The 288,358-nt window shown below is 37.3% G+C and overlaps 7 protein-coding genes and 1 pseudogene across 13 annotated transcripts; 5 read left to right on the forward strand and 3 right to left on the reverse strand.

Annotated features, from left to right (window-relative positions):
* The first annotated feature begins 380 nt into the window (after positions 1-380).
* Positions 381-27,323, forward strand: NMU (neuromedin U). Its single transcript, XM_079153789.1, has 10 exons — positions 381-715; positions 6,838-6,896; positions 13,554-13,601; positions 17,150-17,209; positions 18,685-18,714; positions 18,810-18,860; positions 20,598-20,672; positions 23,667-23,720; positions 25,389-25,428; positions 27,098-27,323. The coding sequence occupies exons 1-9, from the start codon at positions 604-606 to the stop codon at positions 25,422-25,424; spliced, it is 525 nt and encodes a 174-aa protein (XP_079009915.1). The 5' UTR covers positions 381-603; the 3' UTR covers positions 25,425-25,428; positions 27,098-27,323.
* An 8,048-nt stretch (positions 27,324-35,371) lies between these two features.
* PDCL2 (phosducin like 2) lies at positions 35,372-49,912 on the forward strand. The gene is made up of 4 exons (XM_079153792.1): positions 35,372-35,460; positions 41,771-41,914; positions 44,985-45,193; positions 49,339-49,912. The coding sequence occupies exons 1-4, from the start codon at positions 35,387-35,389 to the stop codon at positions 49,488-49,490; spliced, it is 579 nt and encodes a 192-aa protein (XP_079009918.1). The 5' UTR covers positions 35,372-35,386; the 3' UTR covers positions 49,491-49,912.
* Positions 49,913-55,332: 5,420 nt separating this feature from the next.
* LOC306669287 (uncharacterized protein) lies at positions 55,333-68,182 on the reverse strand (the record flags this gene model as incomplete). Its single annotated transcript, XM_079153127.1, has 3 exons — positions 55,333-55,457; positions 56,523-57,118; positions 68,163-68,182. The coding sequence occupies 2 exons, from the start codon at positions 68,180-68,182 to the stop codon at positions 56,620-56,622; spliced, it is 519 nt and encodes a 172-aa protein (XP_079009253.1). The 3' UTR covers positions 55,333-55,457; positions 56,523-56,619.
* CLOCK (clock circadian regulator) lies at positions 55,895-163,775 on the forward strand. Of its 6 annotated transcripts, none has more exons than XM_079153763.1 (24): positions 55,895-56,045; positions 57,273-57,351; positions 73,715-74,008; positions 91,705-91,796; positions 104,404-104,493; positions 107,111-107,170; positions 108,155-108,303; positions 111,131-111,222; positions 116,836-116,925; positions 122,600-122,720; positions 125,933-126,046; positions 126,185-126,303; positions 128,402-128,484; positions 131,621-131,727; positions 132,475-132,622; positions 133,209-133,284; positions 138,101-138,242; positions 139,320-139,420; positions 139,952-140,041; positions 148,837-148,989; positions 149,925-150,134; positions 150,853-151,058; positions 155,854-156,136; positions 158,706-163,775. In XM_079153763.1, exons 5-24 carry the CDS (start codon positions 104,447-104,449, stop codon positions 158,883-158,885), a joined length of 2,571 nt encoding a protein of 856 aa, XP_079009889.1. In that variant the 5' UTR covers positions 55,895-56,045; positions 57,273-57,351; positions 73,715-74,008; positions 91,705-91,796; positions 104,404-104,446; the 3' UTR covers positions 158,886-163,775. The 6 variants fall into 6 exon arrangements, with proteins under 6 accessions (XP_079009889.1, XP_079009894.1, XP_079009891.1 ...); XM_079153768.1 differs by having other exon boundaries at positions 150,856-151,058; XM_079153764.1 differs by lacking the exon at positions 55,895-56,045 and adding an exon at positions 56,276-56,342.
* LOC306669670 (chloride intracellular channel protein 4-like) lies at positions 143,037-145,249 on the forward strand. The gene has a single exon (XM_079153788.1). It carries the CDS (start codon positions 143,150-143,152, stop codon positions 143,909-143,911), a length of 762 nt encoding a protein of 253 aa, XP_079009914.1. The 5' UTR covers positions 143,037-143,149; the 3' UTR covers positions 143,912-145,249.
* A 3,582-nt stretch (positions 163,776-167,357) lies between the features above and the next one.
* TMEM165 (transmembrane protein 165) lies at positions 167,358-192,467 on the reverse strand. Its single transcript, XM_079153783.1, has 6 exons — positions 192,054-192,467; positions 178,910-179,135; positions 173,111-173,286; positions 172,408-172,590; positions 168,840-168,945; positions 167,358-168,145 (listed from the first exon to the last, which is right to left on the reverse strand). Exons 1-6 carry the CDS (start codon positions 192,252-192,254, stop codon positions 168,069-168,071), a joined length of 969 nt encoding a protein of 322 aa, XP_079009909.1. The 5' UTR covers positions 192,255-192,467; the 3' UTR covers positions 167,358-168,068.
* On the forward strand, positions 168,957-170,167 carry LOC306669672 (large ribosomal subunit protein eL21-like; annotated as a pseudogene). The gene has a single exon. The product of its transcript is annotated as a large ribosomal subunit protein eL21-like (transcript).
* Positions 192,468-207,955: 15,488 nt separating the features above from the next.
* SRD5A3 (steroid 5 alpha-reductase 3) lies at positions 207,956-225,605 on the reverse strand. Its single transcript, XM_079153786.1, has 5 exons — positions 225,298-225,605; positions 216,876-217,018; positions 214,538-214,735; positions 211,380-211,514; positions 207,956-210,604 (listed from the first exon to the last, which is right to left on the reverse strand). The coding sequence occupies exons 1-5, from the start codon at positions 225,516-225,518 to the stop codon at positions 210,345-210,347; spliced, it is 957 nt and encodes a 318-aa protein (XP_079009912.1). The 5' UTR covers positions 225,519-225,605; the 3' UTR covers positions 207,956-210,344.
* Positions 225,606-288,358: the final 62,753 nt, after the last annotated feature.

The following is a 288,358-nucleotide window of genomic DNA, read 5'->3' on the forward strand; positions in this document are numbered from 1 at the left end:
GAGCATCGTCCTAAAACGCATCAGGCTTTGTGCGAGAAGCTGGTGCTAAACCACGGAAGCAAATCAGGTGCTCCCACCCGTCGCTGGACTCCGAGAGACCAGTGAGGCAGAGAATGGCTTCCCCGGGAAGGTGAAGAAGGGGCGCCCCAGGCAGGCACAGGAGTCGCCACTGCCCATTTACACCCCGGGACTCTTCCGACGGCTCAGTCTGCCATCCAGCTCCTGCTCCCACACAAATCCTTCTAAAGGTGGGAGTGGACATGCATTATTTTAATTCCCTCATCCCAGAGTGAAATCGCGTGTTACCCTGAGTCAGATACTCAGGCCAAGCGCGCGTGGTCCGCGGCAGGGTACTAAGGGGACACTGTGCCGGTCCTGGTGACGTGAAGGAGGCCGGGGGCGGCGGGCTGCGAAGTGACACATGCTGGGACCACGCCACCCAAGCCCACGTGTGCACAAGATTTAAAAGTTGGTGGCGCGCTAGGCTCGTTCAGTGGTCGGCCCCACGAGCTGAGCTCCAGGGACGCGGAGGCATCGCCAGGGTACCGGGGCTGCACAGCTCAGTCCCAAGTCCAGAGCTCCGAGCTGCCCTGAAGCGCCAAGATGCCGCGATCAGCAAGCCGCCGCCCCGGGCCATCCCCGGGACAGGTGGTTGTGGTCTCCCCGCTCCTCCTCCGGCTGCTGCTGCTCGCCTGGTGCGCGGGCGCCTGCGGAGGTAAGACGGCCCCAAACCTCCCCGGCCCTCGCCGCCGTCCAGCCACGCGCTTCTTCGCGGCTCTCCATTACTGTCCCCGCCGCTCGCTCTGGGTTCCATGGCCCTCTTTTCCTTTTGGCTTCTAGGACCTACCCTTCCCTACTGTTGCGGACCTCACAGGTTCTCGCCCTTGACGACAGGCGCGAGTCGTGGCAGCGGGGCAGTGGGGTGGCTCCGCTCCAGAGTGTCCTGGCCCTGGCAAAGATCTCCAGACGCCGGGCAGGTCGCGGATGGTGCAGACTGGAAGGGCGCGACTTAGAGCCCGTGGCCCAAGGGTGACGGAAATTAAATTAGAGAGAATTCAAAGCTTTGTCTTTCATTGCAATTATCGGAGGCATCCATGGTTGAAGCAAAACAGGAGTTTGACACTTCACTTGCGGAGTCAGGGGTGCTTGTAGTGCCCCCAACCTCTGCGGTGAGTGAGCTCGCGTTCTGTTCGGGTAACCCTGAGAAGGTCCCATTCGGGACAGTTAGAGGGGAAAAGAGAGGATTCTGTGTTACAGATTTGCAGGCAGCAGATCAGGAAACTTTTTCATCACGCAAAGGTAGAGATGCAAGCGTGCAAAGGAGCTTTCAGGGCGGTGTGCAGCTAAAACCAGTGATGTGGCAGATGTGGTTTGATTATAATAGGGACTTCCCGAAGTTGGCCTAGAGGACTAGCAGATCAGGATGGAGCTTTGGAGACGTGTCAGGGTGCAAAGGTACCGGTGGAAAGAACATTTCTCGGATTCTCTTTTAAATAATAATAATAATTAATATTGTTATTAAATAATGATTGCTGTCGTTGTTATTATTATTATTATTATTATTATTATACTGAGGTTGAACTTAGGAGTGCTCTACCACTGAGCCACATCCCCAGTCCTTTTTATTTTTTATTTTGAGACAGACCGAGGCTAAGTGACCGAGGGTCTCACTAAATTGCTGAGGCTAGCTTTGAACTTGAGATCGTCCTGCTTCAGCCTCCTGAGCAGCTGGGATTACATGCATGCAGCAACTATGCCCAGCTACTTCCTTGGTTCTCTTAAGACTACCTTGCCTGGTACCTTAGGGGACTACTATTTATCCCTGAATTCTGGGGGCCCCTTCAGTGCCAGCCACTGTCCGGTTACAGCCATAAATTCTTTAGCCCCGGATTCTTTTAGCTTTCCTCTGTTCTCCTGCCAGTGGGGTAAAGGTGGTCGTTTTTCAAAACGTTGGGAACTTAAAATCACAACTACAGAGATCTTTCCAAGCTCAGCCCAGTCCTTAATTAGAGATGGGAAAACGAAGGCTATTATTATTTTCCTAATCTATTTATTTTTGTTCTCATTTTATCATTTTGATTTTCTCCTTTCCTGAGGCATTGGAGTGGGAGTGGGGTGGGGGGGGGGGGCTCCCTGACTTGAAAAGCAAGGGAGTTTAACTTTGAAATCTAAGCAATTAGATGTCAGCTAATTAGACCTAAATCTCCACATAAGCAGTAGTGATATGACATAATCTCCACAAGGTAAATATTCATCCTTTTCAATTTTAAATTTGTTTTTGGAAAAATTAAGATGATAACCACTGGCTTCTTAAAATAGCAGGTAGAGTTTTAAAAGTTATTTAAGCAAACTGTGCTTTCCATGCATGTTACATACTCTGTGCTAGCAGTGATTTTTTTGTCTCTGTGGGAGACAACTGCTGTGCAGAGGGGCCAGTTCAGGCTGCCAGTAATTGAGCAGTAACTAGGGAAGGAAGTAGCTGGTTCCTAAAAAGGATGAGTCAGGTTTTATTTCCAAAAGAGTATATCTGCAGGGTAACCAATTGTCTCATGAATATCCTCGATATTTTTCAAGCAAAAGGATGAGATGCCTCTTTTGCTACCTAGAGACCCTCTAGACTTCCCCTTTGTGTCTTCATTCTCCTTCAGACCTGACTTAATACTAAAAACCTAATTGTATGTCCCTAAAAATGTGCTGGGGTGGGCCTTGGGGAGAGGGCAGCGTGATCTGCCTTAGTCCTGAGTCCTAGGCGATGGTGGTGGGAGGGGTGACACATGACATACATAAGCAAAACCTGGAGACAGTTCCACCATGATCGATCATTATGCAAATGTAATCGGATATATCTAAAAACAACAGAACAAATGTCACAAAGCCAGGGGAAAATAAAAGTGTCAATAAATGCAGCATCCTCAGCACAAAATTAATTAGCAGAACATACAATAGCAATGTGAAGAGAATGGACCAGCCACAGATTTAGTGGATAGAAACAGTTCATTCATAGAACATTAGTAAGAGAAGGGAATTTCCTATTTAAAAACCACAATTTGGATATCTGCTGCAAACCATTACTTGCATATGCCTCTGACAATAAGTGATCAAATGTCAAGGTTAAATTCAGTCATGTCTTTTCCTATCTAGGTCCCTACTCACTGAATAATTCTTAACATTCAGTCAGCAGTAACAATTTCTCATTTTCCAACTCTGCACTAAAGGGCCAGTAATGAGAAAAGAAAGTTGGCACCATATTTTAAATAATCAGATCTGTTTTACTAGATATGACTGAAGTATAAATATGTCAATGAAACATAAAAAACAGTACAGTTTTTATGATATAGAAGATAGTGACATTGTGAAAATATGGTAAGTGACCTGAATTATTCTTTTTTAAAGTACTATATACAGCCCACATCCAAGGTGATATGGTTTGAGTATGTCCCTCAAATGTTCTTGGGTTGGAATCTTGGTCCCCCAGTGTGGCAGTACTGAGAGGTGTTGGGACTTTAAGAGGAGGGGTCTAGTGGGAGGTAGTTAGGTTATTGGGAACATTGCCCCTTGAAGAGATTAAGGTAGTTCTCATGGGACTCCCTTCAGTTACAGAGAGAGTGATTTAAAAAAAAAAAAAAAAAAAAAAAAAGCCAAGACTGACCATTGGCCTCTTTCTGCTCTCTTGGGCTTCCTCTCTTACCATGTGACACTCTTGCAGACTCTCCCATCTGCCAGGAGACCCTCGGAAGGGGCTGAATTGATAGAGCCATGTGATCTTGAACCTTTAGCTTCCAAAACTGTAAGCTGTGAGCTGAAAGAGCCTCTTTCCTTTAAAAATTACCCAGCCTCAAAGATTTTGTTATGGCAATGGAAAACAGACTAATACATAGACTAATATCTTGGGAGGGAAATCATATCAATTCTAGTTAACAAAAAGACAAAGGAAAAATAATTCTAAAAAAAAGAAAAAGGTAAAGAAAAATTTCTCTGTATGTTTGGGTTCGGCCATAGGAATACTAGTGCCTTAAAAAGATCAGAATATGATTCACCAGACAACTGTTACTTTGGATTTGTGGGAAATTTATTATTGAGAAATATGTAAGATTATTTACCTACTTTAAAGAGTTGTTCCATGAAAATGGATTCAGTCAGGTCCTGAAATAAATTAACTCTTTGCTATGGACTCCATGACCTCTGTAGGTTATTTCTAATACTCGGTACCATATAAAGTATAATTAGTCACTGTTATTAATATTATTAGAATGTAAATGAAATAGTAAAAACTTGTAAAAACTCAAGGTAAGATATGACTACAAAGTGGTAGAACTGGTGGGGGGAGATTGCTCTCAGGGTCTGTGGTTAGCCAGATTGTATTTGAAATCCGCCTCTGCTACGTGTCTATTTTAGGTGGCCGTAGGCAAATTATTTAACCTTTCTTTCATTTCCTCAACTTAAAATGGAAATAATAATATCATCTATCTTGAAAAGTTGATATGAAAATTAAAGGACATTTGAAATACTTAGTATAGCATCAGGCATCAAATAAATGATCAATGTTAATAGGTGTAATGTTAGTATTTGTGTTTTTAAAGTTCTTTTTTTAAGATTATTTTATAGTCAAACTATTTTATAGTTTACTTATAAACTACTATAAGCTGTAGTACAGTATATTTTCAAATATAGAAAAACCCTGTGAATACATAGGCCAGAAGACTGCTTTTTTATGTATTTAATCTTGCTACATTTTAAATCTCTGAAAAGAAATTTAGCTGGGTGTGGTGGCACAGGCCTGTAATTCCAGCTACTCAGGAGGCTGAGGCAGGAGGATCACAAGATCAAGGCCAGTCTGGGCTATTTAGTGAGACCCTGTCTCAAAGTAAAAAATGGAAAAAGAGCTGGGGATACAGCTCAGTGGTGAAGTGCCCTGGGTGTGGTACACAGTACTATTGAAGAAAAAAAAATTGTTTTATTTTACTACAGGATGTTTTCTTGTTTTAGGAAAGATAAATGTATACATATAAGACAATAAAAACTAATTATATTTAAATTAGTAAAAATTGAAACATTGAGATAGTATTTATAATTTGTATAGTATGAATTAGAAAATCAAACATATAGAGAAAATGTTATTTTAGAGGATGTAAGCTGGGTAATGTTTTGTTTCGATAATAATTAAGGATTTAACAAATAATGCTTTTTTATCTTACAAGTAATGCTTTTAAAAAAGACTTGTATTGTGATATAATTTATATACCATAAAATTCACCAGTTTTAAGTATATAATTGAGTGATGTTTTAATAGACTTAAAAAGTTGTACAGTTATCTTGGAAAAGCAATTTTAGAATGTTTCCATCACCCCTAAAGATTAGTTACATACATTTGCAGTTAATCCCCTCCCCACTCCTAGCACCAGGCAACCACCAGTCTTTGTCTGATTATAGATATAAACTTTTCTGGATATTTCATATAAATGAAATCATGTGCTATTTGATTTCTTTCAAAGAGCTTATTTGACAGCATAATGTTTCTGAGGTTCATTCATGCTGTATATATCATAGTTCGTTCCTTCTTATCGCCAAAGAGGATTGCATGGTATAGAAATACCATATTTTACAAGCAAAAATAGGTGTTGGCAAGGATGTGGGGGAAAAGGTACACTCATGCATTGCTGGAGGGGTTGCAAATTGATGCAGCGACTCTGGAAAGCAGTATGAAGATTCCTTAGAAAACTTGGAATGGAGCCACCATTTGACCCAGCTATCAAACTGCTTGGCCTATACCCAAAGGACTTGAAATCAGCAGACTAGTGATGCAGCTACATCAATGTTTATAGCAGCTCAATTCACAATAGCTAGATTGTGGAACCAACCTAGATGGTTGGTAGAACCAACCTTCAATAGATGAATGGCTAAAGAAACTGTGGTATATATCCACAATGGAATATTATTCAGCCATAAAGAAGAATAAAATTATACCATTTGCAGGCAAATGGATGGAGTTGGAGAATATCATGCTAAGTGAAATAAGCCAATCCCCCAAAACCAAAGGCTGAATGATTTCTCTGATATATAACGGGGCGGAGGGGTGGTGAAGGTAAGAGAAGAATGGAGGAAGGATGGATTGTGTGGAGGGAAATGAGGGGTGGGGAGGAGGCAGGGGGAAAGAAAGATAATAGAATGAGACAAACATCATTACTCTGTGTACATGTATGATTATGCAAGTGGTATGACTCTACTTCATGTACAACAGAGAAACAACAGTTGTACCCCATTTGTGTACCATGAATCAAAAAAACTTTTCTTTATGTTTTGCTGGATTCCTTTTTAAAAATTGAGTATATGTATATTTATAATACCATTTAAAATATCACTGGATATTTTAAATTTGGTAGATGCTGCATAATCAGAATTATGTTAAAAGCTTGATCATTTATCAAATCTAATAAAATATTAAAGCTAAAAAAGGAAATACCATATTTTGTTTATTTTTCTCCCTGTTGATGAACATTTAGACTGTTTCTACTTTTGGGGTAGTATGAATAATGCTGCTCTGAACATTCAAATACAAGTTTTATGTAGACATATAAGTAATTCATTCTTGAGAATAATATCTTTATAGTATTATTAAGGTTTATTTTATGTATTCTTATGTAAAGTTGAATGCTGAACTATCTAATTGAAGTAGTTGGTTAGTAATATACAGTAAAAATGAGAGCATCTGCCCTGGATTCGATCCCCAGCACCCCCCCAAAAAAAAAAATGAGAACATCTGAAAGGTAATTATATATGGATATTTAGTTTTAAAAGAAATACTTTAAAATTAACATGTGGATATAACTTGACTTTTAGGTTCTCCAATATTTCCTCAAGGATTACAGCCTGCAGAAGAACTACAACTGTGGAATGAGGTAAAGAATTATTCTTATGCAAATTACCCTTCGTAATATTTACGGTAAAATGAAAAAATGTAATTGAGTTTTGAGACAACTATGATTTTACCAACATTCCGATATAAGAAAAGTATTGCTTTAATTAAAGAAAAGATGGAAAGGAGCAATCACTATAGTAAATGGTAGAGTAATAAGAAACTAAGTCCTAAAATAAGGCAACTATAATAAATGTGAATGTGCTAAAATACATCACTTAAAAAAACAGAGATTTTCCATTTTGAATTTTTTTCAATATTGTTAAATAATTATCTATAAGAGTCACACTTAAAATAGGGAAACAACAACAACAAAAAAAACAGGCTAAGTATAAAATGGTGAAAAATTATGTACCAAGCAAATATGAACTGGAAGAAAATTGGAGTAGTAGCCTTAATATCTAACAAAATAGAATTCAAATGAAAAAACTATCATAACACACAACTAGAGATTTTATATGCTGATAAAAGAATAACAGACAAGAAGTTACAGCCATTATTAACATGTACTACAAATACCACCCCAATTTTTTTAAAAAGGTAAATCAACAATTGTTGGAAATTTTAACATATCCCTCTCAGTCACTGATAAGTAAAGTAGATAACAGGCAGTGTATGTATCAAAAACCTAATAAATAAATAAATAAATTTGAACTGTTAAAAACTTACACTGGATAGTGTGCACATTCCTATTGAAAATACTTGGAGCATTAAAAAAATAGAACGTATGTTAGAACAGAAAGGAAGATTTCATAAATAAGAAGGGATCTGTTTTAAATATTTTCTAACCATAATACCATAAAACAAAAAATTAATAATGAATGTATAACTGGAATATCCCATGTGTTTGGAAAATAAGTAGCACTTTGTTAAATAATCCTGGGGTAAAAATGAAATTACAAAATACTTAGAACTGAATGAAAAAAAATTCTAGATTTGTACACTAACACATGTTATTAGCACATGTGTTAAAATATACTATACATAATATCTACAATTTCTCTCCAACTACTGTTTTAGCTAGAGCCTAAGACGAAAAAAAAAAAAAAAATGGAGATAAACAAGTTATAGACTGAAAAGAGTAGACAATCAAGAACACTGGAGACTTTTAAAAAATTAAGTATTATGGACAATTGATTATGGTGATAGTTGGACATTTCAGTAATACACTAAAAGCTATTAATAGAACATTTAAAATGGGTAAATTGTATGGTATGTAGATTATATCTCAGTAAAACTATTACCAAGAATAAGTATTATAGATAGTTATATGGCAATAATTTTGAAAATTTAGAGGAAATGGATAAATTCTTAGAAAAATATCTGATGCCAAAAAAAGGTTCCGTAGTGTATGAAAAACTCTGAAGAAACACTTTCCTCACTTCATTGGCCATGCTCTGTGCACTGTCTTACACAGTCAATGTATCTAAATCTTCTCCATAAAGCAAAAAGTTTGCTCTAGAATCTGAACAGAGTTTTATTTAGTTAAGGAGTTCACTTCTTTTCCTATCTCACTAAGTTTTGAAAATTCCAAATGAAGTTTGAACTTAATCAGGTACCTTCTGTTAACTGAAGAGAAACAATATGCTTTTTTCTCCTTTAGTCTATAGTTGTGATGAATTAAATTACTAAATTACTTGCTCTCCGGCTATTACAACTAATCTAAGAGTGCAGAAGATTTGGGGATATGATACCAATATACAAGAATCAAGAGGCAGGCATGGTGGCACATGCTTATAATCCCAGATATTCAGGAAACTGACACAGGAGGATGACGAGTTCAAGGCTAGCCTTGGCAACTTGGTGAGACTGTCTCAACCCTGTCTCCAAATTTAATCTTAGAAAGAGCTGGGGGTATAGCTGAGTAGTAGAGTGTTTGGCTAGCATGCATAAGGTGCTGGGTTCAATCCCCATATCACAAAACAAAACAAAACAAAACAAAAAAAGACACGAAGAAGGAAAAAAAAAAAAAGAGCCAAGAATGTTTCTTTTCACTAGGAGAAGGTGACAATATCATTTAAAATATTATAGTTGGCTCTGCAAATCTGTGAGTTCTGCAGCTACAGATTCAATGAACCATCAATCAAAAATAATTGGAGAAAATATTGGATCTTCCTTTACCATATACAGACTTTTTTCTTGTCATGACTCCCTAAACAAGACAATGTAACAACTATTTACATAGCATTTACATTGTATTTGGTATTGTAATCTAGAGATGACTTAAATTATACAAGATGGTGTGTATAGATTATGTGCAAATATTTCACCATTTTATAAAAGGATTTGAACATTCACAGATTTTGGTGTCTTTGGAGGTTTCTAGAACCAATCCCCTAAAGATACTGAGAAACAACTGTGTATCATTCACAATGGCAACAAAACTGTAAGTATTTAGAAATTAACCTAACCAAATTATGCAGTAAATTTATGCAGAACAAAATCAATTCTAATAAAGGAAATAAATGATGATGTGCATATATGGGGTGGCATTGTTTCTAATTTAGTATAATAAAAATATCAAATCTCCCCAAATTAATCAGTGTAAATCCCATAAAGTCAACTCAATTCCAATCAGAATAATTCCATTTAGGTTTCTTAAGAAACTCATAAGGGGCTGGGAGTATAGCTCAGTGGTAAAGTGCTTGCCTAGCATGCAAGGCCCTGGGTTTGATCCCCAACACCACAAAATAAATATATAAATAAATAAACAAACAAACAAACAAACAAACAAATAAATAAATAAATAAAAAGCAACTCTAAATTTAAAGTTGATTTAAAAAAAATAAAGACGTACAAATAGCTAAGGGCATTTTAAATTCAAAGAGCTCAAAGTAGGAACTTTCCCTAACAGATTGTCAAGACATAATGTAAAGCTGCAGTAATAAGAAAGGTAAGGCAAGGTCACAAGAACAAAGAAGTGAACTAATGACATGGAGATGAGGCTTGGAGAACACAGCAGTCACCATCAGTACCCTGCCACATCCCGCTGGCATTCACCATCCCAGGGTTCGCCAAACTTAGTTTCTAATTACAGCCATCTGTGCGTCTGCCTGCCCTGCCTGTACTCAGGTGACCAGAAGTGCCCCCAGCCACTGAGAACAGCCCTCAATGGGTAGATAAATACCTTAGCTGTCTCACCCCCTCATTTGGACTTACTCTGAGGTGTTCTACACTGACTGTCAGAGTCCCCTGAACAGATTAGGCCCCAGTTACTGTGGAAACCTGCTCACTAACATGCCCTTTACTGGATTCCTCTTATTCCCTGTTTTGCTTCTCCACTCTTCTACCAGTGCTTCATGGATCACCTCCCAAATTATCTCCTTGCATGCACATCCTTATCTCAAGGACTGTTTCTGGGCAGAACCCAGGTTAAGTCAGAAAGTCACACACATGTAAACCTAACCTACAACAAAGTGACGCCAGAACTCAGTGGGAGAAAGAAAGGTTTGTTTCGATAATGAGGGTTGAAAAATTGGCTCACAGGTATGGAAACAAGTAAAATTAACACCCTGTACAAAGATGAGATTCATGTGGATAAAATACCTAAATATAGGCAAATTGTAGAGTTAATAAAAGATATTATAGGAAATATCTTTGTGAGCTAGATCAGGAAAGATTTCTTAAATAAAAATTTAAATATAGAGTATAAGGCCAAGAAGATAATAAATTTAATTACATTAAGAGGAAAGATTTCTTTCAATAAGGGACTCTGGAAAAAAGTAAGAGCTTTTGAAGGAAAATACAGACAATAAATACTCCAACTGATAAAGAATTGCTTCTCTAGACTACTCAAGAATCACCATCAAATCAACTGGATAAAGATGGGATCCAAAAGAAAAACAAAGGACAGAGAGTTTACAAACAAGGAAGCCCTAGAGCTCCATAGACATCTAGAGAGATGCTCAAACTCATTCATAACAAATAAATGAAAATTAGAACAACAGTGTTATTTTCTACTCATTAGACTAGCAAAAATTAGAAATCTTTAATGACACATGTACACAGGGATGTGACGTATACAAACCCGCAAGCATTGCTGGTCAGGAGGCTTGTTCACTGGTGGAACCATCTGAAAAGCAGTCTTAATACCCCCATGATCTAGCATTCTCTCTTCTGGATACAAAGGCTGAAGATATGCAGCAGACATACAATTCTACAAGGAGGTTGGTTGCAGCTTTGTTTGTAGTGGAAGGAATTAGAATCCAGCTATCCATCCCTGGGGAGTAGATAGGTAATGTATGATGGACACATGTTATAAAGTCCTGTACACCAGTTAAAAGCAACAGACTAGTTGTACACCCAGCACCATGGATAGATCCCGAAGTATAGTGTTAAGTGAAAATTGAAAGAAAGAAAATACCATACATTTAGAAGATACACATAAATAACTGAAGACCTGCCTATGGAAGGATGGGATGGGAGTAAATCAAAATACTGAAATAATAAATACTGAAACAAGGCTAATAATGATAATGAGCTATGAACTGGGGAGAACATCCTTTGTACTTAGGCCACGCCAAAATACATAAGGGAAAAAGCAAGATAGAGAATAAACTCCTAGTCCTAAACAGTCTTTAAGAATATGGAAATTCACCAAGCCTTTTATGATGGTCTCTGCCTTGGTAGAGAAATATAAAAAAAGATAAAGAATAATTGAGACCACAGATAATAATGTATAATACAGAAGAAACATTTGATTTTACTTGAAATCATCTGTTTTCATGGAAAATCATTGGAAAATATTTTAGACAATATTGCTGGAAGGACACTTTGTGTTTACAACACTATAAATTATTGTATAGAAAAAGATATTTAAAGAAGATGCTGAGAACATATGGTTAGTTTTTCTGCTGGAGGTTTTAAAAAGTATAGAGCTATAAAACATACTTTTCTGACCTTATACAGAGACTGAACCATTTTCAAATAGCTTCACCAATGATCTTTACAGTGTTCTCAAAAGCAGTTAGTGGCACTTGAAACCCTTAGAGTCATAAGCTAAGTGAAATGAAGAAATGCTTATCCAAATGGAAGGTGGGCAAGCAATATCGCTGTACCTTTCAAAGAAATAAGAACAAAGACTGGAAAGCTTTGCAATGACTTCCTAATTTGATTAATTAGGTTTTTAGGAATTCTGATGTTTTTACTCAAGCAACATCGATGCACTGATTCATTAGAACTGAGGTTCAAGGGTTCACTGTTCTTGGATACAGACTACCTCACAGAGATGGGGCAGCCTGGCTTTTGAATGGACAACATTCCCCTGAATTTCTAAGGTCTTCAGATACTCCTGCACCACGAACATTCCTGGAGGAACAACTTCCTCCTATCAAACTAAAGCAAAGACCATGTATCTGAAGGCAGTGTATTAAGGTTTAATTCCACGCTTAAAAGAATATCTTTTGGGTTTTCCTTCCCAATTGACTTCTTTTTATTTTTATTTTTGGAATATTCAACTTAATTGATGAATTTTTAGTGGACACTTATTCTGAGCAAGTCATTTTGACCTTGCCTCAAGAAGTTTATCTTGTGTGTGTGTCCCCTTGTATCCATGATTCTGGGTTTGTATGTCATGGAAGATGGACATCCAAACATTCCAAATATTCCCCAAATATCTTTGATATATAGAAAAGATGAGAAGTTCTATGAGGAAAGAAAGGAGGGGGACATACGCTTAAGTTTTTCTGTATGTCTTACACCTTGTTAGTCTCTGTATTAGAAAAACATATTTTGAGACATGGTCAAATTGGCAACAGTAAGGAGTTTGAGAAATTATGACTGAAAAGTGTAATAATCTGCCTCCTTTCAATTTGGTGTGAGAGTCCAAATTAAGTTAAACTGATCAACAAAGGACTCTGGGAAGGAAAGGGGCCTCTGGAATGTTGTGCCATACACTGGACTCAACCTGAATCATTTCAGACTCACAAGAATCCGTGCCATTTTTTCCAGTGCCATCTGAAAAGGTCACCCAAGACATAAGTACCATAAACAACTTCTGAAATCCAGCTTAGTGCTTAACTTCTCAGTATGTTTTTTTTTAATTACTATAAATCTCTTAAACTACAATTTAAAGTCTCACAAATTTCTCTTTATAATAAAAGCTGAGAACAGCTTGTTGTCAACCATAGTTCAATAAATATTTGTTATAAAATAGAACTCTTATCTAGGGCTGGTTTCATGGTACAGAATGGGTGAATTGTTTGTGTGGTCCTAAGAGTACGTCCCGCATGCCATGCAGCATGCAATTATCATGTTAAGTTTTAGGGGACATTGGATCCGTGTGTAATAAGGAACAGTAACAAAGGATGTTCAATTTTGAGGCCATTCTTCAGTTACTTCTTGCATTTTCCAGGCCGAACCAGAAGTTCTTGCCCTCAGTGTTTGAGGCATCTTTATACTTTCTGATGAGCCCTATCAACTACAGGGCTGTATACCCTGTGGCTGGGAGTGAAACTTGGGCAAATCCTAATTCCAGGACTTGCTGCATCAAGTTTTAGGGACTTCTGTTTTCCATATCCAGTATCCTAAGTTACCTTAGAACTTTGATTCCTGTCCTGTATGTAACTTGACTTTGTAAAGTCTGTTTTCTGCTCCTTTCTCTCTGTTTCCAGGATATAACTGACATTTTTGTTTTCTACAGATATACGATGCTTGTTCATCTTTTCTGTCTGTTGATTCCCAGACTCAGGTAATTTCAATTGCAGGTGTTTGGTAACAAGGTAGGCATTTATACAGTGTTGAAATTCTCTACTTCTGTCTTTGGGCTTTTATGGACTCATCAAAACATGTCAACATATTAGGTATTATTACATCATCTGCAGGTAATAATCAGTACTATGTGCTTTTATCTCTAAACTAGATGTATGGATAATGTACATTTGGGGAATTATTGAATGTCAAATGAGAATGCTAATGTCAGCATCAAAATCTGTGTTAAATTTAAAACACTGTCTTACTGTATTGGAGGGCTAAAATTCTATCCCCCAGTTGAGTTTGAAACCTATTGATAAACTTTTTATGAGTCAGACTTATGGAAATCAAAGTAAAATCATTCTAACTGAAAACTCAATTTGAATGTGGTTTTAGATGTAGTGCCAAGTGTGTTTGTCCCAAGATGTAAATTTGCCTGCAAGTCTCAGGCTGTGGTTCTCAGAGTCAGATTCTGAACCTCAGAGCTGACACCAGCCAAAGCTCTGGTTCCCCCAACATAAAGGCTGAACATGAATCCCCTTCCCAATTCACCCATCAGACAGCTTGCTCCTCTTCCCTGGGAGTTAAGCATGGGTTGCAGACAGAGGCCTAGAGGGATAGTCTAGCTTCTCTACATGGAAACAGGAGGGAAATAAGTGAATCCTTTTTACATGATCTGTGCTGGATGTGCTGTTCCTGCCTGAAGATTCATGTCTGAGTGCAGAGAGAGGAGAGTTCATCTAATTGTCTTGACTTTCTTAGTACCTCTCACTGCCCTCCTGGACAGAGTCTAGTATGTTTCTGGTACAAACTTCCTACATAGTCCTGCCAAGGGGCCCAGGCTGTCATTCATTCAGTCCCTGAAGATAGCTGTCCTGACTGGTGTAGAAAATAGCCTTATGAAGTGCTGTATTTTGCCTATTTCTACCCAGGCCCCAGGCTACGGAGGATCACCTGCAGGAAGTTAGAGGATTAGATGGTAAAGCAAGATTAGGATCACAGTAGATGACATTTTATTCTTTTTCTTTTTTTTTTTTTTCCTCTTTTTTTTTTTTTCTTTTTTTTTTTTTGGGAGGGGGTATGCATAATGGGGATTGAACCCAAGAGCGTTACCCAAAGAATGTAGACAGATGTATAACATGAGATGGATGTTAGCATATAGGCTTTCGTATTGTATGTAAAATTCAGAAACATCTTCAGAATCATTTTTATATTTGAAGTACCAGGAAGGTGAATTTCAAAGCACTCATTTTGGTCAAGACAAACCAACTTTTTATTGGTTTCAGTTCTGTGTAAGAAGAGCTTAGTAAATTAGCTACTCTAGTCTTACATTTATAGTGCAAATTGTAATGTACTTTGGTGTATTTTTAAAACATCATTAATTTTCACCTCATTTTATTACTTATTGATTATCTGAACAATGCTTTAAAGTGGTTTTGCCAAATAGAAAAACAAAAGATCTTTAAGGTCCATAAATTAAGATTAAAATAGTAAAAAAAAAAAAAAAAATTTTTTTTTTGAGTACCAGGAATTGAACTCAGGGGCACTCAACCTCTGAGCTACATCCCCAGTCCTATTTAGTATTTTATTTAAGAGACAAGGTCTCACTGAGATGCTTAGTGCCTTGCTTCTGTTGAGGCTGGCTTTGAACTCCTGCTCCTCCTGCCTCAGCCTCCCGAGCCACTGGGATTATAGGCATGTGTGTTCCACTGCTCATGAAGAATGTTTGAGAATAATGGTTCTTATAAAGGGGAACTAGAGCAAATGCATTTGTTTTTAAACCTTTCAGTCAAATTCAGTCTTATTGCCAAGCCTCATCTGACCTAGAAACCGTTTTCTAAGGAGAAACAGCTTACATATGTAAATTTACTTTTCATGTCCAAATATTTTCATTTTACTGTTTTTTATTTTGCATTATTTCCACACGGACCATAAAAGGTGCCTTAGGGATTTTATTTCCAGATTTCATGGGTAACCTGAAAGGGAACAAGTGAGAAAGGAAGTATCAGTGTTCACACTCCACATTTTCTCTTGTTTGGCTCCCAACTGCCCTGGCTGGGGCTGTAGCTCAGTGGTAGAGCACTTGCCTAGCTTGCCTGAGGCCCTGGATTCAATCCAGTACTTGGGGGTGGGGTGGTGTGGGGATGGGAAACATTAGCTCTGAACTACAGGTTTAATAGACAGTGCCAATACAGCACAGGAATACCCACTTCCTCTATCCATGAGAATAACCATTCCTGTCCAGTGTACCTCACTCTGGTGTTTTAAGGACAGGTGCAAACTATGTATATGAAAGTGTTTGTAATTTATTGAAACACTATATAAACATAAACCATTTTACATTATTAATAAATATCCTAACAACTTGAATGGCAGGCAAACAAATGAAGAGAAAAGCAGGCCTCTGATGCCAAGGACACACAGAGACACTGTGTCATGACTCTCACTGTGTCTGTAACCACAACCAGCCATGTTAGGCGTGTGCTGTTGTTCCGGGGGTGAGAATATTGGCGGCTGTTAACAACTTCTTACATATCTTCTAAATTGAGAATAACTGTAGCTGTAAATCAAACCTAAGAATTTTACTCACCTTTAATCCTTCCGGGAACTGTCTGCAGTGATGTCATCCCCGATTTCTGGCTGAAGAAACTGAAGTTTGGAGAGATTAGGTAACTGACCCACTGCAACACAGCTATTAAGAATAGAAATGGAATTTGCAGTGCTTTAGAGTTAGGGGCTGCCCACATCCGTAGCTCACACTTTTAACCACTAATTATATTGCCCCTGACTGTCCCAGCTCTTCATTACTTCCAAAATGCATTTATTAAGCAATCAATTGTTTCATGGCACTACTGTGCTAGATCCTGCGCAGTGCAGGTTTTGCCCCTGCTTGTCCATTTGAGCTGCTCCTTACCACACCCAGCTGGCTGCTAACCACAAAGAGCCCTGCCCTACTTCTGAACCCAAATGCTTTGACAAACCTGATCCTGGGGAGTGCACTCAGCAAGCTGGAAGGGTGGTACTCAGATTAAGGGCACCACACATGGCTGCTTCTCCTGCAGTTCCCATTGTTTGAGAGCAATTGCAGGATTTTCAAATTAGCCAATAATGAGTAATATTCAGCAAGGCTCATGACTTTGGCATGTAGATGCACTTTGCTACAAGCTGGGCAGACTAATCCCTATTTGGCACTGCCCTCCTTACTCTTAGTCATAGCGTTTCATGATAGGAAGTGCTGAGAACTATGTAACTGGACCACAGCGGAGGCCTTAATCAGTGTATGTTCTTTTTCTTTCTTTCTTCTTCTTCTTCTTCTTCTTTTATTTTATTTTTTTTTTTTTTTGTTTGGGTCTGGTTAGAAGGAAGGTTTTACTTTTAATACTGAAGTTTTTGTTATGAGACAAATCAAGGGATTCCAATAGAGTTTCAGTGGTCCACAGCAAGAATTCTTTACTGGGGAGTAGAATATTCTTGTACTCCTAACATTCTGAGTTACATCTTCTGTGCAAACCCTGTGCCAACAGATATATTTTCTCATTTCCTTAGGCATCCGCTGCATTGAAGGAGTTTTGCTTTATGCTGATGGGAATTCTACCAAAGCCTCGGGTAAGGTTGAAATAGTGTTTTGGTTTTTAGGCAAAAGAAACATTGCCTAAAATATTCTTGGAATTCCTCTAGAACAAAGTTTGCCCATTTTGGAAGTATGCCTAGAAGAACTAGAAGAGGAAACATTGATTTTTGGATAAGAAAAAAATACTTCAGTTTCTCTCATGTCTGATAATTTAGGGTCATGTTAATGGAGTTTAGAATCATCTAATTGAGAAATTATGTGCCTCCCTCAATTATAAAATGTATTCCAGTCTGATGGGAGAAATTTGTGGTCATATTGGCTGTATTTTTCTCCCTGACTCATACTATAATTGGAGACCAGATGCATCTTTCTAAGCTGCCAAAAATGTCTTATGGCTCAGAGGTTAGGAAATTGTACTTTGTAGAGAGTAGGATGCTAGGAATGCAAAAGCAGAGTTGGGGGTGTAGCTCAGCGGGTAGAACACTTGCCTACCATGCATGAAGTCTTGGGTTCATCCCCAGAACTATCAAAAAACAAGAGGAAAAAAGCAAAAATAGCAAAATGGCAAGTCACATTGTCAAAGTCAGTTTGAAAATCATAATCTTACTTTCATGTCCTACTTTCTTATATAAATGATTTAAATCAGTCTGGGAGAACTTTTTGTCCTAAGAGAAGATAGATAGGAACTTGAATAAGCATAAACACTATATCTCATTTTCTCTTCTACATCTTAGGAAAGGGATGAAATTATTTTAAAACTATTGTATTAAAGGTAAAAGTCTTGAGTTTAAAATTGTATTTTTCATGAGTAACTCTAACTTAACCTGTGAACATTGGTACACTCTAATCTCTATCCCTTCTGTATACAATAATTCAAAGAAGGAAACCTTGATGGTTTGAATGTTTTCTGAAACTTTAGACACAACTGTATATTATCTATTATTTTTAGTGGTGACATTTTCCCAAAAACTTAATTGACATTTTTTCTAATAAAGATAGATGAAATGACAAAGGTGTGTATCCAACCTCTTCCTCTGGTATTAAAAGAAAAAACAAGAAAAAACAACAACAAAGAAAAAGAAATTTTATGACTCTTAAAAACAGACTTTCAGAGGGGGAGAAGATTGTAGAAAAGCTTATAGAAGAAACTAAGATAACTCATCATCTTATTATTCAGTCATAACAATGACAAGTATTTTGATGTGATTTGCTTGGTCCTTTTCTCTGGATATTCCATCGGGTAATTATATCATAATTTCCCATTCTACCATGTTGAACATGTAGGATGTTTCCAGTTTTTCACTCCTGTGGATGATGTTGTAAGGATTGCTGTTCACATTTTTATTTATGAACAGTATTATTTTTATTTATTTTTAGAGTAACTAATACTTATTTCAGTCTCATATTTTATATGTAATGTACATCATGTTTTTTAAAAAGTATATGGTATAATTGAGTAGCATATTATAAATTTTAAAGTAAGATAATGATTATATTTTTTTTTCAATAGGAACAAGATGAAAAAGATAATGCTAAGCGGGTAAGGTGATTTTTATAAATATTTATAATTAGAAAACAATTTTAAAAAATCCACTGACCTTTTATGCATTACTTACTGTTTTTTTCTTTAAACAGTTCTTATTTCATTATTCGAAGACACAAAAGTTGGGCAATTCAAATGTTGTGGTAAGTTGGAGAACTACTTATTATTAGTCATTAGTATTAGTTAAAAGAAAGCATCTGCTTTTGCAGTTTATCTAATATAACTTGATCAAAATTCAGATTTTTTAAAAAATATTTTTAAATTGTAGATTGTCCTTTATTTTATTTATTTATTTTTATGTGGTGCTGAGGATGAAACCCAGTGCCTTAGCCCACGTTAGCAAGTGCTCTACCACTAAGCTACAGTCCCAACCCCCAATTTCAGATTTTTTACTTTAAAAGTTTATTCTGTTGGTGAGAATAGAAGTCAGAATTTATTATACATTTGATTTCTATGTCAACAACTACATGTACATTATATTCATTTGTTCATTCATTCATTCAATTATTTAGTGAGTAACAACTATGTGCTCAGCACAATTCTAAGTCTAGAAATATAGCAGTAAACAAAACAACATTTAAAAAGGAAATCCTTGCCTTCATGGAATTTACAGCATGGGGGGAAAAAAAAGCAAGAAAAGAAATAGATAAAACATTATTTTGAATGGCAATTAGTGCAAGGAAAAATAGTTTTATCCAAAGCTTTTTAAGAATTATTTTAAAAGAGGATCAAAAATCAAAATAATTAAATATAACTAGAAATAATCCTCTTCTATATCTATAATCCTTATTCCTTATCAATAATTAGGCATTTAATGGGAGAATTTACAAAGTTTTTCCAGAAACCAGTAGCATGAAATCAGTTCAATTCAAACTTGCGTGTTTTCCATGGTAGTTTTACTTTTTACATGCATGGATTTTTTAAAAAGCTGGATGGGGCTGGGGATAGCTCAGTGGCAGAGCCCTTGCATGAGTGAGACCCTGAGTTGGATCCCCAGCACCACACACACACGCAGTAGTAATCAGTTTATTTTGGCGTTTCAAAGGCTAACTATAAACTTAAGCTCAGTTTTAAGTGTTTATTGCATGGAATATTCTGATATATGAGCACTTGAAAGTTAGATTAGACTGGCTGTACACCTAATACAAGTTGATTGCATGAACAAATAGCCATATATAGGGCTTACGGTAATCCATTTCATAAATTTAATATTAGTCAGAAGGCTCAAATCAACCCATACCTTAGAAAAAATGCAACCATATCAGATAACTATGGCTCAGCTGTGTTTTCATTGTCTTCTGCTTGGCATCTTTACCTTTTAAGAAAATATATCTTAGCCCCATTTTTCACTATCAACAACACATTGTCATTTTCATGTCCCCAGTTGTCTTGCTCCATATGTTTCCATTTTAAATACGTAATTCATAAAAGGAGGTTACTAGATAAGTGTATAGTATAATCTTCCAAATAAACATGCTTATAATGGGAAACTGATATTCACAAGTTGATTTCATCTGGACCAAATTATTTTGAGTAAGTCTAGAAGCCAACAGATGGCTTTTCGCCTCCCAAAGATGCAGTGAGGGGTTTTACTTGGCAGCTGAGGACAGAACCGAGGCCCTCAGGAAACTGCTTCTTCAAATAATAATAAAAATCTTATTCCATCTCTTGGCTTTTTCACCCCAGTTCTTTGAAGTGCTTACAAAGAGCTGTCATAGATAACATCTTTAATATCCTTTTTTATTGGGGTGGGGGCAGTTCTGGGGCAAGTAGAGTCAGTAAAACAAAAACAAAAACAAAAACAAAGCAAAGCAGGAAACCTTCTGTATGCCCAATGCGGAGAAGCCCTGTGCTCATCGTGTGTGTTCATGTCCTCTCAGTCATCTGTCGTGCATCCGTTGCTGCAGCTCGTTCCTCAACTGCATGAGAGAAGAATGAAGAGATTCAAAGTGGACGTATGTAACACCCACTGCATGTTTGCTTTGCCACTCTGTGAATTCCCAGTGCAGTGGTTTATGAAATGCTTTTGTTCAGGATGAGCCGCACACTAACGCCGGGCTAGCCAGAGTCCCAGCACCTGTGTGCGGAGGCGCGTTCACGCTGGGGAAGGAGAGAATTCTTCAACCCCTGGCTCACCCGTGATCTGCTCCTTCTGACCCAAGCTCCCAACATCAGGAAATCTGGCTTTATGTTTCCTTCATGGCCCTCCAAGTGAGAAAAGCTGTTCTTGGCGTAGGAAAGGACACTGTGATGTCTAGTCTTTAGGAATAGAAGAAGAAACAGAAGAAAATTTGCTGTCCTTTGCATTTGTATTGGCAAATAGCTAGAACAGCACACTGTCCAAGTGTTAAATGTTGGTAGGAGTAGGAATTATGAAATAGGCAGATCACAAACTGAATGTACATTTTGGGTTTTTTTCCCACAGTTAACAAAAAGATGACCTAAATCCTATGTGTAAGATGACTATAACGGAGTTAACATATTCTTAACTAGAAACTGTGGAGTTTTTAATTATCATTTAAGAAGAATCTTAAAATTTTCAATGATATTCACAGTTGATTTCATCTGGAGCTGAAAGTTCATAGATAATATTTTTAAGTAATGGCTTATGTGTGGCAAAATATTATAATTTTCACTTTATATGATTTCACTTAGTCTTTTGGGGATTCTGTTAGTACTTACACAAGTACTGTTATTTTAGTTTATAGAAGGGAAACAACTTAGAATAAAGGAGTTCCCCCACATCAGACTAGAAAGACAGATGGCACTGCCCCTGAACTTTAATCTAGGCAAATATTTTTTTCATTATGATTTTCTGTTTATAATTTAACCTTGGATATTTTGGCTATTTTATTGTTAAACTATATACTTTATTTTTAAAAGTTGAATTTAGGTTGAATTTTCTCTAATTTCAATACCAAATTTACATTGATTCTTCTTAAAATGTTAACCAAAGTCTTCAAATACTTTAAAAATAATCAGTGTAGCAAGCTAAGATCTCAAAATTTATCCTTGTGATCACAATTTCCTCTCTAAATTCTTCACATTTTAGTCATAGGCTTCCATCAAGTGCAGCATCTGCTGCTAATTTGAAAGAGAAATGTAAGAGAGAATGTAGTAGCTCCTTCAAATTTTAGATTTTCCAGAATGAAAAAAAGACAGTTGTCATTAGACTTCCTCAAAAATAAAATATGCTTTTTAAATTAACTTTTCTTTCCCAAAATGTTTGCTTAACTTAGAAATAGTGTATAATTTCAATTTATAGATCCAGTTTCTTAATATAACCAACAATTATTAATTTAACAACTTTACCTCAGTGTTTTTATTTACACATCCAAAGATAAACATTTAGTGCTATGGCTGGTTCAGCCCATCTATACGTCCAGACAACAGGCTGAAGACGTGAACTCTGAATATTCTATACAGTCAGACAAATGATAAATCCTAAAAGTGTTTTGCAGCAAGTCAAGATTCCTGGAGACCTATAATAGTAAGGAATGTAAGTGATGAGTTAAAAACACAATTGCAATAGTGTTAACTATACTGCCTAAGTCACCTAATGTATAGGTTTTTGATAATGAAATAGTTTGAATTTTTGAAGAAAATGAATTTTCAGATTTTAATGCATTCAAACACTTTTCTTGAATTTTGGTTGCCATCCTCACTTCTTTATCCCTATCTCCCAAATTTTGCCCTATCTCCATGAAAAGACAAAAAAAACTGTATGATTTTTACATTCGAAAGTTTTAAATATTTGATGCATTTTAATTTGTTCTATCTTTTTTCTCTTTGTATTCACAAGAACTTTTCTCATGTAGGGAACTAAATAAATAGTTATGTATGTATTCTTAAATATTAATTTTTCAGTCTTGAGTAGTTTTGGGGGGTTACAGTAAAGATTGAGAATTGAATTCAAACATTGAGAATTTAAGATGCATTTATTATAAATCAGTGATTTCAGAATTTAAATACATATCAGAACCATTTATTATAATTTAAGAATATGATTTACTTATATTACAGAATATTTGAAAAAGGTCTTAATTGATAAATTTTATGATAATTGTCATTCTGATAATACTTTTATAGTAAATAATTGTTAATGCAAACAGGAAGCTACAAGCTTTTATGAAAACCACAAATTTAAAGTTTTTTCCATGAAGTTTAAAAGGACATGTTTAAGAAAAGAAACACTACAAAACATACTCTTTATGAATAATTCATTTGCTCCTATTTTTTTAACTACCATTCTGTACGAATAATTCAATTAGGAAAATCTCTTCTGAAATATCGTTGAATAAACATGGTTTACCAAAATTGTCCCTCAATTTCAATCTACATTCCTATAGAAATATTGTTTTAACATGATTCTGGCTTACATTTTTTGGTTTTGTCACAATTCTTGTTTATATTTTTCCTGGTACACATAAAATGCATACAATACATATTTTATTTTATATGTTTATTTCTTTATTTTTATTTTTTTGAGACAGGGTCTTGATATGTTGCCAGGCTGGCCTTGTGCTTGTGATTGTCCTGCCCTATCCTCCCAAGTAGCTGGGATTACAATAATATATATTTAAAAGAAATTATTTTATTCTAACAAAATGGTGAAAGGATATTTTAAATATAATTAATAATGATATGCCTGACAGTTATCTTTCCACCTACTGATAATACATGTATAAGTGACAAAATTCCTGAAAAAGGAATGTGTTATGTTGATATGAGAAATATTTTTTAAATATAGTATTTTGATGATACTGCTAGTTGTTGAACAATTTTGGGAATAAATATGATTCTCTACTGGTATTAATTATTTACTCAAGTCCTTAATGCTCTTTGTTTGTTTATAATAAAGTAACTTTGAGCTTTACTATACTCTTTAGAAGAGTTTTCACTTATTTTTAGTGTTATTTGATTTGTAATGTGCTCCTCTTCTCTTACAGGAAGAATTCCAAAGTCCTTTTGCAAGTCGAAGTAAAGGATACTTTTTATTTAGGGTATGCACATGCTGCACTTTTAAAAATCAACTAATATAAAAATTAAAAATACTTCTCATGCATTTAATTAACTTATAAGTTTAAAAGTGTGTCGGTATTTGACATTAGACGTTACAGTCTGACATTCAGTTCTGTCAGTCCTTATTGCTTCTCTACCACAACGCCTCTGATCTTTTCTCTGCTTTACTACTCATAGTTGTAAATACCTCAAGTGACATTCACCTACTTGATAATTTAATTCTATAATATTTCATTTATAGGATATGAATGTCTTAGAGACACATTATTCCTTAAGTTCCAAGGAATCATTTGCTAAACTTTTGATGCAGTAGATTGGAAGAGTTCTGACTACTTTCACAAATTTTTAAAATTCAAAGACTCAACTACAATAAAGACTTCATGTAGAAAAAAACTGTGATTGCATTTCTCATTTTGTATGTCCACATTTGTGTATGAAATGTGGGTTTCTTTCTAAGCAGCTACACTTTCTGAAATATTTGCTCCTTAATACATTACCAGAAAATTTTAATTAATTCATTCAACAAGTATTATTGTACTTCTACTGCAAATGAGCATTGTACCAATGCATGAGAATAAAAATAGGATTCAATTCCCACACCCTAAGAGTTTATAATCTACTAGAGGAAATAGATAAGTAAACAAATACAAAATAAAGTCATTCTTTAGTATCCAACCCTAGCACATCTTCTTATGTGTTATAAATCACCACTAGATAACTTATAGCACTTTGTAAATGCAAATGCAGTGGAAAATGTTGTTATATTGCTTAGGGAATAATGACAAGAAAACCAATTCAATATGTGTTTACTACAGATGCAGTTTTTGCAACAAATATTTTTGGATATGGTTCATATATGGAAAGCTGACTTCATTGTGTTAAATGCATCTTCAGTCTGGGAGATGTGGAGTAAAAAAACACTTAAGTTGGAAAGTGAGGAGATACAGAGACATCTTCATGAGCTGATTTCTGCAGAATCAACAGAAATTGCTTGATGAAATATTTAGTTGAAAAATTTCAATTTTACTTGAAAGCTAAGGGGAGGCCATAGGGTAAGATTTGTATTTTGGAAAATAATTCTAATAGCAAATTGGGAGAATGGATTAGATGAAGGAGATTGGCAGTAGGAAAACATAATACTAAATAACCGTGACTTCAGTAAGTTAATTTTGGTTCATATCAAATTAAATTTCAGAACATTTCTTCTAAAATTTTGGCACCATCAAGGAAATAAGCAAAATCAAAAAGCATGTAATTTATTGTAGTCCTCAGTAGCTTTAACAGCACCTTAGAATTTGTTGGAAATACAAATTTGGGACCCACCTCAGGCTTACTAAATCAGAAACTACAGTTATGGAATCCAGATGTCCCTTTTGTGTGTGTGTGTGTGTGTGTGTGTGTGTGTGTGTGTGTGTGTGTGGTGCTGGGGATTGAACCCAGGGCCTTGTACTTGTGAGGCAAGCACTCTACCAATTGAGCTATATCCCCAGCCACAGATGTCCCATTTTTGCATTGTCAAAAGCAGTCCAGATGATTCTGATGTACATTAAATAAACCTTCCTTTATTTCATTATGGTATATCAATATTCTATGAATATTAGCTTCCAGCTTTAGTTTCACTGATATATTTCTAATTTGCTATTTTTCAGCCACGCAATGGAAGAAGGTCAGCAGGTTTCATTTAAAATGGTATGTGTTTTTAAAAAAATAAATAAGTAAATAAATAAATAAAATGAAATGGCGGTGTTTCACGATTCTACCTAATTTGAAATTTTCTGTTGGTTTCAAATATTGACAAATTATGTTCAATATATTTCTATTATTTGATTGTATGTGTACACTAATATTCCATACAAATGCTACAATTATATGGGCAATGAGGGTTTTATGTGATGGAAAATACCAGTATTTAAGGTCCAGATTTGTTTTGTCCATAATATTCTTCAGATGGAACCACAATGGTAATCATCATCCTTGACTTTGGAGACATCAACCTTGTCATATGTTATTGTGAAAGTAGTATCACGCCAGGGATGGCCTTCTTACTGCGATAGTCAGTGTTCACCATGACGGCCCAGGATTTACAGACTGAATGTACTTCCATCGTCCAAATAACTTATATTCAAAGAATCTTTATAAAAGCTTGTGATATAATGGTTTCTAGGCAATTAAGAAAATATGGAAAGACATAAGAACATAACTTCTACTTTGGTACTTCCAGAGTTCCTACCTCAGTGCTAAGCACACAGTAGAAACTCAGTAGCCAGTAGCTGGTGGGATTAACCTATTCATTAAACATGCAGGGCCAGTGGCTGGTGACTGGCCTCATAAATTAACGAATATGCTAATCCCAATATCTATGAGGAGGACTTACTGGGGATTTTACTCAGGGCACTGAGCTACAGTCCCAGTCTTTTTTTGTTTATTTTAATTTTTTTTTCTTTTGTCTTAGCTTGTTATTTTGAGACAGGGTCTCACTAAGTTGTCCAGGTTGGCTTAGAACTTGCAATCCTCCTGCCTCAGCCTCCTATGTCCCTGGGATGATAGGCATGTGCCAGCATACCTGGTCATATACTTTATTATACTATAAATTTTGAAATCAAGCTAAAATGCAGATTGATAAATTTATAGCACAGAAATATAAGTATATCCTACTAAATTTATGCAATAGCAAATTCAGGTTCTTTCCTGAACATATTTTTGCTAATATTTCATTTATATCAGCCCTTAATATACTTAGCTTACGTATATTAAAGTTCTTAATATTTTTTCAAAAAAAAAAAAAACTAAAACACATAATTTCTACCTGAAGAACATACTGACACCCAAATCACACAATATCTAGGGGGAAAAGATAATGAAAATACTATATAGTAGATCTTAGGCTAAATAGGAAATTTCCCTGTTTAGTGGAAATTTCAAGGCCTAAGCAAGGAAGAATTAATAAATGAAGGATTTAACTCAATAAGTCAAGAAAGAATAGCAAGACGAATCTCAGAAAAACAAGAAATTAAAAGATGGCAAAGTAGAAAAATTGATAGGCACAGCAAAAATCTGATTCTTTAAAAAAAAAAAAAAAAAGGCTATTTAGCCTAATCTGATTCTTAAAAAAAAAAAAAAGGCTATTTAGCCTAACCTAATCTAGAAAGAGGGCAAAACAAATATCTCTCATCAGAGAAATATTAACTGATAACAGTAAAAAATATACAAACTGAAGAACAGCTGGAAAATATCTCAGACACCATGTTATTATACTCTGACAGTATAATTATAGAAATTCAAACAAACATCATATATATGGATTCACATGCTCATTTACACTTGAATCTAATTTATTTTTTCTTTTTCTTTTTTACAGATGCCCACTAATTTTTCACAGAAACAATGCTATGGAATAAAAAATGTAATGACATTTTGCTTTCTTCTCAAAAACAGTCCTTCCTAAGTTAACTCTGTTGAAAAGTCCTGTATTGTAAACATTCTCAGTAAAAGTTGAGGTTGTAAATGTTTGATTTGTTGAAAATAAAGCATATTAAAGTATTTTTTCTTAGTGTTAAAGTGATAAATAGTTATAATAAAGCTGTAAGTTGGTGTTGTTCCTTGGATGCTTGCAGTCTTTGACGTACTGGAGTTTTTTTTACATTTTATTAAAGTCACACAGAGAGTTGAATAAGCTATTTTTAACTTATCACATTTGGATTTTTTCAGTAACAAAAACACCAACTCTACCAGAATGCCCAATAGCTAACTATCTTAGAATGTGAATACCAACTGAAACTATGCTAGTTGAGGGCTTTGGCCATGACACACACAACGACCTAATAAGCAAGTTCTGATTTAAATAGTATAAAACAGATTTCTGATTGCTACAAATATATCAAGGGACTCTGTCTGCAAACTCATAATATTTAGTTTATCTTAAAATAAGTTTTTTTTTCATCCTGCAACATCTGAAATGCAACCAGTCTTGTCTGCTACCAGGAAAAAAATAATTGTACTAGTAGAGGATCTAAACATACATCAAATCAGTGTTTAGTGGACACAGAACCAATGCAGTTGGAAGCTTAGTTTACTGTCCCCTTCCATTCTGCTTCAGTTTTTTCCTTCTCATCCCCTCTTGGATTCCCACCTTCACCAAGGATGTTGTTGCTAATTAAAGAAGGGAGGCTATTTGGTTATTTGGTAGGACCAGGTCCATATATTCTTTAGAGCCAAGTATCTTACAAACCTTTGTCTGATGTTGACCAAGGATTATAACTTGAATCGTACCTTTCACTAAAAAGTTCCTGAATTTCACTTTTTGTCAATTTGAGTGAAGTTCATAAGAAAAGAAGGCAAAAATTGCATTCTTCTTTTAAAACAAACTGCCTGGACAGGATGGGGTCCTGGGAGCAGGGAGGGCCCCCGGCTTCAAAGCCACAAATACCTGGGGCAGCATGGCCTAACAAGTTCTGTGCACAGTGACTCACCTAGCCTAGATTTTTGATTGGTAAAATAAGGAAAGGTAGTTGAATATTAAGCAACAGTTTTCAGGGCCTCTCAAAACTCCAGAAACAAAGTTTGCTTATGTATTTAAGGTTCCTGAGATAAGGAAGGAAGAGGGGATAAGAGGAGAAATAACAAGACCTTGTTGCAAAAATTATGTTTTTAAGTATTTGCACTTAATAAATTAATGTCACACATAAACACAACAAAACATATGGTGTGTTGGTCAGCTTTTTGTCACTGCAATCAAAAATACCAGACAGCAACAACCTACAGGAGGAAAGATTTATTTTGGCTCACAGTGTCAGAGTATTCAGTCCATGGTCCACTGGTTCCATGGCAGAAGAACATGGCGGAGGGAAGTTGTTCAATTTATGGCAGCTAGGAAGAAGAATGGGCTGACAAGAAGAGACCAGGGACAGATATAGCCCCCAAGGCCATGTCCCCAGTGACTTATCCCTACCCCACGTACTCTTGCCACCCAGTAGTTCATTTCATGGATTAATAAGGTAACAGCCTGTATGATCAAATCTTTGTACCTCTGAACCATTCCTGACCCATGAACCTTTGCAGGGGTAGGGGTCTTTCCAGATCTAAACTGGAACATAACAGCTACTAGGAGTTCAGGATTTATATTAATTGGGTATTACAAATGAAGCAGTCCAGACACTGCAGATGAAGCACTCCAATGCTGAACCCAAGTTTAAATAATTAAAAACATTTTTGTCTAGTTCTCAAAATTATATTTCTGGGACCATGTGTATCAATGTGAATGACACCAAGGTTTACCCCAAGGTCCTAGTAGCTCCAGGTAAATGTAAACATCAAGGAATCCAACTATCTGGATTTCCTACCTAAAAGTGCCTGTCTCCTAAGCCAGTGGGGTTTTTGTTGTTGTTGTTGTTTGTTTGTTTTTAAGGCAGTGGGTTTTTAAGATGCAGCTCCATTTGGTAATTTGACGAAAGTTCTGTTTCTTAACTTCAGAGGGGAAAAAAAAATGTACATATAGAACAAAGTCATATGTACAAGTGGGGTCTAGGGGTTCGACATTCCCTAAAGTTCATCCAGATATAGGTTATAGTCTCCAGATTAAGAACCTCTGTGAAAGATTCTTCATCCCAGGAATTTATTGTTTCTCCCTGAAGAGAGGACTCAGGAGTTGAAGGGCACCAGAGAGACCGGAAAATGGTGGTGGTGGTGGGGATAAAGGGAAGGTGGGAGGAACAGCAGCATCCGCACCCTACAGCGAACAGGCACTGCTTGAGGTGGACTCTCCAAGACCTGGAACCTCAGTACCCCAAACCGTCAGCCTGACTGGGCTTCTGTGTTGCCTGGCAACGGAGTCACCTGCGCACAAGGGGAACAGGTCCTGTTCTCTGGCTCCTGGCCCGCGGGCGTTAGAAACCGCCAAGCCTGCAGTGGCGGTCCTTCCAGCCTGGAGGCGGCTTCATGTCTCCATCCTGAGTCCTCACCTGTGCCGGACGACGCGGGCACCTGACCAGCAGGGCAGAACACCATGCAGGTGAAGTCGCAGCCCCCTGCGCGGCACTGGAGCACCCTGCGGGGTCCCCAGTTGGGTCCCAGGCAGATGGGGAGGGAGGAACCTGGGGTTGGGTTTTAACCTCCTTCTTGTTCAGTGCTAAATTTTGCCTGTATCTCTGTCTAGTTTTGAGAGAAATCCAAACAAGCCTCAGGAGAAAACCATTTTTTCAACATTCAAGACTGATGCGGTTTAGAGTTGCTGAGTGTTGTCGTTTGCACTTGAGTCCTGGAAATCCTACAGTCACACACTGTAGAATAGCTCTGGGCCTGGTGGTTCATGCCAGTAATCCCAGCAACTTCGGAGGCTGAGGCAGGAGGATGGGAAGTTCGAGGCCAGTCTCAGCAATTTAGGGAGGTCCCGCCTCAAAATCAAAGGGCTGGGGATGTGGCCCAGTGGGTTCAATCCCCTGCACGGAAAAGAGGTCTGAGTAGAGACTCTAATAGTTGAACAGATCTTAAAGATTCGCTCTTCCTGGAGTTTCCCACCTACATGATCGCAAAAAAAAAATCGGTTAGATTTCCATTTATTCCTTAGAAGACTCCTCCTTTGTTAAACCTTTCTTATTAACCAGAAGTCTGTACTTTTTTTTTTCTTAGCAGAGTAAAATTCTCACTTTCCAATTTATAGAAACAGCTTTTCCCACCTGCTCCTCAAAATTAAAACCATCGGAATTTTGTTATTTGTATATATTGTACAAAATATTAGGACATTTTTAACATAAGTTACATAATTTTTTAAATGAATAGCCCTTTCTTGTTAGTCATAAATTCCTAGAAAGTACATTTTATACAGTGGGGGCGGGGCATCACATTGTAGATCTGTCCTGATTTATTTGCTTCGGCTTTTTAGAAATTTAGCTGAAATGTATTAGGAATGAAGTCGACAGCACACTAACTTTGCTTTATGTATTTATTTAATTCGCTGATTTATTCAACAGTCAGCGACACATCACTTATGTTTTTGATATGGACCTGTTATAAAAGAGCTTACTTACTATGAGGGAATAAAAAATATAACTGGCAAGATAAAATGCCCTTATAGCTTGAGGAAATAGATTGTGGTGGCTATTTCTGTTAGATTATTTTTCATCTACAGTATGTTAAAATACACTCTACTGACATATATATTTAAAAGGAACAAATGAAAATATTTCATTGACCGGGCCAGGTGGCGCACACCTGTAATCCCAGTGGCGTAGGAGGCTGAGGCAAGAGGATCCAGAGTTCAAGGCTAGCGTCTGCATGGGTGAGGCTCTAAGCAACTCAGTGAGACCCTGTCTCTAAATAAAATACAAAATAGGTCTGGGGATGTGGCTCAGTGGTTGAGTGCCCCTGAGTTCAATCCCCAGTACCCACCCCCCAAAAATTTCATTGATAATTTCTAAAAGTAAAGGGATCAACAGACTATATAGTGCATTGATTCTTACATTAAGTTCCACTGCAACTGATTCCATTAAAGGATCCTCTGTAAGCATCAAAGGCATCCCCTGAAAGCACCAAAGAGGTGACATGATAGTAAAAAATGATGACATAAAAAATCAAAGGGAAAGTGGAAACCAGTAGATTTTTAGTGTGTATAGGAGACCAGAATAAGCTACTCCAAAATGTGACTGTAGGAGACTAGACTATACCACCTCAAAACGTGCCTCTCTGGCTTAAAGATTTCTTTGAGCTGATTATTAGGAGAAACAGCAGACACAGGAAAAACAGAGAACTTATCCTTTTGTAAGGGAAGTTTACATTCACAAAGGAAGTCTCCATTCGGGGAGATGTCTACTTCTTTGTTCCAGGAAGAGGAGAAAGATCCTAGATCACCACAAGAGAATCTCCTCAGTGGAGAGGGTACCAACTTGGATCTGCATGGTAGACTCTACCTTTGTTTACCATGCTTTAGTGGTCACCTTCCCATAACTTACCTTCTTCCTTTGTTTCCACTGAAGAAGTTATATGCGCTACCTCATTTTCCCTTGTACGTCCCATGTATACGTAACATATACCTGTTAATTGACTTCTGCTTGCTTTTCTCTTGCTAATTTGTTTTTTATTACAGCAGTCTGTCCCATTTAAGATCTCTTAAGTATGGAGAGAATATTATTTTTTTCCTGCCCTACAAGCTCCAAAGTCACTTTTACTCTGAAGGCATTAACAGTTTGTATTGTGATCATGGGTATAATCACAGCGTGAGGGGGAGCCAAAGGATAGAACTAATAGCAGGGTAAACTAGGACTCTGCCTAGAGGAATTCAGGGAAGGTTGTCTTGTTGCTTAGTGGACAAGGATAGAACTTGACCCCAAGAAGTTTTGGTCCAAGACAGTTTTCACATGACTTTGCAATCTGAGGTACATTGTAGGGTGGTCCAGCAAATCTCAAACTGTGAATTTGATATTAATGACTTATATTCTATTGTGCTCCCAAATGTCTGGAAGAAATAAATATAAATCCCCCATGACAGAGGACATCTTTATCTGTGGTCTTAAGGAATTTCCATCAATAAATGTTTAAGGATAGCAAGCAGAAATCAGTAAAAAATAACCAAGCACACAAGGAAAAACAGAAACAACCATAAACCAACAAAAACAGATTTGCAGATACTCCAGGTATTAGAATGGTCAGAAACAGGTTAGAAAACAATGCTTATTCTTTTTAAAAATAAAGGCCTGTTTAAAAATATCTTCTGGAGCCAGGTGTGGTGGCTTACACCTGTAACTCAGGAGACTGAGGCAGGAGGATCATAAGTTCAAAGTCAACCTTAGCAACTTAGCAACTCAGTGAGACCTTGTCTCTAATAAAATATAAAAAAGGGCTGGGAATGTGGCTTGGAGTTTAAGTGCCTCTGGATCTACTGAGAATAGAAGACTATAAAATGTCACCTTGAGATTTCGATAAAGACATTTCTGTGTAGTAACAGTGAACACCCCGGAAGGAAATTCAGAAAATAATTCTATTTATAATAACATCAAAAAGAATAAAATACTTAGGAATAAACTTAACCAAGGAGGCCAGAGACTTCTACACAGAAAACTATAAGACATTGCTGAAAGAAATTAAAGAAAGCATAAATAAGTGAAAATATATCCCAAGTTTGTGAACTGGAAGACTTACTATTGTTTGAAAAGTCTATACCACCTGCAGCAATCCCTGTCAAATCTCACATTTTTTTTGCAATAATAGGAAAACCTGCCTTAAAATTTATATGATATCTCAAGAAACCCAATAGCCAAACAGTCTTGAAAAAGAAAAAGGTTGGAAGACCCTGAAATGAATAGTGGCAATGGTCGCACAACAGTGTGATCCCTGAACTTAATGCCACTGAACTATGCATTTAAAAATGGTTAAAATGGTAAACTTTATGTTATATACATTTTACCACAAAAATATTTGATAAAGAGCCTAGTATAAAGTTCCAAAATTTAAAAACTGCAACAAATGAAATAAAAAATGTAAGTGAATGGGTTTTTCAGATCAGAAAAATAGAATAAGAAGAATACTAGAAAGAGGTCAAGGGATATTTGAAGAAATAACTCCTGTGAATTTTCCTGAAGTGTTAAAAGATACTATTCTACAACTTTAAAAACCCAGTGAACCCATACAACCAAATGAAAAGAAATATACACCTTGATGCATCATGTCCAAACTGCAAAAAAAAAAAAAAAAAAAAAAAAAGCATCCAGACAATTAAAAGACTATCTTTAAAAATCTGATAGATTTGACAGTTGATTGTAACCAAGTTATCAGACTGAACCAGGGTCTCATTTGAAGGTACAACAGAGGTACAACAGTAGGTAGAATTTAGTTCTTTGAGGCTATTTTGCTGAAAACTTTACTTCCTAACTTATTCCTGGCCATGTTTTCTTGCTACATTATTCTCTGCATAGGACACCTCACAATATGGCAGCTTGCTTCACCCATTCCCACTACCAAGTCACCTTGAAGATGATAGATATCATCTTACAGAATGTAATCACAGGAATTACATTCCTTTACCTTTGCTATACTCATTTGTTAGAAGCAAGCCACAGTTCCCATCCATAATTAAAAGCCATCTTAGACTTTTGTCTGGCGTGGTCTTCACTCATGTATATGATTCTTTCCTGAAAATGTCAGAGGGTATGGATAGCAGGCTAGAGAGAAAATAGCTTACATATGGTAGATGACTTCTGGGAAAAAGTTGCAAATAAAAAATCAGTGACTGAGTAATGAGGAAAAAAGGCTAACTTTCATAGAAAAGAAATGAATGGTTAGATAGAAACTAAACTGTGGAAAGACCCCCCAACTTTTTAAAGATTTAATCCATGAGTGAGAGTCTCATAAAGCTATATAGCTGAAAATAGGAGTAAGTTCAACTGAAGATCTTAAATGCTTATGTAGAAAAGATAACCTAACTATATTTTTGCATGATGTGAATTGATTTTGCCCACTATAGTCATCAGTGAATTTTCTATGAGTTGTAAGTTTACTTCCTTAACTTTTGATGTGTCTTAAATTGATTTTTTTTTTTTTAAAGGACTAGGACTTATTCAAGTAAGAAAAAAGGAGACAACTCTCACAGGGTGAACGGGACCTCACAGCAGGTTGCCCCTAAATTGATATTTTTATTACAGTTTTCAGTGTAACATTGAGGGTAGAATATGTATCCTGTGTAGAAAAGTGTGTCATCTATTCATGCTGAGAAGTGGGAAGAAGTAGCCCACTTTGATATATTCTTCAAAACTCTCTGTAGAGTTCATGGATAATTGCATACTTGTATTAAAATGAATGATTTTGTTAATAGATTTTCTTTTCTCTTATGTAGGACCCAAATGAAGATACAGAATGGAATGAAATTTTAAGAGATTTTGGCATTCTTCCTCCAAAAGAAGAACCAAAAGATGAAATTGAAGAAATGGTTTTACGTTTACAGAAAGAAGCAATGGGTATGGATATAAAGGGAATAATACAGTTAAGGTGGTGATAATGTATTTCATGAACATAGAAGAGAAAAACTAGAAGTAATTTAACGTAAACCCCACCCATACATTCAAACTTAAGATACACCTAAAATGACTAATTTACATGTTGGAAATCATATGCTAGTTAATAACAGAGTTGAAATATGCTGTTATGTAGTCTAATGAGACTTTTTTCCCACCATATCTCTTTACCTGGTGATTACCTTCGATTCTGATAATTCCATATAGCATATATTAGTTGTTAAGAGTTTCAGGTACTTGGGGGAATCTAAATTTATGGGGTCTAGGGGCTGGGGAGATAGCTCAGTCGGTAGAGTGCTTGCTTTGCAAGCACAAGGCCCTGGGTTCGATCCCCAGCACCGCAAAAAAAAAAAAAAAAAAAAAAATAGTATTAAAAATAGTATTAAATTTATGGGGTCTAATTGATTTTTCACATCTACTTTTACATATAACCTATCAGTGCTGTGAACTTCGAGGGAGTGATAAAACTTTAATGCTATAATTTCTACAATGTGTACAATATTTTGTGGCTGTTTCAGGTTTACTTAAAGGTATTCTTGCTCTCCATTTATCTAAGATATTTTTTCTAGATATCGACTTAAAAATATAAATATTTTAAAACAACTTGATTATCTACAATTTATATTATTTTAGTTAAGCCATATGAAAAGATGACTCTTGCACAGTTGAAAGAAGCTGAAGATGAATTCGATGAAGAAGATATGAAAGCTATTGAAATATATAGGTACAATGATCCATTTTGGTTACTTAAGAATCTTTAAATGAAAAAGTATCGTAAGAGCAAAACTAAGAATTCGTGTCTTAATGTAATAAATTTTAAAAGGAAAAAAATTAATTTTTAATTAAAAATTTAAAACTCTCTTCATATGAGATGAAATTACATCATTTAAAATTATTTTCTTGCCTTTGCTTAAAATAATCCAGTAACATAAAGTGAAATTTTATCAAGTTATCTATGAATAAAGCAGAAAATAGCAATAAAAAGCCAATAAAAAGGGAGCCATGATTTGTGGTCCAGAGTGCCTTTGGTAGCTAATGAGAAGACAGTTGGTAGAGGGTCTCCACTGAGATAACTTTAGAATGGAGGCTAGTTTCCAGAGGGACCAACCACATTATTAGAGGATTAGAACTTCCAAGTTATTTTGCCTAGGGGTGCACACTCACAGTCTATCCCCAGAGAAGGGGGAGAGGGTAGACATTGCAAATTACCAATGGCTAATATTTAACAAATCATGTCTATGTAATGAAATCTCCATTAAAAACCTCTAAAGGACAGTGCTTTGGTTGAATGTTTGTTTCTCAAAATTCAAGTTGGCACCTATGCCCAAGGCCCGTGGTATTTAAAGGTAGAGCATTTGGAAGGTGATTAGATTATGAGGACTGCATCCTCATAATAAGACACCACTAGTGCCCTTACGAAAGGCCTGAGGAATCTAGAACTTTTTAAAACTTCATTTTACCAATCTTTGCCTTTAATTGGAGATTAATCAGATTAATATAAAATCCATTTACATTTAAAATAATATTGCTAAGGAAGGTCTTACTTCAGTCATTTAGCTACTGGTTTTCTACATTTCTTATATTTTTAAAATTTGTTTTGTTGGCTTTTTTTGTTGTGTTTTTGGTTTTTTGTCTTCCTGCTGTAGGGATCAAACCCAGGGCCTGTGCATGCTAGGCAAGTGCTCTACCACATAGCTATATCCCCAGTCCGTTTATGTGCTTTTGTTTATCAATTTTCCTTTTCTGCTTTATTTTTACCTTTAGCTGATTTTTATTACATACCATTTTAATCTCCTTTTTCCATTTTCTCCCTTTTTTTCTTCTTTTAATGGTTATCTTAAGATAAAAAATAGCATCCTATAATGACCTAATTTGAATAATAGCAATTTAAATTTAGCAGCCTGCAAATACTTAGCCCCTACACATCTCTATCCCTGTCCCTTTGTGTTGTTACTGTCACAGACTACCTTATTATATATTGTGTATTCATTAACATAGATTTGAAATTATTGCTTTATGCATTTGCCTTTTGTATCATATGGGGGAAAAGGAGTTAAAACTCCAAAGTACAGTAATACTTAGTCTTATATTTCTCTAGTTAATTAAATTTACCAATGTTCTTAATTTCTTCTTTGGCTTTGAATTGCTATCTAGTGCCCTTTTATTTCACTTGAAAGGATTCCTTTTGCATATTTCTTAGGGAAGGGCTATTAGTAACGAACTCCCTTGGCTCTTTTTATTTTAATCTAGGAATTTCTTAATTTCTCCTTTGTTTTCAAAGTATAGTTTTTTTCCAGACATAGAATTCATGGTTGACAGTTATTTTCTTTCAGCACTTTAGCCTCAAAACTTTCTAATGAGAAATTTGCTGATAGTCTTATTAAAGATCTCTTCTATGACTTACTTTTCTCTTGCTACTTGCAAGAATCTGTCTTTGCATTTTGACAGTTTGGTTATGATGTCATTATGTGTGCTCTTTGAGTTTGTCCTGCTTGGGGTTTATTGGACATCTTGGATTTCTAGCTCCTTGTCTTTACTCAAATTGGGGAAGTTTTCAGGTATTATTTCTTCAACTATTCATTATGCCCTTTTTTCTCTCTCTTCTCCTTTTGGGATTCCCACAGTGTGTGTGTGTGTTCGTCTGCTTGACAGTATCCCACAGGTGCTTTAGCCTTTGTTTACTTTTCTTCATTACTGTTCTTCAGACTTAATATTTGCCATTTTCTTCAAGTTTATCTTTCTTTGCTTGCTCAAATCTATGAAGCACTCCAGAATATTTTTTCATTTCAGTTTATTTTACTTTTTGTTCTTTGGTATGTTTTTACTCACACCACTTTTTCCTTTTTTTTTTTTTTTTCTTTTTTTGTACTGGGGTTTGAATCCAGGGGTGCTTTACCACTGAGTCACATCCCCCCCAGTCCTTTTTGTTTGTATTTTGAGATAGGATCTCACTAAGTTGATGAGGGTCTCTCTAAGTTGCTAAAGTTGGCCTTGAACTTGTGTTCCTTCTGTCTTGGCCTTCTGAATTGCTGGGGTTACAAATGTGCACCACCATGTCAGGCTATTCACTCTGCTTCTGACATGAAATGTGTAGGATTTGTTTTTCCCATACTAACCAGTTCCAGATATCAACTGGGTATCATGCAATTCAATTCAATTCTGACACTTAACAATCAGAGTGCAGATCCCAAGATGAGAGATACCTTCATATTCACTAAGGTGTTATAATACAAGAAGGTAGACAATAACAGAAGTGTGGGTGAGCAGATGGAGAAATTAGACACCTTGCCATTGCCAGTGAGAATGCAAAATTGTGCAGCCACTATGAAAAACAATCTGGAAAATCCTCAAAAGGTTAAACATAGAGCTATCATACAATCCAGCAATTCCACGCGTAGGTATATGTCCAAGAGGACTGAAAACACAAAACTTGTATAGAAATATTCATATCAATGTTATCCACCAGACTAAAAGTAGACACTACCTCAGTATTCAGGAACTGATGAGAAGATAACCAAAAGTGGTATATATGAACAAGGAATGTTTCTTGGCCATAAAACAAAATGGAATATCAGTGAGTTCTATAACATGGATGAACTTTGAAAACATCATGCCAAGGGAAAGAAACCAGTAACAAAAGGCCATACAAACAGAAAACAGCTTATTGGATGCCGAATCCTGGCAGGAGCAAATAGGGAATAACTGTAAATGGATACATAATTTTAGAATGATAAAAATGTTTTTGGATCACTATTTAGTGGTGATCATTCCTCAACTTTTTGATCCATGTCCTATAATTCTACTGAGCAGTTGTTTTCTGGGCAATAACTATGGCCTGGACCTTTTTTGTTAGGAGTAACATCGTCTTAGAATCCTTTATCTCCAACCACATGAATCAGAGATACAGTGTGAAAGATCACAAGGGATATTTTAGGAATGAGTTGGAGAAATAGATGTAGCACTTTCACTCATGTTCCATTGGGTGTAATCTAGTCTCATGACCCTAATCTATTTGCAAAGGAAGCCAGAAAGTGTGGTCTTCCTGTGAGCCCCATAATAGGAAGCTATAATGATATTGTAGATCCTAAAAGGTCTCAGGACAAGATAAAGAAATGTAAAATATAATATTCAAAAAAGAAGAGATAAGTGCTATTATATAGGGGATTAGTTATAAAATAATAAGTGGATAAATTTAGACATTCTTAAAGTTTACAGCATGAAGAAAGATCTACACATAGCCATGGACATATCTTTTTGCAGCAAATACATTAATTTGGCTGCCTTGACATATATTCCTCTTTCTCTTGGTGTTATGTTCCAGTACTGCAGAAGCTAAAAAAAATAACATAAAACTACATTTCTCAGACTTTGATGCAACAAGGATAATGAGTGTGATTTAGGTGCTGTTGTACACATTCACAGGGTGTTTGAACTAGGAGCTAAATTAAGTAGGGAAAGAAGTGGTAGCACACAAAGCTTTCATTTAGCTGGTACTAATCTAGAATTTGCATTGTTTTGGAGCTATTATTCTGGCAGCAGTGTCTCACCCTTGGATTGCTGCTGGAGAGATAGGTTTCTAGAGCCAACAGCTATTACTGTGACTTTCTGAGTCTGAGATTAATTTGATACTAGGGCCAATAACTGGAACAGCAGTTCCAGAATCCCCAGTTTCTGGATTGCAACAAAGAGCCTTGGCAGACTAGTTTTGCAATGTTTTGCGAGTCATTCCTGGTTGCCCAGCCTAGAGCCTACTCCTTCTATCTTTCCATTGGATTTGCAAAGCACTTAATACCCCAGATTAAGCTCCTCTCTGCTTAAAATAGCCAGAGGGATTCCTGTTTATGCAACTGATGAATCCCAACTGATATGATTGTTAGGTGAAAAATGCATGCCATTGAACACTAGGTGACTTCCTGATGACAAAACTAGCCCAGGTGTTTACCTTTCTCCCCTGCCCAATTCCAATGGAACAACAAAGAAAAGTGAGGAGGAGGTGGAGAAAAAGGTGGAACAGGGGAGGAGGAGCAGAAGTAGTTGTTAGTTGTACCACTGAGTAGAGCATGGTGCCATCCTTGGAACAAGAACATTTTGAAATTTCTGAATGATATTAAGCCAGTGAGATCAAATTGAGGCAAGTTAGTGAGAGTGATACTCAGTCTTCAGTCCAAAAATATGAGGGCTTTCAAAAGATTTTTGAAGTAAATCCAGGTTATATGTCAGCCAGTAGAAGGAAAATGGAAGGACTTCCATGTGCAAACTGTGGGCGGGCCCAGCTATTAGCCTCAGCACTCCCACTTAGCCTTCATTTTGTTTGGATCAGTTGTTACATAAAGTGAGAGGTTTCACCTGCCATGTTTCTAATGTGTGAAAGTCAGAGTGCTTTAAAACGTACCCAGGATGTTGTTTTTATTCAAGTATGGTCAGGAGACAGCTGCCATTGAAAGGATAGTTTGTCACTCATGGTTCCCATGAGGAAGGATCACACCATGCCACACAGGGCCACACAGGCAGGTACCTGAATTGGTCAGGAGTCAGAAGGAACTTTTGTTGTGGTTTCTGTGGGAAGGCTACACAACACAGCCCAAGCAAGTTAAGGACTGGCTAGTTTGAATGGTTTTGGTAGGCTCTGGGCTATAGGGTTATCTCTAGCTGTCTGGTACCAGAGCAGGGGCCATGGCTCAGCCTGATAAAGAACGTAATTGAGCTATGTACTCTGGACTGGCTGGTTTACATTTGAAGAACTATTCTCTGGCAGGTGTTTGCTCTTTCTTGGAGTTATCCAGACATTCTCTAGAAGATCAGCAAGACTCCAGATGCCAGCACATCAAGAACACAGAAAATGAGAAAATATAGTTAGCACATAGAGGAGGGGAACGAGAAGAAGTACCCGCTTCTAAGAAGTATAGAATCAGTAAATGTTAAGAAACTCGTCAGGTGAGGTGGCACCCATCTGAAGTTCCAACAACTAGGGAGGCTCAGGCAGGAGAATCATAAGTTCAAGGCCAGTCTTAGCAATTTAGCAAGTTCCTGTCTCAAAATAAAATAAAAAGGGCTGGAATGTAGCTCAGTGGCAGAGTGCCTCTCGGTATGAGCCCCAGTATCACCACCAAAGAAAAAAGAAATCTGGACAAGTCAGAAACCATTGAGTTTCTTTCACAAATTCCAAGCATTCACCAGCTTAATCATGAAAGTATGTAAAATTTGAGAGAATTGCTTAACAAAGTATTATAATGTTGTCTGTGGAAGAATAAACATATAAAATTTGTTGAATTCTCACTGGGTGCCAGATCCTATGCTAAGAAATGTGCATGTGTAATATCATTTAATTTCCAGCAATTCCATGAGAGTAGGTATTAGCATTATTCCCATGTACAGTAGGGGAAACTGAAGTTTTGACAGATTAAATAAATTGCCCAAGTTCATGCTACTATTTAAATGCTGAAACTGGCATTTAAACCCACTTTGGTATGATCTTTCGAGTCCAAGCTCTTAATCACTCTCCTCTACTACCTCTTTACCTGTAATAACTTTATGCTTAAAGCTAGTAATAAATAGTCACAAAGGCTTTGGACTGGAGGGCAGCTTGGCATGTTACTTAAATGGGATTAATAACAGTACTGACTACATAAAGTTTTTGCAAGTATTAAATTTGTTAATATGATGTACTTAAGATGGTGCCTGAAAACATAGTAAGTACTCAATGTCAGTTATTATCATTACTACAGATGTACTCCCTTTTGAATTATTCAACCTGTACATGAGAATTTGTTGGCCCAATGTCTGAATAACCTAGTTTTAAATATAACTAAATTTAAAAACCAATACCAAACTTCTTATACTTTGCAATACTTATGATGACACAAATTCCCATGTAAGAAGAGAGGTTGGTTTTACAAGATCATTAATGGTTATCCTATCATTTAAAGTATTTGCTATATATGGACATACATTGCCCTAAATTGTTACTGTGTATAAGAATGATCTTAAGAATATAACAATTTTCATATGTAACTTAATTTTATTTTTTTAATTAGAGAAAAGCGGTTACAGGAATGGAAAGCACTTAAGAAAAAACAAAAATTTGGTGAATTAAGAGAAATTTCTGGAAATCAATATGTGAATGAAGTCACAAATGCAGAAAAAGATGTGTGGGTTATAATTCATCTATACAGATCAAGGTAATTACTGTAGCATTTCAAAATGTGAATGGATTCATGATTTAATGTCTTTTAAAGACATTGCTAGTTTTAAGGTTTTATAATGAATATAATCAAGAGTACATAAGGAAAAGAAAAATGTGTATATATTACACATAATACATCTCTGGAGTCTTTATAATCATTGGCTTCAAAGATTAAGTTTAGGTATTTTAAAATATTTTCATTTCTAATTTAAACAACTTATAACAATTCTTCAGAGAAATGAATACTCTTTGGTAGTTAAAAATAACTTTTTATTATGAAAGTTTTAAAAATACAGAAACAATGTTAAAATGATGAGCACTTTAAATACCCATCACAAAGATTCAACAATGAATATTTTACCATTTTTATATCATTGCTTTTGTTGTGTATTGCTTATGCAGAACCAGTTCAAAGTAAATTGCACACAGTGTGGTGATTGTCCTAAATACTTCAGCATGTGTCTTCAAAACATAAGGGTGTCAGGTAGAAGAAAATTCCATTTTCCTCTATCTTAGATTTATTGGTAGGGGTCTGCACATTAAACTGATGAAGGACAGATTGACAGGAGAAAAACAAATCTATTAAGGCGAGAGATCTCAGTGAGGAGTTACTCAAAGGGATGGTGAGAACTGAAGTTTATATAGTATATTAACAACAACAACAACAACAAAAAACCAAATTTTAAAAAAGTGACAAGACAAAGGAAAGGGACTTTGAGCTTTAAGGGTTGGCATATATTGTGGGAGACAATTATATGGGGAAAACTAATGGGAAAGAAGGACTTATCATAGTAAGGTTTGCTGTACTGATGGCTCTGGTGCTACTCTGAGCTGATAAGAGCTAAGTTGTCGCCAATGATGAAGAGTCATCCTGCCCTGGACCAAGAGAGTTTTTCTTGTGTTTCTTCTCAGTTACTTTCAGATCAAGATAATCCTCATGCCAGGCGTATCTTGGGATGACATACTTTGTGTCCCTTCGAGAGCATTCTTCTAGATAACCACGATACCATTTTTCCGCCTAAGAAAATTAACAGTTCATCTAATACCTAATTCTTACTCATGTTTTTTTCCAACCAACTTCAAAATATCTTTAATAAACGCATACATCTTTGAACAAGGAGCCAATTAAAGGTCATGCAGACATATAGATATTTTGTGTCTATTCATGCCCTTTAAATAGAAAAATTCTATTGTACTTCCCCATTTCCCTAGTAAGTTAATTTTAAAATGCCTAGTTGTATCAATTTTACCTTAAATATCCCTAGGCCTCACCAACAGGGAGGGTGGACAGTTCCCTATTTCTCTCACTGAAACTATCTCAGAGACCATGACGAGCTGCCCTTACCGTCCTTATCCCAATATTTGATTAATTTATTCTTTCTTTGAGTTCTTAGAGAAATTCATAGATTTTTTTTTTTTTGCAAATTATAACACTGCAATTTACAAGCTCATCAGTTTCTCAATCAAATTTTGATAGGACACCATTCCCATGAAAGAGAACATTACTTTTGTGGGTGTGTGTTGCTGGGGTGGTACTGGAGATTGAACCCAGGGCCCCTTTCATGCTAGGCAGGCACTCTTGAAGGCCTCATGAAAGAGTCCAGAACTAATCCTGAAGGCAGTGAGGAACCATTGCCATATTTTACACTTGGGGTGGGGGAGGAATATCAGGTTTACACAGTAAGATTTGAGATTTAGGGTAATCTGATGTAGCTCAGATTTAAAAATGAGGGAGTAAAGCAAAGACCAAAGAAAGGAGAGGATCAACACAAAACAAGGAGGTAGAGTCAATATGACTGGATTACTGATTAGACCTTGTAGAAGAAAAGCAGGCTTGAGGGCCAACCTAATCAAATATTGGAGAAAGATCGGAGTTTTAAAAAATATTATTTATTTCTTTTTGGTGAGGGAGAAAGGGAGACAAAATTCATTGGCTGTTGATATCAAGATGGTTAGGAGGTTCAGTGAATGTATCTGGAATGAGATGAGAGCCCAGGATATAATCATAAAGAACATCTACATCTGAGGCAAAGACAGAAAAAGAAAGTCAGATATTAAAAGGAAACTAATAAAAGCATTACTATAGAAGTCAAAAGAAGAAAGTGTTTCAACAAGGGGGATGAGCAAAACATAGAGACTGGGTGGTTTTTTGTTTGTTTTGATCTGGATTGTGACTACAAGGAAAGAGTAGTTACTAGAAGGAAACAACGAGTAGAAAGGAATTTTTAAAATAAGATTTATGAACTTGAATATGTGTACATAAAATCAGAAAAGTATCTTTGAAGAAGGAAAGATGAGGAAACAGAAGAGGGAAGTAGAATAACCGACAAGGAGGAGTACCACAGGCAATGGAAGGGGCATGCACTCTAATGCAAAGGTGATGGAATCGGCCCAATACAATTTGGTAAAGCTGGAAGACAGGGGCCTAACTGAAGAATGGGTTTAACAGGAGTTAAGCGATTGGGCAGGAAGAATTGAAGGTTTGGGTCAGACTTTCAATCAGTCTTAAATTGCTAATGAGAAATAACTTTGGATAATGGGGACCAGGATGTGGTGTGGAGTGAGACTCCAGAAGACTAAGGGGGAAGTTTTGTTAAGGTCTTGAAAGTCTGAAACAAGGAAATTTGGACGTGATAATCTCATTACATGGAAATAAACTCATGATGGTGACAAAAGTTGGGATGTCTTTATTTCAACTCAGAACCGCCAAAGTATCCCTAGATGTGTCCTGTTTTTTATTTTGTTTTGTTTTTCCTATGTCCTACCAACTGGGAACTGGCTTGAACTAAATTGGCACTAGATTGAATGTAGTTTGTCCAAGTCAAGCATCAGACTCCTATGGTAGCTACTTCATTGCCAGGTATGGTGATGTTTCCAGTAAATACCAGAGGACTCTACATACCATTCGTCTATGCTAGGTCACAATAGAGGAAGATGACGATATGCTTTTATATTAAAAAAAAAAAAAAATAAGGAAACCTTTTTGTCCGGGAGATGTTCCACTTATTAGATCGAAGTGAGTAGAATGTTTTAAAATATATTGTGAGTGCTGTTTTTCTTTTCAGCATCCCAATGTGCTTATTGGTTAACCAGCATCTTAGTCTTCTAGCAAGAAAGTTTCCAGAAACCAAATTTGTTAAAGCCATTGTGAATAGCTGTATTCAACACTACCATGACAATTGCTTACCAACAATTTTTGTTTATAAAAGTGGTCAGATAGAAGGCAAATTCATTGGAATTATGGAATGTGGAGGAATAAATCTCAAACTAGAAGGTAATGATGTTATTCAAAATTTTGTTTGTAAAAATAGCAGGTGAAAACTTCCCTAGATGAACAAGTATCATGGAAGTGTATTTCCTTAAAACAAAGCTTTTTCCCCCTTGTTTCTAGTCCCTTCTTGAATGCCTCCAGATTAATTTTCCTACACTAATACTCTTATCATAATACTGTTTTGCTTAAAATCCTTAATGGTTTTCTGTCTAAAAAAACTTTAAAAATTTAGGATCTTCCCCCTTAGCACCTGAGCCTACCTCTCCAGCTATGTTCTCAATGCTTCCCAGCTGCAGCCTGGCTGGTCTTCAGCCACTACCCCAGACGGCATCTCACTCACTTAAGCCATCACACTGTGTTACACGTTCTTTTCTTACATCTAAAATTCCCCATCCTTCTTTATTCTCCCTGTTCAAACCCCATTCCTATGGATCACCTCATTTCCATACCCTTTTATGTAATCCTGGGCTAATAACTACTCTATCTTTCTCTTTATTTTCTGTAGTGTATATTCTCTATGCCATTTATTTTTTACTTATTCAAATGATATCCTGCTTTTGCTGTTTGATTTCAAGTCTGTGTCTGGTGAGGGCTGTTCTTCATGGATGATGACATTTTCGCTGTGTCCCAAGAAGTTCCCTTGGGTCTCTTTAAGGGCACTAAAACCATTTTTTTTTTTTTTTTTAAAACCCAGGGGCACTTAACCACTGAACCACATGTCACATTCCCAGCCCTTTTTAAAATATTTTATTTAGAAACAGGGTCATGCTAAGTTACTTAGGGCCTCGCTAAGTTGCTGAGGCTGGCTTTGAACTTGAGGTCGTCCTGTCTCAGCCTCCCAGTTGCTGGGCATGAACCACCCCATGAACAGGCATGAACCACCATGCCAGGCTACTAAAACCATTCCTAAGGGCTCTGTGTTTCATCATCTAATCACTTCCCAAAGTCCACTTCCTGATAACATCATCCTGGGGTTCTGATTTCAACATACGAATTTTCGGGGTATATCGACATGTAAAACCATAGCAATTATCAAAAATAACAAACATGGACATTTTTTATGTTTACTAATTTGTTTAATTTGAAAAACACGAATGTCCTCAAAGTTATCCACATCACATTTCCTTTCCTACCTCTGTTACCCTATCTGCTTCCTTATAGGCAAACACAATCATGAATTTTAGTATCTGTTCTTCTTTTTTGAGGAGACATCAAAATGAAACTTATTGTTATATTTTGAAAATTGTGGGAAGATACACAAATGTACAATTTGTCGTCTTGGCCATTTTTAAGGATACAATTCAGTGGCCTTAAGGACACATTGTTGTGTTGCCATCACTATCATTCATCTTCAGAATTCTTTTTATTTTGCATAACTGAAACCCTTGAGCCACTCAACAGTAACTCCTCTTTCTACCCTCTCTCCAGCCCCTGGCAACCACTGATTTACTTTCTCCATGAATTTGATTGTTCTAGATATCTCATATAAGTGGGATCATAGCATCCTTTTGTGACTAGCATCACTTAGCATAGTGTCCTTAAGGTTCATCCATGTTGTAGCAAATCAGAATTTCCTTCAAGAAGGAATAATGCTCCACTGTATGTATATATTACATTTTGGCTATCCCTTCATCTGTTGTGATTAATGCTCTTAACATGCTCTTGTGCTTAATGCTATTAACATGGGCATACAAGAAATCTGTTCAAGTCTATCTTTAATAATGTATGTAAAATTCTGGAAACTACTTTTATAGTATTGCCAATATATTCTCACTATCTATAGCTAACCATCTTTGTATTTGTTACTGGGGATTTAACCCAAGATTGCTCAAATGTTAGGCAAGTGCTTTATCACTGAGCTACATCCCCAGTCTGGGTATGAAAAATTCTTCCTTTTTTTTGAAAAAAGTTGGTTTCCAACTTGTAGGCTCAAGCAATCCTGCCTCAGCCTCCAGAGTAGTTGGGACTATAGGCATACACCACCATGACCAGTTTGATATTGATTGTTAGACAAAAGTTATAATATTGACATAATTGAAATTATGTAATTCTTTTTCTTGGTTTTAACTTTTTGTACTTTAAAAAAAATCTTCTATTTTTCCAACGTGAAAAGATATGCCCCTATATGTTCTTTCAATAGTTTTGAAATCTGTTTTTCAACTCAGGTCTTCAATAACATATGTATAATGTGATATAAAGAATAGTATCTAATTTAATTTTTTCCTGTAAGAAAACAGTTGTCCTTACCCCACTTATTAAATTTTGTTTCTCACTGCTGTTTCTGAAATTTATTCTTAAAGTTGTGGTAAAATACACATAAAATTTACCATCATAACCATTTTAAAGTATATAGTTCAGTAGGGCTAGATGCATTCATGTTCTTGTGCAACCAATCTCCAGAACTTTCTTCATCTGAACTGATAATCTATATCTTCTAAACATCTCCTCTTCCCTTCTTACCTTATCCCCTGGGAACACCTTTCTCTCTCTTTCTGAATCTGACTACTCTGGGTACCTTATGTAAGCAGAATTGTGTGATTGTCTTTTTGCGATTGTCCACACCTCACTTTGTATGATGTCCTCAAGGTTCCTCATGTTGTAGCATGTATTAAAATTTCCTCCCTTTTTAAGGTTAAATTATATCACATTTTGTTTACACATTCATCAGTAGATAGACATCTCTTCGTTATTGTAATGCTGTTCTGAACGGGAGTGTACAGATATTTGTTAGACTCCCTTTCTTCATTATTCTGGGAATATACTTGGAAGTTCCAGATCATATAGTAATTCTAATTTTTTTAGTAACTGCCACACTCTTTTCCATAGTGGCCGTACCATTTTATACTACTCAACAGTGCACAGGGATTCCAATTTCTCTACATCCTTGCCAACACTTTGTTATTGTTTTTTAATAATAGTCATCCGAATGGGTTTGAAGTGTTTTCTCCACTGGTTTTTAATGTTTCCTGTATTATTTTTAACAGCTTAAAAATGCTTGGATTAGTTTCTGAAGTCTCTTCTATGCTCTACTTCTCTTTTTGTCTATCCCTAGATTAATGCAGCACTGTGTAATTACTATAGCTTTATAATAATCTAATTATCTCTAGTAACAACTTTCAGAATTTCATATAATGTGGAATTAGTCAATTTCTGTAAAAATACTGTGGAATATTTATTAGAATCATATTTATAGATTGTTAGAGAACAGACATTATAACAACAGTGAATGTGGCCATTCACGAAGGAGATACAACTTGTCATTTATTTTGGTCTTCTTTTGGTTTTGGAAATACATTTTGCAAATTCCCTTCTGAATGTTCTGTTCATCTATACAGTACTTAGTAATAAATATAACACAATGATGAATTTTCATAGATGGGGGAATTTGGGGATGTCAGCTTAATTTTCTTTTAGTTATTGGTATATTCAGGCTTTATTTCTTGGTAATTCAGATTTTTCATGAAATTCTCCCATTAAAGTTTTCAAGTATATTGGTATGCTTTTTTCACAGCAGACCCATGGGTTTTAAAATCTTCAGAGAAGTTTAATCTTTATGGAGTTTTCATTTACTCATATTCTCATCAGATCTTGGTATTGTTTTGAGGTTTTTTTTTTTTTTGTGTGTGTGTGTGTGTCAATTTGATGGATAAGAAATGGTATCTTGTCATTATTTGGTTATGTCCCATGTGCATTATTTGCATTATTAGATTCCTTTTCTTGTGATCATTATTGCCTGAAGTAGGTCTACTAGTCTCTTTAAAAATTCAGATTTTGACTTTGCTGGTCATCCCTATCATTTTTGCCTTTCTATTTTTGCTAAGGTATTTTCTTCATCATGTTCCTCTTTCTTTCTTCGCCAGGTTTACTTCATTATTCTTCTCATCATAGCTTTTCAATTTGAACTTTTAAACTCACTTATTTCCAGTCATTTTAAAAGTACTACATTTTAACCACACTTTCCCTTTTAAGTATAACCTTGCTGTATTCAGTGTGTATTCTGATGTTGTAGCACTCTCACTGTAATAGTTTTAAATATATCCTCTTTGCACATTAATTTTATTAGTCAATCTTTGTTTTGTATAGATTAGAAATTCTTTTCATTTTTTCAAGATTTTTATCCAGTTTAATGATTTTTTTTTAAATTGTAGAACTTGAATGGAAGCTAGCAGAAGTTGGAGCAATACAGACTGATTTAGAAGAAAACCCCAAGAAAGCCATTGAAGATATGATGGTATCTTCAATTAGAAACACTTCTATTTATGACAGTGATAATTCCAACAGTGATAATGATACCAAATAGAAATATTTAATAAATTGCTTTAAAGTGTATGCATACTGAGTGCTTTATTTACAGATTTATTTTCATTTTTATGTTAGAACTATATATGTCATTTCAAAAATTTTCTGGTATTTCAGAATATTCATTACCTCTGACAAATAAGAATTTCTATTAACCCCTTTATATTTTTCTGTGGCTTTTTCTTTTTCTGAACCCTGTTGGACAAAACCACAAAGATCACAAGTTCTTTGTGTTGCCTATTCACTTCAGAAGAGACCCGTGACAGAAAATAATGAAAGAATTAATAAATTTCATTTAGGTCAACATGTCTTTATTATTTAGGGGCATTGGATAACAATTCTTAGATTTACAACCATATATTTTTCTATGAAATCTCTTACCTATTTTAAAAATAAACCACTTAATAGGATAATGCAACTTAAGTCTTCTGAAAAGTATGTAAAAAATATTATTGCTTTGAATAGTTCTGCTACTAAGTTAGAAAATTAGTAAGTGTTCTCACTAATAATTAAAATATATAATTTTTAGAACAGTATTATGACATGTAAGTTTCTAAATCCTGAGATGGGGAGGTAAAAATGTATTGTGGAACTAATCTGTGTTTTAATAGTAATCATGGAAGAAAACATCATGAGTAAAAAGTAGTAGGATACTGCAGAAGACCATTATTATATCTTATCTTGACATAAAAATGAGTATCACTTACAGAGGAGAAGCAGGCAAATCCAGCACATAACAGTTCAGTAACAGGTTTTATTCTTCTACTTGGTTTGTATTGTTGTCTCATAATTCTGATAGTTTGTGAAAGAATCTAGACCAACAGAACTTCTTAAAATTGATGGATAAATTCATATTCATGACAAAACAGTTGTGGAAATCAAAGGAAGAGGCATTTTACCATAGAGTTGTGCTGTAACTCTAGTGCCATCTGATACATATAAATATGGACATTATATTCTCTTTCAGTTGAAACAGTTACAAAATGTCTCCCTAAATGTAATCTTTCTTTTTTATTTTAAGTATATACATATTTATCCGTTTTCTTAAATTGAAATTAACAGGAAAGCTGAAATAGAAATTGCATATTTCCCTCTTAACTAAGATCTACCAAGCAGCAGTAAGTTTTCATCCACAAAGTTTTGAAGACCTTAACATTTGTAAAAAACTTAAAATTATAGCATGTTAGGAATGGTTGTGATTCTAGCCCTGCTCTTCTGCCATATGTACATTACATTTTTCTAGCAAGGACTCATGCCTACCAATATAGCTCACTACGACTTCCATACGCTTCTTCATTGACACATTCTCATTTAAGTAGGATACAAATATTTGTCAGAATATGGGAAATTATTTGGTATGTAATATAGCTCTCCATTTTATTGGATTTTTATTTGAATGGGTAGAGACTTAAAAAGTTTTAAATGGCCAATAATATTCAACCATTTTTGACCTACAAAAGCAGGTATTTCTTATTTTACAGTCTAATATTTTTATCTATTCTTGCCAACTGCTCTCCTGAAACACCCTTCCGTACTTTATAGTGCCTTGTTTGTCTAGTGTGGTCCTAGATAGAATCATCTGCATTCCCAGGGAACTTGTTAGAAATGCACAATCTCTGGTCCTATCCCAAACAACCTGAGTCAGAATTTTCATTTTAATGAGATCCCCAGGTGACTGGCATGTATGTTAAAATTTGAGAAGCACTAGGCAGAAAAATCCCTTAAATTCGGTTTGAACGTGTTCTTTAATTCTTCTTTCACACTTCAGATAATTAAATCTATTCAGTTTGAACTCCAATCTCAGTTCTAAGCTAAGGTTAGAACTGGCTGAATTTATGACTCAAGGAACTCTGAAGATGGAAAGAATTGGTTTTTTTTTTTTTTTTTTGTCTTTGTATGGAAACCCAGGTGCTTAACTACTGAGCCACATCCCCAGCTTTTTGTTATATTTTATGTAGAGACAAGATCTAAGTTGCTGAGGCTGGCTTTGAACTCACGATCCTTGTGCCTCAGCCTTCCCAGCAGCAGGGATCACAAGTGTGTGACACCACACCTGGCTGGAAAGAACTGTTTTTAACCAGTTCTTTCTCCCTGATGTTGGGAACTGGGAAGGAGAAAAGGGTTACATTTCTCATAACTGTACAACCCATATTGCAAATGCTCACTCTTCCATGAATTGTACATTTGAGTTCTCCTAGGAACTCTAAGGCAGCCTCCCACTGTAGTCCCTCACTCAACATGGGAGATGGATCAAACTTGGCCCTTTCTAATCCTTTAGTTTCCTCCCCCAGATGTATACACAGCTTCTTGTTTTGAGAATTTCCTTTCCCCATAAATGTCAAGATGGTTCAAACCTGTACAGCACTTACTGTACAGAATCAATCGAATCTCGAGAAATTTACACATCCTTCCCTTTCCAAATGGTGGAAGTGCAGATTGTTTTATGCCCACTCCCTGGTTAGCTATTTCTCTCCAAGTCTTACTCCTCCTGTTCAGGTAAATACAGGGCAATATTCACCAATCTGCTAGTGGATGAGATACGAGTTTTCTCCAGCTGATTCTTTTGGAACCTTATTCACTTAAGTTGGTGTGGGAAAGGGCATAAAAAGGAAAAGCCACAATACTTAAACCAGAAACCTAAGAAGACATAGTTTCAAGATTCAAGGTCTCTCCTCTTCCCAAGCATTGCGCTTATATGGTTGAGTCTGGAGTTGGAGGTTTTGGCTATGATAGGTCCAGTTTTACTTTGGACTTCACTCAGCATCCTATACAGGTGTCAATTATTTTACAGTATACACATTCTTGTGGGTCCTCAAATACTCAGTTGTTAGTGCAGTATTATTGTTACATCAAATTTTGCTGATTTCAATTTACCTCTCCTTTTTATTTAAAAAAATTTACTTCTTTCATATGCATTACTAAGGTTACCTTTTATTTTATAAAAAACAAAAAGATGGACAGTTTGACTTTGTTTATGTGGTGCTAAGTATCAAACACAGTGCCTCACACATGCTAGGCAAACGCTCTGCCAATGAGCTACTCGGCCCAAGGTTACCTCTTGACAACAGTCAACCCACAATAATAATTTGGGTTGGAAGATGATTCTAAAAAGCCTGTTTTACCTTTCATTTCATTCATTCAATTATTCATTACCCCAGGCATTGGAATGGATGTTGCATATACAGTAGTAAACAAATCAAATAGTTCTTTTCCTACTTTCATGTGGTAATAGGAATGAGAGTTAATAAATAAGAAAACAGGGCTGCGGTTGTGGCTCAGTGGTACAGCGCTTGCCTCACAAGCATGATGCACTGGGTTTGATTCTCAGCACCACATAAATAAATAAAAGTATTGTGTCTACAACTAAAAAAAATAAGAAAACACACCATATACATGTAATTTAAAAAAAAGTATTATGGGGTAAATAGTAGACACAATAAGAGATTATCTGTGGGTATTGAGTGGGTAGGTGGGAGATCTACTTAAACAGTATAGTTGTATCTTTGAGATATAAATGGTGAGGAGCCATGAGAAAAAGTATGGAGGGAGGTCCAGGCAACAGCATGAACTTTGCTAATGCCCAGGAGTAAAGAGATTAGTAATGAATTAAAAAAATAAGTTACTGGGTGGGTGTGTTAGGGAAAAGGGAGAAAGTTATAGGCTATAAGACTGGAGAACTAGGCAGGTGTCAGATCTAAATGGTACAGTGGCCATGATTAAGAGTCTGGATGATAAAGGGTATTCAGAAGGAACATGTCATTCCACTTATATATTCAAAGCAATATTCTTATTGCTCTGTGGAGAACAAATTGAAAGGGGTATCCATTATATCTGAGATGCCTAAGAAGAGAAATCAAGTAGGTCATTGGACATATGAGTATGGAACCCAAAGGAGTGGTATAGGATGGAGTTAAAAAGTTTTGAGTCATTTTAACCATTCCTAGGGTTCCAACAACAAATTGTAAAGATCTACAACCAACATCCTCAGCACCCAAGCTATAATTTTCTGAAATGCTTATTTTTCTAACTTAAAGAACCCTGATGCTCGGAGGAATTACTTGACTTGCTCAGTGTCTCTCAGATTAGGAAGTATTAGGAGCTAAGCCTAGACTTTTGACTAGCAAGTCCACAACATCATGTACTTCCCTATATTTTAAAGGGACTAGAAAGAATATGAGTAACTGAGCCACACAATAGAAACTTACTTTGTTCTCTATTATGCATATCTTAAACTTCCTATTTTCCAATTCACTCTAAATGGTGATGATAAAATTAGCAATATCAAAGACAGAATGGATGGGAGAGGTACTAAGAAAGAATAGACACAATTTGTGACTGATGGAACATAGGGAGCTACAGGAAGAATCTGAGCAAAGGCGATAAGGGAATTATAGGAAAAAAATGTCTGATAAAAAATGGTCAACACTTTAATGGATATGTTATGTACTAGGTACTATTACACACACACATACAATCTTCTCTCAATTACCTCATGAGATGGACTTATTATTCCCATTTTACAGATGAAGAAATTAAAGAATAATGGGGGAAATAAGTTGAAGAGTTGGAAATGTTTAGTTTAAATGATAGCTGAATTACACAAAAATTCTGTTTAAGAAGAGGATTTTGGTTGGCGGACATTAACTTAGGATCTATGAAACCAAGAGACAGTATTTTTGTTTAATGGAAACATGAGTGTGGAAGTTGGAAAAACTATTAGGAATAGTTTTTTTCTGGGAGAGAAAAGGGGGAGAAAAGTTTTGAACTGAACTATGGGAAATACTTAAGCAGCGGCAGAGGAATGAGCAGAAAAATGTAATTATCAACAGGTCTTGTAAATAATTAAACACAGAATGTGTAAGAGGGAGGAGTCAGATGAACATAGTTTGATTCTGGTGACTAAGAAGACAATGAAGCCATTCAAAAGGGCAAAGGTACTTTTGAAGATATGTGTAGGAGAGGATGTGAAATATGAAGAGTGATCACTATCTTCAGCATAAAATCCAAACATCAAACCCTAGAAACATTCAAACCCTCCTGTCTGGCTGCAACCTATTTCAGCATGTATTCACCTTGCCTCCTATCTTGCTACCTAACAATATTAGGACTCTTAATTGCAGGCTTCAGAACACTTCTCACTGGTTTAACCAATAAAACATATCCAATAATTTATTGATTATTTTAACTGATATTTCCAAAGGGAATGTAGTTCACATTGGTTTGGTGACATCAAACATGAATTTAGGCCAAATATCCATCTTTGAATCTGCACTCCCCTCTCCCCCGACCCCAGGGTACTTCATTATTCATGCAAGAAAACATGGCTCCAGTTCTCCATTCTTCCAGATTCAAATCCATTGGAAAAGAGGTAACATCCAAGATGAACTCAAATATAACCCCCAGTGTCCTTCCCAAACCATATGGACTGAGTAGAGGGAGGACAGTTCTCCAAATTATCAGAATGGGAGTGAATGCAGAACAAGCAGAAACGTCTAATAAAATTCCTTCTACTATATGGAGTAATTCATAAATCATGCTTTCCCACTTCCCAAAGAAAAACGCTCAGGAAGGATCAGGGATCTGAATTAAGTTCCTCAACTCCGATGTTCTTTCTTCACGTGGAACAAGTGCATTTTAAGCATCAGGGGAAGTAATTCCACCTCTCTCCCCAGGTAAACTGTAAATATTCACACGCTGTTCTAACCAAGAAACCAGAGTAAATTACGATCCTGGTTCATCCTCGTTTCGTGTCCACCTCCCCATCCCTGCGACCACATCTTCCATTACGCGGTCACTTGGTTTTCAGTAAAAGGCCAGGGGGAAAACTGCAACTGAGCAAATACATCCGGACCTTTTGCCTCACTCCTCCAGCCGAAGGAGCCCGTCAGGTCTCCAGGTCCACCCACCAGTAGGAAGCATTCCAGACGCGCTCCTCCAGGGTGACTGGTGGTCCAAGCACCTTCGCAACCTTCCAGGAGAGGAAATCAGAGTGTTGAGGGGTGTCCATCCAACACTCGAAAAGTCTAACCTGGCGTCAGCGAAGTGCTCTGCTTTTCGAGGAAGAGAGGTCCCCTCTCTGACCTCCGGATCTCTCACTCTTCAGGAAGCTCTTTCCTCACCTCCTCACGCCCGGCTTCTAGGGTGAAAGTCAAAGCTGCCCGGACCTACCGCTAAAGCTCCCCGGTCCCGCCTCCCGGGCTTTCCAGTAACCGGTGACCTCCTGGCCGTCTCGGGAAAGGAGGCCCCGGGAGATCCCGGTTTACTTCGGCGGCCGAAGAGCACGTACACGCGCGGCCCGAGGGAGCAGAAGTCTCAGGCGCCCGGGATTCCTAACGGAGCAAGTCGCATGCGCACCGAGACGCGCCGGGAAAGCGAGCGCGAGGGGTGGGGCGAACGCAGAGCCTCAGCCGACCGCGGAACCCGGGGGTCACTGAGAACGCATGCGCCGGAAGGGAGCGCAATCACGGACTCCTCTTGCGGCTCCCGCTTTGAAAAAGGAAACCCCGGCCTGCGAGAGCGCGAGGGAAATCTGGCCGCCGCCGCGTGCGCGCACCCGGTGAGTGGCGCCCCACCGGGTGGGCCCCGGCCTGACGTCCACCGGTTGGCTTGTCCCGGTGGCGCATGCGTGCTGCCGGTGCCGGTGGAGGAGGGGAAGGGAGGGAGGGGGAGGAGGAGCGGGCGGCAGTAGCGGTGAATTTTTGGGGGTGGGTGGGGGCGCCACTCGTAGCCCCAGGTGCTGCTGGCGCTGGGAGCCACGGTGTCTCCTGGACTCTGCCAGTTGGCGGTTCCGAGTAGCCGCAGCCTGAGTCTTGGGTGGGGGAGGGAAGCAGCCGGAGCCGCCGCAAGCCACACGGTGAGGGCGCGGGCAAGGGGAGGGAGCGGGGGGCGGCGTGTGGGGCCGGGGGGCGGCGGCCAAGGAGGGGAAGGCGGGAGCTGGAGCCCAAGTTTTGCGTCTTGCTTAGCGTGGCTCTTCCCGGGAGTTGGGGCGGAGGCCCTCGGGGGCTTAGGGGCCCTCGGGGGCAGCTGGGGTTACCTGCGGGGCAGGGGCGGGATTGGGGTGCGTGGCGGGGCCGGGTGGCCGGAGGGTGCCCGAGTTGCAGCAGATTTCAGCGGCTGAGCGATCGGGAAAGCTAGACTCGGTGCAGAGAGGGCTTTCGTCCGGGACCCGCTAGGCCTTGTGACCCACTTTTATTCCTGTCACCACTCGGGCACGTTTGGAGCGGCGCCCAATGGGGCGCTGGGGCGGCCAGCTCCTCCGGGGAACCCCCGCCCTCCCGGCACCCCGGCCGCGCGTCGCCGTCCGCAGTCCGAGCGACCGCCGCCGCTGCCAGTGGGCTGGTTCCGTTAGTGGTCGTGGTTCCGGGGCTCGGTCTCTGGGGAGCGCGCGGCTCGGGGCGTCGGACCTGAGCTGCGCGCGTTTGGAGGGCGCGGTGCCGGGCTTCCCTTCTCCCCTGACGGGCTCCTCGCGCTCCCATTCGCCGCGGCAGCTGGCGTTTCTGGATCCCTTTCCGCCCGCGAAGCTGTCTTCCCTGGAGATGGTCCTGGCTCTCCGGCCGCTGGTGTGTAATCTCTAACGTAGAGCCACAGTTTATTTTCTGAAGGATGTTTTTCTTTGGTGTAGACGAGGTTCTGTTGAGAATAGTCAGCAGAATCCTGGAAGATAAAAGCCTTGGCCTCTGACCTGGCAGATGACAGATCAAATCGGGCTGTGGTTTTTGCTGTTAGAATGTCATGCTATAAGGCTTTCTAGCCTTTTTAAAAAATGTTTTCTTTCTCTTTACAGTGAAAGAAAAGCACAAGAAGAAACTTTTACAGTCATTGTTGATTTGACTAGTACACTGAACCCCCAAATCAAAGTAAAGGTAATTTCATTTTAAGATTGCTTTAGGTGATTAGAGGAGAAACTTTTGGAATTATTTCTCCCCTACTACCTGTTTGGAAACTAACATTCTTAAAAAACGTGTAATTTATAGAGTGAGTTGCTTTTTCTAAAATGTATCACTTGGGACACCTCAATTCTGGTTTTAAAATCTCATTTGAGGAAGGAAACTAATTCCTGTGTTACGTAGTTGAACAGAATGTCATTAAAGGTTAGCCTGAAGAAGATAGACTGAAAATGTGGTAGAACTAGTCACAATCAACTATGAAAAAAGAATGAGGAAACTTTCTGTGTACTGACATGGAAAGATCTCAAAACTTTGTAATAAAGAAAAAAAAAAAAAAACACACACACACAACATGTAGAATAGTGTTAATAGTGTGCTATTTTATGTGTTGAGGGGAGTTGTAATAACTGCCTAAACTTGAGTTTGCTCTTCTATTAATAGGGTTACTAGGGGGATAACAGAAAATTAATAATGATGGGAAGGGTGGGATACAGATGTACCTCGTGTATGTCTATATTTTTAAAATTTCAGGACTATATTATGGATAAATAAACTAGGTTAAACCAAACTACACCTTGAAATAATTTATGTGGTTTTCATTGTCTATTTGATGGTGATTTGGGCCATTTTCCATATGGTTTCTCTTAATGATAAATAAACTGAGACAAAACAAGTTTTAAGGATGTTAGTTTGCCTTACTAACATAATAATGAAGTTTACCTTGGGCACAACATTTGGGTTATTCTGCTTTCAGGATATAGTTTGTGTTCCCCCTTTCATCAGGAGTTACAGTTGTATAAAGTTTTGCTTTTATTGATCTCAAAGTTTGAATACTCCATTGTAATGATAATAAACTAAATTGTCTAAGTTAGGGTGCTTTTCATGTTGGGAAACTTTACCTTAAGGAGATCAGTCATGAATTGCAGTAAAATATAAATTTATGTGTGAGAGCCTGTGTGTGCACAGACATATGCACGTGTATTTATTTCTTATGAAAAATAAAACAGATGCAGTGTCATGTTAGTGCAAGAACCTAATGTTTTTTATGGCTATGAATTATTCTAGGCATTGTATTAATGATTTTTTAGTTTTGCCAGTCTCACCTTTTTAATGAAGTTAAGACTGAAAAAAGGGGTTAATGTAACAATGGATATAATTTTAGGGAGGGCATAGCCAAACTCACTGTGGTGACGGATATTGTATAGTCAAAGTAGTTAATAGAAGTGGGTAATACTTGCTGTGCACATTTTTAGTAATAATTCTCTTTATTTTGTAGGCTAGGTTAGTACCAAACTAGTGCAAAATGACATTTATTTTTCATTTGAACTCCATGTATGTAGATCTTTTCAATCTTTTTAACAAATGGAATCACATTTTAAAATTGTATTTTTAAATTACATAAGTAACATTAATGAAAAGTTAAAACAATATAATGTTTATTCGTAATAAGGAAAAACCCTCCTTATATATTTCTACTTCTGTCTTACATCTCTCTTTGGAAACAACCACTGTTAATATTTTTGGTATATAGCGTTCTAGTTCTTTTTCTCTTTATTTACAAATATGTCCTATTTAGTTATAAAAATGGAATTGTGTTCTTTAATGATGGTCTGTTCTGCCAGTTTGTCTCTGTTCTGGATTTTTTTTTACTACCCACGGGACAAAGAAGTGACCTGGAGTATGTCAGAAAGTTTAGTATGTGATAAAGCCCTTACTGCATACTCAGCTTTTCACTTGTGAGGGGCCAGTTGGTTTGGAGGCAGTTGCAATTTGCAGGGAAATCAAACTGATGTGAGGTTTATCTTTTACAGATTGAACTCATATAAATTGAACTCAGCATTAGAACTTAGATTTCATGATTTTTTTTCTTTTTTAATATTCATAGGACTCTTTAGAGCTCAACTTTTAGGGAGTTCTTTAGTCCGGTTTATGCTTAACTGACAAGAGAAAATAGTACCCATCTTTCGACTCTCAGAGAACACTACTTTGTTGTTTGTTTGTTTTAAGCCAAGTTGCAAAGAAGATCCAAGTCATTTAAAACTTTTTAGGTGATAGAGATTGCAGAAAATTCAAAGTATTAAGACTATTATTTACCACTATGTAAGGTACATAGAAAAATGTAGTACAATCGACTCTTGTAGTTGAGTTCAGTGATTAATTCTAATAAAGTTAAAGAACATGCACATTCATAGTAAAACAAGATTTGAAGTAACATTTTAGAAGAAAAAATATAAAAATTTTAAGGCTGAGGTTATTGCCAACTTTTTGATTTGTGTTTAGTGAGTGTGGGTTTGAGGGAAAATATTCTATCTCAACTTTTCATATAGGTAAGAAAGGTTAGAACAAACTTAAAGGCTCAGATCTTAACTCTTAATGTTAAGGAGTTAAGTTGCAGTGTTATAGCAGGTGTCTGTGAGACTGGTGGCTATTTTAATAGTATTTTTTTTTTAAGCATTCCCACTGGAAAGAGACACTTGCTGTTTTATTTGGTAATTATATTACAATCTTTAGATTTCAGGATTGTTAGAATTATTAAATTGGGAAATCTAATGCTGTTAACTATTTGTCTTGTCATCAAATGTATCAGGCAAGGTTAGTATTAAAAGAAAGTTTTTTTGTTTTTTCCTGTCTCATTTTATCCTTAAACCACATATGTAAAGTAACCTCTCTTTCACATTTTTACTGCTGGTGCTGTGTCAAATGAGATGCTTATTTGCTGTCAGTATGTTAATAAAAACATCATTATGGGGAGAAAATCACTGTTCCACACTGTAGCAAAACCTTTTAGTGTGTGTGTGTCTGTTTCCTTCTAGTTCTTTGTGGACACATAAAGTGAAAATATTTTTTGAAGTGTTTCTTGTTGGCATTACTCCAGTGGACTTTATATTTTCTCCTCTTCTGAGTCTAAAATTCTGGATGGAGTTATATAAATTATTTGTAGAATGCTTTTAAGTGTCAGGGAAATTTATCCTTACTGATTGACTGTTTAATTATTACATTTATATTTAGAGGTTCTTTCACCACAGTTTCTTAATAACCCTTGTGTATTTTCCATTAATTAAGTGAAGAGATTCCTGTTTTTCTCCGTGTGTTTTATTATGCAAATGTTAAATTACCTAAATTCATTCTGATATAGTTTAACTGAATTATTAAGTTGTGTATTTCACAAAGAAGTAATTTTGCTTATTATTATTATTTTTGTGGTTCTAGGATTTGAATCCAGGACTTCTTGCATGTTAGGCAAGCACTCTACAAACTGAATTACATCACCAGTTCTGCTTATTATTTTAAAACTTAGAAGTTTCCAGAGAAAAATCACATATAAAAAGTGAATTTTTATGAATTGCCTTGATTTTTAAAGTATGCACTTTTGGATATGATTTGGATATGATTTACTTTTTGCTTTTCAACATTTTATTTTTATTTTTACATTAAGAAGGTCAAATATTAAGACAAAATGTCCCATATTGGGCTGTGGTTGTGGTGCAGTGGTAGAGCGCTTGCCTTGTATGTGTGAGACACTGGGTTTGATCCTCAACACCACATAAAAATAAAGAAATAAAGGTATTGGTCTATCTACAACTAAAATTTTTTTTTTTTTTAAATTTCAACTTTTTCAAAGAGTTTACACTTAATCAGGTAATTTATATTTTAGTTCTCACCACGGATAGTGGAAAATGAAAATGCAGGTTGATTCATGTTCAAAGGTTTTTGCATTAAAAAGAAAACACACACTTAAATGGCAATTGTACCAGTGAAGATTAAACTGTTTGCCATATGATTTTATGCAAATAGTTGACTTTCTTAATGTCCCCCATTAGTTATAAAAATAGCATATCCCAATAGAAAACTTGGGAAACACTAAGAAAGCAGAGATTACATTTTAAAAGTATTGTTGGAAATCTTATCATCAAGAAAAGCCATTGTTAGTCTTCTGGAGTATCTTCTTATTTCATTTTGTTGAGCCATTGTGTAAGTATATGTACAGTTACCGATGCAGGATGGTACAGGCCTACAGTGCATCCACTACAATGCAAATTGTTCTATCCACTTAACTGTGAATCAACATATTTTCATGTCACTATTTTTCTATATAGTTTTTAAATATTTTAATTCCTACCTTGTATTCTCACCTATGTTTTTGTAATAATTATCAATGCTTTGGTAACATTGAATCAGATAGAATTAATACTTGAAAAATTTCAGTGGGATAGTCTTCAGAAGAACTAGAAATCAAACAGATGATACAAAATTTGTATTGATAACCAGATTAAACAGAAATTTTGTTGATTTTTTTTTTTTTTTCTTTTTTCCTTTGTGGTACTAGGGATTGATTCCAGTGGTGCTCTGTCAATGAGCTACATCCCCAGCCCCTTTTTTTGTTTTTCGACATGATCTTCTTAAATTACCCAGGCTGTACTCTTATTCCTCAACCTCCTGAGTTGCTGGACAGGTTTGCCCAGCTGAAATTTTGTGTGTTGGTGGGGGGAAATGCCTTACATGTATAACAAATTATCTCCTAATGACCCACAAAAATGAAGTGATTGTGTGTGTGTGTGTGTGTGTGTGTGTGTGTGTTAGTTATAGGGAATTGAACCCAGAACCTGGAGCATGCTAGGCATGTACTTTACCATTGAGCCACATCTCCGTCCCTAATCCAGGATTTTTGTGATCTGTTTTCTAAAACAAGTTTTGCTTTGAATGCGTTAAACTAACTTACATCCATCAGCATAAATCATTTGGGTAGTAATGTTCTTATACAAGCCTTCTAAGTAGAATAGCAATCTGTGAAGCAGTCTGCCCAATTAAAATTTGAGCTGTAACATTTCTTACAGTAGTCTAAGTTCAATGAAGAATTTTATTGGTCCAAAAACACTTCCTTAAATGAAAAATCTAAATACCAATAGTTCTTTTTTGTCCACATAGATGACATTAGCTTTCCATAGGAGATCTGACATTTCATTCAACTCCAAGACTTAAAATATTAGTGTGTACTACATCTTACAGTTTAAATTAAGAAGATTGTTTTCTTAAACTGTTTTTCAAGAGACCATAGATATGTTCTTAAAGTTAAATACACTAGTTTTAATGGGTTGTCTAATTTTGGGAATTGTACATTTTCTCATGTTTTAATAAATATTATTTTTGATAGTCACTGATGTTTTTAAAGCTTTTATCAAGAAACTGGAAAAGTTTTTAGATGTTTACTGTTTTCTCTTTTTTTTCTAAGTGACATAACCAAATTGTTAAAATACTTGGGTTTTATTCTGAATAGAGCTGCTTCTTCTTTAGTACCTGAAACTTGATAGCAAAGACTGCAAACTACTTTAGCAAAGTGTTTCACTTATATTTACAGCATGGTGTAGTGGTTTAAGAGTGTGGGATTCTATAGCTAACCTGTTTGGCATTCAGATATTGTTTCTACCAATTATTGGCTGTATGACCATCCCCAAATTATGTCACCTGTTGAACCTCTGTTTCTCATCTGAAAGTAGAGTAGCTGATCACAGTAGTGAGCATCTGTAGTCCTAGCACTTAAGAATCTGAGGTGGGAAGATAACTTGAGTTCATGAGTTGAGACCAGCCCCAGCACATAATGAGACCCTGTCTCCAAAAAAAAAAAAAAAGGTGGAGGTAATACTAGTTCATGATATATTGTGAAGTTCATGGTGTTATTGGATTAAATAACACATGCAAAAAAACTTAAAAACCGAATATTTAAACATTATTTCTGTTATTTTCATAGTATGTACCAAACAGCTCTTTTCTTTTTCTCTCCAATAAGTTGTTTAGAGTTTTATTTTTTACATAGTGAGCTTGGGGGAACTTGATCTTTTTATGTAATTAAGAATAATAAAAAAAAGTCACTCAAATATGTTTCCAAGGTAAATAGTATTGTATATTTCTTTAAAAAAGCTTTGGCAAGTAAAGTTTCAATTCACAAAACTTATGACTGGTTTTCTTCTATGTCTAAAACTAAAATTTGTTGAAATAATATTAGAAGTTATTTAGGAAAAATATCCCTACAAATTAAAATGAAAAAAAAAACTATGACTTAAATTTTTTTTTTCAGTTTATCAGATAGTTTACTAGAAATGCATAGATTATATAAAGAAGAAAAGAAATGAAAGAACTATTAGTGTAATTGTTTGGCTTCTAAGTGTCCTAAAGGTCTGTGTGGTACACGTGTACTCCCCAGGGCAGTGGTCTTAGGAGTTGGTGGGACTTTAGTGGAAGGTCTTTAGGTTATTGTGGGTGTGCCTGTAAAGGATATTATGGGTCCTCAGTCTTCCTCCTCCTCACTTCCCTGGTCATGAAGAGCAATTTTGCTTAGCCATTCATTCCCTGTCAGTGCCATCTGACACCCCAATCTGTGGCCTAAAAAGCAGTGGATCTGCCTGATCATTAGCTAGCACCTCTAAAATTGTAAGCCAAAAAACCTTTTTTCGCTTTATAAGTTTTTTTTAATCTCAGATATTTGTTACAGTGACAGCTGTCTGACAAAATTGGAAAGTTATTACTAACTTATTGAAAATTTTTGTCTACGTTAGAAAAGATGATAATGAATTATGTTAGTAGAACTCTGGAGTTTCACTAATAGAGTTTATATTTAGCTTTTTAGGCTTGATCGCATTGTTTTTCTATCTTACTACTTTGTTGGAATTGATCATTTTAAAATTTATAATACAGTTTTGTGATTTTTATAAAAGCGAGTTATGCACATTGGAAAAAAATTAAAGTACTACTAAAAACTACAAAGAAAATCAATGATGGGGAAAAAAAATCACAAAATTCGAAGGATAAGTCCTGTTTATATTTTTCATTATTTCTATGGGGCATGTGTGTAAACTTTAGAATATAATAAGTAAGTGGAATTTGTGCAGATTTGTAAATTCTGTCAAATATTTTCTGAATGCCTGCTGGAAAATTCAGATTTTCATTATTTTAACTGAGCTTTAATCTTTGACTTTGAGATTTTGTTCACTTAAATTTTTGCTAGTAGTTGTAGATTTTGTACCTACCTACCATCAACTTTTTTTAAAATATTTTTTTTTTTAGTTGTCAGTGGATCTTTATTTTTTTTAAATTTATTCATATGTGGTGCTGAGAATCCAACCCAGTGCCTCACACAAGAGAGAGCTCTACCACTGTGCTGCAACCCCAGCACCTCTACTATCAACTTCAACATACCTATTTTCTCTTGAAAACAGCTTTTTCCTTTGAGTCATCTGTTTTGAATTTTTATCCCTCTTTTTTGTTTCCTTTTGTGTTAATCAGATTATTTTATTCAGTTTTTTTGTTTTATTAACTTGTTATATATTTTTAGTTATATTTAGTGATAATTTCAGAGATTAAAGTCAAGAATCCTTAATAATGTAATGCAAATTACTACCTTTACACTTCCCCAGTGATTCCAGTTCTTCTTTGATTCCTGTTCCAACTTTTTTGCATTATTATTTTTCTGCATTTTATTTATACATATATTAAACTCCCAGATATTTTTAGTGTGGATTTTGGACAGTTTTTACTCATACTTACCTTTTCCAGCGCTCCTTATTTGAAGGATATTTTCTCTAGGTATGAATTTCTAAACTGGTAATTAACTTTTAGCATTTTAAAAATATCTCATTGCTTTCTGGCTTCCTTATTTCCCTTGAAGTTACCTTCCTATCTTGTTGAGAGTAATGTGTCAGCAGTATTCCTGTGGAGAATAGTATGTCTGTTTTTCTTTGGCTACTTTTGAAAGTTTCTTAGTTTTATTGCACCTTGGCTATTATGTATTGAGGTGTGGTTTTCTTTATAAGTGTGTTGCAATATCTTAGTTTTAAAAATCTGTAGCTTAATGCCTTCTAGCTTTGGAAAGTTCTCTGTTATCTTTTTAAATGTTCCTCTCTTCTTTTTTTGATTTACTAATACATACATTTTATCTAGTGACCATATTCTACATGTCCCCAAACATTTTTTTTTAAATCTCTTTATTTCAGTTTGGATATCTTCTATTGGTCTATTTTCCAGTGTACCAAAACTGTCTTCTCTTGTTTAAACCAATATATTGTGCTCTTAATTTTACAATGTAATTTTGAGTTATGGAAAATTCACTTAATTATACTTTATAGATTTTTAAATTCCCTTGAACATATTAATTATCGTTATTTAAAAACTTGCCTATTAATTTTATTATCCATGTCATTCATTGGCCACTTCTATTGTCTGTCTACTTGTTATTGGTCATGTGGTGTATGCTTCCGTCTCACAAGCCTGCCAAGGTTTTTAAGGAACTTGTCCATTTCATTGAGGTCATTGAATTTACTTGCACAAAGTTGTTTTTAATATTGTTGTTTTTCTTTTAATATCTATAGGAAATAGTCTCATATCTGTATAACCTGTAGAGATTTAATATTACTCTTGTTACAGGTGATTTGGGTCTTCTGTCTTTATCAGTCTGGTTGGAGGTTTATTTCATTGAAATTCTCAGAGTAAGCTTTTAGTTTAACTGACTTCCTCTAGTTTTTAAATTTATTTATTTTAAAATTGTTATTATTTTTTGTGGTAATGGGGATTGAACCCAAGGATGCTCTACCACTGAGCTACATCCCCAGCACTTTTTATCTTTTATTTTGAGATAGGGTCATGCTGAGTGCCCAGGCTGCTCTCAAACTTGAGATCATCCTACCTCAACCTCATGAGTGGTTCGTATTACAGGAGTGCCTTACAATGCCTGGCTATTCTGATCTTTTATTATTTGCTTTCTTCAGCTTTTTTGGGGTTTAATTTGTCCCCTCCCCCACCCCAGTTTCTTAAGACAGAAGTTGAGTTCATTGTGACTACCTTTTCCTTCTTAATATAAACATGCTTTAATCCTCATTCCAACTGCTCACAAGTTTTGATATATTGTTTTCATTTTCATTCAGTTTAAGATATTTAGGAACTCCCCCTCCCCCTACTATTTTTTTGAGACGGGGTCTCTGTTTCCAAGGTTGGCCTCCAACCCCTGGACTCAGAGATCCTGCCCTTATCCCCCACTCACCTCCCCAATAGCTATGTCTACAGGTACACACCACTGTGCTACTGTGATGCTTCTGATTTCTTTTGATATTTTCTTAGATCTGTGGATTATTTATGTGTGTTATTTCATTTATGAATATTTGAGGACTTTCCAGAGATCTGCTACTTTAATTCCATTGCCTTAAGATCCTTTTAAATTTATTGACATTTATTTTATAGCCTAGAATATGTCCCATCTTGGTAAATATTTCGTACGCTGTTAGAAAGAACAGGTATCCTGTTCTTGTTGGGTGGAATGTTTTATAAAATGTCTGTTAGGCCAAGTTGGTTGGTTATTTTTGTTTATGCTTTATTCTTTTTGAGTGCATGCCAGACATGATATTTCTACCAGGGCATGTTTACCTTTTCTTTTAGGCACAGGGAATAGGGAAGCTGATCACCTTAAATTACAAGGAGGCTGTGTTACTACTTTAGTAGTTTAGTGTTACTTGGCCTTTTATTTGTGCTTGTTTAACATGTTACCTTCCAGAGCTTTCAATTTAAAACTTGATGGTCTTTATGCCTTTAACAATACAAAGTTGGTAAATTTCACTGTGCTTTTCAGAGTTTTTTTTTTTTTTTTTCCCTTCCCACTGCTGGGGATCAAACAAACAAGCTCTATAACTGAGCTGCACCCCCAGTCTCCCTTAGAGATAAGAGACAGGGTCTTACCAGGTTGCCCAGGCTGATCTTGAACTCATAATTCTCTTGCCTTAGCCTCCCAAGTAGCTGGGAATATAGGTGCTCATCACCATGCTAGCCCTTGTACAGTTTTAAAATAAAACAAATGTCCTGAGGAATACTGGCCAAGAACTTAAGATTCTTGCAGTCTCCCAATTGTAATACTCCAGCCCTGCATGAATACCAGAAGCTCTCCTAGCTTCTCTTTTCCTCAACAGAAATATTCTGCACAGGCTAAGACTAAACTATCAGCCTCTGACCTGAGTGCGTGTTTTAGTCACTTTTGTCTCACTGTGACCAAAACACCTGACAAGAATAACTTAAAGGAGGAAGGTTCAGTCTATGGTCAGTTGACTCCATAGCTCTGGGCCCGAAGGGGCAGAATATCATGGGAAAAGGGCATGGTGGAGGAAAGCAGTTCAGGACATGACAACCAGGAAGTAAAGAAGGAGCTTAACTCACCAGGGACAAAATATAAACCCCAAAGGCACACCCCCAGTGACCTATTTCCTCCAGTCACATCCTACCTAGTTACTGCCTAGTTAATCCATATTAATGGATTAATACACTGGTTGGTTATACCTCTCAGGGTCAAATCATTTTACCTCTGCAAATTCTTGCATTTTCTCACCATGAGCTTTTGGGGGACACCTCATATCTAAACTTAATATCCCACAATCAGAAAATACCCACCATTAAAAAAAGATAAGTACTGACTATCCAAACATTTTAAAGATACCCCCTTCTTGAGTTTTAAACTTTCCTATCCCCATGACTTCTGTAAGTATCTATCTTCAAAAGTGTGATTTTTAAAAAAAAAGAATAATTCATTTTGCTTTTCAAGTTGTTTCCAGAACGAATAGTCTGCTGCAAGCTATCCTTCTTACCTGAATATGAATAACTTCCTATTTTTAAAAAGTGCACAGAATATTCAGTTGTTATGAAGTGTTTTGTTTATGTAGTGTTACTTAGGTACTATATTGTTGGATTTTAGTTTTTTTTTTTTTAATCTTAAAATGTACCAAATTAAAGTGTATTGGTTGAGTTTGATAACTGCATACCTTCTTGTAACCACAGCCATGACCATGAAACAGAAAATTCTTATCTCCTGGAAAAGTTCTCTCTTCCCTATCAACCACTAACCTCTTTTCTATTAGTGTAGTTTTGACTTTTCTGCACTATAACATAAATGAAATGTGGTATATGGCCTTCTGGATCTGGCTTTCACTTAATGATCTTATGTTAATAGTTGTCTCTCTCTATTGCTGTACACCTTTCTATTATATGGAATGTGGCATAATTTATCTATCTATTATCAGTAGACATTTGGATTGCTTTCTAGTTTTTGACTATTATGAACAAAACTGCCAAACATTTGTAGACGGTATTTTCATTTCATTTGGGCAAATGGAATTACTGATTTGCTTAATAATTGTATGTCTAACTTTATAAAACACTGACACTGTTTTCTGAAGTGGCATACTACTTTACATTCCCTTCAGCAATGTATGAAAGTTTCATTTGCTCCATTCTTGATCCATGAATACAATATACTTCTCTATTCATTTAGCCCTTTATTTTCTCTCAACTGTGCTTTATGGTTTTTGAGTACACTTTGAATAGTGGAGTTTTATTATTTTCATTCGATAAGTACTTATTGAGCATCTGCTAAGTGCCAGGCACTGAGAAGCCAAGTTAAATATATGCTCCATGGGCATTAGTACTGAGGAGAAAATCAAATCAAGGTGTCTGGGATTGGAATATATTTATGAGTGTGTCGGAGAGAGGACTGGTATCTTAATCACTCTGAGTTGCTGTGACAAAAATACCAACAGACTACATGGCTTAAACAACAAACATTTCATACAGTTCTGGAGGCTGGAAATTGCAAGATAAGATGATAATGGAGTTGATGTTTGGTAAAAACCTGCTTTCTGATTCATAGATGGCCATCTTTGTGTTCACACATGACCAAAATGGGGCTAAAGAGCTCTCTGGGACCTCTTATATAAGGGCACAATCCCATTCACAAGGACCCCACCCTTATTTTAATTACCTCCCACCAGCCCATCTCCTAATACTATTGCTTTGGGGGGTTAAGATTTCACCATATGTACTTTGGGGTGACACAGGCATTCATTTCATTAGAGCAGGGTTACAATTTTAAATTAAGGTGACAGAAAAGTCTTCATTGATCATTAGAAACATCTAACAATTTCAGGAGAAAAAGGGGAAAGATGATAATTTGAATAAATGTGCTTAGTGTGCCAGTTACCTCTCTTTTTAGTGGGTGGACAGTGTTAGGGATCAAACCCAGGTCCTCATGCATTCTAGGCAAGCTTTGTACCCCTGAGCACAACCCCAACTCTTTTTATTTTCTTTTGAGAGAGTCTGGCTAAGTTGCTCAGGCAGACTTATTCTTGTGACCTTGCTTCATCAGCCTCTCAAGTGACTGGGATTATAGGTGTGTGCCACCGTGCCCAGTTCACTCTCTCTTCATAGCCTGGCATTATATGCTCCCTTCTCAGTGTCAGCATTTCACCTTTGCCTCAGGTTTTCTTTTTGAAGCTAAAATGGTAACTTTTAAACTTCTTTGATGGCAATCCATAGTAAGAAATGTATTTTATTTGGGCTGGGGAAGTAGCTTAGTGATGGCTTACCTAGCATGTGGGGGCCCTGAGTTCAGTTGCTAGTTCCACCAAAAAACTCTGTGTGTGCATGTGTATTATATTCTTATCCAGTATACACATATACATTCATAAACACCTGAAGCAGTAGATTTAGAAAATACTCTTAACATTACTAGTTGTCCTTTACTCAGTTGCTCCCTTTTCCTATTCTTTCATTTTAAAAATGCTGGTTATAACTATATTGCTGGACCAGAGGGTAAAAACATTTGCAACTTTGTTAGGGTATTGATACATTGTTGTCCATATAGTTTGTACCAATTTATACTCCCACTGGCAACCTGTTAAAGTAATCAATCCCAAAGCGGACCCTGTAAGTGCTTTGAGAAGTCTGTACCTAGAGTGTGTGACTTATCAATATCTTCAGACTTAAGCAATACCTAACCTTTTTATGATTAGAGTATCTTTTGCTTTAACGTTTTCTTTAAGTAATAGTAAGACAGTGAGAAAGAAGTCTAGAAGCTTTCAGCTTTCCCTATTTTCATTGTTTTTTTTCTTAATGTGCCCCCCACAAAATTTGAAAAAATTGTGTACTTCCTTATGTAATTGTAGATTCACAAGAATTTGCAAAGATCCTGTATATCCCTTACTTGATTTTATCATTACTTATGTGTTATGTACCTATAGTATAATATTAAAACTGGGAAATTATCATTGGTGTAAAAAGTGTGCTCCTACTACAGTTCTGTTTCATCACGTGTAGGTTTGTGTAACCACCGCTGCAGCCAAGTACAGAACCAGACTACCTCCACATATTCTTTCCCCCAAATCCCTAACTGCTATCAGTCACTAATTTGTTTTCTCTATATATATTGTCATTCAAGAATTGTTTATAAATGGAGTCATATAGTATATGACCTTTTGAGAGTGGGTTTTTTTGTTTTGTTTTGTTTTGTTTTTTCACTCACCAGAGTGACCTGGAGAACCATCCATAGTGTTTCTAGTAATCTAAGTTCCTTTTTTATGGTAGAGTAGTTTTGAGTGGTATGGATGTATCACAATTTGTTTAATCATCTATTGTAGGATACATTTGTTCTTCCTAGTTTTTTGTATTATATCTAAATCCTCTATGGATAACCATATATAGATTTTTGTTTGAACACAGTTTTCACATCAGTGGGATAAATGCCAGAAGTGTAATTGTTGGGTTATCTGGCAAGTATATATTTAGATTTTCAAGATACTGTTAAAAGATATTCCAGAATGCCTGAACCATTTTAATTTCCAGCAGCAAAGGAGCCATCCAGTTTCTTTGCATCTTCATCAACATTTAGAATTTTGTTTTCTCTTCTAGTAAGTGTGTAATTTGAGTTCATGTAGTCTTATTTTGCACATCCCTTATGGTTGCTGATGTTGAACATCTTTTCAAATTCTTATATGCCATCCTGTTCTGTGAAATGTTTCTTCATGTCTTTTGCCTGTTTTCTAATTGGATTATTTGGTTTGTTACTGTTGAGCTTTGAGAGTTCTTAATATATTCTAAAGGTGACTCCTTTGTCAAATATGTGATTTTAAGATATGTTCTCCCAATCTGTAACTGTTTCTTGCATCCTGTTAGAGTACATAAAATTTTTAAATTTTGATGAAGTTCAATTTATCAATTTTTGTTCTTTTGTAGCTCATGTTTTTGAAGTCATGCCTGAGAACTCTTCACCAAGTCTTAGGTCCTGAAGACTTTGATCTTTTTTCCTCCCAGACTTTATGCATTTAAATCCATGATGAGTTGATTTTTGTATAAGGTTTGAAGTTTAGGTCAGATTCCTTTATTTGCTTTAGTACCATTTTTTGAAAAGGCTATCCTTTCTCCATTTGATTATTTTGCATATTTGTAAAAATTGTTGGCTGTACTTGTATTGGGCTCATTCTGTTTGAGTGATCTATTTGCATATCCCTCTGCCAGTCCCATGGAGTCTAACCATAGTTATGTAATCATTAAATCAGGTAAAGTGAGTTCCTGATGCTTGAGTCTTCTTTTTCAAAATTGGATTTATTTCTAATTTCTTTGTCTTTCCATATAAACTTTGGAATAATCCTGTCTACAGATACTGTATTAAACTTGCATAGAATTTAGATCCTTTTTTCTCTTATCTGTTTTGTAAAATCTTTCAATCTACAAGTCTGGCGCATGTTTTATTAGGTTTATTGTTAAGTATTTGGTATTTTTGAGAGATGGTAACCAAGTATTTGGTGTTGTGTTTTAAATTTTGTTTGTGTATGTTCATTTCTAATATACAGAAATACTATTGATTTTTATATGGTGACATTATATACTGTTACCTTGCTGAACCTTATTTATTTGTTGTAGCTAGGTATTGTTTTGGTTTTTTGCTTTTTTTTTTTTTTAATTGAGAGTCACTATGTAGACTAACTTGACATCCACAAAAAGTGGCAGATTTATTTCTTCTTTTCCTTTCTGTGTGCCTTTTATTTGGATTGCCCTGAATAGAACTTCCAGTGCTTTGTTAAATAGCAGTGGTGAGAGCAGACATCTCTGCCTTGTTTTCAGTCTTAGAGGGAAAGCATTTAATGTTTTACCATTGTTTGATATTAGCTATATAGTTTTTTCCATATGCCTTCTTTATCTAGTTGAGGAAGTTCCCCTCTCTTCCACAGTGTTTGATAGTTTTGATAATGAGTGGGTGTTGACTTTTGTCAGATACTTTTTCTGTATCAGTTGAGTTTAAGCTGTTAATGTGTATTGACTACTAATTGATTTTTGTATGTTTTAAACTCATAGTTGATTTTTGAATATTGAATCCACCTTGTATTCCTAGAATAAACCTCATATGGTTATGGTTTAAAGTTCTTTTTATATGTTGCTTTTTTTGTGGTTTATATTCATGAAGGATATTGTTCGGGTTTTGTTTTTGGTTTTTGATTCTGCCTTTTTCTGCGTGTGAATTTTAGGCTAATTGATATATTCCCTTCTCTTGTATTTTCTGAAAGTATTGTGTAGCACCAGTATTATTTCTTAAATGTTTGATAACCAATTGGGGTGAGAGATTTCCTTTTGGGGGTTTTAAAATTACAAAATCAATTTCTTTATTCTATTTTGTTCCATTGTCCCAGGTGTGCAACACCTATTAAAAACTTAAATTGAACAACAAATATACCACTTTTAGTAACTTGTTAAACCTGTGAAATATTGAATTATGTTTTTAGATTTCTGTTTTGAGAAAAGTAAATGATTAGAGTGTTTGAGAATATTTTTAAAATTCATTGTGAAGTTGCATAAACTTTACTGCAAAAGTACTTAAACTAAATGTTCAGTTTAACAAAATATTATGTACATAACTGATACATAATATAAGAATTGCACTTATGAAAATATTTTCTAGAACTAGGCTTGTCATTTTTATTTTGAGGAATGCACTCTGTTTCAAATGATCAGTGTTCAAACATAGCTGGCCTATACATAGTACACTGGGACAGTGAAAGTACAGTAATGTGTAATATGCCATACTGCTGCCTGACAATCTGTAATAGGTTACTACTTATGGTTTTTTTATTGACAAATGTAACCTGTGTTTTCGTACTCTGAAGAATTTATTAGAGTTGGGTGTGTTGATTCAAGACTGTAATTCCAACTCTGAAGACTGAGCCAGGAGGATCTCCAATTCAAGATTAGCTTGGGAACTTAGTGAGACCCTGCCTCAAAATAAAGAGGATTGGGGATATACTTCAGTGATAGAGCACCCCTGGTTCAATCCTTAGTACAAAAGAGAGAGAGAGAGAGAAACAAAAAGAATATTTTAGAGAAAGCACTTATTTTTGACTGCTTTAGGAAAATGAGGAACTCATTGGAGCATTACAGCTGATGGAGATTTTTGAAGAAATATCAATGTACACTGTTCAGAAAGTAAGAATAAATTTGAAGTACTTAGTATAGATGTTAAAAACATTTTTAGGAATTCTTATGTTTTCAGGTTATCATAAGCTACCCTCCATAAGAAAGTACTGGTCAAATGATGAAGATTTGGGTATATGCATCAAAAATGCAATGTCGAGAAATCATTTCCAGGAGCTGAAAAGTACCATACATTTTTGCGACAATAATGAATGGCAAGAGAATGTTGAAGATAAAGGTTTTAAAATTCATCTTCTAATAAATAAGACCCAAAAGTCATGCATGAAATTTGGTATCTTTGAAGAATGTTTGACAGTGGATGAAATGATTATCAGATATCATGGACACAGTTTGCTGAAACAATTTATAAGAGGTAAGCCTATAAGATGTGGTTATAAATTCTGGGCACTGTGTAAAGTATCAGAATATTGCTTAACTTTGACTTATATTGTGGAAGAAGTGCTCAAGAAAGACCATTGATAATTTTTGGCTTGGGAGTAAGATAGTTCTACATATGCTTGAAGTAGAAAGTCCACAATCACACTCTGTGTTTTTTCAACAATCTATTCACTGGTTATGACTTGTTAAACCTGTGAAATATTGAATTCTAGGCTGCAGGCACCACGAAGGAAAGCAGACTAAGCAATTACCTGCTGAAGCAAACAACATTAAAAAAACAGGTCTGAGGTTCTTAGGATTACAGATTTCATACAAATAACGAAATTCTTATGTTAAAATATATACTTGTTGGATTGAACTACAGTATAGTGGAACCATTTGGCAGTTTAATGGTAGAAAAGAGAAATAGAATAAAGCCAGTGTACCTTAACCAGAGGTAGTGGGTACCTGTAACAGTTTCAGTGGTGGCGAAAATGAATACATTTGGTTGGTTTCTAATATTCCCCTTTTATGAAAGCTAAAAACTGGTTCACTTTGTTCACTTGCATAATTGGTGTGTGTATCATATAAGTTCATTGATTAGTCACACATTTGTGAACAAAGGCAAGATCTTATAAGTTTGTTGGATTTCAGAAGAGGTTGGGTTAGTATGCCTAAAATGATGCAGACAGGAACCATCAGGAGGAAGAAAACAATACTCTGGACCTACTACTTCCACAGTGATATCAGATTTGACACAGCAGCCATACTTTCAAATGGGCGAACAAATTATGTCATGCAAAACCGCCAACATATTGTCAAAAATGTAACCCTATGTTTGAAGTAATTTGCTCCTTCCCACCAAAATTAATTGTTGAACAAATTATGAGAGTGACTTATTTGTATATTGCATAAAGTGTGAAAGAATATTATATTTGCCCAATGTTCTATTTATAGAATGGCTTCTGTATGCAGTAAAAGATACTATACTGTTCCAGTGCTCTATTTATAGAACAATCTATATTATCATTTTATTGTTGTAACCTCTAGATTACGATTTTCAGTCTATTTTAATGCACCTGTGTCAATTTCATTGAAATATTGGCAGAATTGATACCTCAGGACTTTAATAGGTTAATGATTATGGGGCCATTCAAATGATCTATTTTATATTGGTTAAATGGTAGTAATATGTGTTTATATATATGAAAGCCTTGGTCAGTTAAATCTAACATGTCAATTTTATGTATACAGTTGTTCATTGTTTTCCCTTTTCCTTCTTTGTGTATCTACAGGGTCTATATTGATAGTCCCTATTTAATTGCTCCTATTGATAGTTCCTACTTAATTGCTCATATCGATAGTTTATATCTTCTCCTTTTTTGTCTTGATAGTTTTATTAGAAATGTGTTAATTTTATTGACCCCCACCAAACCCCAAAAACAAAAACCTAGATAATCTTTCATTGATTTTTCTCTGTTGCTTTTCCATTTCATATTTAATGTTTTCTGTTCTTTGTTATTGTCTCTTTCTTGTTTTGGGTTTAGTGACTGTTTTTTAGTTTCTTTGTGTTGGGGACTTAGATTTTTTTTTTATAATTTTCCTGTAATTCTAATATAAACTTAGTGATATAAATTTCTTTCAGTGTTACTGTGTCCCACACATTTTGATATGTTGTTTTTTTTATTTTTATTTTCCCTTGAGACTTTCTCCTTGATCTTTGGATTGTTTAGAAATGTGCTGTTAGATTTTTCTGTTATCTTTGTTAAGTGATTCCTATTGTAATTCCATTGTGTTGAATTTTTATGGAGAACATAACTATGATTTCAGTTTTTAAAAATTGTTTGAGGTTTGTCTTACGGTCCAGGATATGATTTATGTTGGTATATGTTCCATACAGTATACTTGCCTATATAAGTTGAAAGGAAAGTATATTCTGCTATTTTATGATTATTTTAAGTGTTTTATAAGTGCTGGTTAGATTTGTTTGCTGGTAGAATTGTTAAATTCTTCTATATCCTTGTTGATTTTATGTCTGCTCTTTTCCATTCTTAATATTTTCAGTGGAACTTCCTCCTCCTTTAACAAGTGTGTATATATATTTTTAATTCATGATCCATACCCCTTCAGGTTATTTTCTTCTGTTGCATCAGATTTTGTCCTATGTGGTGGCTGGCTCTTCCTTCATTCAGAAAACTTAGACATATTGCAAAAATGTAATTGTCAAGTGGAAGAGTCTTCATTGTATTTTAAAAAGAATTTTAAATTTATTTTTAACATTTGTTCTTTTTGTGACAGCAGAATGTATTTTAGCAAATTATATATACATAGAGTATAATTTATTCTTTTTAGGATCCCGTTCTTGTGGTTGTTCTTGATGCAGAGTTACCCTGGTCATGTATTCAAATACAAGACTGGGAAAGTTATGTCTGATTCATTCAACTGTCCTTCCTATTCCCCTCCCCACTCCTTTTCCTTCAGTTTCCTTCCCCTAATCCAGTGGATTTCTGTTCTTCCTCTCTCCACCATCTCTTGTTTTGGGTTAGCGTTCTTATATCATAGAGAACATTTGGCCTTTGGTGTTTTGGGATTGGCTTATTTCACTTAGCATGATAGTCTCCAGATCCATCTGTTAACTGGAAAATGCCATTATTTCATTCTTTATGGCTGAGTGATCTTCATTGTACTTTATAACGACTAAAACTTAAGGACAGCAAGAATGGGATGTATTTTCCTCACCATAGCCTGTGTAGAACTGTCATAGTGAATGAATGAATGAAAGATTAAGGAACAGAATTTCCACAGCTTCGTGTTTAATAGAACTGATAGTTAATAAAGTAATAACTGGTATCTGGTTTCCAGTCAGACATGTTAAAGAATTTAGAAATTACTCCTTCATCCTAACATGTAAAAAGCTGAACCAACTAAGAAATCAACTAATCTTAGAACTCTAAGAAAATTGAAGTCACATGGCAAACTGCTATTCCCAAAATTGGAAAGACAAAAAGGCACATGCAGGAAATCACAGCTTATCAAAACAGGAACTCTTGAACAAAACCTCTATGGGAATCAGTGCCATGCTAGGAAAACCTAGGCAGTTTTTGACAATTGCTAGAGGCCCCTCACAGGTCTGGCAAGGAGAAAGAAAAAATAACATTTTGAAATATGCCGGAGTAGTGTGTTCTTAAAATCTGCCCTCAGGAGAAACTGTTTAAGCAAACCTTAAACCGTGTGTATTTAATGGTACTGGGGATTAAACCCATGGCCTTACACATTCCAGGTAAGCATGCTACATCATTGAGCTGCATCCCCAGCCCATTTTAAAAAGTTTATTTTGAAACCAGGTCTTGTTAAGTTGGCTTTGATAAAAACCCCAGCAGGCCAGGCCTGGTGGCATACACCTATAATTCCAGCTACCCAGGAGGCTAAAGTAGGATTGCATGTTCGAGGCCAACCTGGGTAATTGAGCAAGGCCTTAAGCAACTTAGTGAGACTGTCTCAAAATAAAAAATAAGGACTGGGTATGTGGCTCAGTGGTTAAACACCCATGGGTTCAATCTCTTGTACCAAAAGGAAAAAGAAAGAAAATTCTGAGAGAAGACAGAGGGCAAAAACACCTTACCTATAAAGAGTAAAGATAAGAATTACACTTGTCATTTTCTCAGGTACCATTCAGACAAGAATAGACTGAAATATTTCAAGTGTTGAGGGAAAAATTCTACTAACCCTGTAACTTTGTACCCTGTAAAATTATTCCTTAAGTATGAAGGAAAAGCAAAGATTTTCTTGGACAAATAGAGGTTGAATGAATTTGTTGCTGGTAGGCCTACATTGTAAGAAATGTTAAAGGAAGTTTTTTTCTTTGTTTTTTGGTACTGGGGATTGAACCAGTAGTGCTGTACCATCGAGCTACATTCCTAGCCCTTTATATTTTTTATTTTGAGACAGAGTCTCACTAAGTAGTCTAGACTGACATTGAACTTGTGATCCTCCTTGTGATCCTCTTCCTCAGTCACCTAGATAGCGGGAATTATTTGTCATGCACCACCATGCTAAGTTTAAAAGGAAGTTGTTTAGAAAGAATGAAAATTGTATAGGTCAGAAACTCCGATCTATAAGTCTGTCAGAGAAGGAATAAGGGAAGACAAAATAGAAACCTTTTATTCTTAATTTATCTAACAGAGAATGATTTGTTCAGTATTACCCACAAGATATTACCTACAAGATATTCAGTTGCGTTTGTTTATGTACACATAATGTACATATACTTAAACATAAATGAAATGAATGACAGAAATGATACAAGGAATAGGAGAGAAGAATTAGAATTTCTTGCACTTTGAAGGTATTTGCTCTAACTATGGAATACTATAAGAGCTATGGTTAGGGATTTTAATAATAGAAAATAATAAAGATCTAAAAATTGAAGTTTCTACCTTAGGAGATTAGAAAAAGAAGAGCAAATTAAATTCAAGCAGAAGAAAAGAAAAATAAAATTTAGATCAGAAACCAATACGGGAAAATAGGACATCAACAGAGAAAACCAACAAAACCAAAATCATGTTCTTTGGAAATATTAGTAAGAGTTTATAGACCTCTAGGTAGGCTAACTAAAAGAAAAAGACAGAAATAGACCTGAAAGAAGGGACATCACTGTAGGTCTCAAAGATATTAAAAGGATTATAAAGGACTAATATGTAAACTGTGTCCACAAATTTGATAACCTAGGTGAAATGAACCAATTCCTTGAAGAACTCAATCTGAGTGCACCTATATCTATTTAAAGATCTAATCAATTAAATAGAGAGTATTAGGCTCAGATGGATCGCCATGAATTTTACCAAACATTTGAGGAAGAAATCACATTTCCTGTAGTCTCTTGTTTTGCAAGATAGAAGCAGAAGGGAGTATTTTCTAAATCTTGGTGAGACCAGCATTACCTTAAGACTTAAACCAAAGGTGATGTAGGTGAAACACCTACTGACCAACATCTCTCGTGAACATAGATGAGAAATAACAGTGAATCACACTTAACAGTGTATAAAAATAGTGATACGCTAAAATGAAGTAGGATTTATCCCTGGCATGCACACCTAATTCAGCATACAAAAATTGATGGAATCCATCATATCAATAGGGTAAGGAGGAAAAATTATATATGATCATGTCAGTATATGCAGAAAAAACATTTGACAGATTCCAACACACATTCATGATAAAAAAACCTTGGTAAACTAGGAATAGAAGGGTATTTCTTCAACATTAGATAAAGATCATGTAGGGATTGGGGAGGCAGCTCAGTAGCAGAGTACTTGCCTAGCATGCTCAAGGCTCTGGGTTTGATCTTTGGTGTGTGTTCTCTCTGTCTCTCTTTCTCTCTCTCTCTCACATGCACACACACACACAAGGGAAGAAAAAGAAGGAAAAAAATCTACCAAAAAACCTTATCTCTACAAAGGACAAAACTTTTCTAAAATCGGATTGTCTTAATGGTTGCAGAACTCTGTAAAGATACTGAAAAACACTGAACTGTAGGTTTTAAATATGTGAATTATACAGTATGTGAACTGTATTTTAGAGTTGTTAGGATGTGGGTGGGGAAGAAACCTAGTAACTGGGTTATCTGTCAGTGTTGGAATGTGGATGGAAGATTAAATGTATGTATTGCTTCAATGTGGAAAAAAATACAACTGTATAGCTAACGGTAAACTTAATGATAAGAATCTAAAGGTGAAGATTCCCACTAAGATCAGGAGCAAGTTAATGATGTCCCCTTTTACCATTCCTTTTCAACATCATACTGGAAGTTCTAACTGATGCAATGATGCAAGAACATGAAATAAAAGGTACAATCACTGAGAATGAAAAATAAAATTTTCCTTCTTTGCAGAAGACATAATTATCTGTATAGAAATTTAAGTGGACAAAAAAAATCACTCTTGGAACCAAAAGCAATTATAACAAGGTAGCAGAATATTCAGGTTAATATACAAGAGTATATGTTCTTATACACAAGCAAGGGACAAGGGGATTTGAAAGTTAAAGGAACCAATACCCATTTCTGTTAACATTTTCAAATATGTATACTTAGGTATAAATTGATAACATTATGTACAAGATTTATATGATAAAAATTTCAAAACTGATAAAAAAATGAAAGAAAACCTAGATATATATTTCATGTTCATAGAAGAGACTCAGTGTTTTTAAAATGTCATTTCTCCCAATTGGTTTACACATTCAATGAAATTCCAATCAAAATTCCAGTGATTTATTTTGTACATATTAACAGACTGATTCTAAAATTTATATGGAGAGGCAAAGGGCCCAGAATTGCCAACTCATAATTGAAGGAAATGAACAAAGAGGTTTTACACTGCCTGCCTTCAGGGCTTACTGTAAAATCATAGTAAACAAGATTATAGTTTTGGTGAAAAAATAAACAAATAGATCAGTGGAATAGAGACCACAGAAACAGTCCTGCATAAATGTAGTTAAGTGATGTTTGACAAAGGAATGAAGGCATTATAAAGGAGAAAAGATAGAAAAACTGGGTATCCCTATGCCAAAGGGGGGAAAAAATGTAGAAACAGACAAAATGGGGCATGGTTGTAAATGTACAGTACAGATGCATGAAAATCCTAGAAGGTAACATAAAAGAAAATGTGCATGACCTTGAGTTTGGCAGTGATTTTTCAATTCACAGCACCAAAGGCAAGCTTTGTGATAGAAAAACAAGGGAATTTTATTCAGTGACAGATAGAAATGAGCTATCATGTCATAAAAAGACATACAGTAACCTAAGTTAAAGAAGTCAATATGAAAATGCCACATATTTTATGAATCTATTATATTCTGGAAGAGGCAAAATTTCAGGGACAGTAAAAAGGTGAGTGGTTCCAGGGGTTGAGAGGAGGAAGCACAGAGTTTTTTAGGACAATGAATTTAATCTGTATTTTATAATGGTGAATGTCATTATCATTTTGTCCAAACCCTTAAAATGTACATCAAGAGTGAACTCTGATATAAACTGGATTTGAGGTGATACAGATGTGTCAATGTAGGTCATCATTTGTAACAAATGTACCACTCTGGTTGTGATGTATTATTTATCTGAAAGGCTGTACATGTGTGGCAGCTGGGGGCATATGGAAAATCTCTGTCTTGCACCCAATTTTGCTATGAACCTACAATAACTCCATTAAGTTAGAAGATGTTAAAAATCAAATAATTGTTGTAAATAATTGATACTTTAAAAAGTACTTTATTGATACAAGAGTAATTTAAATGCATTTAGTATTTGGCAGATGTGTTATTTCTGATAATTTTAACATTAATTGTTAAAGAAAATTAATAGCCCCAATTAGATTCATTAAAATATATTGGATAAATAGGACAGTAAAAGTGCATACCTCATTGGGGTGCTGTGAAGATTGAATTAATATATGTAAACACTTAAAACAGGGCTTTATGTATAGTGAAATACTTGGTAATTATCAGTTAGTAATTGAGAATGCTGCATGATGAGTCCCTGATGGTTGGTTGATCCTTTCCTCTATCTATAGGAAGGCTGACTATTGGCCCAATGAAGTCCTCCCTCAGGCCTGTGCACAAACCCTCTGAAATTCCTCTCTAGGAACTTTCAGCTTCCTTTCCAGTGCATCAGAATGGCTAATATATTGTCATCAAGTAGTGAGGATTTGAAATGGGCTCTGCCTTTTAGTCCTTTGTGATTCATGGAAAATTGCTTTGCCCTTTACATTCTTTTCTTGCCTTTCACATCCCTTTTTTCTTCTCTAAGCAGCAATGCTGGATTTTGTGTATGTATGTGTGTGTGTGCATGTGCGCGCTAGGGATTGAATCAGGTGTGCTTAACCACTGAGCCACATCCTTTTTATTTTTTATTTTTTGTTTGAGATAGGGTCTTCCTAAGTTGTGAGGACCCCTCTAAATTGCTGAGGCTGGATTTGAACTTGTGATTCTCTTGCCTTAGCCTCCTGAGCTGCTGGGATGACAGGTGTATGCCACAACACCTGGCTTGGACTTCTTTGGTTTTCATACAAATAGCATATTCTCTCCTGTGCCTGGCCCTTTGAACATGCTGTTCTCTTTGGACAAAACATTTCTCCTCCACCCCTGTGCTTTTTGAGTAGATCATATTCACACTAGCATTAAATACCTCTCCTTTAGGAGATCATTCCTAACTTTTTCCTAGAAGACTGATTTGTATCTTTATTATGGTCTCTGGTTGTATTATTTGGTCCATCAAGCTTTTCATCCCATTTCCAGTTGCCTTACAGACTGAGTTCCCCTAGTGGTTGATGGGATCTGATGTGTTCATTGCTACGTACCCAATTCTTGGCACACAGGAGATTCCCCATAAATGTTCTTTACCTGGATGAAAAAAAATACTGAAGAAAATGTAACTTACAAGTTGGCTAACATGATTTCAGCAACTGCCCTTGTTTATGGAGTTGTTATTTTATTTTTTTCTGTAAAGCTGCTGAAACTCAGAAGCTGATTCTGTCACATTGTAAGATGACTTTGGAAAATTCTGCAGTTCTTCTAGATCAATCTTTAGAAGTTGGTGAGTTTCACTAGATAACATTCAATCTTCATTTTGAGCTCAGAGGTATGCGATCTTTTTCTTCCCACTTCCCTTCTTAATGATGGTAGAGTGTGATTTGCAGTATCCTGGTAATCTCATAAACCAAGGAATTATAAACCTTACTTTGGTAGCTTTTATTTATTTTTAGAATTTTAATTATTTTGAGGAGAGAAAAAGTTATTCATTGGCAAATTAATTAAAATCCAGATGGAAAGTATGTTCATTTTAGTAATTTCTGAAATTTCTTAGTTATTACTCAAAAATGAAAAATTATATCTTGTCAGAAAACTGAGATAAAAGAAGGTGATTTGCAAATGACTGAAAAGCTAACTAAAAATTGTTTAAGTGATGTAGAGATTAAGTATCAGGTAACTGAGGTAAAGAAGGGCCAGCTATCAGCTCTGGCTCCAAGTGTACAAGTGAGTCTCCATCAGGGGTCCATACACTATCATATTCAACCTGCTACTTATTTTTGAATGATGCATGAGTTAAAGGTAATGTTTACATTTTTAAATGGTTGGAAAAAATCTCAATACTAATTTGTGTCACATGAAAGTCAGGTGAGATTCTGATTTTAGTGTTTGTGAACAAAGTTTTGTTAGATTAAAGACACTCTTGTTTTCTCTGTATTGCGTATGATTGGCTTACTTCCAGTGATCTTTATTGAAGACCAGCCTTTTCCTAATGAAATACAATAACATGTTTGTTATAATTCACATGGGTTTTTTTTCCTGGATTTATTTTTGAACTTCTGTTCCATTGGTGTCTTTGTTGTTGTACAAGTGCCATGCTCTTTTCATTATTGTAGCTTCTAATAAATCTCAATATCTGGTAGTTTAAATCATCTAGTTTTGTTCTTGAAACTCACCTTAGTTCTCCTAGGACCTTGAATTTCATTAAAATTTTGCATTAGCCTTTCAATAAAAATTTTGCATTAGCCTCAGTGTCTCTCCACCTGTTATCCCTGCAGCACCCTCTCAAAAAAAAAAAAAAAAATAGCTTGCTGGAATTTTGATTATTGTAGTGGATATATTGATATATATTTGGATATATTGAACATCTTTTGATATTGATGCTTCCATTACACTAAGCAGATTGTATATTTCTGTTTATTTAGGACTTTCAGTAATTCTCTCAAAATACTCTTATTGTTTATGTATCTATGTATTAAACATCTTTTGTTACCTTTTTAAGGTATGATAATGATACTGTGGTTATGTTTTTTAAAATATTTGTAATTTATAGATACATGCTATACCAATTACAAATGAAAGGGTAGTGTTTTCATAATTTGCTTCTAATAATCCAAAGGAGTGGCAAGGAAAGGAAAGGGACAGAATAGAAGAAACAGGGTTAGCCGTGAGTTTATGACTGTTGAAACTGAGTGATGGATGTGTGGGATTAATCATATTATTCTTTTTACTCTGTGTATTTTGAGATTTCCCATAAAAATAATTTTTTAAAAAGTGTAATGAGCTGGGCATGATGATGCATACCTGTAGTCCCAACTACTTGGGAGTCTGAGGTGGAAGAATTGCTTGAGTCCATGGCTTCAAGACCAGCCTGAGTGATATAGCAAGATCCTGTGTCCAAGAAAAAATAAAAAAGTAATGAATGTAGTTGATTGAAATACACAAATATTTAGGAACCCATGAATTCACAGTGATTCTTTAAAAAATACCTCATAGGCATCAGTTCATTATTTTGAAAACAATTGATAAATGAAAGCAAAAACGCATGGATCATTTCTTGTTCTTTTTCCGCACAGATTATATTTCAGGATTACCAATTAGTTAGGAGAGAAAGTTTTATCTGTAGAAGAATTACACCTGTTAAAGAAATGCTGGAGTTGCAAGGCCCAGAGGCGCACGTCTGTGATCCTAGCAATTTGGGAGACTGAGACAGGAGGATTGCAAATTCAAGGCCAGCTTGGGCAACTTAGTAAGACCCTGTCCCAGAATAAAAAAAGAGGCTGAGACAATTCACAGAAGCCAAGTTATGAAACCAGCTCAGTTGCCTGTCAGTTGATGAATGGATTAAGAAAATGTGGTGTATAGTCACAATTGAGTTTTACTTAGCTCTAAAGAAAAGTGAAAATTATGGCATTTGCTGGTAAATGAATGGAACTGGAGGACATCATGCTAAGTGAAATAAGCCAGACTCAGAAAATCAAGGGTTGAGTGTTTTTTGTCACGTGAAAGCTAGAGAAAAGTAAGGGGAAAAGGGTAGTGGTCAGATTTCATAAGGATAGAGGGAAGATCAGTGGAATAAAAAGAGATTGAGGGGGAGGGTGGAGGCAAGGGAAAGGGTAGGAAATACAGAATGAATTTGACAAAATTGCACTATGTGCTATTACACTATGTATAAATATACAGTAGTGAATTCTTTTTGTATCTGTATAAAGTACAGAATGAATGAATGTAACATGTCAAAACTGATCAAATTGCATACTTCCAATGTGTACATTTTATTGTACTTCAATTATATCTCAATAAAGCTATGATAGATAGGTTAATAAATAAATAAATAAATGTAAGACCAGTAGAGTAGAGGAATGGAAATAGGGGAAGGGAAAGAGGAGGTACTGGGGACTGAAATGAAACAAGTTAAAGTCCATGTATGTATAGTTATGTCAAAATGAAACCCAACTTATGTAAAACTATAATGCACTAATAAAAGCATTAAAAAAAAAAAGGCTGGGGATGTAGCTCATTTGTAAAGCCCCCCTGCATTCAACCCCCAATCCCAATACCATCCCCCCAACATACCTTCCCCCCCAAAAAGCTGGAGAATAAAGAGAAAAACTCACCATAGTGCAATTCCTAATGTAATAATGAATCTAGATAATGATCGATCAGTGAATCAAGGCTACTAGATGAAAATTTGTTGAGAAATGGGCAAAATATAATGGATAGACTAAAATTTATTAAGTGTCTCTGATTAGAACTAAAAGCTCTGGATAGAATACAAAAATCAACTAATTACTGAAAAGTAAACAGTAGCAGTTTGGGAAGGGAAGAGAAAACTTGAAGAATAGTTGTATAGTGGAGAGCTTATAATTTTTATTTATATGATGTAACTTTAACAGAACAGTGTGTTGGATTGTAGCACTACATATTGGATAGAGCAGTTACCACTCCAAGAGAAACCCCTTATTTCTAGCTAGAGGACAAGGAAAAGTATCTTTCCTTTTCTTTTTCTCTCCCCACTTTCCCTCAGACCATCTTTGCTTGTTAAGGTTCATTGCCATGGTGACACCAGCTCTTAAAACTCTCAGAGAAAACCATCTCTTTCCAAAACAATTGAGAAGATGCCCCTGGAAGGTGGGGCATGATTTGGAAATTTCAAAGAGAAGTGAACTCTTATTGTGTGTCTGAACCCACAAAGGTCCCACCTCATCCAAGCTATACATGCACAGAACAGATCCAGAGAAACATAACCAAGACTTAGAGTACTGAACTGTGATATGCGCCCCTGCTCATATTGCATACTTGTCCCTGAGTGATGCAGGCAGAGGATGAATCTAAATGGTAAGGTACAGGCTTTGAAACTTACTAACTTTGGTTCCACCACCGACAGAAGGCAAGACAGAACTTGTGGGGTAAACTTAAAAAAAAAATTCTCCAGAGGATGTTATTAGAACCTAGAATCTTATAGCCTAATATTCAGAATGTCTAGGATATTATCCAAAATTGCTTGACATACAAGCAGGAAAATCTGACCATTTTTTAAGGGAAAAAAAGAGAAAATAAACAGAGGAAAAACACAGTAACTGAAGACAATTCAGTCGAAGTATCATCAAGTCTTGTGTCTTCTGTATAAAGAAAGAGCATGTTTCTGAGTCCACAGTGTACTCTGTGAAACCTGGTCCCAAGCTTTCCACCTGGTGAATTAACATCCTCCATCTATACAGCCTCATATTCCTTATGTGCTGCAGAGGTCTGTCTGTGCAGTTGGAGCCCCATCTACCTTGCCACTTCACAGATTCAGAAAGCATCTTGACCTGCCCTTATTTCAGACCTTTCAGGGTAGAGACCAGGTGAACAACCAGTGGATTAAAATAATCATCCTTGGGACTAAATAATACCCATTTATGTGTTTTTCTTTGAAAGCTTTGGAAGTAAATAGGGATAAAGATAAGTAGAAATGTAAATCAGATTGGAAAATCTTTCAGTTTAAAGAGCAAGTTTATCTTTAATGCAGCTTAGATATAAGGATCATTTTAGTGAAGAAGAAATGCTTTATGGTGGTTGTTTTTTGAATGTGTGGTTCAGGATGCTTTCTTAAACTCCTTTTCAGAAGGTTGTAAACTCGCCTGGCCCACTCAGCTGCACAAAAGTGCCCTGGCAGTTTACGTATGTTTTAATAGGTCAAAAGAACTGACTTTTTGTGAGGTGATTACACTGCAAAAAGTTTGAGGAATACTCTTGACCTTAATAACAGATATATTTTTGGCAGCATTTTAAGTGACTCTAGTGATCTCATTGGTAGAGTATATTTGTCAGCATGTTGTTATTAAATTGTGCATATTAGTTGCGTGTTATTAAATATCTCATGAGCAAGCTCTAAGCCCAGTATTTTTATAATAATATTTGCTCAAATTTTCTGATAGTTTCCTGGAAGATAATTTATGGCACTAATGAAATTCTGTGCTTCTTTCAGGTTGATAGTTTTCTTTTTCCTTTTTCTGGAGATGCATTTTGGAAATTTACACACCTTTGACTTTTTAAAACAATAGACTATTCCACAAATTCTGGAGTTTATTTCATCTTGTTAGGAAGTATTTTTGAGATGTAGAAATCATGTCGTTTTTTTAACATGGTATAGCAGTTAAATATTTTTCCAAAAGGAAAAGTACATTCTTATTTTCATTTGGATATTAACAAATTTTGCCATTTGGAAGAACATTTATAGACCCTCTTACTGCCATATAATAACAATAAAGTTAGACTTTATTGCAGTTGAGCTCAGCAGCCCAAATCATCATCCACATTTTTTTTATAATTTCCTTGAAGAAACATGAAAGGAATAGTTAAGAAGTTAAGGAAACTTTTAACTATTAATAGATCAAGTTATTCTTTTAATGCTTCTTTCCTGCAAAGTATTTGATTTTGTTTTTAACCAAAGAAATCCTGCTTTTTTTTTTTTTAATTTGTTTTTATATATGACAGTAGGGTATATTTTGACATTTTATGCATACATGGAGTGCAACCCATTACAATTTTGATCCCATTTTCTTGTGGTTTTACATGATGTGGAGTTACAATGGTTGTGTATTCATATATGAGCATAGGAAAATTATGTCTGATTAATTCTACTCTCTTTCAAAGAAAGACTTCTTGATTCTTGGTACATAGTAGGCAGAATAAGGACCCTTCAAAGATGTCTCTAATTCCCAGAATCTATGACTGTGATAGGTTACATTGCATGAAATAAGTAAGATTGCTAATCAACTAACCTTAAACTGAGTGAGATTATCCTGAATTATGTGTGTTGTCTCAGTGTAGTCACAAGGGTCTTAAGTCATAAGGCAAGAGTGAGGCAGAAGGATATGTGGGCAGCCTCTTGAAGCTGGAAAAGGCGAGTAAACTGTTCCTGTGTTAGAGCTTCCAGAAAAGAATGCAACCCTGCTCATACCCTAATTTTAGCCCAGTGACTCTAGTTCATAGAACTGTGAGATAATGGATACAAATTTTTTTTAAGTTTGTGGAAATCTGTCACAGCAGCCATAGAGACAAATAGATCGTAGCTCTGTTTAGTTTTTTACAAACAGCATGAAGTTTATATAGTAATTAATTGGATCCTGGTTTACATGACTCTGATTTTCTGTGAAAATCAGTTCTAGTTTATTATATGAAAAAGACATTTGTGCTGATAGTATCTTGGGAAAGGTGGGCAGATCTTTAGTTACCCAAGGATCTTTGCTTTCTACTTCCAAGAAATGGTAAGAAGTCTAGTGTAGCTAGAGAATAGGAAATATGTGTGATGAGAGTAGAATGGGGGTGAGGCTGGAGAAATAGATTAAAGTTAGAAAGGAATTTTGGTATCCTGTGATGTGACAAAACAGTCTTCAGAAACCTTTGTTTCAATTCAACAAGTTCCTCATTTTTTATTGTTTGCCCATGTTGTAAATACTATAAATTGGATTCCCTAAGTTTTTATTGTTAGCACTACTTGAGCTAAGAGTCATAAATAATCGTTATATTTTGCTCATGAAATAGCTCCAGGAACATCTGGTCTATATGATAAATGTGGGAAGGACTCTGGCAAAAACGAAGACTAGAGCTTAGATAAACATGAAAAAGAATGAAACATTTCTGATAGAGGCTGTTGAACAACTTGACCAATCATAGACGGCCACTGTATTTGATATTCTTGACAATCTCATAGAAACTTTCCTTGCTCCTTTGTGCCTTTACTATGATGTGAAACTGAAGACCCCACAAAGATGAGTGAACTGGTACAGTTTTCTTTCTTTCTTTTCTTTCTTCTGCTTCCTTTTCCTCCTCCCTCTCCTCCTCTTTCTCCTCCTACCCCCTTTCTCTTCCTCCTCCTTCTCTAATCTCCTCCTACCCCTCTTCCTCCTGCTCTTCTCCTCCACCTTTCCTTCCTTCTTCACTGCCTCCACTTTCACAAACAAATTAGAGCTATGTTGCCAGTTTTTTTAAAAATTGTATGATTTTGTCTGCTTGCATCAGGTGAATCACGTTATCCCAGCTTACAAGAGAAAGAAGGGATACGGTGCTTGCAATAGAGAATATAGGGCACAGGGTGGATCATTATTGGTAATGGTGACTTCCAGGATAACAGCAGTGGAGTGAGTGGGAGATAGGAGAAGTTAAAATTGTTGCACAAGAGGTTAAGGAATTCCCAGTTTTGCCAGCACCATTTGTTGAAGAGGCTAGCTTTCCTCCAGTGTATGTTTTTGGCATCTTTGTCTAGTATGAGACAACTATACTTATGTGGGTATGTCTCTTTGTTTTCTATCCTGTACCATTGGTCTACCTGTCTATTTTGGTGCCAATACCATGCCATTTTTGTTACTATTGCTCTATAATAGAGTTTAGGGTCTGGTGTTGTGATACCTCCTGTATCATTCTTTCTGCCCAGGATTGCTTTGGCTATTCTGGGTCTTTTGGTCTTCCAGATGAATTTCATGATTGCTTTCACTATTTCTATGAGAAATGTCATTGGGACTTTAACTGTATAGCGCCTTTGGAAGTATGACCATTTTGATAATATTAATTCTGCCTATCTGAGAACACGGGAGATCTTTCCATCTTCTAAGGTCTTCTTCAATTTCTTTCTTTAATGTTCTGTAGTTTTCATTGTAGAAATCTTCACCTCCTTGGTTAGATATACTCCTACATATTATTTTTAGCCTATTATGATAGAAATCGTTTTCTTGATTTCTTTTTCAATGTGGATTCTTTATTAGTGTGTAGAAAACCTATTGAGTTTTTGTATGTAGATCTTGTATCTGCTTTTTTTGCTAAATTTGTTAATCAGTTCTAGAAGTCTTCTGGTGGAGCTTTTGGGAACTTCTAAGAATAGGGTCATACCATCTGCAAACGGTGATAATTTTGCTTTCTTTCCTATTCGTATCCCTTTTATTGCCTTCTTGTGCCCAATTGCTCTAAAATTTCAGGAACTACATTGAATAGGAGTGGGGAGAGTGGATATCCTTGTTTGGAGGACATTATTTCAATTTTTCCCCATTTAGTATGGTATTGGCTTTGGGTTTGTTGTGTGTAAGTCTTTATGATGTTGAGATAAGTTCCTTCTGTCCCTAGTTTCTTCAGCATTTTTCTCAGGATTGGGTGCTGATTTTTCTGAAAGGCCTTTTCTGCATCTTTCAAGATGGTCATGTGATTTTTTTCCCCATGATTTTATGTGATGAATTATATTTATTGATTGGCATATGTTGAACCATCCTTGCATCCCCAGAATAAATCCAACTTGATCATGATGTACAATCTTCTTAATGGATTTTTGGCAATTTACTAATATTTTAATAAGGATTGTTTGCATCTGTGTTCACCAGGATATTATTCATTAGTTTGCTTTCCTTGGCAGGACCTCTTCTGTTTTTGGTATCAGGATGATGCTGGCTTCATAAAATGAAGTTGAAAGTGCCTTCTCTTTCTAGTTTATGGCATACTTTGAGTAACATTGGCATTATTTTTTAAAAATTTGTTAGTTTGTGGTACCAGGGATTGAAACTAGGGGCACTCTTATCACTGAACCAGAGTCACAGGGAGCCCATATCCCTAGCTCTTTTTTTATTTTATTTTGAGACAGGGTCTCACTAAGTTGCCCAGATAGGCCTTGGACTTGCCATCCTCCTGCCTGAGCCTCTCAAGTAGCTGGTACTGGAGTTTGTCACTGTGTCCACCCTAGTGAATTTCCTTGTCATATAATATGTGTGCCATGAAAGTTTTTGACTGAAGTCTGTTTTGTGTTATTTGTTTATGCTCTCTTTTGGTTTCCATTTGACTGGAATATCTCTTTTCATCCTTTCTCTTTCAGTCTGTGTGTGTCAAATCTAAAGTGGTTACTGATAGGGAAGAGCTTATTACTGATAGGGACAGTGTAGTCCCTCTTTTCCTTTATTGCTGTCTTCCTTTGTATTTTGTTGATTCTTTTTGGTATTGTTATATTTTCATTCTTTTGTGTATACTATAAATATTGTATTTATGGTTATCATGGGACTTTTAAAAACATAACAATCTATCTTAAGCTGATAACTTCAATTGCACACAAAAACTCTTTTAGTCTTCACCCTATTTTATGTTATGGATGTCACAGATTGTGTCCATTTATATTGACTATTCTTTAACACAATTTTGTAATTAGTTAAGTTTTATACTTTTGTCTTTTAACTTCTGTTCCAGAATTTAAAATGATGTATTTACTCATACTTTTAAAGTTTTTTTTTCCTTTTAGAAACAATTTGTAGAATTTGAAAAATTTTGTGCATTTTTGTAATAGTTTTAATTTTCTTATATTTAAAACTATTGAAAACCCTTTTCATAACAGTATATAATTTGAAAAAATCTGACCTTTTTTTCTTGTTTAAACAGAATTTTGAGACCGATGGTTGGTCATATAGAAGAAATCCTTGAACTTATAGTTTTCTGAAGAATCAGTTCAAAAGATCCCCAAAGTACAAAAGGTAAAGGAAGGTGCATCTTATAATGCACCACCAAATGACATTTTTCCAGGAAAAAAAATATAATAAAAGAACCCATGAATATCTTGGCACACTATTTTGAGGAAGTTTTTATTTAAAAATTTGTCCTTTTATATTAATTTATCAAAAACATTTATTGTGCAGTAGCTGTGTTCAGATATTATTTATTTTTATTTGTTCTTTTTAGAAATACATGACAGGGTCTGGGGAGATAGCTCAGTCGGTAGAGTGCTTGCCTTGCAAACACAAGGCCCTGGGTTCGATCCCCAGCACCGCAAAAAAAAAAAAAAAAAGAAGAAGAAAGAAATACATGACAGTGGAGTATATTTTGACACATTATGCATACATGAAGTGTTTTAGTCAGCTTGTTTGCTGCTGTGATTAAAAAGCTGACCAGAACAATTGTAGAGAAAGAAAGATTTATTTGAGGCCTCATGGTTTCAGAGGTCTCAGTTCATAGGAGGCTGGCTATTCCTTGGGGCTTGAGGTAAGGCTGAACTTCATGACAGAAGAGTGAGGCAGAGGGAAGCAGCACACATGTTGTTCAGGAAGCAAAGTGAGATCTCCACTTGCCAAATAAAAATATGAACCCCAAAGCTGTGTCCCAAGTGCCTGCCCCACCTCACCCTATCTACCTTCAGCCACCAGTTAATCCAGTCAGGATTAATTCACTGATTGGATTAAGGCTCTTTCAACCCAGTCATTTCTCCTCTTAACCTTCTTGCATCGTCTCACACATGAGCTTTGGGGGATACCTTACGTCCAAACCATAGCATGGTGTATAGCTTATTCTAATCAGTATCCCATTCTTGTGGTTGTATATCATGTGGAGTTATACTGGTTGTGTATTCACATATGAACATAAGAAAGTTAAGTCTGATTCATTCTACTATCTTTCCTATTCCCCCTCCCTTCCCTTCATTCCCTTTTGTCTAATCCAATGAACTTCTATTCTTCCCTCTTGCCCCTTATTGTGTGTTAACATCCACACATCAGTGAGAGAACATTTGGCCTTTGGTGTTTTGGGATTGGCTTATTTCACTTTGCATCATGTTCTCCAGATCCATCCATTTACTGGATGCCACAATTTCTCTCTTCTCTTTGGCTGAGTAATATTCCAGTGTGTGTGTGCATATGTATATATACACACACATCACATTTTCTTTATCCAGTCATCTGTTGAAGGACACTTAGGTTGGTTCCATAGTTTAGCTATTGGGAATTGAGCTGCTATAAACATTGATGTGGCTGTGACACTAAGGTATGCTGATTTAAAGTCCTTTGGATATATACTGAGGAATGGGATAACTGCATCAAATGGTGGTTTCATTCCAAGTTTTTTGAGGAATCTACAAAAAACTTTCCAGAGTAGTTGCACCAATTTTCATTCCCACCATCGATGTATGAGTGAACCTTTCCCCCCACATCCTTGCCAATATCCACTGTTACTTGTATTCAGATATTATTTTAAATAATGAAAATACAATGGTGAATACCCCAGAAGCCAACTCTGCTTTCATGAAGATTGCTTTCTAGAGGTAGACAAATATAAACACGAAATTATGATTAGTACTGTGGGGATAATTAAAATGAATAATGTAGAAACTGATGACTACTTCCTTTAGGTAGTCAGAGAAGGACTTGCTGAAAGGAGTCGTTTTTAGTAGAGATTGGAATAACAAGAAGGTAGCATGTGCAGATCTGAGATAAGAACTTTACTTGCAGTGGGAACTACAGTGACTGTGAGATGCTTAAGGAACAGTTCCCGTGTGGCTGCAGTGTAGTTAAGTCATGGGGAGAATAAATGGAGATCAAGATGGAAAAGAAAATTGGGAGAGAAGCAGATTTACAGCAGAGAGTCAAAATTTCTGATTTGGCTATATGATGTTTTTGAATGCCTTGACATTTCTGTAGACGTTTCAAAACACAGTGTGTGTATGTGATTCTGCAGTTGAAAATCCGGTCTAAGATCATGGATTTGGAAATCATTTGCATATAGAATTACTCAAAATCAAATGACTAGATTAAATTATCTAGAAAGTATATATAGATTGAGAAGGATTTAACCCTGGCTTATGCCAATATTAATTTTAGGAGAAGGATCAACCAGTAAAGTGAATGGGAAAGCAGGAAAATGTTTTGTCCCAGAAACCAAGAAAATAAAATATTTAATAAATCACATCTACCAAGAGGTCAAATAGTACAGTAAAACAGCTATTAATTTGACAATATTAATGTTTCTTTCTCTTTTTTCATTGGCTTTTTAAAAAATTGTTCTAATTAGTTATACATGACAGCAGAATGTGTACCCACCCCATTATGAATCAGCATCCACATATCAGAGAAAACATTTAGCCTTGGTTTTTTGGGATTGGCTTATTTTGCTTAGCATGATATTGTCCAACTCCATCCATTTATCTGCAAATGCCATAATTTTATTCTCCTTTAAGACTGAGTAATATTCCATTGTGTATATATACATAGTTTCTTTATACATTCATCTATTGAAGGGCATCTAGGTTGGTTCCACAGTTTAGCTACTGTGAATTGAACTGATGTAAACATTGATGTGGCAGCAATCACTGTAGTACACTGATTTTTAAGTCCTTTGAGCATAGACCATGGCGTGGGATAGCTGGGTCAATGGTGGATCCATCCCAGATTTTCTAAGGAATCTCCATAGAAATTGGTTGCACCAGTTTGCAGTCCCACCAGCAATGTGTGAGTGCACCTTTTCCCCCACATCCTTGCCAACCCTTGATAATTGCCATTCTGACTGGAGTGAGATGAAATCTTAGAGTAGTTTTTGATTTGCCTTTCTCTAATTACTAGACATATTGAACATTTTTTTATATATTTGTAAAATATATATATATTTTATATATTTGTAAAATATAAAGAGGATATACAATAACAAGAAGATAGCATGTGCAGATCTGAGATAAGAACTTGACTGGCAGTGGGAACTACAGTGACTGTGAGATGCTTAAGGAACAGTGCACGTGTGGCACTGTAAAACAGATATACAATATCCTCTTCTGTGAAGTGTCTGTTTAGTTCCTTAGCCCATTTATATCCTCTTCTGTGAAGTGTCTGTTTAGTTCCTTAGCCCATTTATTGATTGGGTTTGTTTTTTTTTTTTTTTTGGTGTTGAGGTTTTTTTTAGTTCTTTATATATCCTAGAGATTTGTGCTATATCTGATGTGTGTCTGGTAAAGATTTTCTCCCACTCTATAGGCTCTCTCTTCACATTATTGATTATTTCCTTTGTTGAGAAGAAGCTTTTTAGTTTGAATACATCCCATTTATTGATTCTAGATTTCATTTCTTGCACTTTAAAAGTCTTGTTAAGGAAGTCAGGTCCTAAGCCAACACGATGAAGATTTGGGCCTACTTTTTCTTCTGTTGCCTAATAGAAGGTGCAGGATCTCTGGTCTAATTCCTAGGTCCTTGAGTTGATTTTTGTGCAGGCGAGAGATAGAGGTTTAATTTCATTTTGCTGCATATGAATTTCCAGTTTTCCCAACACCAGTTGTTGAGTAGTCTATCTTTTCTCCATTATATGTTTTTGGCACCTTTGTCTAGTATGAGGTAACTGTACTTATGTGGGTTTGTCTCTGTGTCTTCTATTCTGTACCATTGGTCTACCTCTCTCTTTTGGTGCCATTACAATGCCATTTTTTTTTTTTTTTTTTTTACTATACCTTTGTAGTATAATTTAAGGTCTGGTATTGCAGTGCCTCCTGCTTCACTTTTCTTGCCAAGGTTTGCTCTGACTATTCTAAGTCTCTTATTTTTCCAAATGCATTTCATAATTGCTTTCTCTATTTCTATGAGGAAAGACATTTGGAATGAATGTTTCTGATTAAGAGTGAGCAATCTCAGCAGAGTGGTAGGAATGAAAGTAATGAAGAGCGAGAAGTTGAGGAACTTCGATTTGAGATGGCAGACAATATGTCTAATTTATTTATTTTCGGTGCTGGGTATCGAACCCAGGGTTTTTGTGCTTGCAAGGCAAGCACTCTACCAACTGAGCTATATCGCTAGCCCAATTTCACCTATTTTTGAAAACTTCTTTCAAGGTAAATAAGGTACAAGGATTTTCCAAATAATTCAGCCTCAAGGATAAGGAGAATAGGAGAAGAAACAATGGCAACAAAATGTCAAAACCTGAAAAGCAAAAGGAAGTGTAGTTATTTTCCTGCAGAACTTAAAGTCCTAAGCCACTGTGGGAAAGCTGAGAAAGGAACTTCCTGGCAGAATAGAACCTCAAAACTTTTTGTGACGTGAAAGCAGTGTTCTGGAAAGAAGAGTGAGGGTGGTACTAAAACAAAGTGATTGGTCGTGAGTCTTTTTAACAGGCCAATGTATTCCGCAGCTCTTTTTCCTATTTTTGAAACAGACAAGTGCCCCTTCTGTGTTTTAGCAGAAGTATGGAGATTTATGCTCCAGCAAGGATAAAAATAAGTAACAAAAATAGCTGAGAATGGGGATAACATTTTGAAAATAGGGAATTTAAGAACCCAGGCTACTAGATTTTTATACACTTCAGGCAAGAGTGGAGAAGATTCTTTTCTGTGCATTGTAACTGGCCTGAGAGAAAAGATCTGCAGATAATTACATTGAGAATACCCCCAAAGAAGTATTCCCACTTCTATCTCTGAAGTGAAGTTCATAGTCAGTAATCCCTAAGACAAAGAATTTGTCATGATCTTTCTGGTGCTCTCTCCCCCAATTTCAAGCCTGTGGCCAGAGTTCACTGGATACCTGAGGAAAACCTCTTAAGTGAAAGACAAAGGTCAAACCAAAAGAGAGAATACCAAGTTGGGGGAAATGGAGACCAGATAGGAAAGTAGAAATTAAGAGAAACAAACCTATAATTTAATAGTTTCAGAAAGGGAGGAATAGATTCTGCTTCTAGGAAACATGAAATAGAAACAAATTAGAAATTTAAAAAAAACTCAGTTGAATGGCTGAGAAATGAAACTGGTATGCTGAAGCAAAGAGAAAAAATAGTTAAAAGTGGGAGAAAAAAGGTGATAAAATTAGAATAACTATCTAGGATCTCCAACATTCAAATAATAGGATTTCTAGAATGACAGAATAGAGGCAATTAAGGGGAAAAGCAAAGAATAGAAAATGGTTCAAGAAAACTCCAAAACAAGAGGAATTTCCCATTATAAAGTATCTATTGAAATATAAAAATAAATTCAAAATGGGACACATACTATTAAATTTTAGAACACAGGGTGGCTTCCCTGTGAAAGAACTAATAGGTCACATAAAGGATTAGTTGTCAAAATGGCTTTAGACTTCTTGACACCATACTGGAATCTTCAAAATACTGAAGAAAAAATTATTTCTTAACCCAGTATGTAGTATCCAGCTAAACTCTTTTTTGGTGGATAGGGGGTACTGGGGATTGAATCCAGGGATGCTTTCCCACTGAGCTACATCCCCATTCTTTTTTATTTTAAGATGGGTCTTTCTTACTTGCTTAGTGCCTCGATAATTTGCTGAGGGTTGGCCTTGAACTTGTGATCTCCTGCCTCAGCTTCCTAGAGCCACTGGGATTACAGGTCTAACAGAACTCTTGATTACAGATGCACTATTGATAGTTTCAAACTTGTAAGGTCTTAAAAAATTTACCTGCCGTGCCCCCTTTTTCAGGTCATTATTAAAGGAGTTACTCAACAAAAATAAAAAATAAACTAAAAAGGTGAAGGCATGAGTTACAAGAAACAGGGCATGCACCTTAACTAGAGACCTAGGGAATTACCAGGCTGATGCTTACTAGTGATGCCAAGATGACAGCTGATCTCCAGGTGAAGTAGATAACACCTAGTCCTAGTGTGAATGGAGTAGAAGGTTCCACGAGAAAGAGTTGTGAGAAGGTAAGATTGTTAGAATATAATGTGTTTGAGGCTATAGAGAGTAGAATCAGGGTAAAATTTGTGACTAAATTGGTAATGTGTGCACAAAGCTAGTTAAACAATAAAACAACACAAACTATAGAAGGGGAAAGTAAATACAGTATGACTACATGGCTATGCTGTAAATTGCATTTACAAGAGTTGTCATAATGTTAATTCCAAAACAATTAATCAAAATTATGATATTGGAAAGTTGGGGAGGTGTGCATGTGTATGAGCAGTTTTCCTGGGAAAGGGAGCAAAATAAGTGAGATAGTAGCTAAAAGGGGTTGATACGTTGTTTCGTTTTGTTTGTTTAGTGTAGTTTTAAGATAAGATATACTAAGATATGTTATTATGTTGATCAGAATAAATACAAAGGGAGAAATTAGTGCTTTAGGACTGAAAAGTCTTCAGATGTAACAACATAGGATTCAAGAAGACAAGTAGTATCATGTCATTAATAATAAACTGCAGAGTTTATTTTTAATACAGGATGTGTTGTTTTATGTGTCAGGCTTCTGTTCCAAAGAGGAACTGACAGACACTGAGGTTTTTTGTAATTATGTGTAAAGTTGCATGCTGAATTTAAAAATCTGCTTCTGTATTTGCCAGATTTGAGTTGTTCAGTTTCCTAGTTGCTAATGTCTCCATTTGATAAATGTTTTTTAAGTTAATTTTAAAAATAGTGTTTATGAGAGACATATGCCATCATTACCCCTGGTTTATTTTGTTTAAGATAATGTTTTCAGGTTCCCTCCATTTTCCTACAAATGACGTAATTCCGTTCTTCCTTACAGCTGAAGAAAACTCCATTGTGTATATATACCACATGTACTTTATTCATTGATCCTTTGATGGACACTTAAGCTGGTTCCATAGTTTAACTGTTGTGAATTGTACTGCTTTAAACATGGGTGTATGTGTGTTGCTATTGTGTGCTGCCTGTAGTTCTTTTGGATAGGTACCAGAGAGTGGTATAACTGGGTCATATGGTGGTTGCATTACTAGTCTTTTGGAGATCCTTCATACTGATTTCCGCAGTTGCGTGCCATACTGATTTACAGTCCTGCCAACAATGTAAAAGTGTTCCTTTTTCTGTATATCCACTCCAGCATTTATTATTGTTTATATTCTTGATAACTGCTATACTCAAGATATAGAAATTTTCTGTTATTTCTCTAAAGAGATAATCTATGCTAATAGCTTACATCTCACAACCCTTCTTTAATTTAGTCTCTTAAGGTTCCAGAGTTCTTTTATATTCTAGTGATGGCTTTGTCTTTCAGCTGTGAAATTTTGAAATTTTGTCTTCAGTGTGGTCTACTCTGTTAGGTTTTCTTTTTTTTTTTTTCTTTGAGATGTTTGTCCCTTTATTTTTTATTTATTTTTTTATTTTATTGGTTCTTTTTAATAGTTGTACATGACAGTAGAATCCATTTTGATATAATTATACAAGCATGGATATATCTTTTTCTAATTAGTATCCCATTCTTGTGGATGTACACTATGCTGAGATTCACTGTGGTGTATTCATATATGTACCTAGGAAAGTTATGTCATATTAATTCCACTGTCTTTCTTATTCCTTTACCCCTTCTCTTCTCTCATTCCCCTTCGTCTAATCCACATAACTGCTGCCCCCCCACCCCCTTATTGTGGGTTAGCTTCCATTTATCAGAGAAAACATTCGACTGTTGGTTTTGTGGGACTGGTTTATTTCACTTACCATGATAGTCTCCAGATCCATCCATTTACCGGCAGTGTCATAAAGTCATTCTTCTTAATAACTGAGTAATACTCCATTGTGTATATATGCCACATTTTCTTTGTCCATTCATCTGTTGAAGGACACCTAGGTTGGCTCCATAGCTTAGCTATTGTGAATTGAGCTGCTATAAACATTGATATGGCTGCATCACTGTCCTATGCTGATTTTAAGTCCTGGGTATAGAATGTGGAGTGGGATAATTGCATCAAATGCTGGTTCCATTCCTAGTTTTTTGAGGAATCTCAAAAAAAACTTTCAAGAGTGGTTACACCAATTTTCATTCCCACCATCAATGTATGAGTGAACCTTTCCTCCCACATCCTCGCCAGCATTTAATCTTGATAATTACCACTCTGGCTGTAGTGAGGTGAAATCTTAGTGTGGTTTTAATTTGCATTTCTCTAATTGTTAGAAATATGGAACATTTTTTCATGCATTTGTTGATTGTTCACATTTGTTCTTTTGAGAAGTGTCCATTTAGTTCCTTTTCCCATATATTGATTGAGCTATTTTTTTGGTGTTGAGTTTTTTGAGTTCTTTGTGTGTCCTGGAAATTGACACCTTATCTGAGGTACAGGTTGCAAAGAGTTTCTCCCATTCTGTAGGTGCGCACTTCACGCTCTTGATTGCTTTGTTTCCTTTGCTATGAAGAAGCTTTTTAGTTTGATACCATCCCATTTATTGATTTGTAGTAGTCTTGTTGAGGAAGTCAGTCCCTAAGCTGACATGTTGGAGTGTTGGGCCTACATTTTCTTCTAGTAGATGCAGGAATTCTGCTCTAACATCTAGGTCTTTGATGCACTTTGAGTTTTGTGCAGGGTGAGAGTTAGGGGTTAAATTTCATTCTACTACATATGGATTTCCAGTTTTCCCAGCACCACTTGTTGCATGTGCTATCTTTTTTCTAATGTATATTTTTGGCACCTTTGTGAGTATGACATAGCTATATTTATGTGGTTTTGTCTCTGTGTCTTCTATTCCTTTGGTCTTAGTGCCTGTTTGGGTGCCAACACCATGCTGTTTTTATTACTGTAGCTCTGTAGTACAATTTAATGTCTGGTATTCTGATTCGTGCTTTACTTTTAGAGAGACTTTCAGTTGAATGTGTTATTTGATTTACTGTGTCTTTCATTTTCAAGATTTGTTTGGTTCTTTTTTAGTATCTCTGTCTCCCTATTGAATTTCTCATTCTTATCCTGTACTGACTTCCTGAATTCATTCAGTTGTTTTTCTGTATTCTCTTGGAATTTGTCAAATCAGTTTTAGAGTCACTATTTTGAATTCTTTCTGTGGTATTTCATCCACTTCAATATCTTTGGAGTCAATTGCTAATAAATTATGTACTAAAGTAAACATCATGTTACCATATTTTCTCTTATTTCTTTGTTGGGTTTTATCCATTTCTCTTTCATCCTGATGTGTAGTCCTCCTTAGGGCCCAGCCTTCTCTTGCCGTGGTGTTTTGGAATATCAAGTTGTGAGTTTTTCAGTATATTTCCAAGTGAATTTTGCAATATAGTTTCCCTGCTAGTTCTTTGGTGATGATTAGCATATTTTGATACAGTGTACATTGTGTTAGAGCTTGGAAATTCTACTTTCTTTGTAGTACTCTAGACATTCTTAAAGGGTATGGGAGAGGTCTAGATTTGTGACCCCCTTGTAGGTGTGGTGTCCACAGTCTTTTTTTTTTTTTTTTTTCCTTTCTTTTTTTAGGGGGAGTACCAGGGATTATACCCAGGGGTGCTTTGCCACTAAGCCACACCCCCAGCCCTTTTTATTTTATATTTTGGGACAAGGTCTTGCTAAGTTGTTGAGGCTGGCTTTGAACTTGTGAACCTCGTGCCTCAGCCTCCCAAACTGTTGGGATTATAGGCCTGCGCTACTGCACCTGGCCCACAGTCTTTGTTTTGATTCTCTTTTTATTGTAGGAGTGGATTTCCATGAGTGGAACCTGAGGGCCATTCCCTAGTCATTCTTACTTGGGACATGGTCATTAGTTTGGAGTTTTTGTTACTTCATTTGTTTGTATCAAAATATCACAAAGTTTGAGCATGGTAGTTTGTGAGTGGAGAAAGGGACAGCATCTGTTGGCTGGGTTTAGCTCAGCAGCAGAGTCTCTACCCTCTTAAATTGTAGTGTCCCAATAGCTTTCCAGTACTCACTGAGAAGCAGTAATCCTGCTGCGTGAATCTCAACCATGGAGTAACTGGAATTTTAGCTTTCCTCTAATCTACCATCTTGATCTTCCTACCTTTTGATAAATTAAACAGGCATCCTGATGGCTTACTAGGTGTTTTGTAAGGCCCAGATCTGGCCTTTTAAAAGGTAACTGTTGCCTTTGCCCTGTTCTTTTTGTCTAGTGATAGAGCCAGCCTCTGTCATTACCATGATAAGTATTTCTTCTCTTGGATCAGAGGGGTGTACTTAAGTGATCATTAAATTCTCTTCCAGCTCTAAATTTCTGTAATTATATGTTCCATTTGCTCATGTTAACCCAGACACTTAAAATCACAGTATTTTATAATGTGTTAGTTCTTTTTATTCTTTCTTCTGAGTCCTCCAGTCATTTTCTTTTAAGAATTCTTAGCCCTTCACAGTGCCACTTCTGCAGCCATAACTGTTGCAGGCAGTGCAGTGTCATTTATCAAGCACTATTCTCTCTTCTTGTGAAGGTACATTAGAAAACAGTGACAGAGTTACGAGCAGTGGTCCAGAGGATCATGTTCTGTTATTCAACTCTTGTGTTACCACAGGAGAAAATTTCAAGCAGGACACCAAATGTAGTAGAAGTATAGCAAAATTTAATAGAGGAGAAAGGAAAGATGCCCTCAGGGAAAGGGTGGGTTGTCTCAAAGGACAGGAACAACTCACCCCTTTGTTCCTTAGTTTTTTAAATTGGGGTTTTATGGAAGTTCCTAGAAAGTCTCACCTAGGTTCCAGTACTGACAGTACTGACAGTAGGGTAACATCAGATTTTTAAGTCTCTGCTAGACATGATTTTACTCACAGGTACCCAGGCAAAATCTGTGGGGGGTGGGGTAGATTTTACTATTACAGTGATATTAAAATGGTATGTTAAAGATCTGAAGGCAACTCCTGGTCCCTTTGGCTCATGATGACCTGTTCTAACTGGAACATGTTTTGCAGATTCTACAGATAATTGAGTTTTGCTTCTAATTATCTTGTCTTCCTGAATCTTTGAATCTTTGAATCTTTGGCCTGTGTAAAGGTCACAGAAGTTCCCTTTCAGGGGGAATATGTCCTCCTCCTTAGCAGGGAATAGCCAGATCAGGGAATAGCCTTGATCCAGAGAATAGCTGTGAGGATAACAGGTTGTTTTTCAAGCAATGTAACATCCTATTGACTTAAGCCAGAGCAGTGACAGACTGGTCTTTGGTAATTACTTTTAAAAGAAAGCATGTGGAGGGCCACTGCACAGTCCAATCTGTAGAATTATCCCTGTAACTTCACATTCCTACCACTCCTGTCTACTATCAGCAGAATATTTTAGAATCTCCTATTCTTAATAGTACCTTAAATTTCTTTGGTTTAGTTGGAGTTACAAATTCTAACTTTTAAATAAAGATGATTATATTTAAAGTAGAATTTCTTATGCCTCAGAACTATATGTTTCATAGAATCAAAATGGTTATTGAATATTTAATTCATGACCATAGACATAAGATAAATATGCCTTATATTTTCAGGAAGTTTTCATAGAATTTAGAAAGACAAATTTTAAACTTGTGATGCAGTTTAAAAGCAGTGAGTTTTAATTACGTCTATGTATAAAAGGTTTGAGGCCCTTTTTTAATAAGGCTTTTCTCTACTGATTTGCCTTCACCCCTCTGCCAACTCCTCTTTTCACTTTATGCTCTAGTAATTAAAACTTTAAATTGTAATACGCCTGGTTTTTCTATGAAGAAGAAACTAGATCTCTTGAGTTTCTCAAGTAAGTTATCTCATATCATGAAATCCTATGCTTTGCAAATTTCCATTCCTTTGACTTAGAATTTTTTCAGCTTTTACCCCTTCCTGTCTTTTAGTCTATTAATTACTTCTCAAACTTAAATAGTTATATAAATCATAAGGAGATATTGTGAACGTGTAGATTGTGATTTATTAGGACTGTGATTAAACCCAAGATTTTGCCATTTAACAAATTCTCAGAGGATGCTGATGCTGCTGGCATCTGGAACATATTTTCAGTAACAAGAATCTTGACTCCTGATGAGACTTATTGTCCTCAAGATATTTCTTCAGACTTTGCTCTCTTATTTCCATGGGCATACCCAATTAATCCCTTCCCAGGGATACCATTTGCCAATATTTGCCTCATTATATTTCTTAATATAATTACTTATTTATCTTTCTATGTTCATTGCAAAGTTTTGCTTACAGAGACTATGTCTTTCATCCTTTTATACCCAAAGCATGCCCTACTGATTAGCAGAAAATAGGGTTTCAACACATTTTTATTGCCAGTTGTTTATTAGGTTTTTATTGCTGTGACCAAAAGACCAGAAGAAAACAGCTTATAGAGGAATTGTGTATTTTGGCTCACATTTTCAGACTTTCAGTCCGTGGTAGGCAAACTCCATATATGGTTCTGGGTCTGAGGCAGAACATCATGGCCAAAGGGCCTGGTGGAGCAAAGCAGCTCAAGACATGGCAACCAGGAAGCAGAGAGAAGGCTCCACTCACCAAAGACAAAATACAAACCTCCATTAATCTACCTCCTCCAACCATAACATACCTGCCTCTGGTTGCTGCCCCGTTAATCCACATTAGTGAATTAACATATATAACATATAGTGTTTATGATAACATACAAAATTTTTCAAGATAACTTTGTAGTAGGAAGTTTTTTAGAAAACTAATGATCGTTATTTTTCTTTTCATCCAAGGAGAAGTACAAATGTCTACCACAAGACGAAAACGTAATATGTTATGTTGTTTACCGTAAGCTGTAGTAAAATGAGCTCAATTGTTGACAGGTATGTTTTTAGAAACTCCTTTGTTTTGAATTATATAAGACTACTTTAAAATTCACTATTAGAATAATGGTCTATATCACATTGATAGAAGTTTTGGGTTTAAATGTTATTATGTTTAATTTCTGTATTGAACAAACATGACAAACGTTATAAAAGTAAGCAAGGTACATCAGTATTTTTACAAGAGCCAAAGTCAGCAGCATATGGCTTGTGTTTTAAATAGTTCCTGAATTGTAATTTTGAATAATTTGGTCAACAGCTGCTCTGAAGGAAATTGTAACAATTGCACAAGTTTCCTTGGCACATTCTAGCATCTTTTGGTGCTAATAACTCCATCCCTTCAGGCATCTTAGCATTTGTGACTGATCAGAGGTAACTGTAATCGGATTATTATGAAACTGGAGAAAGAAAATATCTTTTATCGTGCTCCACTAAAACTCAGAAGACAGGTTGGTAAGGGAAGAGATTTTATTCAAAGCCAGCTCTGAGGATATTAGAGCTCTTTTTCTTCCTCAGATTTCCATTTTTGGGGACTTGGGTGAAAGGGAAACTTTTATAATAGGTGAGGAGTCATAGTGTGACAAAAGGTAGAAAATATACATATGTTATATACATTAATCTACATAACATAGGTTTAACTAGGAAACAACTGTACCTGGTTCCCTCGTGCCCATTCAGTCCAGGGTTCAGGTCCTCAGCTTCTATTCTTAATATGAGGAAATTCAGAAGTTAACAGTTTGGCGCTTTCAGTTTCAAAGGGAGCCTCTTTCAATTAGTTGAATTGTAATCTTTAAATTTCACTCTTGGAAAAGGACAAATCTTATTTCTTTGATTCTAAGGCTTTTTTTTTTTTAGCATTTTAACTTCTAACATTTGATGAATCTTAGGATTGACTTATAATTGTATTGGTAGAATTTTTTTTAGGATACATAAAATAATGGTGAATCTTATAGCTAAATAATGTCTTAAACTTAATGAAATAGAATTATATTTTTAAATACCTACCCTTCAACAGCAAATGTACAGAATACTTTTATATATCATTTTATTTAACCTCACAATAATTTCATAAGGTTTTATAGATGTTGGTCAGGGAGGTTGAATAACTTGTTTGAGGTCACATAGCCAGTAAGCAATGAACTGGAATCTTAACCCGTGTCGATGTGTCTGGCACTAAAGTTACGTGCCTTTATTATATTGCACACTGTGATTTGCCCATGGAGGACTCTTTTAAAGAGTTTCACTCAAGAGTTGCACACAAAAGTGACTGTTAACATCTGAAGGTAGCCCTCTTCCCTTTCTGGGAACTAAATATTGAAAATTTGTGTTCTACCACAATGTAAGGCATGAGGGGCAAGGAATTTCCTTAGAGAAGTTGCCTGCACAATGACTATAGCTTTGGACCCTGCCATAGTTGCAGATGGAATCTCTGGGAACTCTTCCCTCAGAAAGGATATTTCTTCACTGCCCCAAAGGGTTTAAGTATGATTTTGCTCTTAGGCTTCTTCCCATTCTAGAAAATATGACATTTAGGCATGATACATGTATGTTGATACATAAAGCAGTTGTTATTAATATGGGTTCCTTATATCTCTGAATATTATGAAAGTTATTGTTTCTCTCCTCAGAGTAATACATATAGCTACAGAATTTTTAATATATTTCTGGGGGCATAAATAGAATCCCCAAAGCCTATTCACAGACTCCCCTGAGACATGATTTACTGCTTACCTCAGTAGTGAATCCAACTGGCCCTTTGTGGGCTACAAGCCTTTATAAGTCCCAGAAAGCTGTGGCTAAAGTAGTAAGTAGAGAATCCACATAAAAGCTCATAAGCCACTGGAAACGGTTTAATATTTTTCCTTAGCTTAAGCAGTTAGCCACCAGTGCTCTTGATTTAATTCTCTAGAATGTTTTTCTCTCAGTTCCTACCATAGCTAACTCTGTCTTGTCACTTAGATCTCTGCTCTCCACTTCAGCATATCTTTCCCTAAATGGGACCTGACTAGTCCTTCCCTATCACAAATCATGTTTATTTCTACTAAAAAATAAGCTGTAAGAGAGCAGCTACTTGTCTTATTCACTGCTTTGTAACCACATCCAAAATAGACTAGCACATGAGTGCTAATAAATATTTGTCAAATGGATCAGTACATGAGTGAAAATGTATTGTTAATGTGTTAGATATTGTGATGTTTGTGAATAATTTGTGATTTTATGAAGTGACTGTCTGAAAAATGTTAAATTATGCTATTATAGTTAATAAAAATAATTTCAAGTGAATGATTTATACAGTGCCAAATGAACTTTCTGTAGGTTTTCACTGGTCATTAAAAGTTTGAAACAAGGTATTTAAAATGGTTAATTTCCTGCTTAGCATGTTGCTATCTGTCTATAGTAGAGCTAAGATAAATACTTCTAAAATTTACATATGTAAAAAACTTTAAAAATTAAACACAGCTAAACGTTATTAGAAAATAGATTAGTAGTTGAGCTTGAATTGCAATCCTCTGATTTTACAAAAATCCTAGGATATAACCAAATGAATTTACCTGTCACTTTAATGTTGCTGTTACTTAGTCTGCTCTTACTTTTTCTACTTTTGTCTTTCTTTTAGAGATGACAGTAGTATTTTTGATGGGTTGGTGGAAGAAGATGACAAGGACAAAGCAAAAAGGTAGTTTGATGTGACATGTGAAATGGGAAATAAATGAATTACACATAAATGTAATTGTAAGTAAATAGGAAATTAATGATTTCCAAAAGTTATCTGCTTTGAGAATTCACATATTTAGCAAAGGAGAAGAGTTTAGAACATCAGTACACAGTTTATAATTAAGTGAAATTATCCTTTGACCTTTTGGAAAAATATTCATGCTTTACTTAAAAACTGAAAGAAAATCTGATTTCACAGAGCAGATAATTGTAGTACTTATAAAATGATTAATTGGTTTATAAATAATTGGGTTTATTTGTCTCAGGAATGCTTTTGTTTATTGGATGCTGCTTCGCATAGAATAACAATAATTATTCATTAAGCACATATATTTTGAATGCTTACCATTTGTTAGACTTATACCTTAATGTTTAGGTGAAAAATTTGGGCTCACATCTTAATGGAGAGACAAATGCAAAATGTTTACAACTTTATATTGGAAGCTGAAACTTTGAAGTATAGATTACTCACCATTGTGGGTAAGCCTGGGATTAGAGAAAGTTTCATTTTTAGACTTGTGTGTATAATTTAAAACTGTCATTAGGTGGGTAATTTTTTCTTATTCAGTAGTTTGTAATAATTTATATTTACATATTCCATGTACTTCCATAAAATATATCTCATTAAATATTTATAATTTTGTAAGTTTACTATCCTTTGGAATATTAGAGCAACTCAAACTTGCAATGTGACTGCAGTTTTCTTATTGGTATTTTCATACAAAACATGTTTGTCAAATGTTAGATATATCAAAGCTTCTTTAGTGGTAAACAGCAATAAAAAATTGTTGCATAAATTAACCTATGTTGTTGGTAGCCTAGGAAATAAATATTTATTATTGTTTATATTTACAGAAATACATGTTATGTTGCATGCAGATTGAGTGTTTAAATTGTTTGTGTAATAGATTGTTTTAAAAATACTGCTTATTTCTTTTCTCATCAGAGTATCTAGAAACAAATCTGAAAAGAAACGAAGAGATCAATTTAATGTTCTTATTAAAGAATTGGGATCCATGCTTCCCGGTAATGCTAGAAAGATGGACAAATCTACTGTTCTGCAGAAGAGCATTGATTTTTTACGAAAACATAAAGGTAAATTTTTAATTTGTAAAACAGGTTTTTTTTGTTTTATTTTGTTTTTTAAATAAGACTCTCCCTTAAAGTGTAATGAGTTAGAATCTTGGCACAGACAAGTAAGATTGGATCCTCCCTCAGCTTTTTTCAAAGAGTTTTTTGTTGTTTTGTTGTTGTTGTTGTTACTGTTTTTTGAGAAGAGATCTTGTAGCGTTGCCCAGACTAACTTCAAACTAGCAATCCTTCTGCTTAGCCTCTGGAGTAGGTTGGATTATAGATATGCGCCCCCATGACTGGCCTCTCCCTCATTGTTTTTGTTTTTGTTTTGTTTTGTTTTGCTCTCATTTTAAGAGAAAGAAACCAATCATCTTTAAAGACAGATTTCCTAGTGTGTTCTTTCTTTCCCCCAATAAACAATTATTTAGGGCATACAATATCCTAAATCCTTATGATGCAGAGTAACATTCTTGGCCCTCAATTAACTGAAGCCAGGGGAGACAAACATTAAGTAGATAATTATAATACAAATGACTATAATATGCATAATGCTTAAAAACTGTAAATACATAATGGTAGCACAAAGAAAAGAATATATCAGGGAAAACTTTAATTAATTTTCAACAGAGCCTTTTAGGTTAAGTAAGGAAAATGCATTTCACACCAAAGAAGATAGCATGTGCGAAAGAGAAGCAAGGAGACTTCATTGTAACTGGAGCTTGATTGTGTTGGAATGTTATGGGTGATTTGAAAGAAGAGAAAGGGTTAGATCAAATAAGGGCCTTATAAGTTATTTTAAAAGGTAATTTCAATTTATAACTGGGAAATAAACACTATATTTTAAAATAAAGTGACTCTTTGTTAATTAAAATCACCTTGAGTAAACAGTTCATGAAAAGAAAATTTGAAGGGGTCTGGGGTTTGCAGCTCAGCATTTGAACACTTCACTTTGCCTAGCATGTGCAGGACCTGGGATTACAACCCTGGCACCAAAGTGGGGGCGCAGGGAATTTGAGAATGTCAAGTGCTTTGGTAGCAGATATACTAAATTTAAAAAATGATAAAAGGCTATTTCCTTTTTCAGATTGAAATGAAACTGCAGAACTTTAGGAGAGATAATAAGTAGGTCTCTTTTTACTTCTCCCTAGTTCACTTGGACTGGTTACTAGACTGGTTTATACTTTACCGCTCTTCGAAATTATTTTTGTTAATTTCACTAAAGATGTTACCCATCCATCCCCAATAAATCAAAAGTTTTTTCTTATGCCTCATTCTCTTATATGTCTGTAAACCTAAATTTGGATCTAAATTTGACTTTCTTTTCCCTTGGCTTCATTAAATTGTGCTGCTTCTTCCCTTTCTAAATTAAAACTATTTCCCTATTTCTTTTTCTTTAAATGGGATGTTTCTCAAAGGCTATCCTTCTGCTCTTAATATCTCTACATTTTTCCTTGGTTGTTTCATTCTATAGGTTTAACTATAGCATCTCTATTAACCATTTTGTCCTGTTGTCCCAGATGTGGAACATCTATAAATGCTTAAATATAGTCTTACATATTACATACAATTATACTCTTATTATATAATAATATAATATTTACTAATAATATTATGTTTAAGTTCTGAATTATGATTTCCAACCTAATTTAACCCATGTCAGTTTCACTGAAATATTTACAGAATTGAAAACTTGAGACTTAATGGGTTAAATTACCAAATCTTTAGATACAAAGTATTCAACCTTGTATTTTCAGATAACTTCTAGATACTTCTTTTGCATAGACTACTCAAACTCAGTGCATCTAAAACTGAATTCTTTTTCCTTTTGTCAAGTTGCTTCTTTCTCTTAACTTGCCTTTTCCATTTCTATCCCACCATTTGTTTTTAGTCAGCCAGGACTCAAACTTGAAAATGCTTTTGGATTTTTTTTTTTTAAATATACCTCAGCACGGTATCAGAGTTGCCACATTTTGTTGATTTGTGTATAAATGTGTTAGAATTGCTTACCTTCATTTTTATTGCCACCATTGTCATTACATTTTACTTTTATAAACAGTATTCTTAGTAACCTCAGCACCCCTTCATAGATAGCACCCCTTCATAGATGGCACCCTCATAAAATCAGTTCCTTAGACACTGTAGGAGTTCAATCGATAGTTACTGAATGAAATGACTCAAAATGGATGCCTTTCCCTCTGACAGTAGAGAATTAGTTTGAGCATTAAGTAAATCAATTTTTTTCCCTCCTAAGTTGAATATGTAATTCTCAAAAAATAAAATTTACATTAAGGGGGAATTCTTAAATACTTAGCCCTGTGAAATTGATTGGTTGTTAAACTTCACTGGATTTGCTTATAAATTTATGACCTTTTTGCTAAATGTATGTAGTTGATATGAATTTTAAAGGCATGACTGTATTCCATAGGATTAGTAGCCATGCTTCTTAATTACTTTCCATATTCTAGTATATGCCTCCCAAGTGAGTAGCTGGAATTATAAGCCTGCACCACTGTGCTGCTTGTTCTTATACTTGTTTGGTCATTGTGTTAAACAGGATGTAATCTCAGGCCTGCCTATTATCCATAAAGGCTATCAGAGTTCCTTAGGAAAAAAAAAAAAAAAACATTGACTGATATTACCAAAAGACCAAATCCAAGGCGATAACTTCCCACATTAATGCAAATATTTCATCACACCAGAACTAGGCCTCTTGATATAGAGACCAATAAATGTTATTACCTGTCATTCTCATCTTTTATTATAGTAGGAGGAGAGAATGCAACTGGTAGGATTTTTGTACTCCACCAAGTGATTGGAGGATGCCACTAATGTGTCAATCTGTTCACAGAAATCACTGCACAGTCAGATGCTAGTGAAATTCGACAGGACTGGAAACCTACATTCCTTAGTAATGAAGAGTTTACACAATTAATGTTAGAGGTATGTCCAGATTTAATTTTTGAAAAGTTTTATTTTCCTCAACAAAGAAATCATAGGGAGTGGTTAATTGTTATATAGTTTTAGAAGTGTTGTTAATATTGGAAGATCCTAATTCGGTGTAAATATAATAAGCTATGTATTCAATTAAAAAGTCTGTACTGAGTTCTCACCAACTACATCTAAAAAAGAATAGGATTATTATTCATCATGTTAGATATTATATGGAATGTGTTTGTTTTAGTCCATTTGAATTGCTGTGCCAAAATACTATAAACGGGTAGCTTGTGAACAATGGAAATTTATTTTTCACAGTTTTAAAGACTGGTAATTCAAGATCAAGGCACTCTCATACTTGAAGTCTGATGAGAGCTCTTGATTCCTTATTCATAGATTGTTCTTTTTTCTTTTCTTATATATATCTATCTATTTATTTTTTGGTACTGGGGATTGAACCCAGGGGTGCCTAACCACTGAGCAACATCCCAATCCCATCCCCAGCCCTTTTTATTTTTTATTTTGAGACAGATCCCCACTAAGTCACTGAGGCCGACTTTGAACTTGGTATCCTCCTGCCACAGCCTCTGGAGCTGCTGGGATTATATGCATGTGCCACCATGCCTGGCTTGTTGTCTTTTTTCCTGTGACTTTATGTGACAGCAGGGGCAAAGAATCTCTCTAGGGCCTCTTTTATAAGGACACTAATCAAGCCCAACCTTCAAATATACTCATATTGTAAATTAGGTTTCCACATAGGAATTTTTCAGAGGGACCCAAACATTCAGTTTATAGCAGTGTCCTACTGGGCAGTAGGCTATTTTTTTAACCCTAAATTAAAATTTGCCTAAAATAACACAAAATAATAATAAAAGAAGAATTTTGAAAAATATAAATAGAAAAAATAAAAAGTGAAATTTAAGTAGAAACTTGAAATGAACAGATGTTCTTCTGTGACAGTTATTTGAAGAACAATTCAGAGCACTTTTGCTTATAATAACAGAACTTAATACCTCATACAACCAGTGATAATACCACAGAATTTTGAATTACTTACATTTATCGATTTTACTTTTCTACTTTTTAATCCTTCCCCATGGAGAATAACATAGGTAGGTGTCATCTGGGTACACAAAATATACAGAGATTAGTATCGAATTTCTATGAAAATTTATAATAGGAAAGAGTTGGTTTACTTTGAAGATAAAGTTAAGGACAAGAAAACTACATAAAGTAGATACAGAATGCAAAAAAGTAGTTGAGGTGAGCATATAGAGGTTGTTAAATAATGTACTCGCCTCTCTCCTTTGTTTGGGTTTATTATTTTAGATATTAAGCATTTATCTCTATAACATGTGTATGTAATGTCTGTGTCTCAAATATCTTCATTTATTTACTAAAGTCTGAAGCAAGGTATTTTGCGAACTAGAGATTTTTTCTGCATATACTTTAAGTGGAACAGTTAATTTCTGGACTAAGTCTTTGTGTATTGTCTTATGAAAATTTGTTGGAATATAAATATATTGCAAACACTTAAACCTGTTCTTTGAAACTGAAAAATAGCAAAGCACTTTGCACATATTAACTAGTTGAATCCTCACAACAATCCTATAAAGTAGGCTGTAATATTTATGTGTCATAATAAATAATATTATGAAGTAGATGTTAATATCTTTTTCACTTCCAGATAAGGAAATCAAGTACAAAGGCATTATGAAATGTGCCTAAAATCACACAACTAGTAGCTGACTCAGCTGAGATTCATTGCACCCTTAGTCACTGTGGACATTACCACCAAATTTTTCTTTTTAGTGAAAGTCAACCATGGCAAGGAACTTGTAACTGTGTAACCAGCAATTAGTTCTTTAAGTTAGTATACACTTAACTTACAAACCATAGTTCCCAATTTTGTTTGTTTTTACTCTGAAAAGGAGTTTTATGTTGTCCAAAAATATGTCATACATGCTAATGTAATGTGGGTATATACATGCTAATGTCTACAACTGAAAAAGAAATAACTTTTTAAATTTTATTTTATGATAATATCCTCAGTGCAAGTATTTAATGTGTTAGTTAATAGTGTTAATCATAAACTGTTTACTTACCTTGCTTTGTTGGCTCGAAAAATTTCTTATAAGTTAAAAAATTCATTTAATATCTACTCTCATTTATTAACATTCTTAATGTTTACCAGTAAGCTAAATTAAAAGATTACTTTCAAATATTTCTTCATAATGGAAAGATTTATCAGTTGTCAATAGGTAAGCATTAAAGAAAAAATAAACCCAAGATAATTAACGTTTGTTACAGTAGCAAACATATATATTAAGAATTTTGAAAATATAATGTAATTCTCTCATGATTATCATCCTAGATTTTAGTATACATTCCTAAAAAATGTTATTTATTTTTAATGTCAAGCATTTTTATTTTTAATATGTACAGCTATTAAGTAAATATACATTCTAACATTAATATGACAGAATGAAGGATATGTGTATGTATATGTATTTTACTGACTCCAGATAGTTAATTTTACTTGTCCAAAGTCTTTCCAGATTTGTTGGTTAACTATGAAAAATTTTGATTCATAACTTAAATAGAGCTGGCTCTGTTGGGGTGAAGTTCATTTGGCCAGAATATAACCTAGTTTTATTATCTTCTTGGCCAGTAATGTTGATCAGATTACAGATAAGGTCACATACTATTTTCAGCAGAATTTCAGATGTAGGCTTTATCTTGGAATGTCAGAGCTTGTAGAAGAAGAGATTAGATCATTTAGTTCAATCTTTTCATTTTTAAAGATGCTCTGAGATATCACAGCTTGTCCACAGTCAGATAGTTAATTAATGAAAGAACTGTAACTAAGGTCTTAAAATTCACTTAAAGCGTACATGCTTTCTGTCTGTCTCTCTCCCATCCCTCATTGCCCCTCTTCCCTTCTCCCTTTTGTCTGTTGACTGAGAATTATTTCCTGTTGCCCTTGGAGGACTGGGAGTAGGCAAGGCAATCAGGACAGTTTAACCTGATCAGTTCTCTACAAAATCAACTCTGTGAAGTAATCTCCCATTTATATATTTCTTGTCTCTTGGCAACTGTCAGGTCTCTCCAGAAATCTACAAGGAAAGGGCTAGTGCTCCCTGTCAGCTTCATCTTTGCTGTACATCCACAAGGATCTTCTGTTTGCTTCCCTAGAATTTGCATTCTAATCTTCCCCCAACTAAATAGTCTCTGTTGGGGGTCAAGTAAATATCAAATAGGAAAACAAATGGTTTTAAGTATGAGCTCTGACCCTTTTTTCGTACAATGTGGGGGAGCCTTCATAGTCTTCATTCTGGAGATGAGCATGTTCTCTGCCTTATTGTCTTGCGTCTCTCTGATCATTCTCAGGGACCCTTTAGTTTTTGGTATACACCTACCTCGTGGGAAGTTATGTCCCTTACTTAAAAGGTATGTGGACCCAGAGTCCTGTGTGTCAAGACTTTGGCAAGGTGCCATTAGAGGCTTTTCTTTTCTTAGTCTCTGCCTACTTTGAAAGAGAAAAAATTCAGGCTTTAGATCTAGAAGTGGGATTAAGTTATTAGGAGCTCTGATTTCAATTCATTCTCTTCATAGAAGAGAGCTATACTTCAATCAATTTCTAGCAAATGACCTAATAGCAAATAGATATATCATAGTAAATGTTGATTTGTTCTCAAAGGTAACACAGTCTATCTTCACATGAGAAAAAGCACAGTTTTCTTCTTAACATCATTTTGGCCCTTACTAAAAGTAACAATAATAAGATGATTACTAATAGTGGAATAATACTGTATTATTTTATTAAAATTTTTAAAATAATTTATAAATTGGCTTAAATTACAAGATTTCTATCCCCCTTTCCAATTAACTAAATATGGGTTTGCCTTAGCCATTCTAGAAGATAGGGATCTACTCAAAATAAGTATTCTCTGCTGTCCAGATTTCTCTCCCAAGAGCAGAGGAGGTGGAGGAGTGTGTCTGTTTCTGTATATTCAGCAGTTACTTAGAACTAGAGGTTGCTTTCATTCCCAGGTCCATAAGTTATATACTATCAGTAGTTTTTACTTGTACTATATGTTAGGTGCTTCAAATATGAAAGATGACTTAAGATATTCATCATTCCTACCAAAGATTACTATCCTGTGAGAACACTCTTTAATTAAAAAGAAATTATTTTTAACTTCTCCACTGGACCTCTCTTTTCCTTAGCCTACAGATATCCTGGTTACTGTTTTGTTGTTTAAATGCATTCCCTGATACTTAATCCTCTTAAAACTATTGTTCTTTCTTCCTTTCTTCCCCTTTCAAGTTCATGAATGAGCCTGTTTTGTTAGCTTCTCATTACCCACTCCTTCTAAACTCATCATTGTCTAACTTATTTTCTTATTGACATAACTTTTGACTATCACCAAAATTCATTTCCTTATTCCTTGCCCTATTTGATATCACCCATTTATCCTTGGTCAACTTTTTTTTTCTAGTTGTCCTAGAGACTGAACCTAGGGGTTTGTGCATGCTGGGCAAGCACTCTTATCACTAAGCTGTCTCTAGCTTTTTATTTTTTATCTTGAGACAGAATCTTGCTAAGTTGTCCAGACTGGCCTTGAATTTGACATCCTCCTATCTTAGCATCCCAAGTAGCTGGGGTTACATGATATGCCACTGTGTCTGGCTTTTATCTACTTCTTTAATGACAGTGTATTCTCATCTTCTCATCCCTTTATGCAGGTCATTCTTCCTGATGATTTGTTTTTGGCACGCTTCTGTCTTTTGAAGATCTCATTTCTGTTCCTAGAATTCTCAAATGAAAATACTTTGGAAAATAGGAAATGTAGGATTGCTTTATTGTTAAGTCTTGTACCCTCTGGTCTAACATCTCTCCAAAAGAAGTTCTCATTTCTCAGTGCTCACCTAATCTTTTCTTCTCTTTTCCTCTTGTTAGAATTTCTTTCATAGTCTCATGAATATTTTCCCTAATTATTCCAAAAGCCACTGACTCACTTCTCTGTTCCCTCTAAATCCATTTTATATACTTCTAGACTACTCTCTTCAAAGCATAATTCCCTAAAATGTGTTGACTTCCCATTGTGTATAGAATTAAGTCTTTGTGTAATCTGGTATTCAAGGCCTTTGATGAGTTGGCTTCAACCTAGTTTTTCAGTTTAACTACTACTCCCTTCATTTTATTACCTATGTATCTCCCTACATTTCAGTCATACATTTTTCTCTGTTAACATACATATCCAAAATAATAATGATATGTTCTCTTTTGGCTAAAGATGTATTATTGGTGGTATATACACTTTGGAGATGTTAGCATTTTAAGCCATATTGTATATACAGTTGGATTGTGTAATGTATGTAGTGATAAAGGCAGAACATTAGTCCTTATGTGTAGAAATAGGCTGTTCAGTAGGTAAAGTGATTTCCCCTCCTGAATCATTTAAAGATATATAAAAAATAAGTTTTAAGGTACTATAAAGGGGAAAGGGTAGGACAGTACTATGGATATTTCCATAATATGTTCCTAATTATTTATCTTGTTTCTGTCCTGTAAAATACTTTTTTCATTTAACTGACCATTATGTTTAATTTCAGGCTCTTGATGGTTTTTTTTTAGCAATCATGACAGATGGAAGTATAATATATGTGTCAGAGAGTGTAACTTCATTACTTGAGCATTTACCAGTGAGTATAAAAATCCTACAGTCTCTCTCTTATTTCATGTCAATTTTAAATACCCTAAAGCACCCGGAAGTAGACTTGAGAGCAGTGTTGAACAGTGATTAGGGGGTGAGGATAAAGGTTTTGAGTATATCTTTGCTGTGTTCTATCAAATGAGTCATGACTAATCTGTGGTAACTTAATATCAACTGCATTTGAACCTCTGTTGTTTTTCCCTTCCTTATTCTAATGCTAATTTTTCAGTATTTCATTTTTGGTCAGTCTGATGAAGGTGATAAAGCCCTAGAATATTTTTAGAATAATCAGTTTTCTGCTGAGATGTTACAGTTAGGCAAACTCATAAATGATTTTCTCAAAAGAATGACTTATAAAAACATACTGAAAATAGTGGGTATAGAACTTTTTGCTGTGACAAATTAATAAGTGGCCATACTCAGTTCATTATCAATATGACCAAAGGTATAAAGAATTCAAAAAAAGTGTGTAATTGTGATAAGGGAAGTGAATACCTAAATTGTGTTTGCTTTTTCATTCAGCATGTATTTTTTATACATCTCTTCTGTGCCAAACACTTGTTAAGTGTTCTATTGCAGTTGATGGTATTTAAAATGAATTTGCAGTTTTTATTCAATAGTTGTTATCTAAGATGAGTCTGAGATATAAATATTCTAACATTATTAATAAATTACTCTTAAAATGTCTTTCTTTTGAAAATTTTTAACAATGCATATAAACTGCTCTGCAAATATCTCTTTTAAGAGATATCTAAAAGCAGTATTTCTTTCCCTTTGATGACCGTACTGCTTCATACTTCATACAGAGAATGGACTCTACACTTACAGCCAGGCACTGAGTGATGTACTGATATCTTTGGTTCACACAGAAAATGACTAGATTTTTTACTGCTTTTCTAGGGACTTTCTTTCCAATAAGCTCAAATAGTAGGCAATGAACCCAACATCTAAAAAATGGTCTGAGCAAAGCATGAGATAACAGCATGTGAGTCAACTAGCATGGACATAGAGAAGGGTAGACCATGTGGATATTATGGGCAATTTTTAAAAAAAATTTGCATAGCAAGAAAACCCAGGGAAAGAATCCCCTTGTATGAATAAGCTATGATGTAAGTAATTGAGAATAAGTATAATTATATATTTTACATAATAAATAGTACATGTAAGTATATACTTTTAAGCCATGTAGAATTGTATTGATTTTTCCTTCATTTGTGTAACTATATAATAACCTTTTATTTAGTCATGAGAGCATCTTTAACAAAAGCCTGCTTCTCAGTGGTGTCCTTGTACTCCATTCAGAATTAGACGCCTCTGGTCTCTGTCTTTTCACCTTCTACATACTTAAGTAAACTCTCATTTTCTTTACTTGGATTGTTAGGGTAGTTGTAAGATTCGTAGAAGTTCTAGTTGGTTTTTCAAAGAGACACTTGGTGATTATTTACCAAGTGGATGAAAATGAGTAGGCCACTTGATGTGCCTGTTTTTGAAAAAAACCTCTTCTTAATGACTCATTGGTGGTGGGTCTTTTCTGAGGGAAGTTTAATTACATTTTGAAATAAACAACATGTGACAGATCTAATTAGAATCAAGAGTTTGATCTTCAACATCTCACATTTCAATAAAAACTCTTCCAGTTTCCTTATGGAATGTTAACTTTTTAATTTTAGAATCATTTTTATGTTTACAGAAAAATTGAGAAGTTAATAGGGAGTTCCCATCTGTCCCAAACTCAGGTTCTTTTGCTGTTAGTATCTTCTGGATTTTGCTTTTGTTCGTGTTATCCAAAAATGTAGATTGATAGATGAATTTTTAGACAAGGGAGATTGTTGCTGATCCAGTGGACCCAATTCTTTCCATACTGAATTGTAATATACTTTATTACAGTTTTTTTGCTACTTCCTAGTTACTGTGGATATTTTCCCTTGTATCACTGATATTGCTGAATTAAGTTTCTCGATGGTTTGAAAGCATAGACACAGCTTATTTTGAGAATACTAATACTTGTTTAAGATTCAACACAAGAAAATGATTTTCTGTTTTGTATTGTCATTAATAATTGAACTATAACAGGTGCCAAAAAAAAGTTTTAAAATTATATCCTTTCTTTGTATTTTAATATGCATACCTATTTTGTCTGAAGGGGAATTTTGGCTTTTGCCCAGCAGAGGAGAAACTTTAGCAAATCCCTAAATTTGGCTTTAGCATTTATTATTCAGTACTATTGAAAAATTAAAACTTTCCACTTTAATGAGTGGACAGTATGACTTAAAAATTTTTCAATTTAAATTTTAAATCTGATTTAAAGTTATAAGATTCTATGTAGAGGTCCTACCAAAAACCTGTTTTCTTTATCTCATACTTGAAAAATAAGTAATTTCATTATAATTAGGTGCACTTAACCTGTTATGACTAATAATCAGGCATAAATGGTTTTATTCATTTTGAGGTTAGAAACAAAATATAAGAAATATTTTTTTCCTGCTCTTTCTGTTAACAAGATGGTAGAGTCACACACTTCAGTGCCAGAAGGATTTTAGAGATCATTAACCCCCAGTCCTTTATTGGTAAAAAACATGAAACCCAGGAAAACTGGACTTAATTGTACAGTAATAGAGTGGAAGTGCCAGAAATACCAGGTCTAGTGTCTTACTCTACTATATACTTAAAATTTATAAAATTTACTATTTAAGGGTGATATTCTCATGCTTGCTGAAATGTGTTCCTGAGAAAGAATTTATTAGATTTTTAGCCATGTAACATAGAAGCTGATTACCCACACTGTAATCAGATAGAATCCAGGACTAAAAATTCCACTATTGGGAGAAAGCTCAGTCGGTAGAGTGCTTGCCTTGTAAGCACAAGGCCCTGGGTTCGATCCCCAGCACCCCCCAAAAAAAAAAAAAAAAAAAAAATTCCACTATTAAGAAACTGATATTCCTCTCATTAGCTACTTTCTATAACTCAGTAGTTTATTTTTTAAATTTTTTATTTCTTGTAATATTGGGGATTGAACCCAAGTGTGCTTTACTACTAAACTACATTCCTAGTCCTTTTTTTATTTTTTATTTTAAGACAGGGTCTTGATAAGTTGCTGAGTCTGGACTCCAATCTTTGACCTTTCTGATTCTGTCTCTTGAATTGTTGGGATTACAGGCGTGTGCCACCATGCCTGGCCATACTCAGTAGTTTAGAAAAAAAAAAAAAAAAAAAAACAGTGTGTTTTAGGAAAGTTAATAGAGTCTTTGGTATAAGATATAGTATGCAGAAATATAATTTCATATTCTTTCAATAATTATGTGGTGGTAGCAAAGGCTAATTTGAGAGGGTTGAAATTTTTGACATTTATGCCTGTGAGAAACATAAATGTTTAAAAATTGGTTATATACAAAATACATTTGACATTTTTCAAAGGAGCTTTCCCTCCCTCCTAAGCAGCTGTTATGTATGGGAGTCATTTGTTTAACTGGCCCTTATCTACCAAAGGGAAAATATAATTGGCAGTGCTTATAATTTCCACTAAACGGTAGCATTGACCTAAGGTAGAAACATGTCATATAACTAAATCATCTATACATTTACTATTTATTAAGATGGTTTAGGAATATGGAAGGATCCAGTTAGCTACTGTTTCCTTTTCTTCCCTTGGCATGGTATTTGGAAACCTAGCAGATTTCATAGTAACATCAAGTGTGATTAACCTCATGTTGAAACTTGAGCTACAGCAGTTGATAGAAAATTTGACACTCTTCATAAATTGGCAGGAGAGGCAGAGTGGGAGAGAAGCATTGCTTGTGACCCTACTCAATTCTAGCCATTCATAATTATTTCTCTGTGAATAGGAAGCATCCTATGAATTTATAGATAGAAAAGCAAGGGTAAAAATAGATTGAATCACAATTTACTGAACTATAGAAGATATAAGAAGACTAAACAATAGTAGAAAACTGTAATCATTCTCAAAATGAAAAATTTTATTCCAAATTGATCTTATTTTTCTATCAAGACTTTAAAAAATTCATATCAATGCCAATATCTTTGATATGTTATTGTCAATACAAATTTCTAGCATTTCTGTTATTCAAGCATGTATTTTTAGTTTATTCCTTCAGTTCTAGGACTTTTCAGATCTGTAGAGTAATTCCTTATTAAAATATAGATAACCATTTAGGTATGGTTACCCCCTTAAACCATTATTAAGAAATCTGTTAAATCCCAAATAACTTATTATGCTAATAGCTGTTAAATGCAAGGGACAGGGTTTAGTGTTCCTTGATTGGACAGGAGAAAGAGAAAGGTATAAGATATGAGGCCCTTTTGTTCTTTATGGGGCAACAGGACATAAACATTGAAATAACAAATACTTGTAATGAGAAATGAATAATTAACATCATTAATGGCAAGGAAATCCTATGTAATAAGTACTAAAGAAATTTTATTCTTTTTATTGTGGATTTTGGTGTTAAGGGGGTGCTTTTTTAAAAGAAATAATTTGAACTGATCTTTGAAAAATGGAGAATTACAGATATATGGTGGTAGGGAAAGGCCATTTCACTTTATGGCATGAACTTTGAGGGCTAGAGAAAAGAGAAGGAATGTGGATGTATGGCTCATGTGGTGAATAGTAAAGCACTCCTCCCCAGCTTACCACCATTTCCAGTGGCTCTTTTGCTCTTTTTTGGTTGTTGTTATTGTTGATTTTATTTTTAAGCAACAGAACTCTTCAAAAAAAGTGTTTATAGATGTATAAAATTACAAACAAAATAAATGCATAATGACTTTGATTGAATACAGACCTGCCTTCATGTTTTCTTCTTCCCCATCTCTCCATCCCTGCCTCCTCAGTCCTTGAGATACCCACCTCAGTATCCCTAGGATTCTTAAGGACAATTGAAAATACAGAGAAATCAAATAGAATGGACTAGATTTAGTAGAAAATGTGAAGTCACTGGAGTTTGGTTGTCATTGGTACTTAATGATAGAATTATCCTATTCATATTATCATATTCATCTTTAATTTCATAGCCATCCCATACTGTAGGCACCTTGATGTTTCTCAAATTATTGTTGATTAAGGAATCATAATTAAAGCCATATATTAGCAAGAATTAAAATGTTTAACATATTAGTTGCTCTTTTAGGGCAGGACTTTTTGACAGATTCCCAGAAAAGATGGAATAAAAACAAAAGGGCACATTGAACATCTGAAATGACACCTGAGTCAGATCGCCTTTTCATTTAACCAGACACTGGTCCTTTGTAGTCATGTCTACCACCATCATTTAGCATAGGTTTGAATAGATGGTAAGGCTATATTTTGTAGCCAGATTTTTGATTACCTTTCTTAGTCCTATTGTATTTTAAAATGTTCAAACTTAGCGAAACTCAGCTGTGCAAATAATACACCAGGCTTTTAGGTCATATTAATCATAGATCTGATAATACTGATGTCAGAGGCATGATTATAATGTTAACTTTCTTCCAACTTTTCAATCTTGTTTTTTTTTTAAGGTATATTCTGTTACTTGACATTTGTTGGTTTTCTTAGATAATTGAAAGTTAATCATTCATACTCCTCTTTTGTTTGATAGTGATTTTACATTTTCAAAATAAATGCTTCTTGAGTCATTAAACTATTTTATTTTTTAAAATTTCTTTTTCAGTCTGATCTTGTGGATCAAAGTATATTTAATTTTATCCCAGAGGGGGAACATTCAGAGTTTTATAAAATACTCTCTACCCATCTTTTGGAAAGTGATTCATTAACTCCTGAATACTTAAAAAGTAAGTAGTAACTGTTAAGAACAAACTGAAATATTATATTTGATAGCCTTATCCTTTACTTTTGCAAGTTTGTGAAAAATAGACATGTTTAATAATTTAAAATACAGTATTATTCCATATACCCTCTTGAATGCTTTTTAAATAATATGTATATATATGTATAATAGAATTGTTTTCATATTTAAATCTGAAATTTATTCCAAAGTATACTGAAATTTCATCTTGTCTGTCATAATAAATCTGACCACAACTATGCCATAAAACTGTTTTATACAGTAATGGAAATCTGACAAAATCTTTTTAATTTTGAATAAAATCACGTTGGTATTTATTGGTAGATAATTAAACCTCGTTTTCTTCATTGTTAACTAGGCATTCACATTGTGAGGGGCAAAATCTGCAAATTTGTTAAGATTATTAAATTAAAAGAAAAATTATTTACTTTTTAAATTAAACCAAATTAACTAACCTTTTATTGGGTGTATGTAATGTGCTAGGCATTTGTGCTTTATCAAAAAGAACCAAAATAGTGAAAAACAGTTCTTGCCATCAAAAACCACAAAATATTTTGGTATAATCAGACATTTCTACTAGATTCATTAGGGAAATAAGCTTGACCAGTGCACAGCATTTTTTCCACTGTTACCCAGTATAAAATTCAAAATTGTTGTATCACTGTATCTGGCCAGAAGATATTAGATATCTTCTTTAATTATTTTTCATGATTTTTAAATGTTGCCTTATTTGGTAATTGTGACCTCAGTCTTCTTAGAGCTTCTTTGTATTTAAATCCTGAAATTCTATATATTAATGATTGTCTAAAAATTAAAATATATTTCTGTGTATCTTTTGATAAGCATGGATAGCTTTTCAGGGAAGAATTCATTTGAAGCCTAACTGTAATTGTTTATGATCAAGTTTGCCTGACAATGACCAGTAGGTCATTATAATCTAATATTTAGGAGAAAATTTGGACTGGATCTAATAGATGTAGAAGCAAATTATGTTCCTATAAATAATATTTGAGGTAATGAAATGAACAATATTGCTTGAGGTAAAAACATAAAGCAAGAGTAGAAAAATTAGAAAGGGACCCTGAGAGAGATAAAGAGGGTTATCTTTATCAAAGAGACAAAGGAGAAGGAGTTGGCTTCAGAGACCCTCACAAGGACAGAATTAGCCAGAGAACTGAATCAAAATCTCTGGCATAAAGGTAGAGATGATAGGCTCCTGTTTCTAAGATCAGAGATAAGGACAGCAGTACTACTTTTCAGTATAGTAAAGTCTTAATTAAGTGGCTTGTTAATCCCCTGTTAGTGGCTTGTTAATCCCCTGTTAAGCATCAAATATGCAAGTTCTTCCCCAGGGGGGGAAAAAGTGTTTAACACAAGTTAAAACACAGGGGACATTACTTGGAAAGTTCAGTAGGTCATTTTTGGTCATAATGAAGATGGTACAAATGATGTGATTTATATCTAGAAAGGGAAATAAGGATAGAATTATAAAAAGCCTGATATTTCATTCTATAGAGTTTTTATTTTTTACAGTGGAGAGCAAGTAAAGGAGATTTGGGTGGTTTTATAATCAAGGGTAGGAGGGAAGTCACTTGGATAGAAAATTTTGAAAAGGACCATACTCAGGACAAAAAAAGAAAACTGTATTATTGTTGTAATTGAAGTAAGGATGAAGAAGGAAGTATAGGACTGTTAAGTAGGCAAACTTGGTGGACTCAGTGTTATGTACTGGTGACCAAGCTGGGGAGGGTTTTGGGAAGACGGTGATACTTAAGTTTTTAAACCTCTTGAGTTAGATGGTAAAACCATCTAATTTGATAACAGAAGAGCATAAGTTTGATGAGGTAAGTGAAGGAAAGTGTTACTAGTCCTCGAGATTTGAAGCAATGTGATGAAAGAAGTATTAGTCCAAGTATAGTAGGAAAAGGTACATCAGAGGCACGAGAGTGAAGGCACAATGAATAAATGTTTCAGCTACCTAGGTGCAGGGCAATTCGTGACTACTGGGTTGATGGTCCTAAGTGTTAGTTGGAAAAAGTGATTTATGAGAGTTTCCTTGGTGAAATAAAGAGCAGGGCCTGGTGAAACATTATATTAGCTTTGGGATATGTATAGGTAGAGAAGAGACCAAATTGATATGTAGAGGAAGTAGGGATATGGTTTCCAACTTTGGAAATAAGCATACATAAGGCAAAAGGACAGCTAACTTATGAAGAAACAGGATAAATTCACTTTCAAATACTTTGAGTTTAAATTTACTGATGGGACATCAAGTGGAAATGTCCTGAAAGCAAATAATGATGAGATTTTGTCTTATATAAAATGTTAGTTTTGGGGAGAGACATGGAGCAGTAAATAAGATTTCCAAGACCAGTTGGTTTATAGGGGATCTCAAAAGACGAGGATCAAAAGAACCTTTGTGAAATCCCCTAGTTTTTGAAGATTTGTTTAACAGAAAACAGAGGAATAGTTGATAAGGGAGGAAGGCAGGTTCATGTTACAAGAATGAGGAAGTGTGAAATGAGGAAAATCTATTGAAGTTGACAATACAAATGTTGCTAAGCTTTAGAAGAGTAGAGGTATATGGGTACAAGCCATGGTGCATGAGGTAAAGGGAAGTGAATGTGTGAAAACAGGATTCCTTACTGAAAGGAAAGGAGATCTGTGACACTAAAAAGATGAAAAACTCTTTGAAATGGAAGACCTGATTATATTTAAAATTATAGAAATTAAGGACCCATGACCTTTGGTTATTAGATATCTTCTTTAATCATTTTTTCATGATTTTTAAATGTTGCCTTATTTGGTAATAGTGACATCAGTCATCTTCGAGCTTCTTCATGTTTGAATCCTTAAATTCTCTAATGTATTAACAACTATCCAAAAATAACATGTGGTGTAGACCTGGTCTTTAGAAGATAGGAACAGCTGTTCAAGGAAGAAGTAGAAACATTAGCTTTAGACTGGGAAGCAAAATCTTTCTTTGAAATTGAGTGAAAAATGAGAAAGGACAGATAAAAACAGAGAACAGTAAGTTGTTTGTGCAAGGTGAGATCATCTCCTAAAGGCACTTTACTTTTATGGACTAAATAATATGTCATTGGAGACTTCTGTTGAAAATGTGAACTTATTCAGCTTTGTAATCTTATTTCATGTGATATATCACAGATACATGACTTTTTTAATCATTTATTTCAGCAAAAAATCAGTTAGAGTTCTGTTGTCACATGCTTCGAGGAACAATAGATCCAAAGGAGCCATCTACCTATGAATATGTGAGATTTATAGGAAATTTCAAATCTTTAAACAGTGGTGAGTTAAATGCTTCTCTTAGAATGTATTTTAAAACTTGATATTTTTCTATGCTTTTAGAATACTTAGATACTTGAATACAGTAACATCCGGGTTTTATTGGAATAACTAATAATACATATTTCCTTACTATTTTAGTATCTACTGCAGCACATAATGGTTTTGAAGGAACTATACAACGCACACATAGGCCTTCTTATGAAGATAGAGTTTGTTTTGTAGCTACTGTCAGGCTAGCTACACCACAGTTCATCAAGGTATGTTTCCAATTTAATTACTCAAAGAGGAACTGTTTTTATATAATATTTTTTCTCTAGAATGAATTTTCCTGCAAACATTGAAATAGTAGAGACTATTAAATATGCATGATTATGATTGTTGATATTTCTGAAACAGTTATGAAACACTTGCTAAATTAACTAATTTTTTAGCATATATTGCATTTAGCCAGTGGATATGTGTCACCATTGCCCTGCTTTTGTACAAAAGTTTAGGATGCTTGGTATATAATTCATTATCTTCACTAAAGGAGAAAGTCCAAAAAAAAATCTAGGTAATTTTTGAAAGATTGTTTTTGAAATTTTCTTTTGAAATGTATAAGTGCCTTTTACTGCATATAATTTACCTTTTACATTTTAAAATATAAGTAATTTATTTTTATTTCCTGGGCCCAAAAAGCAGACAGTTATTAAGGAAGTGAGAAAATGAAGTGGGCTGGGGTTGTGGCTTAGTGGTAGCACACTCACCTAGTATGCATGAGGCCCTCGGTTCAAAAGGTATTGTGTCCACCTACAACTAAAAAATAAATAAATAAAGTAAAAAATTAAAAAAAGAAAAAGAAATAGCTCAACAACTTAGAAGTGGCTAAAATGAAGAAACCAGCCATGATTTGGGAGACACCATGGGCTAGGACAAAGTATTGAGTTAGCAGATAGAAGATCTGAAACCAGTCTTGCTCTGCAAGTTTTGATCTTAGGAAGTAATAACAGTAGCTAACATTTGAACACTTATTGCGTGCTATACATTTTTACATGCATTATCTCATTTAATTCTTATAACAGCCCTATGAGATAGATGCTGTTATGATCCCCATTTTGTATATAAGGAAAATGAGGCTTAGACAAGTTAAGTTTCTTCCCCAAAGTCTCTATTAAATGTCAGAACTGGAGTAATTCTTTTTCTTTCAGAGCCCTAGCCCTCGACTATTGCATTGTGCTGCAAGAGGATACTAGAGTCTAGGGTTCATGTATGTGGAGCAAATAGGATAGTAGGAAATATCGCAAGAAATTAAATTTATTTCTGTTTTTTTCCATGCTGAAGAAATTTCAGTATGAGGACCCACAGAAGGTTTTTAGGCAAGAAAGTTACATAAGCATATTTGAGTATTAGTAGAATAATTGTGGCCCCAGAATTGAAGACAAATTGAAGGCCATGGAGGCTGTTTGGATAGATGTTACCACAGTAAGTTGTCACTGATGGTGGAAATCTAAACTAAGCCATAGGAAATGGATGGGCTGGAATAGGTTGTTTTTTTTTTTTTTTTTTTTTTTTTTTTTTTTTTTAAATAACTTTAGAAGGTGAAATTGAAAAGATTAGTAGTGACCACTTGGATGATAAAAGGTAAAAATGAAAGTATGTTATGAATATCAGATTTCTAGACTCTGCTATGGTGTAGGTAGGTGTTCATTAAAGAGTTGGAAAGTTATACAACTGGGTATGAGGAGTAAGACAGTTAATTTTAGGGCATACTGAGTTCGAGATGTATGGGAGTATCTGGACAGAAATATAGAACAGTAATTCAGGAGAGAAGTCTGAAGCTCTAACTCTGAAGTCTGCATTTTAGTATCATTTATTGCTACATTTAAGATTTTTATTTAAGCAGGGTGTGGTGACACACCTGTAATTCCAGTGATTTGGGAGGCTGAGTGAGGCAAGAGGATTGCAAGTTAGAGGCCAGCTTCAGCAACTTAATGAAGCCCTAAGCAACTTAGTGGACCTTGTCTCAAAATAAAAATAAAAAGGACTGGGGATGTGGCTCAGTGGTAAAGTACCTCTGGGTTCAATCTCATACCAAAAGAAAAAAAAAAATTTGTTTTTTTTTTTAAAGGTTTTTTTTGTTTTGTTTTGTTTTTGGCAAAAGTGTTCAAGTTTGAAGTGAACACTGACCTTCCCACATTCTTGATCACTGAGCTACATCTTCAGCTTGTCACGTTTTTAGTACTAAAAAATTAAATTTGTTAAAAATTTATTTAAGTAAAAGTTATCTAACAATGACTTTTATATCTAATAATATTTAGGATTCTTCTAAGAACACAGGGAAGTATTTCTAAATTTTAATTATTGATTTATTTGTAGGAAATGTGTACTGTTGAAGAACCCAATGAAGAGTTTACATCTAGACATAGTTTAGAATGGAAGTTTCTATTTCTAGATCACAGGTAATTAACTTCATTTTTATTTGTTTTTTTTATTATTTTCTTTTTGGAGGTGTGTATTTTTTTTAAAATTTTTAGATTCAAGGTATTTTATTAATAGCTACTACAAACAGTAAGATAACTCAATTACATTACCAAGTACAAAATCAACATACAAAAATCAGTAGTTCACATATATTCAAACAATCTTTTGGAAGATTTAATGGAAGAAAGTTTTCATGTATAACAGTAACAAAAAATATATTAATATGTCAATAAAAATGTGAGACCTGTTGAAAATAGAAATTAAAATATCACTGAAGCCAAAAAAATAGCCTTTCTATAAATAGAAGGACCATATTATTGTGTAAATTAATTTGTAAATCTAACAAAATCTCCATGAAAACTTAATAGTTTTAAGATGTATCACCTGATGCTAAATTTAGTGGGAAAAAAAAAAAAAACAGAAGTGGGACCAGCACTACCCAGATGTAAGTACGTTCAGATACTTAAACAGAAATTGAATGCATAGAGGACATCATCTCAAATCACTGGGGAAAAAAATGTAGTCAATAAATGTTATAGGGATAAGTAAAGTAATATCCCTGCCTTACCTTATATACCATGATAAATTCCATATGTACCAAAGATATTTTTTAAATAACACAACCATTAAATAATAAGAAAACTTGAAAATATTTTCTTTACAAATCTGAAGTTAGCAAGAACTATCTAACCTTTCATGACTCAAAATCCCCAAGTCATAAATTATTTCAGCAGTATTTTTTGTTACATAAAAATCAATTTTTTATGGAAAGAAACATCATAAACAAACTTTTAAAAACAGAACATTAAGGAAGTTATTTATAGGTCATATCACAAAGAGCTGTCCTTCCTAACATAAATTGACAAAATCATAACCCTTTTGAAACATAGAAAAAGAACATAAAATTTGCTATTAATAAACAAGAAGATAGTTAACTTCACTCATTAAAAAAGAGAAATGTAAATTAATTAAAACTGCAGATGAAATACTGTTTTCTCGCTCTCCATTGGCAAAAATCCAAAGTTAGCTAACATACTCTATTGATAGGACTCTGGAGGAGAAAGCATTTTCTCATGCATTCTGACAGCAGTGTGTTAAAGTCACCCAGAATAATTGTGTTGTGGTCTATTGGATTCCTGGAATTGAGAAGGATAAGTTTGATGTACATGGATGTGCCATCGTTTGGGGCATAAATATTTATGATTGTTATGTCTTCCTGATTTATGGTTCCCTTAAGCAGTATGAAATCTCCTTCTTTATCCCTTCTAACCTACTTTGGCTTGAAGTCCACTTTATCTGATGTAAGGATGGAAACCCCCGCTTTTTTACTGAGTCTGTGTGTGGTATGTTTTTTCTCATCCTTTCACCTTTAGTCTGTGAATGTCTTATTGTATGAGATAAGTCTCTTGAAGGCAGCATATTGTTAGGTCTTTCTTTTTAATCCAGTCTGCCAGTCTATGTCTTTTGATTAATAAGTTTAGACCATTAACATTCAGGATTGTTATTGAGATATGATTTATATTCCTGGTCATTTTGACTTTTTTAAAATTTTTTAACTTGATTTGGTTTCTCCTTTGATTAGCTTTTCCTTTAGGGTAGTTCCCCCCTTTGCTGACCTACATTGTTGTTTTTCATTTCCTCCTCATGGAATATTTTACTGAGAATGTTCTGTAGCACAGGCCTTCTATTGTAAATTCTTTTAACTTTTGTTTATCATGGAAGGATTTTATTTCATCTTCAAATCTGAAGGGTTAGTTTTGCTGGGTATAGGATTTTTGGTTGGCAACCATGTTCTTTCAGATCTTCAGATGTGTTGTTGCAGGCCCTTCTAGCTTTCAGGGTTGGTACTGAGAAATCTGCAGATATCCATATTGGTTTCCCCCTATATGTAATCTGGTGCTTTTCTCTCAAAGCCTTTAAAATTCTATCTTTATTTTGGATGTTAGGCATTTTCATTATAATGTATCTTGGTGTGGATCTGTTGTAATTTTGTGCATTTGGTGTTCTGTAAACCTCTTATAGTTGATTTTCCATTTCATTTTTCAGGTTTGGGAAATTTTCTGATATTATTTCATTGAATAGGTTGTTCATTCCTTTGGTTTGTTCTCTGTGCCTTCCTCAATCCCTTTAATTCTTAAATTTGGTCTTTTCATGATGTCCCATAGTTCTTAGAGATTCCATTCATGATTTCTTACCATCTTCTCTGTTTGGTCAACTTTATTTTCAAGATTAAATATTTTGTCTTCATTGTATGAGGGTCTGTTTTCCAGTTGATCCTAGTCTGCTGGTGATGCTTTCCATTGTGTTTTCTATTTGGTTTATTGTTTCCTTCATTTCAAGGATTTCTGGGTTTTTTTTGTTTTTTTTTTTTTAGAATCTCTAACTCTTTGTTGAAATGATCTTTTGCTTCCTGCAGTTGCTCTTTTAACTGTTTATTGGAGTGATCGTTCATTGCCTGCGTTTGTTCTCTTATCTCATCCTTTGCTTCACGAATCATTTTAATTATGTTCTGAACTCCTTTTTGACATTTCTTCTACCATGCTGTCATTGGATTCTATTAATATGTAACCTTGGTTTGTTTGAAACACTTTCTTCCCTTGTTTTTTCATGTTGTTTGTGTATCTTCTCCTCTAGCAGTGCAGATCTGGGGTATTGCAGTTTCTCCCCTTATAGGCTTATAGTGACCCTACAGGTTTCCAAAATCTCTCCTTTAAGGGGGAGATAAATATTAGCAGCACCCAGTAAAGACAATATGCAGCCCTAAACCACATAGCCCCTATGAAGACATTAACAATATTGTCATAATAAGCAGAGAGGATGAGGTGAATTATTATCTACAGTTTAACAGATAGATTTGCAATGAAGTCTACAATTTCTAGTGGTGGACAAAGAGGATGGGGAGGGGTGTAGGATGTAACTGTTAATGGGATAAGAAAAGAGTATATAGAAGTACTAGTACATTATTCTTCACTATTGGATTTTAAGGACAAACGTTTTTTCTAATCAAGATTTTCAAGTCCATTATCCATTTATAAAAATAAAGCTCCCCAAATTAATTTCTAGTTAAAATGTTTCTTGTGGGATACTTATAATGTTGACTGTTTTTCAACTTAGGGCACCACCAATAATTGGATATCTGCCATTTGAAGTTCTGGGAACATCAGGCTATGATTACTATCATGTGGATGACCTAGAAAATCTGGCAAAATGTCATGAACACTGTAAGTGAATTTTAATATTTCTGGTAAGATTAACTTTTTAAAATCATATAAACAAATCCTGTCCCATTACTGAAAGGTAGTAAAATGTAGATTTATTGCAATTTTTGTAAAAATATAAAATAGGAGAAGGTTTAATTTTAACTTAATCTGATTCCTCCTAGATTGATTATACACATAAAGCAAAATCTTCCATATTTAAAAAATACAAAACATTTTTCAAGTTAACTGTAAGTTGCTTACCATTTGTTAAAAGACTTCAGAACTCAAAACCTGTGGAGCATGTGTTGGGAATAAGCGTTATTTCAAACAGTGAAGTTATTTTGCTTTTGGTTAGTTAAGGGTTAAAAATCAAATGCCTCAAAGATACTGTACCTGACAGTGTGTATGGGGAAAAATACCTCTGATGTGATTATTTCCTGTTGCTACCCTGAGTAAAATACAGGAATAAATCAGCAGTTGAATGGAATGCTTGAATATTTGGAACTTTATTGTATGTGAAAAGTATATAAGATTAGCAATAACTGGCTTCAAAGTTTGACACTGTGGAAAATGTGATTAATTACTTGAGACCTTAAACCAGCTCTAACAAATTGCATTTTCTTACCATTGGTATATGTGTTTTTTGAAAAATCAAGAAAAGAATTATATGTAGAAATTTAAATGTAAATGAAAGTTTTTGATTTAAAAAAAAAACAGATTTTTTATAACTAATTATGAATCAAGGAAAATATTTTTTTTTCTTTTCAGTAATGCAATATGGAAAAGGCAAATCATGTTATTATAGGTTCCTGACCAAAGGGCAACAGTGGATTTGGCTTCAAACTCATTATTATATCACTTATCATCAGTGGAATTCAAGGCCAGAGTTTATTGTTTGTACTCACACTGTAGTAAGGTAATAATTCTTTCAGAGAATTTCTGAATTATAGTAATATTCTTTAATGATTATGGCAATGTAATTTTTATGCATGGCATAGTATTAAAGTTTCTAAATCACAGTTAACCTTCATTTTTTTTTAATGTGTCAGTGAACTACAAAGTAATCTTTTTCTTTCAGTATATTATTAAATTTCCTTAGGCATTATATAAAAAAGTCAGATGGGTAGTAGATATATAATGCTTGACATAAGTTCTGTGCTTTACAGCAGAATTCATACTGCCATGTATGTACCAAAGTCAGTTATGCAAAAGGAAAACTGGGAAGAGCATACTCTTCCTTTTTTTAGTTCCTCTTAATTTATTTACATACTGTGTTGTTACAGTCATTCATAGTAGCATATAAAATTTTGATATACCTAGAAAAATGCAAATTGAGTTAAGAGTACATTGTAGGCATATTTCAGGTTTGTGTAGTACTTAGAAAATGGTCTAGAATTAGTGAAGAGTAAGTGAAATATAACAAACACTGAATGGTTGCAACTCTTCAGTATCTTAGTGAATGAACTAGCACTAAAATTTGATTTTTTTTTTTCTGTTTGTAGTTATGCAGAAGTTAGGGCTGAAAGACGACGAGAACTTGGCATTGAAGAGTCTCTTCCTGAGACAGCTGCTGACAAAGTATGTTTCTTACAGTCTTTTAAAAATGTAATTACTTAATTTCTTGTCAGTGAAACACCTAACTCAATAATTAGTAAGAAATTGTTTCTCAAGTACTACCTTTTCTCAATTATGACAATATGTTTATACTTTACTGTTTACTTTCATTTTTCATTTAACATTTTAAAATTTCATTTTCTTCTAAAAAAGAATGGAAGGGCTTACCATTTAGCAATAATAAGGCGAGAGACATCTCAGATTTAAACTACTGTTGTTACCTTCGATGTGCTAGACTCTGGTTTGATTCTTCATATGAATTATGAAATGTACGTCACTCTTTAGACATCCTTAATCTCATAAGTAATATCCCCATTATGAAACTACTGAAACTCAGATTTCAAGGGGAGGGGTGAACCTGCCCTTCATGATTCATGACTGAGAAATTTTAGTCAGAATTTGAACTCTGGTTTCTTACTTTTGATCATGTTGAAGTATAGTGTATTAATTTTTTTATTTCTATATAACAGATTTCTCCAGAACTTAGTGATGTAAAACAACACACATTTACTATCTCTTAGTTCATAGGAGTCAGGAATCCAGTCACAGTTTAGCTGGGTCTTCCACTTGAGGATCCATCAGAAGGCTACAGTCCTGTCAAGGTTCCACTAAGGCACCATTTATTTCCACTTCATTCAGTGATTATTGGCATGATTGTTCCTTATAGGCAGTTGGATTGACGGCCTTGGTTAGTTGCTGGCCAGACTCCACTCTCATTTTCTTTACAGGTGACCCTTTCCATCTGAGCAAGCATGCAAGAAAATACAGGGAGAGAAAATACCAGGAAGATGAACTTAAAAGTTTTTGCTCTTTAAGATGAGAGAAATAATAGCATGTTTGTATACTAAGAATGATCTGATAGAGTAAGAAAAGTTGATGAGAGAGAAAGAGATATAGAAATGCTAGAGCAGTGTTTCGAGTTGGTGGGAAAAGATGAGATCTAGAACACAAGTGGAAAAATCAGGTTTAGCTAGGGGGACAGATTATTTGACCCTGGCAGGAGTTGGTAACCTATGGCCTGTAGGCCAACTCTGACCCTCTGATTGGTTTTCTATTGCCCACAAACTACAAATATTTTGATATTTAAGTGGTTGAAAAAAAAATCAAAAGAATAATGCTTTATGACATATGAAAAGTATATCAAATTCAAATTCTGTTGTTCCTAAATGATATAACCACACACATCCACTTATATATTGTCTGTGGCTGTGTTTGTACTGCAATAGCAGCATTGAATAGTTGTAACAGAGACTGTATGGCCCACAGAACCTAAGAGGTTGACTCTCTGAAAGAACCAATAAATGTTACAGAAAGAATTGACTGATCCCTGATTTATAGCAACATGAAGAAGGATAGATATGTAAGTATCACATTGAAGTGAAAACAATACCAGATTGTGTTTTTTCTGCCATGTTCTGCTTTATAGGAGCAGTTATGGGAGAAGTAAAAAAAATTGGGTTTAACCAACACTGAGAATTTTTGTCAAGGAAGTGTGATAAAGGGACACAGGAGCTAGGGAATTCAAGATGCATACATTGTTATAAAAATTAGCCATGAATTTAAGCTGGATAAAGAGAGGAGGGAAGACACAAAGGAAGAATGTGATTGTGGAAATATGGTAGAATACAGGTATTATAGGTTCATTTAAGACAAAGGATTATTGGAATTGAGATACTAAAGGGAATAAGTAGGAAATATGACAATTGTGGTCAGAGAATAAGGTGATTGCCACTGAGATTATGGAAGGTTTATTCTTATTGGTAACGACTCTAGAATATGACTAAGAATCAGTAGCCGAGGCCTGGAGGAAGTGGAGATCTTTGGAGGAGAGTACAATAAGGAAGAGAAAGGTTGTAATATTGAATATGTTCCTATAAATAACCTTGAGATTAATAGTTAATGAGGAAATAACTGAGCCAGAATGTAAAAATTTAATTGCTGGAAAGTGACCACAAGGTCAGTATATAACTGCAAGAGATAGAGCATGTGATATAATGTTAGTTTCAGAGGAGTGAATTTGGGGAAAGGAGAAACGGGAAGTGGTCTGGAACCATCAATAGAGGAGCTGTGGTCTGAGAGTTTTAGAGGAAATAGCCACTGGCGCAATTTGGATTTTAGTTAGAGCAAGCCTGGGAAGGAGTGTTCAGAGCTGAGGTTGAGAATACAGAGCATTTTTAAAATTGTAGCACTGATTGCAGGCAGGAGGTTTCAAAGGTTAGAAACAGTGGAAGTGGGAGACAAAATAGAGGATATGAAGAACTGAATGAATAGTAGTTAGGGTAGAGGAAACAAAGCTTTGGGTGATATCACTCCTCGTTTGTTCCCCTAAGCACAACTAACTTTAAGATCATATTATTTGTGTGTGTGTCTGAGTATATACAGATTTACATATGTGTATACATACATATATTGTGCCCCTTTTAAGTAGCTCTCCTGCAGTAAGAATAGGTACTTATCCTTTTTTACTGCTGCATATGAGCATTTTTGATAGGACAATTTGCTGTTATATTCAGGAAGAATAGAAGATGAGTATACTGTATGCATACTATATTAGCAGATAAGGTTATATATTTTTAAGGTTATATTTTTGATGGTGGCAAGATAAGTGTTCTCATTTATATAAGGCAGGGCTGAGATAGGGAGACAGAGATTTAAGAACATTGAAAACGCATGGGATAATTGTGAAGGGTAGGAAAGTGAGCCCACCATTAACAGTGCTGTTATCTAGTATTGTGTGTCTGTTTGAAGTTCATGATAGTTTTGGTCAGACTGCAGTTTTTCCTAGAGGAACCTTTGAGCAGTTGAACTAGAAGAATAAAAGAGTATGACTTAAAGTGGTATTTTAATTTGTTTTCTTAGAAGTGCTACAGTGTTTGTTGATGCCAAGGCAGAGATTGAGTGATGAAAGTGTTGGGGTAGGGAAAAGGTTACTAGAGACAGTATAAGAGAGGATATTGGATGATTCTTCTTACGGATATTAAAATTTTAGAGAAAAGTCAGAATTGGAGTAAAGATTTTGAGCCATTAAATGCTAAGTTCCAAAGATCTTTACTGTACTATGTATATAAAGTAAAATGTTATCTTTTGGTACATTTTCTTTCTTAATGTGGTAAGAAACAACATTGAAAGGGTACGGTTTGGTGTAATTAAGTATATTCCCACTGTCATACAGTTATCACTGCCATCCATGCCCAGAATTTCTTTATCTTCTCAAACTGAAACTCCATACCCATTAAACAACTTCTCATTTTCCTCTACACCCAGCTCTTGGCAGCCACCATTTTACTTTGTGTTTTTTAATTTGCCTACTCTGAGTACTTCATATGAGTAGAATCATTCAATATTTGTCCTTTCGTGCTGACCTTTTTCACTTGGCATACTGTTCTCTGAGTTGATTATGTTGTAGCATGTGTCAGAATTCCCTTCCTTTTTAAAGCTGTGTAATATTTCATGGTATGCACATAGCATGTTTTGCTTATAGGTTGCTGTTACCTTTTGGTCGTCGTGATTAATGTTGCCATGAGCATAGATGTGCAAATAGCTATTTGAGTTCGTGCTTTCATCTCTTTTGGATATGTGCCCAGAAGTAGAATTGCTGGATCATATGATAATTCTACATTTAAATTTTGGAGGAAGTGCCATGCTGTTTTCCATAGTCACTGTGCCAGTTTTATGTTTCTGCCATCAAGGCACAGGAATTTAATTTTTTCACATTCTTGCTCACACTGATTATTTTATTTTATTTTTTGATAGTGGCCATTCTAATGGGTATGAGGTATTATCTCATTATGGTTTTAATTTGCATTTCCCTAATTAGTGAGGCTAACTACCTTCTCCTGTGCATATTAACCATTTGTGCATCTTTGGAGAAGTATTTATTTTGTGCTTTGCCTATTTTTTAATTGAGTCATTTATTTTTCATTGTTTAGTTATAGTTCTTTATACATTCTGTGTGTCAACTCCTTATCAGATTATAATTTGAAAGTATCTCCTCCTACTCTGGATTATTTTTTTACTCTGTTCATAGTATCATTTGATGTATTTAATTGTGGTTAAAGTCAGTTTATTGGCAAATCCTATATCATGAAATCTTTTCCCAATGTTTTCTTCAAGAGTTTTATCATTTTATCTCTCAATGCTTAGGTTTTTGATCCATTTTGAATTTAATTTTTGTGTATGATGTAAGATAAGGTGGAGTCCACCTTCAATCGTTTTGCTGTTTCTTTGAATAGAGAATGAAGCCCAAACTCATTCTTTACAAAATGAGTTCTCAAGCCACGTGTGATGACACACACCTATAATCCCAGCCACTGGGGAAGAGGAGGCAGAGGAATACAAATTCTAGGCCCCTTGAGCAACCTAGACCTTAAAATAGAAAAATTAAAAGGGTTAGGTATATAACTCAGTGGTAAAAGGCCCCTGGGTTTAATTCCATTTGTCCCCACTAAAAAAAAAAATTTTTTTTAATTGTTTTTGGTACTGGTGGTACTGGCGATTGAACTCAGGGACCCTCTACCACTGAGCTACATCCCCAGTCCTTTTTATTTTTTATTTTGAGACAGGGTCTCACAAAGGTCACTTAGGGCCTCCTAATTTGCTGAGACTGGCTGGCCTTGAACTTGTGATTCTCCTATCTTAGTCTCCTGAGTTGAAAATTTCTTACTTCTTTACGTACTATATACATAGATAGTTTTGCCTTATTTTAATTTTTTTGTTAGCAAGCAATATTTCTAATTTGAGATTTCTATACTGAACCTCAAGAAAACATTTGTCTCCTTAGAGCCAAGATTCTGGGTCTGATAATCGCATAAACACGGTCAGTCTCAAGGAAGCATTGGAAAGATTTGATCACAGTCCAACCCCTTCTGCCTCCTCTCGGAGTTCAAGAAAATCATCTCACACAGCCGTCTCAGACCCTTCCTGTGAGTTACCTTAGCTTAAACTGACATTAAAGGGAGTACTACTAAATTGTTTGTGTTAATAGTTATCAGCTTTATTTGTCAAATGCTTCTTTAAAATTATAATTTATTTTCATAATTTTGAAGTATGTTAACCTTTCCAGTGAGTTAAGAGGTGCAGTGCTCACTGTAGCAAAGAACTAAGATCAAGTGACCTCTGTAAAATAATGTAGGTTATAATGTTGTTATTGTTAAAATCATCCCTCAAAAAGAAAACAAAACTATTTTTTTTTTTTTTACTGTAAAGCTAGCAAGTTTTCTTTAAGTTTGTTTTTAAAAAAATGTTTGTAGTGTTTTACCTTTATGAAGACATGCTTAATTGTCCTTACATTACGATTGGCCCTCTACATCAGTGGTTCTGTCTGTAGAGTCAACCAACTGCACATAGAAAATAGTTAAAAAAAAAAAATTATATCTGGGCTGGGTTGTGACTCAGTGGTAGAGTAGCTTGCCTTACATGTGTGAGGCACTGGGTTTGATCCTCAGCACCACATAAAAAAATTAAAAAATAAAATAAAGGTATTGTGTCCATCTAAAAATATTTTTAAAAAATTATATCTGTATTGAACATGTACAGACTTCTTTTTATTGTCATTATTCCTAAATAATAGAATACATCAAATATTTACATAGTTTTCCATTGTTTTAGGTACTATAAGTAATTAGAGGTGATTTAAAGAACTTACAAGGATGTACATAGGTTATGTGCAAATAAGACATCATTTTATATATGGGGTTTTTGAGCATCACAGATTTTGGTATCCACAGGGAGTTCTGGAACCAATCCTTTGTGAATACTCAGGGAATGACTAGTAACTATTTTTAGGTTGAAATTTTTCCTATTTTTATGTATTTTCTTTATCTTTAAAGAAGATAGAAGTAGTTGAAATGAATCTCATAGTCATGGGCTTTTCTTTTATTGATTGATTTAGAAAACCAACTACAAACCATTTTTATTCACTGAAGTACATTTTGAGATTGATCTTTGAAAACTGTATTTTTAAATATTAATGCTATTCTATTTTCATTGACTAACTTCAGCAACACCAACAAAGATCCCGACAGATACTAGCACTCCTCCCAGACAGCATTTACCAGCTCATGAAAAGATGGCACAAAGGAGGTCATCATTTAGTAGCCAGGTAAGCTCCATAGTTAATATTTTGAATAAAGATTGATTAAAAGGAAAAATTACCTAAGTGTTCATAAATTCATCAATTCATTATGTCTTTCTGTCAAGATCAAAATAGTTGTTGGTATATGACACTCAAGATTTTTCTCTTATTTGCAAAGTGGTTATACATCTGAATCATTTTTGTTATTTTTCAGATGAAGTATTAGGTTTTTTTTTGTTGTTTGTTTGTTTTCAATTGTAAACAACTGATAATTGAGAGAACCATTTTATATCTACATGCACATATTAATCACCTTTTGTTAACTCCAGCCAACTTCTGAGACCTCACACAAGGTACTGTGGCAGGTGCCTTGGAAGATAAAAGATAAATAGGGAAAAGACCTTTCCAGTGTAGAGAGGGAGACATACCTGTACTCAGCTACAAAAGTATGAGGCACATTGTAAGTTCAGTGTCAATATATAATGTGTATATTGCTGGTGGAAGTACTCATGTTTGGGAATGAGTGTCACTTCAGTGATATTTTTTATTTTCTTCTAGTCCATAAATTCCCAGTCTGTTGGTCCATCATTAACACAGCCAGTGATGTCTCAAGCTGCAAATTTACCAATTCCACAAGGCATGTCCCAGGTATTTTTTGTTCTTTTGTTTGTTTTAGTTGAGTATTTACAATGATAAATTGGTTTTAAGTGAATATGATTTAATTTGTAAAGTTTTGCCTATATATTTAAAATAAATATAACTATTATAAGTGTGTATATATATATATATATATACATATATATGTAAGTACACATGCATATTTATTTACACTTACAGGTGCAATGAATCTTAATTAGGGGCATTTAGAGTATCTGAGGACATTTTTGTTTGGTATAATGATTATGGAGTACTACTGGCCCTTAGTGGACATGGGCTAGAGGTGCTAAATGTCTTTTGGGATTAGGACAGTTTTGTATAACAAAGAGGTATACTGTTTAATATACCATAACACCTCTCCCTCTATTGAAAAACTATAGATATGAAGACATAACGGTGAAATGTAATAGTTTATTTTGTTCTTCCTATGGATGTTGGAAGAATTGAGTAACTTTAGTTATATATTAATTTATTCATTCATATATAGGATATTTATTGGTTTCCTGGATGTAGCAGGTTGTTGATAACATTTATATTGTCTATACTAAAAGGCTATTACATCTAAAGGGAAAAAAGTTAACTATGATACTATTGTATAGTCTGTGTACATCATGTAGACCCTAATGCAGCCTAAGGAAGTGGAAAAAAAAAACTTTCTAGAATTGTCGTCTGGCCCACAACCCAAAGAAAGTCTAAGTACATATATAAATAAGCAAAACAAAGGTGATTCCAAAAGTGATGCTGTTATTTTGATCATAACATTTTAACTTGTGATTTATCATTTGTTCAGTGCCTCAGATACATTAAGAATATTACTATAGTAATAAATGTAAAATATGTGACTGTTTTGGCATTAAATATTTTTTATAATTCTGATTCCTAGCTCTACATTATCATATAAGGACATTATAACATCTATTGTTAGGTATTACCTTTAGTCACAACAGTTTTAAATCGGCAAATATTTAGTCCTCAAATTCTATTTGTCAGAAGCTATTTTAGCACCTGAGATTAAATAACACACTACTGAATGATGAATGGATAGCAGAAGAAATCAAGGGTGAAATGAAAAAGTACTTAAGAGGTAAATGAGAATTGTGATATAACATCAAAATCTCTGGGATACTATGAAGATGGTTGTAAGAGGAAAGTTCATAGCATTGAGTTCATTCATTAAAAGAATAGAAAGACACAAAATAAATAACCTAATATTATATCTAAGACCCCGGAAAAAGAAAATCAAGTCAACACCAAAATCAGTAGAAAACAGGAAATTAGAGCTGAAATCAATGAAATTGAAATAAAAACAAATCAAAAAATCAACAAAGTAAAAAGTTGGGTCTTTGAAATAATAAAATTGATAAACCATTTAGCCAAGCTAACCAAAAGAAAGAGGGAAAAACTCAGTATTAAAATTTGTAGGACCGGGGCTGGAGATAAGATAGCTCAGTTAGTAGAGTGCTTGCCTCACATGCACAAGACCCTGGGTTCAATCCCTAGCACCACAAAAAAAAAAAAAAAAAAAATTTGTGGAACTGGGGTTGTGGCTCAGAGGTAGAGCACTTGCCTAGCATGTGTGAGGCACTGGGTTCAATTCTCAGCACCACATATAAAGAAATAAATAAAATAAAGGTCTATCAACATCTAAAATTTTTTTTTTTTAAATATGTGATGAAAAAGGAAATATCACCACAGACACTACTGAAATACAGAGGATAATCAGATACTATTTTGAAAATTTATACTCCAGTCAATTAGAAAATCTTGAAGATATCAACAGATTTTTAGAGACATATGACCTACCCATGTAGAACCAGGAAGACATCGAAAATTTAAACTTCAAGTAATGGAATTGAAGATAGCACCAAAAGCCTACCAACAAAGAGAAGCCAGTACTGGATGTATTCTCAGCCAAGTTCTACCAGACCTTGAAAGAAGAACCAACACCAATCTTCCTCAAATTGTTCGATGAAATAGAAAAGGAGGGAACACTTCCAAAATCATTCTGTGAAGCTAGTATCACACTGATGCCAAAACCAGACAAAAAGATTCATCAAGGAAAGAACACTTTAGGCCTATATCACTGATGAACATAGATGCAAAATTCTTAATAAAATATTGGCAAATCTCATACAAAACATTAAAAAGAGACTGCACCAGGATCAAACTGGGTGTCATCCCAGGAATACAAGGTTGGTTCAACATACGGAAATGAATAAATGTAATTCACCACATAAATAGACTTTAAGACAAGAACCGCATGGTTATCTCAATAGATGCAGAAAAAAACATTTGAAACAATACAGCATCCATTCATGTCCAAAATACTAGAAAAACTAGGAATAGTAGGAACATATCTCAACATTGTAAAAGCTATGTACAACAAACTCAAGGCTGGTGTCATTTTAAATGGAGAAAAACTCCATTTAAAGGCAAAAACATTCCCTCAAAAAACTGGAACAAGGCAGGGATGCCCTGTTTCACCACTTGTATTCAACATAATCCTGGAAACTCTAGCTAAACAGGCAAAAGAAATTAAAGGGCTATAGATAGGAAAAGAAGAACTCAAACTATCCCTATTTGCTGACAACATGATCCTATATTTAGAAGACCCAAAAAACTTCTAGAACTCATAAATGGATTCAGCAAAGTAGCACTATACAAAATTAACACCCATAAATCACATTCCTATATACCAATGATGAATCAACTAAAAGAGAAATTAGGAAAGCTATCCCATTCATAAGCCACCAAAAAAGATAAAATATCTGGAATCAGTCTTAACAAAAGAGGTGAAAGACCTCTACAATGAAAACTATAGAGCACTAAAGAAAGAAATTAAAGAAGACCTTAGAAGGTGAAAAGACCTCCCATATTCTTGGTAGGCAGAATTAATATTGTCAAAATGGCCATATGACCAAAAGCACTGTAAAGATTTAATGTAGGCGCGGGGCGTGGGGCGGTGCTGAGGAGCTGAGGCCACCGCCAGCTCGACGCCGGGACTGTCCTGCGAGCGCAGCGCGGCGGAGCCAGCAGCTAGAGGACCCGGAGCAGGAGCAGCAGCCGCGCCACCGTTCGCGGAGCCCAACCGAGCCGGCCATGGCGTTGTCGATGCCGCTGAACGGGCTGAAGGAGGAGGACAAAGAGCCCCTCATCGAGCTCTTCGTGAAGGCTGGCAGTGACGGCGAAAGCATAGGAAACTGCCCCTTTTCCCAGAGGCTCTTCATGATCCTTTGGCTCAAAGGAGTCATATTTAGTGTCACAACTGTTGACCTGAAAAGGAGGCCTGCAGACCTGCAGAACTTGGCTCCTGGGACCCACCCACCATTTATAACTTTCAACAGTGAAGTCAAAACGGATGTAAATAAGATTGAGGAATTTCTTGAAGAAGTCTTATGTCCTCCCAAGTACTTACAGCTCTCACCAAAACACCCAGAATCAAATACTGCTGGAATGGACATCTTTGCCAAATTCTCTGCTTACATCAAGAATTCAAGGCCAGAGGCTAATGAAGGGCTCGAGAGGGGACTCTTGAAAACACTGCAGAAACTGGACGAGTACCTGAATTCCCCGCTTCCTGACGAAATCGATGAGAACAGCATGGAGGACATTAAGTTTTCCACACGTAAATTTCTGGATGGCAATGAAATGACATTAGCCGATTGCAACCTGCTGCCCAAGCTGCACATCGTCAAGGTGGTGGCCAAAAAATACCGCAACTTTGATATTCCCAAAGGAATGACTGGCATCTGGAGATACCTAACCAATGCCTATAGTAGGGACGAGTTTACCAACACCTGTCCCAGCAATAAGGAGGTTGAAATAGCATACAGTGATGTCACCAAAAGACTTACCAAATAAAATAGCACTTCTGAGAGATGTCTTCAGATCTTCCCCTAAGAATATGCTTTTCCTAACAGACTGCTCATCTTCCTATAAAGTAGAAATGTATTTTGCATGAACATGCAGTTATTCAAGGTTAGGATCAAGGATAGACAAGATATAGTAGTTATCTCAAAATATACACTCCTAAGCAGTATTATTCTAAGACCCTCTCACCCTGCCTACATCCCTCCCAGTGTATCCTCCTCCTCTGATTTCAGGACACTCCATCACAGACCCTTCACTTGAGAGGCAGTTTGCCATCTCTCCGGAGTCCTCACCATTCTGTGTATAGATGGCAGAACTTTTGAGGTGCAATGTTTAGCTGTTAAAATTGTAGCTATGACATCAGTCAAACCCAAGCTGGTGCATAATACAGGTACAGAAGAATTTATGTATTTTTTTTGGAATTTTGTAGTATTTAGTAAGAGTATATGAAAGGATTGCTACTGTATCAGAAATACTCTTTCAGTTTAATCTATCCTAGATACATACTGAAAGATACCACCACCAGAGAAGGGCGCCTTCCACAGAAAGTCACTACAAATCCTGCTGTTCTTTATAGAGAGATTTTTAGTTTTGCCTGAAATCATTCATCCTTCATACAGATTGGATCATCTGACGCTATGCGGAAGGTGCAAGTTTAGAGGGAGGACTGGTATTCTCAAGGTCGCCAGCATTTTGTTCTTAGGAGGGAAACCAGTGGATGCCTGATACTCTGTGTTGTTAGTCCTGTGTTTCGCCCAGTGCCATTCATTCGGAACAGAATCAGCTGCAGTTTAAAAAGCTCCTTTAGGTAACCATACACCCTGCTGTTTGTAGATTTTTTTTGAGCAACACTACATACCCTGACACTTAGTTGACTTAGCTCTTGCAGTGCAATGATTAACGATGTAAAAATTAGTGAGTCCAGAAATAAGTCTGAAGAATGTGAGTGGGTTTGTCAAAATATCAAGTATATTTTGTTTCTAAAGCATATTTAATGTGGATTAAATCTGGAGAGCGCATTATCCGTTCTGTTTTGAAAACTAAAAAGCATACCTTACCAACTCTCATGCCGCCCGATTACTGTCGAACTTCGCACAGAGGGTGCAAAGACAGATTGCATCGACAGATCGCAGTGTTAAGGTGAGTGCACGTTCACCCCAACTGGCCTGATCTTGGTCTCTGTGCTTCCTTGAGTTAAATTTTTCTGCAGCCGCATTGATTGAGGAATAGCACTCTACTATGTGCTTTTGACTTTTGTTATTTAAATTGAGGTCCTCAATTAGAAGTTATTTGTGCTCTAACAAAGAACAATGAACTTGGTGAACGTGGAAAAAAAAAAAGATTTAATGCAATTCCTATTAAAATCTCAATGACGTTTTTCATAGAAATAGAAGAAGCAGTCAGGAAATTCATTTGGAAAAATAAGAGGCCCAGAATAGCCATAGCAATCCTTAGCAAGAAAAGTGAAGCAGGAGGCATACCAATACCAGACCTTAAATTATACTGCAGAGTTAGAGTAACAAAAATAGCATGGCACCAAAACAGGCATGAAGACCAATGGAATAGAATAGAAGACACAGAGAAACCCACATAAATATAGTTATACTAGACAAAGGCACCAGAAAAAATACATTGGAGAACAGATAAGCTCTTTAACAAGTGGTGCTGGGAAAACTGGAAATTTTTATACAGTAGAAGGAAATTTAACCCTTCTCACCCTGCATAAAACTCAACTCCAAGTGGATTAAAGACCTACATATTAGACCAGAAACCCTCCCATCTGCTAGAAGAAAATGAAGGCCTAACACTTCAACATGTCAGCTTAGGGACCAACTTCCTCAACAAGAATACTAAAATGCAAGAAGTAAAATAAAAAATCAGTAAATAGGATGGTATCAAACTAAAGAGCTTCTTCACAGCAAAGGAACAATCAAGAGCATGAAGAGACAGCATACAGAATAGGAGAACATCTTTGCCACGAGCACCTCAGATAAGATGTCAATTTCCAGACTATACAAAGAACTCAAAAAACTTACACCAAAAAAGAAGCAAATAGTCCAGTCAATAAATGGGAAAAGGAACTAAACAGACACTTCTCAAAGAACAAATATGAATAGTCAATAAATATGAATAGTCAACAAATACATGAAAAAATAAATGTTCAACATCTCTAACAGAGAAATGTGAATTAAAACTACACTGATGTTTCACCTCATTCAAAACAGAATGGCAATTATCAAGAATACAAATAACAATAAATGTGGGGAAAAGGGTACACTCATACATTGCTGGTGGGACTGCAAATTGGTGCAGCCACTCTGGAAAGCAATATAGAGATTCCTCAAAAAACTACGAATGGAACCACCATTTGACTCAGTTACCCCCCTTCTTAGTATATATCCAAAGGATTTAAGATCTGCATACTACAGTGACACAACTACATCAATGTTTATAGCAGCTCAATTCCCAGTAGCTACACTATGGAACCAGCCTAGGTGCCCTTTGGTAGATGAATGAATAAAGAAAATGTGGTGTCTATACACAATGGAAGTTACCCAGCCATAAAGAATAACTTTATGACATTTGCCCACCAGTGGATGGAACTGCAGGCTATCAGCTAAGTGAAATTAGCCAATGCCAAAAAAAACAAAGGTCAAATGTTCTTTCTGATATGTGGATGCTAACCTACAAGAGGGGTGGGGTGGGAAGAATAGAAGTTCAGTAGATTAGACAAGGAGAAATGAAGAGAAGGGAGGGAGGATAGGAATAGGAATGGTAGTAGAATAATCTGACAAAAGTTTCCTGTCTACATATAAATATATCACAGTGAATCTTAACATTGTGTACATTCACAAGACTTTGATCCTAGTTAGAATAAGGTATATTCCATGTTTATATAAATGTATCAAAATAGATTGCACTGTCATGTATAACTAAAAAAGAGCAAAAAAAATTTTTTTAAATGCTATTTGTCTTCAAGTACTAACAGATTTTTTGTACAAATATTTAGATATACTTTCAATATTATAAATTCTTTAATCTCAGGATTCTGATTAAGCATTTCTTTTTTAAAAATATTTTTAGTTGTAGATGGGCTTTATACCTTTATTTTATTTATTTTATTTATATATTTATTTATTTTTATGTGGTACAGAGGATCAAACCCAGTGCCTCTCATGTGCTAGGCAAGTGCTCTACCACTGAGCAACCAGCCCAGCATTCCTTAACACAGGAATATTTTCATGAAATAAATAATACATTATGTCAAACATACTAGCAAGCATTCAAATTTCACTTTCATTCACTAATAAAACTCAATACTTGGTCTTTTAATTCTGTAGTTTTATTTCCCATTAACCTAAGTTTTGTGTTTGTTTCTGTGTACTTAATAGAAGTCCATAAAATGGTGACAACATAATGTTACCTACAGGTTCAAACAACTTTAGTTAAAATATATTGTATAACATAACATATTCCAACTAATATGAAAAAGACATGAGGCAGTTAAGGTACTAAATTTGTAATATTTTCTCAAACCTAGTAAAATCTATTATATATTATGGTCTGGTGTTTGTCACCTATGGAAGTCAAGTTTGTATACTTTGGAAATTAGTATTCAGTATCCTTAATAACAAACTTTTGAAGATAGGGTAAAAAGGCATGGAATGCACCATTTCTCCCTTATACTTGCAGTTCACTATAGGAGAATATTTTAAAATAGATTTTCAATAAGTTGAATTTTTCTGCCCTTACACTATATCATGTACTGAATATTCATGGAAACAATCAAATGAGCTTGTCGTGACTTAAGGGGTGAATTACCAAATGTGGCTAAATTATAAGCAGTAGAAAATAGGAGCTATTGATTACTCGGGTCTAAAACATAGAGAAATAAGTAAATTGAAAACCCTGGAAGTAGAGTAACTTTGTTTTCCTGCATAATGCATGCATTCATTCATAATTTCTTAGTCTTTAAAAGCTTGTTTTAAACTTGTCTGATGATGATGTTAGTTTAAAATATGAGTGAAACAGTAATGTTAGTTTTCTGTCAGATTTTTGTAGCTCTGGGTACTTCTACTGAATGCAAGTAAAAGGACATTGTAGATATGACAGAATTTCATATGAATGAATTCTAGGTATAGGCTCCATTTCCACATGGTGAAGAATAGACATAACAAGAAACTTGTTCTAGTAAGTGATTGAGCCACAATATGAACTCAGGTCTTCTAACTCCAGGCATACTTATAAACATTCAAGATCTACTCAGAATTCAGAAGCAAACCAGAAATTTGAACAAGGATAATATTAAAAAAGTACTAACTAAGAAAAGAGAATACAGAAATTGGAAATGTAGACAGCAGCCACTAACTAGAAGTCAGGGAGAGCACCCAAGGAAGACAGACTTGGAAGATTCCTCGCAACCTAGTAAACATCTCTTCCCCTATGCCAGACTGAGAGTCCTCTCTCTGTGGGAAAGCATGGCTATAGCCATTTGATGACAGAAAAGTTCAAGTAGCTTCCACAAAGGTCTGGAGAGCAGGAAGTCACCTGCTGTGGGAAACTTTTCTGCCCATTAAGATATCCTTGAAACTGCTGGATAGTTGCCTGCTGATGTGCCTATGAACAAGAAGGAAAAGCACCGGAAGCAGGAAAATAAGCACCTTTCTTTGCAGTGCCATCCAGGACCATCCGCTGACGTGGCTAATTTGTGCCTGCCAGCAAAGGAGAAATATTTTTAAAGTCCCATCACCAGTGTTACAAAGTAAAGATGACAGATTAGGAGTTGAGAGGCAATATATGATAACTGGCATAACATTCTTAACTCATGATATACTACTTACTTTTCACATTGCACAATTAAAAGGAGCAAGCATTTCTAAAATATTTTATGCTTTTTTCTACATGTGGTACTTCAGTTTCAGTTTTCAGCACAGCTAGGAGCCATGCAGCATCTGAAAGACCAGTTGGAGCAACGAACACGGATGATAGAGGCAAATATTCATCGGCAACAAGAAGAACTAAGGAAAATTCAAGAACAACTTCAAATGGTCCATGGTCAAGGACTGCAGGCAAGTTCATGTATTTGAGGGCAAAGGAAGTATGCTATTCATATTTTGGTTTGATAGGAATTTGGCCTTTCTTAATGAAAAGCAAGATACAAGTGATGCATTTCCCAGGTTCCATTTCATAAATACCCATTCGTTACATGCTCAATATGATTATATTTACAGTTTCCAAAGATACTCATTCCTAAGGGTATTTCCACCAGCATCCTTGTCTTTCCAGATAACTGAAATCCAAATTTTCGTAAGTTCAAATGCTTAATAGAAAAGCTACGGGACTGGGGTTGTGGCTCAATGGCAGAGCACTGCCATGTGTGAGGCCCTGAGTTCAATTCTCAGCACCACATATAAATAAATAAACAAACAAACAAACAAATAAATAAATAAATAAAATCAAGGCTCATCAACATCTAAAAATTTTTTTTAGAAAAGTTGTATTTTAATAAAGCTTTAAGATGCAGAATTTATAAGTAATAGTTTTAATAAAATACCAATAGGTATGATTTGTATTTGTCTTACTCAGCCAACCAACAGGACCACTCTAGGTGACTAGAACTTTGGTAAAGAAAAACTTTAAATGAATTACTTCTGTCTAATTTCATAAATTATCAATGATGGGTGATACAAAGCCACCAGTCTGCAGATGTTTGAGTGGCACTGAGTTACACATTTTCTAACAACTGGAAACATGATAGGTTAGGATGACTGGAATAATGAATGTGAAGTTTCATATTTTATTCAGTAATTACTTGTTTCTGATCAGTCAGAATGACTTATCGTGTTGTTATTGTCTTTTAAACTTAGTTTGAAACTTCGTTTTGTTTGCTGTCTTTTAATGGTATCATTTGTCTTTGATCTCTAGCATCACCACTGCCTTGCCCCTGCAAAAAAAAGAAAAAGAAAAAAAAAGCTCATTTAAATGTAATCTTCTATTTTCACAGATGTTTTTGCAACAGTCAAACCCTGGGTTGAATTTTGGTTCTGTTCAACTTACTTCTGGAAATTCATCTAATATCCAGCAACTCACACCTGTAAATATGCAAGGGCAGGTTGTTTCTACTAACCAGATTCAAAGTGGAATGAATACTGGACATATTGGCACAAGTTCACACATGATACAACAACAGACTTTACAGAGTACATCGACCCAGGTAATATCACCAAGTACAATGGGCCATGAAGTGTTCAGGGACTGAAGTATGTACTAATGCTAAAACAGAAAGCCCTATCTTATGCCATCTTTTAAAATGTAATAGTAATTAAGACACAAAATACTGAGAATGATCATCAAAATATTTTGTACAAAATTATGTTCATATTAAATATTTTCACTATTTTGACATTTTAAAAAGTTTATGATCTGTTTAAGGATCTAGCCTAATTATACCATTTTCTTCTAACTTACAGACTACTTCTGTATTTTAAAAATTTGCAAAGGAAACTAATCAGGAAATATGTTACCACATGTACAGAATAGACTATTGGGGGTCAGTGATGGTTTAACATTCCATAAAATTCTAATAACTAGAGTATATATGTGTGATCATAGATGAAAACTATAAAATGAAAATTGAATAAAATATCATCAGTCACTCATTCTGGAAATTTAACAGAAATCCTTCATGTGTGTTTTCTGTCATCAATGTTAGGATCACACTCCTTTTAAAGTCATAGCTTACCTTCCAGCAGGAAATTCAAGACTAATTCATTCTCATTACCACTAGTCACTTCTTTGTGATTTAATTTCTTTTAGAGTAATATATCCTGCCACACTCTGTTAGGTTAGTTGTTAAAGCAATGACTAGTAAAAGCATACTTCCCAAATAACTTTGCTCGGTTAATCTCTCTGTAAAACCTTCTCTTTTCTAGCAGAGTCAACAAAGTGTACTGAGTGGGCACAGTCAGCAAACGTCTCTTCCCAGTCAGACGCAGAGCACTCTTACAACCCCACTGTATAACACTATGGTGATTTCTCAGCCTGCAGCTGGAAGCATGGTCCAGATTCCATCCAGTATGCCACAGAACAGTACCCAGAGTGCTGCAGTAACTACATTTACTCAGGACAGACAGATAAGGTAGTTGTCATACCTCATTTGTCATTTTCAAAGTTGTAAATTGGTTGATTAAAAGCAGTAATTTGGAACTAAGGACATAGCTCAGTGGTAGAGCATTTTTGCCTAACATACCCAAGGCCAGGAGTTCAGTCCCAGAAATACCTAATAATTTGCTTTTTTAAAACATGATTCTAATTTGTTGCTCACTGCAGCCATGGCTCTTAAGTTTGAAATTAAAAAGATACATTCATTGTTTAAAGATTTTATAATAAGAGTAATAAATTTTATTTATTAAGTGGCACACACTTATAATCTCAGCAGCTCAGGAGGCTGAGGCAGGAGGATTGTGAGCCAGCCTCAGCAGCTTAGTGAGGCCTTAAGTAATTCAGTAAGACCCTGTCTCAAAATAAAATACAAAAAAGGTCTAGGGATGTGGCTTAGTGATTAAGTGCCCCTGGGTTCAATTCCCAATACCAAAAAAATTTTAAAAAAAAAGAGTTACCCTATATTATAAAATCTAAATTCTACAGCTCATATGACAGTCTTTGTCACTGTGACACTAATCTTTTTAAAATACAGATGTAAGAACTTTTTCATGTAGGAACAGTGGTTAGAGTAGCTTACCTTCTTAAATTTGTTAAGTACTCAAAATATATTATTTCATTTTTTAAAATGTATGTTAGGATCTTCTTTCCCAGAAAAGTGGATTTTTAATAATTTGGCCATGGCCTATGCCTGGTTAAATCAGTGAGAAGGCTTTGGACCTGGGTGTCTGGTTTCAAAGTTCCAGTGCATAAACATATACTACAGTAAGTTTTTGTGTACCTTTCTTAGACAAACGGCCATCTGTGACTTATTTTAATGAGAAGTTAAAATAGCTTAGAAACAATTTTTTTAAAGAAATATCATTTGTATATTGGGAAGCTGTCTTATTAAAAACTATAAGATCTCTGCAATTTTAAATGCTTTTATTTTTATTTCAAATATACTCCTTTTATATGCAGTTTTTCTCTAGTATTAAGCATAATTTTATTAAAATCATGTTAATAATCTCCATAGTAAAGAAGCTGCAGGATTATTAGACAGTGAAAACAGAGAACTTACCACTTCTCTTTGAAGCTTATTTCCCTTAATTTAAAAAAAGTTTCAACTTTTAGCTCTCACATCCTGAAAGGAAGTCTTATAAATGTGCTCCAATGAAATGCAGACAACTGATTTTGGCTTTGATTGCTGGGGATTCAGCCCAGATCCTTGCACATTGCACATCTAAGCATGGGCTTTACTATGAGCTGCACCTGTAGTCAGAGGACCAATTTTAAAGTCTGAGATGAAAGATATTAAATATGAATGCTGACATACATTTCGGAGGGTGCAGTTTAGCATCTCTGTACATATCTGTTTCTTGAGGAAAGAAAAACATATCACAGCAAACGTATGAAGCCTGCCATATGCAAGTATGGCACAGTTCTTTCCCTTGAGAAAGACCAGACTAGTAAAAGCAATGGAAAGGTAAAGAAGTCAGTATTATTTGGTGTAATAAATACTTAGTGGGTTTTTAGAAGGGAAGAAATGAGCAGTTTTATGAATTAAGGCAAGCAGGTGAAGGGAGGAATGTGGTCAGGGAGAGCTTCACCACAGAGGAGACGGTTGGCTGAGTCTAAAAGAGCTTGGCCTTGAGTTTTGCCTGTGACAAGGAATCCAGGAGAAATTCTAGGTGGAGGAAATGGTATATACGAAGCCACAGAAGTGTGAGTTGAGCGTAAGTAGATGAAAGAATGACTTGTGCCAAGATGGACAAAATGTTATCGCCTTTTTAAGTGAGCCATTGGTCAATTTAGGTATTAATTTTGTTTAATATTTTATACAGAGAAATTGGCTCTTAACTCTTCAATGATTAAACATACTTCATACATGTTGTTTCTTTGAGCTTTATTTACGTAGACTTTTTTAAAAATTTTGCTTTGTTTCTTTTTTGTTTTTTGTTGCATTCAAGTGTTTGGTTCTGGTGTATATAAAATACAGTATTTCATTTTCAAGATCTGGCATGGATACAAACTAAGTTTATTTTATAGGATAGGGTTTTAGCTCAGAGGTGAAATGCTTACCTAGCATGCACAATGCCCTGGGTTTGATTTCCAGCACCATAAAACAAATAAGTAAATAAATAAAAGTACATTTATCTGTGAATGTATCAATAAAGTACATGTGTACTAGGCTTAATATTTTAACTACTTTAAATAGTTTATAATGCAGTTATGTCATGCTACATCTACAGTAGGGTTTTATCTGTTTCCTTGCTATGGTAGCCAGTGTTAGAAACAAACTTCATCTCAGAAAGAGAAATGGAAAAAGTTTTGTTCTCCACAGAGGCATTATTTTTTGAGGCAGGAGAATTGCAAGTTCAAGGCCAGCTTCACAATTTAGTGAGGCTCTAATAAGCAAGTTAGCAAGACCCTGTCTCAAAATAAAAATAGTCTGGGGATGCTGGGCATGTGGTGCAAGCCTGTAATCCCCAAAGCTCAGGAGACCAAGGCAGGAGGATCACAAGTTCAAAACCAGCCTCAGCAATAGTGAGGCGCTAAGCAACTCAGTGAGACCCTGTCTCTAAATAAAATATAGAAAGCCAGGGGTGGTGGGTGTCTGGGGATGTGGCTCAGTGACTGAGTTCAATCCCTGGTACCCCCCCCCCACAAAAAATAATAATATAGCTCAGTAGTAGGATGTCCTAGTACCAAAAAAATAAAATAACATAAAGCAAAAACCAAAAAAGAACTGGAAATGTAGCTTAGTGGTAGAGTTCCACTAGGTTCAATGCCTAGTACCGCAAAAAAGAAAAAAGAAAGACTATTAGTAAACTTTAACACAGTGGGCATCATTCTTTGTTGATAATTTATAAATTACAAGTACTTCCATTCATTGTTAGAATGTCATTTGTTTTGATTTATGTTTATTAAGATAGCACTTTTAAATGTACATTTCTTCTGTAAATATAGAGTTTTTTTTTTAAATTACCTTATGGTAGCTTCAAGTTTGTTCATGAACTATGTGCCACTTTATCTGACTCCCAGATACTTAGTCACTTTGTAAAAAGAAAAAAGTTCATTTTTTTTAGTTTTAAATTTTTTTAAATTGTGGTAAAATATACATAAGTATTTACCATAGTAACCCTTTTAAAGTATATAGTTGAATGGCCATTAAGTATATTCACACAGTCATTACTCTACCCCCAACCGTCTGTCTCCAGAACTGTTTTCATTTTTCCAAACTGAAACTTCATCTTCATAACCATTAAACAACTTTCCAGCTTGCCCAACCTTGCCTCCCATCCATGGCAACTACCATTCTACTTTCTGTCTGTATGAATTTGAATATTTTGAGTACTTCATGTAAGTCAAATAAATTACAGCATTTAACTTTTGTTATTGGCTTATTTCACTTAGCATAATGTTCTCAGGATTCATTCATATTGTAGCATATGTCAGAATTTCCTTCCTTTCTTAGGTAAAATGATATTCCATTGTATTATATACCATATTTTCTTTATTGATTCCATCTGTCAGTGGGTACTTGAGTGGCTTCCACCTTTTGTTTATTGTGGATAATGGTGCTATGAACATGGGTGTAAAAGTATCTGAGTCCCTACTTTTATTTCTTTTGGATTATATACCCAGGAGTGGAATTGCTTCATATGGTAATTCGATTCAATTTTTTTAGGAACTGCCATATGGCTTTTCATAGTGGCTGCACCATTTTACATAGTGGCTGTACATTTTCCTACCAGCAGTACACAAAGGTTCCAGTTTCTCTACATGTTTGCCAACAGTGGTTATCTTCGTTGTGTTTTTCTATAATAGCTATTCTGATGGGTATGAGGTTATCTTCTCCTTGTGGTTTTGTTTTGTATTTCCTTAGTGATTAGTGATGTTGAACAACTTTTCATGGGTTTATTAGCCATTTATATATCTTTTCTGGAGAAATACGTGTTCAAGTTTGACTTGTGTCCATTTTTTAAATGGGTTGATTGTTGTTTAGTTGTTGGCACTTTTCATATGTTCTGGTTATTGTAATAACCAGATAACCAGATATATCAGATATATGATTTGCAAACATTTTCTCCCATTATGGATTGCCTCATTGTGTTGATCTTGCTCTTGGATACATAAAATTTTTAATTTGATGTAGTCCAGTCTGTGTGTGGGGCGGGGGTGGGAGGTACTGAAGATTGAACCCAGACTTTGTTCTTGCTAAGCAATCACTCTCCTACTGAACTATATCTCCAGCCCTTTTTATTTTGAGACAGGATCTCACTAAATTGCCCAGGCTGGCCTTTAAACTTGAGATCCTCCTGCCTCAGCCTGCCAAGTAGCTGGAATTATAGGTGTGCACCACCATGCCTGGACAGTTTGTTTATTTATTTATTTTTTTGTCACCTGTGCTTTTGCACAAAACTTTTCCTGTTTTCTAATAAGAGTTTAAGAGTTTTAGCTTTTATGTTTGGGTATTTGCTTCATTTTGAATTGATTTTTTGCATATGTTATAAATCAGAACTAATTAAGGAGTCTTAATTCTTTTGGATATGGATCTTTTAAAAAGTTGTGGTTTTGTTTGTCATATTTGTTTTTGTTGTCATATGTTGATTTTGCTGTGTACATTTTTTTCTCGCTGAAACCCTAAAGAGAACTTTTGAAAGCAAAAGCAAAATAGGAGCATACAGTTTTTATAAAAATAATTTGGCAGTGTCATAATCTTAGGTAAGTGTTTAGCTCACTGCCTTTTTGTGATGTATACCTTGTACTTTTGACTTCTTTCTTTACAGATTTTCTCAAGGTCAGCAACTTGTGACCAAATTAGTGACTGCTCCTGTAGCTTGTGGGGCAGTCATGGTACCTAGTACTATGCTCATGGGTCAGGTGGTGACTGCCTATCCTACTTTTGCTGCACAACAGCAGCAGGCGCAGACACTGTCAGTAACGCAGCAGCAGCAGCAGCAGCAACAGCAACAGCAGCAGCAGCAGCAGAGTTCCCAGGAGCAGCAGCTTCCTCCAGTTCAGCAACCATCTCAGGCTCAACTGACCCAACCATCACAGCAGTTTTTACAGGTAACTCTGCCTATGGGAAGCCACCATAAATCTATTAGTAATGGAATTAGGTGTTAAATGAAAAGGTTTGTAAATTATTTCAAAAATCTATTAAGGGACTGGGGAGATAGCTCAGTCGGTAGAGTGCTTGCCTTGAAGCATGAGGCCCTGGGTTCGATCCCCAGCCCCCAAAAAAAAAAAAAAAAAAAAAAAAAACCTATTAAAAGCTTCTGTACAGTTTAAATTGCTACAAAGATAGAAAGCTTGACCTAGGTAGCCATTTTTTTTTGTTCCCTTTAGTCATTGAAAGACTTTTAGCCCTGCCATTGGTATGCCCAATTATCTGAGCTGCTGGGTAGAATAAGTACTTTCAGCCTACATGAGGGCACTTTTGTAGAGCCCATTTTCTCTCGGGAACTAGAGCTTATGGAATTCGAGCAAAGACTCCTTTCTATTTTTCCTTTCTTGCTACTCAACAAAATTTACCCTCTGTAAGCAGGATTATAAAAGGGATTTCTGTATTGGCCTAGGTTTTATATTAAATTATTTTGTTAGATTAAATTTTATTGGAATTTTTCTCTTATAATGTCAGAGGAGAAATAGTGGAGGTGCAGTATATGTTATAGTTAGAACTTGGGCTCTAAAGTCAGAGTGTCCTGAGATTGAGTCACTGCTATACCACATACTTTGTGACCTTTGGCAAGTTAAACTGACCAAACCTCACTTATTACCTGGAGATAATAGTTCAGATATTTTAATAGTTTATAAGTCACTGCTTATAGTATAATGTACCTATCTAGCTGTTATGTATGACCACTATATTGACAAATATAATAGACACTCAGATTAACCAAAAAACAGACAGATAAGTGGGTAAATTATATAGGAGTTCCTTATCCAAAGGATGCAGCAGAAAGTCACCTATGGCAGGGTTGTTGGCAAAGAAATCAATAGAACCACTCTCTGGACCTCAGTATCCTCACTTGGAAGTCCAGCTCTTTCCCTTCTGGATTAGATGGAGCACATTTGGATGTCTTGATTTGTTCTGGAGACCACCTCATCTGAAACAGGCACATGTCATCAATTTTGCAGTTATACAACTTAGGATATTCAAAACTACACTGTATATTAAAAAGTAAATACAGTCTTAATTTACCACTCTTTGTATCCTGGTCCAGATGTAATCCTTATTTTAATGATGCAGAAGACAAAAACAGATTAGTTGCCAAAATATCTCTGGTAGTCATACAGTCTCTTAGACTTAAGTCTATACTGTAGCCAATAATAACTGGCTTTGGTATGAATATAAATAAAATAATAGGAATTTAAAATAAGTTCTAAACTATTATCTAAGGGAAATAGATCCAATGACAATTAAGAAGAAGCTTAAAAAGAGAGGACTTGCTTTAGTATCTCAGTCTTCTGAGTCTATCAAGGAAGAAAGATCCTCAAAAGAAGGAACCTTCTTTTCCCTGTTGCTCTCAAAAGAGGCATCCCAAAGACACAGATGAGTGATGTTCTTCACAAATATACTTATTTGAATATAATAATTGTACAATTTAGTTTTTCTAATTGTACCTCTGTTCCAAAATGTACTGTAAGTCTCCTACATATCCTGAATTCATCTCACACACAGTTTTCCCAATAGAGAGAGAAGAAAACTCTCACAATACTTGCCAAAAGCTTAATGGTCTTCCAGGTTTAAGGATCTTTCCTTGTTATGTGTGTTTATGTTTCCTTCATACACATTCACAAATTTTACCCACAACAGCTCCATTTTAAAATTAAGAACCTGAAAAGTGTATTGTCTTTGGGAAGGACTTTAAAAACTTAACTTTCTCTTAGCTAGTTTCACATATATCCTGGAGTTACACATTTACACATAGTATGCTAGAAGTAAAAACTTGGTGAAAGAAACTGAGGTGTATAGAATTGAGATTTGCCCCAGTTCAGGCAGCTTATAAATGACAAGGCAAAACCCAAATTGCAGGGCTTCTGACTATACATCCTGGGCCTTTTTTGGCTTTGGTTGTTTTTGTTGTGATATCCTACTTCTACATACAAGGACCCACATGTGGAAGTCATTGTCTGATTGACTATGCTTCATTTGGAAATAGCAGTGCTCCAGTATTACTTTGTATAAAATTTGGATCTTTAGGAAATAAAGTAAAAGAGTGTGTGTGGTTTCTCTAAAGACATTAGTTGCTTTATATATCACAAAATCTCCAGCCCAGATTCCTTCGAAAAATGAAATTTTTGGGCTGGCGTTGTGGCTCAGTGGTAGAGCACTTGCTAGCATGAGTTAGGCACTGGGTTTGATTCTCAACACCATGTTAAAAATTTTTAAAAAAAGGTATTGTGTCCATCTACAACTGAAAATATTTTTTAAAAAAATGAAATTTTGTTATATTTTCAAAATAAGGAAAAGCCTCTTAGGCATTTTGCAAAAATATGATTTTAACCTTAGAAAGCAAAAATGAGAATTATAAGGATCCTGCCCCTTGGATAGTGGACAACTTCAGCAGATTTTATGTGCACAGTATGATGGATAGGGAAAAAGTAATGTTGGATAATACATTGGTTTTTTTAGACTTCTAGGTTGCTCCATGGGAATCCTTCAACTCAACTCATCCTCTCTGCTGCGTTTCCACTACAACAGAGCACCTTCTCTCAGTCACATCACCAGCAACACCAGTCTCAGCAACAGCAGCAACTTAGTCGGCACAGGACTGACAGTTTGACTGATCCTTCTAAGGTTCAACCACAGTAGCACACGTGCTTCCTCCAACACCAAAGGAGGAAGGTGATGGTCTATAAACAGTTGCTCAGATGACCTGAGGATAGGAAGAAAAGTTCCAGCAGTTTCATGAGATACAGTATTGAATGTTCTAGTTCCTGGAATTAGTTGGTAGGGAAAATGCTGCCTAGTGCTACAGATGTACATTAAATACCAGCCAGCAGAAGATGATCATAGGGACATAGCCAATCCTGACAGTGTTTCAGTTGCCCAGATTATTTTTGATGGAAAAAGAGTATATTGCCAAATGTTAAGAAGCTCAGCTATGAGATGACCTCCAGTGAATCAGAAAGGCACTAACAATGTTAGTCACTTTTAGTGGTCTGTGCCTGTTATCAAGTGTTACAGAGGACACACCACTGCCATGTCAGGGGTTTGCTTACACAGTGATGCCATGAAGATAATCCAGTAGTCAGTAGCCCCCACCTTAAGCCCTTTTCTTTTTCAGATAATGATGGAACAGTAATTTCAGAATGTTTTGTCATTTAAATTTTCTGTATACAGATACTGTAAAAATGTGTATATGTCTGGATGAAGGAGAGAAAGCAAAACATTGTGTAAGCTGCATGAAGGCATTCTCTCTTCCGTATGAGTACATTTCATTAGATTCTGACACCATGTACAAACTGATACATCAGCCTCTTTTTCCTTTTGTTTACACCTTAATAGTGTTCTATTCACTTTTCCAGGGCACAAGTCTTTTTGTTCATACTTTGGCTGTGATGTCACAGTTTGTTCAGTGAGGTATGATGTGCTGCTGGGAATGAATTTTTTTTCAGGTTAAATTATTGACACAACAGGATTTTCAAGTTATTCAGAAATATCCCTCACTTCATTATTGGTGTTTGAAAATAGGATTTGCACTGCTTTATTTTAGATGGTTGGGAGTTTGATCACATATTTTGATATATTTCATTGTTGCAAATATTTATGTAAATGGTTTTCAACAAGCCTGAAAGTAATTTCAAGAATGTTTCAGTTATAGGAATAAAATTTGCACACAAACATTTTAGGCACTTTTTAACATTCCCAGTGGTGGGAATTTTAACTTTTAGGATTTGTTGGAATCTTTTTATTATCCTTCACAATTTCAATGCTTCTTTTAGTCAGAAATGATTCAGGGTTATTTGAGGGGGGGGGGACCCATAGTGCCTTGATTTTAATTCAGGTGATAACTCACCATCTTGAACTTATTGTCTGATTTCAGTAGCAGTTTTGAAACCTTAGTACATTTTTAACAGCATGTGGGTGTCAGTGTCATAATTCTCCTATGTTCCTATGAAGGCTGCTGCAAGTCTCTTGGACTGGGGTACAGTAATAACTTAGAAGTAAAAGATAACAACCTGACACTATAACAGTTTAATGTGATCCCAAATTTGTTTCCTAAATTAGCACCTTCCATTAAAACTAAATAGCCAGTTAAGAATTGCCAATAAATATTTGCTCAATGTGTTCATATTTTTAACCATAAAAGGGCAGGAATTGGCTTTACTTTCCCTATAACATCAGAATATTGTAACCCACATGCTTTCTAAATATGAACTAAGATTTCATCTGGCAATATCATGTTCTAAAGGTAATAAATTTCAATACAAATTACATATATTAAAAATAGCAATTTTTTTTAGATTTTATGGTACTAATACTGAAATTTACAACTAAAGATTAGTGGAAATTTCTTATTACAGTATAAAAAATTATTGCTGAGAAAGGGGAGGACAAATATAATAAATCAAAATTGACCTTAAAAGAAATGTATAACAGAATTGAAGTTGTTAAACAAATGGTTTTGAGCAATGAAAATAACCTACTGCAGAATTACTCGATAAAAGACTCAGGGGAATGGTAGGTCAGTTCTCTCTCCTTAGCTTTGCTATCATCCTTGAGGGACATACTGTTTTTCTGTGACAAAACAAAACAAAACCATACCTGTCCATAATTAAATTAGAAAATTAATGCTGTAGAAGAAAACAACCAAAGAAAATGGTACCTACCCTTCTACAAAAGAAGTGTGACTAGATACCAGTTAGTGATTAACATATCATGGAGTTTTAACTAAATGATCATCCAGAAGAGATTCCTGACATTCCCATGGATGTCAAGAATGGTTGTCAGAACGTGTATACCTGAGCATACATGCACAAGGCTAAATCAGTGTTGTAAAAGATGGCAACAGCATTGCTTTTCTCCCCTTCCAAATTGCCTTTCTTGACCTTATGCCATTCCATATAAATCTGAGTTGTGCCTCATTTATTTATTGGCAATACCTAGTGATATGGACTTAGCTAACAAAAGATATGAACTATTATGTTAAGGCTTGCCCTCTGAGTACCATACTTTAAAAGAAAGATCATGAACTGTAATATGTACTTAACAGAAAAAAAAAAAGGCCACAAGGTAAATCTGCAGATTGTTTATTTAACTCACATTCAACTCTAACTCCTTTAAATATTTTCCATCTTAACTAATATTTGGGAAAGAAAAAAAAAATTTGTCATAATTCCTGTTGTTCATGATTCATCTTTTTCGTGCTTGAAATTCACAGTTGCTAAATTTAAAGAGCAGCCATGCTTTTCCTTTGCTATCAGTAAGGAAAGTTATGTTGAAAAAACTAGTCAGCACCAGCTGCCTCTTCTTTACTTTGGTTTCCTTGTGCTTCTCTTCAATTTGGGTCGCAAAGCTAGTCCTGTCCCCTTCCCTGTGAGACTTGAGCATTCAGATGAAGATTCAGCACTTGTTTTTTATTCCACTTCCATAACCAAAGTTGTTAATTCAAATCCCAAACCTAAATCATGAAAATATATCAAATGGGAACACTTTTCAGCTTCCCTCCGCTTTACTCTCACAGGGATTCAGTTTCTCTTAAAAACATTTTATTCTGGGTGGCACTTTTTACGTAAGAAACTGTGGAGGTAAAGGAAAGATGCCAGCCACAGTGCAGTTATTCTGTGGACTGCTGTGGCACGGTGTGAGCCAGTATTGCCTAACGAATACAAACGAGAACCGCAGGGATCAATAAAGTTGCTGCTGAGAGTGATGTCACACCAGAACCTAGACACTTGAAAAGTACTTGTTTTTGAGTGGGAAATATGGGCGGAAAAGCAAATGTGGTGAATGGGGTGGAAGGGGTGGCATAGTGTGAAAGTAAATACTACAGTTCAGTTTTTCTGAACTATATCCTAAATTCAGGGGGTAATTTTAGAGTGCTGTGCTCTGCTTTGTCACTTAGATGTGGCTTAGGAATGTACTAGTAATAAAAGGATGCCAGTGGTCTTGACTAGTTTGTCATAGAATACTCAGTGCAGAAGTGAGTGTGTTGAATTCTTCAGATGTGCTGTAGTTGTCGGTTGTTGCCTTAAAGCAGTCTCTTGAAGTTAGGAGCACTGAAGCAGTCCAGCTCTGTAAAGGGCATTGTGTTGAATGAAGGGAGATGAACCCTTGTTCAAGAAGCCTTAGAAAGGGACCCTGAAAATAGTAGGTAGATATGCTTTTCAACTGGATAATATTATGTTTGAAAATGTTTCCACTACATTGAGGCAAACTTTTAAGTGGAATACAGATAGCATTTAACTTTTGTTTTTCTACTTTTTTCTATTTCTTTGGTGATTGAAGATTTGTAGGCGAACATTTATGTAAAGCTCATTCAAGTCTACAACCTTTCCCATATCTGTGGCCCTGTTCTTAGTCCCATGGAAGTCCCTGTTGGAAGGTATAAACACTGGATATTAATGTTGCTGAGTGCATCTAGCCAGGAGAAAGCTAATTGGAACTTTTCAGTGGTAGAGAAGAAACAGCACAAAGGCACTTGCCATTTTAATAGTGATTTGGACAAAGAGATCTTTTAAGTTTGTCTTGATTGGATGAGCATTCTTCTAAAAGGAGCTTCTGAAGTCATTGCAAAGGAAAAGAGTTGACTATTTTTATAGCATATTTAATATATTTGTATATAACTATGAGTATAGTAGGAACCCTCCACATGCTTCCCACTTTTCTAATTTCCTCCCCTTTTTGCCATAGCCCTAGAGTAGCCTCTTCCGCATGGGTAATGTGCCTATTGTCAGCCTACCAAAAGATAGTGCTGCTGCTTTTTGAGACAGGTGAGAAGACCAGACTCTCATGCCTGGGGATCCTTTATGGGAGGAATAGCACACACTTAACATACCACAGTCTAAAAGCATCATTTTGAAATGTAACAAGCACTTTATTGCAATTATTCATTTTGATAAAGTTTATCTTAGGCATTAACCATTTCTAAAGGATCCCCAAATCATCACTTAGGTGAAATTATAAAATGACACATTTCTGAGAAATGTTTAGATCCAGTGAACCGTCGTAGGTTTATGGGAGTGATCTTAAGATAGCCAAATGAACTCTGACTTTTGTTTTGAATGTGGTGGAATCAAGAGACTGTAGATGCCTAGTTCCATTTAAACACTATTGTAAACCTATCTTGCCTATTGTGTGGACACCAAAAGAGACCAATGAGCCTGTTTATTTTCAGAGGTCTAGGAAAATTGCATCCATGTGAGTAGATGTACAGAACTAATCTAAAAGTGATTGGTAGTGATATTTTAGAAAACAGTAATTTCAAGAATTATTCTGAGTGTTTTAAATGTGCCCTGAAATGTTGGCATGTCATTTCAGCGTTTCCATTTGAATTCTCTTGTAATATTTTTGCACAAAAAGAACTGAGAAAAAGAAAAGTATAATTTGGTCTTATTTTAATGTCTCCTGTGGAAACACTGGGGATAAATTTTGTTGGTATAGTTATTAATTCAGGATATTTAAAACAGTGTTGAACAGCTCACAAGAAATTAAGCAAACTTGGATATTTAAAAATTAAAATACTTTCTTTCCATGTGACTGTTTTGCATAGTTTTTTTTCCCCCACTTTCGTAACACTACATTCCTTGTTTTTCCTAATACTTTGCAGGTTTTGAGTATTTAACAATATTTTGTAAACTGACTGGATTTTTCCTAGGGAAATGTTCTTTAGTGTAATAGGATATACTTACATTGTTTCTGAAGAGACTATTAAGTGAAATTCCATCACCACCACCAGCAAACACTGAGGTGCTGCATTAGACAATCAAAATAGTAAGTATTTATGAAAGTATTTAGAAAGTGGTTGAAAGAAGCAGTTGCTTTGAAAGCAGTTCTCTGGGTTTCTTGAATAAAAAAAAAATAGCTAAATGTATTTATTTATATTTTTAGATATCTTTGCATTCTGTTTTCTCACCAGTGATTTCAGTGTCATGTATTTAATTTGTAGTTGGTTTTGTTTTGCATCATCTTGTATTTGGAGAACTGGCTCTTATTTGGGGCTGTTGCTAGCCCTCTTGATGACTCCATGAGCAATCCAGATCTGTTTGACTGCAGGATGGCAGTGGAGAGCCCAGACGCAATGCCCCTGCACTTCCCTCCTGCTGTCAACTCATTTACAAAAAAAATTTTTAAAGTAAACTTTCAACTCTGCTTTACTTAACTTGGATCTTTTTCTAGTTTCACTTGCTGCCTTCTCTATTTTATGGGCACTTTTTGTATGATTACTTCCCCAATACAGCCAAAGGCCAGTATGACACACCTAATGGCATGCGTTGCCTCTGTTTTGCCCATTTCAAGACATGTTAGTAAAACAACTAGCATCTTCTAATGGCTGTCATTATCATATCCATATTAAAGTCCTTAAATAAAAGTGAAATAATGTATACACACTGAAAACTTGTACTTCAAAAGTTTGCTGTCTTTATATAGTGTATGTAGTGTTGCTTGGTGTTTTAAAAACAAAACCAAACCTCCATACACAGCATTGTCCAATAAAGCAGTGTTTGAACATTTTAAAGCTTAGATATTTGAGGATCCTTCTTGCTTACATGTGCTGGTACATACTCCTCCACTTTAGGGCCCCTACAGTAACTCTGTGGAGTCCCATAGACTAGGAATAGCACACATAGGGATCCCTTAGAGAATGGTAATTAAAACATGGCAACCACACTTTGGATTTAATGATATTAAAAAATGCTTAACTCTGAGGGTTAAATCAGATATGCTGTTTTCAATGTATGCTTTTAAATCTGAGGAAACAAACTGTGACATCGCTTTAAGAAGTAACATTCAAATGGTGTGTGTGTGTGTGTGTATGTGTATGTGTGTAAGTGAGAGAGAGATGACCTGTACCGGTGCAAACTCACTGCTGGCAATGGTTGTACCAGTACTAAGAAGCTAAAATGTAGGAAAAGATGTTTTCTTCAAATTGCTATATACCTAGACAATCATCTTCAAGCAAAAAAGTTATCTAGGAAATACCTTTTTTAAAGAAAAGAAGTCAGCCAGAACAGAAAGACTATAATTTAAACCATTCTAGAATTATTCTGAAATCTATTACTCTGGTTTAAGTTGGGAAAGGGCCTCAGTCTGACACTTACATATTCACTCTGTGTGAAGATCGAAACCCAAAGATGAGTTAAATCAGTGCTGAATTGAAACCAGTTAGTGCAAAAAAGAAAAAAAAAAAGGTTTTATCTTTGTAAATTTTTAATTGTTTCACATCAAGTTGGTAGTTGTAAAAACACACACCAAATTTTTTCTAATGTTCTGTTTGGTTCTTAGTGTGCTATTCTTTATTCTTGACATTGCTGTCTTTACTGCTTGGTTCTTGGTTTTAAAATTAAAAAGTAGATGTAGCCTGTCGTTCTTATTCCAAAAGGGTGGAGCTGTTATCAAATGGCTACTGATCTTGATATAAGAATACTTTTTATCACATAAAGCAAAAATTTAAATGAAATCCAAATTAATTTACAAAAATGAGACTTGGCATTTTTCAGGTATTATCTTCTGCCAAAATCCTAAATTGCATAGAAGCATGAGGGATAATGAATGGTTTCAGTGGTGCTATATTAGGGTCTTTGATTTCTATGAGCTATGTTTGGAAATACAGTATTGTATAAAATTATGCGGATCATTTGTTGCCAATTTAATATTGCCATTTTAATTTGATGTTACAATTGGCTACAGTTGTTTTTCAGAGCTATCCATTGAGAAGAAAGTCAAAATGTGTTACTAGCCTACCTCCACTCAGGCCTCTTGCTTTGTGATCATTTTTTCCAAGTTATGATGTGCTTTTCAAATCTACATGTACTCTTAAATAGTGCTCTTTCCCACAGATTCTTGTACTTGTATTCAGAACCTAAAATAATAGCAAGAGCCAAGCAGTAGCATTGTGGGGTTTTTTTTTTTTCTTTTTTTTCTTTTTTTGGAAATGTAAAAATAATTAGATCCAGACTTTGTTTCCTTCTTCAATTTTAAAAATAAAAAATACCTCAGTGCTGTGTTTTTCAGTATCATCTGCATTTCTCCAAAAGTAACATCTGCTTTATGTGGCACATAACTTGTAAGAATCACATTTTGAAGTTTAAAGAAAGACTATTAAATATTTTAAAATCACTATCAATGACATTTTCCTTTCTTTTCTTCAACAGAAGGTAACTGTACTAGCATTTTTTACCTTGTAGCTTAGATGTGAATTGCCAAAATCTCTAAGTAGTTATGTCCTTGTACAATAAACAAAACAAAAACCCCTGTGCTTCTATTCACCTTTCAAGCTAGTTACTGGGGCCAGGCTACCTAATCTTCCATCAGTCTGTGATGGTAGCAGCTACTTTCTACCAGAAAATTTTCCTTTCTGTTCTTAGGAAATAAATATTAGTGATAATTCTTCACTCTCTTTGTTTATAAGTTAAAGCAGTATTAAGGCTCTCTAACTATAGAGAGTAAAGGTATGGATGGTATGGGGCCCCACCTTGAAATTACTTTGAAGTGCTTTGTGTTAATTCATGAATATTGTGTTTTTCTACCTGATAGTATACACTTTATGGCAGAGAACTTCCAGAAATGACCTTTCCCTTCCCCAGTATTATGCTGCTGCCTAACTAGTCATCTGAAAGCTGCTTTTTAGCAGAGGCTCACTTGTAGGTTTCTTCGCTGCCCTTCCCACAGCTACTGTGATTAGCTGGGTTCTTTCACAAGTTAGATTATATTGTGGACCTTACAGAGGCTGGGAGAACAGCTGTTGTACTGCCTGAGTGGTATAAGTTGGAACAGACTTAAATGACACGGTTTACTGAAGTTGCTATGATAAAATGAGGCATCCTTAGCATAAGGAATAATTGCAGGCTCTGACACTGAACTGCCTGGGTTGCCTCCCTGCTCTACAATGTCACCTTGGGTGAGTTGCCCTTTTTTTTTTTAAATCTTGTATTGGTGCCCACTACCTCAGAGAATGGTGAAGGCCAAGTAAGACAGTGCTTCAGAATAATACCTGGTTCCTGTTAGCTACGTATCAGTGTTTTGTTTCTATATCTACTTTAGAAATGGCCTAGATAATAGTAATACTACTTGGGTAGTTAGGAAAATTAATGACTTGTATAACACACAAGGAAAAACAAGCACTGGTCATACCATTTTTATTTACATTGTATCTATGTTACATTGTTTATTCAACATAGAAAAAATATGAATACATTCATAGTATTCTCTTAATTTGGTAATTCCACATTGTCAAATATTGACTATTTTCATATTGGGTGTCCTACCCAATTAAAAAAAGAATGGACTTCGCAAACAATTCTAGTTGTATCATGTTATTGATATAATAGTATTACCTTGTCTCTTTTTTAAAAACAATCTAACTTTGAAAAGACATGATTAAAAACTACTGCTTACTGGCTTAGGGAAATGTTTTTTTAAAAAGAAATTAATTCATTCTTTCCACAAGGAAATTTTTAAGGTAAACATCTGAAACGCCTCAGTGACCAAGGAGCATATATTCCTTATAAAGGGGTCATGTTGAAAGAAAATCAAGTGGTGGACCCCACTGCACAATGGTTGTATACATACCAAGCCAAAATGGGGACTATATCGACATAATGCTGCAAAAAAAGTCCACACGGAGAAGTCAGATTTCCTTTAAAAATCCATTTTACAAGTAGAATCGGTGATTATCTCTCTTGGACATAATGCTTTCATTAAATGGGTCAAACTCACAAATCAATGCTACAAAATACAGTATTTTCCATCACTTTTAGTTGTAATGTACACTATGTACAGAACGACAATAGTTACCTATCTTATACTAAATACAGATGAACAAATCACTTTTTAAAAACCAGCATCAGGACTTATAAATAGTGCAGAAAATGCAAACGCCAAAAACACAACACCTCCTATGATCGTCACTGGAAGAGAAGAGAAAAAAGTTAAATGAAGCAAAGATTTTTCCTTTACCCTGATATTCTACACACAAAATTATGAGCTAATGAAGTTGCCTATTTTCCCAGTCTAGTAAGCTAACCTTGAAAACACATTAATTTCATTTATACAACAAAGAACAACCATTAACATTCCTGCTCTGAACAGTAAGAATCAGTTTCTTCTCCAGCACTATTCTGAGAAATGATATCATTAAATTAAGACAGTGCTGATAAGCAACAATAGAACTACGATTCATCATAAAACCCAATTATAAGAAGAATGTTCAACAACTTCTGGCTAAAAAAGAGTAGCTAATTAATCATCAGGTCTCCTGATTATAGCTGCATAGGAAATTTTCAGCAGAATCAGTACGCCTGGTCTATACCTATGCTTCCCAATCTTACATATTTTTAAGGTCCAAAATTTCCCATACTTCCACATGATAATTACTATGATATCACTGGTGTCTTTAGATGCATTTTTATTTTACTAACTTCCACCCATGGGGAAAGCAGTCCATAGCAGTGGGTGATACCTAGAACTTCAAAGAAGATAATTACAAAGAGCAGGTGAATTTTAGAACTTAAATACAGAACTAAAACCCTATTTCTAATCTCAGAATGAAAAAAAAAAAAAAAGAATGAGGTTTGCTTTAATTTTAAAAAGCAATTAACTTACCTGTTCTGACAGAGATTTTTTGTGCTATCATTCTTCCTCCAATTACTGCCAATCCAGTGCATAAGCAGTGTCCCACTGTTCCACCCACCGCTACACCATAGGGATCCTGGAAGGAAACAACCAGAAAATCAGGCATGACATCCAAGTTTGTCTCCTTTCGTTCTCTGGATGAATTACATGAATTCCAACATGATTAAACTCCAATTGTGATGAACTCCAACATGATTAAAACAGAAAGGCTTAAAGTTACTGACAGGAGTTAAAATGAAGTTAAGAATCAGATGAAGCCTTTTGGCTGGAACCGCCATCTTCCAGTAATTTGCCAAAATGACGAACACAAAGGGAAAGAGGAGAGGAACCCGATATATGTTCTCTAGGCCTTTTAGAAAACATGGAGTTGTTCCTTTGGCCACATATATGCGAACCTACAAGAAAGGTGATATTGTAACATTAAGGGAATGGGTACCGTTCAAAAAGGAATGCCCCAAAACGTTATCATGGCAAAACTGGGAGAGTCTACAATGTTACCCAGCATGCTGTTGGCATTGTTGTGAATAAGCAAGTGAAGGGCAAGATTCTTGCCAAGAGAATTAATGTGCGTATTGAGCATATTAAGCACTCATAAGAGCCGAGACAGCTTCCTGAAATGTGTGAAGGAAAATGATCAGAAAAAGAAGGAAACCAAAGAGAAAGGTACCTGGATTCAGCTGAAACGCCAGCCTGCTCCACCCAGAGAAGCGCATTTTGTGAGAACAAATGGAAAGGAGACTGAGCTGCTGGAAACTATTCCCTATGAATTCATGGCATAATAAATGTAAAAAAATAAAAACCTGTGAACTTTAAAAAAAAAAAAAAATCAGATGAATCTAATGGTGGATAAGCTAAGGAATTAAATATAATAACCCTGGGAGAGAATGTAAAAGAAGGATGGTGATAACACTCATGAGGAAATCTATCAAAGGATGACAGAGAAGAGGAATCAAAGAGACTGAAAAGGTAGCCAGGCAGTTCACCTGCAGAGAAGCCCAGCAGGTCCAGTCAGTGGCTGCAGTGAGCTCTGAAAGGCACCTAGTCACCACTCTGGTGAGGTGAGATCTGTGGTTTCAAAAGCAGCCAAAGTATGATGCCAAGCCCTTTAAGACTGGGAAGGAGAAGAAAGTGCCATTTGGCAGAGAAGTAGACTTGAAGAAAGGGGGCTTTTCCCCTCACAAAGATAAGAAAGGACTGCATGCTAAAAAGGCCCACAAAATTGGGCTGGGAGAAAGGTAAAGATTTAAGCTGGGGCAGGGGAGATGTGTGAGGAGCTGAGAGCCAGGATATAGGAGGAAGTGAGGAGCTGAGAGCCAGGATATAGGAGAAAGCAAGGGCAGTGTGAGGGGCAGGAAATGAAGCAAGGCGGGCTTATACTCTTCGGAAGCAGGAGGAGGCCAGTGTACGTGCAGAGATAGGAAGTGAAATGGTCTGAAGCATGGGTGGGAAAGTAGGACTACATTTCCCCAAAATTCTATTTGTGTATTATAACCTCTATAACTGCAACCCCAGAAGAAAGACAGCATTATTCTATTTGAAAATGATACCTGAAAACTCACTAAATAAAACCCATTTTTTCAGTCTGTTAATTTATACACTGAATCCTCCCCCTGAAAAAGCCAAGATATACTACTTTGTAAGTATGACTCAAACTTCTCTATTCCCTATCCCCCTTTTTTGCCTAGTACCCATTAACATCTCAAAGATACTAGGGTTCTGTGAAACACAATTTGGGAACACTAATGTTAGAAGCAGAGATACAGTTGTAGAATAAAATGGTTTGAACCTCTGTGTGGTTCATACCAAAAAAGGAATATTAAGGAAACAAAACAGACACAACATATCTGCCCCTTAACAGCTCACTAACACCACTGCAGTGCTGGGTGCGGAAGGGCGTGCTGTGCTGGGGACTGCTGCCTACATGCAGCATCAACCGGTGAAGTAGGTGATACAGCAATAGGGTCACATAACAAACCAGCAGCATGTGCCATGCTCTGGGAGGCTTGGACCAAGGTGTCCAGCACAGAGAGAGAGTCCAGTCTTCCCAAACTGCCACCCAGGAGTGTGTAGGAGAAATGCAGGGATTCTGCCATCGCAGCTCACCCTGCAGAACCTCCCACCCCCACCACGGGCTCACTCACTTTCAAGTCCCAATTCTGGCAATCTGAAAGTCAACAAAAAGCTAGAAATCAAGAAGAATACAGGCTACAGCCATTAAAGTGACATTTTAAAACAAAGTTTTATGGGAATTAAATGAAAAATAGGGATCCTCTTTTTTTTACCAACCCCTTTTCCCAAAATACAGCATTTTTGAGGCTTCTCTGAAAAAATAGTCTTTCCCCAGCTATCTTAGCCCTGGCCCTCAAAATGCTTTATATTTTAAACTGCAGGCTATGTTAAGAAACTTGTTTTTTTATGGTAGACATTCCAAGGATTTAAAAACTATTTTAATTTGAAATTGTACAATTGGATGTAAATATACACAAGAATATTAGTTAAGATCCAAGAACTTGAAAAGTAGTTGCAAATTCCATTCCATAACCCTTTCCCCAACTAAATCTTGATAAATCCATGTGAACAATAAGACACTTCTCTCTGTTCCCCTCAAAAGGAATAAAGGTCAAAGGAAAAAGGTTAAGTAAGAAACCAATAGGTGTCTTTAAAATAAGAGGCATTCAGAAACTGAACAAAACAGAAGAAAGGGCTACAAAGGCAGATGGCCTTGGTCTGATCCTTGTCCTGCTACCCACCAGCCCCAGTTCTCACCCAAGTCACCCCATCTCTCTGGGCCTCAGGATATTTATCTGTTGAGTAAAGGCTGGAAAGAGATGAACTGAGGTCTCTTCTAGTTCACCATCCTAGCACGTGGTAATCTAGAGCTAAGACACAACAAAAATTTTCTATACAGAAACAACTTGCCTACAGTAGTGCCCAAAGATAAGTATTCTTTGTTCTCTGAATACCTTTTAAAATTTCTCTGTCATTAAAATGATGTTGACCAGTGCATAATCCAAGAGCTTCATAATAAATTTGTGAACAACTGAATCAATTCTCCTCCACTGGAAAGCTCAGTTAGGCTGTTTCTAAGATCACTAAATTGCAATAAAAACAAAAGTAACCTGTGCAATATTCAGTTATTTCTTCAGGATAAGAAATAGGAAAACAAAAAGTTACACACTTTAAAAGGCCTTAAATTATTGCCAAACTGGCCTTCAAAAATATTATAACAATTTATATTCTGAACAAGCATACAGAAGAAATTTCTGAGAAAAGCAAGCAAGCCAATCCAAGTTGGCCACAACTTTTGGAGAAATCAGAGGAAAAGGATCAAGTAAAGAGAAAAGAGAGAACAATTAAACTTGGATACAAGAACTTCATTAGATTGGGAGCAGAACTAGAAGGCTAATATGAGAGTGGTTAAGATGATTAGCTATCAAAGAGTCCAACACGGGGAAAAACTCCTGGGCCATGGACACTGAGCAAAGTTACACTGATTGTATTTACTTTCAATATAATCATAGTCTTAAGTCTTACTCACCTCTCTAGCTGCCAGAACAATCGTAGTGAGTTGAGAGCGATCTCCCCATTCTGCTAAGAATGTTAGTGTAAGAGCCTGGACAAAAATGGGTGAGATAAAATGCAGCCACTTTTTCTGAGGTATTGTTGTGCTTGTACCCATTTCAACATCTCCTGGTCCATTCAAGAGTTTAGTTCGTTGAAACTAAAACAAAAAATGTCATCAATACTAGGAAGGAATCGAAATAAGAATAATGAATGATTCTGTGCTAGTTCTATGGAATATGTTCCAAAGAAACTAAATTTCTGTGACCCTAGACTTCCCCTTTGAACCACTGATTCCATGTATCAATACACTATATTCTCAATTTTGTTCCTCAACAAAATAAATCAAATGGCATTTACTGACCACTTCCTATCCTAGATGCTATGGGAGGAACATGTAAAAATCATTAAGTTCAGTTCCTGCTTTTCAGGAGCTATAATACTCTAATAAAGGAACCTGACTGCCAGGTTCAGTATTCATCTCTGCTTCCTTTCTTACCACATTCACACACTAACCCAGAATCCTATCCCTGTAAGCTCTAAGAAGGGAAGCTGAACGAAAGAAGATATTTTTGTGTGCCTTGTACATAACATGTGGCCACTGAAAAAAACCTCTGGATCATGCTTATTTCTCCCTGAGTGCCTTTTTGGCTCAAACATTTAACAGTGCTATGACTTACTTCTTCATCCTTCTTCTTTAATTCTGCTTGAACTTCTTCCAGTTCCTCTTGACCCTCATCTGGGCTCATCTTTAAGCCTTCCCGAAGCATTCTAATGCCAAAAATGGCAAATAGTGCAGTTGAGACATAGTATGTGTACACCCTGGGGATGACGGTGGTGGCATAGCCAAACAAGACTGAAAGAAAACGCCAGCAGTGTATCTGGTTAATTGGCCTATCACAACAACCAGACAGGGTTAACTTCAAGAAATCATAACTTAACCATTGTTAGAGGAAAGATGTTCACATTAGAAACTGCTGTAATAACCTTAAATAACTCATCTTTCCCCCTCCACCAATACTGAACCTTTAAGTCTAACCAAGGCCCTCACACAGCAATGGCCCCGTTGAAGATGGCATATTGACCACCCCTCCAGACCTGTTCAGTCAGGGTCTGGCTTGTCACCTATGTTGTGTAGAGCATATGACTTTGAAGTAGGCTAACTCAGAGGCCCTATAAAGATTCCAAGGAGGCAAGGGTTGTGGCTCAGCCAGTAGAGCACTAGCCTAGCACATGGAAGGCACTGGGTTTGATCCTCAGCACCACATCAAAATAAATATGTGCCCAACTACAACTAAAAAAAAAAAATATATATATATATGAAAAAAAAAAAGATTCCAAGGTTTTATAACCTGGATGCCACGCCCTTTTATATGTAGGTGTTATTCATTACAAATCTTTAAATTACAAACTGATAATGAAGAATAAGATTCTTACACAGCATGATTCAAACTCTGCTCCTTTTTAACTCTTTAAAGTAAGTTTTCTACTGATTTTAGTTATGTAAAACATTAGGATACATTTTGACATGATCACGAAAGCATGGAATATAATTTGCTCTAATTCAGTCCCCAGTGTTCCCCCTCTTCCTTCCTCCTACTCTAAAGTTCTTTATGCAATTTAGTTATAGTTTTTTTTAATTAGTATCTTGTGGATATACTTGATGTTGAGATTCACTATTCTGTATTCATATATGTACATAAGAAAGTTCAGTCAGATTCATTCCATTGTTCTTCCATTTTCCTGACCTGCCTTCCTCCCCACTCAATCCCCCTCATCTACTCTACTGATCTTTCCTCTATTTTGATGAAATCCCCTTTTTTTCCCTTTCTCTCCCCACCCCCCTTATCTGGGGTAATAAGTATGTCTTAAAAGAAAACTAGAAATTCCTTATAGATGTGTGTATATATATACAAACACAATACAGACACATATTTTCTACATCTGTCCACTAAAGCCAAGAAACAAAGAATTCACCTTATGCTCAGATCTAGCCACTGAATGACTTCTCAAGGTTCCTCAGTCAGAAAAATGGCCTATTCCAAGACTGAGCAGAGAAGCTACAGATAAACCTGCAACATCTTGTTATACTAGAAAGTAAGGATGAGCAAAAACAAAGGAGGATGAAACAAGGCCCCAGGGACAGGTTGAAGTGGCTCCCACTGGCCAAATCTGGGACAGGGTAGTCAACAAACCAATTTAATAATTAATTTAAATCACTAGGAAAAGGAATTAAAGAGCCTATACTGACAGTGAATAGGCAAACAAATGGGAGAAGAGCGCTTGCTTACAGAATTCCAAAGCTCACTGTTAAATGTGGATCAAACACTGGAATTACAAAGTCATCAATTTACAAGCACTGAAGGAAGGAAGGTTTAGATCACCCTAGTCATCCTAAATCTACGGGGAAACTGTGACAAGCAATAGGGTGTTTGTATTGTCTTCAAGTGTCTCCGTACAGACTATGTACTGGTTGCAAAGACAGCACCAGAGAAATTTGAACTAGGTGATCAAAATCAACATCCGCATAAGAGGAAAATGGACATTGTGTGTTTCCAGTTAGGCTACTGTTTGAGGGACACAGTATCACCTATGCAGTTTTCCAGTCAAGAATGCATAACTTCAGCTGGATAATCCCAGCAACCTGGGAGGCTAAGGCAGGAAGATCAAAAGTTCAAGACAAACCTCAGCAACTCAGCAAGACCCTGCCTCAAAAATTTAAAAGGGATGGGGATGTGACTCAGTGGTTAAGCACCCCTGGGTTCAATCCCTGGTAACCCCTGAACTAACCCCCCACCAGGACAAAAAGAGTACATAACTTCAATCATGAGGAAACATCAGACAAACAGAAAATGAAGAAAAGTCTCTCAAGTAGGAAGCAGGACACTACTCTTCAAAATCTAATGTCATAAAACATAAGAAAGGGCTATGGAAACATTTCAGATGAAAAGACTAAATAAAGATAATAAATCTACTAGCTAACCTAGACTGAACCTGGGTAAAAGATGGGAAACGCTGCTACAAAGAATAGTCCTGAAGAATATGAATATTGCTGTAAAGAATTTTGTGGCACACACCTGTAATCATGGCTACTCCGGAGGCTGAGCGAGACCAGCCTGGGCAACTCAGTAAGACCCTATCTCAGAGTGAAAAGTACTGGGGAAGTAGCTCAACTGGTAGGGCACTTGCCTCACATGCACACGGCCCTGGGTTCAATCTCCAACACTCCCCACAGAACACACACACACAACAGAATAATGCTAAGCCAACTGACAAAAAAATGTGTGTGGTAGTTCAAGTATTATATATTTATCTATAATTTATATACCTATAGATATATACGTGTGTGTATATACATACAAAATTTAATTTATATACATCAAACAAGTGCTAAAGCAAATGGGGTAAGATGTTAATAATAAGTGAATCTGATAAAAGATATAGAGGTGTTCTTTATACTATCATATTTGTACACCTTTGAAAATGTAATTTCCAGAAAAAAAGTTTCAAAAATTTAAAAATGAAACAGTAAACTTTAAGAATCTCAACTTACTTATCCCTTCATCTTTGCAAACAACAGTCCCTCCTTAACCACACAAAAAATATGCTCCAAAACTTCCTGGATAGTAGCAAACGTATGTACACTGCTTTTCCCACACACCTTGCAGCATGGCCAGAGTACCAGAGTTAATCTGCCCTTCATGTTTCCACTATGCTACTCAGAACACTGGGATTTTCTGTTTAATATTCTTGGACCACAGTTGACCACAGATAACTGAAACCACAGAAAGTGAAACCTCAGGTAATGGGAACTACTGTAATCTTTAAAAAAAGAAAAACTGATACTTACTGAGGCATATGATCTCTATTGGAAGCGAAAAACCAGATGGTATTATGACTTTGTTGTTTCTTCCCCTGGCTCCCGTCTCTCTCCTTTCTTTGGAAACCTTCCCTCTGGCACTCAAGCACTTTTTTGGCAATAGTGAACTAAAATTCACAATATTTCAATTTCCTCAATCATTTCTAACTATATCCAGTTAACTAAGGTACTTCTATTTCTCAGTAAAAGATGAGCATGTAAAAGAATAGTAATTTGATAAATTTTAGAAAAACTTTTTTGGTGTACTTGGTAGTTTCAAATTCTCTGCTTTCGACAAAACTAATAGAAGACCTTAGTGGGCTATCAGCTGATAAGTCATTAAAAATAATTTCTGATGACAGACCATGTGTTTGATTTTAGCATTTAGCTCAGGAGTTCTGAACTGAGTGGCCTGGCTATAACAAAACTCCTGACCATCTATCTACTTTTCTGTGAAATAAAATTTCTCAGCTTTTCCATCTATTTTTTGTTTTTTTGTTTTTTTTTTTTTTTTTTGGGGGGGGGGGTTTACCGTGGATTGAACCCAGGGGCAATTAACCACTGAGCCATATCCTCAGCCATCTTTTTTATTTTATCTAGAGACAGGGTCTTACTTCGTTGCTTGGTGCCTCACTAAGTTGTCGAGGCTGGCTTTGAAGTTGCCATCCTCCTGCCTCAGCCTCCTGAGCTGCTGAGCTTACAGATAAGGCCACCGGGCCCAGCTCTTACATCTATTTTAAGAGGACCAGTGCTGATGTTAAACCTTACTTCATTCTAGGAATAATATTCACTTATAGAATATAAACAATTATAAAAATAAAGCCCCAATGTATCTTAGAGACATAATTTCAATTCTGAAAAGAATGTTTAAATCTGACAAATATTTGCTTTGATCAACTAATAATAACTATTACTCAAACCATACAGGTAAACATTTAGAGACTTAACAAATTTTCAATTTCTTTCAAAATTCAGTATTAAAGGCATATTTTTATTGTAGATATATGTAATAGAAGGATTCATTTAAGATTTTCAAGCAAAACTTCATCATTAGGGTAAAACTGAATAAAGTTAAAATTATAGGAAGAAAATTTAAGTAAATAAAATAAATTTCCAATTGATGAAAAGAGTTCCCCCCCCCCCCCAAAGGAATGATGGTAGTGGTAGCTATCAAACTGTAATGGTATTTAAATTTCACTGAGTATATTTTAAAACACCATAACGGTTTTATATTATAAAACGTAGATCTTTGCTACTCCTTAAATATGCAATGAAAATTCAGTGGGAAGAGAGGGGGCATAATTTTTCAAAATTATTTGCAAGAATACACAGGAAAAAGGTGTGCCAGTTTCTGATAAGAGACTATTTCAAGAAATAAAGGTGAAAAGAGCCGTCAGCACCAGTAGCTAGAGGATGATGAGAAAGGATGGGACAGAAGACAGACACCACAGCTGAAGAGCCGAACACACAGAAGACGTGGGGACCAACAGCCACATCCCGGGGTTGGAAGGGGCACAGAGATGACAGTCTTCTAGCCTCTTTGAAGGACACTTCAACAAAAGATTTTTCTGATACTGTTTAAATTCATCCTAAATAAGTAATGTCATCATTTGCAACTCTCTCCTATTTGTATTTCCTATCATCACTATTTGCTGAGGAGAAAACTGTTTTAACTGTGAAATATTAATAATTTCCTTATTAATTTCCAAAAAGTGATAAGTATTAAAATTGTTTCAATTGTTAAAAAACTCATGTTTATAAAGACATAAACTTTTCTTAAAGTATTCAGGCATCCCATAGCCAAAAAAGAACTTATTCTGCACTTTAAAAAATGAGTTTCATTATGATAAATCTAAAGCATTCTGAGGAAAGAGAGGTGAGTGGTAAAGACTCTAAATAAAATATCTCACTAAGACTGACCAGAGCCCACAGGGTAGGTGGATATTATTTCCATTTTATAGATGAGGAAACTAAAGCTGAAAGAGGTGAAATAACTTTTCCTGAAGCTAATATATTAAAGGGAAAAGCTTAATATTTTCCAGCAAACAATGTGGCTTGAGGTAGCGTTTGAATAACGAGACTAAATTTTGGCATTAAACTGACTTCCGATGATCTAATATTCTACAGAATGCCTATAAAATAGTATATCAAACAGTAACACATGCAGGGATCACCTGATCATAATGGATAAGAACAGCTTAATAACACAATAAACTGAAGCTATATCTCACTTACTGATTACCTCCCAAATGTCCTTCAACAGAAAAATATGGAATTCTTTGTTGTTTCTTAAATCCTTTTTCTAAAATATCATATATAATCAAGCTTAACCAGACTGAAGAGAAAAAAAAAAAAACAAAAAAACTAAAACAATAAAAGTAAGGCTAAAACATCACTGAATAAGTGATGAAGAACTATGCATCTTGGCTATAAACAGCAAAACATTTCATTTTAAAAGTGAGATCTGGCTTTCAAGAATTTATGTGCAGACACCATTTACTGTTTACTAATTCCTAGAATGTAGCAAATTGCAAAATAACTGGTCCAGTGATTGAGCAGCAATGCCACGCACCATGCTCCCCCTCATTCAGCACTCACTCACTGGGGGGAAAACACTCACCTGATAAGCAGGTCATCAGGGCCAAGGCAAGCATAGCTCCAGCCAACACCGTCAGTCGGTTATAGCGCATCGCCATGATGGCCGCTATGAAAAATGTCTTATCACCTAATTCAGACACAATGATGACTGATATGGCAGCGACAAATGCATGAATAAATCCCAAATTGGTTTGGATAGCTGGCTCTTCTTTATTTGTGTGAACTGGGGCTGCTGGTGTAAATCCTTTCTGGAAGGAAAAAAAATTATCATTTACTTTTTGAAACAAATAGTTTAAAATTATTTTACATATGAATAAAATTCAGGGTTTTTTTGTCATGGTCCTCATATTTATTTATCACTTTGAAAGTCAATTGTAAGGACAGTAATCATTTGACTGTAGCTGCTTTATTGCAGAGCTATGTAAAAATTCTCCAAAATGATTTAAAGAAAATATAGACCAACTATAGCCAAACATTAAAACTACTTTTTTTCTAAGTATTTTTTATCTGAGATTTAGTTCTTAGCTATGTCAAATTTTTATTAATTTTTATTAGTAATTTGGGTGGAAGACCCAGGTATGTTTATCAAGCATTCAAGTGACATGAAGCTGAGAAAAACTTATTTGAGACTATAAAATTAACAAAGCAGGAAGAGTTGGCTCAGCTGGGTGCCATGGCACATGCCTATAATTCCAGCAACTTGGACTTGGGAGACTGTAAGCTCAAATCCAGTGACTTAGGAAGACCCTGACTTAAAACACAAAAAAGGGCTGGGATGTAGCTCAGTGCTAAAATGCCTTGGGTTCAATCCCCAGTGCAAAAAAAAAAAAAAAAAAAAAAAAGGTTGGCTCTAGCTAAGACAAGGTTTAATATAGGTAGATGTGTGGATGGTCCCACAATTAAGTCTAAAAATATTCTAGAAGGTAATGTGGCCTAATAAAAAGGCAAACCATGGTCTTGGTTGGCATGAAGATGGTCCCACTCTTGAAGGCACCATTCTCTGAAGATCACCCAAGATGGAGAGAGAATCTAAAACCAGGGTTTGACAAGCTATGTGGAGGCCAACCCAGCCTGTTTGAGCAAGGGATGTTTTTTACCTGTTAAAGAGGTTATAAAAAGTAAGAAACAGGGAGGGAGGGAGGGAGGGAGTTTGAGAGATGGGAAAATGAGGAAAAGAGGAGAGAGGGAAGGAAAGAAAGAACATTGTATAGCATAGATATAACCAGCAAAACCTAAAATATTTATTATCTGGCTCATTACCAAAAACGTTTACTGGCTTGGACTCTTAAGACAATCACAAGAGACCAGGAAAAACAGTAATTGGGAAAGTCTGTGTATCAGTCCGTCCACTATATGATCCCAAGAGGCAGAACTAAAAAGTTATAGGTGCAGGTTTCAGATTAATTCAGAGAAAAGGTTCCTATCTCAAAAGAGCCACCCAAAGCTGGAATGGGCTGGTAAGATAAGAACTTCCCTTCTCAATGTCTTGAGTGCTAGGGAAGGGAACCAATGCTTAAAGGAAACTGACTTCACACTGGTTCTCAACCAGGGTACCTATGTCTCCCAGAGGGCAGCTGGCAATGTTTGGAAACACTCTGGTTGTTACAAATGAAGGGGAATGACTGGCATCTAGTGGGTAAAGGCAGGGATACTGCTAGATATCGTACAATGCACAGGATCTCCCCCTGAACGAAAAATTATATATTCAAGATGTCAATAGTTCCCAGGTTGAGAAATACTGGACTAGTTAACACTTCTAAAGGTTTCTTCTGATCCTAACAGCTTATCTTTGATAAATTTTTAAAGCTTACCAATCTCTACAAATCCAAGACATAAAAAAGAAACCTAAGACAGTAAGTTATTTTATAAGGGTAAAAACAGAAGCAGTGACACACACCTGTAATCCCAGCAGCTCAGCTTGGGAGGCTGAGGCAGGAGGATGGCAAGTTCAAAGCCAGTCTCAGGAAAGATGAGGCACTAAGCAACTCAGTGAGACTCAATAAAATACAAAATAGGACTAGGGATGTGGCTCCATGGTTGAGTGCCCCTGAGTTCAATCCCTGATACCCACCCCCAAAATAGAAATAAGATGTTTTACAAAAGTCTGGATCAGAGATATCAAAAGGGTAAAATCCTAAATTTATAGTATGCATGTCATTTCTTAACACACAACATAAACTTGACTTCAAAATACCATGGTACAAATAAAAATTTAAGCATTACTCAGATTAGAGCTCCAAGCTAAAAATGGGTAATTTAACCACTAATAAAACTTTTTGAGCCTTGGCAGTCAGCTCTTGATTGTGCAAGTACCATCTTAAGGGCTTCTAGGTTCTCTAATCACCATTTGAATTCCACACCTCCTGGGGCTGGCGTTGGGGCTCAGTGGTACAACACTCGCCTAGCATGTGTGAGGCACTGGGTTTGAGTCTCAGAACTGCATATAAATAAATAAAAATAAAGGTCCATCAAAAGCTAAAAAAAATACAAAATAAATAAAACAAAAATAAAAATGAGCCTCCTGTCTCTTTTAATACTCTAGGAGAATTAAGTATCCCAAACACACATGTATTTCACCTAGTCTCTCCTTCACATAATGTTTTCCTGCTGGCTAGATAAGCTTTATATATGAAAAAATTTCATTGTAAAATTAAAAAATCTGAAATCGAAGGAAAATTTAAGAGATAAATATATACAATCTGTGATCAATTAACACCAAGCTCAAAAAGAAAATGTTTATTTTAAAAATCAAACCACAACAGTGATCAAAACTACATATTTCCAAGGTTTTATAATTCCTAGCCACAAAAACATGACTACATTATTTAGTTTCTGTTCTTCTGTGAGATGTGAAGGATAAAATAAAACTTAAGACTACAAAAAAACTACATATTCTTAAAAACCTTCATATATAGAGGAACATAAGAAAAGTCAATTTATAGCTTTTGTGGCATAGTAAGCCCTAGATGGTCAAAATCATACTGTTATTCTGGTGATAATAACATATGACAACTGGAGACTGGGGCAGGAGGATCACTAAGTTTGAAGCCAGCCTGGACAACCAAGCAAGACCCTACCTATAAATAAAAATAAAAAAGATCTGAGACATAGTTCAGTGGTAGAGTGCCCTGGGTTCAATCCTCAGTGCTGCCAAATGAAGAAAGAAAATAAAGGGGGAGGGGGGGGGTGACCAAAAACATCTAAGACAAAAAGTATCGGCACTGTGAAGATAGATTTTTAAAAATAAAAAACATATAAAAACATTGGAAGGGTTAGAAAATGATCATTCATCATTCATTTATTGCTCACTATGTGTAAGGATCATTTCCTTTGTCTGATCCACCTTCACAGTGGTAAAATCCATAGGCTCTGGAAATAAACTGTCTGGGTTCACATCCAAAGCTTTACCATTCACTGTGACCTTGCGCCACTAAGTAAACTTTCCTGTGACTCAAGTTCATCTCTAAAATATGAGGTAACTATGCCCCAGGACTGCTGTGAGCTAAATGAATGAAGTCCTTAGGATGATGCCTAGCACGCAGTTTTTGTAGAATCACACAACATGACCAGCTTATTTATCTTTCTGAAACTAATGATATCATGTTGCCATACTTTAAAACATAAAAAAAAGTTAAAATTATTTGGAACAGCATTTTAACTCAATACCTCTAAAACACTATTTAAATTATAAGCAATATTTTTAAAATTACTAATGAAATACATTAACATTCTCTTTTTTCAAACTGTCTTTAAACTCCAGTGTATACCACACACGTGGCTCATGGCTACAGTATTTGTGGTACAGCCTGACAGCCTGCCAAGCTTATGCTAACCACAGGTTGTGAGTCACACAGTCCTATCTGCTCCGACCTCCTTTTCATTACCCTCCTATTCAAGATTCCTCAAGAGCCAACTCAAACAGAACCTCCTGAGCAAAGCCTACCCCGGTAACTTCAGCAATTAATGATCCTGCCCCTTTAAAACAAAACTCAACACATAATGTAGGCAGTAAGTCAAGGTAGGAACAGTAACAAAACTGAGTTTAAGATAGAAACACTCAGGAGCTCATCTTTTTGCATTAGAAACATGTATAAATGTAATGCTATCATTTGTAAATAAAAAGAAAAAAATAAATTTCCATCAATAGAAACTATTAAATGGTAAATCCATTAACAACAGTATGGAGCTAAAAGAATGTTTAAATATACTAATATAGAAAAATCATTAAGATACTTTAACTTGAAATATCTATGTCTGCAGTCATCACGGGGAGAGGGGATACACATAATACAATATGTATACTATTGTAAATACAGAACAAATTTCAAGAAACAATAATGCATGTTTCCAAGGAGGAAACAGAATGACCAGAATAGGAGTTTGAAAATTTTCTTAATCAAATATTTAATAGCTTCATGGACTACTTTTTTAGTTTCCATGGTAATTACTCAACTACTGCTGCTACAACTTGAAAGCAGTGTGGTTCTGTTGAAATAAAACTTTATTTACATGAATAAGCAGCTAGTAATAAACTATAGTTTGCTGATCCCTGAACCAAAATTCAAGGGGAAAAAGAGGCATACTTCTCACTCTAGGTTCTTCACTACCTTCAGGATTGTGTTTTATCACATACACAACTATAGACATATAGTGCATCACTTCAAAAACCTCTTAACCCAACCTCTGACTCCAACTCTTGGAGAGCAATTCCTTGCAGACTATGGTTGGCTTTAGGCAGGTCCAACCAGAAAGCACACTGTTTTGTACTTACTTGTTTTGCTAGCTGGGAATGTGGGGGCGTTAATAACGGTGGGTCAACCTTTGGCCAATTAGGGAAGTCGGCTGTGACATTCATTTCATAGGCTCCCTGAAGGTCTCAAGTGGGATACAGTACTACTCACTCTTGGTGCAGCTAACTTGAACATGCATTTAGAGTATAAGTATTCACCTCCTTTCCTGTACTGGCAATGGGAAAGAGTGCAGGCATGTTCTGAGACCAGGCAGTAAGCCATCAGATGAGTGACTGGATAAGATGAGAAAGATATTGAGCCTAGAGTGAAAATGCTGTTTATGGTGTAACTTAGAACAAGAGGGAAGCCCCTAAAAGTTTTTGAGTACAAAACACAAACACGATTCAGACACTGTGACTAATAATCAGGGCAGAGAGTAGAGATACCAGCTACTGGACCAATTAATTAGGTCAGCTGTGTAACACCAGTGCTGAGGACAAATTAGAGAAGGAAAAAAAAGTATGCATATGATGGAAAGGAAAAAAAAAAAAAAAACAAAACCAATGGGCCTTTTAAAGGATCAGAAATAGCTGTGAGGTGTTTTGGTCTGGTTGGCTGAGAAAAAAATTAGTACTCCTAAAAGATAAGCGGGAAAGAGGAATAAGATTGATTTCAGATATGTTCAATTTGAAGTGACAAGAAGCATTTCAAATGAAGTTTTCTAAAAGGTCTCAGAAGTAGGTCTTATTAGGACAGGACAGCCTCACAATATGTATCTGGTTGCTGCAACCTCAATTAGCTGGAGCTTTTTACGTAGATGATATTTCCACAGCAGAAAGCAGAGCTAACTCAGAAAACGAGCCTTACAGATTAAGCCTACGAGAGCTCTGTTGTTCACCAGTGTCCCTCCCGAGTTACCTTCATCTTCAGACTGGTCAACTCAAGGAAGAGAGCTGTCTCATCTGTAGCATTATGTAGTCCTGTCTTTCAGAGTTCACGATGCCTTTAAATTCGACTCCCACCTACACTCTAAGATTAATTTCCAGCCCATTTTCCAGCTCCCACCTGTCACCATGGCCTGGAGTTGCCTTATCATTTCTTATCCTGGGTACTTCTCTATTACTTTGAGCTCGGTTACATTTTAACACTTGGAGGTAATTTTATAACATTTTTCTGTGTTTCAAAAAAGGAGGGAAGCTTTCCACATTATTTATGTCTCAACATACTCATATGATATTCATTTAGGGATCTGAATCTAAAACCACAATATCTCCCATTTCAAATATGGAAATTCTAATCTAAACAAATCATTTCCTGAATTTCTGTCTCTTCTCTTAATCATCTACAAACTTCATGCTCTACTATACATGCCAAATCTATGAGAAATATTTAAATAATTCCTGTGGCTTTACCTTGCCATTCCAACTATTCATGAACCTATCAGACAAATAATGCCTGAACATCTTAAAAAGCACATTAGAACTACAAAGCCTGAAGAGGAAAGGGGATGTTAATAGAAACTTATCACTTGAGTATTTTGATGAGCACACTTCAGGGTACTTCTATATATAGAATGATATTCTATAGAATTTAACAAAATACATATATACTACACATCCTACTCCCTTATGGATGGTTTTGCATATAAGACATTTTCTGCTCCAGTATAAGTGGCCTAAGAGTCTTAGTGTTAACATCTGCAAAGTATTCTGATAATAAAAAGTATAATTTTTTATTGAACCAGTTTCCAGCCAGTGATTCGTATGATGGTCAGTTTTATGTACCATCATGGTAGGCTACTGCCCCCAGCTATGCAATCATACAATTAAGTATGCTATGGCAACACAGGTCTCTTGCAGAAGTGATTATAGTCCACAATCAGTTGGTTTTCAGTACGGGAGATTACTTGAGATCATCTGAGTAGACTGCATTCAGTCATCTGAAAGTCCATATGACCAAAGCTGAGGTTCCTCTGCAAAGCACAAAGTACAACTGTTAAACCATTTCAGGCCATGCTGGAGAGTAACACCTTGTCTGCTGGACTGGCTTATCCTATAGATAACTAATTTGCCTGATCATCCCTCACAACTCGCCAAATTCTTGCAATAAATCTTAAAAAAAAAAGTCCTACAAACAATCTTAGAAAATCTATTATTTAGGGAAGGGACCAGGGTAGAAAAGGAACAAAGAAAAACAAAGAAAAATTGTCTTAGAAAGCCAGCCACCAAGTACATCATTTACTGTACCTAACAGTAGGGGTAGCTATTATTTACTGAGCCACTAACCAGATAACACCAAATATTTTCATACGTATTGTTTCATTTGCTATTCAAAAAGTTAAAGAGCTATTAGTCCAATTTAACACAGGAGGAGAAACAGATGTCAAAGAGGCTTAAATGTGTAGGACTCTTAAAAATTTAAATGAGTTCACAGTGTCAAATGGGAACTGAAAAAGACTTGGCAATTTGCTGTTATGGTACCCTTCAAAAATGGAATCTCAACAAAAAGGCAGGAGGGAAGCCAGACAGAAAGATTAAAAAGCAAAGTGCAAAAGCAGCTAATCCCCTAGTTAGAAGTTTGGTTTATAAAGCTGAAGAAACAAACTAATGCTGTCAAGTAGGGCTAAATGGATGGTTTTTTTTTTTTTTTTCTTTTTTAATTTACCAAACCTGTGACTATATACAAGCAGACAGGAAGGAAACAATGGAGAGAATTAAGGTATTGACGAAGGCAGAAGAGGAACATGGTCACAGAGAAAATAAAGGTATTAAAGGAGAATAGGAACATGGTCACAGAGAGGAAGTATAGCAAGGATGATAGTTTTGTCCAAAACATAAAAAAAGAGCAAAAGTATGAGCACAGAAGCAAATATTTGGATGCATACTGGAGAGTCAGACGCAGAAAGTACAATTTCCATTTAGATACTCCATGATTCAGTTACCCAGTGTTCTACCATAGGAAGTAATGAAATGCAAGTGTTTTTCTTGGTATAAATACCACTACTTTAATGTCTGAAACAAAAATAACACCTTAAGAACAGGAACCACTTGTAATTACAAAAAACTTGCTGATTAAAACTCTTCTACAGCAAGTTGAAATTTTAATTCCAAATTAGAAAACTGTGTATGTGTAGTCCTCATTTAAAAAGTATTCTTTTATACTTTCTTGATCCTCAAGAGAAGGAAGAAAGCGACAATCAATAAAGAAAAAATAATTCCTATTCTGGCTCTAGAGTTCAAATTAACACAAATGTTGAAATGGATACAGACATCTGCACTGGAATCTCCAACTATACAAAATGAAACTAGAGAAGATGCTTGCTTTGAAACAAAATCTAGAGCTTGCTACCAAGAAAAAAAGACTCATGTCCCTGCAAAAAAAAAAAAAAAAAAAAAAAAAAAAAAAAAAAAAAAAAAAAAACTGCTCAACAAAAGTTATCAAAGAGGTGGAATTATTTTGAGGAGTCAGAAGAAAATGCTTAGCATTAGCTCAGAACTGTTTCCTCAACACTATTTTACTGATATGAATCTGAAAAGTTTTTTCAGAAATTGTAAAAATGTGCACAAAAATACACATTAATTTAAACAGTGACACCATGAATAAGTCTGATTTCAAGACTGCATTCAAATTAAAGACATACCTGTGTTTGTGGTGCTGGGATTCAAACCCAGGGCCTCTTGTGTGCTAGGCAACTACTAGCACTGAGCTAAAAACTGGCCGCCCAAGATATGACATTTTAAATTTTCTCTGTTGTTTTTGTATTTGTAGATGATTTGGCTCATTGTTTTTAAAATACACTTTATTTTATTACTGTTACTTGATATTAGTATGTTTAAAAATTACTTTTTAAAAATATACTTAATGCTTGGTAACTTTATGGTACTATTCTATATAATGCTTCATAAAACTAAGAATTAGAAATTTAGTAAATATATGTAGTTTTCACTGAATTTTCCTCCTCCTCCTCCTTCTTTTTTTTTTTTTCCTGCAGTATCCAAGAATGAAATCAGGGTCTGGTACACACTAGACAAGTGTTTTATCATTGAGCTACATCCCCAGCCCTTTTCCTTTTGAGACAGGAGCTTGCTAGGTTACCCAAGCTGACCTCAAACTTACTTGCCATTCTCCTTCCTCAGCCTCCCAAGTAGCTGAGATTGCAGAGGTGCACTAACACAGCTGGCTCAATTTTTCTTAATGAACTGCTTTGATGATAGAATACCACCAAATAAATTCAGTAACATAACAGAGAAAGTAATTATGAGTACATTAGAGTTCTCATAGGGGACAGCCTCGATCTTAGCCTCGTTCTTAGTTCAATCAAGGCTGAACTGGACGAGGTAGAACTGCAACTTAATAAAAATGGGGCGGGGGATACTTAAAAGATCCTGTAGAAGTTGTTCCCATGGTTAAAAGACAATTAAAAAAAAAAAAAAAAAAGTCACGAAAATGAGAAACTATACTGGGTCAGGTAATAAAATTTTTTCAGGTTTATCAACAGTGATCTGGCTACAACCAGAATACTACTTCTCTGAATGTCCAGAATATTCAACAAATGATAAACTACCTTTATTAGATCTAGCTGATCTCTCCCAACATAAAGGACTTATGCTTTGTATATATGTACTCTCTCTAGGGAAGTAAAGAAGGGGGAAAAAAACCTAAGTAGGTCACTAGAAACATAAACTGCATAAAACAAAGGATCCAAGAGTACTTTTTTCCCCGTGGTTTGTCCATTGGGGTTTATTCATGACTTAAGTACAGAGTAAACTCCTCCAACTTCTTTTTAAACTGCTTATTGGGGGAGAGGGGGGAATCCAACAGAGAAAGTCCAGTTTAGAAGTTCAGTCACCTCACTTTAAAGCACCCTGTTAAGATGCAACTAATGTTTACAATTCAGCTTCCACCTGAATGCATGAATCCACTAAGGGACTTTTTTCCCCTCCATTTTTAGAAGTCCACTCACAAAGCTGCATAAAAAGGCTAAACTTAGTGGGGCTTGTGGCTCAGTGGTAGAGCCACTCGTTTTAGCATGTGTGAGGAACTGGGTTCAATGCTCAGCACCACAAAAAAAAAAAAAAAAAAAATTAAAAAAGAGGTTAAATTTAAATTCCTATCCCTTTAAAAGACATACTATGTATAGTTATAAAGCACTTCAGCTGAAACTTGGTATTCAGCAATGCTGAACCCTTGTATATGTGGCTATTAAACTGTACTTTGATCATTTTTTATCACCATTAGGTGGACCAAAAAAAGCAAATGAAACTTATATTGCAGAGTTTAGAAAATATGTGAAAGAAAAGTTTTTCAATATGCTGTAGTACTGTAAATAAAAGTGGAGCATCAGTTATAAAAAAATTAAAGTGAAAATATTATTAAAACAAGGCAATTATATTCTGCTGTAGGAATTTAAAATAAATTCCTAACTCCAAAGGACCAAGAATACATGAAAATATTATAGGGAAAAATAACATTATATTGGACCTCCATTTACCTCCCCACCCCTAGTTTTAAAGACAAAGATCCTTCTGACCACTCAAATGTGGTCACTATACACTGTTTCTATCACTGTAACTTGTATTTTACATGACTACATTTTCCCCAGATTCCTAAAAAGGGTTATTAATAGCTCTAACTACTATTACTATCTACCATTAGTTGTCTTAAAAATCACGATTCCAACTTCAACAAAATGCCTAAAAGTTACACATTCATAAATCTCTCTCATGCACAGTTACTTAACCCAAAATAGTTATTATTATAAAATAAACTTCTGATATTGAGTTAAATGACAGTGGGCTAAATGATGAACACTGAGACAAAGTTCATTAATGAGCATTTCAGCTCAATGTCAGAAGTAGATGTGGAGAGGTACGAGAGCTGAGCCAGGGAGTGACAGGCATAGCTGTCTGAACCGCAGCCCACTCCTGACCGATGGAGACGGAGGCAGGGTGGGCAGAGGAAGACAGCAGAGAAGCCCACTCTTCACTGCCCTTGTACCAGTGGAGACCCTGGTCTCTCATGATGGTAAATGATTCACACTTCTTGAATACCTCTGATGTGACTTACACAAAACATCAGTTATCATGATGCGTATGTTTATTACTATTAAGTTTCAATGCTTCTAATCTTTTCTTATGCATTTTTTATTTTACAAAAATCCTAGAATTAACAACTATATAACCAGCTAAAACTAAAAATTTTAAACCAATACCAATCTATGAATGGATATAATCTCATTTCAGGCAGCAGGTGATTATTACTTAGTTTTTCTTAATTTCATCTAGCAGATTCGTCATCAACTGAAAGAGAGACTACACATAGTATTAAAAATAGTTTTTTTCTGATTGAATTCATTTTAGAGTTTTTCCATAAAAGCATTCAATAACTGATAGAAACCTGACAGGTAAATACTTCAATTCACTTACAGAAAATTATTTAATAAACACAAAGAATAGGCAAGGCCTTATGGAAGAGACAAAGATGAGTAAGGTATAACCATGTTCTCAGACATTCTAAAAAGCCAGCAGGGGCAGATGAAATATGTACACAAATTATGAGAATCCAAGTAGCAGGATCTAAGTGTAAATATAGAAAGACAGAAACAAAAGGCTAAAGCATAAAGGGGAAAAGGAAAGCCAAGCATCAGGACCAAAGACCTATATTGGCACAATATCCAACAAACCATAAAATCCATTAATAAATAAATAGGTTAAAAGAGCTCTCATTTGATACAATGGACGCTAAGGGTACCTGATAAGACTTTGCAATTTGAATTTTAATTGTGGTTCTGCTGAGAATGAACTTCTTAGCTCTGGGACATTAAACCATCACTCTTTCCAAACCTAGGTTTCCCCATCCATGAACAGGAAATGGCACCTGCTCTACCTGCTTAACAAGCAATTTTGAAGATGAAATCAGCTCCCAGAATCTTAAGTTCCCCGTAACTTTAAATCTTCTCAGAGGTGGCCAGTTATTCAACTTCTTCCTGAATACTTCCAGTGAAGAGAATTTCATTATTTCTCAAAATCCATTACTACATTTTGGACTGCTCTAATTCTTAGAAAGTTCTTGATGTATGAAACCAAAATCAGACTCAGAAATTTCCATTCTGAGGTAATACACAGAAAAACAAAACATAAATCTGGAAAAGTCAAACAAGGTAACACCCAATGATGTGAATAAGTAAAAACTCATGTTAATCAGAGAAGAGAGAAATCACTTTTAACCAGGAAATTTTAGGGAAGGTACTAAGGAGAGTAGGTATCTGCTGGTTTTTGAAGGTGGGAAAGGTCCTGACCCACAGGCTTCAAACTTCTGAGTTTTTCTTTTAGAGAGGTCTTTTGTTTGGGAGAAACCAGAAAAACATCACCTGGCATGTCTGAAAGTACTCTTGAAGCATGTGTTGTTTTTTAGAGTACACCATATGAGCAAGGGAGTGGTGGTTAGCTGGAGCCAGATCATTTAGAAGACTGAATATCCATTCCACAAACAATGCCGAACTGAAATTATTATGAAGGGCAATTCACTGAAGATTGCTGATATGATGGTAGAATTCAATGTTGAGAAAAATTAGATGGAGATGGGTTGAATGGGGACTGGGATAGACAAAGTTGGGCAGTTGGACCCCAAAGTAGCCCTACTAGGTGAGATAATAAGGGGTCCAGAACTTGAGAGTTCAAATTGGCAATGGACAGAGCGCCCAAGACTGAAAGACGAAAAATTTTAAATGTTGCCAAGTGAATGAGAAAGGAGTGATTCTCTTAAAGCCGATTAAAAAGTTAGTTTCTATCTATTTAGTGAAGGCCAAACAAAATATAGGATTCTGGTTTACTAATAAATTTAGTTTTGGCATCCCACACCGCTGTATCACTCAGTGCCACTCAAAACTGATTATTCCTCCGCGTTCCTGAGGGCTACTTTCTGCAAACCATAGCACGTTTTCAAAAAGTTTGAGTTGGGATACATAATCCACACACACTGAATTTGGCAGAAAACCACTGACCTGATTAGCAGTTTGAATATTCTGTTTAATAATGAAATGGCCGATGTGATTATCCTTAGGGATTTAAAAAATTCTCCCAGTTGCCCTCTGCTAAAAACTTTCTACTTGGGATCCGCATTTCCAGTATTTCCAGTATGACACATCTGATCGCCAAGACGCTGCTTCCCGAGCCGCATCTTGATCCGCCGAACTAAAGGTACTCGGCTGGCTCTCCCTCTCCCTTCCCCCATAAGGAGCTAGGCGAGGCCTGGCCTCACCCGGGAAAGGACGCAGTCGATCGCCTTCCTCCTGGCGAGCCGGGGCGAGCTCCCCTCCCCCAGTCGGCGCCGGGGCGGAGGGCGGCGCTCTCGCCGGCCCGGAGCCTGGTACCCTGAGCAGCCGGCTCCGCAGCCTCGTGCGCCCCATCCCCCGCCTGCCCAGCCCGGCCCGCTCACCTCGGCCCGGGCCGGCTCGGGCCCCTGCACGCCAGCGGGCTGCGGCTGCAGCTGCTGGGCAGCTGCCGGCGGTTCCTTGTTCCGGTGGCTCAGGTCTTCGTCCGGACCCGCCCGGACCCCGACCACCGACCACAGCAAAGGAACCAGCAGGAGCAGAAGCAGCCGGGGCGCCGATGCGCGGCCGCTCCCCCAGGCCGCCATCCCGCCCGCCCAGCCGCCCGCGCACGGGCGCCGCAGGAGGAAGTGCCGGTGACGGGAAGCCGCGACCCGGAGCCGCCTGGGCGGCGCGTCCGTCACGCCTCGCCGCTGCTCAGTGAGCAGCGCGCACCATGCGGGTGGTGGGAGAGGCCGGCGAGAGGTTAGCGCAGGCCGCGTCCGCTGCTGCACAACTGGCGGGCACCCTCACCCGCGGCGGCCACACGACTCCTCTAACTGCCTCCGTGCGGCCCTGCCCCAACTCCAGGCCCCGCCCCCCACCCATGACGGGCTCCCATTGGCCTGGCGTCCGCCTCGGCGTCGTGACGTCCTTGGGCAGGTTGAGGTGCGGTTCGCACGCTCCTCCCATTGGACCCGGCACTCCGGCAGGTACCCAGGTCCGGGTTGGTAGTTCGCTGTGGGCATCTTTCCCGCGCCCCACCTGGAACCCGGTTCCCCTCTCTGTGCCTCACCGCCCCAGGACTGCTCAGCTATCGCTTATGCTTCCCACGCCCCTTTGGCCTTAATATCCAGACCTGTCCTTTCCTACTCTCAGCCTTTTTTAGATGTCGGATTAGTTCCAGCGCCGCTAGTTACGTGGCACTTACCCGCAAGAACTGTCACACCTAGCCGGGTTGGGCGTGACATCCTGCTGCAGAGAATGTTCTTAAGGATTCGGAATGCTATTGTTTTGAGCTTTGTAATGGGATTCAGAAAGAGATAAAAAAAAAAAAAATTCAAGCCTTGTCTTAAGATATTATTGCCCATAAATAGCCCCAAACCCAAAACTTCTAACTGGTCCTGGAATACCTTTCCGTTTTGGATGCTCTGGTTTTGTGCTGCACCTTGGGACTGTCTTCTTAAAACGTCTGGCTTTTGAAATTGAATATTGAGCACTTTTGCACGATAGAGGTCGAGGTGGGCAAGGCTAAAAGACATGAAAGGACAGTTGGTTAGGCTCGAGAATTTATTTACATCTTATGATAAGAAGAGTTCAGCTACTTAGTTACCAAAAGTATAAGAGATCCAGCCCCTGATTTTAAAAATGAACAAATAGTTTTAACCATGTACCAGGCACTATTCTAAGTACTTTACATATATTTGCATATATTAAACCTTTACAGGGTAGAGGTAAGAAAGTTTATGACTAATGGAACAAAAAATTAATCAAAAAAAAACCAGTCTGTGGCAAAGGGTGTAAATTTACTTTGAGTTAATTGAAGAAACCATTTTATGTCATGTGTGTTAATAAAACTGTTGTCCGTGTTGTTCTTCCTAATTCCCTTCCTCTATTCTTTCCTTGTAAAGTCCTACTGCTACTGTCAAAACCTGTTTTAAAAAAGACTCTCCGTCTTTCCCAGAACTTCCCCTTACAGAATTCATCACTTAATTTATGCCTCTGTTATTGTGTAAGAAACAGGATGTCTCCTACACCATTTGGTGTGCAACTCCTGTTTCATCCCTGGAGTGCAAATATTTGAGCCCTTACAATTCAGAAATAACAAAAATGTTGGAAGTCCAGATTCCTTCAGCCACCTCCCCTACTGAATACAACATTTGCCTTGCTTAAGAGGGCCATGAGCCCGGCATGATGGCACACACCTATAATCCCAGCTACTTGGGAAGCTGAGGCAGGAGGATCACAAGTTCAAAATCAGCCTCTGTGACTTAGGGAGACCTTGTTGTGAATGTGAACTGGTCATGTCCCTGATTGCTGGAAGGTACTTGACTTATTTTCTGGGATTAGTTGCCAGTGGCTCTCTTACAGGAAGGGCTCCTGGCCAAATTCTGGTCACTTTAGCAGAAAGATAGTGAGGACTCATGGGATATAGAGCAGGATGCTGAAGCACTGGCTGCTGAGCACGAAGTAGCTCAGAGGAAAGGCAGCAAAGCTGTTTAGCAGGAGATGGAGATAAAGCACTTATAGAGATAAACAAATGTCCCAAAGGGGTAACTCGCGCAACAGAACAGTGTCAAAGTCTGGACCACAGTGGGATTTGTCCAGCCTCTTCCAGTGTCACCCTGATCCCAGGGCCCTGTAGCTCTGCCAAGCTAGGCTCCAAATGACAGATTCCAATGTGATTTAACTGTTTCTATTACCCCATAACTACCTTCTGAATCCTGGCTCAGCAGTGCTATATCAGGACTGGATTCAGGTTTTACCTGAATTTAGTCATTATCCTTCTATTATTTGCTGGACTAACTCTCATAAAAGAAAAAAAATTTAAAAATAAAAATAAAAACTAAAACATAGGAGAACTTTTGATGTTTTTATTGAAGAAAAATTGAAGTTACTTATTTGACTCCTACCCAATAAGGATGTGGGAAAATCAATTCCAGATGAGTTTTTAAGGGCTATCCTACATAAGTACAGTCTCACTAAAATGTAATCACTAGCAGGTGATTTCTTGTGGTAAGAAAACCTCCTATATGTGCATTACACTGTATTGTATTGTATTTTATTTATTGATTTTGATTCTGGGGACCAAACCTAGGACCTTGTGCATGCTAAGTACATGCTCTACCACTGAACTATACCCCTAACTTTTTTTTTTTTTTTTTGATACTGGGGATTGAACCCAAGAGTACTTTACCACTGAGATATTTCCCCAGTCCTTTTATTTTTTATTTTGAGGCAGTGTTTCACTAAGTTGCCTAGTGCCTCCCTAAATTGCCAAGGCTATCCTCAAACTTGCAATCCTCCTGCATCAGCCTCCCAAGTTGCTGGGATTATAGGTGTGTGTCACCACACTCAGCCCCAGCTTATTTTAACTTCCTTAATTCCTGCCTTGTATCAGTCAGCTTTCTGTTACTGTAACAAACACCTAAAATAATAAACTTATAAAGAGAAAAAGGTTATTTTGGTTCACAGTTTTGGAGGTTCAATTTATGATCAATTGGCCCTATTGCTTTTGGGTCCATGGGTCAAGGTAACACATCATGTTGGGAAAAGTGTGGTGTAGCAAAGCCCTTCACCTCATGACTGGAAAGGGAAAATGAGAAAAAGGAAGGGACTGGGGTTCCCTTATCTCCTTTGCGGACCACCCCCAATGACTGGAAGACTCTAACTAAGCCCCAGCTCTTAGTTTCTATCACCTTCCAATAGCTCGATAGCACTGAACTGGGGACCCAGTCTTTAATGCATAGATTTCTAGGGACTGAACTCTGGAGTACCTCCTTACTGGATCTTAAGGTTTCTAGATGGTAAGATTATGCCTTGCATATTATCCAACATGGTAATGGTAATTAGTATCATTAGAGTAGTAGTAAACTTTTATCAAGTGCTTATTCTGACCCAGGTAGAGCAGAATGTTGCATGAGTTATTTCATAAAGTAGGTATTATTATTGTCATTTTTTTGTTGTTGTTGTTGCGGTACTGGGGATTGAACCCAGGGCCCTGTGCTTGCACGGCAAGCACTCTACCTACTGAGCTACATCCCCAGCCCGATTACTGTCATTTTTACAAATGAGAAATTCAAGATTTGGGTCAAGGAATTTTCCTCAATTTATGCAACTAGCAAGTGGCAGAATTGGGCATGATTTCTGTTTGTTGAATTTAATGGTGCCCTATGAATTGAAAATCCAATTTATGAAAATTCAGACATATAGGACAAGTCAATTAATTCATGATGAACATTTCCATCAGTTTTTAGAGAATGTCCTTTCTCCAGTCCAGATTTCTATAAAACACTATTTCCTGGCTTCTCTCTATGCCTTACCCATTCTACCTCTGATGACACAGAATAAATGTGGAGAGGATAATGGCATCTTGGGCTTACTTCTGTGCATTCTTGTTTTGGAAGAGACAGCCCACAAGGAAAAAATTATCTACTCTCTCTCTCTCTCCAGTGATTGCCCCAAGCCCAACACTGTTTGCAGCAGAGTGGAACAACTCCTGAATCTGAAAGTCAATACGAGACCAGCCCACCTGGCTACCAGACCTAACCACTCCTTCCAACCTGGCCTCTTCAGTTTTATCCTCAACTTTCCAGATGTAGGGAAGAAGTGACCCATTTCCTGAACTCTCTGAAAGATGACCCTCAGCACCCCAAAACCATTAAAGGATGAATTAAAAGGTTTTTTTGTTTTTTTTGTTTTTTTTTTTTTTCCTCTTTCAATAGTCCATGGAGTAAAGGCTGCTTGGAAAAGATCCAAGGCAGGGAGAAATAAAAAGAGAGAAGAGGAAATGTAAACCAGAAACTTCACACTGAGACAGCTGAAGATCACTCAAAATTAAAACAAAGGCATTAACCAACTGAAATATAAGTTAATGACAAATAGCGATTTGCAACTTCAACTCCTTGACTTTTTTAAAGCACATCTAAGACATGAACTAGAGCATAACAATATCCATAGGCAGGCTTGGGATAAGCAATTAATAGTCTATGTCATAGTAACTGTATCATTCAGAATCCTCCAGAGAAACAGAACCAATAGGAGATAGAAAACAAATCTGAACTCTTTAGGATGACCAGCAGCCTGGAAACACAGGCAATGTTTTTTGTTATGTTCCTGAGACAAAATTCCTTCTTTTCCAAACAACAATAACAACAACAACAAAAACCCTCAAATTTTATTCTTGAGGCATTCAACTGAGTCTATGAGGCTCAAACATTATGGAGGGTAATCTCCTTTATTTAAAGTCAACTGATTGTAAATGTTAGTCACATCTACAAAATTTCTTCACAGCAACATCTAAATTGATGTTTTAACAAAAGGCTTAGCCAAGTTGACACGTTAAGTTTACCATTATAGTAATTCAAAATTTTTAAAAAATGTGGTAGAGTAGTACTTAACTCTGAGCTGGGTTTGCCTTAGAACCTGCCAGTTTGCAATCTTTTCTCTACATGGTGGAGCAAGGATGTTAACCCTTTATATGCCCACAGTGTAAAAATACCCTAATGCACCACTTAACTGGAATCACAAATACACCCTGACAAGACCTGCAGTAAGTTTCAAAGTCCCACTTAACCAGGAGACTGTTCATAAAGAGATAGCCCTGGGGGTTTTGTTTGTTTGTTTTTGTTTTTTAAACCACTTGGCCAATGGAATGCTATTTGATAAAACCCAAACTTCTGTTGCTAGGTAGTGATTTAGAGAGTGACTGGAGGCGGGCATGGGGGTGGGGTGGGGGTAATGAATTGAGGCAAAGAAAAATGCCCCTGGCCTTTTCCGCCTGTAATCACCAGCCATTCCATTCACCCTGTCCCACTCCACAAAGGAATGAGACTTTCCACACTCTCCTCACACAGTTCTTTTCAACTTGTGTTTCTCTTTCAAAGTTGACCTTGAAACAGTCAGCCAGCCTAGAAAATGGAGGCATGCTGTGAAAGCTGTGTTGTCACTAATTCCTAAGCAAGTTTTACATATCATGAACATTTTTTCTTATATGGATTGTAATTTTTTTTCCTAATTTTTAAAACAGTATTTACGCTGTCTCTCATTGTAATACTGCACGTTTACACAGATTTTCTGAGTCTATTTGAGCAATTTAAGTACTACACATGTGACTGAAATGTTCCATGTAAGCGCTGGCACACAAACTGCATAACTTAGGAATCCTTAATTTTAATTTTTATTAAAAGTTGAGAAAATAGGACTAAAATGGTTTGGGGTAACTATGCATCTTTTTATGTTTCTTAACATAAAGGTGCAAATGGTGGGAACACAAGGTTAAGGGAATAATTCTATAAAATGGGCCCACTGTGCTGACGCCCACATGCCTTCTTCTCCAAGAAGCAATTTACTTGCATCTCTGCCTGGCCTAAGTGGACAGGCTATGTCACATTCCTCAGCCAACTACTAATATTATCTGCAGGACAAACATAGGCCTGAAATAATGTTGATAAGAGGTGTAAGTGCAAAAGGATGGGAGGCAGACCTCCACAGATTCAGAGAAGCCTTTATTCCTTCCCGGACTTGGGTGCCATTGGGGCCCATTTTCTGGATGGGAAAATGGCCACCGGTTACAGAAGGGATTTAGGTTTTATAGGGCACAATGATGTAATTATTGGGAGCTGTGTACATGCAGTTTTGACAGTCAGGGCTAGTTCAACAGGTTAAAACTTTAATTTAGGAAGGTAGTTGTAAAAAGGTTGAAACCCTTTGTGTGTTGTCTGGGGAGATAAGAGTCCAGATCCCAGGGATGAGTACTCAAATCTTGCCCATTGGTATTTGCTGTGCTTCCGTTTAGGACTGATTAGCATGGGGGAAGATCATGGTTTAGGACCCAGCATTCAGTATTCGCCCCTTTTCCTCAGGGCCCATTGTTCCTTGGTTAGTTTCTCTCCCTCTTCCCAAGCCGCACCTCTCTCTATTTTTCTTCGGGGGCTATCTTACAGGAATATTATTTTCCATAACCCTTCAAGAGGAACCCAACTTACCCTGAAAAGGGAGACACTTGTGACCCTTTTCACAGACCAGATCCCAAAACTCACAAACTCACAGAGATAAGGATAATTCCTTCTAACCACAAAATCTATAAGAATTTATGGTTAAGAATTCAGTTAGAACTGGTCAGCATGGGCCAAGGTGACCTAGAGTTGTCAAGGCAGTGGGGACTTGCAAGTCTTATGCCACCTTGCTGTCAGTCAAACTCAAGAGGTGAACCTGGGTAGGACTCTCTGGGAACTTCTTTGGGATCCCCAATAGAACTGGAGTGCAAAAGAGGCACCCTGTCCCTCTCCTGTTTGAGAGGACCCACTCTCATCTCCCTTTCTCTTTAATAAACTCATGCCTGTTACTCTGAGCAACTTGTCTGAAATCTTTCTGACTTGATCACAAGAATTGGGGTTTGAAGGGATGGGATCTTTGCCACTTTCTTGGAAGGCCCTAGCTCTATAAAACTTTCTGCAATAAATTTGTTTTATGCAACTACCATCACACAAAAATAAAAACAATTATAATTCAGTGGATCTTGGTTAGCTTTCCATAGGAAGCAAATTTGGTTTACCTGGTTTAAGTTCTTTTCCCTGCTTTCTCATTTTTAAAAGGAAGACAACTTTATTGTGATTTTGTTCCTACTGTAAAGTTCATTGAAAGCTATCATTCCTGAAGAAACCAAAAATAAAAAGTGGGCCCATGTCCTTGTGCTCATTTACCTGATCTTTGAAAAAATAACTCTTCGTACTGGAAAATTATAGAATGCTGATAGACAATCTTGAATTTGATCCTTATTTGAATAAATGTTTCTGTCAAACTCTTGCTTTCAATAGCAAAATCAATATTTTAATGATGATGCCATGCATTGAAGGTATTGTCCCAAATTGTTCTTTTGTGACATCAGTCACAAACACAAACCTTATGCTGTATTCTGCACTATAGCCCATGGTAGTACATTGTTTTACTCTTAACGTATATTAAATACCTACTACCTGATACATTTGTATGGAATACATTAAGAACATGCATTTTCTTGGATTTCTTATTCTTTTTCTGTACTCCTTAAGCATTTATGGGCATTCCTTAACTTTCATCAAGACATGATTATAACAAAAATCAGTGATACTTTTATCTGTGTTCAGGCCTGGCAACATAATTTACTGAGCCCAATGCAAAATGAAAATGTGGAACCTCCCCCCGATCAAAAAGCAGGAAAAAAGTGTAGTAAAAGATGCTGCTATAATAGGGATAATGGAGATACATGAGTAACCACATAAACTAAGAATTGCCAAAATAATATTTTTGTTATCATAATTTTATATTATATATTAAACTAACAATTTATTACTAAGATAATCTTGATTAATTATCAAAAACTTTCTGGCTCACTTTTTTTGCAAATTCATCAAAAAGTATACTTTTCCTTTCATTTTTAATTGATAGGAAACTCATGTCATACAATTTCTCTTTTCAATGTGACTGAAGCAACACTAGTCACTCTTGGCAAATGCAAGATCGGAAGTCAATTTTGATAATTTTTCATTTTGAAGAGGAACTTTGTGCTGACACAACTGTTAAGAATATCTTAGACTGACAACACAGATAAGTTTCTGATAAATCATATCAAAATATCAATTTTAGTACTTCTGTAGTTGTTGATTCTTGTGGAATAATTTTTCTAAACAGATTTAACTCTTCATACAAGTTAATTTTATGTAAGTCTGAATTTAATTTTAAATATAAATTTTTGCAGTGTTGTTTTAATGTTTCTGCAGACACGAAGAAATGTTTCCTCAAATTTGTGGAGGTCATACAAGAAACTGAAAGTGGCTTCATAATTTGTACATAAGATTCAAAAAGTCTGTTTATGCATTCTGTCATTGTATCTCCAGTTACAAGAGAAAAAAATTAAATTGTCTTCCTTTTGGTACCAGGAATTGAACCCAGGGGCGCTTAACCACTGAGCCACATCCCCAGCCCTATTTTGTATTTTATTTAGAGACAGGGTCTCGCTGAGTTGCTTAGGGCCTTGCTAACTTGCTGAGGCTGCCTTTGAACTCATGATCCTCCTGCCTCAGCCTCCTGAGCCACTGGGATTACAGGCAGGAGCCACTGCGCCCCACTTGATTCATTCTTCATATAAAAATAATGTTCTTGGGCTGGGGCTATAGCTCGGTAGAGTGCTTGCTTTACAAGCACAAGGCCCTGAGTTCAATCCCCAGTACCAAATAATAATAATAATGTTCTTGAACCAAACCCTGTGGTACACCTGGAGTTCCAAGCTAAGAGGCAGCTGAGGTGGGAGGGTCACTTGAGAGAGACCAGTCTGGGCAACATAGAAAGAAGAAAAAGAAGTTTCTTTCTGTAGAATATGATGATTTTTAAAAGTAATTTCTTTCTTTGCAGTGCTGGGGATCAAATCTAGGGCCTTGTGCATACTAGGCAACTACATCCCCAGCTGTGTGTGTGCGCATGCACATGTGTGCATGTGCTTCAGAAATAGATTTGCACATGTGTTGCCCAGGCTGAACTCTTGAACTCCTGAGCTCAAGTGATCCTCCCACCTCAGACTCCTAAGTAGCTGGGACCACAGGTGCTCACCACTGGGCCTGACTTCAACTGCAGTTTCTGTTTCTAAGCCTATTAATAGCTTTGCAATGTTGCAGCAGTTTTCAAAACTAGGTAATCTAAATCATTTAAGAATTTTAATAATTCCCTGATATGCTTTACGACAATGTTTATGTATATGCTGAAGAGTTAATATCTGTACAAGTGATGCAGGGATCAGCTCTGAGGAGGGACAGGCAAGTGACCCCCCCACTACAAGTTCTGGCAAGTTTAAGTCCCAGTGACAGCCTCTTCCTATCTCTGGAACCATGGCCATTGCTGCCACACTGTTGCTTCTGCTGCGATGGCTGCCCAAATCCTGGCCTAATTGCACCCTGTATATCCTCGAAGCATGTGCTGCCTGCGGTGTGTCACACTACCTGAGCTCTTTGTACACACACACACATTACCCCCTGGTGTTCCCACTGCTCACGAGCATGCTCCATTGTCCCATTGTACTTCACTTACCAAACACAAGTTCAAAGATAAAATTATTAAAAATTTCAAGGGGCTGGGACTCTAGCTCAGTGACTGAGTGCTTGCTTGCCTAGAATCTGTGAGACACTGGGTTCCCTCCTTAGCACCACATAAAAATAAACAAAGGCATTCTGTCCATCTACGACTATGAAAAAAAAAATTAAAAAAATAATTTCCAGATAGCAACAGCAAAGGATTAAACCAAGCTTGGGTCTCTCCTGTGAGGGAGGCCTGGCGCAACTGCACAAGTAACAGGCCCTTAAAGCTGACCCTGCATATGGTCATACAGTCTATTAAGCGTTGGGTTTTGGGCTATATATAGAAGAGTGACTGGGCAAATGATGGGTACTGATAGATTTCCTCTATGACCTTAATTTTAAAGCAATATGTGGTTGATAAATCTGCATCCTCTTCCTACTGAAATGCATGCTGTTTTTAAGAGTCAGAATCTTGTCTTATATAACCTTATATTCCCCTCAGGGTCTACCTCTGTGTGTTGCATATTATAGAAGTTAAGTAAATGTGCTTGAATAGATAAATTGCTCTTTTTGTGTTTTCATAGTGGTAACTTGCAGAGTTGGAAATAGATAGGCATTCCTTTAAGATATTTAACTGATCTAATTTGGTACAAAGTTGTGTAATAGACTTAGAGGATACAAGGTCACCAAAGATATTACTAACCAAAATTATAAATAAGAGGCTCAAAATAGATTTGGGTAAATGTATAATACAATAGACTAATAAATTATTTAGAAAATTCAGGGATTTTGCTGTTTTTCCCATCTGTAAGCTTCTATAAGCTTTTAAGCTTGATTTCATGGAAGGCACCTAACAGAAAATGTCCTCTGGTTTCACTCTCAGAATCACGCTATGAAGTATGGGAAGGAAGAAGCCATTCCTATCTCTTTGCCCCTTCCTCCCAATTGCTTTAATCCCTAGTTGCATGGCTATCCAGAAATCTAAAGTTTGCTTCCATGTCTTGAAAGTAAAATTATGAAAGGAAATCCCACAGATAATTTCAGAGGGAAAAGGAGAAATGAATTGGAAGTACTATTTGACTCTGACAATTAGGTGGAATACTGATTCATCTTGACAAAGCTAAACCCATCCATTATTAAGCCTTGACCACATTTTGCACTGAAAATTATTTACTTTTGTTCCATTAGGACAAACTCAAAGGAGGGATGACACTGTGGAGGAACAAGTTCTTTCCCATTTGCTCGATTACGACTCCTCTAGCATGGGCTCTTTTTAAAAACCTCAAAGATTTTACACAATCCTACATGTCAAAAAGTCATAATCAGAGTTAACAGCAGATCATGGGTAAAAGGTCTAGAGGTCAGAAAGGAAGAAATCTCAAAGTGCTGATTAGATATTTAAGTTTATGAGAGGAATAATTATTAAAGGTATAACTCCAAGTTAAAGACTGATCACTGTCATCTTCCCCAAACATATTTTAATATTAATATTTGGAAGAATATGTATATATGCGTGTATATACACAATGTGCACATGTGCATGCGCGCACACACGTTCCAATTTCTCATGAATGCTGCATTTCTCTTATAAAACCTGGTAAAAAGATGTAGGTGGGATCATAACATTTTAGGAACACCTAAACATTCCTTTTGACTAATTTAATTATGGTTCCTAATTTCTCAGAATAGTTACTGGATTCTTGGTAGTTTAGATGCACATCTGGATGATTGTTTTTCATGTCAATATAAATTGTGTTCAATCTTCACAAGGAAAACATTGCAATTCTGTAACAGTAAAGTCAGGGAACTAATAATTTATACACATGACGGTGACAATAAATTATTCCTTTAATAAATATCAAGTGTCTACTACATATCAGGTACTCTTCTTGTGTCAGGGATCCATCTATAAAACAAACCAAATCAAACCAAAATCCTGCCCTCATGTAGCTTAGATCTAGTCCATTACAGGAACACAGACAACAAATGACACCCGTAAGTGAAAAAATACATTGTAGTTTTTTTGGTTTTTAGAACATAGTGCATAAGTTTGCTATTGCTACAAACCACCTGAAAACGGCAGCTCAGAGTGAGCATTTATTATTGCTCACTAGAGCAAAAGGAAATCAAAGTATGAGGTGGGGGACACACAAGCAACTCAGTGAGGGTGTAGGTGGCAGTTACAATTTTAAATAGGAAGTCACCTTGCTGAGAAAGTGACTGTGATATACAGCCTTAGATGGTCCCGAATAATCCACATCTCTTGGTCTTTCTTGTATAATCCTCTTTCTTTTAGTGTGGGTTTGACTAACAAATAGAATATGGCCAAAGTGAAAGGATGCCATTTCTAAGACTGGGATATGCCCTTCTCGGATGCCCTTGCTTGCTTAACTGACAGAAGCTGGTACCCTGCCAGGAGGTGCTCTGTGGAAGAAGGTCCATGTGGCAAGGAAGTGAGGGAGGCCCCAGCTCTCAGTTCAGTAGCTCCTCAGGAACTGACTTCCTGTTAACCCAAGGAGTGAGCTTAAAAGTGGTCTTCACTCAGCTGAACTTACAGAAGAGACCACAGCCCTAGTGACACCTTGATTTCAGAGAATTCTCCAGGCAGAGGCACCCAGCTAAGCTGCATCCATAATCCTGACCCCAGCAGCTGTGAGTGAATAGATATCTGTTGTTTTAAGCTGCAAGATTTGGAGTTCTTTGTCACACGGCAATGAACAACTAATACAGTGATGTTTGAAGAAAGAAAGGGCGACAGTCATGTGGCTATCTGGGGAGGGGCACTCCAGGCAGCAGGAACAACCAGTGCAAAGGTCCTGACCAATATTTACAAAGAACATCACAAAGGCCTGTATAGAGCAAGGCTGAATGAGGGCAAGACCAGGAGCCAGATGATGGGACCTCGTGGGTTAGTAAAGCCTTGTGGCTGGGGTTGTGGCTCAGTGGTAGAGTGCTTGCCTAGCATGTGTGAGGCACTGGGTTTGATTCTCAGCACCACATATAAGTAAATAAAATAAAGGTCCTTTAACAACTAAAATAAATAAATAAATAAATATTTTTAGCTATGATCTGAGAGAAATCAGGAGCTGGAGAGAGCATGCTATACCATGACCTCATTTACATTTCTGAAAGATTACACTGGCTTGGGTGAAGAATCAGTCAGCAAATAAGGGAAACCAATTAGGAGACTATTGCTGTCATCTAGGCAAAAAATGATGGTGGCCCACACCAGAATGATAGTATAGTGGTGACAGCAGGGATGGATTCTGAACATGTTTTGAAGGTAGAGCCACTGACTGGTTTGTGAGATGTCATAGAAAAGCCAAGAAGACTCACGGTTTTTTAAGTTAAAAAAATAAATGTGGGAGAACTATAGGTAGATCAGGTGAGGGGTGAGGAAAATAAGAATTTCACCTTTAATCACACTGAACTTAAGATGTCTATTAGACATCAAAGCAAGATATTAAGTAGTTAATTGGACAGGTGGGTCTAGAGTTTGGCAGTGATATCTGGGCTGGGTATGTGAATTTGGAGTCGTCAAAATGAAAAGAGTATTTAGTCACGTGACTAGAGGAGCTCACCAAGTACAGAGGGGCAGGGACCTGAACTGAGGATTTGGACACTCCGGCAGTCAGTGAAGAAGCAGAGGAGGGATGGGAAGTGGAACCCGGGAAGGAACAGTTATGAAGGTAGGAGGAAACCCAGCAGTAGTGCCTTGGAATCAACTAAAGAAAGTGCATCCAGGCGAAGTGGCTAACGGCTGCTGTGCTGGTGTGAGCACGGAAGTGACCACTGGACTTTGGAGCCAATTGTCAGTGACCTTTTCAAGAGCAGTTCCAGTGAATCCCAAGGGTCACAGAAGTAACGAGTAGTCTGAGAAGTGGGAGGGAAAGAACTGAAGTTTGTGAGAACAGACAAATCTTTCCAGAGGTTTTGCTGCTGAGGCAGCAGAGAAATGCAGTGGTATGTGGAGATGGGAATGGTGTTAGAAAGGTCTTGTCACGGCCAGAAGCTGATGGCATAGTGGAGGAATGGCTGAGAATTCCCTTTGAGAATTCCTTTAGGTTTACAAAAGGGAGAGGGCCCAGCTCTGGGCAAAAAGTCAAAATTTGTATTTTCAGGAAAAAATTGTGATTGAAATAAGCTCAAAGAATTATTGTTGTCCTGCCTAATATACTTTTTACCTTTCATTATCTTGGAGCTGTTTTATGACATTAATTGTAGACAATGGATAGGAATACAAATAATTCTTTTCCAAAGGCACAGGAACGAACTTTGTCTAGGTACACACAACTTACTTCCTTTGCCCATTACAGAAGCCAGTTTTGCATCTATTAAACAGATTCGTTTTGGCATGCCTAATTTTCCACTTACATATTTCTTCAGGATTTTTTTTAACTGATTCTAACACCTTACTCATTTCTTGATTAATGAAATAAATAAAACCTTTGGCACATGTTCCTTTTAAAAAAAATTTCCTTTTAGATGTTGATTGACCTTTTATTTTATTCATTTATCTTTATGTGGTGCTGAGACTCGAACCCCAGCCTCACACATGCTAGGCAAGTGCTCTACTACTGAGCCACAACCCCAGCCCCTGGCACATGTTCCTTTGATATTAATATGAGAATCATGATTTTACACTCTCTTTTAAAATTTTTAATTATAGATGGACACAACATCTATATTTATTTTTACGTGGGGCTGAGGTTCAAACCCAGTGCCTTGCACATGCGAGCCAAGAGCACTGCCACTGAGCCCCAGACCCTTAACAATCTTTTTTAAAAAGTATCCTTTTAAAAACAAGGGACACTCGGATACAGGTGCTTAGGCGGGTAGAATGACGATGGCAGTGGTGACCTGTGGAAATTTTCTTCCAGTAACTTCATGTTCCTGAGGGCAGAGGAGATGTGAAGTAGTGAGCAGTGGTGGAGTGCGTGTGCTGGGGAGGTTTCGGCATGACTGCAGCACGGAGGCCACCAAGGTTGGTGGTGAAGAGTGTAAAGCAGGCTGTGAACAGGCAGAACTCTCCAGGCACTGTGCTTCGTGCACGTGCAGAGGGAGAGCTGGGTTTCACCAGACTCGGGGCAGCGGGGGGTGGGTGGTGACAAGAGTTGAGGATAGGTACTGATTATGATTTACTTGGAACTTCAGCAAGGTAAGGTGATAAGAGAAGATTTGTGGGTAATGAAAGACAATGAAACTGTGATAAGATAAACAAATTGGAGGTTCTAATGGGGTTGAAAAATTGCTGGGGTTGAAGAACTGGGAAAATGAGCTGGATAGTCAGACGGGACGCAAAATACCATCTTCATTTGGGACCCGCAATCTGAACATTCTATTGTTTGTTGGTCACTCATCTGCAAACCACTAGACGTGTGTGTGTGTGTGTCGGGGGGAGGACAGATGTTTTACATGGATTGCTTCCATCTTCTTCTGCTTTATTCTTATGGGCTCTCCCAGTGAGATGATCACATGAAATCAAGCCTCCCTTTGTTTCTAGAGTGAACAGAATCTGCAGACAGGGAGGCAGCATGATGAGCAGGGTCTCTGCAGAAGGTTGTGCAGTTTGTACACCCCATGAAGGACACCAGGCTGACAGCCAGCCTGAGCTCTGCTCATGGAGCTGCAGCCCATGCCCAGCTGCCTTTTGTGCCCACAAGTCTCATGCCTGCTATATTTGGGATGTTCTGAAGTGCTGCCTTTCCTAACCCAGAAGAGGTCAGCGAGCCCTGATAAAGATAAGCTTTTACCTTGGGGGCTGAGGAGGGAGATTTGTCCTTCTGTTGAGAAATTCCTTGTGGACTGGTGTCCTCTAAGCGCTTCAAGTGTGCAGATTTGAAGGAAGAGGCTTAATGTTATACCTTGTCAATATGTGCACAGGATTACTATTTATAATACAGTTTACATTTGAATAATTTAATTTTGCTTCCCCCTAAACCAATACATTCCTCTTAGGAGAGCTCTGCAATTTGAGAACAATGATGGACATGTCACATGCATCATTTATGGACTGTTGCCACCTCCACTGTTTCTGTCTACCAGAAAAATCCCAGGTTGCACAATTATATTTATAAAAACCAGTTGAATTTTTTTTTTCTGAAAAGTAATGCAAAAGAGATGGCAGAAACTGTCTTAAATAGGCTAGAGGAGTAAAATACACTTGCTTTCTTACTGTTTTAAGATCTTCTTTAATATATCAGTTCATTTGAGATGCATGATCTGTCAATGGTTCTGAAGTTTCCAGATTTCTTTGGTTATGCAAATATTTACAGTTTCCTTAAGTGGAGTATCCATTAAATCCATACAAAAATATCTGCAGTTTTTTTTTTTTTTTAAACAGGAATTCTAGCGTAACTACTCATTGAATTAAAAATATAATACAGAACACAGCTTTACGGAGACAGTCATTCATGCTCACTGTAAGCAATGTTAGTATGTGGGATAAGCTAGAACTTGTAGACTAATCAAAAACAAAGGCTACTTTCAATGCACTTTGATAGTCAGTAGTGAATTCAGAGTGCTGTTCTGAGGTAGTTCAGTATCATTTCCTTACCTTGATGGCAGCCTAGAATGAAAGGTTAAGGCTATTCAACTATGCCAACAGGAAAGTCAAGAATCTTCACCTCCAAGCAATTTCTGGATCATCCTTGTGAAGAATTCATGTCTTGGTGGTGCTCTCCTCTTAGATGCACAGAATTATTTTCATTTACACAAAACAGTACTGATTCTGCCCTTATAAACACAGCATATTCCCCTCCCCTTTTCTTACTTTCTTTTTATTTCTTTACTTTTCCAGTGCTGGGGATGGCTCAGGGCCTTCTGCATGCTGGCCCTACCACTGAGCCATGTCTCTAGCCCAACACGACTCTCAATTATGCACCATCAGTTAAACTTTCACCAAAGGCCATCCTCATATATCTGAACCCCTTTGAAGATATCCTATTTCCTTTTTAATCTCTACCTAGAAATGCATTATTTGGACACAGAAGAGAAGGGAAAATAAGAGATGGGACAGTGTGCAAGGGACAGCAAGGATAAGGAAACTACAATGCTTTCTCATAGTTCTTGACAGAGTCCTTTGTGGGCCCCTGTTTATTATTTTACTTCCAAGTGCACTAAGATTACAGAACATCAGTCAAATCCTTTGGCTAACCTAGGTATAAAATTGCATGTTAAAGTCAAATACAATTTTTCCCTCAATAATTTATTTAAAATTACACAGTCTATTTGTGTGGAAATTAAAACCGAACTGAAATATGTTTTACATTTCCAATGTAGAAATGCTTTTGTTCTGGAGTCCTGATCCTGAGGATAGCAAATTCCAACTGACAAATGAAATGAATAGGTCATGTATATGTACAGAATGAGCAATGGATTAAATTAAATGGTATTTGGTTGATGGGAGAAAAAATGTTACATCAGAATTAATGGAAGAACTTCAGGATGTTTGGCCATGCATGTACTTAAAATCAGATTTAAAGGAATTTGTTTAAATCGGGGCTTACTGCCCCAGGGATGGAGGTGGGGGAACAGATTCTTAGGCTGTGTATTTGATGTGTCTGGTTAATAATGAGGTTTTTTTCCCCCTTAGTGAGGCACAAATAAGTGCACTTAGTGGACTATAATGTGGCATTTGCATAAAAGAAGTAAGTTAGTACCTCACCCAGGAGGCTAGAAAGTCCTACGCTATATAAATGTGCTCAGCCTGTAGTATTGTTCAAGATTTAGTTTTCCTTTCATACTATGCATTTATTTCCCTTTGACTTAATCATGGGTGTTTTCTTTAGCATAAACTATTTTAAATGTAAACTTTATTCCTAGATATCTTCAAATCATTCTGTTAGTTGAAAGGCACTCAGATGACATTATCCAATTCAAGTAATTGCTGCTGAAGGAGGTCTTAGTAGTATCCAATCCAGAGCATGTCAGTTCAAAGAAGGCTTTATATGCATAAATATAAAAATATTTTATTTTCCAATGCTTTTGCTTTTAAAGGACTCCCTTGAAAGGAGTGTCAAAGAAGAATTAAATAAGTTTTAAAACTTTCTCTTAGGCTGACTTGAGGGGGAGATGAGTGGAAATGGCTATTGATGGTTTTATAACTGGAGATCCTTGTGACAGTATAAATTAACTCCAAAGACTCATCTTTCCGTGAAACTGTTGGTGTCAAGTTATATTATTTTTGAATGTTATTCTGCTGTAATAGAACTTTACAAATATTTATTGAACACCTACTATATATCCCTTACTATCTAGGGCAGTTCGTTGTTCCCTAACAGGCATTCCAGCTGCAGATGGTCTTGTCTCCTCCTGGTGTACATGCATATATGTGTGAAGCTGTTTGGACTTGGTTAGTATGCTTGTTAAGCAGCTTGGAGAAATCTTGTCTACTTTTTTATCAGTTGGTAGGCTTTATAAAGCATGGCAGAAAGCAGACATGGCAACCCTAAGTCTCCCAGAAGTATTTCTTCTTTGAAGACACTCTGAAGATTTATCTGCTCCAGGGTATTGCTTTGTTCATTTGGTGAAGAATTTCTGTAACAAAGAATTTCAAACAATTCTGCCAAAATTGCACTTTGGTCTCCAACTTCATAGTCTCTAGGAATTGAACTTGCTGCCTAACTTACTTTCTTCATGACTGAGGTTATCTCAAAACAAAAATGGCAGGAAAGCTTTCCTATGCTTTGGGTAGGAGACAAACTTGCTTTTGTAGAATTTGTGGCTGAGGAAAGCAGACAGGGCCTGGCTGAAGAAGACATATGTCACCACTAGCCACCAAGTTAAATTGAGGAACCCAAAGGTGACAGCCATGGAAATGTAAATCATCAGCTCTGCTAAGTAGTTAGGGGAAGAAACATATTCAAACCAGTCTCCAAAAGGGATCCTGTGGTTGCAGTGAATGACCACTCCTGAAAGGAAAAGATGACTTCGTGAGCATCAAAAATTACGGAAAGGAAGTGTTACCAATGTAATCTCCAAATCATTCACAGATTCTCTTAGGTTACTTTGTCAACTATAAACACAAAGGAAGTTGGTTCTTCCAGCAGCCCTCCACAGTGGTCTTTGAGAGCTCAGACTCTGGAGTTGGATTACACATGTTCCAATCCTGGCTCTCCTGCTTACTAGCCAGGTAACTTCAGAGGAGTTGCTTAATCTCATTGTACCTCCATTTCCTCATCTGTAAAGTGAGGATCAGACTGTACTCATTTCATGTGGTATCATGCCTGTGAAACACTTGGAATAGGGCCTTGCACAAAGTAAGCACTGGATAAATATTAAAAAATACTACTCCACTTTTAGCATTTCCAGTAGCCTAATGAAAATTGTACTGGTGATACAAGCTAACTGGAAGGTCAGATTGTTTTGCCTTGCCTGGGATGGTACTCACTGCATGGTAATATGAGCTATCACATGTGAATCAATATATCTGTGCAGTGCAGAATTCAAAATGTGGGCGCAGAATAGAATCAGACTGACAGGGCTAGACAAGGCTGGAGAGATCTTTAGGGTGAGAGCCTTGTTGTACAGTCAGTGAGATCACACCTCAGAAGGTGTCTTTGTCAAGATTGGGTATTTGGCATAGATAAGCCAGCTAACTAGGGCAGGAATGAAAAGAACGGAGGTACACAGAGAACTGACTTCTGAGGGTTAAAATTCACGTGCGGCAGCTCCAAGAGATCTCACCTGCTTTATTTTTCCTGAGATTGCTGAGAATGACGTGGCACTTATACTGATGGGCAGATGACCAGAAGAACATCATCATTCCGAGGATATGGAACCAGCGGGCTTGCATCAGCAGATTTTTCCCTATTACGTAGACTACAGAAAAAAGTGTCATCTTATTAGCCAAGCCTGCAAAGTTTCAGAGACTCAGGGATTTAAAAAATCATGTTATCCTGGCTGCATTTCCTCTGCACTAGGGAGACATGCTCAGCTGTGGGCAGCTTCAGTGGCTAATGGCAAGGAAGTCCATAGTGACACATTCCCTCACCCCTTTGCCAGAGGCTTCAGGCACATACTCAGCTCCTTCTCCCCTTGTGTGACCTACCTTTAGGTGGTAAGTCTGCTTTTTGGTTCTATTGCTAAGCCCCATTTTAAGCTTCTTGCTTGCATTTTACTGTCAGGAAAACACTTTCTACAGAAATCTCTGAGCTAGTGTCCTGAGCCACACTGCCAGGGACATCCTGAATGCAGAATACTGAGTTGACTGGCTCTGGCCAGTGAAGAAAGTCCCTGGAGGTAAAGGCTGTGGGTGGATTCTTCACAGACCAGGGAAAGCTAAAACTGCAAGATGAACAAAATAAAGGCGTCTCTTTCTGGATCGGAAAGAAACCAGTGAAAGTGACTGTTTCAAGAGTAGAAAGGCTGGGCTGGGGAGATAGCTCAGTCAGTAGAGTGCTTGCCTTGCATGCACAAGGCCCTGGGTTCGATCCCCAGCACCGCAAAAAAAAAAAAAGAGTAGAAAGGCTCAAAACTTTTGCTTCTTTCTCTCTGGCTACCAGGAAGGGAGGAGGAAAGAAGGCAGGCCAGAGGAGGACATGAAGAGCAAGCCACTGGCACTGGAAGGGCAAAGGAAGACCTCTCCCTAAGTAACAGGATGGAGCTGGCCTAATGAGTCTTCACGGAAGAAACAAAAGTTGTCCACTGGTTATGGACGAAAGCCTGGGCTCTGGAGCCAAGAAGGGGCTCCTAAACCACTGACTGAAGTAAGAGAACCACGGATCTGCCACTCCATATGGTACCCACCAGTGGGAGTCAGTTGAGGACAGCTCCTGACTAACGAGATCCCTTGTGCCCATTTCTGTTAAAGAAACCTGTTCTCTATCAACGGTCTACCATAGTCTTTTAAATGCCCACGAGGCTTAGTCATTTACCAAATGGTTATATTTTTGTAAGTTAAAAACAAACGAAATATGAAAAATGCAGTTTCAATCTGACTGGCTTCAGGAGCAAGTCAGTCAATACAGAATTAAAAGTTAAAGCAAGTGTCCAGGAGTTCTGCTCTCTATACTGCATTCCCTGCTCTAAATGCAGAGAGACAAAATTTGTAAGAGTCAGCAGGAATTATAATGCAGGAAAGGGGAGGCGGGTGGAAGGTGCCTCTTTACTGACAGTATAAAGTATGTAGTGTTTCATTATTCATGCATCCATTAGTTATTTACTGAGTGTCCTTGAAGCCTGGCACTACATATGCAAGGGGGATAAAGTATGAGAAAGTCAGGCAAGACCCCGGTCCTCGTAGAGCAGCCTTCTGGCTTGCAGATCTTTTCACTTCCACAAAGACCTGTGAAGTCAGTCTGTGCCCCTAATTACGGGTGGGGGCTCTGAGGCTCAGAGAGGTTCAGCAGGGCAGATGTAGGCCCAGCAGACTCCCATGCCCATGCTTTTCCAGCAGACCCCATCAAATGCCCCAGTGGGTTCTCTCTCAGTGAATTACTGAAAACAACTCTCCCCATAGGGCCTCATATGGCCCCAGATGACCTACCTGGTGAAGGACAAGTAGGTGAAACAAAACAGCTTCAGAAAGGAATGTTCAGAAAACTACATCTGTGGGTGCCTCCACGCCAGCAGAGGGAAAGCAGAAGCTGGGCTCCAGCCAGGAGGAAACTGCAGGAGAGCTAGTAACGCCAACAGAAGCCGACAGACAGGAGGCCCGGGGTTACCAGAGAGCTCCTGAAAGTTCTCTGGATGGGAAACTGGGAATGACAGCTCATACCATGGCACTGGCTAAAGGCCACAGCTGAATGACTGGGGAGGAAAGACTGACTCCATCTACGTTGAGAGCAATTAGCTGGAGAGCGGGGTGTGGCAGAGTGGCTGCAGCCAATGAGAACTTCGGGAATTGACACAGACGGTCAGTGAGCCTGCTTTAGGATCCTTCCTCTGGCCACAGAGGTGGGCTACAGTAACAGAGGACCTCAGGGTCCTGACTGACACGGACCCCAGACCTGCCGGGGAGGCTCACTCACTAAGCAATCCAAGTATCTAGACCTCGGTTTCAATTTACGAGGATGGACAGGGCAGCTTTAGGAAACCTGGAGCCTAGCATTTGAAGAGAAAATGACCATGAAAGAGCCACAGTGTCTGGGCTAAAGGACAAGCTGCAAGTCAGGCTGACCTTAGCACTAAAAACTCACTGAAGTCACCCAAAAGAACCTGACTGCTTCATAACACATGCCATTTTTACAAAAGTCAATTTTCACACGTTAGATGACCTTCATGCCCCACCTAAAACAAAAACCCGCATTTCCTTCTCACAGAGATTTTCGTCCCTTCTTCCAGCTCAGAGCGTTCAGAACCTTCAGGCAACCTTCATTTACTGTGGCACTCTTGTCCTCTTCCCTCTGGCTGCTTGCAGGAGGAAGAGCGTTCTGTAAGGGGACCCATCCCAAGAACTCAGGCACCAAGAAGGTTCCACTTCCTCTTCCAACCAGGACCGCCCACCAGGGGCATGCCTCCTCTTGCGTTTTTCTAGGATTTCACTGGGCACCCAGGTTGAGGAGCCTTCTGAGGTCACCCACTTTGCTGCCCTTTCCTCCTGCTTCCCATGCGGCACTTGGCACAGACCAAGCCCACATGGTTTTGCTGACTTCAGTCCCTCCAGGGAACCCGTGTCCCATCCCATCCTCCTTAAACTGAGCCTCGTGAACACTTTCCTGTCTCCACTGAAGGCTTTACTGCTTAGCCGGCGTCCTCCGGGTTAACTTCTCTTACATGCCTATGGACGTGCTCACTTCTGGAAACCTACCCTCAGGGTCTAAACTCCTGAAATGCAACGTGGGTTGGGCCGGCCTCTGCCTCCTGACCCCTCAGAGGGCTTTGGGGGCACTTGCCTCACTCACCATTCCTGCCATCCATTGGCACCTGGCTCAGCACTGTTAGGCCCACCAGGACATAGTAGACGAGTCCAAAACAATACTGCACGAGGTGAATCACAGCATTGGAGAAGACACTGACGTAGAAGCACTCGAAGAGTCTCCGCAAGCTGTGCAGCCATAGGAACGCTAGCACTAAGAAGGCAGACAGTGCCAGCTCACCCCCTGCAATCCAGAAGGCGACAGGTTCAGCACCTCTCTTCTGGACTAAACCAAAGTTTTGTTTTTCCCTAGTGTTAAACAGTCTCAAAACAGACGAGAACTAGGAAAAGGCCCCAGAGATCATTCAGCCTAGTGCGTTGCTCTTTTCAGCAGTGAGGACACAGGCCAAAGAAAGTCAACGAGTTCGGGTCAAGGTCACACAGTCACTTGGTGACAGAGCGGGGGGACCACCCATCTTTTGACTCTGCTTCATGAGAGTCTTCCAGGCTACATGGACATCACTGTGAAGAGGTCTATGGGTCTCTGGTACCTGGCACCAGAAGCCACAGTTTCTAGATGGCCCTGAACAATCCCGCCTGGTGGGATCCCCAGGGTTACGGGCACTGTGGAGGCAGAGATGGAGACAGGAATAGGAAGAATCATGCATTTCTTTCCATGTTAACAAAAAAGAGGGTTGGGAATAGAGCTCAGTGGTAGAGTGCTTGCCTAAGATGCAGGAGGCCCTCGGTTTGATCCCCAAAACCGTAAAAAACTAAAAAACAAATAAATAAATAAGGAGTTATATTTATAGTGGACAGTGAGCTCTGAGATCTATCTTCCTGCCTGCCTCTTATTCCTCTGCCCCCAAAGTCTGAAGAAAAGCTGATTTTTAAAATAACATAAAAAGTAGGGCTAGGGCTGTAGCTAAGTGGTAGAGCACTTGCCTAGCATGTGTGAGGCACTGGATTCAATTCTCAGCACTGCATATAAGTAAATAAAAATAAAGGTCCATCCACAACTAAAAAAAGAAAAAGTGATTTCTCTTTTTTTAAATGAGTCTATCTGTCTGTCTCTGTCTGTCTCTCTCTCTCTCTCTCTCTCACACACACACACACACAGACAACCACAAGGTACAGCTTAGTAAATTTTTACAAACTCAATCAACCCATAGGGCCATAGTAACCAGCACCTAGACCAAGAAAGAGAGCTCAACCAGCACCCCCTAGTGTTCCCTTCCAGGAACTACCTGTTCCTTCCACCACCCCAAGGGTACCAATCCCTGTCTTGACTTCTATCAACACAGATTAGCATCAGCATCAACTATTTTTGTATTTTAAATGAATTTTAAACATAGTGTTTTTTAAAACTCTTTAGGAACAGGTTAAAACACAAGGCAGATAAAACTCCTCAAAATCAACCCTCCAGATACCAAAACACCAGCCAGTACCACGGCAAACAAATCAGGGATGAAGTTGTAGAGTGCAGTGGGATTTACTGAGTAGCTGCCTCTCTCAAATAGGATGCCCGTGGGTCTTGCCCTCTGGCAACAAGTCCCTGGGGTTATACAGAAAAGGACTGCTCCTAGGGGCCCAGTGGTTTGGCTGCTGGAACAAAAGACAGTGACAAGGACAGAGGACAGCTTGTTTTGAATTCTACCCCTCATCTTCTGTCTGACCTTAACTGAGCCACTTCACGGCTTTCGCCATCAATTCCTATTTATTTATTTATTTATTTGAGATGTGGGGTGAGCTCATTATGCTGTCCAGGCTGGGCTCCAATTCCTCAGTTTGAGCCATCCTCCTGCCTCAGCCTCCTTCTGAGTAGCTGCGACTACAGGTAGGAACCACAGTGCACAGTTCCATTTCCTTACTTTAAGAACTTTTCTACATATCCTCATCTCCTGCTGAACGTGGCAAACTTAAAGGCTAGTTTGTGATTGTCTGACCAACATCCACTTACAGTATAATACACCTTTTCATGTTTACCAAAAAGCAACTTTTTTTAAAAATCAAGTTTCTGTGAGTTCTGAGATGTGATTTGGGCTGGAACTGGATTAGTGATAAATGTTGCAAGGCAAGCCTGAGGGAGCCTCACCGCTTCCCTGTTCTCTAAGACCTCTTCATAACTTTATCAACAGTACTAAACATATCAGAGGGAGAACAGCCAGTCCTGTGCACAGCAGTGCCTGGGGGACATGGGGAGTCACAGCACTACCTCTGAGCTCTGCCACGATTTCAGGGAGGACTTGGGGACATCCCCTCGGCCCTCCACTACCCAGGCCCTGCAGGGGAGGTGCCAAGGAGGCAGGAAATGGAGCACAGCCCCCTGCAGACAGGAGGGCAGGGGCAAGATGTCGTGTGGTAACGAGGCTGGCAGACTTTACCTCGGAACTGTGCTGCCCCGAGAATCCTGAGCAAATGGTGAAGCCAGTGTGGAAAAGGCACTCCCAGGAACAGAGACTGAGTAAGGAACCAAAGCAGGAAGCCATTCCACAGCACCGAGATGACGTAGAAGTGAGAAAAATACCTGCAAAAGGAAAACGAGTTAGGCAATGACCAGAGTAGATCCAAGTAAAGCCCTTCCTCAGGCAGAAGTATTTTTAGTTGCTCTTTCTCCCTAAATCCTGAAGCAGAGTTTTGCTTTCTTTTAACAGAACCTGAATCCCACAGGTATTCAGATCTTTAAAATTCTCTTTCAAACGATAGGACTAGTTAACAGACAGAAAAAGAGGTTCACAAGAACACAACTGACCTTGTTAGAGAAGGCCGAGGGCGGGTTAGTGATCTCTCTCATCTCTGGGTAACAGAACTTGGCCCACCTTCCAAATAAGGGGGCCGTGGAGTTTACAAAGAGAAACTAGACTGTGCTGTAACATAAGCTCAATCTGTGAAAGACTGCAGAGTCCTGGGCAATATTGCAGTAACAGACCACAACTGTTGCACAAGCTTTGCACAATCAGAATCAGCGCTAGAAGGTCTTATGATCCAGTGTTTTTCTGAATCATGTTGACTGGTTCCATTGTAGCATGACAAATATCATAACAGAAGAGGGTATCAACTCCCCCTGGGTGTAATTCTTAGACAATTACCGAGCCTACTTTGCAATGAACACATTTATAAACTAAATAACAAATAAACCCTGAAAACCGGTATGATGAAATCAGCAAGTTAATTCAATGTGAGAGATGGTGTCAAGGTGCTGAAACAAAATCACCCAATAAGGCATAAAGGCCTCACAGGGTCTGGAGGGCTATCTTACCTATACTTTCTCTATTATAAGTTGAGTATCCCTTATCCAAAATGCTTAGAACCAGCAGTATTTTGGATTTTGAATATTTTAAAATTTTTAGAATATATGCATATGCATTTGTAGACTGATGAGAACGCCAGTCTAACCACAGAATTCGCTTTGTTTCACATAGCCCTAAAACATACACACTGGAGATAATCTTATACAGTATTTTTTAGTGCACCCGCATTTTGAGTGTGACCCATCACATTAGGTCAGGAATGGAATTTTTTCCATCTGGGGCATATGTCAGCGTGCAAACAGTTGGGCATACTGGAGCATTCTGGGTATTTGGATTAGGGATGCTCAACTCGTATTTTTCCTCTACTGAGATCAGTTCAGACCTTTCTGACTCTGCTGGGAGGCTGCGGACCACCAGACCTTTCTGGTCTATCTGCATCAGTACTAGGTTCCCTTTCTTTTCTCCTTAGTCTTTGACAATGAAAGGCAAATCCTGGACCAAAGAGAGGTTAAATATTAGCTGAGATTCCTCCAGATGATCCACAACAAGCTTGTTAGAGACCTCGCAGCCCCCAGACGAGGCCCACACACCGGGGCACCAGCGCCGATCTAAGGTGATCATTCCCTGGCAACTCGCTCCATCTCCCAACCACTGGGAGCCAACCCCGATCTGGTTCTGCCCTCTCTGGCCACACAGAACAAGATGAACCCAATTCCACACAACAGCTCTGAAACTATTTGAAGAGAGCCACTTTCTCCTCCTGGATTAAGAGCTCAATTTTCTCAAGAGCTCATCCATGAGGGTCAGTTGCCACCCCTGGGTCCTGGTTGTTAGTTAAGACACACTTCCCAGAACTGAGCCCTTGTGTGGGCTGAGCACACTCCGTGCAGGGTCAAGAAGGCTTTGCTCAATGCGCGGTGGGGCACGCCTGTAATCCCAGAGGCTCTGGAGGCTGAGACAGGAGGATCTCAGTTCAAAGCCAGCCTCAGCAATGGCGAGGCATTAAGCAACTCAGTGACACCCTGCCTCTAAATAAAATACAAAATAGGCTGGGGATGTGGCTCAGTGGTTGAGGGCCCCTGAGTTCAACAGTTCAATCCCTGATAACCCACCCCCCACCAAAAAAGAAAGAAAAAAAGAAAAAGAAAAAAAGAAACAAAGAAGGCTTTGTTCTGCAGGGTCCTATGGGGAGGAGAGGGCTGACTTCTGAAGAGCAATTTCCAGGCCAGCCACTTTAGCTCCTGCATTTTTTCCGAAGGATTGATGGAGCGCTTCGATTGCGCTGGGCGATGCTCCAGGATGAGGCCTCGGCAGGGAGCACACAATCAGCTCTCAGGGGAGAGTCAGTCAACAACTACACCCACAGACACCTAGCATACTGCTGGGCAAGGGGACAGAGAGCGCGCAGAGGCTATTCTGGAGGAATGGTTCAGGATGGCGTCTCTGCAAGTGACCCTCAGCTAGAATGAGCAGTCCTTGTGGACCCTGCGGGGAAAGAACTACAAAGGTACCCAGGTGGGTGCTTGTTGGGTCCATGCAAGAACACTAAGGGACGCCTGTGTGGCTGTGTGTCCCTCTCAAGGGGGAGAGAAGCAGGAGGCGGGATGGGAGGAGCAGAGAACACAAGGCTTGGTAGGAAGTCGGTTTTTGTAGGGGGGAGCCATTGAAGCAGAGGGGTGAGCTGAGGTAATAATTCATGTCCTTAAAATCCCTCTGGTTGATGGAAAAGTTCTAGAGATGGAAAGGGGGATGGTGGCATAAGAAGGAGCATGTACTTGAAGCTCCTGAACTGTACTGGGCTAACTTGGCAAAATTTAAGACGTGTATTTTAACACAATAAAAAAAAATTTAAAAGGGCATTGCTCATTCATTTCATACCTAGTCACCTGCTGACTAGGTAGAGAACAGTCTAGTTGTGGCATACAGGATGCAGAATGAAGCCTGGGATAACAGCTGGGATTACTAAATCTAAATCTCATCTTCACAGTAATCCTTTAAAGTTAATTGTTGTTTTCTTCATGTGGTGGGTAAGAAAATTAAGGTTCAGAGAGGTTAAGTCATTTATCCAAGGTCACACAGTAAGTGGGAGCATTTGGCTCCAGCCTCAACCCTGATGACTCTGCATTTCAAATCATATTACTACCTTCTCATTGATGCAGCCTAGGCTTGCCTGAATCTGCACTTCTGCCCCAACGGTACACATAACCAAGCCTAAAGTCGAGCAAATCACTCAAGCACGATTTGTGTAAGTTGCTAAGCCACGACTTGCTGTGCTCTACTTGTGTCATGGTGCTTCGGATGCCAAGGCATACTGTTATTATTATTATTCCTGCATTTTGTTTTGCGTTCCTAGTTTCCCTCTATAGGAAACATTCCCCACTCTATCACAAGTCCCATTGCTGGCTTGGTTTTAAAGACCCAGCTCAAGCCTCAGAACGCCGAGGTATGAACTCGGGCGCCTCCTCTTCACGCGTGCTCCTTCTTCTTCCTCCCCTGGCACTCTGCTTCTCTGGAGCACCGCGGTCCAAGCCCCTGGGAGCAGGGATACGGTGGGTGATCCTCACGAGTACACAGGGCTCTGCGTGGGACTCCTTCACCTGCGTGATTATTACAAAGCAGGGTAGCTCTGGGGCCTGGGCACACAGCAGTGAGCACAGGGGATAGTGCTTGCTATCATGGAGCCTGCACACACCCACACGTACATCATACCGCGTGGCAGCAGGCAATAACTACTCTTCACTAAAGCAGGGAAGAGGAAGAGGGAATGCAGGGGAGGGTGGAACTGTGATTTTAAATGAGATGGCCCTTTAAAAGAGGGCCTCACTGAAGAGGTAGGATCTCCAACTGCAGGAAGTGGGGGCACGCACAATGAGGTCGGGAAGAGAGCCAGTAAGGCAAACTACAGGAGCCTGAGTCCACCAGGTGGTGGACAGGGGCTTCTATTGAGAGTGGGCTGGAACTTGTCACAGTAGTTGGAGCTGCCATTATAAGCATAAAGTACGTGGGATTACAAAGGAAACCAATTATACTGGCATAGATAATACAGCTACCCCAAATCAAAATTTTCATATAGTAATATGTATATTTCTTAGGTATCCACACTATCTAGTGGTGAATAGCTACAATGGTCTCATGGAAATGAAAATGATAATGTTTTGAGATATTTTTAATATTCCCAATGCAATATAAGAAGAACTATCACAAAGCTGTAGGTACCTAATTCTACAGTGGTTTATTTTGAGCACAGGGGACATGATCTCATTGAACATATATTTGCTGATTGCCGGAACTGATCCCAGATCCCAGTTCGGGGAGTCACAGGATTCACTAAGGAACGGAGCTCTTGTTTACTGGGCTCTGCCCAGGTGCCTGGCCCTGTGCTAACTGCCTCAATGCCATCACCACTTATGAGCCCCCTAGAGGCTACCCTGCGACTGCCCTAGTCCACAGCACCGCCACCACCTTTTGCCTGGACCACCATGGCAGCCTCGCATCTAGTCTGCTCCACACTGCCGGGCATCCTTTTAAAACAAATCACGTGACACACTCCTTTCCTCCTCCAGGCAAAGCCTTCACCCGCTTTCCACCCATTCTGAATACAGTTCAAACTCCATTGTGGCCTCCAGGGCCCTGGCCCGCCCTTTCCTGATTGCCACTCACACCCCACCTGTCTTGCCCATGATCAAATGACCTGGCTGGATCTCCTCGAAAGCACTTACCACCATCTGAAACTATCCTGTGTGTTTAACAAGATTTGCGTGCACCTCGTCTGTCTGTCTATAAGCTCCAAGGAGCCTAGAATAGCTCCAGACACACTGCAGGTACTGTATGAACACCAGTTAAACAAGCAAATGAAAAAGAAGGTAAGTAGCTCATTCAAAGTTACTCTCAGTAAGGAGTCAAGTTAATTAACACACTAACTAACCTCAAACCTCAAACCTCTTTTTTGTCATTCATTCAAGACATACTGATGGAGAGAGGGCCTCATTACCCGCATTTCTGTGCTTAGAAAATGGCAACTAAAAGATAAATGTAAATGCCCGGAAAGCCTACAGTCCAGAGCAGGGGTTCTTACATTTCCTTGCCACAGACCTTTTTATCAGTCTGGCAAAGGCTATAGGCCCTTCTCAAAATATCATTCTAAGACAGAGGGATTACCAAGGAAACCAATTACAGATGACATATAGATAATGCAACTACCAGATGTCAAATTTGTGATGAATATGTATACTACTATTTTTTCCCTTAACCTTTGTGTTTATTTTAGTTTTTTTTTTATGTGATGCTGGGGATTGAACCCAGTGCCTCACATGTGCTAGGCAAATGCTCAACCACTGAGCCACAACCCAGGCCCATGTGTACTTCTTATGTATCAAATAACAAGATCTAGTGGTGAATAATGACAGTGTTCTCATGGTGATGAAAATGATGTTTTGAGGTATCCTATATGATTTCACAAAGTTGAAGGTACTGCTAATTCTACTGTGGTCTCTTGATTACATTTGTAATTAAGGATATGCTAAATTTCAGCTAGAAGTTAGTGAAAATACAGCTGTGTCTTGCTTCCAATACAAGTTTGTGCTGCATTCTATCCACAGATCCTCTGAACCTGTTGAAGATCCCCTGAACTCCAGTGGAGAAAATCTGGGCAGCTCTCTCTGCCTCCAGAGCCAAGTTTAACTGCAATGCTTCCATACTAGTTGGAACCATTTTGAAATATTAGAAACAAAAGTGCTTCTATATGTACTATGGAAGTCAGGAGCACTGTGACTCATATTTCAGGTGACCTATTTATTCAGCCTTTTTGGGAAATTGAAACTCCAGGAACCAAAGGAGAACAAGCAAAGCAACTGTCACTCTCATGGGGGGGGGAAAAAAAAAAAAACAAAAACCCCAAAACCAAAAAACCCTTACCAAACAGGTTAATGGAAACAAATATTCTGGGAACTGATTTAAGGTTTTATTCCCATTTTCTTAGGAAAAGAAATACAAACAAAATTACCTAAGCACCACCTTACACGTGTAAAAATGTGATTGACAGCTGTCTACTTGTAAGTATAGAAATTATAGGCTTATTTTCATTTTTAAGAGTGCTATTAAATGTTGCATAAGGAAAAATATTTAAACATAAGCAGGTAGGCTAAGATTATCAAATAGTTTCAAATTTGGATTAACCAAGATATTACTAAATGCCACTATGTGGGGATAAGTTCATTCTCAGTTTATCTCACCTATGACTCAGCTTTGCAATGTGCAAGACTTTCCCCAGGGGCATATCAGAAATTCCAGGGTTCAAGTGCCACTCATACTACTTGCGAGCACTGCACCATGGGGCAAGTGACCCCTTCTAAGCCTAGTCTGCACATATGTGAATGGGGAAAATGACATTTCCTTCACAGGTCTATCATGAGTGTTTAATGGGGAAAGGCACACACTGCATGCAGCAGTCAGTAGATAAAATGCAGGCCCTCAGTTAAGGGTGGTTACTATTAACAAACCAGTAAAAATCTCTCCTCTGTGTTCCCTGGACCTTAACGCACTATTTTTTTTTTTCTCATTATAAAAGTTATAAACACATTGTCAATAAAGACAGTGGAAAATAGAGGTAAGCATAATGGAGGCTATAGACTCAACTCCACCCAATCCTAAAATTCCCCCTTTTAATAAAAATAGGGGTACAAAATTTAAAAGGAGATTAATATCGATTTTTGGAGTCATGGTATTTTTTTATTTTTTTGGTACCAGGTATTGAATTCAGGGGCACTCGACCACTGAGCCACATCCCCCAGCCCCATTTTGAATTTTATTTAAAGACAGGGTCTCACTGAGTTGCTTAGTGCTTCCCCATTGCTGAGGCTGGCTTTGAACTCTCAATCCTCCTGCCTCAGGCTCCCCAGCAATGGGATTGCAGGCATGTGTCACCGTGCCCAGCAAGACATGGTCAGTTTTGATGCAAGTGTCCTATTTTTTTCTTTGTGTTTTGTGCTAATAAAAATGCCTTTCATTATTGGCCTGGATCTGCTGTCTCTTCTCTAGAACTACAAGAAATGTTTAAATTTAGGGAACAAACACCACCCCCACAACACACACAGGCACTTGAACACCATGGGAGGTTCTGCTCAAGAGTTCTGGAAGAAAACAGTATAAATTATTTCACAATATATTAGAAATTACAAGAAGCCCAAAGAGTACCAATTGTTACAGGAATGAATAAGGGAAAGGCCCCAAGCCTCTTGGCTGACATTCAGTGACAGGCTTGAGCACTAACAGCTGGGGCATCTGATTCAGAGAAATAGGTAAAGTCTGGTCATGATTTTAAAGTGTGCTCTTTCATTTGAGGGATTGAGGGACACTGAAATGTCCCTGCACATGTTCCAAAATTTAGAAAATAAACTGCTACCTAGTAGAAGAGGGCATTCTGTAATAAAAATCTGATTTAAAAAAAGGATGTCAATTTTTGCTTAAAAAATAAAAAAGGTCTATGGAATAGGAGGATTGGCCAATGCCTCGCATACTCCTTCTTCCCAAGGCCTTTACTATTCCTCAGGATGATCTAGTTCTTCCTTCTCACACTTGCTAGATCTTTCTCCCACACTGCAGAGTGGGAGACAGTTTCAGAGACCGACCATTATACTTAGTACTTTTGTGGTGTGTGTGTACCTGGGGCACCGCCCGAGGGTGCTAGGAAGGATAATCCAAAAGTTTAATCCAACAGAAACCGTTCACATTCTTTCCGACTCATTTCTAAAAGTCAATTTATGATGCAACTCAAAATTAGAAAACACACCGCTCTATTTCTATCATTTAGTGTTTGGCTGACTCTTCTTATCTATGTCCTGAATTCAAAGTGGAGAAAGGAAGAATTCAAAGAAAGAATGAATGGGAGAAAATCTGCAACAAGTCTCCACAATTTTTGGATGAATTCTACTTAAGTCCCCAAGATTTAATCTTTCATTTAACTTGGTTATGAAATCTGCTGAAAGTCAGACGCAGTTTCGGAACGGGACTGGCCTAAAATGTGCCACCCTGAGCCACACTCTCCAGGGGCACTTGCCGAGGTGCAGCCCACGGAGGTGGCATCCGTGCGACGACCATCTCGCGGTCTCATCTGACTGAGAAGGGTTGGGAAACAGGTGCCGTGGGCGGATCTGCCTTCATTTCCACAAACGCTGGCGACCCCCAAGTCAGGCTGTGAGCCCCTTGAGTGCAGGAGAGGGGAACGAGGAGAACTGGGGACAAAGGAGACTAGTGTGCCTCCTGGCCAAGCCTAAATTCGGATATGCCCTCATTTCCCGGGACAGGAAGGCTCCGAGCGGCCCAAAGTTCACGTTCCTGTGCCCGCGACACTGCGCGCGGCTCTGCTCTCTCGGTGTCCGCGGACACCCGGGGCACTGCTCCCCCAGGGCCACCAAGCGCGCGGCCCCGCAGAGCAGAGCCGAGCCCAGCCGCGCCCGGAACCCGCCGGGGCCGCAGCCCGGGTCGCCTCTGCTGCCCCCTGCCGGCTGCCTGCGAGCAGGGCGCCCCGGGCCATCAGCTCCGGGGCAGCCGCGGTTACCTCTTTGGGACATCAAAGGCCCGGCAGGCAGCAGGGCGCCGCGGCGCCCCCAGCTTGGTTTTTCCATAGCGGATCAGGTCCTGGAAGAGCGCGCAGCCCGGGAGCAGGCTGGACGGCACGAGCTGCAGCAGCAGGGTCAGCAGGAAGGCGGCGGCCAGCGCCAGCCACAGCGCGCGCAGCGGGTTCAGCGCCGAGGCCTCGGACCCCGCCCAGGGAGCCATGGCCCGCGCGCCCGGCTTCCGCAAGCCCGCGCCGCCGCCGCCCCCGAGGAGCCGCCACTCCCGCCGCGCGCCGGCCCCAGGGCCGGACGTCGATGACGCGGCGCGGGGCGGGAACTCGCGGGGCCCCTCCCCGGACTCGCCGCCCGGCCGCGCGCGCTCCCGGGCCGCGTTCCGCGGGCTGCAGCTGCGCGCTCGCCGCCCCTAGTCTGCGCTGGGGGTTCCTAGATGCAGCTCCAGAAGGTGATTCAGCAGGAAACAAGACCACGTGGCTGCAAGTCTTCACCGCAGCATTATTTCCAGTGGAAAAACAGAAACATCCATCAGTGTTCCACTTTGGTGTATTTAGCTATATTATGGTACACTAACGGACTATTCTGCAGCCACTGGCATGACAATTATGAAGACTAGGAATGAAGAAAGTTGTCTGTCAGCTATAATGGTATACTAAGTTAATAAAAGCTGATCATAAAATATGCAGGATTGCAAATAACTATATTAATAGGAACGTGTGTACATGCGAATGAAGAGGCAGGTCGTACACAAAAAAATGAATAGTTGTATTAGAGTGTTGGGAATGTGTACAATGTAAATATATGAAGTACATAGTCATCAAAGTAATGGCACATAATAAAAAATGAAGGGAGGAAGAAGTTGTTTTTAAAAACAGCAGTCCCCTACCCACTGGAGTTCCAATCCCTAGAAGAAAGATTTTTAGCTTCAGCAGCTGTTTCTTCTGATACTTACCTCCATATAGTGACAATGCTATTTCTTGGTTCATCAATTTTAAAACAACATTGCTTTTCTGTTTCTGTAAATGGGAAATTTATCTCTTTTGAGATACATTCTGAGAAATATACCTACTGTATGGCAGGCAGTCTTTTGTACACTGAGGACAGAGAGATTGGTAAGTCAAGTGCTGCTTCCTATTTGGATTTTACATTCTGTGGTGGGTGGGGGATTGAAGGAGGAAGAGGTAGCTTGCTCTTCCTTTTTCCCTAGTGTGGTACTTTACATGAGATGGTTGAACTAGGTGGGCAAGTGAGTAGATAGATGTCAGCTGTCTTTGAATGTTAAATATACAAGTGTTTAAAGTTTTGCTTCTTTGTGCAAGGAAGATAAGTGTTGGTCAAATGGGCATTCCAGCTAGGACAATGAGGCCTTTCTGTGTGACCTAGGATCCCTTCTGCAGGAGTCACCCTTCATTGTTTCTTTATTGTTCTTGGGTTAATTCCATAGAGATGCAGCTGGCCTTCCTATGGCATCTTTCCAAAGAAGTCACTTGTAAGTACATAAAAGGGACCAAGTTTCCTGGGTAGGAGATTCTCTTATAGTTATCTGACCTGGGCAAAGAGTCAAAACAAGATAGGGATGTGTGTGTTTGTGTGTGTGTGTGTGTGTGTGTGTAGTGGAAATAGGAAAGTCTGAGACTGAAGGGAAAATTGTCCCATATGTTTTGGCTTGGATTTTCATCAGAATGCACAGAGAAGCTCCCTGCAGAGGGAGTGACTGAATAGGAAGGCATGAGGCAAGCCCTGCGAGGAGGATTTGTAAATGTTTAAATCCCTGTTGGAGTGAGTTATTTCAAAAGTGGAAACCAGGCTAAAGTTTGTGAGAAAGATCATTGCCAGCAAGTATCAGTCAACATTTTGGTCTTTCTTCTTTTAATTAGCAACACTGTATGTTCAACAGAAAGGAAAAAAAAAAAAAAAAAAAAAGTCATAAGGACTACAAAGGAAGAAATAAAACTGTCACTATTTGAAGGTAATATGAAACCCCAATAATGGAACTCCAATAGGGTTTAGAGATAAGCTGTTAGAACTAATAGAAGAGTTTGGTGAGATTGCTGAAGAAAATGATCAACACATATTGATTATTTTTATTTTTTAGCAACAGAAAATAAATGTTTTTAAAGATAAAGTTTCCAATGGCATAAAATATCATGTGTCAAGGGATAAATCTAATAAAAGATATACAAGATGTCTTCAAAGAACATAATAACATAATAAAGCATTATGATATTAAAAACAATGTATTTAAAAGGAGGGGTATGCTAAGCTTAAAAATTGAAAGATTCAATATGGTTAAGATGACAATTCTCCCTAAACTGATTTATGAAATAAGTATAATACTAATCAAACTTCAACTTTTTGTGAAACTTCAGCTGATTATAAACTTGATATTGAAGAAGGAAGGGCTAAATATAGCCGAGGCACCCTTGAAGATGGAGAAAAAAATTTGGAAGATTTGTTCTATGAGATATCAAGACTAACATGGACTATGGTGATTGCATTAGTCTGGTAAACAGAAGTAGAGACAGAGACAATGGAACATAATGAAGAGACCAGAAATAGCTCCCGTGTCTATGAACACTTGATATACATTTGATTTTGTATGCTTTATCAGTGGAGAAGGGATAACTTTACATATATGGGGCTAGGACAAATGAGTAAACCACAAGGGATAGATATAAAGATAGAAATGGGATCTCTAACTCCATTCATAAAAATCAGTTCTAAGAGGATTAGAGACTGAATGTCAGAAAAATGAATCTTCTAGAAGGTAATACAGGAGACTATTTTCATGGTATGGAAAGTTATCTTAGTCAAGATATAAAAAGCAACTAGTGGAAAATATCAATATATTCTGAACATAAAAATTAAAATCTCTTCATGAAAAGATATCACAGAGAGAAATAAATACAAGGCAAGTGTAGGAAATAGTATTTGCTACACATATTACCAGTAAAGGATTAGTATCTTGCAAATTCATTTTTAAAATGACAAATCTCCCAAAGGAAACGTGCTGAAGACTTTTTTGTGGTCTTTTTTTTAAACTCATTTTTTATTTATTCTAATTGGTTATACATGAATGCATTTTGACACATTGTACACAAATGGAGCATAACTTCTCATTCCTCTGGCTGTGTGCAGTACTGAATCACACCAGTAGTGTAAGCATACATGTACATGGGGTAATAATGTCTATCTCATTCTACCATCCTTCCCATCCCCTCGGCCTCACCCCTCCCCTGACTCCCCTCTGTTCCTTTATTCTTCCCTACCCTCCCACCCACAACTGTGGATTGGCATCTGCTTATCAGAGAAAACATTCGGCCTTTGGTTTTTTGGGATTGGCTTATTTAACTTAGCATGATATTCTCTAGTTCCATTCATTTACCTGCAAATGCCATAATTTTATTCTTCAAGACTGAGTAGTATTCCATTGTGTACATATACCACATTTCTTTATCCATTCATCCATTGAAGGACACCTAGGTTGATTTCATAGTTTAGCTATTGTGAATTGAGCTGCTATGAACATTGATGTGGCTGCATCACTGTAGTATGCTGATTTTAAGTCCTTTGGGTATAAACCAAAGAATGGGATAGCTAGGTCAAATGGTGGTTCCATTCAAGTTTTCTGAGGAATCTTCATAGTGCTTTCCATAATGGTTGCACCAATTTGCATTCCCACCAGCAATGTATGAATGTACCTTTTTCCCCACATCCTCACCAACACTTATTATTGCTTGTATTCTTGAAAATTGCCATTCTGACTGGAGTGAGATGAAATCTTAGAGTAGTTTTGATTTGCCTTTCTCTAATTGCTAGAAATGATGAACATTTTTTCATGTTTGTTGATCGATTGTATTTCTTCTATGAAATGTCTGTTCAGTTCCTTAGCCCATTCATTGATTGGGTTATTTGTTATTTTGGTGTTAAGTTTTTTGAGTTCTTTATATATCCTAAGACTAGTGCTGTATCTGAGATGCACGTGGTAAAGATTTTCTCCTATTCTATAGGCACTTTCTTCATATTATTGATTATTTCCTTTGTCGAGAAGCAGCTTTTTAGTTTGAATCCATCCCATTTACTGATTCTTAATTTTACTTCTTGTGCTTTAGGAATCTTGTTAAGGAAGTCAGGTCCTAAGCCTATATGATGAAGATTTGGGCCTACTTTTTCTTTTAGTAGTCACAGTGTCTCTGTTCTAGTGCCTAAGTCTTTGATCCACTTGAGTTTTGTGCAGGGTGAGAGATAATTTCATTTTGTTACATATGAATTTCCAGCTTTCCCAGTACCATTTGTTGAAGAGGATATCTTTTCTCCAATGTATGTTTTTTTGCACCTTTGCCTAGTATGGGATAACCATATTTGTGTGAGTTTGTCTCTGTGTCTTCTATTTTGTACCATTGGTTTACATGTCTATTTTGGTGCCATTACCATGCTGTTTTTGTTACTATGGCTCTGTAGTATAGTTTAAGGTCTGATAATTGTGATGTCTTCTGCTTCACTCTTCTTGGCTATTCTGGGTCTCTTATTTTTTCAAATGGATTTCATGATTGCTTTTTCTAGTTCTATGAAGAATGTCATTGGGATGTTAATAGTAATTGTATTAAATCTATATAACACTTTTGGTAGTATGGCCATTTTTGCAACATTAATTCTCTCTATCCAAGAGCATGGGAGATCTTTCCATCTTCTAAGGTCTTCTTCAATTTCTTTCTGTAGTGTTCTGAAGTTTTCATTGTAGAGATATTTCACCTCTTTTGTTAGATTGATTCCCAAGTATTGTATTTTATTCTTTTTGAGGCTATTGTGAATGGAGTAGTTTTCCTAATTTCTCTTGCAGTGGATTCATTGTTTATGTATAGAAATGCATTTGATTTATGGGTATCAATTTTGTATTCTGCTACTTTGCTGAAATCATTTGTGAGTTCTAGAAGTTTTCTGGTGGAATTTTTTTGGATCTTACAAATGTAGAATCATATCATGGGCAAATAGTGATTGTTTGAATTCTTCTTTTTCTATTTGTATCCCTTTGATTTCTTTCAAATGTCTGACTGCTCTGGCTAGAGCTTCAAGGACTGTGTTGAGTAGAAGTGGTGAAAGAGGGATACCTGTCTTGTTCCAGGTTTTAGAGGAAAAGCTTTCAGTTTTTCTCCATTTAGAATGATGTTGGCTTTGGGCTTAGTGTAGACAGCTTTTACAGAGTTGTGGTATGTTCCTACTATCCCTAGTTTTTCTAATGTTTGGAATATGAAGAGGTGCTGTATTTTGTCAAATGCTTTTTCTGCATCTATTGAGATAATCATATGATTCTTTTCTTTATGTCTATTAATGTGATGTATTACATTTATTGATTTCCATATGTTGAACCAACCTTCCATCCTTGGGATGAACCCTACTTGATCATGGTGCTGTATCTTTTTAATATATTTTTGTATGCGATTTGCCAGAATTTTATTGAGACTTTTTGCATCTATGTTCATCAGGGATATTGGTCTGAAGTTTTCTTTCTTTGATGAGTCTTTGTCTGGTTTTGGTATCAGGGTGATACTAGCCTCATGGAATGAGTTTGGGAGGGTTCCCTCCTTTTCTATTTCATGGAATAATTTGAGGAGTATTGGTGTTGGTTCTTCTTTCAAGATCTGGTAGAACTCAGGTGAAAATCCGTCTGGTCCTGAGTTTTCTTGGTTGGTAGGCTTATAATGGTGTCTTCTATTTCATTGCTTGAAATTGATCTGTTTAAATTGTGTATGTCCTCCAGCTTCAGTTTGGGTAGATAATATGTCTGTACAAATTTGTCATTGTCTTCAAGATTTTCTATTTTATTTGAGTATAAGTTTTCAGAATAGTTTCTAATTATCTTCTGTTTTTCAGTAGTGTCTGTTGGGATATTTTATTTTTCATCATGAATTTTAGTAATTTGAGTTTTCTCTCTCTTTCTCTTTGTTAGTGTAGCTAAGGGTTTATCAATTTTATTTATTTTTTCAAAGAACCAACTTTCTGTTTTGTCAATTTTTTCAATTGTTTCTTTTGTTTCACTTTCATTGATTTCAGCTCTGATTTTAATTATTTTCTGTCCTCTACTGCTTTTGGTATTGATTTGTTGTTCTTTTTCTAAGGCTTTGAGATATAATGGTAGGTCATTTATTTGCTGACTTTTTATTCTTTTAATGTATGAACTCAATGCAGTGAACTTTCCTCTTAGCACTGCCTTCATAGTTTGATATGTTGTATCAGTGTTCTCGTTTGTTTACCTCTAAGTATTTTTTTATTTCCACCCTCATGTCTTCTGCTATCCACTTGTCATTCAATAGTATGCTATTTAGTGTCCAGGTTTTGGAGTAGCTTCTATTTTTAATTTTATTGTTGATTTATAGTTTCATTCTATTATGATCTGATAGAATGCAGGGTAGTATTTCTATTTTTTTTTTTTTTTTTTGTATTTGCTGAGAGTTGCTTTGTGGCATAACATATGGTCTATTTTAGAGAAGGGTCCATATGCTGCTGAGAAGAAAGTGTATTTGCTCGATGATGGATGAAATACTCTATGTCCGTTAAGTTTAAATCATTGATTGTATCATTTAATTCTATAGTTTGTTTAGTTTTTGTTTGGAAGATCTATCCAGTGGTGAGAGAGGGTGTGTTAAAGTTGCCCAGTATTACTGTGTTGTGGTCTATTTGATTCTTGAAATTGAGAAGGGTTTGTTTGATGTATATAGATGCTCCATTGTTTGGGGCATATATATTTATAATTGTTATGTCTCATGGGTGTATAATTCCCTTAGGCGGTATGAAATGTCCTTCTTAATCCCTTCTGCCTAATTTTGGTTGAAGTCCACCTTATCTGACGTGAGGATGGAAACCCTGTTTGTTTATGCAGTCCATGTGAGTGATAGGTTTTTTCCCAATCTTTCACCTTCAGTTTATGAATGTCTTTTCCTAGGAGGTGAGTCTCTTGAAGACAGAATATTTTTGGGTCTTTTTTAAAAATCCAGTCTGCCAGTTTATGTCTTTTGATTGAATTTAGACCATTAACATTCAGATATAATTTGTATTCCCGGTCATTTTGGTTTATTTTTGGTTTTTAACTTGATTTAGTTTCTCCTTTGATTGACCTTTCCTTTAGTGTAGTTCTTCCCTTTGCTGTTTTCATTTTTTTTTTTCATTTTCTCCTCATGGACTATTTTGCTGAGAATGTTCTGTAGTGAAGGCTTTCTAGTTGTGAATTCTTTTAACTTTTGTTTATCATAGAAGGTTTTAATTTCACCTTCAAATCTGAAGCTTCGTTTTGCTGGATGTAAAATTCTTGGTTGGCATCCATTTTCTTTCAGAGCTTGATATATATTATTCCAGGACCTCCTGGCTTTGAGGATCTGGGTTGAGAAATCAGGTGAAATCTGAGTTGGTTTCCCCCATATGTAATTTGATTCTTTTTTTCTCACAGCCTTTAAAATTCTATCCTTGTTCTGTATGTTAGGCATTCTCATTGTAATGTGCTCTGGTGTGGGTCTGCTGTAATTTTGTACATTTGGGGTACTGTAAGCCTCTTATAGTTGATTTTCCATTTCATTCTTTAGATTTGAGAAATTTTCTGATATTATGTTATTAAAAAGATTGTGCATTCCTTGGTTTGTATCTTGATGCCTTCATCTATTCCAATAAATCTTAAATTTGGTCTTTTCATGTTATCCCATATTTCTTGAAGTTCTCTTCATGGTTTCTTACCATCTGTGCTATAAAGTTTATTTTTGAAAATATATATTTAAAAAAAGTATATATTTTGCCTTCATTTTTGGATGTTCTGTATTCTAAGTTGTCTAGTCTGTTGGTGATATTTTCCATTGAATTTTTCATTTGGTTTACTGTTTCCTTCATTTTAAGGATTTCTGCTTCATTCCTTTTAATAATCTCTGCCTCTTTATTGAAGCGATCTTTCAGTTCCTGTATTTTCTCTCTGATACCATCCTTTATTTCAAAGATCACTCTAATGATGTACCTTCTAAACTCCTTCTCTGACATTTCTTCTACTGTGTTGTCTATGAATTCTATTGTTGGAACATCTTAGTTTGTTTGAGGTGCTTTGGTCTTTGTTTTTTTTTCATGTTGTTTGTGTGTCTTCCCACCTAGTGGTATGGAGCTGAGGCAGTACAGTTTCTAACCTGTAGTCTTATAGTGTCCCTGAAAACCTCCAATACCTCACCTTTAAGGGGGAGACCAATATTAACAGCACCCAATGCAAACAATATACAACCTTAAACCAAATAGCTCCCATTAAGGCATCTACAGTTTTGTCTCTATAAACAGTAATGATGTGTTCAATTATTGTCTATATTGTATAACAGTAAGTTTGCTAAAAGGGTTTATCATTTCGAATTAGGGACAAAGAGGGAACAGAAGTAGTGTAAGATGTGAAGTTTGTGAGGGAGAAGGAGAGAAGATAGAGTTAAAAATTTATAGTGAGATTGAGGGAGGAATTAATAGAGGTTGGTTATTAGTATGAGAAAAGTGGAAAAGAGAATCCAGTGAGACAGATAGGTGAGAGAAAAAATATATACAGATTTTTTTTAAAAGTTAAAATATAAGAATACACAACAAAACTGTAATATACTATTCAGACATCCCATTCCTCAATAAATTGATGCATGAAAAATGTTTGGATTCAAAGATAGTAGAGATATGTGAAAGAGGACAATAAAGAAAAGGAAAATCTCAATGTAATATTGAATGATTGCTTCTGTTGGGTTTCAAAAATTTTCTCGGCTTCCTTTCTCTACCGATAGATAGGGTTGTCTGCATTTGAAGGTAGCTCCAGTCTGGTGGGTGGCAGACCAGTTGGGTGGAGGAACCAATAGCAAGATGCCCTCACACCCTCTTCCAGTCTTCTCACCTGTTGTAGCTGTCCCTTCTGTCCCTGTGCACTTCAGGATACACTGGGCTGGAGAGAGCCTGGTTTTCTCCAGTTTCTCCAACCTGTGTTCCCCCTGGTGAACTGCCCCTAGTCTCTGGGTTTCCACAGGCTTGCCAGACCCAGACTGACTCACGCAAACCCAGCTCGATCTGATGGACCTGGGCTTCAGCTTCCCCAGGCTCTGTCTCACTGCAGCTCCAAGATCTTGGTGCCCTTTCAACTTGCAGAGAGACCACCAGGATGTGCTTACACAAAGGAGCGATCCTGCAAACCGCACACCCAGCAGAAAGACCTCAGGTGCAATCAGACCTGCAGGTACACCAGTATATCTCCAGGCCCTGGCTGGTGTGCCCAGACTGAGGTGGCTGTGCCCCGAGATAGTGGTGGTGGCGGAGGCAAGCCTTCAGGCCCTGGCCAGTGTTCCAAGATGTCTGTAGCCATGTGTAACCAAACCTGTGGGTACTGTGACAATGGACTTCTAGGCAGCAGTGGGCAGCAGGCAGTGGGTGATCTGCTGGTGATCTGCCAGTGGTCAGCAGACTAACTGCAGGTGATCGGTTGGTGGACGTCAGGTGGCTGGGGATGGGTAGGTGAAAGCTGGGCAATGGGCAGGCAAGAGGTGGGCAAACAGGCAAATGGCGGATGAGAGGTGGTGGTCAGCAAGGGCTCTGTGCTCGAAAGGCAGGTGATATGCTGGCAGACAGCAAGCAATCATGGCAGGAATATAAAAATGGGGGATATATAGCAGGGGCTTGGTGGGAAGCGACAGCTGCTTCACAGAGAAACAGTAGTTCCTCTGCTTGAATCCCAAGTCATGGAGCGACAGGGAATGCATCCTTCCTGTAGTTTGCCATCTTGGGTCTCCCCTGTGCTGAAGTCTTTAAGGGCATTTCCCCAAGGAGGTATTCAAATTATTGGTAAACCTGAAAAGGTGACAAATCACATTAATAATCAGAAAATTGCATAGTGAAATAATGAAATACTATCTTACTTCAGAATTGGTGAAAGAAAATTTTAAGTTTTAGAGCAACTGGACTGCTGGAGCAATATACTGTAGCAACCACTTCGGAAAACATTTTGACATTATCTGGTGAAGGTGGAGACATCGTATGCTATGACCTGGCAATTCCACTCCCAGGTGACTACTAGAGAAATGTGTAATTTATGTACCAGAAGACACATACAAAAAACATTGAAGGGATATTTATGATGGTTTGAAACTGGAAACAGTCCAAATGTCTACCACTGATGGAATGGATAAATACAGTGAGTCATGTTCATACAGTCCAATGCTCTAGAGCACTTCAAAGGAACCCGATACACCTACATGTACCATGGATGAATCCCACAGATATGATATTACTTACGTGAGACAAGTCAAGATACATGAGTGGACATTGTTTATTTCTATTTACACAAAGTTCAAAAACTGAAGAAAAACAAGGAAATGATTATGATAAGAGACAGATCACTTACAATGGACAGGAATTTGTGTTGGGATGGGATTATATGAGGAATTCTAGGGTTCTGAAGGTGTGCGGTGGCAGAGGGCCATTGATAGTATTGTTATGCAGTACTTTCTATTATAGCCAGCATGAAACCCAGATTCCTTACCAGGGCAACCTCCTCATAAACATGGTAAGAATGATGAGGGGATTGCATGCATCTTACAGGCAGGAAGTTATCTTGTGTGCCCTTCTTGCATGCAGGGGTTGAGTAGATGCTTGCATTCAAATGTAGAGACTCTTTGGAGATGTCAGGAATAGAGGTTTAGATATGGAAATCATTCAGAGAACTTAGGAATAAATGAGCCAACTCCATAATCATTGAAGTGTCCATAGAAAGCAATTTGCAACCTAGTGATGATAGAGCATAATATGTATATGTAAAATCTCTCTCTATATATGTATATATACATATATACATATGTTCATATATTTATTTAACACTTTCTAATCACCAGTCCTACTACAAGTGCTTCCTATATTAATTTATTTGAGCCTTAACCTTCTGAGTAAGGTACTGGTTTTGCCCATTTTATAGAGGGAATATTTATAGATAACTCAAGTTTAAGATCTCACCACTAATGAATGCCACAGTCCTATCAGAAAGAGAACATGCTCAGCCCCATATTGCTTTCCCCCACCAGTCCTGCCACCTCTCCAAGGAGGGGATTCTGCCTCCCACCTCTCTGGATGGGGCTGGCACCCAACCTGGCCAGAAGCCCACTGGCAATCTGTTCCTACATCAATAGCCCCTGTGGGAGGGCTATTTGGGTGGCAGTAGCTGCCACCGTCCTGAAGCTCTGGGATTCCCACTGGAATTGAGGGAGTCACAGCTGCTGCCTGATGGGGAAAGACTGGCACCTAATGGTTGGGGGCATGAAGCTTCCACCATGGGCAACAAGGAGGGCATGAGGGCAGGAGACACAGGGGACTGTGGACAGGTGCTGCGGGGTGGGGTGATCCAAGCACAAGATGGAGGCACCAGGCCTCCCTGGAGGCCAGTTCACTCACCCTGGCCCAGAAGGTGGTGGAGCTGGTCTTACTGCAGAACACAATGGTGGGATCAGCTTTGGGTGACAGTAAGGGACACTAGGCCCACAAGGGCAGTTTTTTCAGTTCCTGCAAAGGACCCCTACACAAGAATTCAGACCTGAAGGGAAGCTGAGGTTTACATACTTGGAGGCTCAGGGGCAGGAGGTGAGACCTTTTCCAGGGCCAGTGTGCTAAAAGATATGAAAGTGGTGATGCTTACATGGTGATTGCATCTGTCAAATTTCATTGAACAGTTATTTAAAATAGATTCATTTGCTTATATGTAAAAAATACTACAATAAAGTTGATTTAAAAAAAAAGAGAGAGAGAACATGCATGGGGCTGAATGTGTAGCTCAGTAGCCGAGTGTGTGCTTAGTGTGCGCGAAGCCCTGGGTTCAAGCCCAGCACCAAGACAACAGAAACATGCAGTAAAATATCAAATATGGTGTGAAGTGAATTTGTTGGTGCTGAAGAGAGTGAATGGAACCCTTGGCATCCTTCAAGGGGCTGCTAAGACTGGGAAATGAAAACTGCCCAATAGTGTTAGTTAAGGTGTGTCCTTGCTCTCCATAGCATCCATGATAGATGCAGATTCATGTGGTCCTGAACACAGGGACAAGGCACATGTGCTGTGGGCTATTTCACTAGGATGACTTCTTTAGAAGGCCAAAGTCTGAAGGAAGATGGACTTTACATTCACTCAATAAATCAAGCAAGCAAAGTCATGTGTCCCAACCCCAATCACTGAGAATAATCTGCTTCTCCCACCCTCCTGCTCTCAACCGTGCCAACAGAACATGTTTCAGGGATTTTTCGTTCATTATTTTTTAAATTAATAGACTTAATTTTGTTTGTGGTATTAGGGATTAAGCCCAGCATGCTAGTCAGGTGCTCTACCACTGAGCTATATTCTAGCCCCTTTTTCAAATTTTAAATTTTGAGACAGGGTCTTGCTAAGTTGCTGAGGCTGGCCTTGAACTTGGGATCCTCCTGCTTCAAACTCTGGAGTAGATGGGATTACAGGCATGTGCCTCCACAGCCAGCCAATAGATTCAATTTTTTAAGAATAGTTTTAAGTTTACAGAAAAAAGAGCACAAAATATAAAGGGCTTCCATATACTTCCTTATCCCCTATTCCCTGGTATATTGTTATAATTGAGCCAATATTGAACTAATTATTTATAGTTCACAGTTTATAATTTATTATAATTAACATTATAACTAATATGCTAATTATAGTCCATAGTTTACAGAGGCATGAACTCTCAGTGTGCATTCTGTGGGTTTGGACAAACACATCCACCACTACAGTATCACACACTCTAGTTTCACTGCCTTAAAAATCCTCTGTGATCTGCCTATTCTCCCTCCCTGCTAACTCCTGTCAACCACAGATCTTTTTACTGCTTCCAGTAGTTTTGCCTTTTCCATACAGAGTGTGGCCTTTTCCAATTGGAGTCTTTCACTTAAAGAGTCCTCCATATATTTTTGTCTTGAGAGTTCATGTCTTTTTAGTGCTGATAATACTCCACTGTGTGGTTGTGCCAGTTTGTCCTAGGACTTTTCTTCCTAGATGACAGCTATCTACATTGGAAATGGTGCCTTTTTATTCTCAGCCACACAATTTGTCCATCACTGTGGCAAATTAGCTTCAGTCTTTCAAGGTTTCAGGAGGCCACATCGTTATTTGACTGAAGGTCTTGCATCTGTCTTGACCTTTGATCTGGACACTTGCAGTAACCATGGTGGAATCCCACCATGGTAAATGCATCCTAAAATACTCTTCTTTCTACCTTCCTCTTCTTCCACCTTATTTTCCCACATATTTTTTCCAGTTATAGCTGTGGTCATAGAATTCTTTCTTACCTTTTTTTTCAGCTACAGGTAGGGGACAGTTATTCAGTTGGGAGTGACTGACAGAACTAGGGAGACGATCACATGAAGAGAGGTGCATAGCAAAACATGGAGTTCTTTTTCCACTCGAGTTGACACTAAATCTTACCATTTTTACCTCCCCCACGGGATGGAGTGCAATGTGATTGGTGCAGCAGAGTGTGCTGTCTCATGTTAATCCCATGCTCACTCCTATTTGATCTGGAAGAGCATGAGACAGGATTGCTGGGTGCTAGGTAGGGTTGGGGAGAAGTGTCACAAAGGAGCTGAAGCTCAAATGTTTGGTTGAAGCTCAAACATTTTGATTTAGGAAGATTGATTTTTGAGTATTTCTTTTCCCTAAGCCCCAGACACTAGGTGAGATGATCTGAGCTGGGGAGGGAAAAGGGATTAGGAATATGGAAGTTGCTAATTTAAGGACTTGGGTTCTAGCATTCATGTGAAGTGCGAGAGGAGGTCTTGAACCCTTGTGCGGGAGAATTGGAACAGATCTTGTCTTTCCAAGCAAAGCTGGGACTGTCGAAATATTATAGGATAAATTGCATCTATATGTGCAGAGCATTAGAGAAACGGAATCTTCTGTATTCTCTGTTGTACTTGTTCTGTCCAATACAGCCAACTGTCCTGGGTCATTACTGCTGGTTCTATCTTTAGCTGTCTTTCTCAGATGAAAAAAGAAAACGTAATTGGTTTAAGCTTTTGGTACTTCTGCCTGGCACAAGCAAATGCCAAACCACTTGGAGGAGATTGATGGTACAGGACTTAAAAAGGTGCAGAACTGTGCCTAAAAGGGCACAGAAGTTCCCTAAAAGGGAACTTCATTGTGAAGCGAAGCAACCTTCCATGAGTGACAAAACCACAAACATGCAACGTAAGGGGCAGATGATAGAATGGAAGACCTTGAAAGAATAAAAAACAAGGTCGTTCAAGATGATCAGAGATGCAATAGAAAGATTTAAAACCCCAGAAAAGAATGCACTATTAGGAAAAGACCAGGCAAGTTTTATAGTGCCAAGCAGAACTTCTAGAAAAGAAAAAAAAGTGATTGAGCAGCCAGTTGGAGTGGAAAAGAGAGAGAGTGGTCTTGAAGCTAGTGCAGATAGTGACCAGAAATGGGACAAATTGACAGGGAGGGAAAATGAAAGGAAAGGGAGAGGGAGAGAGGGAGGAGGAGGGCACACATGCCCTAGTGAGCCAACCACTGGCATGCCGAAAGAAAAGAAGAAAGAACATGAAACAGATAAAGTTTGAGATTTTTTTCTGAATTGATTAAAAATGTGAATCTTCATATTAAGAAACATAATGAAAATTGAGCCAAATAAATTAAAAAGAAGCATCTAGACACAGAAATGAAATTAACATTGAAGATGACACATATACACAAGAGCCTAAATGTAGCCAGAGAAGGAAGACAAATTACCTAGAGGAATAACAATGAGAACAGCAATAGCAGCAATAGAAGCTAGAAATCAATGGAATAACATTTCAAAATCCTAAACAAAGTAAATTGTTAATTAAACTCTATACAAAAGAAAGTATCATTCAAGAATGAGAACAGAATTTTAAAAAATGGATGAAATTCAGTTAATCCCTTAGAGGGTCTTCTTGAAAAAAATATTGAACATGTCCTTCAGGAAAAAGAAATTGAACTCAGAAGGAAAGAGTGAGATTCAGAAAGCAAATGAAAGCAATATAATTGGCAAATTGTGTTTACTTAGTAATCTAAGTAAGCATTGGTTTCATAAAATAATTATAAGGGCAAACTTGTAAAAAAAATAAAGTTGGATAATAAAATATTAGTTAATGACTAAGATGATATGATGTATTAAATTCTTTAAAGGTCTTTGTTTTGGGGAGAAAGATAAGAACTAGTACATTTAATTGAAAGTCTCAAGTAAGTATTAAAAATGTAAGGTCAACCAGTACAACAGAAATAAGATTCCAAGCAGTCTGTGTGTGGTAGTGGAAGGAATAAGGAAAAATGCACAAATGCCAATAAATACATCAAAAGATGTTCAATAATGTTATCCATCAGGGAAAGCAATCAAAAGAGATACCCCCAATCCATGCGGTATCTTCTTCACAGCCACCAATATGACTAGAATTAAAAAAATAATAAGTATTGGCCAGGACGTGGAGAAATCTGAGAGCTCATATTATTGGTGGTGGGATTGTAAAATTGGACCACAATCTGGAAGGTCCTAAAAATGTTAAACAGAAGTGCCATTTGATCTGAGCAATTCCACTTCTAAGTATATACCCAAGAGAATTAAGAACACACTCGCATGTGAGGACTTGTACACAAATGTTCATAGCAACATTGTTCACTTGTCATAGCTGAAGATTCCAAATGCCCACCGACTGATGAATGGATAAATGGCACGGGCACATTCATGCAGTGGGATATTCAGTAAGAAGAAGGAAAGACCAATACATGTCACAGCATGGGTGCTTCTGGAAAACCTGATAGGCGAATGAAGTCGAAAAGACCATGTAACAATGTATTGAGATCTGAGGGGGACAATTCACCACTCCCCTGTCCTCTCCTAGGCTCCATTGTTTGGGGAGAGGGTAAACTGGGGATTGAATCCAGGAAAGCTAAGTCACTTCCCTAGTTCTTAAAACAAATTTTTTTAAGAAAAATTTTGAGACAGGGTCTTACTAAGTTGCTGAAGCTAACTTTGAACTTGCAATCCTTCTGCCTTAGCTTCCCAAGTGGCTGGGATTACAGGCATGTACCTTTGTACCCAGCTTCCTAGGCCCCAAGTGAAAGTCTTACTTGAACTCTAGGTCTAAGTAAAAGCCCAGAATCCACTGAGCTTTACAGCTTTGGCTTCCTGTCCCAAATTTATTCCTTAAGCAAGAAAAGGAGTGAGTGATGGGCACTAGATAAAGATGCCACATACAGCTCTCACACTCTCCCTTCCTTTATCTTGGTATCCCTTCCAAACATTGCTTAGTATATGTCCAGTCACCACTGATTCATTCACCCAATATTTATTGAGCATTGTTCAAGGTCGTAGTTCCCAGTAAGAAGTACACAGACCTGACTGGAGCCTCAAGGAACAAGCCTTTTCGTTAAGAGACAAGAACACTAAACATCGGAATAGTTAAGAAACAACTAGCCCCTTCCGTGATGGATCTTCTGGAATTCAGTTCCCCAACTTCTTTTGCTCCATCTACACCACTCCTTTGCTGATCGCATACAGTCTCAGGGACTGAAATAATGCCAAGCACTCCCATCTCAGCTCTTCCTCACACTGTTCTCATCTATCCAATTTAAAAAATGAATGCTTAAAAGCCATATTTTTTTGAGTGATAGTTCCATTTATTTTTTGATTTTAAATCTTTCTTCTTTTTTTAAAATTATTTATTTATTTTTAAATTTTTTACAGACTGCATTTTGATTCATTGTACACAAATGGGGCACATCATTTTGTTTCTATGGTTGTGCATGATGTAGATTCACACCATTCGTGTGATCATACATGTACACAGGGTAATGATGTCTGTCTCGTTCCACCATTTTTCATACCCCCACTTCTAAAAGCGATCTTTGAGCCTTCTCCCTTCCCACCCCAAATCTACTCTTGTCTGCTTTCTCAGAAACTCATATTGATATTCTTCAAAGTGCTTAAAACTCCAAATCTCCTCTTATCTTCTCACATACCACATCGAATTCATCTACAAATCCTGTGGTTTTACCTTTAAAACATGTGTAGAATTTGATACCATTTCATTATCTCCACCACCATCATCCTGGTCCAAGCCACCATCGTCTCACGCTGGAATTATTCCGATAATACTCTAGCTTGTCTCTTCTTCTTGCCTTGGTCCCTAAAATCTATCTCCAACACAGCAGTCAAATGGTTCCTTCCAGAGGTGAAGTCAGTTCTTGGATGAACTGGCTAAACCCTCCGGTGACTTTCTCTCTTAGAGAAAAACCCACAGTCCTAACAGTGATGTAGGGGTCCTGCCTGATCAGGGCTTGCCCTGACGTCATCTTCTGCTCTTGCCTGGGTCCACGCCACTCTTGTAACCCTTACTCTGTGTTCTCGACCTTGGAACCATGTGCCTGCCTTGGGCTTTTCCACTCTGTTCCAGTGGACCAAACTGCTCTCCCCCATGTCTGCAAGCCTTCCTCCCTCACTTTCTGTGGGTTGCTGCTCTACCCCAGACCACCCTATATAATATGGTCCTCCCACCTCCTCTGCATCCCCCTGTGTTCTCCACATCACTTGTTACATTCTGACACACCACACAGTTCATTACTATGTATTTACTGTTTGCTTTTCTCCCTAGAACAGATCACCCAGGAGGGAAGGGACTGTTTTCTTCTAGTGCCTATAACAGTGCCTGGCATATAGGTTTTTGATGAATATTATTGAATGAATGAGTCATTTCATATTAATTCAAGACATCGATAGAGAAAATGTTGGAATTTGATTTGTAATGTTTATTCTGAATTAATGATGCATAAATTAATATTTTGGTCTATTACTTTTTATTATTATTACTATTTGAATAGTTATATGCTACAGTCATCAGTTCATTGCAGTATACAATATGCAGGATTGAAGTCCCGTGATTTTATTTAGGTTAATGACAAAACATGACATGAGTAATGGATAAAACATGAGGAAATGGAACAATTGAAAGGAAGAGAGTGGGAGTTAAAGTTTCCTTCCCATATGACTGACATCATTTAAAAAAATCATTTCATAAATGCTTCCTATTCTCCTTAGTGTACTCAATTTATATAATACAGACATCCATTTCCAAAGTTAAGTCTACATTTTCCATTTGGCATACAAAACCTGATCATTTATCAGAGAAAACATATGGATCATATACATTGTACACTGGGAATTGATTAAACTTGATTAATATTTTATAAAAATCTTTGCAAAAATAAATATTTCATTTAATATCATTTAATATTATTTCATTTTAAGCGAACCTCACATTTCTATGTCACAGATAACGTTTTCACAATCAAGGGATAGTGTCTTTTTGAATTTTCTCTAAACAATGTGCTTCGTTACAAGGGGCTTTTGGCATAAAAGCACTACTAATTTTAGCTATTGCGTTTTCCTGAATTTCTTTACATTGTTGCTGGACAATGTAAGAAGGGATGTTTCCTGAGGTATAGAACCTAATCAGCAGGATAAATCTTTCCGAGTCTTTATTCAAAGTTTGTATGTGCTGAACTATTGTGAGAAGAGGGACATTCAAAGAATGAGTGAGACCTTCTAGTAAAGGGCCCCATTTTAAAACTGTAATTCCCATGTCCTTTCCTACTTAGATTAAAAGAATCAGTCTTAAAAATCATTTTTATTTTATTCAGCAATTGGAATGCACATTATTGATTTCAAATTCTGGCTTTTTTCCCCCCTCTGTCAACGTATGTTATTTGTAAGAAAGGCTTAGAAATTGCAGGTCTATTACATAAGAATAGTGACCAACTTGCACTAATGCTGAAGAAAACCCTAGAATTCTATTATAAATATCCTAAGGACGTCACACTTTCTTACATATTTAAATAATATGTTTTGTTTCTTCTTTTTCTTTTTGTCACGGAAGCAACTATCTTATTTTATTTTTATTGTAAAAGATGAAAGTGTCCTCAGGATAAGATGGTGTGGGGTGGGGTATTCAGTACTCTCAAGATCAGGGAATCAGGCTTTAGGGTAGCTGGCCAGATCTCCATGAACCAGCCAGGGCCCCACTCTGGGTACCAGTTTGCCCATTTGTATAAAAGAAGGCTGGATTACATTAGTCAGTCTCAAGCTTAATATACATATGAGTCACTGTGGATTTTGCTAAAATGCAAATTCTGATACAGTAGGCTGAAGACAGGGCCTGGGATTCTGTCTAATCAGCTCCCAGTTAATGAATGCCCAGGCTGCTGGTCCACCCCATATTCTGAGTAATAGTAAGATCAGCATTAACCATAGAAAGATAATGCAAGCTCAATGAATAATTTTATATTTCTGGTTGTGACAATAAATAGGCAAAATAATAACTGTAATAATAAATATTAAATTTAACCTTACAGAGAGTAATCAAAAATGTCTTAATATCAATAGAAACAGGAATGAGGTATTTTGCATTCTTTTTTCCATTTAAGTCTTCTAAATTCTGGTGCATATTTTACATTGTCAGTTTGCATCAGTCACATTTCAAGTGCTCAATAACCAGATGTGAGCTACCATTTAGGGCCACGCAGGGATGGATGGTCTCTGCCACCTTTAGAAGGACATTTCTCCCATCATTCGTGATACCTTATATTTTAAATACTTATGCCTCTAGGTGGCGCTAATGTTCTGTGTTTCGGCCTGGATGTGTTTAACCTGGATAGTTAAGAACAGTGGAAAGGGCCGCTTTATTTATCCACTGACTCCCTTCTTCATTCATTCATTTCATAATTTTTATTCATTTCACATTCTACTGAGAGTAAGGATATTATGTTCTCTGAAACCTTATTCAATAGCTAACGCTTAACCAAACTATTGTTAATTATGCCAAAGTATGCTAAAGAAAAAATACTTTAAAAAGTGATTGCTTTCCATTTTTTGGTGGGGAAGACATATAAGATCGATTTCTGTTTATATATTTTTAGACAGAGGGAGGAGATCAGCTATTTAAAAGAGAAAGAGAGGACAGGAAAATCACCGAAGAGTCTATATCAGGTTTGAATAACTTTGTGACACTTCATGAAGAGGAAGCAAATATTTCTTTTTCAGTTTTACCTAATATAAGATGACTGGGGCTTCTCATTGGTAGCTGAATGTGTCAAATTTCTGAGAGAGAAATGATGAATATAAAAATTAACAAAATAGTGCTGTGGATATGACTCAGTGGTTGAATGCCCCTGAGTTCAATCCCTGGTACCAAAAAAAAAAAAAAAAAAAAAAAAAATTAACCTGGATTTCAACTCTGTGGTTTTATCTAGATTCTAGCCCTACTGTATCAGAGCTCTTCTATATTCAAGCTCTTACTATTTTGGATGAATCATATTTAATATTCAGATTTAAGTTTAAGAAAGCAGGTCCAATTACCATAAAAAAAACTTGACATTATTTTACACTGAGAAATAACTAAAATGTTATTAAGGATATGTTAATGATAACTAAAATGTTTGATAATGTGAACAAGTGGTTTATATGATTAACTCACCCCAACAACAAAATAACAAGACAGATAATTTTATCATCTCCACATTTCATATGAGGAAATGGATGCTCTAGAGATAACTAACTTGTCCTGGACACATGGCTATTAAGAGGTGGAACATGAATTCACACCCAGACTGTCTGATCCTAAAGTTCATTCTCTTATCTACTGTACTACATTGAGGAATCTCTCTCTCTCTCTCCCTCTCTCTTTTTAAGTTGAATTTGCTAATCAGTCAATAAAATAGTCAACAAAAACTAAAATCTATGCTATCCATGGAGCAAAGATATCTTTTAAAATAATCTGTAACATGCTTAAAACAAGATCCAAGGGCTGACAGCTTGGCTACCTTTGATTTTAGTCCTCATTTGATTAAAGGCTCTGTAAGCCAAGTTACTGAAATTCTGTTTTCTACTCTGTCTATAAAACAGAGTGGACAGGAAATAGCTTTCCTGATTGGATAGGTTGAATTCATAAAATGATTTCATGACAACTCACTTTACAAGTATAAATTCCTCCTGCATAACCATTGTAAAAGCGTTCTCATTATATACCATCCATAGATTTCCCAGTTTTTGTGTGTTCATTTTTGAGGCATACAATACAAAATTGTGTGTGTCGTGGTCTAAAGCTGAGCTTAAGTCCGTTCTTTGTCACCCCTTGGATCTGTTACCTTGGGCAGCATACAGAATCTTGAAAGATAAGTGTCCTCCACTGAAAAATCAGGGCTGATACACATTTTTCTGAGGATGTTGCATAAGAATGAAATGAGATGACATATGCAAAGTCTCTTGCATGTAGTCTAGGACATGGTTAATACTCAATAAATTAATTTTGGAGGACAATAGTAGACATCTCGACAAGCTACTTCTGCACCTACATACTTGAGTTTTTCAAGGAACTTGATAACTAGTGACAAATGAAGGTGAAAGGTGAAGTTAGTCCCCAGACAAAGAAAGTGTACTTTTCTCACTCCCCCAAATCCTTAGTATCTTGATGAATTTGGGTCGAGTGCATCTAAATTATGCAGCAAGCTGCCTCAGTTCTTTCCTTTGCTTGACAGTGAAAGTCATTTTTCATAGTAATCTGGTTGGAAAAAGGCTTATGAAGATGTTGTAGTATTTGGCTCCCTGTTTTATCCAAGTTGTCTGGATGAAAAATTTGTCTTTCCATCTTTCAGACAAAGGATTTATAATGACTTTAGCATATTATTGAAGCAAAAGACAGTAAGGAAATGTGACTCTGACTTTTATGGGTCCAGATTTGGATGCATTGCTTGAGGGTCACAGGTGGAAAAAATAAGTTGTTTAAAGAATGTCAACATTTCTTTTTCTCCTCCTCCTCCTCCTTTCCTTAATCATGTGTGACAACATCTGATCCTTTTTTTCACCAGGTTCTTGAAAAGCAGCCCAGATGATTTTTCCTTATCAAACCCCCTCATTTGTTGTTGGCTCAGGACAAAGCCACCTAGACCAAGAGATCACGGTTCACTTCACACAGAGGAAGAAGGAAAATCTATTTTCAATAGATTCGTGGGGAGAATGTGATCTCAGAATATTCTCCCAGGACTTAGAGGAGCTCAAAAAAAATACCAAGTCTAACAATTTCCCTGGATCATGTGTTTGGAAAAGGAGGGGAGATTTGGAAAAAGAGGGACAATTTTATCAAGAAGAACGTCAGACAGTGGCCTGACATGAGTGATAGCTAAATTCAGTGGATAAGAGCCATTCAAGCATTCTGGTTTTGGATTATATACAAGGTTGGATTGAGAGCCAGCTTTCTCACAAAGTTGGTATTTGTTGTCCTTCCTATGGAATAGGCACAAAACGGACTGTATTGCGTTTAAGCTGGTACTGAGTGTGTGGCATCAGCAAAAGACTGTCCTTGCCCTCTTCCCCAGGTGCCCCTGTTCTGCCCCGCTCCACCTGCAGTCATTTGAAGTGACCCATGGTAGGTATGGCCCAGAGCTGGGGTGAAAGGAGCAGGCTTTGCAACCACAGGAAACTGAGTGAATTCCCGCTGAACTTCTAAGTGAACTTCTAATTCTCAGCTTTGATTCCTCCTCTAGAAATACACATATGATCTTCCTCAATAACCTAGTAAAGATGTGGTTGAGAATCACCTTAGGTGATGGCCAGGGAGTGCCACGCTTTGCAAACTGTTGGGCAAATGTCAAGTCTCATGATAACAATAAACTTCTGAGTGGATAAATCTTGCATCTGTGGACTTTTGCAGATCCAAGGTTCAGGTTCACAGTTGAAACCGCCTTTCCTTCTCTTTGCTAGACAACTCATAGGAAGATTTGCTCAGCCATCAGAAAGAATTAATCACATTCCAACATGGAAGAGTCAGCCGGCACCTTGCCCTGGGGCCCTGGGCTTCCAGTAGCCCGGATCAGAGACTCAGTGGACTTACTCTGCACCCTACCCTTCACACCAAGCTGAATAACTTACCTCAGCTTGTGAGGGTCTGAAAATGAACAAGCTCAAGTTCACCCCCAATGTTAAGGGGTGGAGTCAGGATTTCAAGGCAGGGGTCTTTCCCCCGCCAAGGGTGTAGAGCTGAGTGTGTCTCTCCCTGGTTTTCCCCACATGATCTTCTTCCTGCTCGACCTCCTCTCTGTTCTCCCTCTCTTCCTCCTCCCTCCCTTCCTCTCCTTGAGGTTCGAAGCTTTCTCTACTAGAGAATTAGAGGTAATTGAAAAGGGAATGAAAACGAACGCTTAAGAGTTGAAAGTCCACATGAGTATGTGTCTCTCTCTAAGAGCTTCTTTGTTTTAAAATTAAAGAAAAAAATTTTAATGTGCTAATTGCCTAGGAAACCCCCAAAATGCATTTCGACTGTAAAATTTAAAAAACTGATCACTATAGATGAAATCAGAGTCTCTCCTGACCCTCTTTATCTCAGTGCCTTCTCCAGAGCTAACTACTGCTATCACTTTGGTATGTATTTTTCTGGCACTTTAAAAATTAATTTATATGCATTTATCTAGAGCAAGACAAATAAATATATTTAATTTTTAGATGGAAAATATCAATTGTACTTATCATTTTATAATTCATTTAAAATTTTTTATTCAAGGACACATGTCCTTATTGGACAGGACATGTTCCCAGATGTGGCCGTAGGCTCCTGATCTCATTCTTCGACTGCTTCTTCAAGTGAAGCCGGTGTTGTGACTTAAGCATTCTGTATTGGTCCTATTGATGAACTTTTAGGTGGTTTCATTCGACTGCAAACAGGGCTCCAATAAGCAATCTTTTTGGGGTGGTGTTGTATTTTGAGGTGCTGGGGATTGAACCCAGGGCCTCATGCACCCCCGCCTCATCAATGAGCATCCTCTACACGTCTGTCAAGGGTAGATACAATGGTCTTGTGAATCTGGATGCAAAGAAATCATTTGATTGGCTCTCATCCACTTAACCCCTGTTCTCAAAAGACATTTAGCTAAAAATCTCTTCCCATAATCACTTGGGGTTTTCTCATTTCAACAAACTGTTAGTTGTGTACATTATAATTTTCGTGATCTTTATTTTCGTGCTTTTGTGACAGTACCGACTGACTAAAAAATACCGTTCACATTGCTCCTGTAATAATCAACCCTGCACTTGACACAGTTGAAGTGTGCCTGTAGTTAATGGATTAATAGTGTGATCAAATTGCCCTCCCAAGTGGCAATTTATGCTCCTGTCCAGGAGAACACATTTCCTCAAACCCTCGCCAACACCTGATGTTTTCAAACACTAAATACTTTTCCAATCTGATGAGAGGGAAGGTGACATTTTGTTGTTTTAATTGGCATTTTATCCTGATTTTCTTCTTCTACGGCAAAAATGTGCTCCTTAGAGAGTTCTTATGTCCTTGTTGAGCAGTGGGGAGTCCCATTGCTAGACCTGTTCCATCAGACCTCCCGGCTGGTGGGGAGAAGGCTACCATGTGGCGAGGTACAGAGCACCACAACCTCATCTCCCAGAGACGGGGTCCTGTTTGGGACATTCTCAGAGCATGCCTTTCCACCATCCAGCTCTCGATCTTTGGGTATATTTAGAAATTCTTCAGAGATGCTGTAAAATGATCCAAATGCTCTGTTTCCCCTTGTTTTCCTAATTATAGGTGTTGTATTTTATGCCTATGTTTTAGTCAGTTTTTTTTTGCTTTGGGGCTCACAGTTTCAGAGGTCTCAGTCTACAGACAGCTCACTCCGTTCTTTGGGACTCAAGGTGAGGCTGAGGACAGCAACTGGGAACTCGGCACCAGGAATAAGAGAGGGGGGTGGGGAGAGAGAGAGAGAGAGAGAGAGAGAGAGAGAGAGAGAGAGAGAGAGAGAGAGAGAGAGAGAGCTGATTAACAAGGACACAATATCAACCCCAAAGGCATGCCTGCAGGGACCCACCTCCTCCAGCCACACCCTACCTGACTAGGTCACCACTCAGTTAATCCCTATCATCAGATTCATGCAGTAAGACTCTCCTAACCCCAATCATTTCACCTTTAAATCCTCTTGTAATGTCTCACACTTGAGCTTTTGGGGGACACCTCATATCTCAACCATAACAACATAATATGTTACTCATTTTCTAAGAAGGGGATTTGCACTATGAAATTTTAGAATACATACCTGTCTTGTGATTATGAAAGTACTGTATGTATATTATTCAAAACTCGAAAAGCTGAAAGAAGTATAAAAACATAGAAAATTATCTTCCGCTCGGAGACAGCCATTGTTAAGATGAAAACAGATGTTTTGAAGAAACACATTTGCAGGCACAGGCATATCTGCCTTTTCTCCACACTTTACAAGTTCTGCTATGCACATTTTGTAACCATGCAGGAAGACCATTTTCTTATTTACTGCATAATTTTATTTCAGAGTGTGTTTGTACACTGCTTAATGGGAAATATCTGATATTCGTCTTACGTTTAAACCTGGCTGAGATGGTTGATTTCTTACACATCTACTGAAACCTCATTGGCTTTATTAAGCTGGGGGGCTCTGAATTTTGAAGTGGACTTCAGACTCTGAGGTGCTGCATCTCCCCAGGGTAGATAAGCCTCTTAAACTACCTTGGAGAAGGGACAGGGTGACTTCATAATTGTTTCAGATCATGCTCACGGCCACCCCAGAATTTGCATAAGGCCTAGGAACCAGGAAAGAACATGAGCCCTCTTAACAGTTGATGTTGGGAAATAGCTCTGCCTCAGATGCTCAGGAAGGTCTGCGTGTGGGCCCAACTGGCTGTAAGGGAGCAGTGACACCAGGCCGCATGTGAACCTGTGCCTGCCCAGTGTCTAACTCTAGTCACTTGAACTCCTGGATTGTCCAGCTGGGGCGACAAGGTAACTTTTTGCCTCCCACATCTCCAGTGCTGCCGAAGTGAGAGTCAATTGCTGTTGGTGTTGCACACTACATTTTTGGAAAAAGGTTTTCTTTCATAAGCACAAGAGGATATTGTTTACCATGGCCAAAATAAATACACAAAGCTGCATGATTTTCCACAATTGGTTAGGAGGAATGTTGAATTAAATGTTCTGAATCATTTCAATTCTATTGTGAACATTGTTTGTTGGTTACTACTTATTTCCTTTTCTGTTCCACAGTGTATTTCATTCACTCTGAACATTAAGCAGCGATGGAAATGGTTTGCTTCAGAGCAGATGGTTTCATACTATTCTGCAGGAAGTACTTTCTGACATCCCCTGCTTTGTGAGATCGTCCTGGGATTCCTGGAAGTAGTTTTTTTTTTTTGTTGTTGTTTTTTGTTTTTTAACTGTGGTAGGAACATTTAACATGGGCTCTGCCCTCTTAACACATTTTAAGTGTAAAATACAATATTTTTAACTACAGGCACAGTGTTGCACAGCAGATCTCTTGAATTTATTCGTGTTGCATAACTGAAACTTTCTGTACCTTGATTAGCAATTCCCCATTTCCCTCTCTCCACCAGCCCCTGGCAATCACCATTTTACCATCTGCTTCTATGAATTTCATTGTTTTAGATATTTCCTATAAGTAGAATCATGAAGTCATTGCCCTTCTGTGATTGGTTTATTTCACTTAACGTATTTTAACAATAGAGACTTATTTCCCAGTATTTGTGGATATTTAAAAGTGCCATTACATTGCTGGATTGCTTGGCTCAGAGTAGTGTTCCCTTGACTGGTTTAGACCTGATTTATGCATCAAGAATGAAGGTTGGTTGTACAGGTTAGGAGCTGGCTATTGGCACAAATGGTGAAGGTTCTTATCTTGTTTGTAATTTTGACTGTGTTCTGGAGGGAGGACGAGATGTTGTGATCTGAAATGCTCACGCCTTCAGAGGGAAACTCCAAGTTCTAGGCGAGGGGTTAACAGAAAGGGACAAGGTTAGTGTCTGACGGGAGCTGCCCCCAGCTGTGGCCGTGGAAAGGCTGTCCTTAGGCAGATGTGGACATAAGAGGGGAGAAACAATGAGAGAGGAGAAAGGAGGAAAGGGTTTGAGAGGGAGGAGGAAGAGAAAGAAAGGGGCTCAGGGTGGTGAAGGTCAACATCAATGGCTGGCTTCCTGCCCAAGGAAGGTTGCCTAAGCCTTAGAGCTATGGGGTGGGGCTGCCTCATGAGCTGTGCCGTGGGAACACGACAAAGTCCTCTGGCTGGAACAAGTGGGCCCTGAAGTTGCCCTGTTTCACTCACCAGTTCACCAAGACATGGGGCAAAAAATGCCCCAAGAGCTTTCCTAATTCTTCTAAAAGTGATATGTTGGCATTGTACTGGTGCGAGGAGCCATAATGGTCTAAAAGTGGACAGTTAAGGTTTCATTACAGAGCTCTTTCATGGAGCCAGAAAGTCGCCAGAGCTCAGAAAAGATCTTCTTTTTTATCACAGGCAATGAAGCAAGCACGTGGACACTCGAATTGAGGGTCATCATACTTGAGGTTATATCAAAGGACCTCTTGAACAGCAAGTATCACATTCTGGGCCTCTGGATCAAGACTTCTGGTCAACCCGTCCAACGAGCTTCTAGCTCCAGAAGACTTGGGTTCAAACTCCAGAGCTGATGTGTTCTAGTAGGAGGGTTGGATAGATTCCTTCTGCTTTCTGAGCTTCATCTTCCTTGCCCTAAAGTGGAAAACATGAAGATTGAAACAAAGTTTGAGGGTATGTTTGGATGCCCTTAAAAAATAATGTAGTGCTATATCAATATTGGTCTTATCTTTTGGGAGGAATCAGCTCTTTAAAGACATGTTGATAGTAGCAGACTTCCTCACAAGCAGTGATACTCAGGACTACATAGGGTAGCTACCACATCAATATAGTGCAATATCTAACATATAGGAAATCAAGAATATGATATAAAATTATATTTTGCATATGCACTGTGAGGGCATGAGTTGCTTGTTTCTCTCACACAGGACTGGGAATGGGGGAGGAGTGGTTCCCCCAGAACCCTGAGGATGTTCCAGCCAGGGAACTGGATGGTGGGTGACAAAGAAAGAAAACCAAGTCAAAACAACAAATCTACAGATGTCTGGCACATCAGCTTTGTGGGTAAGATGCCTGCTCTTGTGATATAGAAGAAAGCCACTGTAGGTAATCCAGGAGGATTGCAGTGCGGAGGGGAGCTGAAGAGTGGGGCAGGATGGGAGGCCTGGGAGGGGTCTGACTGGGATCTGAAGAGCTGGGTTTTGTGCGAGGTGGTCCTTCCACAGGACTCCATGCATATTCAATAAATACAGAAACATTACAATGTGCTTCATTAAACCAGTTGGACTTCTCATTGAGATGGTGAAGGGTTTGCATTAAGTTTGGGGTTGAGTCAAAATTGGATCAGTTTTATAGATGAGTCTGAGAGTGGCAACCTGGGTTACATATATGGTAAGGCTGATGACCCTGTCTTCATAGGGCCAGGAGGGACAACTGGGATGAAGGGTTTGAAAATGCTTTGTGAACTGTAAGGGATACACTCCTGGGAGTTGCCCTTGGGTTGTTTCCATTACTCTCGTTGTGAGTTTATATGCATGTAGGTTTCCCCTGTGCATTATCCCCAGATGCTATTGATCATCAGGGACTCAGTCAAGAGTGTAGACAAATCTGCTGAGACCCATCTTCCCGCCAACAAAGACTGCAGAGCATATCCCTGCTGATGGCAAGGAATCTTGGCAAACAGTGCTACCATCTGTGGTTATCATGCAGACAATGATGCAGGAGATGTAGTTGAGCTTCAACAAATCAGACAAAAATTGACTTCTTACATTATCTTATATCAGTGACCCTTTGTCTGAACACATTGACATGTTGCATTTGTTCTGAAATCGTACACAAAGTGAGTATGTATTTTTTTTTTTTTTTGTGTGTGTGTGTGTATTCATGTGCATGTTGTATTTCTCACATTGTCCTGGGAAAAGGGACCATGGCCTTCAACAGATTCTCAAGGAAATAACTTGCCCAGAGGCTACGTATTCCTGACTTACACTGTTTCAAATGATGGGACTTTGCTGAAAGGTGAATGAAGAAACTGGAAAATTCTAACCCCATGCAGTTGTTAGCTCACTATGTTAGCTCATCTCTGAGGCTCTGTTGGGCTGTTCTAATATTTACATGTAAGGAAGAAGCAAATACATTGTTTGAGTGGTAGCACTTATTCCTTCATTAAAAGCATAAAGTTTATTTTGGATGTATGTTTTAATTAGAAAGACGATTATGCTGCTTTTAGAAAAGTTACATGGGAAAAAAACCTACCACGCACATGGACTCAGTAAAAAAGTGGGGCTTTCCATCCTTATATCAGATAAAGTGGACTTCAAGCCAAAGTTAGTCAGAAGGGATAAAGAAGGACATTTCATACTGCTTAAGGGAAATAAATCAGGAAGACATAATGATAGTAAATATTTATGCCCCAAACAATGGTGCATCCCTGTACAGCAAACAAATCCTTCTCAATTTCAAGAATCACATAGACCAAACACAATAATTCTGGGCGACTTTAACGCACCGTTGTCACCACTAGATAGATCTTCCAAACAAAATCCAACCAAAGAAACCATAGAACTCAATAACACAATCAATAACCTAGACTTAATAGACATATATAGAATATTCCATCCATCAATGAGCAGATTCACTTTCTTTTCAGCAGCACATGGAACCTTCTTGAAAATAGACCATGTGTTATGCCACAAAGCAGCCCTTAGGAAATGAAAAAAAAATAGAGATACTGCTTTGTGTTCTATCACATCATAATGGACTGAGAGTAGAAATCAATGACAAAACAAAAAAGGGAAATTACTCCAACACTTGGAGACTAAATAATATGCTATTGAATGAAACATGGGTAACAAAAAACATTAGGGAGGAGATTAAAAAATTCTTAGAGGTCAATGAGAACGATGATACAACATATCAAAATCTCTGGGACACTATGAAAGCAGTACTAAGAGGAAAATTCATTGCATGGAGCGCATTCCAGAAAAGAATGAAAAGTCAACAATTAAATGACCTAACATTACAGCTCAAAGTCCTAGTAAAAAACAGAATAACAGCAAAAGTAGTAGAAGACAGGAAATCATTAAAATGAGAGCTGAAATCAATGAAATTGAAACAAAAGAAACAATTCAAAAAATTGACAAAACAAAAAGTTGGTTCTTTGAAAAAGTAAACAAAATAGACAAACCCTTAGCCACACTAACAAAGAGAAGGAGAGAGAAGACTCAAATTACTAAAATACATGATGCAAAAGGAAATATCACGACAGACACCACCGAGATACAGAACATAATGAAAAGCTACTTTGAAAATCTGTATTCCAACAAAATAGAAACTACCAAAGACATTGACAAATTTCTAGAGACATATGCTCCTCCCAAACTGAACCAGGAGGACATACACAATTTAAACAGATCAATATCAAGCAATGAAATAGAAGAAGCCATTAAAAATCTACCATCCAAGAAAAGCTCAGGACCAGACGGATTCTCAGCCGAGTTCTACAAGACCTTCAAAGAAGAACTCATTCCAATACTTCTCAAAGTATTCCAGGAAATAGAAAAGGAGGGTACCCTACCAAACTCATTCTATGAAGCTAATATCACCCTCATACCCAAACCAGGAAAAGACACATCAAGGAAAGAAAATTTTAGACCAATATCCTTGATGAATATAGATGCAAAGATCCTTAACAAAATATTGGCAAACCATATGCAAAAACATATTAAGAAAATTGTGTGCCACGATCAAGTGGGGTTCATCCCTGGAATGCAAGGATGGTTCAACATTTGTAAATCAATAAACATAATCCATCATGTCAATAGACTTAAGGATAAGAATCATATGGTTATTTCAATTGACGCAGAAAAAGCATTTGCCAAAATACAACACCCCTTCATGCTCAAAACACTAGAAAAAAATAGGGATAGTAGGAACATACCTGAACATTGTAAAGGCTATTTATGCTAAACCCATGGCCAACATCATTCTTAATGGAGAAAAACTGAAACCATTCCCTTTAAAAACGGAAACAAGACAGGGATGTCCTCTTTCACCACTTCTATTCAACATTGTCCTCGAAACTCTAGCCAGAGCAATTAGGCAGACTAAAGAAATTAAAGGGATACGAATAGGAAAAGAAGAACTTAAGCTGTCACTATTTGCAGATGACATGATTCTGTATTTAGAGGATCCAAAAACCTCCTCCAGAAAACTTCTAGACCTCATCAATGAATTCAGCAAAATAGCAGGCTATAAAATCAACACGCATAAATCTACAGCATTTTTATACGCAAGCGATGAAACAGCTGAAAGGGAAATGAGGAAAACAACTCCATTTGCAATAGCCTCAAAACAAAAAAATACTTGGGCATCGACCTAACCAAAGAGGTAAAAGATCTCTACAATGAAAACTACAAAACATTGAAGAAAGAAATTAAGGAAGACCTTAGAAGATGGAAAGATCTCCCATGTTCTTGGATAGGCAGAATTAATATTGTCGAAATGGCCATACTACCAACTCCCAGTTGCTGAAATAAGTTAATTCCTTGATTTCCTTTCATGTAACAGCTCTGGTATAATAGTCCAGAAAAAGTAAAAGTGCTATACAGATTCAATGCAATTCCAATTAAAATCCCAATGACGTACCTTACAGAAATAGAGCAAGCAATCATGAAATTCATCTGGAAGAATAAGAAACCCAGAATAGCTAAAGCAATCCTTAGCAGGAAGAATGAAACAGGGGGTATTGCAATACCAGAACTTCAACTATACTACAAAGCAACAGTATCAAAAACGGCATGGTATTGGCACCAAAATAGACAGGTAGATCAATGGTACAGAATAGAGGACATGGAAACAAACCCAGATAAATACAATTTTCTAATACTAGACAAAGGTGCCAAAAATATGCAATGGAGGAAAGATAGCCTCTTCAACAAATGGTACTGGGAAAACTGGAAATCCATAAGCAACAGAATGAAACTAAACCCCTATCTCTCACCCTGCACAAAACTCAACTCACAATGGATCAAGGACCTTGAAATCAGACCAGAGACCCTGCATCTTATAGAAGAAAATGTAGGTCCAAAACTTCAACTTGTTGGCTTAGGATCAGACTTCCTTAACAGGACTCCCATAGCACAAGAAATAAAAGCAAGAATCAACAACTGGGATAGATTCAAACTAAATAGCTTTCTCTCAGCAAAGAAAACTATCAGCAATGGGAAGAGAGAGCCTACAGAATGGGCTCACTCTTTGCCACTCATACTTCAGATAGAGCACTAATTTCCAGAATATATAAAGAACTCAAAGAACTCTACACCAAGAATACAAATAATCCAATCGACAAATGGGCTAAGGAAATGAACAGACACTTCACAGAAGAAGATCTACAAGCAATCAACAAACATATGGAAAAATGTTCAACATCTCTAGTAATAAGAGAAATGCAAATCAAAACCACCCTAAGATTTCATCTCACCCCAATTAGAATGGTGATTATCAAGAATACAAGCAACAACAGGTGTTGGCGAGGATGTGGGGAGAAAGGTACACTCATAAATTGCTGGTGGGACTGCAAATTAGTGCAGCCACTCTAGAAAGCAGTGTGGAGATTCCTTAGAAAACTTGGAATGGACCTACCATTTAACCCAGCTATCCCACTCCTTGGCCTATACCCAAAGGATCTAAAATCAGCATACTACAGAGATACAGCCACATCAATGTTCATAGCTGCTCAATTCACAATAGCCAGACTATGGAACCAACCTTGATGCCCTACAATTGATGAATGGATAAAGAAACTGTGGCATATATACACAATGGAATATTACTCAGCTATAAAGAATAATAAAATTTATGGCATTTGCAGGCAAATGGATGAAATTGGAGAATATCATGTTAAGTGAGATAAGCCAATCTCAAAAATCCAAAAGGTGAATGATCTCACTGATAAGCGGATGATGACACATAATGGGGGGTGGGAGGGGGGCAAGAATGGAGGAAGGAGGGACTGTATAGAGGAAAAAGAGAGGTGGGAGGGGTGGGGGGGAAGGAAAAAAATAACAGAATGAATCAAACATCATTACTCTATGTAAATGTATGAATATGCAAATGGTATGCTGTTACTCCATGTACAAACTGAAACAACATGTATCCCATTTGTTTACAATAAAAATAAATTAAAAAAAAAGAAAAAAAGGTTGGAAACTAAAGAAAAGTAGAAAGGTATTTTAAAAATCATTAAATAAACCTCATGAAGTAGTTCACTGGCAGAATAGTATAACAAGTGCAAGTTTCGATTTCAGATACACCTGAGTTGGGGTTCTGTGAAATTTAGGGAAATTTGCTTAATCTCTGTAAATATGTCTTCTCATTAACAATTAAGAAAATAAACTGGGCATGATCCAGTCACTTGGGAGGCTGAGGAAGAAGGATGGCAAGTTGTGGCCAGTCTTGGCAACTTAGCAAGACCATGTTTCAAAATATAAAAAGTGAAAACAAAAACAACAACAACAACAAAAAAAAACCAAAAGGCTTGGGATACTGTAGCTCAGTGGTAAAGTGCTTACCTTGCATGCTTAAGGTAGTGGTTTCAATCCCCAGCACTGCAAACAAACAAACAAACAAAAAACAACAAACAAAACAAGAACAACAAAAAAACCAACAACAAAACAAAACAAATAACCAGTTGAGATGATAATTGTATTTACAACATAAGGTTCTTGAGGATAAAATGAGAAAATGGAAGTGAAGAGCTTAGCACCATTCCTAGTATTCAGTAAGTGCTTAATAGATGATACTGTTTTGTCATGATTGTTTTCTAATTCCAATGATTCTTATGTACTGGAAATCGTATTGTGTTTCAGTTTAATGTTCTGCCTTTTTTCCTCTTTTCACTTTCATTTGTAAATGTTTGTTTTAATTGTTGCATTATATCAAAGACAGGGAATACATTCATTTACTTGGTGATCCTTGGCTTTTGAGCGTGTTTTCAATTTTTAACTATTTAAAATGAATGTTGTCATAAAGTTGAATTTGTTGGTTTCTTAGCCTCCAAATCAGATGGCTCCATTAACATATTTTGGGCAAATATGCTTTAGGAATCAATCTATGTAATGAGGATTTTTGTAGTTGAATATATGTGATTTCTTGAAGATAGTTGAAACACTGGAAGATAAAACCATCATGAATTTTACTTGTGACTTCTTTTGCTTCTTGGGAACTCCAAACTCTAGTAGTTTCAACTCAAAACAATAAGAGGGGGGGAAAGATGAGACCAAGAAGCGGGGGGGTGCCTTTGTTCTGTAAGGATGTGAGTTTGCCATCTGAAACAGGGACTCCAAATCCCAGTTGCTGAAATAAGTTAATTCCTTGATTTCCTTTCATGTAACAGCTCTGGTATAATAGTCCAGGGCTGGTGTGGTGACTTCAGGGACTCAGCCTCCTTTCATCTTGTCCTCACACCTAGTCCAGGTGGGTCACCTACCTGGCCAGTGGGAAGAGGAAAATGGGGAAGAAAGCACTTGCTAACCCCTTAAGAAGCTGCACCCAACACTTCATTTCATGTTCCATTGGCTAGAGATGAATCATGTGACCACACCAAGTTGCAAGGGAGACTGGGAGATGTAGTTTTAATTCTGGGAATGCTTGTATCCAGAAAAATATCAAGGGTTCTATTTCCCTAGGAGGAGAGGAGAACAGATACTGAGGATCAACTAGCTCTCTCTGCTACAACAGACTTTTAAAATAAAAAGTAAGCCTGGGACAATCCAAAGGAGTGGGTAATAAGGAGCAAGAATAGAGAAAGTACTACTGCCAGAGCAACATGAGCATCTGGAGGGTATACCACACTGGCACTTTGTGTTCACCCTCTGCCATCTTTAGACTCAATTTGTGTTCTAACCTAGAGAGCTGGCAGAGTTTCTCCTGCTCTTTCTTTCTTTCTTTTTTTTTTTTTTTTCACATAAGGGAGTTTATTAAGCAAATAAAATGTCTCCCTGCAGGGTAAGAGAGAAAGTGAGAGGAAAAGAAAGGGAAAGAGAAAGGGCGCACACTAGAGAGAGTGGAAAGCGAGGAGGAGAAAGAAAGTGAGTTGGGGGAGAGGAAAGCAGGAGAGAAGATGGAGGGGTAGCTACCATGAAGCACTTGAATTCCGCAGGGCTAACAGGGACCAATAACAGAGAAGGATACTTGCAAGCTGACTGATGAACCAATAGCTAGCTAGGATGTTCTTAGACTGACAGTAGTTGGGAGGCGGGGAAATGGCAGCAACAGAAAGGGTGGGGAGAGCAGCTTTGTACATTACATTCCCCCATTTCTGTTTTTATAAGAAAATCTTTTGTTCTCCAGTTCTTTCCGAAGCCTTCTCTCTCCTTCCTGCCTAAGTGACTGGGGCTGGTTTTGCAGGTGAGATGTAAAAAGTCCATTCTCCCAGGGGCAGTCTTCAACTTCCAGACTTCCAGAGGCAGATGGTTTTCATGGACTTCATTTTCTCAATTTGACTGATCCCCTATTTCTACACTAACTGCCTGTCCCCAATTCTGGCTTCATTCACCCCTCTAATTTTAGGAACTCCTTTACTGCTGTAGGGAAACGGGGGCGATGATAATTCTGGCTTCTTTGAGCTGGAAGGGGGCAGTGTGGGGCAAGCAGTTTGGAGTTTCCTTTTTAGAAATCGGGTTAATCGAGGGGTCCATGGTAGAAGTCTGGTTGGGGAAGAGCAGGTTGTAGAGGCATCTGGGGATGGGTGCTTCTATGAGAAAAGAACAAAAAGATATGAGTACTGAAATGAGATTCTTACTTTGGAGCTATTCTAACGTGCAGCAGGGTTGTGAGGCAGAATCTTATAAGGTGGGGCTTTTCCTGAAGCTAATTTTTTCCTCTTTTGCCATGACCAGCATGACCAAATTCTCAAGTTCAGTGAGGGACAAAGGAATATTAGAAAATAAAGGTTTATAAACACAGGTTTTGAAGATTAAGCTGAGATCAGATGGAACTCTGTTCTCTGATGGAACTGCAGATCTAAAGAGGTATGTCAGCAACCTTTATATATGTATGTAAGCATTATTCTTTGTTTTTAGGAAAGTTACAGAGACGAGGACATTAACTTTTTTCAGAGCTGCAAAGTGCAATGTTAGGAGCTCTCTGTAGCTCTCAAGGAAGTCCACTGTCCAAAGTCATGAGGTCAGAGACCCCAATCTCAATCACTGTTGTCCCATTTTTGCTACTGCGCATTACACTCTTTCTTAAATGTCATTTTAAGAAGTTTACATATATTGACTTCTGAGTCTATATGAACATTAGTTAACACAATTTAACATTATATCTAAAACACGAATCTTTCTTGCCACCTCGTTGGTATCACTCCTCTACTCACGAAGTCCTTCTGTTTTGATAATGCCCTTTTCATTCAGGAAACATTCAGAAAGTGCTGGAGATGTCAGATGATGGGTCCTCTCACTAAGGGATTGGGAGGCTTAAAGTGTGGTGCTGAGACAGACACAATGAAGCAGCATTAGTATATTCATGCTCTGCTGGAAGTCTGTACAAGTATTGGGGACTCCATTGAAGGAGGGCCTTTTCTAACTAGCATGAAGCTGAGGAATGGTCCAGAAGTTCTCATAGAGAGGTGGTACTAGACTGACACTTGAAGAATAAGAAGGTGTTTATCAGACTGACAGGATTTGGTAAGGAGGAGAGACAGAAGGAAATATGGAAAAAACATCTTTGTGTGGAGCATGGTCATAAGATAAAAGCAGGCCGATTTCAATTGGTTTAGGCTTGAAGAGCAAATTTGTTGGGTCACATATTTGAAAAGTCTGGGGGTGGGAAATTCAGTCCAGCTTCAGAATCAACCTAACATAGGCATTCAATGTGGAAACCCCTGACTTCTTTTCTTATTCTGACCTTGATTTCTTCTCTGTTGGCTTCATTTCAATAGGATTTTCTTATGAGGTGCAGAGATGGCCACTGACCCTCAACTTTGAATATAGTCTCTGAGATGCAGAATAGAAAGACTTTATTCTTTCTAAGGGTTCCAATTAGAGTTTCTAGATGACCTTTGATTGGACTGGCATGGGTCACAGGCTCAACCCTGAACGTGGGTGTGTAGGGCAGATCCAAGCAATCCACATACTTGGATTGGGTGATACTTCCTGAAGGAAAATGGCTGGTATTAGCAGAGCAGGACAGTTTATTCAGAGAACTACTTGTAATCCAAGAAGTAGAGCAAAAAACAAGAAGATGGAGGGCTTTGGATGCTATTATACAAAGTGTGAACTTTATTTGGTGGATTTTATAGAGCATCACTGAAGGGCCTTAATTGGGTAACATGACTCTTTGACATACTATTATTTAACTGAAGACCATGGTTTAGCTTGGGGTTCACTCTGTGTTGCATATTGCATGGGTTTTGACAAACGCCTGATGTCACATATCCACTGCTACAGTATCATACAGAATATTTTTACTGCCCTAAAGCCCCTTGTACTCCACCTTTTCACCTGTCCCTTCCTTGAAACCCTTAGCAACCACTGGTCTTTTTTTTTTTTTTGCAGTACTGGGGATCGAACTCAGGGTCTTGTGCTTGCAAGGCAAGCACTCTACCAGCTGAGCTATCTCCCCAGCCCAACCACTGGTCTTTTAACTTTATTCCTAGCTCTGCCTCTCCCACAATGTCATATAGTGGGAATTATATTTTATGTAGCCTTTTTAGATTGACTTCTTTCACTTAGCAATATGCATTTAATTTTCCTCCATGTCTTTTTATAGATCAATTACTCATTCTATCAATCAATAGTATTCCATTGTGTGGTCGTACTGGGGTTTGCTTATCACTTATTGAAGGACATCTTGTTTGCTTCCATGTATTGGCAATTATGAATAAAGTTGCTCTAAATATGTGTGTGTAGGTTTTTGTGTGAACATGGCCTTATTCTTTGGCTAAATTCAAGGAGGCATGGTCCTTGGAATATCCCCGTTTTATTTGTTGAGCACTTTCACATTCAGTAACTTACTTGACTTTCATTGGAGCTCTCTGAGATAAGCGAGGCATGTGCTATCATTCCCACTTTACAGAAGCAACATTGAGGTTTCAAGAGTTTAAGTGAAATATGCAAATTCACACAGTTGGGGAGTGTGTAACCCAGGCTCTCGATCTCCTCTCTATGCATGGCTTGAACTTTATAATAAAGTAATTAGCTACAGCCAGACTAATTCCCATGATCTCAGGCCAAACCACGCAAACAATAAGACCAGGCTAGTCCCAGAAAAATGGGGAAGTAGTTAGGCTCTTTTTAGTATCTTCCTGGGCCCACACCCAGAGTTTGTCTTCAGACGTCCTTGGCTTTCTCCCCAGGATCAAAAGCATCTTTCCTCCCACCCTGGAAACGGCCCAGTGACTGGCCAGATAAATTGATGAAGTCATTTCAGTAATTGTTGTTATAAATGACTCAGTGTGCTACCCCTCCAAGATAAAATGTGCAATTCATAGTGGCATAGTTCATGTCTTAACTAAAAGAATTTTAAAATGTGGGAATTTTCAGTCCCTGGCAGGAATTGGAAGTGGAGGGAAATGAAGATGCTCCCGACGCTCCTTAAATGATACCTGACGTTTAGTGTAGACTAGTGTCACATACCCACAGGTAAGGACATTTGTTCTTTCATTCCAAGATGTAGAGATTATCTCCATTGAAGGGGAAGAGGTTATCAATGGACAAAATGACTTAGATATAGTTACATTTCTCCTAGCAGCTGGGACTTAATTTCCTTATCATTTGTATTATCAGCTTTGTAGATTAATTTCCCTCAGCGAAATTAACCACATTTGTTGTTGAGACAGTGGTGGCATGACAAAAGGGTAGTTTAGGAGCATTTTAATCCCCTTTCTTTAATCTCCAAGCCATTACAAGTACACATCTCATCTGATTAAAAAATGTACTTGTTATACAAATGCAGGTTCATGAAAAATCTCTTCCAACCAGGCTGCTGCCTTTAAGCCTCTCCTTGTAGAAACTTTGTAGGTGCCATTGAGAAACCTCACAAGAGTTTTAGAAAATAAACATTCCTAGCATGGATTTTGATATTCAAAATACCTCAAACACAGCAAGAGCAGTGTCCTGGGTATTACAATGGGTGACTGGCCCTCATCCAGCAGACTATTTTAACCACTAGAATGACTCAAATTCCTTCCTTTTGCCTTTAAGATTTTAATAGTGGACTGGCAAAACCCTGGCTTTGGGCATCCTTGGGCCTTATGACTTAAATAATCTTTGAAATGTTACAGTAAATGAAAGTATTGCTTGCCTGAATATAATTCCTGTATTTTTAACAACAGAGAGGTTTCTGGGTTGCTGTTTACCTCTTTGTGGGACCCCAGGGCAGCCACTGCCTGACTGTGCTGCTGTCTGGAGGAGAGAGTATAACTTGGAGCTGCCCTCAAAAGGAATAATCCTTGCAGGTGATGATTTTCAAGGGAGCTTTTAATTTGGTCCATTCTGGGTGCCGTACTCTGGATGAGTTTGGGGGTTCTCTTAGTGTAAGCATTTGTAACAATATTGGTGGAGCATTTAAGATGATATACCCTTCAATAGCTCCCTCACCTTCAGAGTGAAAGTCAAACAAAATCTTAATCTCCTTTGTGATCTACCCTGCTAACCATTCTGGTGTTCCTCTAGTCCTGGGTACTTACTAGTCATGTGGAACTGGAGTTTGCAGTACAGTCTTTGCTTACCATTCTGTCTCCTTCACTAAGATGTTGGCTCTGGACCCATTCCTGAGCACAGAGTGTGGCACTTGGTGGTATTTGATGAATGGAGGAATCCACGAAAAAAATTTATTGACGAATCAAGCTCTGGAATGAGGTGTATGCACTTTACTTAACTGTTAGTTTAAGGAAATGCCTTAAAAAACAAAAGGCCAAATATTAAGTTTATGGAGAGTCTGGGTCTGGGTCTGGTATCAACGGGTCTTTCCTTACTATGAAATTAGCAACCCCGTCAGTGGAGGGAGGAGAGGGGAGTTCACTCTGCCCCGCCTCATTCTCTTTCTTGGCCCTGGTTTTGTGTCACAGTCTCTGAGCCCTGTGCTTGTTTACACCAGAAGGGCTCTTCCTTTCATCAGGGTTTCTGTAGACATTACTAGAACTTCTCAGTCTATCTGAACAAAGTTGTACAAAGTTCCTAAAGATGACCCTATTTTGATAACCTGGCTCTTAACTGTTCAGATTTGTGACTGACAGACCTGTGCAGAGTCTGACCTTTAAGAGGCTTGGTTTCTTCAATGGACCTTCTGCAAAAGGCAAAGGCTGCTCCCTCTTCCTGGAGTGCTGCTTTCACAACTCTGTTTGGTTTCTTAGCTTTATCTGGAAGCAGCGGAAGGTGTAGTCAAAGTCACCATCACACCGTTAACGTTCAATGGCACTTAGTAGCTTCAGCTTCTGAGCTAAGTACTCCATCCCTATTCATTCCTTGGACCCTCACAACCTAGGAAGTAGGTGTCATCAAAATCTTCTTTTTGAAGATGAGGAAATGTCTCCCATCTGCTCACAGTTACATTACTACCAACGGATCTCTGTGGTCCAGCTCCAGTTCATTGTACCCATCTGGATTCTTCTTGGGATAACTTCCCCCTCTGCATGCTATTTTAGCAGATATCTCAATCCTCTACCAGTCTGGCTGCCAGAGGGTTTTTACGGACACACTCACCTTCACATTGTCCTTGTGGGCAGAGTCATGGAAGCAGAACCTCTCCCTTTCACCCGTTTCATTTCTTTAGTCTGCCTTTCATTCTTGCTGACAATCAGCCCCTGACCTTTTGCTGCACGATGCTTGGGTACTGGGCACTCTTCCCAGTAATAAGAGAATCCTGCCCGACAGAGGCTGATGTAAGAGTATGAGGGGTTGGGTTGGGGTGCTGCCTGGAGGAGTCCATGGGAAGAAATGCAAGGAGGAACCGTTCAAGACTTCCTGCTCTCAAACTGGAGTGCGTAGTGCTCGAACCTTCCACTTCTGTCACTCTCATGCTCTAGAATTTTTTAAAATAGGAACTCGTTTAGCTTTCCCACAGCTTTGTGAGCCAGGCATGGTGAGAAGTGTTGCTTCTTTCTTGCTGAAGGTAAAACAGAAGCTCAGAAAGTGAAACACTTGGGTTAGGTCTCCAGGCTGCTGAACAGTGAAGCAGGTTTGAGGCTTCTGTCTTCGCCTTCCATCTCCCCAGAGCTCTGGGCTCCTCTCTGATTGTGTGAGCAGACAATGAATAGTAACTAGCATCCTCTGCCTTCCTCATTTCAATGTTACTTTTGTGGCTTCCCTGGAAAAAAACAATAGAAAATGAACTTGGAGTCCCTGTTGACCCTTTGGCTATTGCTTATATTGTCCTTTTGCTGAGAGATTCCAGTGTGTTAGGGCTGGTGATGGTGATGCATGACCCCAGGGGGCTAAGGCTTTGGGTGCTGAACCAATAATTGAATCATTTTGACTGGAGATGAGACTCTCATGCTGGTCTGGATTATTGAAGTCAACTGGCTTGTGTGACTGTGACAGTCATCTTATTGCTTTGTTCCAATGCCCATCTCTGTCTAGGTGATGGGGCATTACTATATTTGAAGTAAAGAAAGAATGTTCTAGAACTTCCAAAATTTGCAGCTACATTCCATCACACCATTGCACATTCCATCCTGTGTTTGTGAGGTTTCTTCTCTTCCTTGCCCCTCTCTATCCTTCCCCATGTCATGGGAATGTATTATTCTTACATAAAATGACCAACAACAGACTGAGTCTGCTTTAATTCTAACTGAAGCCTCCAAAGTAGAATGAAGAGTTAATGATGAAATTTGCTTTGTAGGGAGAGAGGAAAAAACCACCTAAAGATTCTTCGCATTTCTTCTTTTATGCATTTGTATACTCTGGTTATTTTACTTAAAACAAAAGTCCTTTATATTTACTTCAATTCAACAAAACTTTGTTCTATGCCAACTATTGCCTTGTTCCTGATTTGGTTCCTGAAACCATAAGATAAAGGACCTACCTTTAGAAGAGCTGCCAAATTTGTGATGGCAAATGAAAAATGCTGGCTTCCCAAGGCATTCTCTTGAGGCAGAAATAGGTCCTAACACCCAGAGCTGTAGGACTTCTAGGAGCATCCCTCCTCAGGAGTGCCTCACCAGTCCCTGGGGCGCCTGGCATCCCCTGCCCCTGTTGGGAGAGGTAAGTGGCTGTTCATCTGAATCCTGACTGTGGACCAGGATACCAGCTCTTGCTCCCCTTCCGGCTGGTCCAGCTCACTGCTCACATGGTTGATTTATTTTTTTCCCTCAATTATTTGCAACTTACACCTCAAGATGGAAAACCTTCTTTTACTCCTCATCCTGTTACCCTTTCGTCTATAGACCACAAAGCAGTTACCTTGAGTTCCCATATCTTATAGGAATGTTTCAAATTGTAAAACTTAAAATAATTCAAATAGTAAAAAAGGAAATAAATAATCAAAGGGAAGAGAATACACTCACTTTTAAGATTGCAACTCCTATTTCTTGAGAAATTCCACTAGACTTCAAATTCTTTAATTTCGGAAAATGGGTCTTGTTTATTCTCATATCCCCAGTACCCAGTACAAAGCCTGACCCTGTTGAAGGCACTCAACAAATGTTTTTTAGAATGCAGACAATGACTACATGATTTAGGTTGTGTCCCTGTGAGCTTGGCCAAGGACAAGCTGAGTGGCAGATACCAAGCTATACTAAAAATTATCCCTTCCACTGACATTGACTGACTGTCTTTGGAACATGTTTGTGTGACTTGGCCCTCTCTCGCCTCAGGATGAGTTCATCACCCAGGAGGCTTCTCGGACCCTCATGTGAGTAGAACCTTGGCAGACCCACCCCAGTGATCCTCCAGACTTGCCGAGGTCCTGTCTGGAGGGAAGATGGCCTGGGCTCAAGCCAGGGACAGCTCGAATATCGAACACAAGGGCAAGCGGTAGTAGAGGGAGGAACACTTACTGCTGACTGGTAAAGTCAAGGAAGCCATCTGGCAGGTGAGAGAGTGAGGGGTGAGCTACAGAAGCAGAGTCACAAAGCACGGAGGGTGCCGAGCTCTGGGAGAGGGATCAGAAGATCCCTAAGGGATCCCCGCAGGGATCTCCACTGTGGAGAATGATATTGGGAGATGACAGAACACAGATTGTTTGGGGACAATCGTGGACTTTAATCTAGATGCCAAGAGAAACTAAAGCAGACCAGGTACCCCTCCCCGCAAACCCTTGTCATAATTAAGCTTCTCTAAAGACCCTTCTCATAATTATGGTCACCAAGATTTTACGGAGTGTGTCAACAGAATGTCAGCAGGGTTTCTGCAGAGAACACCATGGTCTGAAACTTCTTTCTTGTAAGTGCCAGGTTTGCAGACAAAAGGTGTGATAGAGTCTGGCTCAAAGAGAGTTTGTTACTGTGTGAAAGATACTATCTCTGCTTTCTTGGTAAAAACTTGGGGCTGGGGAGATAGCTCAGCCGGTAGAGTGCTTGCTTTGCAAGCACAAGGCCCTGAGTTCGATCCCCAGTAACGCAAAAAAAACCACACACACGGGCTGGGGAGATAGCTCAGCTGGTAGAGTGCTTGCCTCACCAGCACAAGGCCCTGAGTTCAATCCCCAGTACCGCAAAAACAAACAAAAAAAAAAAAAAAAAAAAAAAAAAAAAAAAACCACACACACACACACACACACACACACACACACAAACTTGTAAAACCTCTGTCTAGCCTAAAAATATGGGACAAAGAATAACTGTTACGTACCCAGCCACTGACATGCAACCACCCCCCCGAGTATAAAGTTTAAAGAATTTCCAGACCTGGGTCCAGAGATTTTTAGGCATTATCCCCTGTGGACTACTGTAACCTAAATAAACCTGCTTCCTGAAAATTCCTCGGGTGCCCAGTCTCATCTGTCCTACATCAAAACAACTTGATCTCAGTTCAGGGAAGTGTCACTATGAAGGATGGCTTGAGGGGGAGAGGGAGAAAGTTACTTAAGAAGCTCCATCAATAATCCAGGAGGAGGGCTGAGGAAGACAGAAGGCAGAGCAATGGAGCAATGGACTGCAAAGACACCCACCCCCCAAACCGTGCAGCACTTGACCTTGGCTTTCTTATTTTTGTATCCAAACTCAGTGTCACGCCCAGAATAAGTGGTTAGTAAACAGAGTGACTGGGTAAATAAAGCAGACAGAGAAGACCTGGGGACAGTGGGTTCCAAGCACGGGGGTTAGTGAGACCAAGGAAGTTGAGGAGGAGGTGAGGTTTTGGGCCCAGTGTCTTCATGGCTGGGGAAGTCCTACAGGAGTACAGGGGAAAGCGAAGGTGGTGGCATTTCAGAGGCGTGTGTGCCAACTTCCATGAAGCCTTGCTCTACACCTGGCACGATTCTAAATACGTCATGCATTGTCGCTTAGCTTATCTATATGATAACTTTATGCACTAGGTAGTATTATTCTTCGACAGATGAGGACCCCGAGGCATAGGAGGGTTATGCCACTTCCTGAAGTCACACAGCTAAGAAGTGGCACCATCAGAATTTGAACTCTTGCCTCTTGGTTTGGGATCTGTTGTATTTGAGATACTGTGAAGTACCTGCTGTCAAGTGGCACAGGCCTAGGAAGACAGCCACCTGCTGTTTTGCATATGCCCTTTAGGTCTGGTTCCACTTTCAGCTCTGTGGTTCTAACTAGGTATATTAGTCAGGGTTTCCAGAGAAACAGAGCAAATTATAAATACAGGTGCTCCTCAGGTTGGTATGTGGATATGTCACAATAAACCTACCCCCCACTGGCAACATAGCAAGTCAAAAATGCATTTGACATGCCTCATCTACTGACCACCGTAGCTTAGCAACGCAGCATGCTGCAGGGTACTGGTGGCTTTCCCTTGTGATCACGTGGCTGTTTGGGGGCTGTGGCTCACCGCCACTGCCCAGCGTCACAAGAAGTATCCTTTCACGTATTGGTAGTCCCGGAAAAAAATCAAAGATCAACATTCAAAGCAAAGTTTCCATCAAACTTTTGTCACTTTTACGTCATCATAAAAATAACCATAAGTTTCATCCATTCTAAGCTGAGGGTCGTCTGTATATATAAGATACAGTCACAGGTAAATGTGTGACATTATGTATTACATGTTAGAGGGAGAGAGACTTTAAGGAATTGACTCATGTCACAGTAGAGACTCTCAAGCCTCCTATCTGCAGGGTGAGCTGGCAGGCTGGAAGGCCCAGGAAGAATCCCCCCTATTTCCAGGAAAGGCAGTCTTTTTCTACTAAGGCCTTCAGCGGATTGGGTGAGGTCCACCTGGGTTGTGGAGGTCACTCTTCTTTATGGAGTCTACTGATTTAAATGCTAAACTCATCTAAAAAAATGCTCACAGAAACCTCTAGAATAATGTTTGACCAAATATCTGGGGACGATGTCCTATTCAAGCTAACACGTACAATTAATTGACCATCATACTAGGGCTCAGAAAACAGGAACTGTGGCAGGAACTGAGCATACACTGCAGGTCTCCTTGGCTGAAGCAAGATTGAAGCCTGGACCACAGCTTGAGATCTGAAGAGTGTTAGCTTGGATCACCAACACTGATCATCTTTAGACATCTCGTAAAGGTTTGACTCTACTTCATTTTGGTGGGAGAACCTATGGATTAATTAAAATTTCTGGATCTGTTTGATATTTCTAGGACTATGGAATGAAATAAGTATAGTTGTAGCATCTGTATTTATGTAGCCAGTCCCCAATTTATGGAGGTCGTTAAAATGGAAGGACAGCTTAGATGTGTGGAGTGAAGTTCCATCCCCCTGGGAACATGAGTGCTCTGCCTGACCCTGACTCTCAGGCAGTCACGACAGCAACATCCCAGGCAGCCAGGAGAGCCCCAAGTTAAAGTTCCAACACAGCTCAATCTTGGCATCAAGTTACTTTCTTTCTTCTGACTCAACACACTTATATTCCCACATGTTTTCTATGTGAAGATTTTTGATGAATATTTATTGGTCTGGGTCATATTACCTTTCACCCCAGTATATATTTATTTGGGACTAGCACTTTTAAATCCTCAGAAACTACCGCAAGTATTGACATTTATTTTCTAGTCTCCAAGAAAACATTATCTATGCTGTTTGGAAAGACATCATTTGGTGTCTGGTTAGTTAAGAAATGGAAACATTGAAATCTGATCTTAATTTGGGATTCTAGAACTCCTTTTTGAGAGTATAACTTTTATCTGTATTTAAGGATATTTAAAAAATAAAAGTATATTTAGGCTTTACATAGTAGTTTATAAACATGAGTTCATTCTTTCTGGTTCTTATGATGCTATGCAAAGTACAGTTATATTTTGAGTGGAGTCAGTAAAACCCTTAAAAGGGTAAATTGGCCTAAATTACTCAGTGGGCAAACCAGGAATTAAAGTCTTGTCTCCAGACTCCCAGACCAGACCAGGGCACCCTGGGAGGTGTTAGAGATCTTCCTGACATCCTGGGAGGTCTGGTGGAAGGAGCATTGACTTTGGAGTCATGAGTTCAAATCTGTGCTCTGCCCCTTACTAAGTGCCTGAACTTGGACAAGCAATATGACATCTGAGCCTGTTCACTTCACTGGTCAAGCACAGTTCATCAAAAGTTTGTAGTGAGCATTAAATGAGTTAATTATAAGTGTCTGGCACAGGGCATGCAGGAAATGTCTGTGTTGTCTTCCTCCTGCTCTGGTTAGTAACCACATGTATGCTTCTCTGACAGAGAATGAATCCTGCTCACTTGGGAGCAGTTAGAATGAGCAAAATTCCTGCTCAGAAGCTGAGGAAAATGCCCACGAATGTTGTTGCATGTTATCAGGGAATCTTAATATATTGTATAATATTATTTATCTTAAATATCTTACGTCACATGCATTAGAGCAGTATTTCCCACTAGACACCAGTGCATGTTTAGAAATGTCATTTTGTACCAATGAGTCCCTCATTCCCATCCTTGATAACAGAAGTAATATAGTTTCTTTTTTTTTTTTCTTCCTTTCTTCTCATCTTCCTCACCCCTGAGTTTCACAGGGGTGCACAGGGGAGAATTTTAGTTTTCATTTTAGTCCGTTGTTAAATTTGGAATGGGAAACACTGATAAGTAGAATATTATATTTGGTGATTATTCTAAGAAGTGTATAGAGTGCAGGGAAATGTAGAGAGGAGGTACTTCTCATGGATCTGAATGAATCTGGAAATGACCTATCATTTAAGGCATATCTAATCAGGAAAATATCAAAATAAAATAATCACAATGAAGATCTACCGATTAATAACATTCACCATTTATTAGATGTCTACTAAGAATGGTTATTGTGATAAGCATTTCTCTGCTTTAACTTAAAGGCAGGTTTAATATTATTTCCAAGTTACATTTGAGGAAAATAAGACTGATTTAAGCCTGAACAAGTCGTAGTAAGTGGAAGAGCTAGAATTCAGATCTACAACTCTATGTTCTGTCTTCCAGGAACAAGAGTTACCACTCATAGAAACTGAAGGGCAGGCAGCATGGTGAGTGGCGTTCATATGTTAGCCCAACAGCCTCCATGAAAGCAGGCCTTAATGTCTCCATTTCAGAGATGATTGAATGGCTTATTAACTTGTACTTCAACCATTTATCAGTGCACTGATAAATAATGTTCATAATCTGAGGCATTCTGAAATCTTATCAAGGATTTAAACAAAAATAATTAAAGCGATTGATGCACATACTAAACAAATACAGTAGGGCATGGGCTTGGTGATAAGAAGATGCAGTTCTTTTTTTAAATTATTTTTTAATTTTTACAGACAACATTTTGATTCATTATATGCAAATGGGGTACAACTTTTCATTTCTATGGTTGTACACAATGTAGATTCACACCATTTGTGTAATCATATATGTACATAGGGTAATACTGTCTGTCTCAGTCTACTCTCTTTTCTTCCCCCATCCCTCCCTCTTTAATTCCCTCTACACAATCCTCCATGAAGATACAATTCTTGGATCCACTGCTTCATACTCAGTATTCCCTCTCCAGAAGAAACTACTTTGGGCATTTTCTACCTTGGATTCTTTTGAGCGACCTGCCTTAATCTAGAAAATGACTTAACAGAAATAGTTCTTAACTGACCCAGTTTGGAAATTTGCTGTTGATGTCAACATTAATTAGTTCACTTACATCCTTACCTTATTTGTGATTCTTCTCTTCTAAACATAGTTACATCTCTGTATCTAACTTTAAAAATAAATTTAAACCTCCATTTCTTTTTTATTCCTTGTTTTTGCTGAAGTATATGCTCATGTAACTTCTTAAGCATACCTCTTTTCTTTGATGTATCCTTAGATGACTGAATATGACTTTTGTATTTCTTTTGTAATTGGTTATGTGGATGGCTATCAAATTCTACACTGAAAATAATCTTCCTTCTGAAATTTGAAGGCATAGGTGATGTTAGCAAGACAGGAATAGGATTTTAGCCCACATCCCTCATACATATATTTTGACAACCATCCATGTATTAGAGTATCTTCTTGGGAGTCCAAAGAGACCAATAGTAAGATTATAGCACACTCTGTGACACAAAACCTATAAGCACACCTGTTGAAGAGGGTAAAAAAAAAAAAAAAAAAAAAAAACAACAACCAAGTTTCACTGTACCCACATCACCTCTCCACTGGGCAGCACACTTCAGTGCCAAGAGAACCCCCAGGACTGCAATTTCTCCTACAGTGGAAAGTGAGAGCAAAATGAGCAGCTGGATTCCTCAGTAGGGTGCTATCCTAGAGACCCACTTTGTCTTTTTCCACCCAGATCATTGAGAGATCAGCACAGCTAAATAATCTGGAAGCAGCTAGGAGCAGGGAAAAGGCGGGATCTCACAGCAAACACAAAGTGGAATTCAGCAAAGGTCATGGTTTCTACTAATTGCCTCATGAACTCCACCAAGAGGCTCGTCCACAATCCTCACAGGATGCATCACCTGAAGCCCCTTCCCAACTGGCCACCATGTATCCCAAGCACTCTACACTTCCTTCCTGTTAAGGCTGGCACCCTATTTGTGTCCCAACAGATATTGTGTGCAGACCTTCTATAGATCATGTGAAGGAACATGCAGACAGGGCTCAACTCTGCAGGATTGGGAGAAGCCACTTAATCTTGAACATTTCAGGGCATTGTCCTACAGAAAATAAATAGGGCTCTCACAGGACCTAGCTTAGTTTTGTGCAACTGAGAGGTTGCATACAATCCTCAGATGCCTTTGAAGAAGGAACAAGAGGAGCGGAGCATATGTACCTAAAGAAAAGGTCTGAGAGACCCTCAGAATACTTAGCTGGTTGGGCTGGTGAAGGCCTGTCCTTCCTGAAGCCAGTTAATAAAGATTGGAGGAGGTGGCTTCTTCTTCAAATGCAAAGAGGGCAATGCAAGTTTTTAAGGAATACACACACACACACACACACACACACACACAAGAAGAAATCAAGAAGACATGACATTACCGAAAAACACAATAATTTTCTAATAACCAACCTGAAAAAAGTGGAGATCTACGTATTACCTGACAAATAATTTAAAAAAATTGTTTTTAAGAAAGATCAATAAGCTATAAAAGGACAAAGAAAACTCATTAAAACCAGATAAACAAAACTAGAAGAACGACTAAGAGATAAATCACCAAAAAGAATCAAACAGAATCTGAAACTGGAGAATAAAATGAGTGAAATAAAAATGTAATAGAAGTCTTCAAAAGTGAACTTAATTAATCAGAGAATTTGAGAACTTGAATAAAAGTCATTTAAAATCATAGTGTTACAGTTTAGATATTAGGTTTTCCCCAAAAGCTCATGTGTGGGATAATGCAAAAAAGTATATAAGTAAAATGATGGAGTTATGAGAGCTTTAACCTATTCAGTGTATTAATCCTCTAATAGGGATTTACTGTGTGGTGACTGTAGGCAGGTAGGGTGTGGTTGGAGGAGATGGGTTGCTGGGGGTGTGCCTTTGGGTTATATATTTTGTTCTGGGTGAGTGGAGCTGTCTCCTTCTGCTTCCTGACTATCATGTCTTGAGCTGCTTTCCTTCCTCATGACCTTCTGCCCTGATGATCTGCCTCACTTCAGGCACAGAGCAATGGAATGAGACCTCTGAAACCATGAGCACCAAATACTTTTCGTCCTCTCAAATTGTTCTTATCAGATCTTTTGGTCACAACTGTGAAAAAACTGACTAAAACAACATACTCAGAGGAGAAAAATAAAAAAGAATGAAAAAAATGAAGAAATTCTATGTGACACATGAAACACCATCAAGTGAACCAATACACACAATGTGAGAGCCCCAGAGGAGAAGTGGAGAGAAAGCAGAAAGTCTATTTCAAAAAATAATGGGTGAAAACATCTCAGATTTTGAAAGAGACACGGACATCTCATACAGATGAAATGACACACTAAGCTCAAATATCCCTGAATAGAATGAGCCCAAAGAAGATTACAATGAGACATATTATAATCAAATCATCAGAAGTTAAAAACAAAGAGAGAATTTTGAAAGGAGGAAGAGAAAGAAACTTGTACTATACGAGGGAACTTCCCTCCATATATCTTTATGTGAATTTCTCAGCAGAAAACTTGAAGGGCAAGAGAGAATGGGATGACACGTTTAAGTGTTAGAAACAACAATAATAACCGCCAACCAAGAATACTATGACTGGCAAAGCTGCCCTTTAGAAATGAAGGAGAGATAAAGACTTTACCAGACAATGAAGAACTTGCCTTACAAGAAATGTTAAAGTGAATTCTTCAAGTTGAAATCAAAAGATGTTAATTAGTGACATGAAAACAAACAAAAGTATAAAACTATTGTTAGAAGTAAATATATAAGTCAGGTTCAAAATACTCAAATATTTTAATGGTGGTACATAAATTACTTTTAATTCTAGCATTAAAGTCAATAGAAAAATATTAAAAATAACCAGTCATGTGCTATATAATAATGTTTTAGGCATATACTGCAGTGGTTCTATAAAATTATATTGTCTAGTGACACTGTAGCCATCTTAGCTTATATAAGAACACTTTATGATGTTTTCACAATGACAAAGAAATTATCTGGCACAATGAAATTGCCTAATGACACATATCTCAGAATATATCCCTATCGTTATGTGATAGAAGAATGTATAGGTAAGATAATTAGTAGATATGTAATATTAAAAGTATAAATTATGACATCTCTAACATAATGTGTATGTGAAGAAGTAAAAATGTAGTTTGTGTGTAATTGAGGTTAAGTTGCTATGAGCTTAGAATAGACTGTTATAACTATAAAATGTTTTATGAAACCCCCATGATAACCACAAAGAAAAAATCTCGAGTACATACAACAGAAAAAGATATGAGTCAAAGCACAGTGCTATATATATCAAACCATGAAGATGGAGAGCAAGAGTTGAGAAAGGAAACAAAGGAGCTGCAAAACAGTCAGAAAACAATTAACATTATGGCAAGAGTAGGTCCTTACTTGGCAATAATTATTTTAAATGTAAATAGTTTAAATTATCCAATAAAAGACATAGAGTAATTGGATGGATTGAAAAAAAAAAAACTAAAGTTTAATAATGTGCTGCCTGTGAGAGATACACTTTAGCTCTAAGGACACACATTAAGATGAAAAGGGGTAGAAAAAGATATTCCATGCAAATGAAAACCAAAAGATAGCATGAGTGGCTATACTTAAATCAGAGAGAATATAATTTAAATAAAAAACCATCACAAGAAACAAACAATCTTAATGTATAATGATAAAGGGGCCAAGTCTTTTTTCTTTTTATTATTTATGAACACACACATTAATTGGGCAAATTAATGGGCTTCATATATATATACATGCATGTATATTGGACACTACTCATTTCTATCTTCCCTACTGCTACTCATTGCTGTCCTCCCCTCTCTCTTCCTTCCTCCTCAGCCCCCTCCCTGCCTTTAATCATCTTAAGAGTTCAATTTTCAAGAGGATATAACAATTGTAAATATATATGAACCCAGCATTGGAGCACAAACAATATACAGCAAATATACACAGATCTGAGGGGAGTAATAGTATCACTGTAGTAGTAGGAACTTCAATACTCAGGTTCAATGATGGACAGATTGTCCAGACAGAAAATCAATAAAGAAACAGTGCACTTGAATGAGCCTGTAGACCAAATGGACCAAACAGACACATATAGAGAGCAGAATACACATTCTACTCAAGTATAAACAAAATATTAGGTAGATCATACATTGAACCACAAAACAAGTCTTGACAATTAAGGAAGATTGGAATCATATCAGGCATTTTTTCCCTCTTCCATATAGTATGAAACTAAAAATCAGTAATAGGAAAAAATTAGAAAATGATGAACTTGGAAACTAAACAATGCACTTCTGAACAACTAATGATTGAATCAGTGATCAAAAACCTCCCAACAAAGAAAAGTTCAGGACTAGATGGCTTCACTGGTGAATTCTACCAAACATAACAAAGAACTAATACCAATATTTCTCAAACTCTTACAAAAATTTTTGAAGAGAAGTTAACACTTCCAAACTGATCTTATGAGACCAGAGTTATCCTTATGTCAAAGCCAGACAAGGACCCTACAAGAAAAGAAAATTTCAGGCCAACATTATTGATGAACAGAAATCCTCAACAAAATACTATCAAACTGAATTTGATTTTTTATCTCCACTGCCTACTCCAGCACCTTGTATATAGTATGCATTTAATAAATATTGGTGAATAAGCAAATCCCAAAAGATGGTGAGGCAATTTCCAGTTCATGTCAATAAGCTGAGAATATTTATTTCCTCTTGCTTCAGTCTATGAGATAGATCCAAACCTAGCTAAAGCTAAATCCCAAGAAGTGGTTTCTCTTTTTCTTTCATCAGTCACTAGACTGTCATATGTTTGGGCATGTGTGATCCCTGAAGTGTTACTTGGTTATTGTGAGTTTCTATCATTTTGTTTTTCTATGGTTTGACTGCAGTACAGGAGTAAAAGGAAATAAGTATTCTCAGTCTACCAGCATGAATGGGCACTCACCTCACAATATTTTGGAATTTCCTTATTCACCAATGTTCACTGAATACATATTATTACTGGACATTGGAGTAGGAAGTGAAGATGCAAAATTGAATTAGTCATAGCTTTTTATGATCTAGAGGGAGACAGATGTTTAACAAATAATTGGGTTGCAATGTTAGAAATGATGAAATATGAGCAGGTATAAGATACTAAAGGATGACAGAGAAAGAATAATTAATTCTGGCAGTAGAAGTGTGTGTGTGTGTGTGGGGTGTTGGAAAATAATAACCAAGTGTCCCAGGTTACATTCAAGAATTTTCTACCTGTCAAACCATAGCTATCTGAAGATAAAATAGTGTCATATGAGTAGAAAAAAAAAGAACTGTATAATTTCTCTAGCTGATATAAAACCTTGGTTGGATATCTCAGAGGTAGAGTCTGGGATACATACTGGGGTGCCAGTAATTTGGGGAAGATCATTCCAGGAAGCACAATGAGGGACTTGGGAGGAGGAGTCAAGGAAGGAAGAAAATTCAATAAGGGTGCACCATTGAACTGGTTGCCTAAGTGGGTAACTGGGGCTTGATCCCACTAGGGATGTTCTGAAGAACTTTTCAGAAGATACCTTAGAATTATTCTTCTAATGGGCAGGCAACTGGGACATTTACTTACATACTGTCATATCCCATTGGTTGATAGTCACCTATAGGGATGTTAATTCTCCTCTTCAACACTGTGGCTACGTATGGGCTCAGTGTTTCCTTGCCTTTACAGAAAATACCCCAACAGAAAAACTGGAGATTCAGTAATCACCCTCCTCCATGGTTTCATTTTCTGCTATTTTATTTACCTTCTGTCAACTGTGATCCAAAAATATTAAATGGAAAACTCCAGAAATAAACAATTCATAAGTTTCAAATTGTGTGCCTTTCTGATTAATATGAAGAAATGTCATTTCATTCCATCCCGCCAGGGGTATGGATTATCTCTTTATCCAGTGTATGCATGCAGTATCTCCTACCTGCCTATTAGTCACTTAGTAGCCACCTTGGTTATTGGATTGTCTGTCATGGTATCACAATGCTTGTGTTCAAGTATCCCTTATTTCATTTAACAATGGCCCCCAAAGTGCAAGAGTAGTGATGCTGGGAATTCATATATGCCAAAGAGAAGCCATAAAGTTGTTTCTCCCCTGTCCCCACCCTCTTGTACTGCCGGGGAATGAATCCAGGCCCTTGCATATGCTGGGCAAGTGCTCTCCCTCCAAGCCACATCCTCAGCCTCTATGAAATGCTTTCTTTAGGTAAAAAGGAGGAAGTTCGTCACAAGGATGCATGTGTAGGAAAACACACAGCATATATGTGTTTTCTATCCATAGTTTCAGGCACACAGTGGGTGGACCTTGGAACATATTCCTTATAGATAAAGAAGGATTGCTGGATTTTGTTAGGAACTTGAATTGGAATCCATCACTTCACAGAAAGCTGCCCACCATGGCTGTGCTGAATGAACTCAGGAGGGCTGATGGGAGTGGGAAGGGGCACAAAAACTGTTTGATGCAGACCTCAATCTTTCGCGCGACAATTTTCGAAAATGTGCAAAGGGACCCCAGGTGATTGTAAACATGTGGCTGGAGCTCCATGCAAGTGTCTGATGCTAAAGACTCTGGGACCTTTCCAGTCCTTTAAAACTCCTCACTGCAATGGTGCCATCAGAGTAGAGTGACTTCTCAGTCCGATGAGCCCATCTCTGCCATTCCTACTGATGCGTATCACAGCTACACCGTGCTAACATCAAACCATCAAGGCGAGGAGGATCCCTTTTATCTAACTGCGCATCATACCCTCTGACTTTGATCCTGAAAGCATTGAGTCATTGAGAGTCTGGGAAACTTTTGGGAAGCTGCAGATGTTACCTGGGAGAGGAACACCTTGATCCACTGTGACTTCTTCCTGAACTACCTTGGATCAGTTGATGTGTGTTATACTAGAGAGCAGAAAACTGAGGAGATATGAGAGCAGATGGGTGGACTTTATTGTGGGAATTAGGAGTCTAGCCACACCTGTGATGAATTGTTTTCTTTTCCCTTCTGAGATCTGGGCAGGAAAGGAGTCAGGAGAAGGGAACTAGAATGCTAAGGGGCTTCTCTCTACATGTTGGGTATTTCATAATGTCACATCCCATTTAATCTGTATTACATTTACTTCACATTACTATGAAATAAAAATTTCTATGTCTAAAGCAATGGAAGTTCAGAGAGAATAAATAATTTTTCCTGGGTCACAGAGGCAGAGATGGGATTTGAACTCAGTTGTACTCAGTTCTGAAGTTCAACTGATCACATAGCAACAGAATGGGAGAAGAAGGGAGAAAAATAAAGTTAATTAAATTGGAGGAGAACTTTTGAGAGGCAGATTGAACCAGAAATTTTGATTTCATTTTCTACTCTGAATTGTCCAACAAGTCCCCAAGATTAGTTCCACAGGTATAAGCAATCATTCGTGTGAAAAGGCCCTGGGGATTTAGCTGACCACAGGTTCAGTGAGCAGTCAGGTGGTGGTTACTGCTAAGAAGGGGAAGCACCCTTAGTCTGCATTAATAGAATTATGGGGAGACCACAGGTGTAATAAGCCCATTATGCTTTATTCTGTTTTGAATTCATCTGAAGGTCCACCTTTTGATCACTGCATTTTAAGGGACTCTACAGGACTGTCAAATCAGAGTGTTTGCTGAAAGAACCAATTGGAAATTGAGTGGTTTGGAAAATCTGATGTATGGGGTACATTGTGGACCTGAGATACTAAGCCAGAGGAAGAGAACCGAGAGAGGCATGATGTCTGCTTTCAGATATTTAATGGGCAAATGAGGATTTGTAGTCCAAGAGAGTGGATCTGGAATGAATAGAAAGGAAAGAAAAAACTTACTGTGTATTAATTACTGAGGCAAGGACAAGTGCTCTTAACATGACAATACTAACAAGTGGGAATGCCCACTAATGTGATAGATTTTCTCTTATAATAAAGAGGTGGGTATTTTAAAGCAGATTGGATTAATGTTGCACAGAGATATTGTAGGGAAGATTTTTGCATTATAAGAAAGATTTGAGTAGAAGATAAATGACTTAATCTATTCATCATTATAAATACATGGACAATCTTGGCCATTTACCCATTCTTCAAGGTCATCGAGACTAGGACACTCATAAATTAGATATATTGAGCTGAAAATAAGGATCCTCAAGACAAAGATTAGAATGTTCTAAAATATTCCAGAAAGAAAAATTAGATCACATACAATGGATCATGAATAATGTTGAAATCAATTGCAAATTAAGCAAAGAAATACCATTTTACAGTGATTAAATTAACAAAAACTCACAAGATTAAATAGTTGTAAGTGTTGGTCAAATAAGTCCAAGCTTGGGTCAGATACCTTTGTTGTTGTTGTGGGGTGTCTCTCAGAAGAGAGAGTACCCTTGTTTGCATTAAAAAAATTCTGGGGAAATCATAGGAGGTACTAGAACCACAGTATTTGGTTGTATTTAGAATTTGCTTCATGGGGAATGAGAAACCCTCATGTCCTGCTGGTGAACCTGTGAGCTGGCACAATCAGGTTGAGCAACCTGGCATTTCTTAGGGAAGTGAGTAGGAATGCATATTCCTTCTGATCCACATCCCTTTCCTAGTACTATGGCCTAGAGATATTTTGCAGAGATCTATAAGAGATCATTTAGAAGAGCTTTTGTGTGTGTGTGTGTGTGTGTGTGTGTGTGTGTGTGTGTGTGTGTGGCATCATTTGTGGTGGCAGAGAGTTGCAAGAAATTTGTTCAACACAGCTGGGCAGAGTGGCACATGGCTAAAATCACAGCAACTCAGGAGGCCAAGGCAGGAGAATCTCAAGTTCAAAGCCAGCCTTAGTAACTTAGCAAGGCCCTAAGCAACTTATCAAGACCTTGTCTCAAAATGAAATATAAAAGGGCTGGGGATGTGGCTTAGTGGTTAAGTGCCCCTAGGTTCAATCCTGGGCACCAAAAAAAAAAAAAAAAAAAAAAAAAAAAAGAAAGAAATTCGTTCATCACAATGAGAATGGCCAAGTAAAACATGTGGTCATCTCATTAGACGAGTACACAACTGTCACAGTTCAATAAGACCAAAATTCAACAAACTAGACATATTCACAGTTTAACACAGATTGATCTTAAAAAAAATAGTGAAAAGAGTAAATCTATGAAATTTTATGCAATATTACTGATATAAAGTAAAAATGCATAAAACATTTATCTTTCAATATTACATACAGATGCAAGGATACGTATTATTAACATCAGAATGGGGCAGGAAATAGAAGTGGGGATTTGCAGGGTATGAAAGGGAAAGGGAGGTATAATAGAATAAAATAAGAGAGGGACCTTAAATAGCTACATGCTGACTTCTATATCTACAAAAATGTGCTGAGAACTGAAAAGGTTTATAATGTAGAGTCTTTTCTTTTTCAATACTGGGGACTGAACCCAAGGGTGCTTTACACTGAGCTACATCCCCAATCCTTGAGACAGGGTCTTGCAAAGTTATTGAGGGTCTTGCTAACAAGATGGGGCTGGCCTTGAACTTGAGATTCTCTTATCTCAGCCTCCTGAGTAACTGGGTTACAGGCAAGCTCCGCCAAGCCTGACTTAAAATATACTTTTTAATAGCAGAAAAAAATATAATTCTTGCTTTTTAGAAGCCTAGATGAAATCATAACTCATGTGTTGATTTGCTTGCTGATTTATCTTTTAAAATTGCATGTTGATTAGTTTAAGCATGTAAGACTTTTGTTGAGCATCCACTAGATATCTGGTACTATTTCAGGGTTCTAGGCACTGGGAAAAGTTATTAATGAAGGCAAACAGTATAAATACATAGATGAAGAATTATTGGATCAGAGGTTCAGCATATTTAACATTTTAATAAATATTGCCAAATTATCTTCCAAAAGTCTGTGCCAATTGGTATTTTTTCATTATGTGATTTTTTTTTTGAAAAAAGACTCTTTCTGTTTTAAAGAGCAGATTTAGGTTCACAGCAAAACTGAGAAGAACATACAGAGATTCCCTATATCCCTGCTCTGATGCATGAATAGCTTCCCCATTTGTAACATCTTCCACCAGAGTGGCATACCTATTAAAAATCAACACCTACACATCGGAACCACCCGAAGCTCACAGTTGACATTAGGTTTTGCTTGTGGTACTGTACATTTTCAGGATTTGAATAATGTATAGTGGCTTCTATTCACCATTATAGTATCATAGGGATTGTTTTCACTGTGCTAAAAAGCCTCTGTACTTTTCCCTTAACTCTTCCCTTCTCTCTCCTGGCAAACACTGATCTTCCTACTCCATAGTTTTTTCTTTTCCAGAATGCCATGTATCTGAAATCATACAGTACCCAATCTTTTCAGATTGGCTTCTTTCACTTAGTAATATGCATTACATTTCCTCCATGGCTTGATAGTTCATTTCTTGTTTTTTTTTTTTTTTTTTTTTTTTAATCATTTTTAGTTGTAGATGGGCACGATACCTTCATTTTATTTATTTATTTTTATGTGGTGCTGAGAATCGGACCTAGTGCCTCATACATGCTAGGCAAGCACTCTACCATTGAGCCACAACGCTAGCCCCGCTCATTTCTTTTTAATCAATATATATTTAAATAACTTTTCAATGTCTGGATGTACTAAGTTTATTTATTCATTCATCTACTTAAGGACACCTTGATTGCTTCCAAGTTTTGACAGTTATGAATTAAGCTGCTCAGGAGACTTGCTTAGTCAGAGATAAGCATGTTTAAAATTTTAACAGCTATTGCCAAATTCCTCCTCGAAAGTCTGTATCCATTGACATTTTCTCTTAGAGGAGCATTGTGACGTGGTGGTCATAGGGGCACTTTCCAATCACTGATTTCTCTAAGTGTGGGCGTAGGGAATGGAAGAGACAGCTTTGGAGTCAGTTTGTGTGAACTGAGCAGCCCCAAGCTGGGTGGAAGGGTGGAATCTCAGAAGGAATTCTGATCTCTATCAGGGGCAGATGCTGTCCATCCCAGCCCAGCTTACTCTGAGCGCGGTAGTTTCCCTTTGGGGTCCTTTGGCAGTGGGCTTTGATATCAAGCACCTGTCTGTGGTGTGGGAAAAGGAAGACTCACCTCATTATTATTACTTTCCCCTCGTTATCCTTTAGCAGGGACTCAGTATGCAGTGCCCCTGACTAAGCTACCACGAGCTTTCCATCCAACTGCCAGAGCCCCAGAGCTGCAGGCACTGGGGCTCCACCCAGGGCCTCAGTGGCAACAGGATGTAGTTTCCAAGGGGGGTAAGTAGCAGCTGCTTATCTGCCAGTGGTCAGTAAGGCGGACAGAAACATTCTGGGTGACCTTCCTTCCGCTGTGTTTTTGAAAACCATGACCCTGTTCCCTTTTATGGGGAGTAAGCCAGGCTTTATCTCAGTGGGGTAGAAACGTGAAATGTTCGTATTTTTTCCAATTATTGACTTCTATCACATCCAGTTGAATTCCCCTTCCTTCTCTTTAATGTCTTTGACAGATTCTATAACTTTCTGCTCTTTTTCAGTTGTAAAAAATTCAATCCATTTTGGTTTATAGCATCAATTTCAGATTCAATTTGAGTCTAATCACCTTTTTCCAGTGCAGGTTTGAGCTGCGGCCTGGAAGATTTGGGGAATCAGTGTCAAACTTGCCTTTTCACTCTTCCTCCGACCTGCCACGTGGGGATAGAGAAGGTGGTGGAAGGTAAGAGTCAGGGTTGGGATCTTGGAGAAGTAGTCTGCCCTGAGATACGCACCTCCTCCCTCTCCTGGATCTAACAATGTGTTTCTTCAGCCAATGTCATTTTGGGTGGAATTATTTTGCACAGTTCAGAATATATAATATTTCTTCCCCCTCTACTCCCTATACAAGTTCCCATAGAACTCTTTAGTCTTTTCCCAGCACCCTCTACTTTTCCATTCGCCTGCTGGGGTGGGGGCATTCTGTCCTGGTTGAGAACTATTGGGATCTTCCTGGGTTGGGTTAGAGAGAAGGGATGGAGGAGCAAGGTATTAGATTTCTGCGTCTGAGTCAGAGGTAGGAAGAAATCCCTGGTTGTCCTTTGGTCAGGTCTGGTTTCATTTGGATCTCTCTGCTGCTGTGTGGTAGTCTCTGTATAGATCATGTGGTTGGAATTCTAGGCAAGCTATTCATCCCTCTCTCATCTTGTATAGAAATCTCTCACCGAAGACCCACAGGGTCCCAGCTCTGTCCCCTCTCCTTCCTTCATAGATCATACCGAAAAAGGTTTTGCATGCTTTGGTGGCAGGGAGAGGGAGGGGGGATTAGAGTGGTGGTGGACACTTCTGGAGTTTGAGACAGGGTCTTGCAGCTTCTGGAGTCACGACACCTTCTGGAGTCATGACACCTGCTCTGAGGTTAAATGCAGAAACTGGGAGATAGGACCATATTCTAGAATTAAACAGGAAAGGAAAGCTTCCACTTCATAGTCTAAAAACTCACGATTTTCTACCTTTGCTATTGAAATTTTCCTTCAAATATCCTATCACAGGTAAGGAGAGAGGAAAATGTGGGTCAAGAGAACAAACTAGGAAAAAGAACGTTTGCAGGGGAGGGAGAAATGGTCTCTTGTTTTATGTCTGTTTACAGAGTATGAATTGGCTAGGAATGTGTGAGGTGGAAGTGAGAGTCAATCTCTTGACACAGTAATGAGAAGGAGCAAAAGATTGGCAACTAAAACTGTGTGTGCATCTGTTTATCCACCCACACATCCATCCACCTATCCATCCACCCACCCATCCATTCATTCACTCATCCATCCATCTATCCATCCACCCATCCATCTGTCCATCCATCTGTCCATTCATCCATTCTCCAGTCTGTCTATGCCGTCCATCCATGCCTTATTCCTCCTTTCTATTCCTGCCTCTCATGGTTTGCTGGCTAAAGTACAAAATTATTAGGATCATATATTCCTCAATATAGGAATATATTGCTAGGTAATGACTCCACTAAAGAGCAAAGTGGGCCAGGGAAGATAATTAGAGAACTAAATTTTTTTAAAATTAATTTTTAGTTAACATGTAATATTTGTACTTATTTATGGAGCAGAGTATTATAATTTGATATATGATACAATGTGTTATAATCAAATCAGGGTAATTAGCATTTCTACCTCCTTAATTTCCATGTGTTGGGATCTTCAAATTATTTTTTTGTAGTTATTTTGAAATGTACAATTGTTGCAGACTTTATTTGCCTTATTATGCTGTAGAGTGTTAGAACTATTCCTCTCTAATTGTGTTTCGGTACCCATTATCCACCCTCTCACTATTCCCCTCTTCTCCCTTTTCCTTCTTAGTCTCTAGTAACCCCTATTCTACTTTCTGCTTCTACATGATCAACAATTTAACTTCCACAATTGTCTGAGAACATGTGGTATTTGTTTTTTTAAGTCTTTGATGTTAACATAATGTCAACCAGTTCCATTCATGTTGCCACAAATGTCAAAATTTCAACCCTTTTTATGCATGAATATCCTATTGTGTATATTTACCACTTAAATATCCATTTCTCCATAAATGGACATCCAGATTGATTTCATATTTTGGCTATCGTGAATTAGTGTTGCAATAAACATAGACATGCAGGCATGTCTTTGGTATAGTTAGGGTTTATATCTGAGGTATCCCCAAAGTTCCTGTGTTAATGCAGGAATGTTTGGAGGTATAATGATTGGATTGTGACAACTGTAATCCATCCTAGTTTGAAGGGAATGGGTGGAACTGTAGGCAGGAGGGATGAGGCTGGAGGTGGTGGGTCACAAGGGTTGTGCCCTGAAAGGGTTCATCATCCTGGGACACCTCCTCTTTTCTGTCCCTCTACTTCCTGGCTGCCATGAATGGAGCAATGCCACTCCACGATGCCCTTCTGCCATGATGTTCTGCCTCACCTTAGGCCCAGAGCAATGGACTTGGTTGACCATGGACTAAACTCTGAAACCATGGGCCACAGTAAACTTTCCCTCCTCTCAATTGTTCTTATTGAGTACTTTGGTCACAGTAATGCAAAGTGGACTGACACAGTTATTATGATTTCATTTCCTTTGAATACGTACCAGTAGAGGGATTGCTGGATCATATGGTAATTCCAGTTCCCATTTTTCTGAGGAATCTCCATATTCTTTTCCATGATGGTTATGATAATTTACATTCCACCAGTAGTACATGAATTCCCCATTTTCTGCATTTGTTATTTTTTGTTTTTGTAATAATAGCCATTCTAACTAGGGCGAGGAATTACATTTGTGGTTTTGATTTGCATTGCCCTGATGATTAGTGATGTGAAGCAGTTTTTCATGTACTTATTGGCCATATACATGTCTTCTTTTGAAAAATATCTGTTGAGATCTTTTGCCCATTTTTAAATTGGATTGTTGTTGTTATTATTAATATTATTATTATTATTATGAGCTGTTTGAGTTCCTTATGTATTCTGGATATTAATAATTTGTCAGATGGATAGTTTGCGAATCTTTTCTCCCATTCTGTATGTTATCTCTTCAATCTGTTGGTTGTTTCCTTTGCTTTACAGAAACTTCTTACCTTGATATATCATTTGTCTAGTTTCTCTTTTCTCTTTTGTGCTTTTGGAGTCTTAACTAGAAATTTTTGTCTATACCAGTGTTTGGAAGCGTTTCCCTTGTTTTATTCTAATAGTTTTTTAGTTTCAGGTCTTACACATGTGTACTAAAGCTTTGAGGCTACTGATTTGGTTGAGTTTTTAGCAAGTAATTTAACTCCTTCTGGTTTCCTTCTTTGTTAAATGAGATACGAAGGTGACTTAAATGGTTTTTTCTCTTAGATATTGCCAACTTTAGAGAAAAGGATCTGAATTAAACATGCTATGTACATCAATGAT

The sequence above is a fragment of the Sciurus vulgaris genome (assembly GCF_902686455.1).
Source record: "Sciurus vulgaris genome assembly, chromosome: 9".
In the NCBI taxonomy this organism is placed as follows: domain Eukaryota; kingdom Metazoa; phylum Chordata; class Mammalia; order Rodentia; family Sciuridae; genus Sciurus; species Sciurus vulgaris.

Excerpts from the sequence above, each read along its gene's own strand:
- NMU (XM_079153789.1), top strand. The coding sequence starts at position 604 with ATGCCGCGATCAGCAAGCCGCCGCCCCGGGCCATCCCCGGGACAGGTG. Across the intron at positions 18,715-18,809 it reads AAAAAGATAATGCTAAGCGG|TTCTTATTTCATTATTCGAA; the intron begins GTAAGGTGATTT and ends TTCTTTAAACAG. Across the intron at positions 23,721-25,388 it reads AAGGATACTTTTTATTTAGG|CCACGCAATGGAAGAAGGTC; the intron begins GTATGCACATGC and ends GCTATTTTTCAG.
- PDCL2 (XM_079153792.1), top strand. The coding sequence starts at position 35,387 with ATGACTCTTGCACAGTTGAAAGAAGCTGAAGATGAATTCGATGAAGAA. Across the intron at positions 35,461-41,770 it reads AAAGCTATTGAAATATATAG|AGAAAAGCGGTTACAGGAAT; the intron begins GTACAATGATCC and ends TTTTTTAATTAG. Across the intron at positions 41,915-44,984 it reads ATTCATCTATACAGATCAAG|CATCCCAATGTGCTTATTGG; the intron begins GTAATTACTGTA and ends TTTTCTTTTCAG.
- CLOCK (XM_079153763.1), top strand. The coding sequence starts at position 104,447 with ATGTTGTTTACCGTAAGCTGTAGTAAAATGAGCTCAATTGTTGACAG. Across the intron at positions 122,721-125,932 it reads AACTCCTGAATACTTAAAAA|CAAAAAATCAGTTAGAGTTC; the intron begins GTAAGTAGTAAC and ends CATTTATTTCAG. Across the intron at positions 139,421-139,951 it reads GGTCATCATTTAGTAGCCAG|TCCATAAATTCCCAGTCTGT; the intron begins GTAAGCTCCATA and ends ATTTTCTTCTAG.
- LOC306669670 (XM_079153788.1), top strand. The coding sequence starts at position 143,150 with ATGGCGTTGTCGATGCCGCTGAACGGGCTGAAGGAGGAGGACAAAGAG.
- TMEM165 (XM_079153783.1), bottom strand. The coding sequence starts at position 192,254 with ATGGCGGCCTGGGGGAGCGGCCGCGCATCGGCGCCCCGGCTGCTTCTG. Across the intron at positions 179,136-192,053 it reads CCGAGCCGGCCCGGGCCGAG|AAAGGATTTACACCAGCAGC; the intron begins GTGAGCGGGCCG and ends TTTTCCTTCCAG. Across the intron at positions 168,946-172,407 it reads TTGTTCTGGCAGCTAGAGAG|GATCCCTATGGTGTAGCGGT; the intron begins GTGAGTAAGACT and ends GTTTCCTTCCAG.
- SRD5A3 (XM_079153786.1), bottom strand. The coding sequence starts at position 225,518 with ATGGCTCCCTGGGCGGGGTCCGAGGCCTCGGCGCTGAACCCGCTGCGC. Across the intron at positions 217,019-225,297 it reads GCCTTTGATGTCCCAAAGAG|GTATTTTTCTCACTTCTACG; the intron begins GTAACCGCGGCT and ends TTCCTTTTGCAG. Across the intron at positions 211,515-214,537 it reads GCCAATGGATGGCAGGAATG|TCTACGTAATAGGGAAAAAT; the intron begins GTGAGTGAGGCA and ends TTTTTTCTGTAG.